This window comes from Dipodomys spectabilis, unplaced genomic scaffold (assembly GCF_019054845.1).
Source record: "Dipodomys spectabilis isolate Male_0828 unplaced genomic scaffold, ASM1905484v1 ptg000087l, whole genome shotgun sequence".
Lineage (NCBI taxonomy): Eukaryota > Metazoa > Chordata > Mammalia > Rodentia > Heteromyidae > Dipodomys > Dipodomys spectabilis.
In genome coordinates this window covers 334,803-619,557 of record NW_024870764.1, presented here as the reverse complement: position 1 = coordinate 619,557, position 284,755 = coordinate 334,803, and the positions used below count along the sequence as shown (strand labels likewise).

At 41.4% G+C, this 284,755-nt stretch overlaps 2 protein-coding genes, 1 long non-coding RNA gene, 1 other non-coding gene and 3 pseudogenes across 5 annotated transcripts; 3 read left to right on the top strand and 4 right to left on the bottom strand.

Annotated features, from left to right (window-relative positions):
• Window positions 1-63,346: 63,346 nt before the first annotated feature.
• Window positions 63,347-75,910, bottom strand: LOC122111712. Its single transcript, XR_006148038.1, has 3 exons — window positions 75,821-75,910; window positions 65,136-65,233; window positions 63,347-63,410 (listed from the first exon to the last, which is right to left on the bottom strand). It is a non-coding gene; the product is annotated as an uncharacterized LOC122111712 (long non-coding RNA).
• A 6,835-nt stretch (window positions 75,911-82,745) lies between these two features.
• On the bottom strand, window positions 82,746-120,534 carry LOC122111732 (annotated as a pseudogene).
• A 9,840-nt stretch (window positions 120,535-130,374) lies between these two features.
• On the top strand, window positions 130,375-237,145 carry Jade3 (jade family PHD finger 3). The gene is made up of 12 exons (XM_042684484.1): window positions 130,375-130,485; window positions 145,522-145,593; window positions 182,788-182,844; window positions 183,575-183,660; window positions 199,906-200,063; window positions 204,577-204,767; window positions 207,987-208,198; window positions 213,316-213,483; window positions 219,864-219,980; window positions 228,609-229,079; window positions 231,711-231,828; window positions 234,185-237,145. Exons 3-12 carry the CDS (start codon window positions 182,799-182,801, stop codon window positions 235,093-235,095), a joined length of 2,478 nt encoding a protein of 825 aa, XP_042540418.1. The 5' UTR covers window positions 130,375-130,485; window positions 145,522-145,593; window positions 182,788-182,798; the 3' UTR covers window positions 235,096-237,145.
• On the top strand, window positions 174,549-174,622 carry Trnaa-ugc. The gene has a single exon. It is a non-coding gene; the product is annotated as a tRNA-Ala (tRNA).
• Window positions 237,146-250,742: 13,597 nt separating the features above from the next.
• On the bottom strand, window positions 250,743-250,837 carry LOC122111760 (annotated as a pseudogene).
• A 5,523-nt stretch (window positions 250,838-256,360) lies between these two features.
• Window positions 256,361-277,929, top strand: Rgn (regucalcin). 2 transcript variants are annotated; one of them, XM_042684458.1, is made up of 7 exons: window positions 256,361-256,640; window positions 258,851-259,028; window positions 264,637-264,819; window positions 269,924-270,139; window positions 272,534-272,665; window positions 274,073-274,227; window positions 277,509-277,929. In XM_042684458.1, exons 2-7 carry the CDS (start codon window positions 258,866-258,868, stop codon window positions 277,557-277,559), a joined length of 900 nt encoding a protein of 299 aa, XP_042540392.1. In that variant the 5' UTR covers window positions 256,361-256,640; window positions 258,851-258,865; the 3' UTR covers window positions 277,560-277,929. The 2 variants fall into 2 exon arrangements, with proteins under 2 accessions (XP_042540392.1, XP_042540391.1); XM_042684457.1 differs by having other exon boundaries at window positions 258,848-259,028.
• A 2,518-nt stretch (window positions 277,930-280,447) lies between these two features.
• LOC122111731 lies at window positions 280,448-280,962 on the bottom strand (annotated as a pseudogene).
• Between the last annotated feature and the right edge of the window lie 3,793 nt (window positions 280,963-284,755).

Sequence of the window (284,755 nt, the reverse complement as noted above, 5' to 3'; positions counted from 1 at the left end):
TAGACTGTCTAGTTGGATTAAAAAGCAAGATCCTTCTATCTGCTGCCTTCAGGAGTCACATCTTGCCCATAAAAAAAAAAACAAAAAACACATTTTCAATGTGAAAGGCTGGAACAAAATCTACCAAGCAAACAGCCCCCATAAACAGGCAGAAGTTGCAATCCTAATATCAGATAAAATAGACTTCAAATTAAAATTAGTGAAAAGAGATAAAGAAGGTCGCTACATACTAATTAAGGGATCTCACCTTCAGGAGGATATTACAATTCTAAATCTCTATTTGCCAAACAATGGAGCACCCAAATTTATCCAAGAAACACTACTTTCCCTCAAATCTCAATAGATCCAAAGACACTAGATAGATCAACTTGGCAAAAACTCAACAGAGAAACCACAGATCTAAACAACTGTATAGATCAACTAGATTTAACAGACATCTACCGAATATTTCACCCAGCAACATCAGAATACATGTTTTTCTCAGCAGCGCATGGAACATTTTCCTAAATAGACCACATTCTAGGCCACAAAGCAAACGTCCAAATTCAGAAACATTGAAGTTACGCCCTGAAAACTCTCAGGCCACAAGGGAATAAAATTAGAACTCAACACCAAAAGCCACCAAAGAAAGTCCTGTAACACATGGAGGCTGAACAACACACTGCTGAATCACAAGTGGGTCATGGAAGAGATTACAAAGGAAATTCAAATGTTCATGATATGCAACTAAAATGAACACACAAATTACCAGCTCCTCTGGGACACAGCAAAAGCAGTACTCAGAGGCAAGTTTATAGATCTGAGTTCCTACATCAACAAATTGGAGAGTTCTGAAACTAAAAATTTAATGAGACATCTGAACCTCCTTGTAAAAGATCAGCAAGCTAAACCCCAATCCAGTAGACGGAAAGAAATAATTAAAATTAAATCAGAATTAAATGAATTAGAATCCAAAAAAAACATAGAAAGACTCAACAAAACAAAGAGTTGGTTCTTCGAAAAAATTAACAACATTGACAGACCCTTAGCAAATCTTATCAGAAAAAGAAGAGAACACACCCAAATAAATAAACTCAGAGATGAGAATGGAAGCATCACCACAGAAACAACCAAGATTCAGAAAATTATAAGGGAATACTTCTCAAAACTTTATGCTAATAAGTTTGAGAACTTGGCAGAAATGGATCTTTTCCTAGAAAATATTGACATACCAAAACTAAACGAAGATGAGTTAAATCATCTTAACAGGCCCATATCAAGCATTGAAATAGAAACAGCAATAAGAGACCTCCCATCTAAGAAAAGCCCAGGACCAGATGGTTTTACAGCAGAATTCTACAAGCCCTTCAAAGCAGAGCTCACACCAATACTCCTCCAACTCTTAAGTGAAACTGAAAGAGAAAGTTCACTACTGAACTCATTCTATGAAGTCATCATAACCCTCATCCCAAAACCAGGTAGGGACTCATCAAAGAAAGAGAACTATAGACCCATTCCTTTGATGAACATTGATGCAAAACTTCTCAACAAAATTTTGGCCAATCGACTTCAACAATTCATCCAAAAAATCATACACTATTATCAAACAGGATTAATTTCAGAGATGCAAAGCTGGTTCAATGTATGCAAATCAATTAATATAATTTATCACATCAACTAGAGCAAGGATAAGAACCACACAATTATCTCAATAGATGCAGAAAAAGTATTTGACAAGATCCAACATCCCTTTATGACGAAGGTTCTAGAAAAATTAGGAATCCATGGAACATCTCTCAATACAATGAAGGCTGTATATGACAAACCTACAGCCAGCAATATACTTAATGGTGAAAAACTAAAGCCATTTCCTCTTAACTCAGGAACAAGACAAGGATGTCCACTCTCTCCACTTCTCTTCAATCTAGTATTAGTATGCCTAGCTACAGCAATAAGACAAGATGCAAACATAATAGGGAATAAATTAGGGAAAGAAGTAAAAACTCTCCCTCTTTGCTGATGACATGATCTTGTATTTAAAGAATCCCACAGACTCCACTCCCAAATTACTCAAGCTGATTCAAAACTTTGGCAAAGTAGCAGGGTATACAATTAACCCTCAAAAATCAATGGCTTTTCTGTATGCCAAGAATGAGAAAAGTGTGACTGAAATCAGGAAAGCAACTCCATCCATAATAGCCCCACAAAAAATAAAATACCTAGGAATTAACCAAAGAAGTGAAGGGCCTCTATGATGAAAACTTTAAAAACCTGAAAAAGGAAATCAAAACAGAACTTAGAAAGTGGCAAAAACTCCCATGCTCCTGGATTGGAAAGATCAACATCATGAAAATGGCAATACTTCCCAAGGCTATCTACAAATTCAATGCGATACCTGTCAATATTCGAACCTCATTCTTCAAGGAAATAGAAGAGGCAATCCAAAAATTCATATGGAACAATAAAATACCCCGAATAGCAAAAACAATCCTCAACAGAAAGAACAGTGCTAGGGGAATATCAATACCAAATTTCAAACACTACTACAAGGCCATAGTAATCAAAACAGCTTGGTACTGGCACAAGAACAGACCTCAGGACCAATGGAATAGACTTGAAAACCCAGAAATGAACCTACAGACTTAAAGTCATCTAATCTTCGATAAGGGAGCTAAAAAATAGAATGGAAGAAAGACAGCCTCTTCAGTAAATGGTGCTGGCAAAATTGGTTAACTACTTGTAGAAAACTAAAGCTAGATCCTTATATATCACCCTGCACCAGAATCAACTCCAAATGGATCAAAGACCTTGAAGTCAAAGCAGACACTCTGAAAACATTACAGGATGGAATAGGAGAAACCCTAGGTCTCCTTGGCACAGGCCCAAATTTTCTTAATAGAGACCCAGAAACACAACAAATCAAAGAAAGGTTGGACAATTGGGATTGCATGAAATTGCAGAGCTTCTGCATGGCAAAGGACATAGCTAGCAAGATCAATAGAAAGCCTGTGGATTGGGAGAAGATCTTCACTAGCCATACAGCAGACAAGGGTCTCATATCTAAAATATACCTGGAACTCAAAAAAATCAAATCCCCCAACAACAAATCTTGAAAGAAATAAATAAGTGCCCAATAAATAAGTGGGCTAAAGACTTAAAGAGAAACTTCTCTGAAGAGGAAAGAAGGATGGCCAATAGACACATGAAGAAATGCTCAACCTCCCTAGCCATAGAAGAAATGCAAATCAAAACAACATTAAGATACCACCTCAACCCAGTTAGAATGGCTATAATCAAGAACTCTAATAACAACAGATGCTGGAGGGGATGTGGACAGAAGGGAACCCTACTGCATTGTTGGTGGGAGTGTAAACTTGTTCAACCACTTTGGAAAGTAGTATGGAGGTTCCTCAAAAGACTCCACATAGAGCTCCCCTATGACCCAGCAATCCCCCTTTTGGGCATTTACCCTAATGTTCACAAACAAGTCCACACTAAAGCTACCAGCACAATTATGTTTATTGCAGCATTATTTACCATAGCTAAGATATGGAACCAACCCAGATGCCCCTCAATAGATGAATGGATCAAGAAAATGTGGTATATATACACAATGGAATTCTATGCCTCCATCAAAAAGAATGACATTGCCCCGTTAGGAAATGGAAAGGCTTGGAAAAAATTATATTAAGTGAAGTAAGCCAGGCCCAAAGAAACAGAGGTCCCATGGTTTCCCTTATTTTCAATAACTAGTATATGTCTGAGTCAAGCATAAAAGGTCAGATAAGTTGATGTTAGGGAAATGAACCCTAAGATATGTATTCAAATGTTTTTATGCGATTGTTTCTAACGCATTTATAAGATTATTTCTTTGTTGCTTTGTATGTCCCTCCCCCACAGTATAACCCCTGCTTTCACTGTATTTGATGTTGGTATAATTTGTGGAGGGGAAGGGAAAAAACAAATTGTTTAAATAAGGATACAGGTAGACCCATTGCAACAATGAGACGTACATGTCCTTATGTCGAAAACGAACTTTACAACTTTGGTGGAGGGGAGGGGAGAGGAGGATTGGGTTGGAGGGCGAGGTGAGGATGGGAAGGGATGGGAAGGGGAAACAAAGGAGGAGGCTACAATGCTTGATAAGAAATGTACTCATTATCTTGCCCATGTAATTGTAACCCCTCTGTACAGTATTTTCACAATAAAAAAATAGAAAACAATATACTATACAAACCATAATGACTAAGAGAAGGAGTGGCTGTGTATCAGACTTTCAAGAGGCCTCTCCCAGTCAACTACCCAAGGATGTGTGATTCCTCCAACAAGAAGTTCTAACAACAGGAATGAAATGTTGTGTATCAGAAGCATGCTAGAAATTCAGGTCCTGAAACATTATTGGGGACTGGTCATGTAGACATCCCTGCCTAGCACTATACAAAATGCCAAATTCCTACTAGGAAAACACAGCATACACATATTGTTTGTACAAATGTCTTAAGCAGGGCTGGGAAGTTGGCTCAGTGGTAGAATGCTTGCCTCGCATGCATGAGGTCCTGGGTTCGATTCCTTGGCACCACATAAGCAGAAAAAAATCCATAAGTGGCACTGTACTTCAAGTGGTAGAGGGCTAGCCTTGAGCTGAAGAGCGGAGGGACAGGGCACAGACCCAGATTTCAGCCCCCATGACCAACAAAAAAAAATCTTAAGCACAGATGAACAATCTTTTAAGGTCTAGTCGGTTTTGATGGGAACATTCTCCACATATAATTTCCACACCCATCCAGAAATTTGTTTCTCTATAAGACATTGCAAAGTAGAGTTATTAGAGATGCTGTGTTAACTCTTTTCTGTACAGCTTGGAAGTCAGCAAGCTTGAGCTTTCCACAGGATAAATCACATTTATGCAAACAAATTCTGTACTGTGAGCCACTCTAACCAGTTCTACAAATGGTGATACTTTCCTAAACTTCAAGTTCTTAAATGTCCACAGATGCTTTGCTGTCTTTCTCTCAATTTTCATAATTTCCCACAGTATTTTGCAACTGTAGAATTATCCTAACACCAATACCAGACAATGACAAAACCATACACTTTTATCTTTCATCAGCTTTCACACAAAATGTGCAAAAGTGATTAGTAGAAAAGAGTCTGTCAAGGTCTACAATTTGAGGAAGACCTCAAGATGGCCCCGAAACAATAGGGAGTTACCCTAACCCTCTCTAATGTAGAGAGAAAGGAGAATCCCAACACACAAAACTCCCAAGAAACTGACAACAAAGAAAATCTGAGCAAGAGAGAACTATAGGAACTGAAGGAGAAAAGAGAGAAACCCTCATAGACTGCATACACAAAGAAGGTAATTCGTGAAGACCACTCCCTCTCCCCTTGTCAGAGCGAGGACTTACACCACCAAGCCGAGAAAGTGGCCTGTGGCTGCTGGGGATTTCATGACCAGCAGTGGACTGCAGAACCCAGACACAGAAAAGGCCTACAGAGCAGGACCTGGACAGCACCATGCTAAGACTCCAGAGATTTCCTGCAGCACCACTGGCCAGCTCACAACCAGACCTAGGATCAGTGAGTACCCCACAAGGGACTTCCCCCACAGGAGACCAACACTGGTGGTGACCCACGAGGCTTGAACTGGACTCCCCACTCCCTTACCCAAGAAGGAACAACACACCTTAATGGGACAAAGAGGACAGATATGTCCTCCTCACCCCACCTACTAACATCCAGTGGGAGGCCATAGGGACCAATACTTGACGAACTAGGACCCAGTCCTGCCCACAGTTTGGGCTGCCAGATGTCGCCTACCCACAACAGAACCTGTCTGCCCAGGGGCAAGAATCAGTCCATCAGCCAGAGGCAGAAGCTGGCAGAGGACTCTCCAGGAGGATCAGTCTAACAGCCTGAGGATGTCCCCTCCCCCCATCAAACCTGCTGCTGAGGGGTGTGGATCAGCCTAGCAGCTGGAGGCCCCCCTTCCCCCAGAACCTGTCCACGGGCCAGACAAACTCAACAACTGAGAGGAGAACCACCCCAGAACAAAGCGAAGACTGCCATCTATTGACCAAAAACTGTCAGAGCTTGCGATTTGACTCTCATACCCCTAAATCCTCATGCAAATAATCACTGAAAAATTATAAGATTCATAAACAAGACAACAAATCATCTCGCCTCTCAGGGAAAAACTCCAGTGAAAGTGAAGAAGAAATGGAAGACAAACTTTATATCCAGGAGTCGATAACAGGAATGGCCCAAGAATTAAAGGTAGCAATGGACCAGCAATTTAAAGAACAAAGAAAAAAATTATCAAAAGAGATGCAGGAACATAAAAAAGAAATGAAGTCAAGAATAGATGCAGTACACACCTCCTTAAAAGATGAAATTAACACTTTGAGAACTGATATAGAAATCATAAATAGTTCAATTTACTCCATGCAAACCACAATGGAATGCATAGTTAACAGAGCGAATGAAATGAAAAATACAATACCAGGTACCAAAGACAAAACGCAGCAATTGGTGAGAAAAGTAACAGATATGGAAGAAAACACTGAAAATATACCAAAGGAAAGTCCAAGAACACACAGACAATGCCAAGAAATTTAACCTTTGTATAACTGGGATCAAGGAAGGTGAGGAATACCAGAATAGTAGGATGCAACACTTATTCAATAAGATTTTCAGTGAAAAGTTCTCCAATCTTAAAATAGAAAATCTCATCTACATATCAGAAGCATATAGAAGACCTAGCAAGGAGGATCCCAGGAGGAACACTTCTAGACACATCATTATAAAAACATTAGAGCAGAGTAACAAAGAGACAATCTTGCATGTAGCAAAATCAAAGGAGGAGCTACACTACAATGGAAAAAATTATCAGAATCACTGAGACCTCTCCACGCAAACTCTGAACACAAGGAGAGCCTGGAAAAGTACTATCCAAACCCTGAGAACCAAAAATTCCAACCAACCCAGACTGGTATATCCAGCGAAGCTAGCATTCACATTCTATGGAAAAACTAAAAATTTTAATAGTAAAGAAAAACTAAATAAATTCATAAGCAATAAGCCAGCACTACAAAAAATAAGAAGAGGGAGATTACAGTCTGATGAAAACAATCAATATCAGGGAACCACATCAGACAGATATCACTAGGAGACTAACTTGGTAAGCAGAGGAGGAAAGGAAAGAAGAAAAACTTAAGAAAGCAAGAAAAGGACAGGAAACACAATGCACCTCTCTATAATAACCATAAATATTATTGGACTCAATTCACCAATCAAGGGAAGAACTGCAGATTGGATCAGAAAATAAGATACATCCATTTGTTGTCTTCAAGAGACCCATCTCACAGCCAAAGATAAAAACAAATTCCAAGTGAAGGGATGGAGGATGATCTTCCATGCAAATACTTCCAGCAAGAAGGCAGGAGTGACCATCCTTATATCTGACAAAATAAACTTTTCATTAAAAGAAATACAACAAAAAGAAAGACAAAACATAATACAGGGAACAATCCAAGAGGAAGATATCATTACCATCCATTTATACTCACAAAACATTGGCGCACCCAAATATGTTAAGCAAATACTCTCAGACTTACAGAAAAAATAGATCCAAATACAATAACACTACAAGACTTTAATACTCCACTCTCACCAAAGGACAGGTCTACAAACCAGAAGATTAGCAAAGAGGCCTCTGAACTAAAGGACACCATATCCCAAACATCTACAGGGTTTTCCACTCAACAACAGCCCTGTACACATTCTTCTCAGCAGATCATGACACTTTCTCTAAAATAGATCCTATCATACTACGTACAAAGAATGTACGCAAATACAAAAGGATCAGTCTAATCCCTTGTGTTCTATCCAACTATAGTGGAATCAAGCTAGTTCTCAATAACAAAGCATACCATAGAAATTACTCAAATACATGGAAATTGAACAGCACACTTCTGAGCAACAGCTGCATCACAAAAGAAATAAAAGAAGAAATTTTAAAGTTCCTACAATTCAATGAAAATGGATACACATCACAAAGAAATCTATGGGACATGGTCAAAGCAGTTCGAGGGGCAAACTGATTGCCCTCAGTGCACACATCAAGAAAATAAAGACAGATCAAGTAAATAATCTCATGATGCAACTAAAATTGCTAGAAAAGTAAGACAAAATTGAACCCAAAGTTACTAGACAGAGCAAGAGAACCAAAATAAGAGCTGAAATGAATGAGATAGATAGAATCTAAGAATATTATAAATAAAATCAATAAAACAAAAAGCTGGCTTTTTGAAAAAAGAATAATAAAATTGATGGACCTCTGGCAAGATTAACTTAAAAAAAAAAGAGAGGAGACCCAAATCAATACAGGGATGTCACAGGAAAAATTACAGCAACCATCCAAGACATCCAAACGATCATAAGGAACTATTTCCAGAATCTATATTACTAAGGAAGGAAAACCTAGCAGATATGGATGAATTTTTAGAGAAATGCAAATTTCCCAAACTGAACCAAGAAGAAATGAATCAATTAAATAAGCCAATAATTTACAATGAGATAGAGGAAGCAATCAGAAATCTTCCAATAAGGAAAAGCCCAAGCCCAAATAGATTCACTACAGAATTCTATAAGACCTTTAAAGAGGAACTAATACTCATAACTCCTCAGGTTCTTCAGTGAAATAGAAGCAGACCAAGAAATCCCAAACTCATACTATGAAGCCAATATCACACTCATCTCTAAACCAGGCAAAGACCCAACCAGAAAAGGGAACTACAGACCAATCTCCTTAGTGAACACAGATGCAAAGTTCCTCAATAAAATTTTAGCCAACAGAATCCAGAAACATAATGAAAAAATGATATATTATGATCAAGTAGGCTTTATTTCAGAGATACAAGACTGCTTTACCATATGTAAATCAATTAATTTAATCCATCATATCAACAGATCCAAGGTCCAGAACCATATGATTATCTCCATTGATGCAAAAAAGGCTTTTGACAAAATACAACACTCACTCATATTAAAAAGCTGTGGAGAAAAATAGGAATAGAAGGAACATTTTTAAACTAATCAACAGCCAATATCATACTAAACAGGGAAAAACTACAAGCAATTTTCCTAAAATCAGGAGCAAAGCAAAGATGCCCACTCTCTCCACTCCTCTTCAATATAGTTCTGGAATACTTAGCCTGAGCAATAAGGCAAGAAAAGGATATTAAAGGGATCCACATAGGGAAGGAAGAGATTCAACTATCTCTATTTGCAGATAACATGATCATAGACTTAAACAACCCCCAAAACTCCACTCCCAAACTCCTAGAACTTATAAGCCACTTTGGCAAATAGCAGGATACAAAATTAACCCACAAAAATCAGTTGCCTTTCTGTACACCAACAATGTACAAGCAAAAAGGGAAATCAGTGAAACAACCCCATTCACAATAAAATATTAGGAATTTACCTAATCAAAGATATAAAGGACAGAAGTGGCTCTGTGGCTTAAGCGGTAAAGCATTCGCCTTAAACTGAAGAGCTGAGGGACAGCGCTCCGGCCCAGAGTTCAAGTCCCACGACTGACAAAAAAAAATGTAAAGGATTTATTTAGTGAAAATTACAAAAATCTAATGAAAGAAATCAAAGAGGATACCAGGAAGTGGAATGGATAGGTAGAATCAATATTGTGGAAATGTCCATACTGCCAAAAATGATATATAAATTCAATGCAATTCCCATCAAAATCCCAATGATGTTCTTTACTGAAATAGAGAAAAAAATCCAAAAATTCATATGGAACAACTAAAGACCTAGAATAGCCAAAGCAATTCTAGGCAAAAGAAACAACGCAGGAGGGATTACAATACCAGATTTCAAGCTCTACTATAGAGCCATAACAACAAACATATCATGGTATTGTTACAAAAATAGACCCAAAGACCAATGGAATAGATTAGAAGATCCAGAAATAACATCACATTCTTATAGTCAGCTGATATTTGACAAAGGAACCAAAGACATACAATGGAAGAAACATAGCATCTTCAACTATTGGTACTGGGAAAACTAGGCAGCTACCTGCAGAAAACTAAAAGTGGACCCTAGCCTGTCACCATGCACTAACATCAACCCAAAAGGGATTAAATATCTCAACATCAAACCTATTACTCTGAAACTAATGCAGGACAGAGTAGGAGAGACACTGGAACTTATTGGTACAGGCAGGAACTTCCTGAACAGAGTCCCAGGGTTACAACAATGGAGAGAGATTCAACAAATGGGACTACCTTAAAATAAAAAGTTTCTTCACAGCTAAAGACATAACTTCCAAGCTCGAAAGATAGCTAACCAAGTGGGAAAAGATATTTACCAGAAATATATTAAAGACTTAATATCCATTTTATACAAGGAACCCAAGAAACTAATCCCTCTCAAATCTAACAAACTAATCATTAAATGGGCCAGGGAGCTAAGCAGAGAATTCTCAGAAAAAGAGATAAAAATGGCAAAGAAACACATTTAGAAATGTTGGTCAACCCTGGCCGTAAAGGAAATGAAAATAAAACAACAATGAGATACCACCTTACCCCAGTCAGAATGGCCCACATCCTAAATTCATCCAACGACAATTGCTGGAGGGGATGTAGAGAAAGAGGAACCTTACTGCACAGCTGTTGGGAATGTACACTAATACAACCATTCTGGAAAGCAGTCTGCAGGTACCTCAGAAAGCTAAATATAGACCTTCCCCATGATCCATCCATACCACTTCTAGGCATCTACCCTGAGCAACAGAAACCAGAATACAAGGACACCTGCACCTCCATGTTCATTGCTGCACTGTTCACAATAGCCAAGATATGGAAACAACCCAAATGCTCCACTACAGATGAATGGATCAAAAATTATGGTAACTCTATATAAAGGAATATTGCACAGCCATTAGAAAGGACAAAATAATGGCATTTGCAGGGAAATGGATGGAACTAAAACAAATCATGTTGAGCAAGGTAAGCCAAGATCAGAGAGACAAACAGCACATGATATACCTGACATACGGGTATTAAACTCTAAATGCAAGGAGATGGGGCAAAGTAAACAAGAATCAAGAAACAAAGGACCTCTTCTTAATTTTGTCATATCATTTCTAGATGACCCCGGGTTCTCTACCTCATATATGGTATATACATGTGCACATCTGGGGGAGGATAGGAGAAGGGCACTGAATCAGAGAGAAATGGGAAACAATACAGCAGAGGGGTCCATCAGCTGCACTGGAAACCGATGAAAGTGAACTAAGCAACTCAAGGGCAGCGATGGGAGGGAGGGAATGAGAGAGAAAGGGAGAACAGCTTACAGTAAGCTGTAAGGAAAGAAATGTATGTATCACCTGATTTTGAAAAAGATAGCTGTACTGTCAAAGCTTGTAGAGACTATAAGCTTTATAGGCCATGGTAATGACAATGCACCTCATGAAGGTTAAAATGTGTTTGTGATTTTAAGTATCACGATCCCACAATACTGTGAATTTTGTGAAACTTATGTAATCACTTAATCTCAAAGAAAAAAATTCAATTTGATGATTTCTAAATGGGTTGTATTGCATCTATACAAAGTTGATTTAAATGCAATGTTTACTCAATGCAATATACCACTGCTTGAAGAAATTACATACATTTTAAACACATTCACATGTGTTTAAAAAAACTCTCACAGTAAACTATGGATTCAGGAATCATTTCTGAAGTTAAGAGACTCTACCAGAAAAGCTAAAAACAGTAACCCCAGTTTTTCTTTATTCATTTGGTGGACAGGTATCTTTCTGGCAATAAATATTCTACACCACACTTCCAAAGTGCATGTAGGTAGGGAGTACACACAGGTACCCAGGTCTACCATCTGTACCTACGGAGGGACACCCAATGACATTTTGGAGATTGCTTGGATTAGAGGCTCTGTCTTTTGCTGCCTGCTGGGTATGAAACTTGCACTCTAAACTTCTGGGGTATATTTGCAGAAGGAAGATCAGGTGGAGCTTTCCCATCTCCCAGGCACCATCTCAGCCCTCCTCTTCTAGCAGCTTCCTGGACTCATCTGATGAAACATTTCAAGATTTCTGCACCAAGAATGGCCAGAGGTGGACTGTACCTGACAGAACATTTTCCTCTTCTGTGCTGACCTGTAGCTGCTTCAAAACTCAAAGGCTCTCTCCTCCCCATCCAATGTGCACAGTGTCTGGCCTTGAGTTTAAGTACCACAGCCAGCACACAAGTATATGTGTGTGCACATACACACACACACACACACACACACACACACACACACACACACACACACACCATTCTTAGAATTATATGTCAGACAATGAAATACTTAGGTGCTGAGGAAAATATACACAGGATGTATATGCTGAAAATTTCAAAGTACTGATTAATTCTAGGAAGGCCTAAATACATGGAATTTGATTGTGTATTGTTTGTTATTTATAAAACCATATAGTAAAGAAATAAATTCTTCCCAAAGTGACCTACATTTGTCATGTAATTCCCCTTCAAAAATTCAAATAAGAATAGGCAGATTAAATTCCTATATGCAGAACTATGAACCTCTACCTCAGGTTCAACTTGATTACAAAAATTAATTCATAGTAAGTAGAAGATTGAAGTAAATTCTATTTTATTATATTACAAAAATACTAACATGAAACTGACTAAAATCTGTTTAACCAGACAGAGGAAAAGAGGGTTAAGACAGAATAATATCAGTGAGATCAAAGGAGGAGATACTTAGAATAGAAACACAAAGGCTCAATTCTTCAGTGCCTCTGATGATATAAAATACTATTTATTGAAATGAACTCTAGGAAATGGAAACAGGAGGTTTGTTCCTTTTCTTTCTATCTTGATTGTTCCTATTTCTTTCTTTGGAGATGAAGGTGGCACAAAAAAGGCAAAGAGAAAAAGGGTAAGCAAATGCTGCAGTGGTACTCACAAAATACTATTTTGATAATGAGCTAGAGAACTTGTGGCAGAGACAGGAGTGGGAAACTGGGAGATAGCAAAGGAAGGTGTGACATTGTACAAATTGAAATGTACTCATTAACTTATGAAATGGTAGCCACTCTCTTCATCACCTTTATAAAAAGAATACACTAATTTTAAAAAGAAGGAATAATACAAGCCAAATGTCCATGGCTCACATCTCTAATCTTTGCTACTCAGAAAGCAGAAATCTCGAAAATCGAGGTTCCAACAAAACTTGGGCAGAAAAAATGCCCCAAAAGTAAGGCTGGAAGTTTTGCTCAAGTGGAAGAGTTCCAGCCAAGTGAAACCGATGCCTACTAACGATACAAAAAAAGGAAAGACAAAGAACTGGAAAGAAAAAATGATATGGAGTTAATTTGATCAAAGTTCATCACAATACATTTATGAATGTAGAAGGCACAATTGTACAATTCATTTATACTATTGAAAATTTTAAAGTAAAAAACTGATTTATTCTATGAGAAGTGTCAATGTGAGTTATAAAAATGTACCTTTAAAACAATAGTTTGTTAACCTACAGTTTATTAAACTGTAAAATTGAACTATTTCTATAGGAAAGCAGTAGAAAAAGACTTTAGCAACTGGGACTATATATACATTTGTTACACAAGTCACCAAAGCAGAGCATAGAAGCACAAAACTTGAACAATTAGGTATCTGAAAAAGGAAAAATTTTTTGTCTAAAAACGTCTGCGATTAATTGAAAGACCCAGCTTCATAATAGAAAATATTTTCACATCTCATAGAGGACATGTAAAGATTCTTAACAACACTGGCCATAAAAAGCCATTTTAACAATATATCACCACAAATCCATCTGAATGGCTATATGGGGAGAATATCAAATTCTGAGAAAGATGTGATGAAACTGAACTCTCATTCATTGCTAGTGTGAATACAAAATGGTACAGATAGTCTGTAAGTGACTAACAATTTTCTTTTCCTTTCAATTCTTCTAATTTTTTCCTTTCTTCCTTAGTTCCTTCTTTCCTGTCTGCCTGCCTTCCTGGTTTCCTTTCTTTCTTTCCTTCTTTCTTTCTTTCTCTCCTTCCTTTCCTTCCTTCTTCTTTCCTTCCTTCTTTCTCTCTTTCTCCCTTCTTCCTTCCCTCCCTTCTTCCCCCCTTCCTTCCCTCTCTCCCTCCCTCTCTCCCTTCTTTCTTTTCTTTCTTTCTTTTTCTTTCTTTCTTTCTTCCTTCCTTTCTGTTCCTTCTTTCCTTCTTTCTTTCTTTCTTTCTTTCCTCCTTTCTTTCTTTCTTTCTTTCTTTCTTTCTTTCTTTCTTTCTTTCTTTCTTTCTCTCTCTCTTTCTCTCTTTCTCTCTCTCTCTCTTTCTTTCTTTCTTGTATGCTGGTCATGGAGCTTGAAATCAGAGCCTGGGCTTTTCTCTGCACTTTGAAACCCAATGCTAGTTCTCTACAACTTGAGCCACAGCTATAAATCCAGATTGAGGTGGTATTAATGATTGGAAACAAAGTCTCAGGAACATTCAAACTGGAATCCTCACAGCTCAGCTTCCAGAACAGCAAGGATTATACAGAGAAGACACTGGGGCCCAGCTTTTTCCTTTTTCTTTCCTTTTATTTTTATTTATTTGTTTGTTTGTTTTTGGTGTAAGTACTGGGGCTTGAAATCAGGGCCTCATGCACTTCCTCAGGTGCCTTTGCTCACAACTTATGTTCTACCACCTGATCCATGCTTCCTATTCCTGGCATGTTCTTTTAGCATTAAAATTTATTTCTCACCCAGATGCCAGTGGCTTCATGCCTATAATCCTACTCAGGAGGCTGAGATCTGAGGATCTCGACTCAAAGTCAGCCCTGGGCAAAAAGTCTCCTTGACACTCTTATCTTGAATAAACTACTCAAAACAGCCAGGAGTGGCTCTGAGGCTCAAGTGGTAGACTGCTAATCTTGAGCACAAAGAAGCTCAGGACAGCACCCAAGCCATGAGTTCAAGCCCCAGAAAAGGCAAAAAAATAGCATATATATATGCTTCTCAAGCAACCAAGAATCACTGAACTTATACTTACCATCTGGCTCATCAATTGCACATCTGGTATTTAGCATGAGGAAGTCGAGTTATGTTAACATAAAACTATGTGTTTTTTCTTATTTATTTTTGAGGGCTGTGGGCTGAGAGCTTCAACTCTGTGTGGGCTTTGTGCTTACACAGGCTTTCCTACAAGTAACCCACAACTCAAGTTCTTTGTGCTGGGACTGTTTTCTTTATCTTCTTCTTGTTGTTATTGTGAGTGGTGGTGGTGGTGGTTGTATTGGTGGTGGTACCACTCCAGGGACTTGATCTCAGGACCTTGACTTGCCCCTGAGCTTTTTGGCTCAATGGTTTTCCTCTACCATTTGAGCCATACTTCCACTTCCAGATTTTAGTGGTTAATTGGAAACATGAGAGCCTCATGGACATGCCTGCCCAGGCTGTCTTCAAACTGTGATCCTCAGAACTCAGTCTCCTGTGTTGTTAGGATTACAAGTATGGGCCACCAGGGACTGGCTTAGCTAGGGATTTTCCTGTCCGGGGTACACTTGTGCTATGATGAGACTATTTTAAGCTGCCCATCATACTTAGAATAACAGGAGTGTACCACCAAGTGGCAGCTCTCAATTGAGTTCTCTAAAACTTTTCTATGCTAGATGGCCTTGAACCATAATTCTCCCCATCTCAGCTTTCCAAGTAGCTAGGATTATACATATAAGCAACTGACATCTTTCTAGAAGTTTTATTTTGCTTGTTTGTATGTGCATGCCTGGGAGTATGTGTGCATGAGCCTCTGTGTGTGTGTGTGTGTGTGTGTGTGTGTGTGTGTGCATGTAGCAACTTAAGTTCTTATTTAGCTTTTTTTGTCAATAGCTGGCACTCTATCACTTGAACCACAACTTTGATCAGATAATTGAAGACATTTTGCCCCAGCAAACTTCCAAGCTCTGTCCTTCATGTCTCAGCCTCTTGAGTAGTTAGAATTACAAGCATGAGCTACCAGTGCTGAGCTCATTTTATTTGTAGTGGATTAAAATGTGAAGCATATTTGAGAATCAGTAGATCATACCTGCAATCCTAACTGCTAAAATCTGAAAATCCCATTTTGAAGCCAACAACCAAGGTAAGTCCATGAGACTCTTATTTCCACCTAGCCAGCAAAACGTCCACAGTGGAGCTGTGGCTAAAGTGGTAGAGGGCTTGCCTGAACAAAATAGTAAAGGGACAGCATCATGCCTCTGGAGCATGTCTAAAATAAAATGGAAACAATCCAATGTGCTTTAATGGGCAAACAATTAAACTGGCACATCCATCCTATAGAATGTCACTTCTCAGTAAAAAGATATGTACGTAAGCACATCTCAAAGAGATGTTATAAAAGAGCATCAAAAAAGTATGGTTCCAATTTTCTAATATTCCCAAATCAGAATATTACAGGGATGGTGAACATTAAGGTTAAGGTTGCCAGGTGACTGTAACTCTAGCTGTGGCAAGAATGATTGTGGTAGAGAATCTACACATGCAGGAAAATTGTATAGAATTATGTATACAGATCAAGATAGGAGTGTATGAATTCTAAATCAGCGCTGTGGGTTGGACTAGTGTTATTCTCTTGCATTTGATATTGTATTTTAAATATATAAGATGTGACACAGGGAAAACTAGGTGAAGACTATGTGCAGCCCGTTTGTGTTACACTTTTTTTTCATTCCCTCTAAAATAAATTCAATATAATAAAGTGAGGTATGTCAAAGTATTACAAATACTTGGAAAATAATATATCATCATATTAAGAAATGGAACTACAACTTTAATGTGGAAAATAGGCAAAATACAAAAAGATCCTAATGTTATCATGAAACTTAATGATACCGAGTATATGTGAGTTCCTCAAAATGGCATAAGCTACACTGACAAATCTGTTTCTCACTGTGTGTCCTTCTGTGTCTCTGTCTTTGTCTTTGTCTCTGTCTCTCTATGTCTGTCTCTTTGTATCTGTCTCTGTCTCTCTCCCTCTCTCTCTTTCTCTCTCACACACACACACACACTCTCTCTCTCTTTCTCTCTCCTAAGCTTTGAACTAGTGGATTTCCAAATGATTCAACCAGTTTCATTTAAAGAATCCAACAAAATCTTTCCTCTATTTTAAATGAACTGATTGAGAGGGAATTTTTTTAATATATATAAGCAGTATCCATCTAACTGCAACACCCGTGTCAGTGATTCACAGGGAGAGAACTGACACACTGACAAGGAAAAGCACTGGCATCCTCAAGCGCTTTGTTTGCAAAAGGACACTTGCGTTGCTTATTGTCCCTTGGCTTTATTATAGGCTCTCCAAGCCTAAAGGACCTCAGTCAGGAGTGCGCTTCGAGTTTATGTACACCCACCAGCCCTTCCCTTCCTTTCAAGTTCGCCAGGAGCAAGTAGACAAGGCTGGGTTTGGACAGCACTGAGGCTGAGGCTTCTCCACCTGTGCCTGGCACCTAGCTGGACTTGCAGCTCCTCGGGAAGCCCGGCCCTGCCCTGCCCTGCCCCATCCCACAGGAGGAGCAAGAGAACACACCTGAAGCACAGAGCCCAGCTGAGACCTGGACCCAGTTGGTGGAGCCTGGAAGTAGGCCCTAGGGCCCCAATTCAATCCTGCAGAAGAGCACAAGGCTGACAGGAGGGCAGGAGGCGAGCAGGTAATGAGCAGACACCTTGTGAGTAGCAGGCAGGCGTGCAGGTGGCCTAGAGATGGCAGGTGTGCTGCTGAGTATGCAGGTGTGCAAACCGCTTGCACACTTGTAGAAAGCAAGCCTGTAATTGGGCATCAAGAGGCAGGAGGGAAGACAGGGATGCAGTCAGTCCAGAAGGAGTGAGCAGGGTCAGTGGTGCAATGTGAGTGTGAGTGTGTATATGATAGAGGGGAGTTTGTTTGTGGTGGAAGTTGTCTGTGTATGAGTGTGTGTGGTATAAGTAAGTTGTGTGTCTGTGATAGAGGGGTATGTGTGTATGGTTGTGTGTGGGAGTGTGCATTTTTGTGTGGCAGAAGGCCTTCTGTGTGTGTGCTTGTGGATTTGTTGTGGACGGGAGTGTGTGTGTATGTGTGATGAAGGGGAGTGTATGCTGGTGTATGGTGGAAGGGAGTTTGTGTATCTGTGTGTTTGTGTGTGTGTGTGTATGTGTGTTTTGGAGGGGAGTGTGTCTGTGTGATGGAGGGGTGTGTGTGTGTGTGGTAAAAGGCAGTGTGAAGGCCAAACAAGGACAGGGAAAAGCCACAGTTTGGGAGGGCACAGGGACCACTACCTTTGCTTTTGCTTGATCCCCTGCTGTTACCTTTGCTGCCGATGCAGGGGCAGCTGCAGCTGCAGCTGCTGCTTCTGCTGCTGCTGCTATTGCCACCACTTCCCAAGTCTTGCTCTTCACTAACAGATCTGCAGGCACGCCGGGCAGGCAATGACACAGGTCAAAAGAAAATGGGAATGGGGGAGGCGGGGTGGGCTAGTGAAGTCCTGGTGGATAGAAGCGTTAAGTAGGGGCGTGGAGGAGTATTAGGGAGTAGGTACAACGAAGGGCAGTGAAGAAAGCGGGCACAGTGTGCAGCGATTATCACTCCCTAGTGGAACAACAGTACAGGTTGCTAGGGACCCCAGGTGGAACTCTGGGGAGCTCAAGATTGGATCTTCCATGGTAGGCATCACAGAGGGTGGGCGTGGCACGGGTTTGGTTGAGGGATCCATCAATGGGCCAAGAAGCTGGGGAACGCTGGCAGACAAATCTGAAAGACACATACCTCCTGTTAACTAGCAAAAAGCTGGAAGTGGAGGTTTGCCTCAGGTGATAGAGTCCCAGCTAAAAGCAAAAATGCCAAGTGACATCACAGATCCTGAGTTCAAACCCCAGTACTAACACAAAAATAGAGAAGCACACTAACTTGCAAAATCAATATAACCCAATGAAATAAAGCTCAATTTGCATTATGAATGGTGAAATCATATTGGCATGGAATCTATAGAAAATCTAGAGATTTTTATTCAAGGACATGCACATATTACATATATCCACATACATAATAATTTCTATGGATAACATGAATCTAAAGAAAAATTTAGAAGAAGGGCTAGAAAGGAAAAATATAGAGGATGAGAAATTCCAAATAATAATGCAATGCATATGGAAATATCATAAAGAATCTTAATGAAAGTTGTCATCACTACTTGGCGGGAATGGGGGCAGCAGAGAAAAACAAATTAATGAATACTACATCCTATAGGCTAAATCAAATAAAGGATGTACTTGAGTTTCATTCCATAATAAGCTTATGATTTTCTTTGGTCCTAGAGACATGGGATTTGGCATACTCAGGTCCCAGAATTTAAATTTTGTTTTGTTTTCTATTTAAAATAAATGCTTGCTTAGAAAAGGACAGAGCATGTGGAGCTGTAGGCAGCTTCTACAACTTCGCAGATATTCAGGTGGAGTGTGAAACAGTGGGGAAAATAATTTGATTTTCAGCTTTTTTCAATTTTTACATTCTGTGTTTAATATAGGCTTTTGTGCACATAGGTTTTGTAATGCTGAAGTTATTAAACAGTTATTTAAAATAATGTTGAATACTGAATCATTGAAAACATATTTCATTTAAATTCAGTAGTTTTAATCAGCTTGAAAGTTACTGAAGTAAGCTTGTAGATTTCTTTTTCTTTATAGGATTCTCTTCTTAGAAAAGCCAGGTAACTGCCACTTCATGATTTTAATCCTAATTAAGAGTTCCTCCCAAGTTTAACAATTTCAACTATTCAGCTTTCCTTGGTGCTCCATGATAGTTGTTTAAGAATACATCTCATTGTTTATTTATCACTTAAATGGACAACTGACTACTTAACATATTAAAATGAAAACCTAGGCACTTTTTCAAGAATACATGATCATTTCTTCTTACTTGCCTTAGTATATGCTTAATAAGATTTTAGGCATGGGCTGGGAAGGTGGCTCAGTGGTAGAGTGCTTGCCTTGCATGCCTGAGGCCCTGGGTTTGATTCCTCAGCACCACATAAGCAAAAAGAAAAAAGCCGGAAGTGGCTCTGTGGCTCCAGTGGTAGAGTGCTAGCCTTGAGCTGAAGAGCTGAGGGACAGCGCCCAGGCCCAGAGTTCAGGCCCCACGACCGGACCCAAAAAAAATAAAATAAAATAAGATTTTAGGCATGGAGTTGACATAACACTTTGTACATCTCATTTTGGGGACCGTAGTAGAGATTCAACTCAGGACCTCATGCTAGCCAGGCATACACTCACTTGAGCCATGCCTCACCACATTTATTGAAATGTTTAGCCAGTTGAAAGCTGGGTGTACTGGTATCCACCTGTCATTCCAGCTACCTTTGAGGCACAGGCAGATGTGCACTTGAGCCCAGAAGTCCATAGCCAGACTAGAAACATAGTAAGACCACATCTCAAAAGAAAGAAGGAAAAAGTAAACACATGGTAAGTAGTTTTGTGAATGTCTCTATAAGGGAAGCTATGTTAAAAACACTTCAGAAGGCTTATTATGGCTATTTCAATAGATTCCACATTATTTAGGTTTGTTTTGGAAGTACTAGAATGTGAACACTGGGACTTGTACTTGTCAGGTTGATGCTGAGGTCACTGCTGAACCAGGCTGCGGCCCTGTGTTCTGCTGGTTATTTGGGGGATATGAGACACTCTTTTTGAGATAGCTGTCATGTACTGCTGGCTGTGCACTTGGGCACAGTGTAACCATGTTACTCTTTTCATCTTTCCTTCACAGCTAGGATAATAGGTGTACATCACTATGTGTGGCACTTCCTTGAAAAGGAAACTTTTCTGCAAACTTTTCCGCCTCAGCTGGCCTGGAATTGTGATCCTCCCATTTACAGCTTCTCATTTGGCTAGGATTAAAAGGTAAGACTCCAGTGCCTGGCATTATATATTTTGTTGTTGTTTTCATTTGGAGAGGTGTGTTTTTTGGTAGGTCATGGGTCTTTAACTGATTGCCTAGGAACTGTCCCTGAGCTTTTTTGGCTAAAAGCTAGAATTATGCAATTTTGAGCAATATCTCCTCTTCTGATATCCTGTTGGTTGATTGGAGATAAGAGTTTCAGGGATTTTCCTGCCCCAGCTGGTTTCTACCAAGATGCTCAGATCTCCTGAGTAGCTAGGATTTCAGATGTGAGCCACCAGTGCCTGACTATTGTTTGCTTAATGCAACCATGTGGCTCTTCTGTACCCTGATAAGGAAAGGTGCATGGAATATGCAAACTTCAGAGCCTACTCACCAACAATTTTTACAAAGGAGTTCATTGTTTGATCACCTTTTTTGCATATCAAGAAAATTAGAGTCAGGAATATATATACTTATATATATTTTTACCTATATGTGTATATATGCCTATATATGTATACCTATAATTATATACTTTTATATATATATACCTATATACACATATATATAGACCTATAATTATATACCTATAATTCTATAGAGGAGATTGAACTGAGGATCATTTCATATACAGGCCAATGATAAAGGTCTCTGAGATTCTTATCTCCAGTTAGCCAGCAAATGGCTGGAAGTGCAGCCATGGCTCATGTGGCAGAGTGCCACCCGGGAAAGCTAAGGGACAGCACCTAGGCCCTCAGTGGAAACCGCAGATGTAGCACAAATCACAAACAAATGCAAAAAGGAAACAGAGTTAGACAAAACCCTGTGACACTAGCTAAGAAATACTGTGAGTAAATTAGTTAAGCATGATGATAAATTTTGTAGGTTATTTTAAAAACCTGATAGGTGGGCACTTGGGTCTCATGGCTGTAATCCTAGCTAGTCAGGAGGCTGTGATTTGATGGCGATCATTCAAAGCCAGCCAGGCAGGAAAACTGATGAGAATCTTATCTCCAATTAATCACCGAAAAGATAATAATAGAGCTGTGGATCATGTAGTAGACAGATAAATTTGAGCAAAGAAAATCAAGGACAGCATCCAGGACCTGAGTTCAAACCTCAGTACTGGCATAAAACTGTGAGAGATCTGAGTTTTATTTGATTCACCATTCATATCAAGTACTAATGAAGAATAATGTTTTGTTTTCTTCAAGAATGTTTCTAAAATTTACATACTGACAGCAATTTCCTGGAATTAGGGGAGAGACTGTTATTTGCTCAAAACTGTCCTTTGTTACCCTGGTGTTGGTAATCCTAGTTACTTCAGAGGCTGAGATATGGGGACTGTGGTTCAAAGCCAGCCTAGGCTTAAAGTCCCTGAGACTGTTATCTCCAATTAACAACATAAAAAGACAGAAGTGGAACTGTGGCTCAAAGTGGTAGAGTGCTAGCCTTGAGTGCAAAAGCTCAGGGACAGCACCTATACCTTGAGTTCAAGACTGACAAAAAATAGTTCATCTGGAAGTAAAGCTGTAGCTCAAGTGGTAGAGCGCTAACCTTGAGCTGAAGAGCTGACGGACATCGCTCAGGCCCAGAGTTCAAGCCAAATGACAGACCAAAAAAAAAAAAAGAGAACCAAGGAAGAATATTATTTGGAAGTGGCGCTGTGGCTCAAGTGGTAAAGAGCTCGCCTTGAGCTGAAGAGTACAAGGACAGCGCCCAAGCCCAGAGTTCAAACCCCATGACCAACAACAACAAAAAAAATAATTCATCTGTGGAACTGCTCCCTGGGCTGTCCACACTCAGTCTGCAGGGGAAACTGTCTAACTTGGGTGTGCTGATTCCAAGTAATCAATTTAGAAGCTGTCACTAGGTTGATTATGTGAGCAGGTACTGGGCATGCCATTCTTAGCCATATGACAGCTAATAGGGAAAACAGCTTTCAGAGACTGGGTTGTTTTTTTTTTAAGGAATTTACACTTCTATTTTGATAGAATAATACTGAAAATGGCCACTTATACAACTTGTATCTGGGATGGTTATTTATCTCCAGACTGTTCCTCTGGCACACAGTTAGGGGGCTCTTTTCCTGCTGCCAACTCAGAGCTTGTGCACATCTAATAGCTTTAGACCTCAAAGGAGGCATCTACAGACCATGCAGGTAGTTCAAAACTCACATGATGCCCTGCCCTTGCAAAATCTTTAGTTACTCAAAGATTCAAAGAGTGAAGCAGAAGCAATCCCTTACACATCTTCCCAATTAGGGTGAGGGACCAATCAAAGGCAAGTAGACAGAGAGACCTGAGTGTGGTTTTCTGAGGAATAGACCTGTGGACCAGTGACAGGACAAAATATTAGGAGGCAATTCCCTCTGCCATAGTGGTGCCAGAAGAGAGCTCTTGTATACTTTGGTCCTATAGTGCCCCCAGCAGGTATCAGGATACACCACAGGTGGAAGCTTAACCCCACCCAGCCTTGCCCTGCCCCTATGGAGTCTTTAGTAGCCCAGATTTTCCCACTGTGTACAAGCAGTGACACTTGGCCCTCACCTTCCCAATTAGGCTAGAGACCATTCAGAGACAGTAGAGCAGAGAGAAATATAGCATTTTATATGGGGGAGGGGGATGGAGGAAACCGTTCCTAAACCAGCCTTGTGCCAATGTTGAGTTGTATTTTGAATAAGGTTTCAGAATTTTCCCTAGATCTAACATACATTGTGTGTGCATGACCTACACTTTTTTCCTTTGCATGAATAAATGAAGAGATATGAGACTTTAATTCAGAAATTACTCAAATTTTACATTGTTTTCTTGCTTTTGCAAGCCATTTGATCATCTGGGCTATGCCTCCAGTTTGATCTTCTACTATTTTTTGGAGGTTGAAGACACATCAACTTTATTCTTGGGCTGTGTCCAAATGATAAATCCCTGACTTAGTTTCCTGAGTAGCTACGCTAATGCAAGTGAACCCTATAAATAGTAGAAACAAAATTCTTACAATACAGGCCCTACTGGCACAATACTGGCACAATACTGAACAATACTGGCACAGTTCCTTGACAGACAAAATAGGACATCAAGTCTTATGGCACCTTTTCTGGATGCAGCCAACAGGGAAGCCTTAGGGGGCTGGACCTTTCCTCTCCCCTTAGCAATCACTTGCTGCAATTGTGTGGGGAATTCTAGTTACACAAACAACCTGGAAAATTATTCCACATAGTGCTTAAAAGACTGCTGTTCTTATTAAGTAATGACTAAAAAAGTTGCCTAACATTTAAAAAAAAAACCTGTTCTTGAATGCTGAGGAAATATAGACTGGAAGCAAATATTTTTTTGGGGTCTTGTCGTGGGGCCTGAACTCTGGGCCTGGGCGCTGTCCCTCAGCTCTTCAGCTCAAGGCTAGTGCTCTACCACTTGAGCCACAGTGCCACTTCCAGCTTTTTCCTTTTGGCTTATGTGGTGCTGGGGAATCGAACCCAGGGCCTCAGGCATGCAAGGCAAGCGCTCTACCACTGAGCCACCTTCCCAGCCCCAAGCCTTATTATTTTTGATGCCAGAAATATCTAAAGCAACCCAAATACTACTTTCAAAACTAACATATCAAATTGATTTTATTAGAATGTAGTTATTGTTTCACAACATTAATGCAAAATGCAAGACTCAGATTGTACATGTATATATTGAAATGAATATATAATATACACATGCACACTTTCATAATATACGTGTGTATATACATGTATATATATGCATATATATGTATATATAGAAACAATTACTGTTTCAGTTTCTGGGCCAATACAGCCTTTGCTTGTAAAAAACAGTGACAATTTCAGGGCACTTATCATTAGCCTCTTTGGCCAGAACCAACCCAGTTTCATGTGAATTTTTCCACTTCATGTAGAACACCATTTCTCCGTTATGTTCTATGACACCAAGTATTCATTCAGGCTCAAGACCTCTAGGACAGCCAATTGGGTTGTCACGAGAATCTCTTTTAATATTTGATGTGCTATCCTCATATTAACTGGAAGATGAACTCACTCCTTGAGAACTTTTTAAATTTTTTATTGAGATTAAGTGATTACATAAACTCACATATTTCACAGTATTGTGGAATAGTGATACTTAGTTAAAGTCACAAATATATTTTAACCTTCACAAGGCAAATTGTCATTATCATGGTCTATAAAGTTTCTGAATTCTATGAGCTTTGGCAATACAGCTATTTCTTCCACATCAGGTGATATGTACATTTCATATATATATATATGTATATATATATGAATACATATACATATATATTGTAAAAAATGTACAGAGGGGTTACAGTTACATGAGTAGGATAATGGGTACATTTCATAGCGAGCATACATATACAATATATGTGGTCAAGAACATGAAGCCATTTAGTAATGATATGACAAAATGAGTGAAAGTCCTTTGTTTTACTAGTACTATTTATTTTGTCACGTCTCCTTGAATTTTGGCTTTAGCATCCCCATATTAGGGAAAACATGTGCTGTTTGTCTCTTTGCTCTTGGCTTACCTTGCTCAAAATGTTTTGCTCTAACTCCATCTATTTCTCTACAAATGCCATTAATTTGTCTTTTCTAATGGCTACATAATATTCCATTGTATATAGGTACCACATTCTTTGGATCCACTCATCTGTAGTGGGACATCTGGGTTGTTTCCATGTCTTGGCTATTGGGAACAGTGCAGCAATGAACATGGAGGTGCACGTGTCCTTGTATCCTGGTTCCTGTTGCTCAGGGTAGATGCCAAGGAGTAGTATGGCTGGGTCATATGGGAGGTCTATATTTAGCTTTCTGAGGTACCTCCAGACTGCTTTCCAAAGTGGTTTTATTACTGTACATTCCCACCAGCAATTCAGTAGGGTTCCTCTTTCTCCACATCCCTTCCAGCAATTGTCGTGGGCTGAATTTAGGATGTGGGCCATTCTGACTGGGGTAAGGTGGTATCTTAGTGTTGTTTTTATTTGCATTTCCTTTACAGCCAGGGATGATGAACATTTCCTCATGTGTTTCTTTGTCATTTTTATCTCTTCTTCTGAGAAGTCTCTCTTTAGCTCCCTTGCCCATGTAATGATTGGTCTGTTAGATTTGGGAGGGGATAGCTTCTTGAGTTCCCTGTATATAATGGGTATTAGGCCATTGTCTGATATATTGCTGGTAAATAATTTTTCCAATTAGTTGGCTGTCTTTCTAGTTTGGTTGCTATTTTTTTAGCTGTGCAGAAACTTTTTATTTTAAGGTAGTCCCATTAATAGAGTCTCTCTCCAATTTATTGTGACAGTAGGACTCTATTCAGGAAGTTCCTGCCTGTGCCGATAAGTTCAAGTGTCTCTCCTACTCTGTCCTGAGTAAAAGGTTTGATGTTAAGGTGTTTAATCCATTTTGAGTTGATGTTAGTGCATGGTGACATGTTAGGGTCCACTTTTTGTTTTCTTCATGTGGCCATCCCATTTTCCCAGCACGAATAGTTGAAGAGGCTATGCTTCTTCCACTGTATGTCTTTGGCTCCTTTGTTAAATATTAACTGACTGTACATATGCAGTTTTATTTCTGGGTCTTCTAATTTGTTCCATTGTTCTTTGGGTCTCTTTTTGTGCCAGTATTAAGCTGTCTTTGCTATTATGGCTCTACAGTAGAGCTTAAAATCCGTATCGTGATCCCTCCCACATTCTTTTTTTTGTATAGAATTGCTTTGGCTATTCTAGGTCTTTTGTTGTTCCTTATGAATTTTTGGACTGTTTTCTCTATTTCAGTAAAGTATGTCATTGGGATTTTAAAGGGAATTGCATTGAATTTATGTATCAATTTTGGCAGTATGGCCATTTTCACTATATTAATTCTGCCTATCCAAGAATATGGGAGGTCTTTCCATTTCCTGGTGTCCTCTATGATTTCTTTTTTTAGGCTTTTATAGTTTTCATGAAATAGATCCTTTACATCTGGTTAAGTTAATTCCTAGATATTTTATTTTTTGAGGTTATTGTGAATGTGGATGTTTCCTTGATTTTCCTTTTTGCTTGTACATTGTTGGTGTACAGAAAGGCAACTGATTTTTGTGGATTAATCTTGAATCCTGCTACTTTGCTGAAGTGGTTTATAAGCTCTAACAGTTTGGAGACGGAGCTTTTGGGATTGGTAAGATAAAATCAAGTCATCTACAAAAAGGGTAGTTTAACTTCTTCCTCCCCTATGTGGATCCATTTAATGTCTTTTTCTTGCAATATTTCTCTGGCTAAGGATTCCAGAACTATATGGGAGAGGAGTGGAGAGAGTGAGCATCCTTGCCTTGTTCCTGTTTTTAGGCGAATCAGTTGTAGTTGTTCCCCATTAGGTATAAAATTGGCTATTGGTCTGTCGTATAAGGCTTTTATTGTTTTAAGAAATGGAAGTGGCACTGTGGCTCAAGCGGTAGAGTCCTTGCCTTGAGCTGAAGAGCACAGGGACAGCGCCCAAGACCAGAGTTCAAGCCCCACGACCAACAAAAAACAAAACAAGAAATGTTCCTTCTATTCCTATTTTTTCCAGAGGTTTTAACATGAATGAGTGTTGTATTTTATCAAAAGGCTTTTCCGTGTCAATGGAGGTTATCATGTGGTTCTTGACCTTGGATCTATTGATGTGATGGATCACATTTATTGATTTACGTATGCTAAACCATCCCTGCATCTCTGGGATGAAGCCTACTTGATCATAATGTATGATTTTTTATGTTTCTGGATTCTGTTGGCTAATTTTTTTTTTTTTTGCCGGTCATGGGGCCTGAACTCTGGACCTGGGCACTGTCCCTAAGCTCTTCAGTTCAAGGCTAGTGCTCAAACACTTGAGCCACAGCGCTTTTTCTGCTTATGCGGTGCTGAAGAATTTAGCCCAGGGCCTCATGCTTGCAAGGCAAGCACTCTACCACTGACCCACCTTCCCAGCCCTGTTGGCTAAAATTTTATTGAGGAGCTTTGCATCTGTGTTCACGAAGATTGGTCTGTAGTTCTCTTTTTTTTGTTGGGTCTTTGCCTGGTTTGGGGTGAGTGTGATATTGGCTTCATAGAATGGGTTTGGGATTTCTCAGTCTGCTTCTTTTTCACTGAAGAACCTGAGAAGTTATGGGTGTTAGTTCCTCTTTAAAGGTCTTATACAATTCCTTAGTGAATCCATCCAGCCCTGGGCTTTTCATTTTGGAAGACTTCTGATTACTTCCTTTACCTCATTGAAAGATATTGGCTTATTTAATTGATATATTTCTTCTTGGTCCAGTTTGGGCAATTTGTATTATTCTAGAAATTCATCCGTTTCTGCTACGTTTCCCTTCCTTAGTGAGTAGAGTCTGGAAATCGTTCTTTATAATTGTTTGGATGTCTTGGATAGTTGTTGTAATTTTTCCTGTGGCATCCCTGATTAGGATCTCCTCTTCTTTTTTCAGTTAATCTTACCAGAGGTCCAGCAATTTTATTTTATTTTTTCAAAAAAAAAACAGCTTTTTATTTTATTAATGTTATTTATATTTTTCTTAGTCTCTACTCATTAATTTCAGCTCTTATTTTGGTTATTTCATTCCATCTAGCAACTTTAAGTTCAAGTTTTTCTTGTTTCTCTAGCAGTTTTGGTTGCATCATGAGATTGGTTGCTTAGGCTGTCTCTGTTTTCTTGATGTGTGCACTGAGAATTTGCTCCTCAGGACTGCTTTTGCCGTATCCCACAGATTTCTTTGTGATGTGTATTCATTTTCATTTAATTGTAGGGATTTTTTAATTTCTTTTTTAATTTCTTCTGTGACCCAGGTGTTGCTCAGAAGTGGTTTTCTTAGCCAGCTGCCAGTGGCTCACACCTCTAATCCTAGCTACTCAGGAGGCTGAGATCTGAGGATCGCGGTTCAAAGCCAGCCAAAGCAGGAAATTCTGTGAGACTCTTATCTCCAATAAACCACTAGAAAACAGGAAGGGGCACTGTGGCTCAAGTGGTAGAGCACTGGCCTTGAGCTGAAGAGTGCAGGGACAGCACCCAAGCCCAGAGTTCAAGCCCTACGACAAAAAGAAGGAGTGATTTTCTTGATGTGTGCACTGAGAGCAATAAATTTGCCCCTCAAGACTGCTTTTGCCATATCCCACAGGTTTTTTTGTTGTGATGTATGGTCATTTTCATTGAATTGTAGGAATTTTTTAATTTCTTCTTTAATTTCTTCTGTGACCCAGGTGCTGTTCAGAAGTGCGCTAATTAATTTTCCTGTGTTTGAGTAGTTTCTACTCTATGCTTTGTTATTGAGAACTAAGTTGATTACACTATGGTCAGATAGAATACAGGGGATTATGTCAAACCTCTTGTTTTTGCTAAAATTCCTTCTATGAACTAAGATATGATCTATTTTGGAAAATGTTCCCTGGGCTGCTGAGAAGAATGTGTATTGGATTGTTGTTGGGTGGAAAACTCGGTATACGTCAGTTACATCTGTTTGAGATATGTCGTCACTTAATTCAGAGACATATGTGCCAATTCTGTGGTTGGTAGACCTATCCTTTGTTGAGAGTGAAGTATTAAATTCTCCTAGTATTATTTTATTTGGATCTATCTCTTCCTGTAAGTCTGAGAGTATTTGCTTAACATAATTGGGTGCACTGATGTTTGGAGAGTATAGATTGACAATGGTGATATCATCTTCTTGGATTGTTCCCTGTATTAATATGTAGTGACCTTCTTTGTATTTTTATAATAATTTTAATGTAAACTTTATTTTATCAGATGTCAGGATGGCAACTCTTGCTTTCTTGCTGGGTGTATTTGCATGGTAGATCTTCCTCCATCCTTTCACTCAGAGTTTGCTTTCATCTTTGGCTGTGAGGTGGGTCTCTTGAAAGAAAATTGATGGATCTTGTTTTCTGATCCATTCTGCAATTCTTTTTCTTTTGATTGGTGAATTGAGTCCATTAATGCTTATGATTATTATAGAGAGGTATCTTGTTCTTCCTGTCATTTTCCTGCTTTCCTAAGTTTTTCTTCTTTCCTTTCCTCCTGTATTAAGTTCATCAACTAGTGATATCTATCTGGTATGAATCCCTGATGTTGATTGTTTTCTTCAGATTGTAATCCCCCTCTTAATATTCTTTGTAATGCTGGCTGTTTATGAATTCATTTTTTCTTTACTATTAAAAATTTTAGTTTCTCCGTTGAATGTGAATGCTAGCTTCGCTGGATATACCAGTCTGGGCTGGAAGTTATTGGTTTTCAGGGCTTGGGTGGCACTTTCCCAGGCTTTCCTTGTATTCAGTGTCTGTGTGGAGGTATCTTAAGTGATTCTAATTTTTTTTCCCATTGTAGTATAGCTCCTTCTTTGCTTTTGCTGTGTGCAAGATTGTTTCTTTATTGCTGAAATCTAGAATTTTTACTATAATGTGCCTTGCAGTGCTGGGTTCTTCCTGGGATCCTGCTTTTAGGTACTCTTTAAGCTTCTGTTATGTAGGTAAAATTTTCTCCTTTAAGACTGGGGAAATTTTCAGTGATGATCTTATTGAATAAGTGTTGCATACCTTTATTCTAGTATTTCTCCTCTTCATCCACCCTAATTATATGAAGGTAAAATTTCTTGGCACCCTCTGCTTGTTCTTGGACTTCCCTTTGGCATATTTTGAGGGTTTTTTTCTATATCTCTAACTTTTTTTCCTGTGACTGAATTTTTCTTCAGTATCAGATATTCTATTTTCCATTTCATTCACTCTATTAGCTGTGGTTTCCATTGTGACTTGCGTGGAGGAAATTAAATTTTGCATGGAGGAAATTGAGCCATTTATGATTTCTAGGTCATTTCTCAGAGTATTAATCTCATCTTTTAGCGAGGTGTGCACCGCAACTATTTTTGAATGTATTTCTTGTTTGAAATCTTGGATCTCTTTTGATAATTTGTTTCTTTGTTCTTTAAATTTCTGATCCATTTCTCACTTGAATTCTTGAGTCATTGCCTCCATCATTTCTTGGATGTAGGTGTTTGTCTTCCATTTCTCCTATGCTTCCACTGGCGATCTTCCCTGGGTGGTTGCTGGCTCTTGGGTCTTGGCCATTGATAAATCTTGTAATTTTTCGCTGTGATTTTCACGTGTAGATTCAGGGATTATCGGAGACCAATTCCAGACTCTGACTACCTTGGTCACTAAGTGGCTGTCTCTGCTTGGTTCTGGGTTGGTTCCTGGATGAATTGATGTAGCTTGCTCTTGGCCCTGGGCTGGTTGAAAGTATTTTACCTGGCATTAGTTCTGTTGGGGGAGGGACCACTTTTCAGCTGCTGGTCTGACCCATGTAGGACTCACTCTTGTTAGATTCTGGTGGGCAGACACACTCTGCCCTCTGCTGGGGTGCACACTCAGATACTTACCAGTAAGGAACAAGCAGTTAAGATAGCTTGGGTTCCTGCCTGGTACACGGGTAGGGCTTCTTCAGCTGCCTGCTGGAGATCTCAGGCAGTTCCCACCTTCAGTCAAGGACCAGCAGCCTAGACTGGTTGTGCTGCCTCCCAGGGACACTCTCATTCAAGCCTGGTGGCCTGTGTGTGCTCACTAGTTGCTGGTGCGCTTCTACAGTTCCCAGCTCCCATAGGAAATGTAGCCCAGGTGGGAGGGGGAGGGGTCCAATTCAAATTCTGGGAGATTACCACCAGTACTTGTTGCCATGGGGGGGGGGAGGTGTCCCCTGTGGGGTACTCACTTATCCTGGAGCTGGTTGGGAGCTGTCCTGCAGCAGATCTCTGTTTTTCTGTGCTGTAGGTTGCTGATTGCCACCTGGTTCCACATTCATTTGTGGTGATGATTGTGGTCTGTGCTGGGTGGTGGTGCAGGCTGGGTCTGTGTTTCACAGTCTCTGCCACTGTTTATGCTGTCGGGGTCAGCGCCGCAGATGTTTTTTGTGCTAGCCTTCTACAGGTCAGACCGATGTGGTTTTGGGATCCCCCACTGCCACCAGCCGGGCTGCTTCTGCAAGACTTGGAGCTTCACCGTCTGGGGCCCTGGCCGCTGGGGGCCGGGCCACTTTACTGGGCCGGTGCAGCACTGCACTGCATCGAGGATTGGGGGAGGAATCTTCATGCAGGTTCTGAGCTCCCAGTCTTCTGTTTGCACTCTCCAGGTCGGTGCCATCTCTTGGGAGTCTTCTGGGAGTCTTGGGACCATTGTGGCTCTGTGGTCCCCGGTGGGCTCTGGGCCAGGCCGCTTGGGCAGCTTGGCACAGAGCCACACTGCCAGCAAGGAGTTGAGGAAGGGTCTTCCCACTTTACAGGCTTTTATGAGTTTTGAAGGTTTTTCTTCCTTTTCTTTTTTCACTTCCTGTATCTCTCTGAGTATTTGCCTTTTTGTTGTTGTTGGTCTCTTAGAGAAACAGAGTGTTGAAACCCGAGCTTTCTATTTGGTTGGAGAGAGCTGTGGTGTTTCCCGTTCCATTGCCATCTTGGCCCCCCTTCCCTCCTTGAGAATCTTTAAAAGCCCTGATTAAGTCAGCACAATCTAACATTTCTTCTGGTTCCCACATATTAACAGCATCTGAATATCCCTTACATTTCAGGAGATATTCTACCTTGCCTGCTACTACACACTGGTCCACTATTTTCTCCACGTCAAATACATCAACTTTTTCACAATTTCCTGTTTCTTCCTTCTTTTTGGCAGTGTCATTTCCTTGGAGGCCATCCATTAATTGCAGAATTGAAGAGTTACCTTATATGCTCCGTGTCATGATCTTGCAGCCACTCTGGCCAGCAAGTCTCAAGCTCCAATCACATACAATGGGGGATATTTATTATTTTTTTATGGTAAGTACTGGGAAAAGAAAAAAACACCAAGCTGAATAAATTGTGAAACTTCCTAAATCACCACGCATACAGTTCTAAAACACATCCATGCCTGTGGCATGCTCCTCAGCTTCAACCTGGCTTCTAGTAATAGACAAATAAAGCACATCAGATAAGCACTGCTGGGCTGTTAAAAGCTAAATTATCATTGGAACCAAAACCACAAAACAGGTCAAGCAAACCCCAAAAATATCCTTAACAAGCCACACCATAAGCAACCTATGTAAAAAAAAAAAATCTTTAAAAAAAACCTCCTTATATCATTTTGAGAGAAATATCTTACCTACAGAGGAACACTGCTTTAAATGCTAACATAGGACATTTCTCTTCTGAATCCTGAAAAGTCTGGAAGGAAATGGTACATTTTCAAATATAAAGTACTGTCAACTCTGAATTCCAGGTTCAGGAAAAATATCCTTCAGGAATTTTAAGAAATAAAGACGTTCTCAGATGACAGAAAATTTTGGAAAGCTTCTCTAAATGCATGAATAATGACTGTCTAAAGGATGATCTCCATACAAAAAGGAAACAATACCAGAAGGAAGTGTGGAACTAAAAAAGAAAATAATGAAATACGTAAATCAGAGTGAATATAATAGACATGCATTTCCTTGTGCAGTTTTAAATCATACTGAATTTTTTTTTTGTTGGTCATGGGGCCTGAAGTCTGGGCCTGAGTGCTGTCCTTCAGCTTTTCAGCTCAAGGCTAGCACTCTACCACTTGAGCCATAGCTCCACTTACAGCTTTTTCTGCTTATGTGGTGCTGAGGAGTTGAACCAAAGGCCTCATGCATGCAAAGCAAGCACTCCACCACTGAGCCACCTTCCCAGCCCCGTATTGAATTTTTGAAGGGAAAATTGTACTACAATCTGATATTGGGTGTTATCTATATAAAAGAAATAGATGGGAAATTTATATTTGGAGATAGTTAGATATAGGGATGAAAGGGTATAATAATTATCTACCAAACACCAATCTCTGAGTTCAAATCTTAGTCCTACAAAAACAAAAAACAATTCCCAAGTAGGAGGGTAAAAGGACATGCAATATGAAAATAACTTCTCAACACTTTGGTAGAAGTCAAAAATAATGACAAGAGTAGCCTAGGAATAATTAGCTACATATATTTTCATACTTATAATGACTATGAACAAAACTATAAAAAGTGTACTCAAAACTCTAAATAAGTCCAAATATTTGAGTACCGCACAAAAAGGCAAAAAAAAAAAGAAAAACAGGAGTGAGAAACAGAGAAACTGACAGAAAACAAAAAGTATAAAATATTAGAATTAATATAATTTTCCCCTCTTTCCATTTCCTTACAAATGGGGCACTGTCATTCTTTCTGATGGAAGTATAGAATTGCATTGTGTATATATACCACACTTTCTTGAGCCCTTGGAGCACTGAGGGACATCTAGGGTGATTCAGTATCTTAGCTATTGTAAACAATACTGCAATGAACATGGTTGTGCTAAGCAAAGTAAGCCAAACCCAAAGAAACATAGGTTGCTTGGTTTCCCTCATTTATAATAATTACAATGTGACTATGAATCTACAAGTAAGCTCAATGGATAGTAAAAGATAAAAAATAACACTTGGACATGATAAATTAAACAGGACTCTAAACATTCACATAGTGAGACCAAAGGAGGTTATTCTTAGGAGAGGATAACAATGGCTCAATAGCTATGCGCATATGATCATATAAAATTATGTTAATTTAAATGAACTCCAAGAAATGGAAACAAAAATGTTTTATTGTACTGTTTGTGATTAATTTTTTCTGTTTTTTCCCCTTTAATCACTGTTGTTCATTTCGGTTCACATTGTCTTTTATGTAAGTTTATCTGATTTGGGGAGGGGATGGAGAAGCACAGAAATGGTGGGACAAATGATGAACTTATACATCTGTGATACTAGACACTATGTTGCAAATGAACTATACAAGTGGGGGAAGGGGTTCAGGAGTACAAATCTGGGAGAAAATGAGGGAGGGATTGACACTGTCCAAACAGTTATATATACATTACCTGACTTAATTTTAACCCCTCTGAACATCACCTTTACAATACAAATTTTAAAAACTAAGCAGAATAAAATAGTATGCTCAAACACAAAAGAAAAAAAATTACTAGACTTTCTATATGCCAGTGCTTCATGCCTCTAACCTTTGCTAATCTGCTGGCTGACATATTGTGGCTCTCAGTTTGAGGTCAGCCCTGGAAGAAGAGTCTTCTAGATTCCAATCTCAAAATAGCTAGTGAAAAATAGGGCAGGTAGAGGGGCTCAAGGGCTAAATAAAGTGCCACCCAAGCAGACATGAAGGTCAGGATTCAAACCCCAGTACTGCCAACAAAAAGCTATACATAAGCCCAATAATTATGCTCAGGTTAAATGGTCAAAATAAATGCATGTAAAGATATTCACAAAGTATTTCTTTTTAAGTCCCCGCAAGACTGATTGTTCATAGAGTCTTTTAAAATAGTAATATATCTTGCCTCCAAGAAACTTGTTTCAGGAATAATAGCACAGTGAGGTAAAGAATTAAAAGAAAGAGAACAATATACTATAAAAACCTGAATTTTCAAAAACGGGAGTAGCTATATATTAATATCAGACTTCCAAGAAGCCTCTCCCCGTCGAGTCACCAAGGATATGTGATTACTCCAGAAAAAAGTTCTACACAAGTGAAATGTTGTCTACCCGAATAACTTGCTAGAAAGTCAACTCCTGAGGCATTATTGGTGACTGGTCATGGGGACATCCCTACCTAGCACTTGAAAAATCATCAGACTCCTACTAAGAAACCACAGCATAGACACACTGCATGTACAATGGCTTGAGCACAGATGAACAATCTGATAAATCCTAATCAGATTTGATGGGAATATTCTTGAAATCGAAGTTCCACATGGATCTAGAGATTTGCTTTCCATGAAGCCTTTCCAAGTCAAGCTGTCAGCCTGCTGAGCTAAATCTTTTCTGTACAGTTTGGAAAACAGGGGACTTTTTTTTTGTTTTGTTTTGTTTTTGGGTCCGGTCGTGGGGCCTGAACTCTGGGCCTGGGCACTGTTCCTCAGCTCTTCAGCTCAAGGCTAGCACTCTACCACTTGAGCCACAGCACCACTTCCAGCTTTTTTCTTTTTTGTTTATGTGGTGCTGAGGAATCGAACCCAGGGCCTCAGGCATGCAAGGCAAGCGCTCTACCACTGAGCCAACTTCCCAGCCCCAACAGGGGACTTCTTATCCTAGGATGAACCACATTTATGCAACTATGCACAGTGAGCCACTCTGACTAGTACTGCAAATGGTGAGACTCTCCTAAAATCAAGTTCCTAAATACCCACAGAGGCTTCACTCTCTTATTCTTAGTTTGCAAAAATTCACAGTTTTTTTTTCCATAGGCATGCCTAATTCTGAATTTTTTTTATTGTGAAAATACCATACAGAAGGGTAACAATTACATGGGCAAGATAATGAATACATTTCTTATCAAGCATTGTTACCTCCTCCTTTGTTTAATTTTTGTTTGTTTTTGTCAGTCGTGGGGCTTGAACTCTGGGCTTGGGCGCTGTCCCTGTGCTCTTCAGCTCAAGGCGAGTGCTCTACCCCTTGAGCCACAGTGCCACTTCAGAGTACATTTCTTATCAAGCATTGTTGCCTCCTCCTTTGTTTCCCCTTCCCATCCCTTTCCATCTCTCCTCCCCCAAAGTTATAAAGTTCGTTTTTTGACATAAAGACTTCTACATCTCATTGTTGCAATGTGCGATTGTTTTTCTTTTTTTTTTTTTTTTGGTCCGGTCGTGGGGCCTGAACTCTGGGCCTGGGCGCTGTCCCTCAGCTCTTCAGCTCAAGGCTAGCACTCTACCACTTGAGCCACAGTGCCACTTCCGGCTTTTTTCTTTTTGCTTATGTGGTGCTGAGGAATCGAACCCAGGGCCGCAGGCATGCAAGGCATGCGCTCTACCACTGAGCCACCTTCCCAGCCCCTGTGTGATTGTTTCTAACATATTTATAGGATGATTTATTTGTTGCTTTGTATGTCCCTCCCCCATGGTATAACCCCTGTTTTCACTGTATTTGATGTTGGTATAATTTGAGGAGGGGAAGGGAAAAAACAAATGAGTACATTTCTTATCAAGCATGTTGCTTCCTCCTTTGTTTCCCTTTCCCATCCCTTCCCATCTTCCCTCCCACCCTTGCTTCCCCCTTCCCTACCCCACCCACCCCCCCACCCCCAACCAAAGTTGTAAAGTTCATTTTTTGACATAACGACTTGTACATCTCATTGTTGCAATGGGTCCACCTGTATCCCTATTTAAACAATAAATAAGTGGGCTAAAGACTTAAAGAGAAACTTCTCTAAAGAGGAAAGAAGGATGTCCAATAGACACATGAAGAAATGCTCAACCTCTCTAGCCATAAAAGAAATGCAAATCTATTGATGTAGCTATATAAAGACCACTTCACAAGGACTGTAGCTGTTTGAATAAATTTCACATTATTTAATTTCATATTGGTGGTACTGGAATATGAACCCTGGGACTCATACTTGCCATGTTGTTCCTCTTTCCACAGAGCCAGACTTCAGCCTTGAGTTCTTTCTGCTGGTTATTTCTGAGACTCTAGTCCCTGTTTCTGAGATGTGTGTCATTTCCTGCCTTGGTGTTTGTTGGACATGATCTACCTTTGTTAGGCTTACCAAAGAAGCTAGGATAACAGATGCACACTGCCATGTGTAGCACTTCCTTGAGAAGAGATCTCGCAAACATTTCAGGAACTTGATCCTTCCAGTTTCACCCCCTAAGTAGCTAGAATTGCAAAGGCGAACCAACAGTGTTGTGCCCAGGTCGCAGGACCCCCACCAAGAAGACCACCAAGAGTCAGACTTTACAGCTGTTTTAAGGTTTTATTTAGACGGGCTGCAACTCAGGCCTTGTCCTACACTCCAACACAGTGGAGCCTAGGAGGAGAGCCTCAAGCGAAAGATTTGCAGGACTTATAAAGGCACACAACCAACTAGGTATTTGGATTAACACCACATGTTGCTCTACTAGACAGAATTTGCTGATCTTAGGTTTAGTTTAAACAAGCAACAAGTGGTCACTGCCTCAAAACTTTAACCCTTCATTCCCCTCCTTGACTTATGGTCCTGAGACACAATCTTGTGGCTCCGGCCCAAAACTAAACTCCAACAGCTCTTGATCTTGAACAGGTATAGTCCCTCTCTGACCTTAGCCATACTATTAAACAACAATATCAATAACAATCAGTCCATTTTTCTTTTCTTGAAGCATATGCGGAGTGGTTGGGTAGGATGCTTGGAGACTTCCCATGTTTCCCCATGGTCGTCCAGGGCAAAGGGGTCAGCTGGTCTGGTGTGGGAGCAGTGGATCCAAGCAGCAATGCCGTCCGCCTTAAGGGCAGTGGGTGTAGCCAGTAGCACCATATAAGGTCCCTTCCACTGTGGTTCCAGAGATCTCAAGTTGTACCTTCGAACAAACACCCAGTCCCCTGGTTTAAACAAATGGGGGGTAGGAATAGAAGAAGAATCATATAATGCTCTAAGCTGGGGCCACATACTCTTATGCACCAGCTGTAAATAGTCAAGCTTACACAGAAATTCAGTATCATCAAAATCAGCAAGCACTTCAGTCTGAAGGCTAGGGATAATGGGTGGAGGGTTTCCATACATTATTTCAAAAGGAGTAAAGCCAAGCTGATAGGGCAAATTTCTTATTCTAAACAGGGCAAAAGGAAGGAGCGATACCCAATCTGTGCCAGTCTCCAAGGCCAATTTAGTTAAGGTCTCTTAGAGTCCTATTTATTCTTTCTACCTGCCCTGAACTCTGGGGTCTATAAGCACAGTGCAATTTCCAACCCATCCCCAGTGCCTCGGCTATTCCCTGACTTACTTTCGAGATGAAAGCTAGTCCATTGTCCGACCCGATGGTGGATGGGAAGCCATACCTGGGTAGGATTTCTTCCAGGATCTTTAGCCACAACGTTCGCGGCCTCCTGCTTTGTTAGGTAGGCTTCAACCCATCCTGAAAAGATGTCTACCAAAACTAGCAAACATTTATATCCAATTTTTCCAGTTTTAATTTCTGTGAAGTCTACTTCCCAATACACACCTGGCTTATCTCCACGGAGGTGAGCTAACCAGTTGATTGGGGGCATTGGTGAGCTGACAGGCTTTACAATTTTTAACAATGTCCTCAATGAGTTGATTTCCTTGCCTAATTTTTACTTCTGAGTGTCAGACAAGTCCTGCATTCTTCGGGTTCTCATGTGAGAGACCCAATGGATTCTCTTAAGAATCCCCTTGCCCAATCTTTGTGGCAAGATAAGTTTCCCCTCACCAGTTTTCCACCAGTCTTTATTTCCTTCTCTGTCTGGGGATTTATAGGCCATGGGAATTTTCTTTATTCATTCCAAGTCTTCTTGGGAGTACTGAGGCTCAGGAGGCAAAGCTTGTGGCCCTAGGTCTACTAGAGTCAGTACTTCCACTCTGGGCTGGAGGGCCACCTCCTTAGCTGCCTGATCGGCCAAGTTATTTCCTTGGTTATTAAATCAGTTCCCTTTTGATGTCCAGGGCAGTGCATAATGGCAATATTTGCTGGTTCCCATAAGGCCTGGATGAGGCTTAAAATTTCTTGTTTGTTTTTAATAGTCTTTCCCTCAGCTGTCAGCATCCCCCTCTCTTGGTAAATGGCTCCATGCACATGCACAGTGGCTGTCCGTGTAAATGTTTAGTCTCTTCCCTTTTCCCATTTGTAGGGCTTTTGTTAGTGTCACTAGTTCTGCTCTTTGTGCAGACATTCCCTGGGGGAGTGCTTCTGCCCACACTAGCTGTGTCCATGGTGATTGCTGCGCCCACGTACCTTTTTCCATCTCGAATGAAACTGCTGCCGTCTGTGAACCAGGAATGCTCGGCATGTTATAGTGGCAAGTCCAACAAGTCTGGCCTCTTTTCCTTGGCCTGGTCTCTCTTTTCATACTCAATTTCACGTTCTCTGTCCTTCCTTTCCTGTCTTTGCTCCTCTGTCTCTCTTATTGTAAACCTTTTCTGCCGTGGCTACTAGATCCCTAATAGACTTTTCACCAAGTCTGTCTAGAGCCTGCAACTTTTGCTTTATGTCTGGTGCAGCCTGATTTATATAGGCAAACATAATCATCTGAACCGACTCCTGGGTCTCAGGATACTGACTAAAAGCTTCCATGAGCCGCTCAAGATATGCTGCTGGACTTCAACTTCCTCCCTGTCTAGCATCATAAACTTGGTCATATTAGTAGGTCAGCGAGCCGCCACCTTGACACCTGCCAACAGAGCCTGGTGGTAGATGAGGAGTCGCTCCCTACCTTCAACTGTATTGTAGTTCCATGTTGGTCGGATCTCAGGAAAATAGGCAGCGATCAGGGCAGGATCCATGATGGGTGCTCCTGTGGGGCCAGGGACATGTTTCCGGGCCGCCTCTCAGATATGGTCTCTTTCTTCGGTGGTAAAAAGGACCTGTAAAAGCTGACTGCAATCATCCCAAGTGGGTTGATGAGTAAAGAGAATAGTTTCAAGCAAACGAATTAAATCCTGGGGTTTCTCAGAAAAGGGGGCATTTTGGGTGCACCAATTGTATAGATTACTGGTAGAAAATGGCCAATATTGGAGTTACTGTTGACCATCCACAGCCACAGGACCTATGGCGCGTAAGGGAAAAACAGCTGCATTAGAAAAGGGGTTGATCCCACGGTGTTGTCGAGTGACTGGCCCCTCGGAAACTTTAAGGGCAGGTGCCGAGAGTTCGGCTGCTGGTTCTATAGCTCCCTCCTCCTCTTGATCATTCTCAGGTTCTGCAAAAGGAACCTGGGAAGGGGAGTATGGGGGAGGAAACATTTCTTCTTTCCAGTTATCTCCCTGAAAAACCGGGGGGTACAATTTCTTTTCCTCTTTCTTAGTTTCTTTTGGTAAGTCTAGGGGGCTAGATGGAGTGTTGCCCATGGTTTCCAGTCCTGTCAGTTGTACAGTCCATAAAAACAATAAACAGTACAAACAAAACACATGCAGGCCTGACAGTAAAAAAAAAAAAAAAAAAAAAAAAAGCTTAAGAAATGGAGATCGCCCAAATTGGTCCGCTGACTCCTGTCACATTGGGGTTCCACACCCACACCCCCAGCAGGAGTGGACCCACAGTGGGCAAGTTGGGCCTCAGTTATGAGGCCCTCTTGGTCAGTTCCAGCCCAACACCTAACCGACCCCCGCCCCACAATTCACACGGCGGGGTTCCAAGGACCCCCCCCCACAAGAGGATCTGGGATATCTCCCAGTTCCTCCAGGGTTGTCGTGCAAGCGCATCCACTTCGACAACCTTTTACACAATACAAATCGGAGCGGCCGTCCTCACAAAGGAAAATGAAAGTAAAACAGACAAATGACAGGACAAGACAAATTACCAAAGACAGCAATGTTTTACCTTTGGAGTCTGAGGTCTCAGGGGTCTTTGGGGGGGGGATCCCGGATGAGCCCCCACTAATATGTTGTTCCCAGGTCGCAGGACTCCCACCAAGAAGACCACCGAGAGTCAGACTTTACAGCTGTTTTAAGGTTTTATTTAGACGGGCTGCAGCTCAGGCCTCGTCCTACACTCTGACATAGCGAAGCCTAGGAGGAGAGCCCCAAGCTAAACATTTGCAGGGCTTATAAAGGCACACAACCAACCAAGTGTTTGGATTACCACCACGTGTTGCTCTGCTAGACAGAATTTGCTGATCTTAGGTTTAGTTTAAACAAGCAACAAGTGGTCACTGCCTCAAAACTTTAACCCTTCAACAGCTCTTGGTATTGTTTATGTTTTAATAAAACTAGATAGCTCTTCTGCTCCCTGGAAAGGAAAGGTACATGCAACACAAAAACTTTGGAAGCCCAGTAACCAACAGTTTTATACAAAATGGTTATTGTTTAATGAGCTTTTGTGGCTATAGAGAAATGAGACTTATGCACCAGTGGTTCATAACTGTAATTCTAGCAACTCAGAAGGCTGATATATGAGGACCATAGTTTGAAGCCAACCCAGGTAGCAAAGTCCAGGGGACTCTTGTCTCCAATTAACCAGCAAAAGTCTGGAAGTTGAGCTGTGGCTCAATGGTACAGTTCCAGCCTTAAGTAAAACAGATAAGGGACAGCACCATGGCCCTGAGTTCAAGCCCCAGACAACACACACACACACACACACACACACACACACTCAAAAACAATAAAGAGGGTTATACAAAACCGTGTGACATTTAGCTAAGAAATACCTAAAGTAAGTGAGTTAACCACGATGATAAGCTACACACAGGCTATTAAACAAAATCTCAATAGATTGGATTTTCAATGATTTGTCACTCATACCACGTACTGTTCAAATACAATAAACTAATTTTGATTACTTCAAAGGATTTTTTTCTCAAATCTACATAATGACTACAACTTGCCAGATAGGGGAAAGAGTGTTACTTATTCAAGACTGTTATTTTTGAACCTATTTCTAGGCTGCCTACACTCAGTCTGCAGGGGAAACTGTTTAACAGGGAATGGGGTGATTCCAAGTAGTCAATTTCAAAAGCGTCCCAAGGTTGATCATGTGAGCAGGTACTGCACATGCTATTCTGACAGCTAAGCCATTCTGATTGCTAATAGGGAAAACAGCTTTCAGAGATGGATTTTTTTGAAAGGAGTCTCCAATTGTATTTTGATGGAGCTAATATTGAAAGAGTCCACTTATAAACTTCTTTCTAGGATGGTTATTAATAATGTATTTTCATGGCTAAGATGTTCTGGAGAGTATTTTAAGCCAACCTGTAACTGTTGCATTGAATTGTGGATTCATGGACAGAAATCATCCTTGGTAAGATTTTACTTTGAGCATCCTCACTGAGCCTGGCCTTGGGCTCACTGTTAGCATTGCACCATTACATTTAGAAAAGCATTCTCTTCTATAAAGTCAATGATTTCATAAGATGTGAATAAACATTGCTGATAGGTTTTGTGTAATTTTGATCATAATGTACCTGCAATCTTTGCAAATAGTGGCCAAGGGGTATTGACTTTTCCCTTAGTTAAGCAAAGTTAAGTATACCTTCCTATTTTTATTATAGTATCAAACATCACTAACCCCAACTAAAATAACCACAGTAATTTCTTGCCAACTAATATAATGTTATGCAAAACTATAAATTGTGTTCTTAACTTTTCCTGTGGTATTTTCACAAAATCTCAAGAATAAAACCCATAATGAAGATGTTGAGTTCACATTGTTCTACTAAATTTAGTATCCATTAATCAAAGCTTAAAATTTGTATTCTTTAGTTAGATTGTCTTTAAAGTTAGTCATTTGGCTTCTAAATATTCGATAGATTTTTTAACTAAGATGCTATGATGATTTTTTCTGTCATTTTAAATGTCAATAGTCAAATCAAAATGTATGATATTTCTGATTAGCTTGTGAGTTCATGAAAAATGATTAACAAGAATACACATTGATTTTATCACGATATACATGTTTAAAATCCTATGGAAGTGATGACATTGTCCAAAAAGACATGCATTCTTTTTTATTATTAATGGTTTTTAATTGTGAAAGTACTGTACAGAGGGGTTACAATTACATGAGCAAGGTAATGAGTACATTTCTTATCAAGCATTGTTGCCTCCTACTTTGTTTCCCCTTACCATCCCTGCCCTCTCATCTCCCCCCCCCACCCAAGAAATGCATTCTTTACTTGACTTATATAACTATAACACCTATGTATGTCACTTTTATAATAACAATAAAAAATATTGTGAAAAGCCCATTGCTGCTGGGCACCTGTGACTCATGCCTGTAATTCTACCTGAGATCTGAGGATCACAGTTCAAAGCCAGGCTAGTCAGGAAAGTTTGTGTGGCACTTATCTCTAATTAACCACCAAAAAATGGAAGTAGAGACTGTGATTCAGTGGTAGAGCACTAGCCTTGAGTGAAAAAATATCTCAGGGACAGTACCCAGGACCCAAATTCAAACCCTAGGGACAGCAAAAAAATTAAAAACCTATTGCTTTCTTTTACATTAATAGGATGACTATTTTTATTAAGCATCCATGTATTATGTGAAGCATCCACATGAAATTTATCTAGTGTTTATAAAATGTAAATTGCAATAAATATTAAAATGAAAATAGCTTAATATTAATTTCTGAACAGCACTTCTATAACATATTAACTTTAATGTGTGCCAAAATTGGACTTTTTTGTACCTGTTCTTGAACTCAGGGCCTATATACTGGTGGTCCCTGAGCTTATTTTGATCAAGGCTAGAGTTCCAAGACTTGAGTCACAGCTCCACTTCCAACTTTTTAAAAGAAGACTGTCTGAAATTTCCTGCCTGGGTTGGCTTAAAATTGTGATCTTCAGATCTCAGCCTCCTGAGTAGGTAGGTTTACAGGCATGAGCCACCCGTGCCTGACAAATATTCCAAACTCAGTGATTTTACCTTGTTTTAATGTTAAAGGCAGAATAAACTGCTCTAATCTATATCTTCTGCTAATGAAAAATGAGTTATTGGTTATGTGACTGTGTGGGTGTGGGTGGGTGAGAGAGAGAGAGGGAAAGAGAAAGATGCTGACAGTCAGAAAGAGTTATTGAAGAGATATAAAAAAGTCAAAACAAACATTTATTTTTGGGCACTGGTGGTTCATAACTATAATCCTAGCTACTCAAGGGGCAGAGATCTGAGGACTGAGATTTGAAGCCACCTAGGAAGAAAAGTCCAAGTGATACTTATCTCCAATAAACCAGCACAGACCTACAAGTGGAGGTGAAAAACAGGTTGTAGGCTGGCAGCCTTGAGCAAAAAAGAATGCCCGGAACTTGGGTTCAAGCCCAGGTAAACACATATGCATGTGCATGTTTTTGAAGGGATATGAGGGAAAAACATATAAGGCTTCGGATGTTGTTCAAGTGGTTGAAAACGTGGCTAACATTCCACATGATTCCCAGTACTGCTTAAAAAAATGCTATTTAAACTTAAGAAACTGCCAATGCAAGGTTTCCTTTGTGTAAAACATTTACACTTTTCTTTAAGGGATGACTTGCTAAGATTAAGCATCTTTCTCATCAGAACTAACTGTGCTGTACATTTAGGATTATACACATGATCCTTATTTTTAACTTAGTATTAAATCTCCCAAATCTATTTCCTCCTCTCCTCACCCAAGTATTCAAAGTACAGGGTTTGTTTTGCAAATGGCATAGATTGTTTTCATTTCTGCTTATAAAGGTTCTATATGTCTGTTAGAAACATTTGGAGCAATAGGAAGAACAGAACTCATGGCATAATAATAAAATGACTTCTTACTGGGTAATTCTTGGTGTCAACAATTTGTTTCTCTCAGAAGAGATTTTTTTAATGACTCTCTAATAGAAAGGGGACATACACACATTAAAGAGTGTTTTTTGCATTTTTGTTTTTTGTGCCAGTCTTGGGGCTTGAACTCAGGGTCTGGGCTCTGTCGACCTTTTTTGCTTAAGACTATTGCTCTACTACTTAAGCCACAGCTCCACTACCGACCTTTTGGTGATTTATTGAAAATAAGAATTTCATGGGCTTTCCTGACTGGACTGGCTTTGAATCAGCCTCAGTTCTTAGCCTCCTGAATACCTAGGATTACAGGTGTGAGCTATCGCCACAAAATTAACACATTCAAGCTTGAGAGGCTCATCCTATACTGTCAGGTCTCCAAGGCCTAGCATCAAGCTTTCTTCAAAATCCATTCTAGAAAATAGTTTATCTTTCCAAAATAGAATACTTTTGAAAAGGCTAAAGTTCATGTGAAGTACAGCAGGCCTGAGGCCTGAAAAGCCCACATTCTAAGTTCAAATCCTCCTCTACTAAGGTGAGAAGAACAATCAGTGCTAGAGAAAGAGGAAAAATGGAAAGAATATGTGTCATGAAATCTGGGTGCTTCTAGGCATGATGACTACAAAGGGAAGGCTGAGCAAGATGGAATTTCCAGACAGAAGATGGAGACAGTCACTTGCCCTTTATTCCTCTGCAAGTTCTGCCTTCCATGACTGTGGTTCAGCCTACTCCTATGGAATCTTCCCTATACAGTTGCATGTTCCCTTTGGGCAAGGAGTTGGGGAGAACAGAAGAACTCCTCAGCTGCTTTTCCCCTAAAGATGAGCATTACTAGTGGCAGTAAATATGTGAAATATGGGATACCCACAATATCTGCACTCTTTGCCACTACTATAGAGGGAGCAAGGTATCAAATATTCTTGGGAGCCTATGTTTCTTTGGGCCTGGCTTACTTCACTTAATATAATTTTTTCCAAGCCTTTCCATTTCCTAACAAATGGGGCAATGTCATTCTTTCTGATGGAGGCATAGAATTCCATTGTGTATATATACCACTTTTTCTTGATCCACCCATCTACTGAGGGAGTATATATCTAAATCAGGAAGTTACAAAGCTTACAGTTGTTGAAGATAAAACCATTGAAGGTGAATGAACAGATCAAAGACGGGTAAAAAGCAACTAAAAAGGTCAGGAGAGTCTTTGTGCCAATTAACCAGAAAGAAGTTGGAAGGGGCTTGTGACTCAATGGGTAGAGAGGCAGCCTTGAGTGAAAAAAGGTAAATGTGAGCTCAAGGCAATGAATATAAGCCCTAGTTCCAGCACACACAATAAGTGAGAGTGGAACAGTAGGCCAACTACAAAAAAGAACAGAGAATAATTGCATATTGGGACTGATTTTGCATAAAGAACCACTGAGAAGATGAATCAGAAACCAATACCTGCACCTACAGGAGGCCATTTGGGGTCAGAAGTGGGAATGACAAAAATGAAAGCTTCCAAACCAACCAGGACAAAAGAAATGAAAATGGAACTATCTTTTATAGAATGTTGGTTTTGAACTGGGTAATTTAAACCTTTTTAAATGCATGGTAACAAAACAGATAAATTAATGAGAAAGCCATCTCAGTGGGTAAGCAAACGAATCACAAAGAAAGTTTTCCAAATTATATTTGGAACCAAATTAAAGAAGAGGATCAGTTTCCTGTCCTCAGGGACAGCTGGCATTATCTGATCTTTGGCTTGATATTTACTGACCCTGAGGCCCAGGGAGGAAGAAGTTTCCTTGCTGACCAAGGGAGCCCAGGGAGAAGTCTATCTCAGTTAAGGGACTGAAGCAGCAGCACATAGCAAGTCATCTGGCCCAACATTCATGGCTGCTAATATGTATTCCTTTCTTTTCTCTCAGGAGAATGCTACTGTGTCCATGACACCTACATGTCAAAAGAGGGCTTCTAAATCTTGTCAAAGTCATTTGGTGTTTTGGATTTGTGTTGTAATCTAGTACCTGGCAGCCGAATTTGAACTCAGGGCCTCACAATTTCTTGGCTTTATCACTCATGACGGGTGCTCTAGCACTGGAGTCACACCCCAGTTCTGCTTTTATTAGGTAAGTGGAGATGGAGATTTCTGCCCCCTGCTGGCTTGAAACTCTATTCTCCTGGTTCAGCCTTGTAAGGAGCTAAGATTACAGATGTGAGCAACTGGTGCCTGATTGATAGGTGGATATTTTTTTTTTCTGTGGCATTTTTCACTGTAAATTACCCATGTTCTTCAAAACACTCTCCCCAACTTGGTTCTTGGTGATATTGAAAGCAGTTACCTACATCTACAAATTTACTAACTACTGCTTCTTCTAGCAGTTTTTACGATACACTCAGCTTTCCTACTTCTTTGAGACTTAGTCTCTTTGTCTAGAGAACCCTCACCTGAGGCCAGAAAATGAGCAACATGCTGGTCATTCTACAATGCAATCCCTGCAGTGTCTTCAATGTGCAAGGCTCTTCCTATCTTCCTGCTCTGCCCTCTTAAAACTGTGTTCTCTTTATGCTGCTAAGGTACCTCTCTGTCCACTACTAATTGTGAAGTGGGCCAACAGCTAAAAGCCTACCATGTGTGTCCAAATTCAACCAGAAAACACTAACTCTCTTAAGACTCCAATATCAGTAGATCTCACATCTTTTTGCCAGGGCTGGTTCATATGGATATCCTCACTAGAGGTGAGCCTCTTTACTAGGCACTGGGAAAATTTGAGGCTGTAATGGAAAAGATAGGAAGAATGGACACCAGGTAAGATACACTCATTAATTCCCATTTAAAGCTTATAGTTTACAGAGGCCCTCAGGCAGTTATCAAACATCAGGTCTTCAGGAGAAAGAGGCCCCACACCACATACATGTGTATATCCTTCTCACTCTATTTGCCCTGCTGATGTCCATTCTATATCAATATTCAATGAGGATCTTTGAACTCTGACTCCATACATCTGCCTATCTCCACAGGACAAAATATGTCCTCTAGTAAAGCACTAAGGAAGAGGAAAATTGATTATGTGTTGCAGTTATAGATATAGTATTCAGGAGTTAGGAGAAGAAAAAAGAAAAACCGTTGAAATCCACTGCTATATGAAAATCTCTCTCACACTAGCTCTCTCTCTCTCTCTCTCTCTCTCTCTCTCTCTCTCTCTCTCTCTCTCGTGCTGTGTGTGAGAGAGAGAGAGAGTGGGGAGGGGAGAGAGAGTTCTGGGACTTGATTGAACTTAGGACCTAGACATTAGCCCTGAACTTTTTGCTCAAGGCTAGTGCTCTACCATATTGAGACATAGTGCCCATTCTGGGCTTTTTGTAGTTGATTAGAGATAAGACTCTCATAGATGTTCCTGCCGAGGGTGGCTTTGAACAGTGATTCTCAGATCCCAGTTTCCTGAATAGGTAGCATTACAGGAGTGAGCTTGCAATGCCTGCCTTGACATTTTCTTTTATAAAACCTTGCCTGAGGTTTGGGGTTAGTGGCATCATTTTATGAATTGAAAAAAAGCCCAGGAAGCCAAGTGCCTGTGCTTCATGGATCTAGCTATTCAGGAGGATGAGGCTGTGATCTGAGAACTGAGACTCAAAGGCAACATGGGAAGGAAGAAAAGTCTATGAGACCTTATTTCCTATTACCTACCAAAAAGCCAGAATGCATGCTGTAGCTGAAAGTGGTAGAAACAAGTCTTGGGCACAGAAATTCAAGGAGAGCACCCAGGCCTACAGTTCAAGTCCCAGGGTCAGCACAAAAACAAAAACAAAAAAGCTGAGGGTTCTGTTGGATCACCCTTGTAATCCCAGCTACTCAAGAGGAAAATCTTGGGAGAATTGAGGTTTGAAGCAAGCCTCGGCAAAAAAGGAATAATAAAACCTTTTATCAGGTCTGCATCTTAATGAAAAAGGTTGTGTATAGTGGTTCTCATCCAAACTACATGACAAGCCATAGATAGGAGGATGGCAATCCAGGCCAGCCCCGGGCAACAATAAGACATCCAATCTGAAAACTAGCTAAAGAGAAATGGTTGAAGCATGGCTTAAGTGGTAAAACTCCTGCTTAGCAAGTGCAAGACCTTAAGTTTCAACCACAAAGCCTCCAAAAATATCAACACACATAATAAGTAGTATAATTTTGAAAGATATGTAGCTTACAAGGAAAACAATAAATTACACAATAAAAGGTCTATGGGTGAAACTAAACCAACTGTTTAAAATTTTGTAAATTTATTTCTAAACATTTGTTTAAAATATTTTGTAAATATTGGAATTATCCCCCACATGTCCAGGATATGCTCTAGAATTAATTAGTGTGTGTGTCTGCGTGTATGTGAATGGGGGGGGGGGAGGGAGGAGTGAGGAGCGAGAGAGGGAGAGGAAAAGGGAAAGGGAAAGAGGGAGGGAGACGGGGGGGGGGGGAGAGAGAGAGAGAGACAGAGACAGAGAAAGAGAGAGAGAGAGAGAGGGAGTGAGGGAGGGAGGGAGGTAGGAGAGAGACCAAGGGCTTAAACTGAGCGCTTAGGCACAGTCACTAAATTTTTCTGCTCAAAGCTAGTGCTCTACCACTTGAACCACAGCTCCACTTTCTGCTACTTGATGGTTAATTGGAGATAAGAGTCTCAAGGAATTTGATGGTCAGAATGGCCTTGAACCTGGATTCTCATATCTTAGCCTCATAGCCTGGATTACAACCATGGGACACTAGTACCTGGTTAAGCCTAGCATTTTTAGTGGCTATTGGAGATGGAGTCTCACAGACTTTTTAGCCCGGGCTGGCTTTGAATCTTAAATCTCCAGATCTCAGCTACTGGAGTCTAGGATTCCTTTTCATTTTATATCCCACACATCTTATACTGGATGCTGAATAGCTTATGATCTCAAACTCAGATAACAAAACAAAACACAATAAAACAAAACAAAACCAAAGAAAACTCTCTTTTGGCCAAAACAAGGAGAAAGTAGGGGGAAATACAACACGCAAAGAAAAAACCTATTGCTTCTTTTCAATGCTTTTTTATTTTCTCAATAATAAGTAAGGAACTCAGAGGGAGCATGCCACGACTAAAGTCAGGTATCTAGTACTATTTGCTATATATTTATGTTTCCCAATTGACTCTCTAATTTTCCCAGGATAACATAGAGATATTGTTTCTATATACAGCTCTGCACTCTGCCATTTTATATTGAAATAAGTCTGAAAAACTAATTATTTTTGCCTGGCCTCAAACCACAGTCCTAAGGATCTTCACCTCTATCCCCTTTGGACTCTGTATTCAGGTGGAAGAACTGTTTTCCACTATTCAGGGACATTATGAAGATTCAGATGAATGTCCCAGTGGCACAAAGCAGCCTAGGATAATATTTTCCTAGAACAATGGCTGCCATCATCAGCCAAGAGCCAAACTGAACCCCAATTACAACATGTATGAGGGGAGGGATATACTACACAATTGCTCCTATCATTAGACAGCACAAGAGGAATCCAGACTGCCTGACCCAAAACCCCACAGTAGAAGCAAGTAGCCACAGATAGCACTTTAAACCTGCTCCCAAAGACACCTCAAAGATACCAGAGGATAGCTCCTACCTGGTTAAGACCTCTAGCGCTCCCAGTGGTGGTCTACAGAAAAGGTATGTAGGGACTCACCACTCCCAATGCAAACCCTATTGCTATGAATAGGAAAAGTTGAGAAGCCTGGATTTGCACATAGACTACCATTCAGAACTCCTTCCCCTCACTCTCCTAATTAAAGTGAGGAATCAAACACAGACTTAAGGACAGGAAAACTGGTGCTTTAGGCTTCGTGCTCATGAGTCCCCACTAAAGCACTGGAATTACACTTCTAATTCTTGTAGGTTGCACTATAGTTTGAATAAGGTCTTGCAGTCTTCGATAGGCAACCTTGGGCTTCCAGTCTAGAGAGGCACATAGCAACACATTGTGTGTGTGTGTGTGTGTGTGTGTGTGTGTGTGTGTCTATCTGTCTGTCTGTCTGTCTGTCTATCTGTGTCTGTGTCTATGCTGGTCATAGGCAGTGGATCCAGGTATTCTCCAACTCTGATTTGTCTGTTTTTCTTTTTGGTGGTTGTTCTACCACTTGGGTCAGGCTTCCAGGGCCACAGCCACTTTTCTGGAGTGGCTGAAGCTGTGCCAACATTTGCCTTGATTAGCCTCAAACATTAACCCACTGCAACTTTGCTAAGATAACAGAAGTGGAGCCCCAGCCTGCAAAGCCTACATCCTCAGAAAAAAAAAACCAGCCAGAAAATTACTGGGAGATTTGACTGAAATAAGTCTCCCACTTTAGGTTAATAATGCTTCCATAATTCTCTGTAGTCTCTGTGCAGAACTTACAGATAGCCCCGCAGGAGGTGTGCAATCAAATGGGAGACCCTAGTAAGATCCATCCCATAACTTCCAAACTAGAGATTCCATTAAGGTTAAAAAGTTCGTCAGATATGGCCCCACTTCTGTCTGGAAGGGACCCTACATCATTATCCTGACGCCCCCCACTGCAGTGAAGGTAAATGGCATCCCTGCATGGCTCCATCATCCTTGTCTGAAGGCTGTGATTCAGGATGGAAGGCAAAAGCCACTTCAGATCTGCTGAACCTCAGACTTCTACCTCTCCCCAATACTTCACCCTTTTCTAAGGCCCCAAAATGCAGCCTAGGCCCCCAAAATCAATGATTCGAAATATATTTTGTCAATATTGGAATCTTTCCCACCCATACCCAGGATATACTCTAGCATTTCTGTCTCTGTGTCCCTGCCTGTATGAGTTTGTGTGTCCTAGAGTTTGAACACAAGGCCTGTGCACTGTTGTTGAAATTTTTCTGTTCAATGCTAGACCCCTACCACATGAATCACAACTCTACTTCCTTCTAATTGTTGGTTAATTGGAAATAAGAGTCTCAAGGCCAGTCTAAGTCACTCGGGTTTAGCCCCAGGGTCCTCACACCTTAGCTTCTTGAGTAATTATGATTAAAGCCATGAGGCACTGGTGCTTTGGTCAGCCTAATTTTTTAGTGGCTATAGGAGATGGAGTAACACAGACTATTCTGTCTCAGCTGTCTTTGAAACTCAATTTTTCAGGTCTAATCCACCTGGGTAGCTAGGACTCCCTTTCAGTTATATCCTGCACAATTTTTTACTGGGAGCTGAACAGCTTGTCATCTGGAAACTCAAATACTACCAGACAACAAAACAAACCACACCAATATAAAACAAAAGAAATTCCCCTGAGAATGTGCAAAGGAATGAGAAAGTATGGAGGAAATTCCAGCAATAGAAAATATTGTTTCTTCTTTTTGATGCCTTTTCATTTGGACAATAAGAAAGGAACTCAGAGGTAGGCACTCTACCACTAAAGTCAGGTATCCAGTTGTTTGTTTCCAATTGACTCTAATTTTCCCAGGTTAGCATATAGATAATGCCTTTATATACAGCTCTATATTGTGCAAGTTAATATTAAGATGTGAAAAACTATTTTCTTTGAGTAGCCTCAAACCACAATCCTAAAGATCTTCACCAGAAGGGTGACTATGATAGCATGGATAAGCCCAACAGGGGAAAAATTACATGCTGAAACCACACAGGCCCTAAGGAAACATAAAGCCATAATGTTACCTGGGAAATATTTGAAAAATATGATGAATGTGTGGGTGCACACCTGTAAATCCTAAAGATAGGAAGGAACAGGACAAAGTATGGAGAGGTCATGGCCCACCTTGGTTGAATAAGAAGAACTTGATTCAAAAAAAGAAACAGAATCTAGACCCTTGGGGTTCATGCCTATAATCCTACCTTCTCAGGAGGCTGAGAACTGAGATTGCCATTCAAATCCAGTCTGGAAAGAAAGGCAGTGAGATCCTTCCCACCAATGAAATGCTCAGACAAACCTAGACTTGAGCAACAGAAAATCAGGAACAGCACACAGGACATGAATTTAAGCCCCAAAAAAGAAATAGAAAATGAGAAAAGAGAATATTTATTTCCATTTCTACAACTTGATTATTCATGTTTTTCTTGATAGGATTCTGTTACTATATTTCCTCTTTGATTATGAGATTTTTATTTCCTGAAAACATTATGTACATATATTACAACATAGATAGTAAGTTATTTTTTAAAACAAACTTTCATCCCATTTGGAGGGTGGCATTGATCTTAATTCAGATGAGGGACCCTGTGACACCAAGATAATGTTTTCCTAATGCACTGTCTGTAATTATCACCCAAGAGCAGCCTGAACCCCAATTATACTATGCATGAGGGTAGGCATATGCTATACAACTTCTCAAGTCATTAGATAGCATGGGAGAAACCCAGACTGCTTGACCCCAGAGACCACAGCAGAACCAGGTAGTCACAGTTAGCACTTTAAAACTGCTCAAAAAGAAACACTTGTAATCCCCCCATACCAACCTGTGGGCATAACCACCAGACCAACTGATGATCAGTTAATCACACCTGGGGGATGGGATGGCAGATGGATAGGAAGCAGTTCGTCCAGCTTCATTGATATCAGAAGAGATTTTTATACCAGGATAAGACTTCTGGCACTCCCAGGGGTGATTTACAGAAAATGGAAGTAAGGACTCATCATTCCCCACACAAACCTTATTCCTCTCCCCAAGGAAGAATTCAGAAGTCAACATTTGTACATTGTGCCATCAGTGACTCCTACCAATCACATTCCCAATTAGATTAATGAGCCAATATAACTAGACACTTAATGCTTTTAGATTGAATTACATTTTGAATAATGTCTCACCATTATTCCTGGAAGCCCTGGGCTTCCAGTCTAGCAAGAGACACAACTTCACATTTTGCAAGTGTGTTTCTGTCTGCGTCTGTGTCTACTGGTCATGGAAAGTGGATCTATTAGCCTAAATAATAGGAACAGTCCATCACTGTCACCAGAAGTACAAATTATCCACAGAGGCCTTCCTGAAACGTAATGGACCCTAACACAACAAAATAAGTAGGGTTAGAGATTTAGAATTTCTCATTTAAGCTCCAGGCAAGAGGAGGATCATATTCTTCTTATCAGGGTACATTCTAGAAATTCTAAAGCAGGCCCAGTAGCATCAGGGGGCATTGGAAATACTTTCCTCCTCCTATAATACTACTCAAGAACAAGGGAGAAAGTTAATTGGATTTGGCAGGAGGTACAGTTATGTTGTTCAACTGATGGCATTAGTGCATACCCAGAAAAGAAACTAAACCACCTGACCCAGGACCATGGAGCAAGAGAAATAACCACAGATACCACTTAACACCCACTCCCAAAGCCAGGATCCAATGTCTCACAGTTGTAATCCTATATACTCAGGAGGCTGTGATATGAGGATTGCAATTCAAATGCAGCCTGGGCAGGAAAAAAAAAAAATCTGCAATAGACTTTTTTCCAATTAACCACCAAAGATCAGAGATGGAGCTGTGGCTCAATGCAGTAGGACACTAGCCTGGAGGAGAAAGCTCAGGAATAATGTCCAGGTGAGAGTGATTTTAAAAAGTAATTAAAAATAAAGTAAAATTTAAAAAACCTTGCTCCCAAAGAGTCACTTGCCATCCTGTTTTCTCTACTTGATGGTGACTTCCAAGAAGCACCTGAGGAACAGACCTGAGGACTGCAAGGCGGCAAACAGCAAGGTGGCATTGTGATCTCTGCCTGTACAGCCAGTGAAGATCTCTGGAATCCTTAGGGACTTTGCGCCCCCAGCCTGCAGTGTCTGTGGATGACGAAGGCAGAGAAACAGCGTCCCCACAATGTTTCTACTCCTCATCCCCCAAACACATCTTCCCTCCTCTCGGGGTGCATTTGCTGAGGTGACCCAGGGTCCCTACGTGGACTATGTTCATCCTTTCCCCTCCACTGCCCAACGGCACCATCCTAGAGAGAGCCGCACCGCAATGGCACCAGGCTGAGGAGCCAGACGTGTTCCCCCTACTGCTGGCATCCGGGATCCCTGACAGGAACGCCTACGGCCTAGCCCCAGCACGAGAAGGGAGTCACCCTCACCACTGTACCCACAAAGAACACTATATCCCAAAGAACCACGTGTCCCCCTCTTCTCTCCCTGCCGGCGTCTTCCAAGAACCCACTGAAGAGCAGACCTCTGCAGCCGCCACGCGGCAAACAGCCAGGCGGCAATTTCCTCAGTGCCCGACTGCCAGTGGACACCACGCTGACGGTTAGACCTCTAGTGCTCTCGCCTGTGCCTGCGCACGATGCTGGCCAGGATCACGACCCCACGCATACACACGCATCATCTTGACCCTAGATGCCTGGATTGACACACACTCCGCCAGCACCAACTCCTGCCACTCACTCTCCCACGCACAATGAGGGACCAATCACAAACAGGAGGAGGCAGAGAAATGAGGGGTTGATATGGGCCTGGGAGATATTCTGATGTATACTCACAACCCAGCAGTACACCAGTGCAGACACACACACACACACACACACACGTCTTTTATGTTTTCTTAGTGTTTCCATAATATCACCAATTACCCCTGTGCTGCCTTCTGCTTCTTTTTGAGGGAGAACCGTGGCATCACGCCAAACCCCTCTGTACGTGCCGCACTAGTCTGGGACTCTGATATAGGGATTCCCTGCCTAGGCTCTGCTTTCTTCCATTTACAGAGAGTTGTTATAACTTAGCCCATGCAACCAGGACACACAAGCACTTTTTCGGGAGGATTAATCCAGACCCTATATTTGTTTAACCTAGCCCCTCCCCCCCCTCCCCCAGCTCTGGATTAGCTAGCATAAAAAGAGTGGCCATCACAGACTCCAAATTCACCACTTTACAACAGAGTCCTTAATAAATTCAATGCCACTGTGGCACTGCAAATTAATTCCATCTAGAGCCTTCTGTCCACGTTTGGTGGCTACAGCTGGGTGGAGGAACTATGTTTTTCCTCTCAGTCTGCAATGTGGAGTGCCTGTGGCAACAAGCCACCTAGGCACATACTTTCCTCTTCCACTAAATAGTCGTGTCACCCAAAGGGGAGTGGAGGACAAGGACAGGTATGTTGCCTAACTGCTGACATCTTTAGATAGCTACAAGACAATGCAGATTTCATAATCTTGGACCACACAACAGAAACCCACAGCCATTGCAGGGACTTGGATCCTCCTCCCAAACATGCACTTGTCTTCCCACTCTTCGCCACCAGGGTGCACCACCAACAGACTCAGGTTTCAAGCTCTGGACCTGGCCTCTCATATGGCTAGGGGGCCAATTCCTTCTCTTCCTTGTTGCTAAGCCTAGAGCTTCTGCGTGGTTATGACCTCTAGCACTCAAAGCAGGCATCTGGAGTTCATGCAGGTGGCAGCTCACATCCCAAACACACATTGCCTCACTGGAGCTACACCACAGTCCTTTATATGTGTAGTTCTATTTTGAATAAGGTCTCAAAATTTTCTCTAGAATAACTTTTCTTCTATTTGGACACAAAGTGTACCCCTGTTACAGACCCTAGGATGCCAGGAGCTGGCAAGGCTCCACAGCCATTGACTCCAATGCTCCAGGCTGCAAGTACTTGCCCTTTTCTGGTATGAAGAAGTGTTCCTTTTAACTTTTGGACCTAGGGGCTTATGTCATTTAACTGAAGGAGGTTGATGGATCAAGATTGATTAAGACAGAATGAGGAAGGATGGTTGGCATCTGCATTTGTTGGCACAGTGGGTCCTAAAACAATATTATGCAAGCATTTCACAAATATAGAAAGTGTATATAGCTAAAGCTTTTGCTGGAATCAGCCATCTCTCTGTCTCCTTCTTCATCCTCTTGCCCCTCGGAGCCCTGCTCATTCTGTGGCTGGACTGCAAGACACCCTCACATTGACCATGTATTTGGGTGTGTGCATCAGTGTTTATGTATTTGTGTGTTATTGGTGATTGTGAGACTTGGATATATGGATTCACACAATTTCATTGTACTTTCTTCTTTGAATGTGTTGATTTCATATGTAAATTATAGTGTTTTTAAAATGTGATTTGAAATAAAGATTAAAATGAAAATGGCTAAATACTAATTTCTAAACAGCATATCTATGAGATAAATTTACTCTAATATGTGGCAAAATTTGACACTTTTTTACACTGAACCTGCAGCTTGAACTCAGTGTCCTGAACTCATTGTCCTTGAGCTACTTTTGCTCAAGGCTAGTGCTTAACCTAGTGAGTCACAGGTCCATTTGCAGATTCGTTGGGGCAGTTTATTGCAAATAAGACTGTCATAGACTTCCTTGTGCAGGCTGGCTTCAAATCACAATCCTGAGATCTCAGGACTCTGAATAACTAGGATTATACCTTTAGCCATAGTGGCTGGGCAAAAGTTCCAAAACTCAGTGATTTGAACTTTTTTCTAATGTTAAAAGCACAATAAATTAGACTACTCTGTGTCTTCTGCTAATGACAAAAGTGCTGTTTGATGGGTGAGTGTGTATGTGTGTGTGTTGGTGGGAGCATATTCTAGAGCATGTGTGATAAAGAGAGAGGTACTGGGGGCTGGGAAGGTGGCTCAGTGGTAGAGCGCTTGCCTTGCATGCATGAGGTCTGGGTTCTATTCCTCAGCATCACATAAGCAGAAAAAGCCAGAAGGGGTGCTTTGGCTCAAGTGGTAGAGCACTCGACTTGAGCTGAAGAGCTGAGAGACAGCGCCCAGGCCCAGAGTTCAGGCCCCACAACCAACCAAAACAAAAGTAAATAGGTACTGAAGAGATGCAAAGCAAGTTTAAAAAATAACATCCATTTCTATGCACTGATGCTTCATAGCTATAATCTAAGCTGTGCAAGAAGCTGATATCTCAAGACTGGAGTTTGAATCCAATCTGGACAGATGAGTCAATGAGATTTTTATGTTCCAATTAACCAGAAAATTGCAAGGGAAGTTGTAGCTTAAGGAATAGAGTGCCATCCTTAAGGAAATCAAAGTTAAGGGACAGTGCCCAGGCCCTGGGTTCAAGCTCCAGTCTACACAAATAAATTTCCTTGGGCACTCTCATGTGTGTCAGAGAATACTCGACTACACACATGTTTTTGAGGAAAACACCATACAATGTATGGTTAATATGTGCTAATAAAAATGTAAAAAACATATTTATAAGATTATTTCTTTGTTGCTTTGTATGTCCCTCCCCCACGGTATAACCCCTGCTTTCACTGTATTTGATGTTGTTATAATTTGTGGAGGGGAAGAAAAAAAACAAATGGTTTAAATGAGGATACAGGTGGACCCATTGCAACAATGAGACGTACAAGTCGTTATGTCGAAAACGAACTTTACAACTTTGGGGGGGGGAGAGGGTTGGGTAGGGGGGTGAGGGGAGGATGGGTTGGGAAGGGGAAACAAAGGAGGAGGCTACAATGCTTGATAAGAAATGTACTCATTATCTTGCCCATGTAATTGTAACCCCTCTGTACAGTATTTTCACAATTAAAAAAAAGAGGAGACAGACAACAAAGCAGCAATGGAAAACCACCTTTGAGAAGTGCTCCTGAGATTCCTACACTGCCCAAGCTCAAGGATTAAAACAACTGTGGCATCTCAATCACTCATTTCTGGGAGGAAGTCAAAGCCAAGAGAGAGAATTGAGTCAGTTTAGCATGATGCTGACATAAAAACAGAAAACGTGCTAAGAGAGACTTTGTAAGTATTCACATTAAAAAAGTCATAAATATGTGAAGCCATGCTTGTTATTTATCTCAACTCATTCCACAATGCATCCACAGAAATTACGGGAGGAAGATGGCAAAGGAGAAGCTAGGGGCTAAACAAGCTCTCACATAGAAACCAGTTTTAGTGTTTCAGTGAAAAGTCCAAGGGCACTGACTGTTGGGAAGTGGGATTTGGGTCCTGAGAGGTGGTTACCTCACTGAGACTGTGCCCCTCCTGTCTGAATCCACTTCTGAAACATCATGAGATGAGAAGCTTGGCTCCACTTCCCACTATCTCAGCCGGGCACAAAAGTCCATAAGCTTCAAATCTCCAAAGAACCAGCAAAAAAAAATCACATGCCACATGCTGCAAACCAGTAAGCTGATCACATGTGAACTGAGACCTCAGAAACACAAAAGAAACCTAGGCAGACAAACCAGGGCCTGGTTGCTGTCCCTTGTCTTGTTCACTCAAGGCTAGCACTCTACCACTGGATCCATAGTTCAATTCTAGTCTGTTTTTCATTAATCAGTGATAATATTCTCATTTAAGCCACCACTCCCAGATCTCGGCCACCTGAGCAAGTAGGATTAAAGCCATGAGCCACTGGTTCCCATTTGTGTGCATTGTTGTTGTTTTTCTGAAGAGAGGCTGTAAGGCACATTCCATGCATAGTGGAACCAGCACTACCAATATCACCTAGAAATTGGTTGGACCCTTGTGTCCCACTCCAGATCTGTTGACTATGCATTTCTTAAAGCATATTCATATAACTCATGAGCACAGTAAAGATTGAGATTTCCATCAACTATTCTTAGTCTCAAAGCTCTAGAATCAGGACTGAGAAATCTTTGTATTCTTGAGATCAGGATCAATAATACATACATATATATATATATATAATAAATATTTTTATTTAATGACTGACAAACCAGTCCCTTATTATATTAAACCAAACATTAATCTCGTATGTAATTCCTCCCATCATGTATTCTCCTTGATTGGATTGGAAATGAAAACACAATGTACTGAATTTTCCCAGAACCCAACTCCTCAAGTGAAAACAAAACATACCTTTCTGTATCCATTTTGGGTGACAAGGTGTTAGTAGATTTCTTGGAATTAACATGTATTTGAGGAACAAATAATCAAAGCTTATTGGAATGCAATAGGGAACACAGTCTTTGTGACCTATATTCTATCCTTCATACTGATTCTAACAGCACTGCAGTAAATGATGTTCTGATTCTTATTTCAGAATTAAAAGTCAACCACAAGATCCATAGTAGGTGTTCAGTGTACTACAAGGTTCTTGTTTCTCCCCTGTAAATTTAGTATTTGTGACCGTTACTTTTCAACTTTTAATAATGCTTATCAAAAAATCTATTGCCAACATTCATTTTAAAATTTAAGTTATTTATTAAAATAAACAAAATGAACTGTACAGTAATTTTACTATATACATACATTATGCACACAATGGCCATTCAGTCTGTTTTTGCTATGTCTCCCTACCCCTATTCAGACAGCCTACATGATCCCTAATAATCTCTGTTGAAGTATTCACTCAAGAGTGGGATGCCCAGAACATGTTATGCTTTCTTTTTTTTTTTTTGGTCCGGTTGTGGGGCTTGAACTCTGGGCCTGGGTGCTGTCCCTCAGCTCTGCAGCTCAAGGCTAGCACTCTACCACTTGAGCCACAGCGCCACTTCCGGCTTTTTTCTTTTTGCTTATGTGGTGCTGAGGAATCGAACCCAGGGCCTCAGGCATGCAAGGCAAGCGCTCTACCACTGAGCCACCTTCCCAGCCCTATGCTTTCTTTAATACCTTTCAATACACACATATAAAATATAAATTCTTGGGCTGGGAAGGTAGCTCAGTGGTAGTTTGCCTTGCATGCATTAGAACCTGGGTTCAATTCCTCAGTACCAAATAAACAGAAAAAGCCCAATTTCCCAAATTTATATAATTAATTTTCAACAGTTTAAACATAAAATCTTTCCCTTGCTTATAGCTGGGACTCCACTATTTGGACCATTCATCCAGCTCAGCTTTCTGATGGTATTTTAGAGATGAAGTCTAGTAAACTTTTCTTCCCAGGCTGACCTGAAAACACAATCTTCCATATCACAGCTTCTCCATAGACAAGAGTTAAAAGCGAGAGCCAATAGCACATATCAACAATATAATAAATTTGAAAATGTGAATATACACTAGCTTTTGAATACAATAACATTGTGAGAAAAGGAACCACACACACATACATACACACAAGCACATAGGTTAAAAAATAATTCAACCTTCAAAGTTTACATTTATCCCCAGGATATGTTATCTGGTGAGTAGTACCATTTTCCCCTGGAATTTTCCCATAGATTACACCTGGAATTCTCAAGGAAAGTGTGCATTCTTCCTAAAGATTCCTCCCCTGTAAAGTACAAGATCCCTTTACACTCTCACACATACTTTGACACTTTTTCAGTCTGATAGATTGCTTTTTGTGACAAATCAGGGAAAGTTGCTACCACAAGCCTTCCCCACATTGCTCACATGTAAAGGGATTTTCTCCAGGATGAATTTTTGGTATCCTCTAACATGGCAGTATTGCCTGAAGGATTTGTAGCAATAAGGGCACTTTTGGGGTTTCTATTCAGTGTGAAGTTTTGTGTGTACAAGAAGACTATATGTTGCTCTATAGGCTTTTTGAACACACCTCAAAGACATTTCTAACATTTATTTTTTTGGTATTTCTTAACATGTGACTAAGTGTTAAAAATGTTTCCACAGTGGCTACCTAAAGTATTTTTTAGTCTTCTATGGCTTATAAATGTTAATGAACAAAACAGTTTTGAACTGCACACAAATTGCAGGGAAGTCTTTTTTCCTCTAGTGTGTATTAGCTTTATCTGGTAAGATTACCATGCTTATAAAAAGCTTTGCCACATTCATTACATTCATATTGTTTTTGTTCAGAATGAATTACTTTTTTCACCTCAGAAACCAGGTATTTCTAAAAGATTTCTTACTCTCATGTCATTTACGAAGTTTTTCCCCTGTATGAATCATTGCATGCCTTTTAAGGTTAGAATTTGTGCTGAAGCATTTTCCACAACTATTACATTTATGTTGTTTGTTACCAGTGTGGACTCTGAGATGCAACTGCAAATCCGTGGGTCACAGAATGTTCTCTCACATTGACTGCATTTAAGTAATTTCTTTCTACTATGGGATTTCTTATGTTCCATTTGTTGTGTGAATGAACTTAAGAGTTTTCCATATTTTTGTTGCTGTTGTTTTCAATGAACCTATAATGTATTATGTGATTTTTTTATTTCTTTTGCATGTTCTTCCTCCATAGTATAACCCCTGTTTGCACTGTTATTTGATTCCAGTGACCTGCATCTTGTATATACATTTTTTTAATTTGGGGAGGGGAAAGGAAATTAAAAAAATGCTGAAACAAGGATACAGGTTGAGCCATTGTAACAATGAGATGTACAAGACACTATATTGAAAATGAACTTTACAACTTTGTGGGGGTGAGGAAGGGTGGAGTTGGGGAGGTGGGGATGGAAGGGATGATAGGGGGGAAAACAAAGGCGGAGGTAACAATGCTCAATAGGAAATGTACTCATTGTCTTGCTCATATGACTGTAACACCTCTGTACAGTATCTTTATAATAAAAAATATATATTGAAAAAAAGAGTTTTCCACAGTCCCTGCATTCATAATATTTTGCTCCTATCTGGTTTCTATCCTGCTCAGCCACAAAAGAGATCATGTGAGAAGGATTTGTATCTCTATCATTCTCTTTGGATCTTTCCTCATTATGAACTCTATTATGTGGCCTACCATGGGAGGACTGCCTCTCCAGCTCAATCTCAGAGTCATGCCATGAATTTGCCCTCCACTGCCAATTTCCCTACTCTGAGCAATGGTAGCTACTGTGTACAGGGGCTTAATCAGTACTGTTACATTCAGGATTGTGTCCATGTGCTAAGTCCTCCTTATTGTTCAGTGTTTCAGGTTTCAAACTATTTTGAGTAAGTTGTGCTTGTTGGGATGTAAAGTGAGTCATCCTACCTGAACATAAGCCTGTCCTGTTGTCCTGTTCTTCCTCACTCTCACTAAAAATGACAGGTTTGCTGAAGTAAAATACTATGTCACACAAGTTCTCAAAGTTCTTCAATATCACATCCCTATACATCTTTTTCTGTTCTGAACTCAATAAAACCCACTCCTCCTTGGTAAAATCTAGGGACACATCCTCAAACCGTATTGAGTTCCATGAGAAAAAGTGTGTGGTTTCTGCCTCTGTGACCATCGCTTGTTGTATATTAACAGGGAGTACAGAAGACAGAGAGAATGCAGTAGGTGTAGGGGTTTCTCCCATTTTTCAGGTCAGAAAGTAAATACACTCACACAGCAGCTAGGACAACTAGGGTACTAATAAGTTTGCTTCAACAGTCCATTCAGACAAAGTCCCAAAGCAGAAAGCCAGAGGTCATCAAAGGCACGGCTCCATTCAGGCTGCTGCTTGTATACGTTCCAGTGTGCTTGCCTTTGGGAAAAAGAAAGAAACTCTCAGAACATATGCAGGTTTATAATGCTGTTAGTGTACTTTTCTGAATCAGTGTAACCCCCAAAATGTGAATAGGTACCTCTCCCCTTAGTTGCAGGAGCAGAAAGCATTTAAGGATATTTGGGTTTACATTTCAAAATACTGTGAAGGGCTGGGAATGTGACTTAGTAGTAGAGTGTTTGCCTAGCATGCATGAAGCCCTGGGTTTGATTCCTCAGTGCCATATAAATAGAAAAAGCCAGCGTTAAGACTCAAGTGGTAGAGCACCAGCCTTGAGCAAAAGAAGCTCAGGCCCTGAGTTTAAACCCAAGGACTTGGCAAAAACTAAAACCAAAACTAAAATAAAAATGCTGTGAAGATCCAGTAGCTATTTCGCTATTTCATGTCAGCATTTCCCCCCCCCCCCCCCCCGTGGGGCTTGAACTCTGGGCTTGGGCGCTGTCCTTGTGCTCTTCAGCTCAAGGCGAGTGCTCTACCACTTGAGCCACAGCACCACTTCCAGTTTTCTAGCGGCTTATTGGAGATAAGAGTCTCATGAACTTTCCTGCCCGGGCTGGCTTTGAACCACGATCCTCAGATCTCAGCCTCCTGAGTAGCTAGGATTACAGGCGTGAGCCACCGGCTCCTGGCTTCATGTCAGCATTTGTGTCATATGTTTTATGTTTGCAATTTCTCAATGAATAATAGGCATGACTACTATGCATGTTGCTATGACTGAAGAATTTAAAGCTTTGACAGGTTATATAAGATGCCTGTGGCCAAACAAATATTAAACATGGAGTCTGGATCCAATGCAAGACAGGGCAGTTTAACTCCAGAACTCCTACCTGCAACTACTCTGCTAAACTTCTCAGCAGAAAAATATTCAAATTCCAACTTGCATCCTGAGTACCTCTACCACTTGAGCCATAGCGCTGGCTTTTTCTATTTATGTGGCACTGAGGAATCAAACCCAGGGCTTCATGCATGCTAGGTAAACACTCTACCACTAAGTCACATTCCCAGCCCTTCACAGTATTTTGAAATGTAAACCCAAATATCCTTAAATGCTTTCTGCTCTTGTAACTAAGGGGGGAGGTACCTATTCACATTTTGGGGGTTACACTGACTCAGAAAAGTGCACTAACCTGCTTGAATAGCCAGTCACCCTCTTAGTGTTTGACATACACTAAGTCATTGAACTTTCATATCTAAAGTGTGAAGATCATACTTTGTGTCCCACCATACCAGTTGGAAGAGGCAGAAACTTAGCTCAAGAACCTCCTTTATTCATGGTCAAATATTTGAGGTGGGACACTGGAGAATCTATTTAGGCATGAAGTCAACAAGACTTAGGATATATTTGACTAGGATCTTGTAGAGCCAGTATGAATCCTTCCCAGACCATCCATTTCCATGAGGCCTCAGGGAGAGACCCTTGATCATTATTAAGTGCTTTGGCCTCAAACTCCACTAGAAACCCATGAGGAATGAGACTGGTGATGGCTAAATCCTATGCTAGAGAAGCCTGAGGCCTTCAAAGCCCACTTTGAATTCTCACTTTGAATCCTCTATGAAGGTGACAAGAACAATGAGTGCTACAGAGAGAAAATAAATGAAAAGCACCACCAAAACCCTGGTGCTTTCATTTCTAAGCATAATGACTACAAATGGAAGGCTGAGCAAGAGGGCATTTCCAGACAGAAGATGGAGTCAGGCACTCACCCTTTATTCTGCTGAAAGTTCAGCCTTCAGTGACTATAGTTCAGCCTGCAGCTGTGGTGTCTTCTCAATCCAGTTAAATGTTCCTGTTAGACAGGGAGCTGGGGAGAAGAGTGGAGAACTCCTCAGCTAAATTTCCCCCAAAGACCAGCATTCTCAGAGCTTAAGTATGTGAAACATCCCAATGTTTTCACTCTTCACCAATAATAGAGAAGTAGCAAGGCATCAAATATTCTTGGAAGCATATATGTCAATCAAATAAGTTACAAAGCTTATAGATGTTGAATTCACTGACTGTGAATGAACAGCTCAAAGATGGCAACTACTGCTCTTTACTAAGCAAGAGGTTCAAAACATACCCCCAAGTCATTCTCTTCATATTGAAGCAAAATGGTGCAATTAGGTTCAAACTCCAAAAGTGAGCATGGAGCCTGTGGGTCACAAAAATAATATTACATAGTAAGGGGGCTAAGATCTGAGGTTGGAAGTATGAAGGCAGCCTGGGGAGCAAAGGCCAGAAGGCTCTTAGGTCTAATCCAACAGAAAGAAGTTGGAAGTAGAGGTGTGGTTCACGGAGTAGAGCGACAGCCTTGACACAAAAAAGCAAGTGTGAGCTCAAGGCTCTGAGTTCAAGGCCCAGATCGAACACACACAAAAATGAGAGTGGAACAGTGTGCCAATGTCACAAACGGTTAGATAATAACAGTATTATGTGATTATGTAAAAAGAACCATGGAGAAAATAAATCAGAAACCAATATGTGTACCTATAGCAAGCAGGCTGGGGTAGATAAGGGAATGCAAAAATGGAACCTTCCAAAAATCTATTGGGAAAAAAGAAAGGGAAATGGAACTTTTTGATTTTAATACCTTCAATACAGTGTTGCTTTATGATCTTCGTAAGTATACTTGTATTTTTAATGAATGCTAACAAAACAAAAATGTATTGGGAAAGCAAAAGAGAAAGGAATCTCAGGAGGGTAGAAAAGAAAAGTCCATGAACAGTTTTCCAAATACTAGTTGAAACTGAATTCAGGAAAAGAAGAGGATCAGTTTCCTCTCCTCAGAGACAGCTGGCATGATTTGAACTTTGGACTGATACCATTGACTGGCCCTGTGCCCCAGGGAGGAAGAAGTTTCCTTGATGACCAAGGGAGTTGAGGAAGTCCACCTTGGTTAAGGGACTGAAGCAACAGCACGTAGCAAGTCAGCTGGCATAACTTTCATGGCTGCTCATGTGCATTCCTCTTACTTTCCCTCTTAGAAGAATGCTATCTGTGCCCATGCCTCCTATATTTTAGATGGGGACTTCTATATCTTGTCAAAATCCTTAGGCCTTTTTTCTGTTTTGTATTCCAAGAAATGGTAGCTGCATTTGAACTCAGGGACTCAAACTTGTTTGGCTTTATCATTCAGGACTGGTGCTCAACCAGTTCAGTCATACCTTCAAGTCCTGCTTTTTGAGGGTTAATTAGAGATGGAGTCTTTCAGACTTTTATGCTCCCTGATAGCATGAAAAGTCTATTCCACTGGTCTCAGCCTCCTGAGTAGCTAGGATTACAGATGTGATCCACTGGCACTTGGTTGATAGATGGGTATTTGTTCCCTGTGGCATTATTCATTGTGAATTATCCCTTTTCTTCAAAACACCCTCCCCAAATTTAACTTGGTTTTGGTGATATTGAAAGCAGCATCCCACCATCTTGGAATTCACTAACTACTAATTCTTCCAACAGATTCGATCATACACTCAGCTTTCCTAAGCCTCTTTCAGGCTTAAACTCTTTGGCTGGCTTCACATTCTCCAGTCCCTGCTTTAATCTATTTCAGTTGCCATCACGGTATAACATCCAAGACTCACTCCTATACTTTTTTGGGGGTCAGTCATGAGGCTCGAATTCAGGGACTGGGCCTGTCCCTGAGCTCTTTTTGCTCAAGGCTAGTGCTCCACCACTTTGAGAGACAGTTCTACTTCTGGTTTTTGAATGATTAATTGGAGATAAGAGTCTCATGCAGACTTTTCAGTCTGGATTGATTTCAAACTGTGATCTTCAGATCTCAACCTCTTGAGTAGCTAGTAGTACAGGTGTGAGACACCAGCACACAGCTCACTATGCTTTTATCTCTATCCTTTTATCCTTCTAAATTTCTTTTTTTGTTTTTTAGTATTTATTCAAAAATTTTATTATTTATTTTTATCTGTAGTTGCATAGGAGTTGCAATTTAACAAAGCAGTTTATAAATCCAGTATTTCTTGATCAATGTCAACCCTTTCAACATTCTCACCCATCCCTCCCCTAACCACCTCTTCCCTCCCTTTACTTAATTTTGGAGGTTATAGATTGGATTCTTCATTTGTATTATCCACCTCTTCTCCTCTTCATTTGTCCACCCTTTTCCCCTTGACCCCACCCTACGTGTTTTGAGTATCCACTTTCTGATTCTTATTGGTACCGAACTTGGACTTTACTTTTCTAAGGACTTACACTATTTGGGTTCCCCCTTACTTCTACTGCATTTCAGTTAATACATTTACAATCACCACATACCACTCAATGTATTTACTTATGAGTTTATAAGCAAAATCTTGCCTCCATATATGAGGGAAACATGGATCCTCTAAATTTCTTTTTTGTGTATGGGTCCTACTGTTTGAATTCATGGCATAGGTGCTGTCCCTGAGCTTTCTGCTCAATGCTAATGTTGCACCAGTTGTTTCATAGTATGATCCTGACACCTGCTGGGTAGCTAGGATTATAAGCCTCAGCTACCAACACCCAGCCTACATGCTAATATTAATTGAACAACAAAGTTTCATACCAAATGTTAACAAGCATTCATTATAATCATTAAGTTAGGAAATCAGTATAATTTGTGTCTGACAAGATTTGCTATTCAGTAAATGACATGTTCACTCATCTAGCACAAGTCCAGACTCAGGACCTCCAGTCAGCTTTAAGAAAGATGGGAAGGGGTAAGGATATTGGAAACATTAAAGAATTTTTCTTTCTTTCTTTCTTTCTTTCTTCCTTTCTATCTTTCTCTTTCTCTCTTTCTTTCTCTCTTTTCTCTCCCCTCCCTCTCCCCCCCCCCCCTTTTATTTTATTCAAGACTACTGGTCTACAACTTCAGCCCTTTCTCCATTTCCATTTCCTGTTGTTTGGTGGTTAAATGGAGAGAAGTGTCTCAGGAACTTTTCTGCCCAGGCTGCCTTTGAAGCACAATACTCGGATTTCAGACTCCTAAATAATTAGTTTACAGATGTTCAGTACCACCCGCTTTGTAAGGGTAGTTAAGTTGTGCTCCCATTTTTTCTTGTTCTCTGACAATGTACCAAGAGAACATCTCAGTGTCTGTACCATCCATCCTCTTGTTTTCACCTCATTCTGCATTTTGGGTCCCATTCATTCTTCTCTGACTATATCAGTTTTCTATCATGCTCTTGAGTTTGGGGGATTTTTTTAGGTCCTTCCTCCTGGGCATCTCCCACTGCATGGGAAAAGAACACCCATGTGCAGAGCATCAATGTTGGGGTCCTTTCCTTATCACTATTCTTGAATTATCTTGTGATACTTTCAGTGTTGGGACTCTTAAAAAACTGAAATGTCTCCCTAACTCCATCATTGGATTTCTGGGTCATCAAGATGTTAAGTCCCTTCATTTTGAGGAAAGGAGAATCTTTTTCTTGGAGACCAAAAATGTGAAACATTCTGTATGCTGGTGGCTCACTCCTAAAATTGTAGCTACTCAGGAGCCTGAGATCTTAGAATTTAAGTTCCAACTCAACCCAGGCTGGAAAGTCAACGAGCCTCAGAAATGGCCACATAACAACCAAATGTCAGAAGTGGAGTTGTGGCTAAAGAGGCAGAGTACTAGCCTGAGGAAAAAAAGATGGTGTTGCGACTCTTAATTCAATTCCCAGGATTGGCAAACAGAAACAAATTGAAACATGGAATTGGAATCTGGGGTATAACTCAGTGGGAGAGTATAAGCATATCATTTGGGATACTCTGGCTTCAACCTAACAAAGAGAGAGAGTGGTGGGGGAGAGGGAGGGGAGATGAGAAGAAGAGGCAGAGGAGCAGGAAAGGAAGGTAGAGGGAGGAGCAAAATGAAGACAGGAGAAAGAAGAAGACAGAAGATGGCAGGAGAGGAAGGAAGAGAAAATAAGAAATATAAAAAGGGATGAGGAAGAAGGAGAAGAAGAAGAGGAGAATGGAGAAGATGGAGAAGGAAGGTATAAAGTACAAAAACAGGGTGGAGTTGAAAAGGAAGGGAAGGAACAAGCCTGGTTGAATAGCAAGTACTAGCCTTGTATTTTCTCAAGAGGGCATATCACACACTGACTACCACAGTTATTTAGTTGTTTAAAGACTACAAACTTCTTGTTCAGCCATTTGGCCTCCTGACTGCTGGAGGGGATGTAATCCATGAAATCTGGTGGATGTTTCTTTTCCTTTCCATGTCTGGGATCCCTTTCCATGTCCCTGCCCGAAGTTTCAAATTCTGCCCATCCTCCAGAACTAGTCAGGGCAGAGGTACAAACACCAAGGGTGGATCTGTGAAGCATCACACTTGAGTTTGACTGACCTCTGCTACAATTCCACCAGCATCCCATGTCTACTTGCCTTATCTTCTCTAAAGTCATTGAGAAAAGTCTGTGAAATATAGCAAAAGCTACTAGGCTCCATGTTAGCTCTCCTCTAATTCTGAGGGCTTTTTTTGTTTTATTGTTGTATTGTGTGTGTGTGTGTGTGTGTGTGTGTGTATGTATGCTCGTGCGCATACACGCATGTATATGTGTTTGCATGGTCCAACATCAGGGTTTGGACTCAGAACCTGTTGTGCTCACTTGACTTTCTTTTTTTTGTCAGTCATGGGGCTTGAACTCTGGACTTGGACACTCCCTCAGCTCTTCAGCTCAAGGTGAGCACTCTACCACTTGAGCCACAGCACCACTTCCGGTTTTCTAGTGGTTTACTGGAGATAGGAGTCTCATGGACTTTCCTGCCTAGGCTGGCTTTTAACCGTGATCCTCAGATCTCAGCTTCCTGAGTAGCTAGAATTATAGGCGTGAGCCACCGGCACCCAGCTTCACTTGACTTTCTTGTTCAGCTAGAGCTCTACCACTTTAGCCACACATTTAGCCTCATCTTTTGCTTGTTAATGAGAGGTAGAATCTAGCAGAGTTTTTCATGTGGTTACCTTCACACCATAATCTTCCAAATCTCACTGAGTAAGTGGGATGACAGGGGTAAGCCATCACAATTTGCCTCAAAATTTGATTTCCATGTCATACTTTTCCAAAAGGGCATAAACTTTCTGTTGACATACAATAAGACTTCTCTACCCACCTCCTCTTGGCTTCAGGCAACAAAATACTGCCTGAGGCAAACTGGTTGGAAGGGATTCCAGTACCCTAGAACACTGAATGCTGAGTTTGAGGTGAACACTGAAGAAGGGTGGTAGAAGGGAGAAGATGACAGTCAGCTGATGCCAGAAAATGAACAACATACTGATCTTCAATGCAATCTATGCAGTGTCTTCAAACTGTAAGTCTCCTTCTATCTTCCTGCTCTACCCTCTTAAACATGTGTTTTCTTCTTGCTGCTAAGATAGCTTTCTGCCCACTACTAATTGTGAAGCAGGTGAACAACCAAATGCCTGCTAGGGCTTCTCAATTTCAATCATAAAACAGTAATTCTGTTAGAAGCCAAAATCAAGAGATTCTCAGAGCTTATTTGCCAGAGCTGGGTCAAATGGATATCCTTGCTTCAAATGAGGGTAGAAAGTGAGCCTCTTTACCAGGCACACTGACATTTTGAGGCTGTAACGGAAAGGAAAGGAAGAGTAGCTATCAGGTAAACAACTCCATTACTTCCCACATAAAGCATATAATCTTTTAAGTTTATAAAGCATCTTACACAGGATTCAAACACCAGGGCTTCAGGCTAGAAAGTGCCCCCCCCCCAAAAATAGACAGACAGAGATAGATAGATAGATAGATAGATAGATAGATAGATAGATAGATAGATAGATAGATAGATATGGAAGCTATTTGCTTCTTATTCAATTTTCCATCCTAATATTCCTCAAGGTCAACATTTAATGAGGATCTTTGGTCAAAGACTCTATACATCTTCCTATCTCCATGGGACAAAGTAGGTCCTCTAGCATTAAGGAATGGAAAGATTCTTTATGGCCTGCAGTAGTAGATATAGTCATCCTGAGTGAGGAGAAGAAAGAATAAAACACATGGGTTAAATCTCTTGCTACCTGAAAAACGTACGTGTGTGTGTGTGTGTGTGTGTGTGTGTGTGTGTGTTTGCATGCATGCCAGGCATACTGGTCCTGGGGCTTAACTGAAATCAGAACCTGGACACTGTGACTGAGCATATGTGCTCAAAGCTAGTGGTCTACAACATTGATCTACAGTGATATTTGTGGGCTCAGGTAGTTAATTAGAAATAAAGATGAGTCTCATGGACTTTGCTTCCCAGGGCAACTTTGAATAGCCATTCTCAGATCTCAGTCTCCTGAGTAGCAATGATGATAGGCTTGAGTCACTGATGACTACCTTGAAAATATTTTTTTCTAAAACCTTTGTGAGGTTTGAAGTTAGGGATATTACTTTGTCTATTGAAAAACATCTGGAGGAAGCCAAGTGCCTGTGCCTCATACATATAAACTTAGCCACTCAGGAGGCTGAGATGTTATTATCTCTGTTCAAATGCAGCCTGGGCAGGTAAGACTGTGAGACTCTTATCTCCACTTAACTACAAAAAATGGAAACAGGGCTAGGAATGTGGCTTAGTGGTAGAGTGCTTGCCTGACATGCATGAAGCCCTGTATTCGAATCCTTAGTACCATATAAACAGAAAAAGCCAGGAGTAGCACTGTGGTTCAAGTGGTAGAGCACTTGCCTTGAGCACAGAGAGGCTCAAGGACAGTGCCCAGGCTCTGAGTTCAAACTTCCGCCAAAAAAAAAAAAATGGAAACAGAGCTGTGGCTCCAAGTGGTAGAGCACTAGCCTAGAGTACAAAATTCAAGCACAACAGCAAGGCATTGGGTTTAAAAACCAGGGCTGGCACAAAAACAAAACCAAAAAAGATCTGTGTTGGCTCAGGCTTGTAATCCTCACTAGCCAGGAGGCAAACCTTGGAAGAATTGAAGTTTGAAGACAGCAGAGACAAAAAAGAAAATAAAACAACTATCAAGACTGCATCTTAAGGACAAAGGTTGGGTGTAGAAGTACTCATCCCATCTATATGACAGGTCATACATAGATGGATGACAATCTAGGCCACCCCTGAGGACATGGTTGAGGGTTGAGGACATGGGTTATGTAGTAAAACCCAAATGTCACCTAAAATAGCAACATAATGATGAATGTAACTGTGAACGTTATGTGGCTTGTAATTTTTCCAGCAATTATATACACCTAAGAATAAATTACATACATCTAAGAGTCCACAAGAAAAATATTAAAAACCAACTGTTGGGCTGGGAAGGTAGCTCAGTGGTAGAGTGCTTGCCTTGCATGCCTGAGGCCCTGGGTTCGATTCCTCAGCACCACATAAGCAAAAAGAAAAAAGCCGGAGGTGGCGCTGTGGCTCAAGTGGTAGAGCGCTAGCCTTGAGCTGAAGAGCTGAGGGAGAGCGCCCAGGCCCAGAGTTCAGGCCCCACGACCGGACCAAAAAAAAAATTATAAATACTTTTTTAAACATTGGAATCTTCCCCACCCAAGATATGATCTAACATTATTATCTGTGTACGCATATGTGTGTTTGTGTGTGTGTGAATTCTAAAGCTTAAGTCAGAGCCTCAGTGCCGTTGCTGAGCTTTTCTTCTCAACATTAGGGCTCTAGCACATGAATCAGAACTCTACATCCTTCTAATTGTTGGGTAATTAGAAAAAAGTCTCAAGGACATTCAAGGCCACTCTGGCTTTGAACCAGATCCTCAGATCTCAGCTTCTTGAGTTACTAGTAATAAAGCTATGCAACACTGGTACCTGGGTCAGCCTTCCCTTTGTAATGGCTTTGGAAGAAGGAATCTCACAGATTTTTCTGCCTGGGCTGTCTTTGACCCTCAATTCTTCAGGTCTAATCCACCTAGATAGCTAAGATTCTTTTTTATTTTATAGTCTGCACATCTTATACTGGGAGCAGAAGTGCTTATATTCTTGAAAATCAAATAGTACCAGAAAACAGAACAAAACACAACACAACACAACAAAACACCATCCCCCACACAAACCCTATTCCTCTCACCTTAGGAAGAATTCAGAAGTCCACATTTGCACACTGTGTGCCATGGGTGATTCCTTCCTCTCACCTTCCTAATTAGAGTGAGAAACCACACAAAGACAGAAGGACAGGAACACTGGTGCATTAGGGTTTATACTAAGGAGCTAGCACTGAAGCAATAGAAATGCATATTCCTAATCCTTTTAGGTTGCATTACACTTTGAATAAGGTCTCACAATTTTCCCTAGGCAGCCTTGGGCTTATAGTCCAATGAGAGTTAGAACAGCACATTGTGCGTGTGTATCTGTCTGTGTCTGTGTCTCTGCTGGTCCTGAGTAGTGGATTCAGGTATTCTCCCACTCTCACTTGTTTTTCTTCCTCTTGGTGTGTTTGTTCAATCACTTGGGCCAGGCTTCCATGCTATAGCCACTTTTCTCGAGAGGATAAGGCCACGCCATTGCCTCAAACAAACATCAATCCATGGCAACTTTGCTCCCCAAATAGCTAGGATAAGGTGAGTGGGTGACCACATCTACTAAAAATACCATTTGAACACCAGAGGCCCTACTAAAACATGACACTCTGTCACTACATATTCAATAATGACTAGGCACTTCAGTTTTCTTTAAATAGTGCCACCAGACCTCCACAAGCTAGAATCTTCAGTCTTGTTTTAGAGGCTGAAGCATAGTAGAAGAACTGCTTTCCTCATCTCAGAGTTCACTATCTGAAATTTGGTAACAAATAAGACAAAATTAAAAACATCCAGTAGCACCAACAGATGTGGGGCCATACTTTTCTCCTGCTCTGCCTGGAAGCCTCATGCATTAGCAACCTGAAGCCCCAACTGCACCAGCCTGAAGCAGGAGATGTATTTTGCATACTGTCAACATCAGTCAAAACCCAGAAAAGAAAACTGTTCCTCTAAACCAAGGACACCACAGCAGACCAAGGAAGCCACAGTTAGCACTTTCAACCTGTTCTCCAACTTCCACTTATCAGTCCCTTTGTTGCCTGGTGGCACCATCAAGAAACCAACCTGAGAATTGGACACTAGACCCTGCCAAGCTTCAGACATCTAGGCAGCAATTTCATCCACTTCATTACTTCCATTGTTGATCTCCTGAATGGTTAGGGCTTCTAGCTCCCCCAGAAGGCATCAGGAGACAATGCATGAGGAGGCTCACCACCAAAACCCCTAAAATCACCTTCCCTACCCTCACTTGCCACACATCTTGCTGACACTGCATAGGATTTAGAAGTCTGCACTTTTACACAGTTTGCCAGCAATAACTCATGACCCTCCTCCTACCAAGTAGAATGCTGGACCACAAAACAGAACAAGATGAAATGGATTTTGGTTTTGTTTATTGTTTGTTATGAACAAAGGTGGAATTCGGATTTCTCATTTGATAGCACTAAACAAGTAGAGCATTTATGGTTTGGGTAGCATTTCACTAAGTTCTCACGCTTATTTCTCAGCAACACTGGACTTCTATTCTAGGAAGAGGACAATCGGCACACCAGACTACAATGGCTATGTACTGGTCCTAGGATGTTGATTGAGGGATTCATCTGCTCTCGTCTGGCTTTCTTTTCTTTTAGGGGGACAGGGGATAGGGAGGAGTTCATTCTATCAGATGTGCCCTGATGCCAAAACCACAACCAATGTTTGTTTTTTTGTTTATTTTAGCTTAAGACATGGTAAATGTTCCATGTTCTGGCCTCAATGACCCACCAAAAACCACTTTTCATTTGTATTAGCTAAAATAATAAGATCAGGCCACTAAAGCTGCCACAAACATCATTTTAACACCATAGGCCCTGTTTCAACATAATGCCACCCCGGCGCCACAAAATACTCAAGGATAGAAACTTTTGCTTTCTTCTTGAATCTACAGGCAGGTGGGGAATCGTGTTCCCCTTTTCTCAGGGTACATTACGCTGAAATTCAGGAGAGGCACAGTAGCACCAACAGACCTGGCAAATACTTTCCTCCTCCTATGACTCCAACTAAGAGGGTACAGAAATGCCAATTAGACCAGGCAGGAATTACAGTCACTCTGCTCAACTGTTGCCATTAGTGGATACCCAATGAATAATCTAAATTACCTGACCCAGGATCATGGAGCAGAAGAAATAACCACAGTCAGCCCTTAGAACCTGCTCTAAAAGCCAGGCACAGGTGGTTCAACTGTAATCCTAGCTATTCTGGAGGCTGAAATCTGAGAATTGCAATTTGAAGGCAGCCTGGGAAGAAAAAAATCAGTGAGACTCTTTCTTGTCGCCAATTAACCACCAGAAAACTCAGAGTGGAACTGTGGCTCAAAGTGGTAGAGCTTTAGCTTTGAGGCTAAAAGCTCAGGGACAATGCCCTGAGTTCAATACCTAGACAAATAACTTGCTCCCAAAAAGTCACTTGTCCTCTCATATCACCTACCTGACAGCAACATCAAAGGATGATCTGAGGACCAGACCTGTGGATGCAGCAGAGCAGCAAACAGCCAGGTGGCAATGTGGTCCACATCAGTACTGCCAAAGATGATCTCGGAAATCCTTAGGGCCTTTGCACTCCCAGCCAGCAATGTCTGTGGATAATGAAAGGGGAGAATCAGTATCCACCCAATGTCTCTACTCCCCATCCCCGACCCCACGCATCTTCCCTCCTCTCGGGGTGCATTCGCTGAGGTGGCCCATGGTCCCCATGTGGCCTAGGTTCATCCTTTCCTTTCCACTGCCATCTAAGAGAGAGCCGCACCCCAATGGCACCAGCCTGAGGAGCCAGACATATTCTCTCCTACTGTTGGCATCTGAGGATCCCCTGACAGAAACCCCAACAGCCTACCCTGCAGCACAAGAAGGGAGTCACCCTCACCACTGTACCCCGCTCCCAAAGAACCACGTGTCCCCCCTCTTCTCTCCCTGCTGACGTCTACAAAGGACCCACTGAAGAGCAGACCTCTGCAGCCGCCACGCGGCAAACAGCCAGGCGGCAATTTCCTCAGCGCCGGGACTGCCAGTGGACACCACGCCAACCATTAGGATCTCTAGTACCCCCGCTGTCACCTGCATACCATGCCAGCCAGGCTCATGACCCCAGGCACACATGCATCATCGTGACCCTGTGTATGATCTAGATGCCTAGATTGAAGCATACTACCCCAGGACCAACTCCTGCCACTCACTCTACCACGCACAGTGAGGGACCAATCACAGACAGGAGGAAGCAGAGAAATGAGGGGTTGATATGGGGCTGGGAGTTATTCAGGTGTGTACTCACAACCCAGCAGTGCACCAGTGGATACACACCATCAATCCTTTTATGTTTCCTAAAGATATCCATAATGTCTCACAATTACCCCCTGTGCCTCTTTCTGCTTCTCTTTAAGCTAGGTCTGCACCTAAATGCTAAGGCATTCTGTGTGTGTGTTGCACTTGTCTGGTGTCTCCGACGCAGGGATTTGCCGCCTCAGCTTTGGTGTGTTCCTATTAGAGGCAGTTGTTGTCACTTGGCCAACACAACCAGTACACACAAAACCACTGTTTTTGTATAGACTGAGTCCTGACCATATGTTTGCCTGGTTTGCCCCAAACATACCTATTCTATGGCAAAAACTGTTGGCAATACAGTCACCTAAAATACCACCACAATAACACTGTGTCACCACAAATTAGTTCTGGCTAGAGCCTTCTATTCCCATTTGGTGGCTGCAGTCTGGCAGAGGAACTACATTCTTACTATCAGGTTGCATTAGCTAAACAGGGAGGCCCCGTGGCATCAAGCAGTCTTGACTCATATTTTCCTCCCTAACTGGTGGCATTATCTCAAGGCAAGTGGGAACCCCAAATGCACCAGGTAGAAGGTGGAGAGGTATTTTTCACAGCAGCTGTCATCCTGAGATAACCAGAGAAGAATCAAGATTGCCTAAGCCTGCCACTGCAGAAGCCAGTAACCACAGTTGGAACTTGCATTCTACTCCCAAACATGCACTGGTCTTCCCCTTCCTCTCCACCTGGTGGCACCACAAACAGACCCAGGATTGAATCTCTGGATCCTGCCACTGGCATACAGCTAGGAGGTTATTTCCTGCTGCCAACTCAAAACTTGTTAGCAGCTATGACCTCTAGTGTCCAAAGTAGGCATCTGCAGACCATGTAAGTGGCAGTTCAAACCAATCACGATTGCCCTGCCCTATTTTTAGATGCCATAAGATTCAAGTAGTCTACCAGCAGCAATCCCTGCCCCTCATTTTCCCAATTAGGGTGAGGGGCCAGTCAGAGAGAGGAAGACAGAATTAACTGTGGTTTTCTCTTTGGAGGGGTCAGAGATTTATTTAATCTCGTAAAACAACCCTGCATCCACAGCCCAGTCATTTGCATTGAATTTTTAATGAGGTCTCACAATTTTCCCTAGACCATCTGGAGCTTCCATCCTAGCAAGAGGAACACCACCAGACTCAGATGCTTGGTGTGTCTGGGCTCGTTCCAGGACTTGGATTCAGGGATTCGCCCACTCTAGCTTAGATTTCTTGGTTTTCGGGTCATTCTATCCCTTGAGCCATGCCATCAGCACTCATAGCCAATTGTGGGGAGAGACTGAGGCCATGAAAATTTTCACCTGGACACAGGTAAAAGCAAGATTCACCCACATTGGCCTTTGCTCCAAAATTACCTAGGATACCAGGATTGGGCGCCAAAGCTATCAGAAATACCATGTGAACAACATAGCCCCTACTGAATCAAAATGCCACCTGATCACCACATAGGAAGCACTAGAGATTTTGCCTGCCTTTTGGTGTATTTATCCTGGTGCAGGAACCATGCTCCTCTCTGGCGCATTAGCTGAGATCAAGTGGCACCTGCTGGCCTGGGAAATACTTTCCTCCTCAACTAGCTGGCTTCCACATTGAGGAATTAGATGGAACCCTAATTGCACAAGGCATGTGAGACAGGGTTATTCTGATCAACTACCAGCATCATCAGTGGACAGCTACTGAGAAGCCCAGATAGCCTGACCTCAGAAACTCACAGCAGAAGCAGGTGGCTACAGCTGGCACTTTAAACCTGCTCCAAACAACAACTGTCATCCCACTCATCTCTACCTTGTGCCTCATCATGAAAAACCTAAGGAGCAGACTTGTGGGCCATGTGTTGGGACAAAAACTAAGAAGCAATATCCTCTGCCTTAGTAGGGCCAGAAGAGAGCTTCTGTATGTTTTGGACCTATATTACCCCTAGCAGGCATCAGCACTCAATGCAGGTGAAATCTCACACCTTCACTCCACCTTGCCCTGCCCCTATGGAGTCTTTAGTAGCCTGGATTTTCTTTTTTAATTTTTTTTGGGGGTCCGGTCGTGGGGCCTGAACTCAGGGTCTGGGTACTGTCCCTCAGCTCTTCAGCTCAAGGCTAGCACTCTACCACTTGAGCCACAGCGCCACTTCCGGCTTTTTTCTTTTTTCTTATGTGGTGCTGAGGAATCGAACCCAGGGCCTCAAGCATGCAAGGCAAGCACTCTACCACTGAGCCACCTTCCCAGCCCCAGTAGCCTGGATTTTCAAGCAGTTTACAAGCGGTGACACTTGGGCCTACATTCCCAATTAGTTTAGGGACAATTCAGTGACAACAGAGCAGAGAGAAAAACAGTATTTTATAGAGGAGGGGAAAGGAAATTGTTCTGTTTGAATTCCTAAGTCAGCATTGTGCTACTGGAGCTACAGCGCTGTTCATTATAGGTTGAGTTATGTTTTGAATAAAATCTCAGAATTTTCCCTGGATCAATCTGTGCTTCCAATCAGGCACAGTGTAAACCACCACTCTAACATACATTGTGTTTGTGTGTATCTATCCCTGTGTCTGTGTCTGTTTGTCTGTGCATTTGTGGGTGTGGAGATTAAGAGACTTTGATTCAGGGATTCCTGCAATTTTACATTCCTTTCTTGCTTTTGGGGGCTAATTGATCATTTAGTCCATGCCTCCAGTTTGCATTTTTTATTGAGATTAAGGACAAGTCAACTCTCTTCTTGGCTGTGTTCAAATGATGAATCTATGATTTTTTTCTCATTAGCTAAGCTAATGAGAGTGAACCCCATATCTATCAGAAACCATATTCTTACAACACAGGCCCTATTGATGAATACTGGCACCATGTCTTTACAGACTATATAAGGCATCAAGGTCTTAGAGCACCCACCTTTTCTGGCTGCGGCCAGCAGGGAAGCCTTGACGGAGGCCTTGCCTACCCCCTTAGAAATCACTAACTGCAATTGAGGAGGAGTGTTCCAGTTACACAAAGCAACATGGAAATTAATTCCCTTCTCCACTGGTGGCGTCATTCAAGAGTGAGGCTGAACCAGAGTACAGAGGTATTCTCTACCAACTACTCTCATCAATGCATGCCTAGAGAGGAACACAGCCTACCTCGTCCCCCACATCCCATTCCACAGCAGAGTCACATAGGCAGATTTAGCAATTTAACCTGCTCCCAAACAAGTACTTTTCATCTCCCAATCCCTGGAGAAATTTTCACCTGCCCAAACAAGGACAAGACTTCTGAATCTGAACCTGATGCCATCAGCTAGGAGTCAATTTCCTCTGCCAGTGGTACCAGCACAAATTCATGCATGATTAGGACCTCCATCGAATGCAGATGATGCAGATGGGTGTCATGCCTTGGCCCTTATCATCTTGCACATGAAGAGTGCTTAGGAGCCCAGACTATGACAGAATCTGCCAGCATTAACTCATGACCCTCAGGCTCCCAATTAGAGTGAGGGACCAAACATAGGCTGGTGGGCAAAGGGAAATCAGAGGGTCTGTTTTTGTTGGGGGGGGAGAGAGGAGAATTAGCAGGTAGATCTACTGTAAATTGAACTCATATGCCAGTGAAGTACTAGTGGAGTCATATCCCCTTGCTCTCTGGTTTATTTATACTTTCAATAAAGGTTCCCAATATTCCCAAAAGACAGCCTTATGCTTCTCATGGAGCAAGAATTAAAGAACCACACTGAGTATCTGAGTGTGCATGCATGCTTGCTTGCTTGCGTGTGTGTGTGTGTGTGTGTGTGTGTGTGATAGTGAGCTTGGGTGGGTAATGAGACGTCGATTCAGATATTTCTTCACACTCTTGTCTTTCTTGCTTTCAGGGGGTTTTCCATCACTTTCATCATGCCACCAATGTGAACAGGTGCTGTTTCCTTGTTAAGACTGTGGGCATGAAAACTAAGACTGTGGGCTAGTCTCAAAACTAGATCCACCCACACACTCGTTTGTTCCTCCATTAGCTAGCAGAACAGGAATGGGCTACCACAGCCATTAGAAACGCCATTTTAACCACACAAGCCCTAGTGCCACCTGGGTCACCACAGACTACAGACTTTGTCTTTTGGGGGCAGAAAAAAGGTGACCTTGCTCCTCCCATCAGGGAGCAGTCACCTTGCTTCATTTGGGAGGTCCAGGTTCACTGAGCAGCCTGGGGCCATATTTTACTCTTCCTTTGTCTGGCATCATCAACCAAGAGCAGGCTAGCGCTTCAGTCCCACCAGACACAATAGGAAGGTGTCTTCTGCCCAAGTGCTGACATCAGTCCCAGGCCTCTGATCACATGGCTTTTACCAGAGCAGCAACAGATAGACAGCATTTGTACTTGAAACTTTCTACCAATCAGTACACACACATAGGCCTAGTTAGCAATTTGCATCCCCATTTACTGCTTCTACCTTCACCATACCAAGGAAGGATCAAATCCCACACCTGAGTCTCCAGGCACACAGCTAAGAGGCAAGTTCCTCCTCCACAACGTTGTTAGCAATTCCCTCTTGGGTAAGGAGATTCTTTGTGCTCTTGCACAAGAGAATCCTATAAGGGATGCACACAGACCAAACATTCCCTATGCCTGTCACTGTTACCATGCCAGGACAAACCAGTACTTCCATACAGTCTACCAGGAGCTATTTGTGTCCCCTCATCTTTCCAAGCAGAGTGAAAGAATGGTATCAGAGTAGAATATGGGGAAAGGTATCTTTAATTATTATTCTGTGAGTGCCAGTCTTGGGACTTGTTATAAAGGCCTCCACACTGTCCCAAAGCTCTTCTGAACAAGGTAGATCTCTACCAATTCAGCCACAGCTATACTTCTTGCTCCATTTTTGAGTAGTTAATTGGAGATAAGTGTCTGAGGGATTTCCTAATTCAATCCTCCAATCTCAGCTTCCTGAGTAGCTAGGATGACAGGCATGAGCCAACACGACTGACTCACTAATTTTTGAAAGGAATAAAAACTCTTTATTCACCACTCATCACCATAATTTAAAATTAAGCAAACAATATATAGTGAGATAGCATTCTGATTAGTCAATTTTCTGGCTTTTGTGGAACTGGTAAACCAATACTGAGAAACATTCAGCCAACATATAAGAAATGAAGGGGTCATAAAAAGTATGCAAGACAATGAGTATAAAATTTTATTCACTATTTAGGACAGCAGGCCCATATAGTTAAAAATCTCTTAAGAAGCTGATTCTTTTTCCAGGGGCTGTCTTAGGTACCCTAAAATTCATGCTCTTTCAGTGTACATATTCCAGTATTCTGTTAAATAATGGCTCACTACAGAAACTTTTCAAAGTCTACTTTGTTTTGCTTAGCCAATTAAAGGAAATCAAGATTTGTCTTAATTTGTTTTTCTGGGTGGTGAAGTTATTGGTAGTAAAATACATTCCTTTCAAAAAAATGTGCTAACAACCTATTGCATTTACATTTCTATGGCAGAGGCAGGAGAACATAAAGTTGAGGCCACTCTGATACCTGGCAAGATCAAGCAGAATGAACTGCCCAGTGAACCAGTCTCAAAAAAAGAAAGAAAAAACAAAAAAAAAACAAAAACCAGGAGCCAAGGATATAACTGAGTGATAAATCATTTGCCTAAAATAGGGTGTTGTGTTCAGTACCTCCAAAACAAAATCTCAAAAGAATTGCAAACATGTTTTATGTATATACAGATACAACTAAACAAAAAACAATTGGGATGGTTTTTCAACACAGCAGTTAAAGACAGTTGTTCTAATTAAGTAATGACTAAAAAACATGACTAACATTTAAAATACCTGTTCTTAAATGTTGAGTAAATATAGCTTGGAAGCAAATACTCTTTCCTGATAGAGGACGCAACTACAGAAAGCCTTTACTGTATTGTATGCAAAAAATATCTCCAGAGCACACAAATACTATTTTCAAAATCAACATATGAAATTTATTTCATTAGAATGTAGTTATTGTTTCATAACAAGTAATGTAAAACACAAGACTCAGATTATATATACACATATTTTGATGAATGTACACATAAATGAATGAAAAAAATTAATGCATTTCATCTTCTAGGCCAATACAGGTTCTGTTCATAAAACACAGTTACCACTTGAGGGCCTTTAACATTAGCCTCTTTTGCTGGCACCAACTCAGATTTTGTCTAAATTTTTCCACATCATGAGGAACATCAATCCTCCACTACTTTTTGTGGCACTAATTATTCGTTCAGGCTCAAGACCCCTAGCAAAACTGCTTGGGTTGTTACCAGCATCTCTTTTATTCTCTATTGACCTATCATCAGATTCACTGTCAGATAAACCAGCTTTTTGAGAACTTAGAAAAGCCTCAATTAACTATGGACAATTTAAATGTTCATCCAGTACCCAGGTATTATCAGCATTTGAATATCCCTTCCATTTCAGGAGATATTCTACCTGGCCAGCTAAAACACATCGGTCCACTATTTTCTCCACTTCAAATTCTTCAAGCTCTGCTTCTTCAAAGTCTTCAGAATTTCCATTCTGTTTCTTTCTTCTCTTTGGTAGTGTAGTTTCCTTGGAGGCCATCTTTTAATTGCCATCTTTTAATTGAGGAGCTACTATTAACCATCTAAAATGCTTCAGGTCCGTGATTTTGTAGCCACTCTGGCCAGCGAGCCTCAAGTTCCAGTCACCTCCAAGGGGATATTAATTTTTTATGATAAGTACTTGGAAAAGAAAAATACGCCAATCCAAATCAATTTGTGAAATGTCCTAAAGCACCATGCCTGGAGATCTAAAAATCTGTTCATCCCTGTGACATGTTCCTCAGCAACAACCTGGCTTCTAGTAATAGACAAACAAAGCAAACCAGATAAGCATGGCCAGGGTGTTAAAAGCTAAATTGTTGGGCTGGGAAAGTGGATCAGTTAAAAACTGTCAACTCTGAATTCCAGGTTCAGGAAAACTATTCTTCAGGAATTGTTGGGAAATAAAGACATTCTCAGATGATAGAAAATTTGAAAAGTGTCACTAGCAGATGTATCAATAATGAATGTCTAAAAGAAATTCTCCATACAAAAAGGAAACAATACCAGAAAGTGGCAGGAAACTTTAGAAATAAAACCAAGAAAATCAGGGTATAAAAATCAGGATGAGTGTGCTGGGAAGGTGGCTCAGTGGTAGAGCGCTTGCCTTGCACGCATGAGGCCCTGGGTTCGATTCCTCAGCACCACATAAGCAAAAAGTAAAAAGCCGGAAGTGGCACTGTGGCTCAAGTGGTAGAGCGCTAGCCTTGAGCTGAAGAGCTGAGGGCCAGCGCCCAGGCCCAGAGTTCAGGCCCCACTACCGGACCCCCCCCAAAAAAAAAACAACAAAAAATCAGGATGAGTATTATAGACACACCTAAACTTGTGCTATTTTCAATTCTGTTGAACTGTTGAAGGAAAAGTTGTTAATACCTCTGATATTGGGTTCCCCCTATATAAAAGAAATAGTTAAGAAATTTATATTCTAAGAGCTGGACATGTGGATGAAAAGGTAGAAAAACTGTGGGCAGGGCAGGAGGGAAAAACTGGGAGAAAGCAAAAGAAGGAGTAACACTGTCAAAAAAGAAATGTACTCATTGCTTGACTTATGAAACGATAACCACCTTATACATCACCTTTATAGTAACAATAAACAATAATTTAAAGAAGAAAGAAAAATGTAAACCAGGTGTTCATGGTTCACACCTATAATCTTTACTGCTCAGGATGCAGAAATCTGGAAAATCAAGGCTCCAACAAAGCCTAAGCAGAAAAGTCTACTATGCTCCATCTCAAAAAACAAAATGCCCCAAAAAGCAAGGCTGGAAATTTTGATCAAGGGGCAGAGTTCTAGCCTAGAGAATTTGATACCCTTAACGCCATACCCATACTACCAAAAACATAAGTAAACAAAACAAAATATTAAGAATAATATGTAGTTAATTTGATCAACATAAATCTACTACATACATGAATGTAGAAGGCACAATTGTACAATTCACTTATATTAATATAATTTCCAAAAGTAAAAAACATTTATTTTATTATAAAAACCAAAATGAGTTATAAAACTATAAATTAAAACACAATAAGCTAGAAAACTGCAGTATTTCCATAAGAAAGCAGTTGAAAAAGTCTTCAGCACCTAGTACTAAGTGTAGTTTTTTTAGTAACTCACCAAAACACAACATATAAACACTAAACTTGAACAGTGAGGTATCTGCAAAATGAAAACTTTTGTTCTGAAAAGTCTCTGGTTAAGTAAATAGATACACCAGCTACAGAATAAGAAAATATTTTCACATCTCAAAGAGGAATTGGAAAGACATTTAACATGAAGAAAAAGCCATTTTAATAAGGTATCACCACACATCTATCAGAATGACTATATGGACAGAATATCAAACACGGAGAAACATGTGATAAAGCTGATCTCTCAGTCATTGCTAGTGGGAATACAGAAGGAAACCGTCTGAAAAAGTTTGTCAGTTTCTTTTCTTTTTCTTTCTTTCTAGTTTTTTGTTTGTTTGGTTTGGGATTTTGGTGCTAGTCCCAGAGCTTGAACTCCAAGCCTGGCCTCTCCCTGAGCTTTTCTGCCCAAAGCTAGTACTCTACCACTTGAGCCATAGCTCCATTTCTAGATTTTTAGAGGTAATTGGAAACAAGAGGGTCACAACTGGGGTCCTCAGATCTCAGTCTCCTATGTATTTAGGATTATAGGTATTAGCCACTGTCGCGTGTCTTTACTAATTCTTTTGTTTTCTTTTTGTTTTGTTGTTTTTTCTTAAGAGTCTTAATTCCTGTCCAGGGGTGCGCTTGTGTTGTGCTGTGCCTATTTTAGCTCCCCTTCACATTTAAGATAACAGGAATTGGCCACCAGGTGGCAGCTCTCAGTTCAGTTCTCAAAAACTTCTACACTGACTGGCCTTGAAACATAATTTTCCTCATCTCAGCTTTCCAGGTAGCTAGGATTATACATGTGAGCCACTGGCATCTAGCTTGAAGTTTTATTTTGGGCACACATGTGTGTGTGTGTGTGTGTGTGTGTGTGTGTGTGTGTGTGTGTGTGCGTGCATAACCTTAAGCACTCACTCAGCTCATTTGTTAATGGAACCACATGTCTAGTCTTTTTTTTGGCAGTTAATTGGATATGGGATTCTTGCAGAGTTTTCTGCCCCAGCTATCTTCCAATCTCCATCCTCCATGTCTCAGCTTCCTGAGTAGTTAAGATTACAGTCATGAATTACCAGTGCCTAGCTCATTTTGTTTGCAGTAGATTAAAATAAGAAACATATTTGAGAATCAGTGGCTCACACGTACAATCCTAGCTAGCTACACAGGAGGTCAAAATCTGAGACTCCTAGTCTGAAACCAGCTAGGAAGGAATGTCCATGAGACTCTTATTTCCAACTAACTAGCAAAAAGCCAGAAGTGGAACTGTGGCTCAAGTGGTAGAGCACTTGCCTGAACAAAACAGTAAAGGGACAGTGAGTGTCCTGCTTCTGAGTTCAAGCTCCAGTATTAGCAAAAAAGGAAAAGAAAAGGAAAGAAAGAAGGAAGGAAGGAAGGAAGGAAGGAAGGAAGGAAGGAAGGAAGGAAGGAAGGAAGGAAGGAAGGAAGGAAGGAAGGAAGGAAGGAAGGAGGGAGGGAGGGAGGGAGGGAAGGGAGCAGGGAGGGAGGAAAGGGGGAGGGAGGGAGAGAAGGGGAGGGAGGGAGGGAGGGAAGGAGGGGGGAGGGAGAGAGGGAGGGAAGGAGGGAGGGAGAGAGGGAAGGAAGGAGGGAGGGAGAGAAGGAAGGAAAGGAAAGGAAGAAACAAATTCTATGGAAACAATGCAAATATGATTTAATGGGCAAAGAGTTAAACTGGCACATCCATACTATAGAATGTCATCTAGCAGTAAAAAGGTATGAACTGCTGTACTTGGGAAATTTTCAAAGAAGTGATGCTCAATGAATAAAAAGATATACAATTCAAATATGATTCCAGTTCTCTAATATTCCCAAATGAGAACATTACAGAGATGAAGAACATGTTATGGTTGCCAGGTGACTGTAACTCTAACTATGGCAAGAACGATTGTGGCAGAGAATCTACACAAGCAGGAAAAGTGCACAGAGCTACATACACAGATCAAGAATGAATTCTAAGTGCTTTAGATTGTACCAATGCCACTCTTGGATTTGATATTGTGTTCTAACTATATAAGATATACCATTTGGGGAAAACTAGGTGAAATCTATGTGGTACATCTCTGTAATAAACATTTCTTACAACTTCCTCCTAAATAAATGTAATATAATTAAGTGAGGTAAGTTTAACATGCTAACATACTTTAGAATGCACATGTCAGAGTATTATGAAATAGAACTATTATATTTAACACAAAAAATAGGTAAAAGACTATGAGCATATATTAATGTTTATTGTGGAATTGTTAATGGAATTGAGTATATGTGAGTTCATGCTAATTCCATAAGCTACATTTACAAACCTCTCTCTTCCCTTCTCTATCTCCTCCCTTTTCTCCTCCTCTCTCTCCCTCCCTTCCCCTAACTCTCTCTGTCTGTCTCTCTGTGTGTCTCAGTCTGTCTCTTTCTCTCTCTGTGTCTCTGTCTCTGTCTCTCTGTCTCTCTCTGTCTGTCTGTCTTTCTCTGACTCTCTCTCTCTCTCTCTTTCTCCCCTCCCCCTCTTTCCTCCCTGCTCCACGGGATTGAATTAAAGGTTTTCCAAGTGATTCACTAGTTTCACTTAGATGATCCAACCTAATCTCTCCTCTTTTAATCAACTGATTAGAAGTTTGTTTTTTAATGTCAACAACATACCCACACAGCAAATCTGCATCAGTGACTCACTAGGAGAGAACTGACACACTGACATGGAAAAGCACTGGCATCCTCAAAGCACTTTGCTTGCAAAGGGACACTTGGGTTTGAGAATTGTCCCTTGGCTTTATTATAGGCTCCCCAAGCCTAACAGAACTCAGTCAGGAGTGCGCTTGGAGTTTATGTACACCCACCAGCCCTTTCTCTACCTTTAGAGTTCGTCGGGAGCAAGGGGAGCAAGGCTGGATTTCCACAACGAGGCGTCTCCACCTCCCAGTGTTCTGCGCCCACAAGAGGGGCTTCCCAGCTACTTGGGGAAGCGGCCCATCCCCGCCCTGCAAGAGGAACAAGAGAACCCACCTGAAGCAGAGTGGGCAGCTGCCAGGGGGGCAAAGTGGGCGAAGCCTGCAAGCTAAGACCCTAGGGACCCAATTCAACTCCCTTAATAAGAACTGTAAGCCTGCAGTGATGATGGCGGGTGGCAGACAGCGTGCAGACAACTTGTGAGCAGCAAGCAGGCATATAGGTGGCTTACAGGTAGTAGGGGTGCAGAGGCCAGTAGGTAGGTGTGTAAACAGTGTGCACATGGTGAACAAACCTGCGAACGGCGGGAGGGTGGCAGTGGTGCAAGAAGACAGGTAGCAGTGAGCAGGGTCAGAAGAGAGTGGTGTGAATGTGGTATGTGTGGGGTGGAGGCAAATGTGAATGTGTGTTTTGTGGAGGGAGTCTATGTGTATTGGTGAGTGTGGTGAGGGGATCGTGTGTATGTGAGTGTGTGTGTGTGCATGCGCGCACGAGAGAGAGAGAGAGAAAGAAAGAAAGAGGGAGAGAGAGAGAGAAAGAAAGAAAGAGAAAGAGAGAGGTGGAAGTGAGAGTGGAGGCAAAGAAGAGGGAAGAGGTGGAGCTTGGGAACCCACAGGGACCAGTGCTACCTTCCTCTTTGTTTGAGTCCCTGCTGTTGCTGTTGCTGCTGCCTCTACCACCTTTCAAATCCTGCCCTCCACTGACAGGTCCACAGGAACACTAGACAAGTGATGACACAGGTCAAGAGAGGAAGGGAATGTGTGTGTGTGTGTGTGTGAGAGAGAGAGAGAGAGAAAGAGAGAGAGAGAGAGAGAGAGAGAGAGAGAGAGAGAGAGAATGTTCCAGTGGCGTCCAGGTGGATCTAAGCAGTAGGTAGAAGCATGGGTGAATATTAGGGGCAGGAGAAAGGAGGGACGTAAAGAAAGCAGGCAGCGTGGGGATCGGTTATTACTCCCAAGTGGACTTGCAATGCAGGTTGCTGGGGTCTCTTGTGGAACTCCAAGAGGCACTAAGATTCATTCTGCCCAGGTAGGCATCACAGAGGGTGGGCGTGGCATGGGTGTGGTTGGAGATCAATCAATCAATGGGACAGGAAACCTAAGGACTGCTGGCAGACAAATCTGAAAGACACTTATCTTCTGATAAAGACAGCAAAAAGCTAGAAGTGGAGGTGTGGCTCTAGTGGCAAAGCCCCAGACTTCAGTAAAAAAGAGCCAAGCCTATGTGGCTTACTTGGCACAGGCCTGAGTTCAAACCCCAATACTGGTACAAAATAAAGAAAACCATTACCTTAAAAATTAATATACCTTAATTTAAAAGAAATCTCAGTTTGCACTATAAATGGTGAAATCATATTGGCATGGATTCCATAGAAAATCTAGAGATTCATATTCAAGGGCGTGTGCACATGTTACATGTATCCACATACATAATAATATCTATGGATAAACAAGATGAATCTAAGGGGCAACTGAGAAGAAGGGAATGGGGGAAAGGAAAAAGACAGGATGATTCTGAATAATATTGCAAATAGAAACAGCATAAAGTATCTAAGTGAAAGTTGTCATTACTAGATGGAGGAGGGCAGATAAAAATAAATTAATAATATATACTACAGACTAAACAGTATAAATGATGTATTTGAATTTTGTTTCATGATAAGTTTGTGATTTTCTTGGGTCCTAGACACATGTTTTTTGGCATTTTCAAGTTACAGAATTTAATCTTTGTTTTAAAATAAACGCTTGAATAGAAAAAGACACAGCATGTGAACCTGTAGGAAGCTTCTATAGTTCACAGATATTCAAATGCAGTGTGAAGAAGTAGGACCAAGGACTTGCTATTCAGCTGTTTCTGACTTTTGTATGCTGAGTTTGATGCTAGGCTTTTGTGCAATGGCTTTTTTATGAATGCCAGTTATTAAATGGTATTTAAAATAACTTGTTGAATATTGAATCATTGAAAAAACATACTTCACTTACATTCAGTACTTATAATCAACTTTAAAGCTATTAATTCTCTACCAATAAGCTTGTGTTTTTCTTGCTCTTCATAGGATACTCTTCTTAGAAAAGCCAAGTGACTGCCACTTCATGATTTTAATCCTAATTAAATGTTGTTTCAAATCTAACAATTTCAACTATTCAGCTTTCCTCAGTTCTCCAGGCTAATTGTTTAAGAATGCATCTCATTGCTTATTTACTACTTATATGAATAACTAACTACTTAATGAATTAGAAAGAAAACTTAAGGAATTTTTCTCAAGAATACACAATCATTGCTTCCTACTTGTCTTACTAAATGACTAATGAGATTTTTAGATATGGAGTTGACATAACATTTTGTAAATCTAAGTTGGGAGGGCTGTACTGGGATTTCAGCTCTGGACCTCATGCATGCCAGGCAGACATTCTATCATTTGAGCCATACTTCACCCCATTATTGAATTTTGTAGGCAGTTGAAATCTGAGTGTAGCCATATCCACCTATCATTCCAGCTACTTGTGAGGCAAAGGCAGGTGGACACTTGAGCCCACAAGCCCATGGCCAGCCTGGACAACATAGAAAGAACACATCTCAAAAGAAAGAAGAAAGAAAGAAACGTTTAATAAGGAGTTTTACAAATACCTCTATTGATGTAGCTATAGAAAGACCACATCAGACGGTGCATGGGTTATTTGGGTTTGTTTTGGTTGGTACTGGAATTTGAACACTGGGACTTGTACTTGCCAGGTTGATGCTCTCTCTGCTGAGCCAGGCTGCAGCCCTGTGTTCTGCTGGTTATTTTGAGGATATGAGACACTTTTCTTGAGACAACTATTATATCCTGCTGGGTGTGTGCTTGGGCATGATGTACCCACGCTAGTCTTCCCATCTTCCCAACATAGCTAGGATAACAGGTGTATAACAGGATATACATATATCTATAATATATATAATATATATATTATATTGTATATACATTATATATATAATTTTATATAATTATATATATATTATATATATAATAGGATAACAGTGCTCCACCATGTGGAGCACTTCCTTGAGAAGGGCTCTTGAACACTTTTCTGCTTCAGCTGGTCTGGAACTGGGATTCTCCCATTTTCAGCTGCTCAAATAGCTAGGATTACAAAGGTGAGCCCCAGCACCTGTGTTGGGTAGATTTTTGTTGTTGATGATGATATTTCTCTTAATGCATCCTCAGGGCACTTGTGTTTCCTGATAAGGAAAGGTTCATGGAACACACAAACTTCATAGCCCACTAATCAACAATTTTTACTAAGGTGATTATTGTTTGACCACCTTTTGTGGATATCAAGAAAATTAAAGCCAAGTACCAGTGGCTCATAACTATACTCCTAGGTACAGAGGAAGCTGTGAACTGAAGATCAGTTCAAATATAGGCCAGGTGCAAAACACTCTAAGACTCTTATCTCCAATTAGCCAACAATAGGTTGAAAGTAGAGCTGTGGGTCAAGTGGTAGAGTGCCATCCTTAAGAGAAAAAGCTAAGGGATAGCACCCTGGCCCTGAGTTTAAGTGCCAGACACAGGGCAAAACAAAAAGAAAAAAAATGGGCAACAGAGAGTTAGTTAAAACCTTGTGATGTGCTGGGAAGGTGGCTCAGTGGTAGAGCGCTTGCTTTGCATGCAATGAGGCCTTGGGTTCGATTCCTCAGCACCACATAAGCAAAAACAAAAACAATAAAACCTTGTGATATTTAGCTAAGACATAGCTAAAGTAAGCTTAAGCATAATAAACTTTGTAGGTTACTTTTTAAAACCTGATAGTTGGGCACTGGGGCCTCATAGCTGTAATGCTATCTACTCAGGAGGTGGAGATATGAGGATCATCATTCAAAGCCAGACAGGAAAGACCATGAGACTCATGAGCAACAAATGAGCAAAAAAGCTGAAAGATCGCACCCAGGACCTGATTTCAAGCCTTACTACTGGCATTTTTTAAAGTACAAATCATGATTGATCTGATTTTCATTAGATTTATCATTCATATCAAGTACTACTCAAGTATAATATTCTCATTTCTTCCAAGAATTTTTCTGAAATCTACATAAAATTTGCCAGAGTCAGGGGAGAGAGTGCTACGTGCTCAAAGATGTCTACTCTTGGAGCTTCTCCCTGGGCTGTCTACACTCAGTCTGCAGGGAAACTAAGTGGGGTGTGCTGACCCCAAGTAATCAATATATAAGGTGTCACTAGATTGATCATATGAGCATGCCATTCCTAGCCATATGGCAGCTAATATGGAAAACAGTTTGTAGAAACTGAGTTTTTACAAGAATTTACACTTCTGTTTTGACAGAATACTGGAACTGGCCACTTGTAAAACTTCTATTTAGGATGGGTATTTGACATGTATGCATGTATTTTCATGGTTAAATTGTTCCAGGGTTGTTTCAAAGTGAACCTGTAACTGTTATGTTGAATTGTGGATTCATGTACAGAAATCATCCTTTGTAAGACTTTTGACTTTGAGCAGCTTCACTTAGGCTAGATTTGGGCTCACTGCTACCATTGCACTATTACTTTTAGAAAAGCATTCTATTCTATAAACAATATGGTTTCATAAGGTGCAAATAAACATTGCTGACAGGTTTTGTGTAAATTTGATCATAATGTACCCACAATCTTTGCAAATAGTGGCCAGAGGATACTGACTTTTCTCTTACTTAAGCAAAGTTAAGCATATGCCTTCCTGTCTTGATTATATTATTGAACACCACTAATCCCAGCTAAAATGAAACAATAATTTTGTTTAATAAACTAAAATACAGTGTTATATAAAGGTATGAACTGAGTTCTTTTCTATGGTATTTTAGCAAAAATGCAGGAATAGGACCCATAAGGGAAATACTGGATTCCAATTTGTCCACAGAATTAATATCTGTTAACCAAAACCTAAAATTTTGTATGCTAGTAAATTGAACTAAACCCAAGTGTGACTTATCTTTAAAGTTACTCAATTAACTTCTAAATGTTCAATGGATTTTTTAAACTAAGTCATGCAATTATGGTTGTCTCTGTCATTTTAAAGTATCAATAGTCAAAATCAGAATATATGATATTTCTGAATATATTTTGAATTCATGAAAATAAGCAATGAATACTTAAGGATTTTATGAAAATACACATGCTCAAAATCCTACTACATTTTTTTGCAATAATAGGATTGCTATTTGGATTGTGCACCAGTGTGTTTATGTGTAGTTTTCATATGCAAATTATATAGGGTTTATAAATTTGTAATGAATGTTAAAATGAAAATGTCTTAGTATTAATTTTTGAACAACACATCTGTAAGATACATTTACTCTAATATAGGCCAAAATTTGACTATTTTCTTTGTGCTAGTCCTGGAACTTGAACTCAGGGCCCAGACGCATAGCTTTTTTAAAAAAATACTTTGTGCTAGTGCTAGAGCTTGAACTCAGAGCATAGACGTTGTCCTGAGCTGCTTTTGCTCAAGGCTATCACTCTGCCAAGTGAGCCACCACTCCACTTTCAGATTTTTTTTGGGGGGGGGGAGGTTGTTTATTGAAGAAAAGAGTGTCATAGATTTTCCTGCTCAGGCTGGCTTCAAATTGAGATCATAGTCTCCTAAGAAGCTAGATTATAGGTGTTAGCCAGCAATGCCTATCCAATATTCCAGAGGTCAATTATCTGATCTTTTTTTAATGTTAAAGCAGAATGAAATAGTCTAGTCCATATCTTCTGCTCATGAGAGAGAGACAGTATTGATAGATACAACGTAAGTTTAAAAATAACAAATAATATTCTCTCTGCTCTTTTCTAGCTCTTTCTCAGCTCTTTCCATCTCTTCTCTTTCCCAGCTCCCATCTCTTTTCTAGCTCTCTCTCTGCTCTTTTCCAGCTCTTTTCTAGCTCTTTCTTCTCTCTTTCCCAGGCCTTTCCCAGCCACGTGGAGTGCTAACCTTGCCTGGTCCCAGCAGGTCTACTGAATAAACCTACTCCTTACCTGAAAAAAAAATCACAAATAATATCTATTTCCAGGCACTGATGACTCATACCTAACATCATAGCTGTTCAGGAGCCTGAGGTCTGAGGACTAAGGTTTTAAACCAGCCAGGGCAGAAAAAAACCATGAGATTCTTATCGTCAATTAATCAACACAAAGCCTCAAATGGAGCTGTACCTCAAGTAGGAGAGTGTCAGCCTTAAGAAGAAAAAAACGTAAGGGGAAGTTTCCAAGCCCTGAGTTCAAGCTCCAGTCCACACACATACACAGATACACATGCACATTCATGCTCCTGAGCACAAGCATGTACTCACATCTTCTTTTTTAAATCTCATACCCTCTAAAGTTAATATGTGCTAATAAAAATGTGTCAGAAAAGCCTTTTTGTGCTTGGTATGGGGCTGTTTTGGTTAAGAACTTACTGAACACTCCACATGCTTTCCAATACTGCTAAACAAAAACATAATTTGATCTAAGAGATTCCAATAGGAGTTTCCATTGCCTAAGAGAGACACATTTCTCTTTGAAGGAATACTGCTTAGATTAGGCATCTTTCTCACCCATATTTAAAACAAGAACTGTGATTGTTGTATATTCAGGATTATACACATGGCCCTTATTTTTAAGTTATTATCAAAATTCCCAGCATTTGTTTCTAATTTCTCCCTCTCCTAGTCCATAAAGCAGAAGTATTGAAAGTACAGAAGACTTTGTTTTGTAAATAACATGGATTGTTTTTATATCTGCTTATAAAGGTTCTGCATGGACATTAAGAGCATTTAAAGTATTGGGAAGAACTATAATAAAAATTACTTCCTATTGGATAATTCTTCTATTGGATAAATCTACAACTTGTTTTCCTCAGAAGGGATATGTTTAATGAGTTTGAAAGGTTTGATTCTGGAGCCTCTTAAACTTTAATGTGTTAGCCAGGCACTGGTGACTCCCACCTCCAAGTGCTAGCTGACTCAGAAAGCTGAGTTCTGAGGATTGCAGTTCAAAGCCAGACTAGGCAGTCTATAATATAAAGAATAGAGGACATATGTAATACATGTACACATTTAGGGGTGTTTTATGGTTTTGTTTGCTTTGTGTCAGTCCTTGGGCTTGAACTCAGGTCCTGGACTCTATCCCAGAGCATTTTTTTCTCAAGGCAAGTGCTCTACTCCTTGAGCTACAGCTCCATTCTGGCCTTTTGGTGTTTCATTGGAGATAAGAGTCTCACAGACTTTCCTGCCTAGACTGGCTTCAAACTGCAATCCTCAGAACTCAGCTTCCTGAGTAGCTAGGACTTGGAGGTGGGAGTCACCAGTGCCTGGCTAACACATTAAAGTTTAAGAGGCTCATCTTACACTATTAGGTCTCCAAGCTCCAGAATCAAACCTTTCAAACTCATTCTAGAAAACAGTTTTTTATTCAATATAGAACAATAAAAAGCTAAAACTTATGTGAAGGAGAACATTGTGCTGTAGTTTGGATCTGGGATGGTCTGCAAAGTTCCATGTGTTGAAAGCATGGTCACCACACTGTAGACTGTTGGGAAGTGTAGAAACATTTAGGAGCTGGGCCTTGTGAGGAGGTTAGCTCATTGGGAGTGTACCCCTCCTGTCTTAATCCATTTCTGAGCCACCGTGAGGTGAGAAGCTTGGCTCCACTTCACTCTGCCTCAGCCCATAAAGAAAAGTCCATGACATTCAAATCTCCAACTAACCAAAAATCTCACACCACAAGCCACAAGGCAGTGGGCTGATCAATTGTGGACTAAGTCCTCACAAACAGTGGAACAAAAGAAACCTTTCCTCCAAAAGTTTAGCTAGGCAGCTAAACCCAGGGCCTGGTTGCTGTCCCTTGGCTGGTTTGCTCAAGGCTAGCACCCTACCACTTGAGCCACAGCTCTTCTTGCCTTTTGCTACTTAATCAGTGATAAGTTTCTTATGGACTTTCCTGCCCAGGCTGGCTTAAAACCATCATCCTCAGATCTCAGCCTCCTAAGTAGCTAGGATTGCAGGCAGAAACCACTGGCTCTCATTTCTGTGCACTGATTTTTTCTGAGCAGAGGATGGAAGGCCCATTCCCTGCACAGTGGGACCAGCACCATCAGCATCACCTAGAAAATGGTTGGACCCTTGTTCCCCACTCCAGAACTGTTGACTACACATTCAGTAAAACATATTCATACAATTCATGGGGCCTGAACTCTGGGCTTAGGCAGTGTCCCTGAGTTTTTCAGCTCAAGGCTAGTGTTCTACCACTTGAGCCACAGTGCTACTTCCGGTGGCTTCTGCTTATATGGTGCTGAGGTATTGAACCCAGGGCCTCATGCACGGTAAGCACTCTACCACTTGGCCACCTTCCCAGCCCCAATTCATGTATATATTAAAAGAGAGAGAATTCCACCTTCTATTATTAGTCTCCAAGCTCTAGAATCAAGTTTCAGAAATCCTTATATTCCTGAGGAGATCAGAAACCAGTAATATCTATATTGAATTTTTCTATTGAATGATTAACATTCCAGTCCCTTGTTATACTAAATCAGACTTTAATCTCTTGTGTACATCCTTCATTCCAGTATTGTCTTGACTGGTTTTGGAATTTAAAAAACTAATACCCAAATACGAAGATCCTTTTTGTTTTCTATTAAAATAGCTACTTGTGAGTAAGGTTCCTGGGAAAGTTAGGGACATCCAAGGTAGTCAATGGAATTAAGTATGAGCCCAGAACTCTTTTCTGACTTAAATTCTCATCTGATGTGTTTTCATATCCAAGATTGTTTTTATTCACCCTAGAATCACAATGTATCACGCAAAGAATTGTTCATGGGAGGACAAAGGTAAAATAAAAAGCAATTGGCTTCCTGGCACCAGTAGCTCATGTCTTTAATCCTTCTCAGGAGGCTGAGACATGAGGATCGTGGTTCAAATTCAGCCCCAGCAGGAAAGTCCGTGAGACTCTTATATCCAATAAACCACCAGAAAACCAGAAGCGGTGCTGTAGCTCAAGTGGTAGAGCTCTAGCCTTGAAGTGAAGACCTGAGGGACAGTACGCAGGCCGAGTTCAAGCCCCACGACCTAAATTAAATAAACAAACAAAAAAAATAAAGCAGTTGGCTGCTTCCTTTGAGCTTGTAGGGCCAAACAATGTGAGCCATTTGATTCCCGCAGCCCATTAATACCATCCCATATGTACCACCCTCTTTTTACATATGCCCACTTCAAAATTAGGCATCACTAATAAATTGTGCAAAATTGGCCAGAATCATGTACATTACAGCTTCAAGGAAACTTTGGGTAGTGCTTTTGTGGGGAGGAGGGACATATTCTTTTTTTTAATTTATTTTTATTGTGAAAATACTGTACAGAGGAGTTACAATTACATGGGCAAGATAATGAGTTCATTTCCTATCAAGCATTGTAGCCTCCTCCTTTGTTTCCCCTTCCCATCCCTTCCCATCTTCCCCCCACCCCCCTACCCATGAGGGACATATTCTTGAAGTAATGTCTTTTCTCTTTCCAGGAAAGATACATCTAAAATTTGAAAGTAAAATCATAAATTCAGCCTTTTATTTATGTTTTATTTTCTCAGATATGTTGGTATGTCTTCTGGTTGGCAGTAATGTGGTTTTAATTACCCTATGCTTCTAGGCAGGCACTCTACTGCAGAACTATCCCTCCGACACTCTCATGTCCTAGTTCTCTTTCAGATCAGGTCCCTGAAGCACAATGGATTTTAGGCTGTCGGATGAAATCTCACAGACTTTTCCTGGTGGGCTTATCCATAACTGCCATCTTCTTAATCTCAGCTGCCCATCTACAATAGGATGATGGATACACTATTGTACCAAGCTACATGTTACAAGGAGTTATGTACTCTTTTGGAGTGTATACTGGTCTTGAGCCATGATTCTTCCATTCTCAGCCTCTCAAGTAGCTGTGTGAACCACCAGCACCCAACTAGATTGAAGTATTTAGATAAGAATTATTTATTTCTATCCTAGAAAGTCATTCTTGGCATTTAGTCAGTAGCAGAACAGAATTCTGGTGGCATATGACCACTCCCTTTCCCATTACAATTTTAAAGGTAAAAGAAACAGAAGAATAGAAAAGCATGTGTAGACAGGTGATTGTGGCTCACATCTGTAACCCTATCTACTTGGGAGGCTGAGATCTGAGTATCACAATTCAAAGCCATCCTAGACAAGAAAATCTATGAGACTCTTATCTCCAATTAACCACCAGAAAACTAGAAGTGGTGCTGTGGCTCTAAGTGGTACAACTCAAGCCTTGAGCAAATAGAGCTCACAGACAATGCCCAGGCCCTTGAGTTCAAGCCCCACAAATGATGGAAGGGAGGAAGGAAGGAAGGAAGGAAGGAGGGAGGGAGGGAGGGAGGGAAGGAAGGAAGGAAGGAAGGAAAGAAGGAAAGAAGGAAAGAAGGAAAGAAGGAAGGGAAAGGAAAAAGAAAGAGAGAAAGAAAGAAAGAAAGAGAGGGAGGAGGGAGGGAGGGAGGGGGAAAGAAAGAAAGGGAGGAAGGGAGGGAGGGAGGGAGGGAGGAAGGAAGGAAGGAAGGAAGGAAGGAAGGGAGGGAGGGAGGGGGGGAGGGAGGGAGGGAGGGAGGGAGGGAGGGAAGAAAAAAGGGAGGGAGGGAGGAAGGAAGGGAGGGAGGGAGGAAGAAGGAAAGAGAAAGAAAGAAAGAAAGAAAGAAAGAAAGAAAGAAAGAAAGAAAGAAAGAAAGAAAGAAAGAAAGAAAGAAAGAAAGAAAGAAAGAAGAGGGCTGGGAAGGTGGCTCAGTGGTAGAGCACTTGCCTTACATGCATGAGGCCCTGGGTTCGATTCCTCAGCACCACATAAGCAAAAAGAAAAAAGCAGGAGGTGTCACTGTGGCTCAAGCAGTAGAGCTCTAGCCTTGAGGTGAAAAGCTGAGGGACAGTGCCCAGGCCCAGAGTTCAGGCCCCACGACCAGACCCGAAAGAAATGAAAGAAAGAAAGAGAGAAAGAAAGAAAGAGAGAGAGAGAGAAAGAAAGAAAGAAAGAAAGAGGGGGGAGGGAGGGAGGGAGGGAAGAGAGGAGAGGGAGGGAGGGAAGGGAGGAAGGGAGGAAGGGAGGAAAAAAGAAGGAAAGAAAGAGGAGGGAGGGAAGGAAGGAAGGAAGGAAGGAAGGAAGGAAGGAAGGAAGGAAGGAAGGAAGGAAGGAAGGAAGGAAGGAAGGAAGGAAAGAAGGAAGGAAAGAAGGAAGGAAAGAAGGAAAAGAAAACCATGTGTATAAATGAACTTAGATTTGCAGGCTCAGATGTTTCTGAATTGGGCCAAGGATCAAGTCTGTCAGAGCCCTAAAGGGAGTCTCTCTGCATAAGCTTGACTATCTCTCTGGAACATCTGGAGGCTGTTTACAGAATCTGGTCTTTTCATCTTGCCCCAAACAAAGACCAGGTAGCTGCTATCGACCACCTTTTCACATTGTCCTAAGCAAACATCCTGCAGCTGCTACGGCCAATGAAAAAGCTTCTTTATTCTAAGCATATAAATACCCCTGTGTGAAAAATAAAAATTGGCAGCTTGATCAGAATCCTTGTCTTGCTGTCATTCTTTGTGTCTCTTGTCCCTTCATTCCTTCTCCCTTAGGTTCATTGCCCTTGTTGAAGTCCTGCAGGTCGGGACAAAGTCTTCGAATAAAATCAAAACAATGCTAAGCTTTATGTGTTTTGGATGAAGATGCATTAGTAAATTACTTAAAATTAACATATATGTGTGGGACAAATAAAGCTTATAGGAATGCTGTCGATAGGGCAGTATTTGAGGCCTATATGGTGTCCTTCATACTAAATGTGACATCACTATGGTAAGTGCTGTTCTGATTGTTTTTTATTAGCATCAAATATAAGGAAAAAATGCCAACCACAAGACATATAGCAGGTGTTCAGAATGATATAAAGCGCTCCTTGTCCTTGGTACAATTTGTGTCTATGAGTGTAAGGATGTGTGCATGAACTCAGAATCTGAGCACTCTCATTGAGCTTTTCTGCTTAAGACTAGTACTCTACCATTTGAGCCACAGCTCCACTTGTGGCATTTTTGTGGCTAATTGGAGATAAGAGTCTCATGGATGTGCTTGCTCAGACTGGCTTTGAACAGAGATCTTCAGATCTCAGCACCTGAATAGTTAGGAGTAGAGGCATCAGCCACCAGCACCTGGAATAGGAGTGTAATTTTTAAATTGTAACAATACTGAACACAAGCTCTATTCTCAACATATGTTTTAAAATTTAAGTCATTTCTTATAATGAATGCAAAATTAACTGTACAGGAATTTCACTACATACATATTTCATGCCCCGATTACATCTATCCATCCTCCTTTTGCAGTGACCTTCCTACCCCTTTCCAGCCACACTACATGTACCCTAGTAATCTCTCTTCAAATATATACTCAGAACTGGCTGTGAGTGGCATGGCCTGTAATCCTAGCTGAGAATCGCAGTTAAAATCCAGGCTGGGCAAGAAAGTCTGTGAGACTCTTATCTCCAATTAACCACCAAAAGGAAGTAGCAATGTGGCTCACAGTGGAAGAGCACTAACCTTAAGTGTAAAGAGATCAGGGACAGTCCCCAGACCCCTTGTCTAGCCCCATGACTGACAAAATAAAAAACAGAAACAAAAACAATACACATACACACACACAAACACACTCAGGATTGGGTTGGCTAGAATATAATACACATTTATGTTAAAGACTTAACCAATATCTAAATATATAATGCTATATCTATCCAATTTACCAAACTTACATAATTTTTTTCCACTTTAGATTTAAAATTCCACCCTGCCTCTTGGCTGGTGCTCCATCATTTGAGTCATGCATACAACTTGACTTTTTGATGGTTACTTTTTGATGGAGTCTAGTGAATTTTTTTGGCCAGATTGGAATCAAATCACAATCCTTCAGATCTTAGCCTCCTCTGTAGCTAGAATTACAGGGTAGGGCCAACAGCATCCCTCAACTATATAACAAATTTTATTTTTTGAGGGTGGGGGGTGGGGTCCGGTCATGAGGCCTGAACTCTGGGCCTGGGCGCTGGCCCTCAGCTCTTCAGCTCAAGGCTAGCGCTCTACCACTTGAGCCACAGCGCCACTTCCGGCTTTTTTCTTTTTGCTTATGTGGTGCTGAGGAATTGAACCCAGGGCCTCATGCATGCAAGGCAAGCGCTCTACCACTGAGCCACCTTCCCAGCCCTCTACAACAAATTTTAAAAAACCAGACTCATGCACAGGAGTTGTTGACTGCAATAACTTTGAAACAAAACACACACACACACACACACACACATACACACACACACACACACACACACACACACACACAAAACGAACACCAGCACACATATTCAAAAATACGTTCAAAGCTTTCATTTATTCCTAGGATATGTTCTCTGGTTAGCAGTACCACCTTCCGCAGAAACTGTTCCCACAGATTACACTGTGAATTCTCAAGGAAAGTGTGATTATTACTAAAAGTTTTATTTCCCTGTGAGCTACAAGATCCCTGAACAGTCTCACGCATACTTTTACACTTTTTCATTCTGATGGATTGTTTTCTGTGACAACCCTTGCTCACAGGCTTTCTTCCAGGATGAATTTTTAAGTGTCCTCTAAGACGGCAGTGTTCTCTGAAGGATTTCTAATAGCAATGGCTGTAAGAAATCACTTATGTAGGGCTGGGAAGGTAGCTCAGTGGTAGAGTACTTGCCTTGCATTCATGAGGCCCTGGGTTCGATTCCTCAGCACCACATAAGCAAAAAGAAAAAAAGCCGTAAGTGGCTTTGTGGCTCAAGTGGTAGAGTGCTAGCCTTGAGCTGAAGAGCTGAGGGACAGCACCCAGGCCCAGAGTTCAGGCCCCACGACCGGACCCAAAAAAACAAAAAGAAATCACTTATGTAGTCTCTATCCAGTGTGAAGTTTTGTGTGCATAAGAAGACAGTTCTTTGCTCTGTAGGATTTCCCACAATGATCACACTTCAAAGGTGCTTCTCCCCTTGTGAATTATCAGGTGAGTCTCAGAATTTGACAGGCTGCTGATATCGTTTCCACATTGGCTATATAAAGTAGTTTCTCTTTCTCCTCTGTCTTTTCTTATGTTTGTTCAGATACTCAACAGTTTTGAAAAGTTTAGCACACACATTGCAGGAATGCATTTTTCTCCAGTATCTGTTAGCTTATGGCTGGTGAAATGAACATGCCTATGAAAAGCTTTCTCACAGTGAAAACAGGGTAGTTATACCATGGGGGAAGAACATACAAAAGAAACAAAAGAATCACATGTGCATAGTAAGTACATTAAAAACACTAGCAAGAAAGAAAAAAACACTTGTGTCCCTTTCTTGGGGTACATTTTGTTTAACATTTCCTCATGTGTTCATATGTCCATAGCCTTTGACCTTCTCTGCTTGTGCTAGACATGTACTAGTCATTGCAAACAATGTAAACTATGGGACCTATGTTTCTTTGGGCCTGGATTACTTCACTTAATATAATTTTTCCAAGTCTTTCCATTTCCTTACAAATGAGGCAATGTCATTCTTTCTGATGGAGGCATAGAATTCCATTTTATATATGCAATTTTCTTGATCCATTCATCTACTGAGGAACATTGGGGTTGGTTCCATCATTACATTCATTTTGTTTTGTTTGAATAAATTACTTTGTGTTGTTTCACAACACAGCTATCTCTAAAGGTTTTCCTATACCCAGGGCATTCATAAGACCTCTCCCCTGTATGAATCCTTATTTAACAGCTTGAGTTGAAATATTTTCCGTAATTATTACATTTTTGTCGTTTTTCCTTCCTGTAGACGCTTATATGCAACTGGAAAGGTGAATGAGAAAGGAATGATGTCTTGCACTAATTCCACTCTAGTATGAGATTTCTTATGTTCCCTAATTTGTCTGAAAGAACTTAATAGTTTCCCACAGTCCCTGTTTTCATAATATCTTGCTCCTATCTCATTTCTATTCTGCTCAGCTACAAAAGAGCTTATGTCAGAGGGATTTGTATGTCCATCATTCTCTTTGGATCTTTCCTCATCATGAAATATATTATGGGCCTACCATGGGAAGGCTTTCCAGGATCAACCTCAGAGTCATCCCTTGAATGGCTTTGCCCTCCACTACCAATTTGCCTACTGTAAACAATGGTAGCATCTGTGGACAGGGCTTCACCAATAGTGCTACATTCCGGAGGATTGTGTCCCTGTGTTGACTCGTCCTTTGGTTCAGTGTTTCTGGTTGCAAACTATTTCAAGTATGTTATAATAGTTGGGATGTAAATTGAGTCAACCTACCTGAACAGAAACCTGTAGGAATTTCTCTGTCCATTTTGTCCTGTTCTTCACTCTGGGTAAGCAGGATGGGTTGGCTGAAATAAAATACTACACCATACAAGTTTTCAGAGCTCATCAACATCACATCCCTATGCATATTTGTCTGTTCTGAGCTTAATAAAACCCACTCATCCATGGTAAAATCTAGGGCCATATGGTGAAAAGGTGAAAAGGTATTGAGTTGTATGAGCTCAAGTGCATGGTTTCTCCCGTTGTGACCTAATGAATATAAACAGGGGGTTCAGAAGACAGAAAAAAATGCAGTGGATGGAGGGGTGTCTGCCATTTTCTTATTTATTTTTTAATTTTTATTTTTTTGTGAAAATACTGTACAGAGGGGTTACAATTACATGGGCAAGATAATGAGTACATTTCTTATCAAGCATTGTAGCCTCCTCCTTTGTTTCCCCTTCCCATCCTCCCCTACTCCCCAGCCCAATCCTCCCCGCTACCCCCCCTGCACCAAAGTTATAAAATTCATTTTTCGACATAATGACTTGTACATCTCATTGTTGCAATGGGGCTACCTGTATCCCTATTTAAACAATTTGTTTTTCCCCTTCCCCTCCACAAATTATACCGACATCAAATACAGTGAAAGCAGGGGTTATACCGTGGGGGAGGGACATACAAAGCAACAAAGAAATAATCTTATAAATGTGTTAGAAACAATTGCATGAAAGAAAAAAAAACATTTGAATACACATCTTAGGGTTCATTTCCCTACCATCACCTTATCTGACCTTTTCTGCTTGACTCAGACATATACTAGGTATTGCAAATAAGGTTTCCCATGGGACCTGTGTTTCTTTGGGTCTGGCTTACTTCACTTAACATAATTTTTTCCAAGCCTTTCCATTTCCTAACAAATGGGGCAATGTCATTCTTTCTATGGAGGCATAGAATTCCATTGTATATATATATACTACATTTTCTTGATCCATTCATCTACTGAGGGGCATCTGGGTTAGTTCCATATCTTAGCTATAGTAAATAGTGCTGCAATAAACATAGTCGTGCTGGTAGTTTTAGTGTGGTCTTGTTTGTAAACCTTTGGGTAAATGCCCAAAAGTGGGAATGCTGGGTCATAGGGGAGCTCTATGTGGAGTCTTTTGAGGAACCTCCATACTACTTTCCAAAGTGGTTGAACAAGTTTACACTCCACCAACAATGAGAAAGTACACTCACACGGCAGCTAGGACACTGATAGTATTTGTTTCAATGGTCCATTCATATAAGGTCCCAAATGCAGAAAGCTAGAGGTCATCAAGGGCAAGGCTCAGCTCAGGCTGATGCTTGTATACTCTCCAGTGTACTCTCCTTTGGGAAAAAGAAAGAGGCTCTCAGCACATGTGCAGATGTATAATGCTGTGAGTGTGCAACCCTTGCAGATAGGAGCTGCAAGAGAGAAAGAGTTTAAGGATATTTTGGTTTAGGTTTTAAAATGTTGTTAAGCTTGCCAGGTGCCGATGGCTCACACCTATAACCCTAGCTACTCAGGAGGCTGAGATCTGAGGATCGTGATTCAAAGCCAGCCTGGACACCAAAGGCAGAGAGACTCTTATCTCCAATAAACCACTCAGAAAACCGGAAATGGCACTGTGGCTCAAGTGGTAGTGTGCTTGCCTTGAGCTGAAGAGCTGAAGGACAGCACCCAGGCCGAGTTCAAGCCCTAAAACTGACCAAAAAAAAACATTGTTAAGCTATAGTAGCTACATACATGTCAGCCTCCGCGTTAAGCATCGTATGTCTATAATCTCTGACAAGGTAAAAAAGATAATACTCTCCTTGTTATTATGATTGAAGAAATTGAAGATTTGACATTTTCGGTAAGATACATGTGGTCAAAAAGATGTTAAGCAGAGAGTCTGGATCCAATGCCAGAGAGGGGAGTTTAACTCCAAAACTCCCACCTGCAATTACTCTGCTATACTTCTTAGCAGTAACAATAGTCAAATCCCAGCTGTGCGCTAAGCACCTGCTGGTATTCTAGCAGGGACTCTCTTAGTGTTTTACATATACTGTCACTCATCTTCATATCAAAAGTGTAAAGGCCATAGTGCCTGTCCCACTATACCAGCTGAAGAGGCAGAAACTTAGGAACATCCTTTGGAACTGCAAATCAAAATGACTCTGAGATTTCATTTCACTCCAGTTAGATTGGTCATCATCATGAATTTGAACAACAAATGTTGACAGGAATGTAGGAGGAATGTAAACTGTCACAATGTTGGCAGGAATGCAAACTGGTACAAACACCCCGTATAACAGTCTGGAGGTTCCTCAAAAAACTCAACATAGACCTTCTGTATGACTCAATCACACCACTCCTAGGCATCTACCCAGAACATCACGAGCCAGGATACTATAGAGACACTTGCACATCAATGTTCATTGCTGCATCATTCACAATAGCCAGGTTATAAAAACAGCCCAGATGCCCTACAATAGATGAGTGGATCCGAAAAATGTGGTACCTATACATAATGGAATTCTAAATAGCCATTAGAAAAGATAATATTATGCCATTTGCAGGGAAATGGATGGACCAGGAACAAATCATGTTAAGTGATATAAACCAACATCAGAGACACACACGATGCATGTTTTCTCTCATACGTGGAAACTAGATCCTAACTGTATTGGGACATATTAACTTAAACAGGATTCAAGGCACTTTACAACTTTGGTGCTGGGGGAGGGGGGGCCGGGGAGGATTGGGTGGGGGGGGCGGGGGGAGGATGGGAAGGGATGGGAAGGGGAAACAAAGGAGGAGGCTACAATGCTTGATAAGAAATGTATTCATTATCTTGCCCATGTAATTGTAACCCCTCTGTACAGTATTTTCACAATATGAATAAATAAATAAATAAATAAATACAGGACTCAAGGCATTCACATACAGGGAAATCAAAGGAGAATATCAAAATGAACTCCAAGACATGGAAACAAGAGTTTTTCTTCGTTGCTGTTTTGTTTTCTTTTCTTTTTGTATTGTTTGTTCATTTACCTGTCTTTAGGAGAGTAAAAGGGCAAAAAATGGCAGGACAAAGGGTGAACAAATGCAGCAGTGGTACTCCCTACACACTATGTTGAATATGAACTAAACAAATTGTGGGTGGTGATAGGAAGGAAAAACTGGAAGAAAGTGAGGGAAAGCGCAACATTGTCCAAGAAGAAATGTACTCATTACCTGACATATGTAACTGTAACCCATCTGTATATCCCCTTTATAATAACAATAAAAATGTTGATAGAAAAGAACCTCTCTGTTCAGGGCCTCATTTTTGAGGCATGGCATTGGGGAATCTGTTGAAGGATAAAATCAACATGACTTAGGATATGTTTGACTACGATATTGTAGAACCAGTATGAAGCCTGTCCAAATCATCCATTTCCATGAAGCCTCAGGGAGAGACCCTTAGTCATTATCTAGAGCTTTGGCCTCAAACTCTAGTAGACACCCATGGGGAGTAAGGCTGGTGATGGCAATCTCCTATGCTGGAGAAGCCTGAAGCCTGCAAAGCCCACATTCTAAGTGTGAATCTATTCTATGAAGATGGCAAGAACAATGAGTGGTAAAGAAAGAGAAAAAATGAAAAGAATGCTTATCCTGAAGCCTGAGTGCTTCTGCTTCTAGGCATAATGACTACAAAGGGAAGGTTGAGCAAGAAGACATTTCCAGAAGGAAGATGGAGACAGACATTCACCCTCTATTCTTCTGAAATTTATACCTTCCTTGACTGTGGTTCAGCCTGCTGTGGAAGAAATCTTCCCAATCAAAGTTGAATATTCCCTTTGGACAAGAAGCAGGGGAGAAGCAAAAACAAAACTCCTTGGATATATTAACCCCCAAAGATCAGCAGTAGCAGACATTGTAAGTTTCTGAGATATTTGGTTCTCCAATGTCTACACTCTTCACTACCACTACAGAGGGACCAAGGTCTCAAATACTCTTGGGAGTATAATCTAAATCAGGAAGTTACAAAGCTTACAATGTTGAATATAAAAAGCATTGAAGGTGAAAAAACATATCAAAGATGGGAACAATACTACTAAAATAAGCATAAGGTTCAAAATAAGACATCCAAATCTATCTTGGTATACTGAAGAGAAATGTTGTTGTTAGGTTACAACTCCAAGAGAGAGCCATGAGCCTATGCGTCATACCAAAATCCTAGCTAATATGGAGGCTGAGATCTGAGGACAGAAGATGGAAAGCCACCTAAGCAGCAAATGCCCAGAGACACTTATCTCCAATTAACCAGAAAGTAGTTGGAAGTGAAGGTGTGTTTCAAGGGGTAAGGTGGCAGCCTTGAGTTAAACAGCTAAGTATGAGCTTGAGGTCCTGAGTTCCAACACCAGTAGCAGTGTGCTACATGCATGTGTGCGCTTGCATGTGGGTACGCACTCACACAAACACACACATACACACACACACACAAACATATACACATGAGAGTAGAACAGTGTTCTAACTGCGGAAAGGGATAGAAAACAATTTTATGTGCAATTAATTTTGTTCTGCAGCAATACAAAAGAGAAAGTTGCAGTGTCTCTCTTTTTCACAGCCTCATCATGAATTTGGTAACCCATTCATCCTTCTCTGACTCTACAAGTCACTTATCAGTCCTGAGTTGAGGATGTTTCTATTTGCTTCCACCTGGGCATCTCCCTTTGCATGGTAAAGAGTACCCACACACAGAGCATAAACTTTTGGTAGTTAATTAAAGAGTGTCATAGACTTTCCTGGCCAGGGTGGCTTTGAACAGCAATCCTCAGATCTCAGTTTCGTGAGTAGCCAGGATTATATCTGTAGGCCACAGACACACCTGGCTTAAATTTTTTTTTTTTTTGGGGGTCCGGTCGTGGGGCCTGAACTCTGGGCCTGGGCGCTGGCCCCCAGCTCTTCAGCTCAAGGCTAGCGCTCTACCACTTGAGCCACAGTGCCACTTCCAGCTTTTTCCTTTTTGCTTATGTAGTGCTGAGGAATCGAACCCAGGGCCTCATGCGTGCAAGGCAAGCACTCTACCACTGAGCCACCTTCCCAGCCCCTGGCTTAAATTTTTTTAACAGAACCTTCCCTGAGGTTTAGGGTTAGGGGCATAGCTACTCAGAAGGCTGCTATCTGGAGACTGAAGCTCAAAGTCAGCCCCAGCAGCAAAGTCTGAGACTCTTATCTCCAGTTAACTACCAAAATGTCAGACATATGCTGTGGCTCTAAGTGGCAGAGCACTATCTTGAGAACAATAGCTCAGAGGTAGCGCCTGGGCCCCAGGTAGTTCTAGCCCCAGAGCTGGCACAAAAACAAAAACAAAAAAAAGCTGGGGTGGTGTTAGCTCACCCTTGTAATGTCAGCTATAAAAGAGGCAAACTTGGGAGAATTAAAGTTCACAACTAGCCTTGGCAAAAAAGAAAATACAGTTGTAAAGACTTCATCTTAATGAAAAATGCTGGGTGAAGGGAACACATCCTAGTTGGCAAGGCCAGACCTGCACAAAAACCAAGAGATCCAGTCTGAAAATTAACTAAAGAGAAAGGGCTGAGGGGCATGGATAAATGGCAAAACACCAGGCTAGCAAGTGAAAGGCCTTAAGTGTAAACCCAATGCCAATACAAATATCAACATAAATAATGAGTAGTATAATTATGAAAGATATGTGGCTTGAAAGTTCTCCAGCAGTTAGGGGAAAAAAGAATAAATTACACACTTCAAAAGGTCCATTGGAAAAAAATCCAAATGAACCATTTAAAAGAATAAAATGCTTTTTATAAATATTGCCATTTCCCTTTCAAGAATGCCCACAATATGCTCTAGCATTTGTATGGGGATCGGTCCCAGTCCTATGGCTTGAACTTAGGGCCTGGACACTGTTGCTGAACTTTTCTACTCAAAGCTAGTGCTCTACCACATGAACCACAGCTCCACTCCCTCCTACTTGGTGGTTAATTGGAGATAATAATTTTGAGGACTTTCTGGCCAGGCTAGCTTTGAACTGAGATCTTCAGATCTCAGCCTACTGAGTAGCTAGGATTACAGCCATGAGCCACCAGTCCCTGTCTAAGCCTAGCTTTGTTTTTTAAAGCCTAGCTTTTTTACTGGCTATTAGAGATGGAGTCTCACAGATTTTTTTTTTGATTGGTCGTGGGGCTTGAACTCTGGCCTTGGGCGATATCCCTGAGCTCTTTAGCTCAAGGCGAGTGCTCTACCACTTGAGCCACATTGCCACTTCCGGTTTTCTAGTGGTTTATTGGAGATCAGAGTCTCACAGACTTTCCTGCCCCAGCTGGCTTTGAACCATGATCCTCAGATCTCAGCCTCCTGAGTAGCTAGGATTACAAGCGTGAGCCACTGGCACCTGGCTTCACAGGTTTTTATATCTGGATGGCTTTGAACTTCAACTCTCCCATTCCCAGCCACAGGAGTAGCTACGATTACATTATATCCCACACATCTTACACTGGATACTGAAGAGCTTGTAATCTCAAGTAACACCAGACAACAAAACAAATAAAAGAAAAGAAAACAAATCCAAAGAAAACTCTCTTGATTATGGCCAAAGGAATAAGCAAGTAGGGAAAAAAATAGGCAGAGAAAGAAATTCCTGTTTCTTCTTCTTGATGCCTTTACATTTTGTCCATAACTAGAAAGGAACTCAGAGGTAAGCATTCTTACCACTAAAGTCAGGTTTCTAGTACTATTTGGTCTACTTTTGTTTCCAATTGACTGGTTAATTTTCCCCAAGTTAGCTTAGATATGCTGACTATATACGTAACTCTACATTGTGCGCCTCTTTTGAGATAAGATCTAAAAAACGATGGGCTGGGAAGGTGGCTCAGTGGTAGAGCGCTTGCCTTGCATGCATGAGGCCCTCCATTCGAATCCCTAGCATGACATAAGCAAAAAGAAAAAAAGCCGGAAGTGGTGCTGTGGCTCAAGTGGTAGAGCGCTAGCCTTGAGCTGAAGAGCTGAGGGACAGCACCCAGGCCCAGAGTTCAGGCCCCATGACCGGACCCAAAAAAAAAAAAATCTAAAAAACGAATTGCTTTGGGTAGCCCCAATCTACAGTCCTCAGTATCTTTACCTCAAGAGTAGTTATGATAACAGAGTAAGCAAACAAGAAAAAAGAAGGCTAAAACCATAGAGGCCCTAAGGAAGCATAAATCTATATCACCACAGACTAAGTATGGTATAGAAACTTCCATCCCATTTGGAAGCTGTGTCCAGGTAGAAGAATTGTGCTCCCTTTTTCAGGGGGCATTAATCTTAATTCAGATGAGAGTACCAGTGGCACCAAGCAGCCTGGGATAATATTTTCCTAATGCAATGGCTGCAATTATCATCCAAGAGCCAGCCTGAACCCCAATTATACCATATATGGAGGGTATACATTAGACATCTGCCCAAATCATTAGATGGTGGAGGAAGAACCCAGGCTGCTTGACTCTAGAACCCACAGCAGAAGCAGGTAGCCCGAGTTAGCACTTTAAACCTACTCCCAAAGATGCACTTGTCATTCCTTCACATACCAACATGTGGGCATCACCACCACAGAAACTGATAATCAGACTTCCACTCTCAGGGGTGGCAGCAGCAAAGCAAACGGAGGCAATTCCCTCAGCCTCTATGGTTGCAGAAGGTAGCTCCTACCTGGACCTCTAGCAGTCCCAGTGGTGGGACTACAGAAAATGCAGGCAGGTTAGGAGAGAAACACAAAGGTCTGATGCTTAGATACATGTAATCATACAAAATAGCATATATCAAAATGAACAAAGAGGGAGGTTTTTTTTCCTTCATTTATGTTTTTGGTTTCTTTTTGTCTTATTTTGTCCATTTATCTGTCTTTGCAAGGTTAAGAGGAGCATAGAAATGAAGGGACAAAGGGTGAACAAATGTAGCAGCGGTACTCACCAGACACTATTGTGAAAATGAGCAACACAACTGGGGATGGGAGGGAAAAACAGAGTGAGAGAAGGAGCGAGATTGTCCAAAAAGAAATGTACCCTTGGCTAGATACAGGTGGCTCACATCTGTAATCCTAGTGTCTCAGAGGCTGAGATCTGAAGATTGTGGTTCAAAGCCAACCTGGGCAGGAAAGTCTATGAGACTCTTATCTCCAACCACCAGAAAACTGGAAGTGATACTGTGGCTCAAAGTGGTAGAGCAGAAAATCTCAGGGACAGAGCCCAGGCCCTGAATTTAAGCCCCACAGCAGAAAAAGGAGAAGAGAAGAGAGGAGAGGAGAGGGGAGGGGAGGGGAGGGGAGGGGAGCTTTTATCTGACTTATTTAACTATAATTCCTCTGTATATCATCTTTGAAATAACGATAATAGAATGCATGCAAGGACTCACCATCCCCAAAACTAATCCTATTTCCTTCCCCCAGGAAGAATTCAGAAGCCTGGATTTGCACACTGCGTGCCATCAGCAATTCCTGCCTCTCTCCCTCCCAATTAGAGTGAGGAACCAAACACAGAAGGATAGGAAATCTGGTGCTTTAGGGTTTGTACTCATGAGCCAATACTGAAGCACTGTATCTACATTCCTAATCCTTTTAGGTTGCATTGCCCTTTGAATAAGGTCCCACCATTTTCCCTGAGCAGCCTTGGGCTTTTAGTCTAGCAAGAGGCACAACAGCACATTGTGCATGTGTGTCTGTCTGTGTCTGTGTCTCTGCTAGTCGTGGGTAGTGGATCTAGCGATTCTCCCACTCCCACTTATCTTTCTTCCTTTTGATGGTTGTTCTATCACTTGGGCTAGGCCTGCAGGGCCACAGCCACTTTTCTGGAGAAGATCAAGCTGTGCCTCTGCCTGGACTGGCCTTAAACAAGTATCAACCCACAGCAACTTTGGTCCTCAAATAGCTAGAATAACACAAGTGGGTCACTATAGACACAGAAACAGAATTTGTACAACAGAGGCCTTACTGTACCATAATTCTACCCTGTTTCTACCCACTCAATAGGAACTTCAGCTTTCTTTAAATAATGCCACTGGGACACCACAGTCCAGGAAAGACTAGAATCTTCAGTCCTCTTTTGGAGGCTGAAGCCTAGTGGAGGAACTTCGTTCCCAGTCTCAGAGTTCATTAGCTGACATTCAGTAAAATTAAGGATGATGATGATGATGATGATGATGATGATGATGATGATGATGATGATGATAAAGATCCAATGGCACCAGGAGACCTGAGGCCATACTTTTCCCCTCCTTTGCCTGGCAGTACCACCCATGAACAAGCTGGAGCCCCAACGGCACCAATATGAAAGGGGAGATGAATTCTGCCCAAATGCTGACATCAGTGGAAACTCGGGAAGAAATACTCTTGCCCTGACCCCAGGACCTCACAGCAGGCTAAGGAAGCTGAAGTTCGCATTTTAAACCTGTTCTCCAAGAAGTACTTGCATATCCCTCTTCTCTGCATAGTAGCATCATCAACAAACCAACCTGAGGATCAAAGCATTAAACCTTGCCATGCTGGAAACAGGTGGGCAATTTTATCTGGCCATACTGTCAGTGGAGAAGAACTCGTGGATGGTTAGGACCTCTATTGCTACCAGCAAGCATCAAGAGACAATTCAGGAGACTCATCACCATCACTAACCCCCTCCCCCACCACACACCTTCTTAGAACACTGCAGAGGATTTAGAATTCTGCACTTTCACACAGTTTGCCAGCAACATCTGGTGCCTCTCTCCTTACCAATTAGAATGACATCACACAACAGAACAGGGAGGAATGAGGGTTTTTTTTAAATTTAGTTTAGTTTAGTTTTTTAATAGGGGAAGGGGTGTTTTAGGGTTTGACATAAGCTAGAAATATACCAGTGGAGCTTCATCCCCAGGCCTTTATGGTTTCAGTAGAATTTGAACAAGGTCTCACATTTTTCCCTAGGCCACTGTGAGCTTCCAATCTAGGGAGAAGAGAATCACCACAACAGGCCATGTTGGGTATGTGCTGGTCCTGGTCATGGATTCAGGGATTCATTGGCTCTCACATAGTTTTCTAGGGGTTTCTTTTGGGGGGGGGTGCAGAGTGCATTCTATTATTTAGTCCATGCTGCAAGTACCATGGCTAGTTTTTCTTTTGAAAACTGAAGCTGTACTAAATTTTGCATAGCTTGGCCTCAAATTAAGATCCACCCACAAACACCTTTGCTCCCCAATTACCTCTGATAACTGGAATGGGCCACTGTACCCACCAGAGGCATCATTTTAACACCACAGGCCCTGCTGAAACATAATGCCATCAGAGAACCACACAATAAATATGGATAGAGATTCTAGATCTCTTCTTGACACTGCAGGCAGCAGGAGGATCATGTTCCCACTCTCAGAGGATATTAGCTGAAATTTAGAGGGGAAGACCAGTAGCACTACATGTCTGAGGACATATTTTCTTCCTTCTATGACACAAACAAGATTGAGGAGGACTGCCAACTGGACCAGGCAGAAAGTAGAAGTACTCTGCCAACTGCAGGCATTAGTGGATACCCAAAGAAGACACAGATTACCTGACCCTGGATGACACAACAGAATTAACCACAGTTAGCACTTAAAACCTGTTCCCAAACATGCACATGTCGTCTTGTCTTCTCTATTTGATGATGACTTCAAAGGACCATCTGACAACCAGACTCAGCAAGGTGACAAATTGCCAGGCAACAATGTGGTCCAAACCAGTACTGCCAGGGGAGATCTTGGGAGCCCTTATGGCCTTTGCACCCCTAGCTGACAGAATCTGTGGATGACTAAGGTGGAGAATCAGCATCCACACAATGTCTCTACTTTTCTCCATACACATACACACCTTCCCTCCTCTTGGGGTGCATTTGCTGCGGTGGCCCAGGATCCCCATGCAGCCTAGGGACATCCTTTCCTACTAAACTGCCTATATCAAATACTAGGATGCAACCTCCTCTGTACTAATCATGTCAGAAGAGAGATACTGCATGTTTGGTACCTATAGCACCTCTAGCGGGTATTCACAAGTGATACAGACAAACACACCTCCTGGCCCCTAGTCCTGCCCCTATGGGGTATTTAGTAGCCTGGCTTTTGCATAACTGAGAAGCATGGTCACTTGTCCCTCACCCTCCCAATTAGATTAGGGACCAGTCACAGATAGAAGAAAGGGGAGAAATAAAGGTGTTTTTTTGTTTTTTATTTTTTTTTAATGCAGGTGGGGTGGGAAGATTCACATTTAGACTCCTAAGCCCGCATTGTACCACTGGAGCTACACCCCTGTCCTTTTTTAAAGGTTTAGTTACATTTTTTTAATAAGTTCTCAGAATTTTCCCTGAACCCTTTTCTCCATTTAAGCACAATATGCATCACCATACTGACGTCCTTTGTGTGCGTCTGTGCGTCTGTGTGTGTGTGTGTGTGTGTGTGTGTGTGTGTGTGTGTGTGTGTGTGTGTGTGTGTGTTGTGATGAGACTTGGATTTAGGGATTTATACAGTGTTGCTTCATTTTCTTGTTTTGGGGGTCTGATCTATCACTTGGGGCATGCCTCCAACCAATCTGATGTAGCTTTTTTTGTTGAGATTGAATCCATGCCAACAGTTTTGCTGTTCAACTGAAGAATCCCATATTTTGTTCTCTGAATAACTAGGATAACAAGACTGAGCCACCATACCTAGAAGAAGGCATATTTTGACAGCATTGGCCCTCAGAACAATAATGCCACCATATCATCACAGACAAAATGGGGTCTCTAGACTTGGGGCACTTTGTTTGGCTGCAGCCATTGAAGGAACGATGGAAGGGAACTTCACCTCTCCCCTTAGCAATTAGGAGCTGCAATTGCGTGGGGAATCTCAGTGACATAAAGCAGCCTAGGGAAGTATTTTCCTCAGGTGGCATCATCCAAAAGGGAGGCTAAACCACAGTACAGAGGTGTACTCTACCAACTACTCTCATCAATGCATACCCTGAGACCATCACAGCCTGCCTTACTCCCACCCTACTCCACAGCAGAATCACATAGACAGATTTAGCACCTGAAACCTGCTCCCAAACAAGTACTTGTCATCTCCCAGATCCCTTATAATGTACCTGACAATCACCAGACCTAATAAGGATCAGACTTCTGAACTCTGACCAAGCCTATTAGCTAGAAATCAATTTTCTCTGCCACAGAAGTGCCAGCAGAAACTCATGGGCAGTTAGGCCCACCATCTCATGCAGATGATACAGGTGGGTGTCATGCTCCTGTCCATATTGCCCTGCACGTGAAGAGTGCTTAGAAACCAAGACATAGACACAGTGTGCCTGCATTATCTCATGCCCCTAGGCTTCCAGTTATAGTGAGATACCAATCACAGATTGGATGGCAAAGAGAAATCAGTGTCTTCTGGGGAGTGGCAAGATGATATATTGTAGGTTGTACTCATAAGCTGGACTCATTCTATTGGAGGTATACTCTAAGTCCCTTTTCATTTAGTTGTATTTTTAACACATTCTCCCAAATTTCCTTAGGCAACTTTTAGTCGATTGAGAGGTACACCACGCTTGATGCTGAGAGTGTGCATGTGTGTGCATGTGTTGGTCACAGGACTTACACTGAAGCATTCTCCTATTCTTCAGCTTTTTTGCTTTCAGGAGGCATTCAATCACTTGAGCCATACTTCTTCTCTGAACAGGTGCTTTATATTGTTGAGATTATGAATGCCAAATATTCTTGCCTGGGCCAAACTCATTCCACAATCCACCCTCACCCACTTTTGCTGTACAAGTAGCAAGGACATCAAGAATGAGCCAGGGGAAATACTATTTTAACAGCACAGGCTTTACTGAAACATAATTCCAACCTGTCCCTCACACTAGAGGGACTAGAGACTTCAGTCCTCTTTGGAAGCTGCAGCCAAGGAGAGGAACTGCATTCCCACTCTCAGAACATATAAGCTCAGATTCAGTGGGGAAGTCCAGTAGCACTGAGTAGCCTGCATATATACTATCCTCCTCTCCACTGCCCAGGGGCTTAGTCCAAGAACATGCCAGGAACCCAACTGTACTAGGCTGTAGGGCAAGAGATATTCTAACCAATTGCTGGCATTAGTGGATACCAGAGAAGAACCCAGAAGACTGGATGCTGGACCCCACAGCAAAAGAAAGTAACCACAACACTTTAAATTTGATTACCAAGAAACACGTGCCATCCCATTTTTCATACCTGAGGGTGTCTTCAAAGGATCAACTTAAGACCAGATCTCTGGACCTGGCCATTCACCAAACAGCTAGGTAGCAATTTGTTCAACCCCAGTACTGCCAGTAGAGATCTCATGGGCCTTAAGGACTTTAGAGCTCCCAACCAGCTTCTGAAGATGATGCAGATGGAAGATCAGTGCCAAATATTGTCCTGAAGCTGCAGAGGATTTAGAAGTCCAGATTTTTACAAAGTTGGCCAGCAACAACTCCTCTCCTACCCCCACATTAGAGTGAGGGACAAATCACAGACAAAAGGACGGGAAGAAATGATTTGTTTTTTTTCTGTGGTAGAAGGGTTTAATCAAACCGAAGGAAGTATATAAATGTATCTATAACCTCAGTCCTTTTAAGTTTCCTTTTAGTCTAAATAAAATCACAATTTTCACTAGGTTGCCTTCTGCTTCCAAGTCAGCCAGAGGTAAGCTACCAGGACATGCTGCTCTGTGTGTGCAGGTTGGGGGACCTGGATTCAGTGATTTGCCTCTCTCATAGGTTTCTTGATTTGGGTGGGGGATGAAACATCACTTGTGCCATGCCACCAGTACACACATCTACTATTTCCTCTGCCCCCGTGGTGCACAAGAGAACTCCTGCATAAGTAGTACCCATCACAACCCCAGCTGAAATCTGCAGATGATGCAGGCAAAGGCTGATCCTCTACCTCTCTCTATTGCCCTGTCTCTATAGAGTCTTCAGTAACTTGGATTTTCACAGTATAAGTAGCAACTCATGTCCCTCACCCATCCAATTAAAGTGAGGGGCTAATCACAGACAGAATGAGGGAAAATGGACTTTCGTGAGGAGGTGGAGTCTTAAGATTTGGGGTACCATTTCTGCCTGTAGCCAGTGAGGGAATGGTGGAGGGGAACCTTGCCTCTCCCTTAGGAATCACTAGCTGGGATTGAGTAAGGAATCCCAGTGACATAGGAAATATTTTCCTCCACTGGTTGGTAGCATCATCCAGAGGGAGGCTGAACTGGAGTACAGAGGTGTAGTCTACCAACTACTATCATCAATGCATACCCAGAGAGAAACACAGCCTGTTGTTGAGACTTTGGGGCAGGAAATATTTTTTTGCCTGGGCTAGCCTCAAGCCTAGACCCACCCAAACCTACCCACACCCACCCTTGCTCCCCCATTTTCTAGAATAAGAATGGGCTATCACAGCCATTAGAAACACCATTTTAACCACACAGATTCTCTCTAGTGCCACCTGGATCACCATAGACTAACTACAGACTTTGTCATTTTAATACAGAGCCAGCTAAGGGGACCTTGTTCCTCCCCTCAGGGAGCAGTCACCATACTTCATTTGGCAAATCAGTAGCAGCACCAAGCAGCCTGGGGCCATACATTCCTATTCTATTTTCTGGCATCCTCAACCAAGAAGAGGCTGGAGCCTCACTTGCACCAGGCACAAAGGGAAGGTGTCTTCTGCCAAGTGCTGGCATTAGTGCATTCCTGAAGTGACCCCAGGCCTGCTGATCACATGACTTCACAGTAACAGCAACAGGTAGCCAGAGTTTGTATTTTAACCCTTCTCCCAACCAGTGCACAACACTAATTAGCAATTTTCATCCCTCTTTGCTGCTAGTACCTTCATCATGTAGTGTAAGCATCAGACTCCATACCTGAGTTTCCAGGCAAAGAGCTAAAAGGCAACTTCCTCCTCCACAGTGTTATCAGCATTTAGCTGGTTGGTGGAGAGATTGCACAAAAGAATCCTGTAGAGGGTACATGCAGGTCTTCTTCCTCCTGTCATTGGTACCATGCCAGGAGACACAATAAAAACCAGGACTTTCACACAGTCTGCCAATGGCTACTTGTGCCTCTCATTCTTCCAAGCAGAGGGAAAGAATGGTCACAAAGAACAAAGCATAGAGAAAGATATTCTTTTTTCCTTGGTGCCAGACTTGGGGCTTGAACTCGGAATGAACCCTGTCCCTGAGCTTTTCTACTCAAAGTTAGCACTCTATCATTTGAGCCACAGCTCCACTTCCTGCTTTTTCTGTGAATGTGGGGGGAGGGTAATTGGAGATAAGAGTCTCAGGGACTTCCCTCCCCAGGCTGGCTTTGAATGGCAATCCTCACATCTTAGCTTTCTGAGTAACTAGAATGGCAGGCATGAGCCATGGTGCCTGGTTCTTGAAATTTCTGTAAAGGAATCAATATAAAACTATGTACATAGTGGGAGGGGCGGGGGAAGGATGGGAAGGGATGGGAAGGGGAAACAAAGGAGGAGGCTACAATGCTTGATAAGAAATGTACTCATTATCTTGCCCATGTAATTGTAACCCCTCTGTACAGTATTTTCACAATTAAAAAAAAAAACTATGTATAGACCACTGTTTAGCATTCTTTACAATAAAGTAATACAGAGGTAACATTCTGAGTACTAAAAAGTTCTTTTTCTGGCTTTTGTGGAACCAGTAACTTAGTATTTAAAAGATTGAGTATACTGGTAAGGAATAGATTGGGGTTTAAGAAAAAAAAGCATCCAGGCAAGGAATGTGGCTTAGTGGTAGAGTGCTTACCTGCTCTGGGTTTGATTCCTTGATACCACATAAACACAAAAAAATAATTTTAAAAGCATCCAAATCAATAATTATTTGATTTTGTCCACTCATTTAGGCCAACAGGTCTTAAATTTTCAAAGTCTCTAACTGCCTGATTACATTTCCACACATCGAATCTTATATATCCCAGGATTCATGAGCTTTCAGTACACAGATTCCAATATTCTGTACATGATTGGCTCACTACAGAAACTTTTCAATATATACCGAGTTTTGCATAGCTAATTAAATGATTTATGTTTGTCTTAATTTTCCCATCTGGGTTGGAGGAAGTTTTTGGTAATGGTAAATATTTTTCATTCAGGACACTTTGCATACAACCTATTGCATTTAGATATCTATGGCAGAGGCAGGAGAATCTAAAGTTTGATGCCAGCTTGTGTAGCTAGCAAGTTTAATTCCAGCAAGGGCTGCCTAATAAACCAGTCTCAGAAAAGCCCCCAAAACAAAAACAAAACAAGAACATACCTCCCCCAAAAGGGCCAAGGATGTCACTGAGTGATACATCATTTGCCTAGCATTTGCACGGATGGGGTTTGGTGCCTATCACCTCTAAAAATCAAAATATCAAAAACAAGAAAACTACCACTGTAATTTTACACACACACACACACACACACACACACACACACACACACAAATAAAAGAAATTTAGAATGGTCCTGTAGTTAAAGACGTGTTCTGATTAAGTAATAACAAAAAAACTTGCCTAAAATTTAAGGAAACTTGTTATCAAAAGAAGAAGAAATATACCATGGAAGCAAATATTCTTTTCTGATAGAGGAAGCAACTACAAAAAAAGCCTTTATTATATTTGTTCAAAGTATCCAGTGGTATTGATGCAAAACCAGTATCTCAACAATATGTTCAATACTACTTTCAAAACCAATATATCAAAAATTAAAAACTAAACATATAAAACTTGAAGTTATTGTTTCATACCATTAGTTCAAAAAGCAAGGCTCAGAAAGATCTATCTATATAGTATGTATATACATAGGTATATAAACAATTCAAACAATTACTAAGCTTCATCTTCTGAATCCCAAAGGATTCTCTTTTCATAAAAAGCAATTACAATCTGAGGACATTTCACATTTACCTCTTTTCCTGGCACCAACTCAGCTTCCTCTAATCTTTCCACTTCATGAGGAACATCAGTCCCCTACTACTTTCTGTAACAGCAATTATTCATTCAGGCTCAAGACCTCTAGCAAAGCCCCTTGGGTTGTCACCAGCATCTCTTTTATTCTCTGATGTGCTATCATCAGATTCATTGTCAGATAAAGCAGCTTTTTGAGGATTTAGAAAATGCTCAACTAACTCTGGACAATTTAAATGTTCTTCCTGTTGCCAGGTATTATCAGCATCTGAATATCCCTTCCATTTCAGGAGATATTCTACCTGGCTGCCTACTACATGTTGGCCCACTAATTTCTCTACTTCAAATTCTTCAAGTTTTTCAGATTTTCTGTTGTTTCCCTCTTCTTTTGGGTATTGTAGTTTCTTTGGAGGCCATTTTTTTTATTGCAGATATGAAGAGCTATTATAAACACCTCAGATGCTCCTAGTTGCAATCCTGCGACTCTTATCTCCAATTAACCACTAAAAAGCTGTAAGTAGAGCTGTGGCTCACATGGTAGAGTGCTAGTGTTGAGCAAAAGAAGCTCAGGTACCGCACCCTGAAGCAGACAGAAAACATAAAAATAATAAAACATTAGACTATGCCAGATGCCAGTGGATCACCCCTATAATCTTAGCTTCTCAGGAGGCTGAGATCTGGTGACTCTCATCACACTCTAAGTCCATAAAATAAAGTCTTGAAAAATTGTTCTAGGCTAGTCAAGTGCTGGTGGCTTATGCCTACAATTCTAGCTACTCAGGAGGCCCAGATCTAAGGATTGAGGTTTAAAGCTATCTGGAGTAAGAAAATCTATGAGAGTCTTAACTACAGTTAACCACCAGAAAATTGGAAGTGGTGTGGCTCAAAGCGGTAGAGCACTAGCCTTGAGCAGAAAAGCTCAGTGACAGTGCCCAAATGGAGTTCAAGTCCCACAATCGAGAAAAATACAAAGAAATAGAATATGCTGTCTCCAAGAAAATCTGTTCAAGTATAGTAACACTAAAAAGTAAAGAATAAAAAGGTAAAAAAAATTGCACTATACAAACTTTAATTTTTCAAAAGCAAGAGTGATTCTATATTAATATCAGATTGACAAGAGGACTCACCCAGTAGAGGCATACCTAGGATGTGCTATTCTTCCAACCAACCAATCCTAACAACATTAGTGAAATGTTGTCTATCAGAGAAGCTTGTTAGAAATTCAGGCACTGGTGGCTCACATCTGTAATCCCAACTACCTAGAAGGCTAAGATCTGAGGATCATGGATCCAAGCTGGGGCAAGAAAGTCCAAAATAACATCAACAACATCTTTCAGGAAACTATGAGTAAGAGGTCTTCTTTCTCAAGTTAAGAGACTGTAAGAAAAGCTATAGTTAGAGTGGAGAACTTGGGTTAGAGAATAAGCAGAGGGTGCCCATGTTGTTGTTTTTTTAAGTAGCTGAAGAGCCATCTTCCCAATAATAAATACTATACACTCACCTCCCAGGGTGCATGGAGGGAGGGGGTCCACATAGGCACCAAGGTCTGACTGACACCCAATTACATTTGGGCAGGGGGGCTAGCTAGTGATTGCTTGGATTCGTAGCCCTGTCCTTTGATGCCTGTTGAGCTTGAACCTTGAAGTCCAAACTTGTTGAGTATATAGGCAGAAGGAAGATCAGATGTGTCTTCAGTCTTTCCCCCTGGGCCATGTCAGGCCTCTTGATGCCAGCTTTCCAGACTTTTTTGAACCAATAATTCCTTCTTCCTCCATGAGGAATAGCTAGTAATGGACAGTGCCTGCCAGGCAGGAGACTCTGTCAATCTGGGTAAGCTGCAGCTGTTTCCAAACTCAAAGCCCCTCTCCAGCCCTCCACAGTTGCTACTGACTCATATATCTTGAACACCTCTGGGTTTTTCTTTTGTTGACCATTGTGGGGCTTGAACTCAGGGCCTGGATGCTGTCCCTCAGCTTTCTCTCTCAATGATAACATTCCACCACTTGAGCTACAGAGTAATTTCCAGTTTTCTGGTTTTTAAGTGGAGATAAGAGTCTCATGGCTTTTCCTGCCTGGGCTGGCTTTGAACTGTGATCCTTGGATCACAGCCTCCTGAGTAGCTAGGATTATAGGCATGAGCCACCAGTGCCCAACACCTCTGGGTTTTTTTCATTTGGCGCTATAAAGCTGGGGTGGAGCAAAAATTTGGAAATAAATTGCTTCCTTGGCACTAATAATATGTGTTAGCTCTAAGTGTTTGCTATATATACACACCTTTAAGGAATTTATATACAGTGAGTTTTCCCAGAGAAAGTATTTGGCTAAACATCAAGTTTACATCTGGCTAAATCCTGAGGACATTATGAATTTTCTGATGTTTATCCAACTCAACTAAGTGATTTTAAGATTTTCCTTTTTTTCCTGCTGGTACTGGGGCTTGAACTCAGAGCCTCAGACTCTCCCTTGGCATTTTTGCTTAAAAGGAAAAATCTACCACTTGAGCAACACTTCCTGTTCCAAGTTTAACAAATCTTGTATGGCATACACAAATTATCTAAATATATGGATATATATACACATGTACAAATAGATATTTATATACATATGTTTATATAGATTATTTATAATCTATGGGAATATATCTATGGGAATATATAATCTATGGGAATATATAAACATGTATCCCGTATGTGAGATATTATCTATAATATGTATATAAAACTGAATTTCACCCAGTCTTATTACTAAGACCAGCTTATCCAGTGAATTCATGTTTGATGTTCTTCCTTATCAAATTTAAAATTGGCAAAGATTGCTGGTCCATTCCAGAAAGCTTTTGTTTCCTAGTTTTTCCCTGTCAGATTAACATCACATTAACATTTATCCAATGGTAGTGCCACATAATTAACAGTGTACAAAAGCAAGAGCAGCTAAGTTGTCCTAGGTAGACAAAATCCAGTTCACCTTCTATTTAAAAAATACTGTGTTTAAAGCCAGTTGCTGATGTCTCACGCTTGTAATCCAAGCTACTCAGGAGGCTGAGAACTGAAGATCTCAGTTTGAAGCCAACCAGGGAAGAAAATTCTATGAGACTCATATCTCCAATTAACTTCCAAAAAAAGCTGGAAGTGAATTGTGGCTAAAGTGATAGAGCACAAGCTTTGAGCAAAAAAGCTGTTGGACAATGTCTAGGGCCGGAGTTCAAGCCCTAGAACCACAACAAAAAAAAGAATACTGTTTAAAAATGGGAATGGAATGACCATATTATATTTTGGTTTGCTTCTTACAGTGTGAGGTTTGCTGTGACTGTGGTAGAAATGTACTAATTTAAGTGCAGTTACTTTGCATTTGATTTCTAAGTTGAAATATTGACAGATAATTTTTTTAAATAATACTTAAGTATCTTCCCCTCTTACAAAAAAACTGCAGCTAACATCATACTAGTGAAAAATGAAATGTTTTGCCCTATTATTAGGACAAAGGAAGGATGCTTACTCTTACCATTCTTGCTCAACAGAGTCCAATGCTTTAGCCAACACAATAAGGCAAGAAAAAATTAAAATTAAATAAAAGTCATAGGATTTGAAATGAGAAAATAAAACTATCCTTATTCACAAAAAACTTGATTTTCTATGTAGAAAATTCCAGAGTCTATCAAAATAAACCTATAACTAATTGAATTCTACAGACCACAGGCACCACCTGCAGTGCCCAGACCCTGAGTTCAAGTTTCAGTAGTGGTGCGTGCATACACACACACACACACACACACACACACACACACACACACACACACACACACACGGGCAGAGCACACACACATTCACCCCGATACTGAGAATTACTCTGCACAAAATGAGATATTTCGGTGCTAAACAAAATCTACACAGAATGTCTATGCTGAAATTTCCAAAGTGCTAATGAAGAAGACTAGGAAAGCCTAAATAAACAGAATTTGGACATACTATGTTTGTGATTAGAAAACCATATAGTAAAGATAGAAATTCTTCCCAAATTGATCTATATGTTTGATGAAATTTCCCCTCAGAATTCAAATAAGATTTAACAGATCAAATACCTACAAGCAAAAATATGGACCTCTATTTTAGGTTGGAGTTTATTAGAAAAAAATAATTAAAAATAAGTCATGGATTGAAGTAGATTTAATACCTTATAAAAACAGTATAATGAAGAAAGAATGACATTGCCCTATTTGTTAGGAAATAGACTTGGAAAAAATTATATTAAGTGAAGTAAGCCAGGCCCAAAGAAACATAGGTCCCATGGTTTCCCTTTTTTGCAATAACTAGTATATGTCTGAGACAAGCAGAAATGGTCAGATAAGTTGATGTTAAGGGAAATGAACCCCAAGATAAGGACTCAAATGTTTTTTCTTTCTTGCTATTGTTTCTAGCATATTTATATTTCTTTGTTGCTTTGTATGTCCCTCCCCCATGGTATAACTCCTGTTTTCACTATATTTGATGTTGGAATAAGTTGTGGAGGGGAAGGGAAATAAAAAATTGTTTAAATAGGGATACAGGTGGACTCATTGCAACAATGAGATGTACAAGATGTTATGACGAAAATGAAGTTTACAACTTTGGTGCGGGGAGGGGGGGAGGCGGGGGGGGGGGGGGAGGAGGAGAAGGGGGAGCCGGGTGGCGAAGGCGGGGAGATGGGAAGGGATGGTAAGGAGAAACAAAGGAGGAGGCAACAATGCTTGATAAGAAATGCACTCATTACCTTGCCCATGTAATTGTAACCCCTCAGTACGATATTTTCACAATAAAAAATAAATAAAAAATAAAAATTGCATAATGAAACTTAACTAAAAACTGTTTCAAAAGGGAGAAGAAAAGAGGGTTAAGAAAAGAATAATATTAGTCAGGCATCCATGACTCACACCTATAATCTTAGCTATTCAGGAAGCTGAAATCTGGAGAACTAAAGAAAGCCTGAACAGAAAAGTCTACTAGACTCCATCTCTTTAAAAAAAATCAGTGGCAGGCACTAGTGGTTCATGCCTGCAATACTAGCTACTCAGGAGGCTAAGATCTGAGGAATGTGGTTTGAGGCTAGCTCAGTCAGGAAAATCAGTGAGATTCTTTTCTTCAATTAATCACCAAAAAAGTACAAAGTGGAGCTGTGGCTCAAGTGGTAGAGTGCTAACTTTGAGCAAAAAAAGCTCAAGGACAGCACCCAGACCCTTAGTTTAGGCCCTAGATATGGTACAAAAAATTCAAATAAAATAAAATCAGTAAAAATGCAGGACTGGAAGTGTAGTTTAAGTGGTGGAGTACCAGTCAAGTGTGTGAGTCTCTCAAGGCCAAATCCTCATATCACCAAAAAAAAGAGAAAGGAAAGAATAATATAGACTTAATTTGATCCAATTATATCACTTAACATGCATGATTATAAAAAGCACAATGAAACCCATTGTACAATTAATGTTAATAAAAATTTAATAAATTAAAACCAGATTTAACCATTCTATCTTATAAAATGCAGTGAATTATAAAATTATACATTAAACTATAATTTAAACTATAATTTATTAGCCTATAAAACTGTAATATTTCTAGATGAAAGCATAAGAAAATGTCTTCAGCACCTAAATTTCTTACACAAGTCACTAAAACACAACATATAAACACAAGGTTGAAAAACTGAGTATCTTCAAAATTAAAAATTTTGTTCTGAAAAACATGTCTTATTAAGCAAATGGAAAGACCAGCTGCAGAATAAGAAAATACTTTCATATCTGACATAAGACTTGCAAAGATGTGTAGCCTGACTGGCCAGTAGGGGAAAGCAATTTTTAACAAGTTATTACCAAATCTATCAGCATGGCTATATTAGTGAAAATAACAAACATTGAGAAAGATGTGATAAAACTGACCTCCTAGCCAGCCACCATGCCAGTGGTTCAGCCTGTAATCCTAGCTACTCAGGAGACTGAGATCTGAGGATCACAGTTCAAAGCCAGGTGAGGCAGGAAAGTCCATGAGACTCCTACCTCCAATTAACCACCAGAAAACCAGAAGTGGCACTGTGGGTCAAGAAGTAGAGCACTAGCCATGAACTGAAGAACTGGGGGATAGTGCCCAGGCCCAGAATTCAAGCCCCACAAACAACAACAACAACAAAAAACCTGACCTATTTATTGCTGGTGGGAAGACAAAATGGTACAGTCTGGAAAAGTTTGACAGTTTCATTTATTTTATTTTGTGATGATCTGGAATCATGAACTCTGAGCTGTTTTTGCTCAAGGCTAGTGCCCCACCACTTAACCCACAGCTCCATTTTTGGCTTTTTGGTGGTTAACTGGAAACAAGAGTGTTTCATGGACTTTCCTGCCTGGACTGGCTTAAAACCAGGATCATCTGATCGCAGCCTCCTGAGTAAAAAGGATTGCAGGAGTGAGCCTCAAGTGCCTAGCTCTGTGTGTGTGTGTGTGTGTGTGTGTGTGTGTGTGTGTGTCTGTGTGTGTGTGTCTGTCTGTGTGTGTGTGTGTTGATATTGGGAGGCTGATATCAGGGTCTAATGTTCTTCCTCATTTTTTCTTTCACAACTTAAGTTCTACCACCAGCAGCCATTCCATCAGTTCCTACTAGTTTCTTTTCTTTTCCTTTCCTTTTTTTTTTTTTTTTTTTTTTTGGTAGTGGGGCTTGAACTCTGGGATTGGGCACTGTCCCTCAGCTCTTCAGCTCAAGGCCATCACTCTACCACTTGAACCACAGCACCCCTTCTGGTTTTCTGGTGGTTTATTGGAGATAAGAGTTTCAAGGCCTTTCCTGCCCAGGCTAGCTTTGAAACGTGATCCTCACATCTCAGCTTGCTGAGTAGCTAGGATTACAGGCTTGAGCCACCAGCACCTGGCTTCCTTTCTTTTTTTTAAAAAAAATTAATTTTAATGATTATTTTTTTCCTTTTTTATTGAGCTTATTTTTTAAGTTGTGCTGAGGAACTGAACCTAGAGCTTCAAGCATACTAGGCAAGCCCTCTCCCACTAGGCCACATTCACTTCCCCTTTGTTGTTGTTGATCGTGGATCTTGAACACATGGCCTGGGTGCTGTCTCTGAGCTTTTTGGCTCAAGTCTAGTGCTCTACCACTTTGAGTCACAGTGCTACTTCCCCTGGCAGTTTCTTTTAACACTAAAAATACATTTATCTTCCAACCAAGACAACACAACATACACTTAACATCTGGCTCAGCAACTGCAATTCTGGGTATTTAGCACAAGGAAATGAATGTATGTTAGCACAGAAAACTCTATGCAATATTCATAGTCCTTCTTAAATTTATTTTTGCAGTACTTGGGCTTGAACTCAAAATGCCTCAGGCTTGTTATATAGACTCTTCTACAACAAAACCAGAACTTCTGCTCTTTTTTGTGCTTTTTTTATGCCAGTCCTGGGTCTTGAACTCAAGGTGTGGGCACTGTCCTTGAGCTGTTTTGCTCAGGGCTAGGAGGCATTCTACCACTTATGCCACAGCTCTGGCTTTTTGGTAGTTAATTAGAGATAAGAGTCTCATAGACTTTACTACCCAGCCTGGTTTCTTGCTTCCAACCACAATCCTCAGATCTCAGCCTCCTGAGTAGTTAGGATTACAGGCATTTGTCACCAGAGCCTAGCTGTACAATGCCTGTCCAGGGGTGCAAGTACACTTACACTGTGATGGGTGATTTTAGGCTTCCCATCATAATTATAATAATAGAAGTGCGCCACCGAGTGGCAGCTCTCAATTGAGGCCTCTAAAACTTTACTACACTGGCTGGCCTTGAACCACAATTCCCATCTTTGTATTCCAACCGGCTAGGATTATACATGTGAGCCAGTGGCACCCGGCTATCAGTTTTATCTAGTTTGTGTGTATGTGTGTGTGTGTGTATGCACCGGTGTATATGTGCACACACACATACACATGCGTGCGCGCGCGCGCGCACACACACACACACACACACACACACACAAACACAGGACTTTGCGCTGTCACTTGGCTGTTTTGCTTAAGGCTGGTGATCTATTCCTTGAACCACACTTCTAGTCTGGCTTTTTTGGCACTTAGTTGGAAATAGGAGTCTTGTAGTCTTTTTTGTCCTTGCTGGCTTTGAGTTTCTCTCCTCCTGAGTAGTTAGGATTACAGGCATGAGCCCCTAGCACCTAGCTCATTTTTATTTTTAAGAGATTAGAATGGGAAACATATCAGAGACCTAGTGGCTCAGGCCTATAATCCTAACCACATAGGAGGCAAGGACCTGGGGATCCCTGTTCAAAGCCAGCCTGGAAGGCAAGTCCATGAGACTCTTACTTCTATCAACCAGAAGTGGAGCTGTGGCTCAAGCAGTAGAGCACTAGCCTTGAGCAAAATGCTTTGGGACAGCGAAAAGCCTCCAAGTTTATACTCTAGTACCGACACAAAAAAACAAATTCAAAGCAAGCCGAATGTGGGAAAACAGTTTAACTGGTACATCTATACTACAGAATGTTACTCAGAAGTAAAAAGGTATGAACTATTAAGCTTCGGTGAATCTCTACAAAATGATGCTCAGTTAAATAAAAATCCTCAAAAAAGTATGATTCCATTTCTATAATATTCCCCAAAAGAGAAATTACAGAGGTGGTAAACATGTTAGGGATTCCCAGGGACTGGAAAAGGATGTGCCTATGACTCTAAAGTTTAGCAAGAATGAATGTGATAGGGAATCTACACAGTGATAAAATTGCATTGAACTATACACACAGATCCAAAAAGGAATGCATGTAAAATTACCGAAATCTCACCGGGTGCCGGTAGCTCATACCTGTAATCCTAACTACTCAGGAGACTGAAATCTGACAATCCTGTTTTAAGCCACTCCAGGCAGAAAAATCGCGGTGAGACTCTTACCTCCAGTAAATTACTCAAAAAAGCTGGAAGAGGTGCTGTGGCTCAAGTGATAGAGTGCTAGCCATGAGCACAAAGAGGCTGAGGAGGGTCTGCACCTAGGCCCTGAGTTCAAAGTCCAGGACCGGAAAAATAATTTAAAAAATTAAACATAAAAAATTCTGAAATGTAAATAAGCTCTGTGGATAGTACTATTGTCAGTGTTTTGGTTTTGATATTTTATTCTAATTATATAAGATATGACTATTGGGAAAAACTAGGTGATGGCTATATAAGACCTCTCAGTAATACTTTTTTTTTTACAACTCCCTTCAAAAGAAATTATGTATGAAGTACTACAAATATTTTGGAATTTACACATTTGCATATTATGAGAGGGAAATACATCTTTAACATGGAATAGTCAAATACAAAAGAGCCTAAATTACCGTTTATCCTGAAATACTTAATGAAAATAAGTATATGTAAACTCTTCATAATTGCATAAAATACATTTACAAACCTAGAGAAGTCAAAAAAGTTTTCTGTGAAACATCTGTATCACTCAGAATTCATCTAAAGGGTCAGAACTAGAAATATATAACTAAATATAATATCTATAGATATTTCCCACTCATTAACTATTGTCTTAACGAATTTTGGTGCTAACTAAGCAAGTACCCAACCTACAGAGCAGTTAGGGAGGCTGGAAGCAGTGGGCCCAGACTAAGCACTCACCACAGGGAATCTCTACAGCCATTACTGTCCTGATCTCTGTAACAAACAGGATGGAGATTCATTCTGTCTCCCAGTTTCTTCCTGTCTCCCCTTTCCTCTCTCTGTCTCTCGGTGTCTGTCAGCTTCCTTCCCCCTCCCCTTTTCACCTCAGCCCCAAATTAAAGATGGTTTTTCAAGTGATTCGGCCAGTTTCACTAGATGATTTGAGACAATCTCAGGAGTTGTTCTTTTTTAATGTCACCAACACATCTCTACAGCAACACGTGGTTGACATCAGTGACTCACAGGGAGAGAACTGACACACTGACACGGAAAGCACTGGTATCCTCAAGCACTTTGCTTGCAAAGGGACACTTGGGTTGCGAATTGTCCCTTGGCTTTATTATAGGCTCCCCAAGCCTAACGGACCTCCGTCAGGAGTGCGCTTCGAGTTTATGTTCACCCACAAGCCCTTCCCTACCTTTGGAGTTCGCCGGGAGCAAGCGGAGCGAGGCTGGGTTTCCACAAAGGGAAAGCTTCTCCACTTCCCAGTGTTCTGGGCCCGCAAGCGGAGCTCTCAGCTCCTCAGGGAAGAGCGCCTTCCCGCCCAGCAGGAGGAGCGGTAGAACCCACCTGAAGCACAGCACGCGGCTGTGGGCGGGGAGAAGTGGGCGGAGCCTGGAAGCGGGAGGCGCTCGCAACCAGCTCAGCCCGCCAGAAGAGCGCGCGGCGGGCAGGCGTGCAGTCGGCCAGCAGACGTGCAGGCGGCGGCGGGCCAGCTAGCCGAATAAGAGTGAACGCGTCCGGCGAGACGGGAAGCTGTTAGTGTGAGTGTGCGAGTGTGCGTGTGTGTGAGGGAGAGAGAAAGAAAGAGTGTGTCTGTGCTGTACGGTGGGGGGGGGGGGGGGGAGTGCAGCGTGGGGGGGGGGAAGGAAGGAAAGGGAAGAGGCGGAGCGTGGGAGCGCACAGTGTCAGGATACAATAGTGCTCGGCGCCGCCTAAGCCTGAGCCGCTGCTGTTGCTGCGGCCGCTGGCTAAAGCCTCCTCGGAACTGAGAGGCCTGATGGGCTGGCAGGGCGAAGGTGGGCGCCCGGCGGGAGCGGAGGCGGGTGTGCGAGGTGCGGGGGCGGCCGCGTGGATCTCAGCGGGAGTCGAGAAGGAGGGGCTGAGGGGACTACTAGGGGGCAGGTGCGAGAAAGGGAAGTGAAGAAAGCGGGCGGCGTGGGGGGCGGTTACCACGCCCACCCCTCAACCCGTGATTGGCCTTGCCCTGCAGCGTTGCGGGGGGCCCTAGTTTGGGACGCGGCGTGAGGAGCCACGAGCTCTTTGCGCCAAGGTAGGCGGATCCTGCGCGAGCGTGGTTGGGGGCGTCGGGGCGAGTAAGCTTGTGGAGTGGCGGCCTCTCCGAGGAGGCGCGGGTGGGCGCGGAGCAGAGTCCGGGTTCAGCCTCGCCGCGGCCGCGGAGCGCTCCGGCTCCCCGTAGCGGTCGCCTTGGGTGTCCCCAGAGCCGGTGAGTCAGGAGCTTCTGCAAACCCAGGTCAAGTGCTTGGTGGCTCTTCTACTGACTTGTGTGACCCATCGGAGCGGGTGGCTGGGAGTGCGGCGCGGGGGCGGGGTGCGGTGCGGGGACGGGGAGTCGGGGCGAGAGCAGGAGCTGGGCTGCAGCTACTGGTTATCCTGTGAGGAATGGAACCCCGTAACTGGTAACAGCGGTTCGGTCGGGTGTCATTTTCTCGGCGCCCCCTTCTCTTGCAGTCCTGTGCATAGTAGGGGGCTCGGGGCTCTAGCGGGAGGGTGTCCTCTATGGGCCCCAGGAGGCTTTCTGGTCTGGGGAGGAGTGAGGGTGCACCGTGGCTGTTACGGAGTTGGTGGGCGGGAAGAAGCTTGTGTAGGGCGAAAGGAGTATTGGGCATTACTGGAGAGCAAGGAGGCACCCCCTCGGAGCAGAAGCGCAGGTCCCCTGCTGACTGGCACACTTTTCTCTTTACATTGTTGCTAGCTGCAAAGTTTGCAGGCACCTGGAGCGCTCCTGGCGATGGGAAAACCGTGCAGGCTTTGCAAGTTGCAGAGAAATTTTCCCGCAGCCCCCTCCCTGCCCCCCACCGCTGTCGACTTCGGAGAAGAGAACTTTTTGGCGGCTCCCAAGTTTGTTTTAATTTTTCGCGCTCTGCGGAGGTGGGAAAGCAGAAATAGATACATATTTGAAACTTGTAAATCTTTTTTATTCCCTCCCATTTTTCAGAGCATAGCCAACAACAGCTTCTGTGACGTTTGCACCTGAAAACCTGTGGGCTCTCCAGTGAGTGATCATGTTTATCTGTGGAGGCATGTTTAAATTTATGTGGTTTATGTAGTTTTGCTATGCACACTTATAGCTTATAGAGGTTTGGCAAAAAAATATAAGGTCACTCTTTTGCTTTCTAAGTTGAAGGAAATCGATGGCCTTAGATGTGCACTGGGATTTTTTTTCCCCTCTTATCCAGTGAGATGCTTTTATCTGTGAAGCTGAGGATGGGATTCCCGCCCATATTCCTCCACAGTCTGGTTGTATAAGAAATCAAAACCATGTTAATGGTGATTCCAATGGTCTGGAGTGAATGGCCATCATATTCTCTTTATTCAGTATAATAAAGTTAACTAACTCTAAACTCAGAAAGTAATGGAAAAACATTTCGGTAGAAACTGGTTGCACAACCTCATTGCTGACAAACCAGAATCCACTTTCCCAGAGTAGTTCTCTTAAATACCTACCCTGTAGCCACTTGTCAGCCAGAGGTGGGGGGGGGGCGGGGAAGAGTGAGAATGAGAGCAAATCTACTCAGGAGGTTGAGATCTGAGGATCACAGTTGGAAACTAGCCCTGGTAGGATACTCCCTGAGATTCTTATCTCCAGTTAATCACCATAAAGCTGGTACTGGAGCTGTGGCTCAAGTAGTGGAGTAGGACCCTTAAGCAAAAAAGCTAAGTGACTGTTCAGGTTGTGCATTCAAGCCCCAGTACCAGTACACACACACAGATGAGGTCTAGGTGTAAGTACTTGATTTATGAAAGGATAGTACCATCTCTTCAAGGATTACCTAAGATCTCTAAAACCTGCTACTCAGTGCCCAGTATGTATTAAATTATCAATAAATGTTCTTATTATTGCCACCTTTTTGTCAATTGGCAATGTTGTTACCTACAGAAAAGCTCTTAGCCCATTATTGATGTCTTTAAACAGTTTCTGAAATTTTCTGGTCTGCTCCAGTGTAATCACAGTTATGCTATTCTGACTCTAGAATCCACACATTGTCTCCCCACTCTTCTGAGTCATGTTGCTAGGCCTTGGAAGTGTGGTATGAGTATTGGTCACAGGTAGGGTTGAGTAAAGAAAGACTTTCTACTCTCCTTAAAGTGCTTGTGATCAGCTAGGAGCTAAGAGTGAGTGACTTGGAAAGTAGCCTTTGGGCTACTGAGTCACCTTCAGGCTTGCAGAGGAGGTTTCCAGGGCCAAGTCAGGTGATAGTTTCTGACATTCATCAAAACTGGTATGAATTGGTAATATTAAAGAACAAGAATGTGGAAGATATGTGTTTATTATGACCTTCTTTAGTAATGTTTGTCTTTTCCCTCTCTTGTATTCCAGTAACCATAATTCCCATTCCACCTACCCAGGATACAAGAAGCTATATCTGTCTTTTCCTTAAAGAACTGGTGAGAGCAGTATAGGAGGCATCATGTATTTGTGAAGATGTAACATAATACAGGGCTCCTACAAACTAATCAGAGATACAGAGAACAAGATTGAAAAGATTAAACATTATCATGGAACATAATGAACCTACCTCCTCATGGAGTTTACAAAAAGTAAAGGAGCTCAGGAATATTTAAATTGTATGCTGGCTTCCATTAAGAAAATCTCTCATGAAGTAATTTACTATGACCTTTACTAGCCCACTTTATAAACATGAGGTTAGTATTGGCACTGTTCTAGGATTTTTCCCCTTTTTTTGGCGGGTCCTAGGTACTGTCCCTGAGGTTTTGCTCAAGGCTAGCACTCTACCACTTGCCACAACTCCAAGAATATCACATATTCTAGGTGGGGCTGGCTTTGAACTACGATCCTCAGATCTCAGCCGCCTGAATAGGTAGAATTTCAGGAATGAGACACTGGTTAATACAATTTTTTTTTGTATGCTGCTAAGCATCAAACCTAGGGCCTTAGACTGAACTGTCGGCTGTGACATCTACCTAAAATGGAGACACTTTAATAGCTTCAAAAGTTTGGTGTTCTAAGAATAGTGGATAGGAAAGCTGGAACATCATCTGCAAGGTGTGGAAGGAATGAGGATGAATGGTTGGAAATGATGAATGAATATTACAGCTATCAAGTGGTCATTGCAGACTACTGTCTTGAGTTTTTTGGGATCTTTGTGAACCCCCCCCCCCATGTTATTGCCTCCTTTCTATAAGTCTATCCATAAACAGTAGTGGCAAAACACCACCAGAACTCTCTTTGTGCGGGGTACTAGGGAAAACTTGCCTAATCCCTTAGTTCAGTTTGGGAAAAGGAAAACTAGAATTTAGAGCACTACCCCTCTGAGCATGAAATCAGGACCCTGAAGGTTATGGTTTGTCCTGAAGTGGGGATATTGTTCTGGGGCTTTGGCCAATAGGAGACCCCTATAAGTTCATGAAAACTTCTTAACAAGTAATTTCATTTCTACTCTGACCCAGAAGCCATGCCTATGCCCTGCTACCCAAGAAGCTTTTTCCTTTGATATTGGCTTATAGACAAGAAAACCTGAGCCTGGAATGTATTTTAGAAACAGCTAACAATGAATACGGTACCAGCATGGTTAGTACACTAGACCTTATTGTTCAGATCTTCTGGGAAGCTTTCTAATAGTCTTCTTTTCAAAAATTTAGTTTTGATAAAATATTGTAAGCTCAAAAATGTTGCAAGATTGGTACAAAAAGCTCACTGTATTCCCCTTACCCGAGGTCATCAATTATCAGTAGTTTGTTTTCATTTATTGTATCATTTGTTCATTGTTTCTTTTTCCAAATCGTTTCAGCATAATTAATGAGAAATTGGTACTTGTCAAGGCCATCCTATCTTTAAGTGTCTCAAGTGTAGCCACTAGTGTAGCAGAACTTTGATGGTGGGGCCTGACCCATAGATAAAAGTCTTCAGTATATCTATGAAGCACACATTTATAAATCATGTGGAGTCTCTGGTGCTAGGTAAAGAACTCATCCATTGTAAATGTATTTAAGGTAAACCTCCTTTTTTCTCACCATTCTTGTTAACTTTGTTCCTAACTATGTCAGACTTTATTGTTAGGAACAAAAATTTACTCCCCAACTCAGTGACCATAATAATATTCTTTAACATTTTTAATTATTCCAGCAAATGTGTGTTACTTCTGTTTACTGAAAGAAAGAATTGAAAGATGGTTATACCCTTAAAAAAAGCTCCATTTTCAGTGAAAAGAGAGTAAGGAATATTATCACAATTAGGGGGAAGAGCGTTCTGCTGAAGGGACTATCTTGGGAGCAAGGGATGGGGATACAGGCTTGGGTAAGGATGTGAAGAATAGATGTCTGTGAGTTATTTATATGAATCTCCATCTTTTCTGAAGCTTGATGCACTTAGATGATGAAGTTCATGATGTAGGGCATTTGGTATCATACGTACCACAGGGATAGTACCAGACCAACTTGAATTTGAATTCTGGCTCTTTCCCCTTGATCTAACCAGTTACTAAACTTTGTGCTTCAGTTTCTTCATCTATAGACCACATGTCTGGATGGAATTGAAAATGTAATTGAGATAAGAATTGCTCTGTGAATGCTCACTTCATCTTCTACAGAAATGGAATATGCAGGGAATAGCATGAAAAATATAGGTTAAAGTGGGACCCAATTGGGCTTATTTTTGTTTTTTTTCAGCAATAACTGATTAATAGTTAAGAAACATGATAGAGGGCTGGGAAGGTGGCTCAGTGGTAGAGCACTTGCCTTGCATGCATGAGGCCCTGGGTTCAATTCCTCAGCACCTAAGCAAAAAGAAAAAAGCTGGAAGTGGCACTGTGGCTCAAGTGGTAGAGCGCTAGCCTTGATCTGAAGAGCTGAGGGACAGCGCCCAGGCCCAGAGTTCAGGCCCCACGACCAGACCCCCCCCCCCCCCCAAAAAAAGAAAAGAAACATTATAGAGGGCTGGGAATGTGGCTTAGTGGTAGAGTGCTTGAATAACTAGCGTGCATGGAGCCCTGGGTTTGATTCCTTAGTACCATGTAAACAGAAAAGTCTGGAAGTGGTTCTGAGGCTCAAGTGGTAGAGTGCTAGCCTCTAGCAAAAGAAGCTCAATACAATACCTAGACCTTGATTTCAAGACCCTGGGCTGGCAAAGAAAAGAAACATGATAGAAATTACCATATGGAATAATAAAAAGCAGCAATGATTTGTTAACCACTTTTTCTTTACAAGGCACTGGATATTTCTCTTAGTTGAGGATCTCTCTCCTGAGGTATATGGTTTAGAATGGTAAAACAGCTAACTTGCTCAAGGTCTTACAGCAAAGAAGAGGTAGAATTTCTTTGTGTGGGAGAAGAAGGGGGTACCATTGGAGTACCCTTGGAGCCTCAAGAATGAGTAGTAATAAACAAGGTAAAAAGTAGAGAGAAGGGATTGCCAGGAAAAGGCAACAGCAGGTGTTGTGAGGGCACAAAGGTGGTAGAGAGATTTGGAAAGAATCCACAGAGGTGTAGCTAGGTGAGGTAGGCAGGAAAGGATTGACAGGGCCTTAAGGGATCTCATTAAGGATCTTGTGTTTTATTCCTAGGACAATGGGAAGCTGTTAGAAGGTGTTTTCACCCTTTCCTTAAACCACGTGTGTATAAAATCCAGAAATGTATGTAGTGTAATCTAAATAAAAATGGTTTAAGAAGTCCTCAGTGTCACACTTTGTGATGTAATAGAGGCAGTGTGTCTGTTCCAGATGTGTAGATCTTAGCAGTTTTTACTGTGTACCACGAACTTTTTTCTTTTCTTTTTTTTTTGTCGTTCGTGGGACCTGAACTCTGGGCCTGGGTGCTGTCCCTCAGCTCTTCAGCTCAAGGCTTAGCAATCTACCACTTGAGCCACAGCACCACTTTCAACTTTTTTGGCTTATGTGGTGCTGAGGAATCAAACCCAGGGCCTCATGCATGCGAGGCAAGCACTCTACCACTGAGCCACCTTCCCAGCCCCTCACGAACATTTCTTAAAGAATTGCTATGATGCTGTAAGAAGCTGGATTTGGAATGCTTCTAAAAGAAAGATTCAATCAGACTTACATATCTGATAAATCTTTCAATTTTTACCCAATCTTGACAAATGGATTAAAAAATTGGAATTTTATGGAGACAAAAATCCAGATGTCCACCAACCCTGGAAACATGGGTTGATGTTCAATGTTAGAACTGAAGCTGTCAGAGCTAGGAGCGGGTGACTCATGCCTGTAATACTAGCTAATCAGGAGGCTGAGATCTGAAGATCCAGTTCAAAGCCAGTCCTGACTGGAAGTGTGAGACTCTTATCTCTTTTTTGCCAGTCCTGTGGCTTGAACTCAGGGCCTGGACACTGTCCCTGAGCTTCTAGAAGCTCAAGGCTAGCACTCTACCACTTGAGCCACAGCAGCACTTCCAGCTTTTTTTCCTGTTTATGTGGTACTAAGGAATCAAACCCAGGGCTTCATTCATGCTAGACAAGAGCTCTACCACTAAGCCATATTCCCAGCTCAGAGCCTCTTAATCTCTTAATCACAAAAAAACAAAAATGGAAAAACGGAAGTGAAGCTGTGGCTTACATGGTAGAGTACTAGCCTTGAGCAAAAAAAAAAAAAATCTCAAGGACAGCAGTAAGCCCGGATTTCAAGCCCTAGGACTAGCACCCCCCCCCCCCAAAAAAAAAAAGATATGAAACTTTCTAGTGTAGGACTGATTGAAGCATAGCATGATAAATGTACTTCAGTGACTAACTGGAAAGTTGTTAGGCTTTTTTAGTTTTGTATGTGTATGTTATCAGTGATGGCAGACAGTACATACATGAGGATATGGGAAGGCTTACACATTTTTTTCAATGCTTACGTATTTTTCATTCAGGTATTGGGGGTTTTATGTTTTGAACTCTTCCTTGTGTGCGCATAATCAATTTTATGGGAGGAAAACCAGTGTTCTTATTCACTGGCCATATTTACTAGGCCACTAATGTATTTACTTTTAAGTAGTAGCTGATACAAGCTTTTGCAAGAGAGGAGAGTGGTTAGTTGGTGATTGAATCATATAGTTTAGGTTTGCTCAGACATTTAGTGATTGCAGGCTGGCCAGCCTAGGTAGGAAGACCTAAACTAAGATGGATCAGTTCCTCTCCATTTGTTCTTTCCTGTAGCTAGCAGGTCTGGACTTGTTAGTATGGTGGTCTCAAAGAGCATGCCATAAGCACTTTTCAAATGTCTGTTTTTATCACACCTGCTATTGTTCCATCAGCTAAATCACACGCATGCTTCTATGGCCAACCCAGAGAAATTGTGGGAGGGGACCATTGAAGGGGATGACTACAAAGAAATGAAAAAGTGAAGGTCTTTACTATAATGATTAATAATAATTAGTAACGAACATTTTCACTCATATTGGGGACATAGCACAGTGGTAACGTCCTAGCTAGCTTGTGCGAGGCCATGGGTCATATCTTCAGCAATTTTTTAAAATGCTTTATAATTCCCAAATTTCTGGAAATTTAAGGATTGCTTCCTTATAGTTAGTACTCAAAGACATATTACCATAATTTTATTGTATTAAGTATTCTCTTTTCTTTTTTTCTTTTTTTGCTGGTTCTGGGGTTTGAACTCTGGGCTTAGGCACTGTCCCTGGATTCCTTTAGCTCAAGGCTAGCACTCTACCACTTGAGCCACAGCACCACTTCTAGCCTTTTCTGTTTATGTGGTACTGAGGAATTGAACCCAGGGCTTCATGCAAGTTCAGCAAGCACTTTACCACTAAGCCCTAGGCCCAGCCTGTGCAATTCTTTTTAGTGTAAAAAATGTACTTCTTGCATTCTTTTCATTTGCATATGTTTAATATTTGTTCTTTGTCTCTTAAAAAAACAACTCTGTTAATACTTTTGGCAAATATTGTTAAAACCCACTTTTAATAATAGTATATTCTAGAGACCAACTAATATGAATAAACTGTTAGGATCACCTCTTCTGCCATGTGTGAAATAGAGTGATGGTTTCTCTAAGAGGAAGCCAAAGAGACAGGGTTTGCATTTTAAGTATTCTTGTAAATGGCTTATCTACTCGTTGATCTTGAGTAACTATTATTTAAAGGAAGCCCTGGGTTTCCTCAACATCTGTTCAAGCTTTAATCACAAAAAAATTTAGTGTACCAGATTGTATACTAAGTTTTATAATTAAACAGAAAGATGTACTTGAGAATCTACCACCACCTGAGAAATGAGAAAAACATTTGGAACCTCTACTTGGAACCTTTAAATATTTCATAATTTGTACATAAGAGAACAAATTCTAATTCGGGCTTTGTAATAAGGACAAAAGAGTCTCTGTAGGTATGTTTTATTAGATGAAAACCTTCCTGTGGTTTCAGTGGAGAATTCAGCATAGCACGGTGAAGTATTTAGTGGCCAGGAACAAGCAATTTGAGACATTGGCTTTTGATCTTTGGCCTGGAAGATGTCAGATAACATTCTTCACATAACTTACATAGGCTTTACAGCAGCTTAAGGACTGAAATTATTACATAAAAATGCAACTAGAAATGGGAAACTGTGTACAAGGGTCATTTTGGGCATCTCAAAGGTGTATATGTAATGATAGAATCTTATCTTCTCTTAACTCCAAGGATAAGAAATTAAAAATCCCTAACATTTTAAAAGTCAGTGCCTTGAAAAGAGCCATCAAAATGTATTTTGTCAAGCACTGGTGACTCATACCTGTACTCCCAGCTGCTTAGGAGGCAGAGATTAGGAGGATCATAGGTCAAGGCCAGTTGGGCAAAAAGGTAACAGAGGCCTCATCACAACCAATAATTGGGCATGGTGGTGCACTTGTTATCCTATAGTTGTGTTGGAAGTGTAAGTAGGAGGATCAGGTTCCAGGCTGGCCTGGGCATAAAAGAACCCTAGCCAGATTCCAGTGACTCTGCCTGTTATCCTAGCTATTCAGGAGGCTGAAGTCTGAAGATCCTAGTTTGAAGCCAGCCTGGACCCAAAAGTCAATGAGACTCATCAGGTAACCAGCAAAAAAGCTAGAAGTGAAGCTGTGGCTCAAGTGGTAGAGTGATCTACTTCTGGCCTTTTCTGGTAGTTGATGGTAGCATTTCTGCCCTAGCTAGTTTCAAACTGTGACCCTCAGCTCTCAGCCTTCCGAGTAGCTAGGATTACAGTAGCTAAGATTACCAGCACCCAGCAATATATACATTTTTGCTAACAAAATTTCTGGAAGGCTGTTCAAGACACTGATAGACTTGTGCATGCATGGACAAGAGATAGTGAATAGGAAGATATTTCATTGCATAAACATGTGTATCTTTTATATTTTAAGCTATACAAATTTCCCTGTCTCAAAAATGAAATATGTATTTAAAAAAAACATGGTATAAGATAATGATGGTGGAAATCTTCATGAACTCCTTTCCAAATTGACCTGGTCAGATCTATTCTGGTTCAAAAAAATACTTCCAGTAAGATTTTGCCCTAGGAATGCCTTCATAGCAGTGTACTTTTGATTTTTATGGTACTGGTCATTGGGATCAGGGCTTTGTGTATGCTATATACACACACAAATCTTTTAACTATGGGGCTGGGAAGGTGGCTCAGTGGTAGAGTGCTCGCCTTGCACACCTGAGGCCCTCAGCACCACATAAGCAGAAAAAGCTGGAAGGGGTGCTATGGCTCAAATGGTAGAGTGCTGGCCTTGAGCTGAAGAGCTGAGGGATGCACTCAGGCCCAGAGTTCAGGCCCCATGACTGACAAAAAAAAAGAAAATCATTTAACTATATTCCTACTTTTTCCACAGTGCCATATGAGTGGAATCCTACCAAATAAAGCCTTTTTGGTCTGAATTGTTTTACTTAGTACATCCATATTATGTGAGTTAAGAGCTTTTTTAATTTCCTTTTTAGTGACTGGCTAATGCTCTATTCCATGTACTGCTTTGTTCATTCTCCTTTTTGAAGACATTTAGGATATTCATTTTTTTGATGATTATGACTGAAACTGTGGTAAATATTAGCATATAAATTCTTTGGTTGGCCATGTCAGTTTGAGAACTGTTTTCTTTTCTCAATTATTCTGCCTCATTCGGTGATTTTCTCCTGGGTTCCAATGGTAAATTTATTATACTTTTACCTCATAGTTCTTGAATACTATCTATTTTTCTCTACTCTTTTTTGTCCTTTTGTTTTAATTTGTATTTACCTGATCAGTAAACATGATCTTCAAGCTCACTGATTCTTTTTTGCCATTATCAGCTTTATTGTTGAACTTACTGTTAGTTTGAGGTTTATATACTGGTAGGGTGTGTTTTTGTTTGTTTTGAAGGGTTTGTGTGAGTAGTACTGATAAGGGAGATTGAACTGGGCCTTGGCATTTATCATTTGAGAACACCCTAGTACTTTTTTTAACATTTTTATTTCTAGTATTCCCTTTTTACTCCAACCTTCATTTTTTTCTTTGGTGGTACTGGGGTTTGAATCCAAGGCTTTGTTTTTGCTAGGCAGGTCCTCTACCACTTGAACCATCTCTTCGTTCCTTTTTACTTTAGTTTATTTTTTCAGATAAAGTCTCTATTTTTTCTTTTGCCAAGAACCATTCCTGACCTGTGATTCTCCTGTACCTATTGCCTCCCATGTAGCTAGGATTACAGGAGTATATTACTATGTCTGGCTTGCTGATTGAGATGGAGATATTCAGACTACTTACCTGGGCTGGTCTCAAACAGTGATCCTCCCAAATCTCCACCTCCAAGTAGCTAGGATTACAAGCATGAGCCTCTATCTCTACCCAGCCAGAATTTTCTTATTTTTCTGTAGTACTAGGATTTGACTTCAAGGATATTTGCTTGCTAGTCAAGAGTGTTACCCCTTGAGCCATGCTTCCAACCCTAGATTCTTTCTTACAGCTTCCATTCCTTTGCTGAAATTATGTCTGGTCTTGCATATTAAGTGGTTTTTCCATTCATTCATCTCACTTGCCTTTTTCCTCTCAAGGCTGGCACTCTACTACTTAAGTCACATACTACCTCCAGCTTTTGCTGGTTAATTGGAGATAAGAGACTCAAAGATTTTTCCACCTGAGCTGGCTTCAAGCTGTGATCTTCAGATCTTATCCTCCTAAGTAACTAGCATTATTAGGTATGAACCATAAGTGCCTGACTTAATTATAATTCTATTAATTTTTCTTTATGGCAGTACTGGGGTTTTGAATCTGATGGTTGCTAGGCAGGCACTCTGCTGCTTCAGCTACACTTTTCAGGGTTTTTTTCCTTTAATTATTTTGAAGAGAGAATTTCATGGTTTTGCCCAGGACCAGCCTCTCAACAAGCCTTCAGTATTCCTGCTTATACACTCCAGGATTAACAGGCATAACCACTGTGCCCAGCCCTAATTTTTTTTTCTAAATTTCTTTTTTTCTTTTTTACTGGTCCTGGATCTTTAACTCTGGCCCTGGATGCTGTCTGTCCTTGAGTTTTTGTGCTCAAGGCTGGCACTCTGCCACTTAAGGCAAGCTCCACTTATGGCTCTGGGGGTGGGGGGGGGGGGGAGTTAGTTGGAGATTAGTCTCATGGACTTTTCTGCCGAAGCTGTGCTGAAGCTGACTCTGAGCCAAGATTCTCAGATCTCAGCCTCTTGAGTAGCTAAGATTCCAGGCATGAGCCACCAGTACCTGCCTTAAATTTCATTTTGATAGTCTCCAAACTCATGTTATACTGAAGTTTTATATGATCACTTTGTAACTTAAAATATTTTCTTGCCTTTTGTTATACCCCATAAAATGGTGAAAGCTAAACAGAAGATGCTAAGGCAAATATTTTATATATTTGGAGAAAAACATTGGCTCATTCTGCTAGATGTTTAGTGTGGGAGATTTGTGTTAATCTAGTTAGGAGTTGGCCTGTTTTCACTATAGACACCAAAGATTTCCAATTCCTCTAGTCAATTTGACTGTTTTGGTTGGCTTTGAGTTTTTACCTTGTGATACTTCCAAAGACCTATGTTTTTGTTTTGTTTTGGTTTGGTTTTTTGTATTCCACAGTTACTAAACAGTTAGTTGGTTTGCCAGGTAGTTGTGGGTGGTTAGTGGAGTTCAGGGTAGGAGTTCTTATAGTCTTCATTAAGCATGAGATTTCAGCAGGTACTAGAACCTGAGTATTAAGTTTGTCACTGACAAAAAATTTCTGTTCTGGCCTGGGAAGGTGGCTCAGTGGTAGAGTGCTTGCTTTGCATGCATGAGGCCCTGGGTTCGATTCCTCAGCAACACATAAGCAGAAAAAAAAGCCAGAAGTGGCGTTGTGGCTCAAGTGGTAGAGCGCTAGCCTTGAGGTGAAGAGCTGAGGCACAGTGCCCAGGCCCAGAGTTCAGGCACCACCACCGGATCCAAAAAAAAATTTTCTGTTCTTCCTTCAAGGCTGGAGCTTCTTTTTTTTCACATGGTTCACTGTCCCCAGCTGTGTTGGATATCTGTCAGTGTTCTGAAGCTGTGGCTCTTAAGTCCTTCCTCCCTGAGGAAAGCCTTTTGTTCTGTACCAGACATAAAGGAAAGGAGTCTAGGCAAGTTTCACAGTGGGTGCTTCTTTGCTGAGCCAGCCAGCACTACTCTGAGAGCCATCTCTGAAGTGTTCCTTGGTCTTCACTGGAAGAGCCTTTCTGTAGGAAAATCTTTTAAGAGTGTGGAAACTTACATGTCAAAACCCTGACCTTCATATTCTGGCTTCCAGAAATTTGTTATAATTTCTAGTTTAATCTTCCTATTAGTGTATATGCTCACAGACCTGTATAATTGTGCAAGCCCCTGTCTCTCCATATAGCAGAGTATTGGTTTGTTGTGCAACCTCAGTTATCTCACAGGTCCAATAAAAGTAGTTACCTTTAAGTATACCTAGCTTCTTTCTTTGTTATAAAGGTAGAAATTATGGCTTTGTATGTCCAAGATGAAACTTGAATCCTAAAGTAATGTACAAGACATTATGTTGAAAAACGAACTTCACAACTTTGGCGGGGGGGGGGGGGGGGGGGGGGCGCAGATTGGATGAGGAAACAAAGGAGGAGGCAACAATGCTTCTTAAGAAATGTACTCATTACCTTGCCCATGTAATTGTAACCCCTCTGTACTGTATTTTCACAATAAAAAAAACTTAAATAAAATAAAAGATAAAAATAATTTTAAGATTAAGTGATTACATAAATTTCACAGTATTGTAGGATACTGATACTTCAAATTATAAACACTATTTTGGTCTATAAAGTTTGTGAATTCTATAAGTCTTTTTTTTTCTCGGTTGTGGGGCCTGAACTCTGGGCATGGGCACTGTCCCTCAGCTCTTCAGCTCAAGGCTAGCACTCTACTACTTAAGCCACAGTGCCACTTCCAGCTTTTTCTGCTTATGTGGTGCTAAAGAATGGAACCCAGGGTCTCATGCATGCAGGCAAGCACTCTACCATTGAGCCACCTTCCCAGTCCAAATTCTGTAAGTTTTGACAATACAAGTATTTCTTCCAGGTTGGGTGATATGTACAGTTCTTTCCTTTTGCTTAATGTTAACTGTTCCCTCATTCCCTCTCATTCCCTTGTTCCCATTGCTGCCCTTGAGTTGCTTAGTTCATTTTCATCAATATCCAGTGCAGCTGATGGGCCCTTCTTTTGTATATTTTCCCCTGTTTCCCTCTGACTCTGTGTCCTAATAACTTCCCTCAGATGTGCATATACATATACATATATATATATGCACCATATATGAAGTCAAGAACATGGAATCATTTAGAAATTATATGACATATTAAGTAGATGTCCTCTGTTTCTTAAGTCTTGTTTACTTTGTCATATCTCCTTGCATTTTTGGATTTAACATTTGCATAATGGGGAGACCATGTGCCATTTGTCTCTGCTCTTGGCTTGCCTCGCGTAAAATGATTTGCTCTATTTCCATCCATTTCCCTGTGAATGCCGTTATTTTGTTCTTTCTAGTGGCTACATAATATTCCATTGCATATAGGTAACACAATTTTTTGATCCATTCATCTGTAGTGGGACATCTGGGTTGTATCCATATCTTGGCTATTGTGAACAGTGCTGCAATGAACATGGAGGAAGTGCATGTGTCCTTATATTGTGGTTCCTGTTGTTCAGGGTAGATGCCTAGAAGTGGTATGGCTGGGTCATAGGGGAGGTCTATATTTAGCTTTCTGAGGTACCTCCAAACTGCTTTCCAAAGTGGTTGTATTAGTGTACATTCCTACCAGTAATGCAGTAGCGTTCATCTTTCTCCGCATTCCCACCAGCACTTGTTGCTGGCTGAATTTAGGATATGGGCCATTCTGACTGGGATAAGGTGGTATCTAAACTAAGTTTTAATCTATATAAATTGTTAAAACAATGTATGACATATAGAAACTTGGTACAGATTCATTTTTTCTTTACTTGTCCCTTGCCTCTTTGGATGTTAATAGCGAAGCAGAAACAATCAATTACGTATGCTTTGTAATTATTGAGCATGTTTTTAGCACTTGTGAATTGCCTGATTAAAAATTAAATCATGAGTCTGTTTGGATTGTTTTGTAGTACTTATAACAGCTGTCGTTTTTTTTTTCCCTTTACATTACTAGGTACAATTGAGTTGAATATCCCCTGTATTATGAACAAGACACTACATTCTGAATAGAATACAAGCCTATCTGGTAAGTAGAATAGCAAAGGGTTCCTCAAGGGCGATGAAATTCCTGTTGAGGAAAGGATGTTGTAACTTGAAAAATATTAGAATCATGTAATAAATATTTGTCTTTAAACCAAGGAAATCAACTTACAAATGTATCTATGATGTGTGTATGTATGTGCATGTGTAAAATGTTTAGTCTTCAAAGCATGTAGGGAAGGGCAATGGACTAATGTACAAGAATCCTGTATAACATCCAAAAGTTGGTCCAAATATCCATTTTTGATGGTTTTTAACTTGCCCTCCCAACATTGAAGACTCATGTTAAAAAATTTGTGAATATTACCATATTTCATACAAGAGGCTGCAAAAAGTAGAATAGAATCAATCAGGCATATTGAGTGCTTTGCTGTCTAAATATCAAGCTTCAGGTGCTATAATCCTCAAATCCTCAAATATATTTCCCACAAAATAGATAATTTGTAAATCACTAAGCTATATTTTATACTTTTTATATTTTGGTGATGGGGATTGAACCTAAGATCTTGGACATGCTAAGCATGCAACTGTACATACACTTTTTTACCTTTTATTATCATATATTTATTATACAGTGGGGTTTCATTATGGTTTCTAGGGTGATATTGGGGCATGAACTCCATGCCTTGCAATCACATTGGGCTTTTTTACTCAATCCTTGTATTCTACCACTCGAACCACATTTCCAATTCTGGATTTTGCTTGCTAATTGGAGATGAGTCTCATGGACTTTTCTGTTGGAGCTGTCCTCAAACCAAGCTCTTTTGAGCTCAGGCTCCAGGGTGGCTAGAATTACAGGTGTGAGCCACCAGCACCTAGCTTATTTTTAGTTTTTTGATGAACCTCCACAATGATTTCCATAGTGTTGCACTAGTTTATATTCCAACCAACAATATTTAAGGAATTCCCTACATCCTTGCCAGTGTTTGTGGTTTGGAAAGCATTTTGACTATAATGAGATAGACTCTTAGTGTAGTTTTTCATTTCCTCAGTAATATGCATCACACTCCAGTGCCAACTCAGCTTCCTTCCAGACTATCATAGTTACACATTCTAAAGGTCTCTTCTTTACACAATGATCATTACCTTGCTCTTAAGCTACCACTGACCTCTGGCTGTCCATTGTACTTTAGTATCCTTACTCTTGAGAGTCTGATAGTCATGTCATAGTCATGTCACACCCATTCATTATGTTTCTCACCATATTCACCTATTCTCAAGTCTTTTCTACCCACTCCATGTTTTCATTCACATCTATAAATATACCATGCCACTAGTTTTCCTATTCCTCATTTTTTACTGCCTTTGCTTAGGTGGGTCTCCCCATGCCTTCAGGTATTTTCCATCCTAGATATTTCTTTCTTTTTTTGTTTGTCATGGGGCTTGAACTATTATGACTTGATTAAATATGCTTAGTGTATACTATACAAATGAAATCATGTGATAGAGTACTTAATGGCCACAATGTCATTTCATCTTTCTAGCCCACCCCTTTACAATGTGACTTTACAGCTCCTCCGATCGAGAGCTGGAATCTTTATTCCTTGAATGTGGAATATCCTTCTGACTTGCTTTGGCCAATAAAATGCACATTTTATTATTACTTATTTTAATATTGTTCTAAAATACAATATTTTGTCACCCCAAATTTCTCTGAGTGACAAATAGCCTAGGTCTCAAGGAGTGGTATCTTTTCTCTTGCTCCCTGAGGCATGTGAATGTGTGTGAAGAGTCCCCAGCTAGCCTGCTGGAAGAAGAGAGTTGAGGTGGGGAGAGAACCCCAGTCAACATTCAGACATCTAATATATGAATGAGGCCATCTTGGCTTTTCAGTCCCTGTCATACTACAAGATGACTGTCACTGCATGAAGAGCCCTAGGAAAGATAAGACTGCCCACTCACTCAATTTTGCAATCTAAATTTCTAACCCATAGAAGTGTGCAAATGAAATGGCATTTACTTGGCCACTAAAATTTAGTAAGATTTATACAACAGTGAATGAAAAGGCATGGTTTGGCCACTGTCCAGGACCTTGTAGGCATGTCTATGGTAGTTTTCTCAGTAAGATTGTGGGTCACTGTCATTGTAGTGTCACTGTAGTGTCATTCCTGTCTTTGCTTAATAGACAAACCACAGTTCTTAGTCCTCATTTCTCTTCCTGGCACTCAGGACAACATTCTTCCAGAACAGTTCGGTTCATCACTCCAGTGGACCAGCATTTATCCATTTATTCCATCACAGCTCTTCTATTATGACTGTTCTCTCCATAACTCCTTGTTGCATCCTTCCTACTTACCCTGGTTCACTCTAGAGAAACCACCCACTTATCACCTCAGTGCTAGAAAGCTGTTCTTTGAATTCTCAGCCTTCATTCATCACTCTGAGCTCTTTTACTAACTGAACCTGTTCTTATAATTTTGATGGACCTTAGAAATGGGAACAAATCCTGTCCAGTTATAAAGACAAAAACAAGGTTGATAGCAGTGTCTAAACTAAAACCATCTTATATAGATTATTACCTAGTTGTTTATCTTGTGTTCTTCCATTACCTGTTTAGTTTAGATGTATTTTTAAAAAACTGCATTGATAATTACAATATGGAAATTCTTTTTAGGAGGATATACCTTTTACTTTTTTTACTCTTCCCCTGTTTATTCCCATTCAGTGACTACCAGTGACTACTAGATGCATCAATAGTAGTAAATAATTGTTGATTAATTGATATTTAAAAGCAATTATGCTTAGTACTGTTCTATATCTTGTTTATAGTATAATTACAACTTCATTTGCAAACTTGAGCTATGTTGGAAAGAGAAAATTATACTGTATATAATTTTTTAAATTAAGCTATAATTAACAGCAATTATGCTGAAGAAATCTATTTTATATATGTAGCTAAGTGTATGTTACTTGTGAAATGAAATTTGGCCCTTTGAAAATAAACTTGCACGTAATAGGCACTCAGTAAGTTAAGTTTCTTCCTTCCTTGCACAAAAATGCTTTATGATCATCTTTCAAAGCAACTATTGAAAGCTGCCTTGTAGGAGACAGCTGAATCTCTAAGACCCTTTGATTGGTTTAGAAGGTAAGTAAATGTTTTAGAATGCTTATGGAAAGTAAAAACTGAAAATAGAACCACACTGTTTAGAAGGTGGTGATACCCTAGGGCTGCAATTTTAATTTCAGAGACTTAAATTCAGGTATAAAATGAACTATTAGCCCCTTACTAACAGAAATGATTTAAAAATTAAAAATAAGTTATGCCAGGCAATGATGACCTATAATCCTGCCTGCTCAGAAGAATGAAATCAGAGAATAGAGGTTCAGAGCTAGCCTGGGTAGACAAAACTAAGAGATTTTTTTAAATCTAGTTAATTAAGAAAACAAAGTATACCAGCTGTGAATGAAATAGCTGAGTGAGATCACAAAGCCTTGAGTTCAAGTGCAAATAAAGTCAAAAGGATGATGGAACCTGGGTGCTAGTGGCTCATGCCTGTAATCCTAGCTATTCGGGAGGCTGAGATCTGAGGATCGCAGTTCAAAGCCAGCCCGGGCAGGAAAGTCCATGAGACTCTTACCTCCAATAAACCACTTAGAAAACCGGAAGTGGTGCTGTGGCTCAAGTGGTAGAGCTCTAGCCTTGAGCTGAAGAGCTGAGGGATAGTGCCCAGGCCCAGAGTTCAAGCCCCACAACCGGCCCCCCCCCCCCAAAAAAAAGGATGATGGAGTGTCCTTAAAGTCATCTGGAGGTATTCAACAGCACTGGCTGAAAGGCCCAGTCAGGAATTATTAGTACTCAAGGATATTGCATCTTTGTTTGGATCATTGCTTACTAATTATTGGGTCTAGACTCTGAAAATCACTTGTTAGCTTATGGATTTTTGTCTAGCAGAGATGCAAAAATTTGTTTGGGCCGTGTATCGGTGGCTCACACCTGTAATCCTAGCTACTCAGGAGGCTGAGATCTGAGTATCTCAGTTCAAAGCCAGCCTGGGCTGGAAAGTCCATGATAGACTCTTATCTCCAGTAAGCCACCAGAAAACCAGAAGGGGCGCTGTGGCTCAAGTGGTAGAGCACTAGCCTTGAGCTGAAGAGCTGAGGGACAGTGCCCAGGCCCAGATTTCAAGTACCACGACCGACAAAGAAAAAAACATTCTTTTGGTAGAAGAAATGATCCCAAAGACTTTGTATTAACTCTCCTATAGGGCATAACCACTTTTCGATATAATTTAGCAATCTATTCTTGTATTTTTACTTTATCTTTTTTTATATGCTTTTTTATTGTGAAAATACTGTACAGAGGGGTTACAATTACATGGGCAAGATAATGAGTACATTTATCAAGCATTGTAGCCTCCTCCTTTGTTTCCCCTTCCCATCCCATCCTCCCCCCATCCCCCGCATTTTTACTTTTAATGCCTGTATATACTAAGTCTGTCAAGTATGCGTTAAGCTAGCTTTACAGACCGTCAATGTTCTTTCGATCTTTGAGATGTTTTTATTCTGTATTTTTTGTGCATCCATCACATTTTTTTATTTAAAAGTCATATATATGTACGTTTATATATAAATGTATATATATACATGTATGTGTGTGTATATATATGTGGGTGTGTGTATGTATGTAATGGTGCCATATTGGGCCTCAACTCAGGGCCTGGATACTGTCTCTGAGCTTTTTAAAAAATTTTTAAAATTTTTTTTTGGGGGGGTTGGTTTTGTGGCCTGAACTCTGGGCCTCAGCACTGTCCCTCAGCTTTTCAGCTCAAGGCTAGCGCTCTACCACCTGAGCCACAGAGTCACTTCCAGCTTTTTTCTGCTTATGTGGTACTAAGGAATCAAACCCAGGGCCTCATGCATGCAAGGCAAGCACTCTACCACTGAGCCACCTTCCCAGCCCTGTCCCTGAGCTTTTTTGCTCAAAGCTAGCACTTGAACCATAGCTTTACTTCTAGCTTTTTACATAGTTTAATGGCAATAATAGTCTCACAGACTTTCCTGCCTGTGCTGGCTTTGAACCACAATCCTTAGATCTTTTGAGTAGCTAGGATTAAAGGTGAGCCACTCATGGCCCAGATGAAAATTGTATTTTGCTATCCATACAGCCTACAACACTGCCTATAAGTCATTCCTCAGCCTACACCAAAATCCCTGAAATCCACCACTAGGTTTCTGGGGCCTCAACTCTTGTTCCTCTTTCTTCTGCCTCCTGGGATTATAGGCATCAGCTGGATCCACACCCAACTGGATACTGGTTTTGACTTGGTGTCAGGTCCTTCAAATGCCTTGATGATTATGATAGTAATTGAAGAGGTCTTCACAAGGAAAAAGACTAGATACTTCTGTTAAGTACTCAAGAACAGGGCAGAAAGACTTTCTGAAACTACTCTCATGAAAAGGAATACTAACGCTAGGCACCGGTGGCTCACACCTATAAACCTAGCTACTCAGGAGGCTGAGATCTGAGGATCACTGTTCAAAGCCAGCCCGGGCAGGAAAGTATGTGACACTCTTATCTCCAATTAACCATCAGAAAACTGGAAGTGGCACTGTGGCTCAAATGGTAGAGCATTTGCTTTGAGCTGAAGAGCTCAGGTACAGTGCCCAGGCAATCCTCATGACCGACCAAAAAAAGGAGGAGGGATATTCATATTCCTATTGGTTTTAATATATTATCTAAGTTGGGAAGATGACATTAAGGATTCTTTGTTTTAGAAGTTCCAGAGCAGACATCCAGTACCCATGACAGACTACTAACACCTTAAAAATATTAATAGCCTTGGCAACTACAACTTGTAATTTGGCCTCAGGTTTATTTTAACCCTTTGTTTTCACACTGCTGAACAGCATAATCAAATCAGCAGGTTCATCAAGTGCCCAGTGTTTTGTGGGCACTGTGTACCACTCTTTCCAATCCTATGCAGGCTCTACTAGTACTCAATCACTGATCTGCAATTGTCAGGATGACTGAAGAACAGACAGAGCCTGAATGGAGAGTTGCAGCCTGCCCTGTCAGCTTCCAAAGGACTCAAAATAGATTTAAGCAAAACAGTGGATCTTTTTTCATATTAATCAAAAGCTTCGTTGTCTACAAGACCATTGAATATTAAACACAAAAATTTGAAAATTCTTAGAAACAAGAGCAAGTTGAAACATAGTTGGCTAGATTTGGTATTTATAAATAATGAGTCAGCTTAAAACTTTATTGAAAGAAGCATAAAACAAATATCTCATTTTTGCTCAAGGCTAGTACTCTACCACTTAAGCTACAATTCTACTTCCAGGTTTTTTTGGTGTTTCATTGGAAACAAAAGAATTAGGGGCTTTCCTGCCCAGATTGATTTCAAACCACGATCCCTAGGATTGTGGGTGTGAGCCATTGGGACCTAGCTAAAACAAATATCTTAAATAAAAATTCAAACACAGATAATCCGGTGTGGGCTCATTCATACAAAAGACCAAAGTACCAACTCTTCATGTAGTATGGACAGTCCTTTGAAGAAACAGTCTGAACCAGAGTTCTAAAATATCAGGCAGGAGGAAGACATGGACTGAACAGAGTAGAAAAATTTCAGCCTACCTTTTACCCTGGTGATTATTTTAAACAAAACAAAACGTTAAAGCCTTTCTTTAATGTTCTACAATAAGGTATTTAAAAATGTTATCACTGGGCTGGGAAGGTGGCTCAGTGGTAGAGTACTTGCCTTGCATGCATGAGGCCCTGGGTTCGATTCCTCAGCACCACATAAGCAGAGAAAGCCAGAAATGGCACTGTGACTCAAGAGGTAGAGGTCTCGCCTTGAGCTGAAGAGCCTAGGGACAGCGCCTAGGCCCAGGATTCAGGCCTCACAACCAACCAAAAAAATGTTGTCGCTTAGACCAACTTCTGCTCTGGGATACAGATAACTGAAAGAGTAAATATTTTTTTGGTGTTTGTCCTCAGGCTTGAATTTGGGGCCTGGACACTATCCCTACTGGAGGCTAGCACTCTATCACTTGAGCCACAGCTCCACTTCTGGCTTTTTGGAGGTTAATCTGAGATAAGAGTCTGGTGGACTTTGCTGCCTGGGCTGGCTTCAAATTGTGATCCTCAGATCTCAACCTCCTTAGTAGCTATGATTATAGACATTAGCTATAGGCACCCAGCTGGAGAGTTCCCTTTTATCTTTTTTTTTCTGATGTCTGTTTTATTTCCTTTCTGGTTAAGGTATACGTTGTTTATGGTTTCAGTTCTTATCTTTGCTCTTGTTAGAAGAGCACATATATTCTCTTTTGGAGTGGAATTTTCCATACATGTCAGCTTAGTTACCCTTGCTTCAAATAGTGTTCACACCAGCTCATTTTGTTGTTGTTATTTGGTGTTACTGGGGATGGAACTCAGGACCTTGCTAACTGGCATTTGATCTATATCCACTAGTTGTATACTTGTTCTTTATATTAAGAAGGATTATTGAAATCACCAAGTATATTTGAATTTTTTTCTCTCTCACTTTAGGTCTGAGAGTTTTTGTTTCAGTCCTATAGTACTATTTCATGTATTTTATACAATTTTTTTTTTCACTCCTGGTCTTCCTCATGTTAGGCAAGTACTCTACCACTGAGCTGAACTCCCAGCCCTATCTATACTTTTAAAATTAGCCCTTCAGGAGAAATTAATTGGAGGAAAAGTATGAGCTTGTTTCTGCCTAGTTATTTGAAAAAGTCTGAGAGATTTAGGAAGGCCTTTCTTGTATGGAGGAATAAAGGCTTTTATTTAAAATTCTGTTTTTATAATTATGAGTTGGGATTTTTAAAGGTCTGATTACCAAGTTTTCTTTCTCTTGCCTTCTTTTTTTTATTCGTACCAATTTTAGGTTTGAACTCAGGGCCTGGATACTGTCCCTGAGCTCTTTTTTGCTCAAGGTTAGTGCTTTACCATATGGGCCACAGCTCTATTTCTGGCTTTCTTAAGTGGTTAATTGGAGATAAGAGTCTCAGTGATCTTCCTGCCCAGACTGGCTTTGAACCATAGTCCTCAGATATCATCTTCATAAGTAGCTAAGATTTTGTGAGCCACTGGTGCCTGGCTTTCTTACCTTTTGTGAGACTTTTCTTTGTGGCTAGTGAGAGGCAATGGCTAGTCACTTTTTAGTGAATAGGAAAGCCTAACTGATCTGGCTCCCAGCTTGAAACTGTTCTTCAGCCTGTAGCATATCTTTCTTCTAGGCCTGCTGCTGGCACCATTAAGATGTCTATAAACAGTTTCTCCAAACCTCCTTCCCTTTTCTGTCCTCCAGCTCAGGGGCCAAATAAACTATTTCTGTATTATGGATGTGTTTAGGTACAGGTTACTTTCTATTACCTATTGAAATTTAAGCTTTTCAAGTGGATCACCTAAGAAACAATCTAGAAGAAAACAATCTTAAATACACATCAGTTTTTAGAGCTAAAAATGTTCTCTTGGTTTGAAAACTTACTTTTTAGGTAAGAGGAAAACAACTGAATGTATGTGTATATAAGTATACATATGTACATGCATGTATATTCCTGCATACATATACTTATCTGTTTGTGCATCTAAAAATACCTATATATATTTATATACAGCATTCTTTTCAGTGGAACTGGGGTTTAAACTCCTGTCCTTGTGCTTGCTATGCAGTTATCAATACTGAGCCATGCCTCCAGCCTTATTTTTTGGTAATTTTTGAAACAGGTCTCACTTCCTTCCTCAGTCAGTGCCTGAGTGCTAGTCACATGTTAGGCTGTAGCTAGGATAACAGGCTCAGTCCACTGTGTTCGGTGCTTCATTGAGAAGGTATCTTAAGAACTTTTCTGCCTCGGCTGGCCTGAAATTATGATCTCAATAATCTCAGCCTCCCATGTAGTTTTTTTTTTTATTGTGAAAATACTGTACAGAGGGGTTACAATTACATGGGCAAGATAGTGAGTACATTTCTTATCAAGCATTGTAGCCTCCTCCTTTGTTTACCCTTCCCATCCCTTCCCCTCTTCCCTCCCCCCCCCCCACCCAATCCTTTATATCCTTTTATAAGCTTACACATTTCATTTATCTTGGGTAAATTCCTAAGAGTACAATTGCTGTACAATATAGTAAAGTTATGTTTTACCTTTTTGCTTGTTATATTATTTGTTAGCATACATTGGTCATACAAGGGGGGGTCCATTATGATACTTCCCCACATGTGTACAGTACACCTAAATCAAATTCACCTCCTCTACCACTCTTTCTTCCCTTCCCTCTCTTAGAACAATTTCAACAGTGTTCATCATTCTGTTTTTATGTATGCATATAAATATACCAATCATACTCACCCACCCTTTTCCATCCTGCTGGCACCTAGTAGCCTCAACAGATCTTGTTTTAGTTTTTGTCCATTTTTAGTGTATATTAATGGTACCAAGGGGTTATATCTTGGTATTTCACATGTGTATAAACTATGTTTTAAATAATCCCATGTATTAGTCTCTTTCCCCAGCCTCTCTCCCTATTCATTAGCTTTCAGTATGCTTCCCCATGCCATTTTCATACATAGACATGATGGATTTTAAACTATTTGCCCTCCATCATTCCGTTTTCCTCTCCTCCATCCTCTTATAATTTCAAACAGCTCCATAGTTGTTGAGCAACTTTGTGATTCCACAGTTTGCCTGTTATAAACAGAACTGCAATAAATATGAGTATGCAGGCAACTTCATTGTATAGTAGCTTAAACTTCTTCAGATATATTCCAGAGTTGCATGGTAGTGTCATAAGGGAGGTCTATTTTTAGATTTATTTCTGGGGGGTAGAGGGCTTACATACTGCTTTTCATAGTTGTATTAGTTTGCATTCCTACCAACTGTATTTAGGGTCTCTCTCCCTCTCCTTCCCTCCTCTCTACTATCTCCCCCCAAGTCCTGGAGCCCCCCCCCCCCAGTCCTGGAGCTTGAACTCAGGTCCTAAACACTGTCCCTGAGCTTCTTTTACTCAAGGCTAGTGCTCTACCACTTGAGCCACAGCTCAGCTTCCAGCTTTTGGTAGTTTAGTAGAGATAAGAGTCTCACAGACTTTCCTGCTGGAGCTGGTTTCAGACTGTGACCCTCAGCGTCTGTGTAGCTAGGATTCCAGATATGAACCACTAGCATCTGGCTTATTGAGGATTTCTTTTACCTCACATCCTTGACAACAAACAAAACAGTTCTTTTGTTTAACTTTTAAAAGAAACTATCAAACTTTTTACCTAATAAATGGAATCCTTTTATTGTCCCACCAGCAATTTCTAGTGCTTGTAGCTTGTATACTAGATAGTCACATAAAGTGAGACTAAAAGAGAATAGTCAGGAGAGAATCACAAAGGTGCAATACCCAAGTACCTCTTCATATGTATATGAAATAATATAATACTGAAATGAACTCCAAAGAAAAGGAAACAAAGGATTTCTTTCTTAATTTTTTTTCTTTTTCTAATGACTCTGTATTCTTTACCTTTTATACTGTATATTCATGTACACATCTCTGGGAAGGTGGGGGAAGGACACAGAATCAGAGGAAAAAGGGTGAAAAAGTGCAGCAGTGGAGCATTCTGACTGCACAGGACATTGATGAAGGTAAATTATGCAACTCATGGGTGGAGATGGGAGGGATAGAATAGGAGAGAATGAAGGAACAGATGACACTATGCAAAAGGCAATGGACAGCTGGGTGCTGGTGGCTCATGCCTGTAATCCTAGCTACTCAGGAGGCTGAGATCTGAGGATCTGGGTTTGAAGCCAGCCAGGGCAGGAAAGTCTGTGAGACTCTTATCTCCAATATAGCACTAGAAAACCGGAAATGGTGCTGTGGCTCAAGTGGGAGAGTGCTCGCCTTGAGCTAAAGAGCGCAGACAGCGCCCAAGCCCAAAGTTCAAGCCCCATGACTGACAAAAAAAAGGCAATGGACTTATTACCTGTAATGGTAACTGTGCTGTATGGCACCTCTAAATAAAAAAGGAAAAACATTTTGCTTGTCCTGGAAGGAGTATTTTCTAGATGTCAGTTAAGTGGATTCTTTGCTTTCACAGTATTTTTTTACAATGGTGCCTAAGTTTCCTATATACTTAACAATTTTCTTTCTAATCCTATTATCAGGAATGGAATATTAACTAAGACTATTGTGATTATTTCCACAGTTCTCTGTATTTACTTTTTAGCAATTTGATTAGGAAGTATCTGGGTACTGGTTTCTTTGTATTTATTTCATTTGTCTTTGTTTAGTCTGTTTGTCAGCTTGGCAGATTTCAACTATTTTTGTCTTGTAAAGATTTTTTCAGTATAACACTCATTTTTCTCATTTGCTTTTATTCCATTTATATAAATGTTAGATCCTTTATTGTTATCTTGTGTATTCCTAGAGTTTTGTTCTTTTATCCAGTCTTCCTTTCTGTCATTTAGAATTGACTGGTTTTGTTTTGTCTTGTTTTCTGTGTGGGTACTAGGGCTTGGACTCAGGGCCTACGCACTGTCCATGAGTTTCTTTTGCTCAAGGCCAAGCACTCTTACCACTTGAGCCACAGCTCTACTTGTAACTTTTTGTAGTTTATTGAGATAAGAATCTCAAAGGGCTGGGAGTGTGGCTTAGTGGTAGAGTGCTTGCCTAGCATACATGAAGCCCTGGGTTCGATTCTTCAATACCACGTATACAGAAAAAGCCAGAAATGACACTGTGACTAAAGTGGTAGAGGACCAGCCTTGAGCAAAAAGAAGCTCAGGGATAGTGCCCAGGCTCTGAGTTCAAGCCCCAGGACTGTCAAAAAAAAGAATCTCACAGTCTTTCCTGCCTGGGCTGGCTTCTATGATCCTCAAATCTCAACCTCCTGAGTAGCTACATTATAGGCATGAGCCACTGACATCTGGCCTGACTGGTTGTTTTATCCATTTTCAAATTCACTTTCTCTTTCATTCTGCTATTGTGCTCTCACAGTTAATTTTTATATTAGTTATTTTATTTTCCATTTCTGAAGTTTCCATTTGGTTATTATTTACATCTTTTTACTGATAACTTTCTACATTTTTTTTTGCTGATAACTTTCTATTTTAACTTTACAGTGAGTGTTGATTTTAGCATTTTTGTAATAGCTTCTTTAAGGTGTTGTTGTTGTTGTTGTTGTTTTAGATAATTTGAACATTTGGGAAGCCTGAATTTCTGGTAGTTAGTGATGGCCTCTTTTCTTTGGCTCCTTTTTCCTTCCAATTAAAACTTTCACCTGAGGTAAACGAATAATAATTTCAGCATTTGTGTCACCTCTGTTAGTATCTGTTGTTTTTTCCCCATGTAAATTAGCTTGAAATTAGCTTGGTTGTGGAGCTTGAACTCTGGGCCTGGGCACTGTCCCTGAGCTCTTCTGAGCCATACCACCACTTCCAGTTTTCTGGTGGTTAATTGGAGATAAGAGTGTCACAGGGCTGGGAAGGTGGCTCAGTGGTAGAGCGCTTGCCTTGCATGCCTGAGGCCCTGGGTTCGATTCCTCAGCACCACATAAACAAAAAGAAAAAAGCCGGAAGTGACACTGTGGCTCAAGTGGTAGAGCGCTAGCCTTGAGCTGAAGAGCTGAGGGACAGCGCCCAGGCCCAGAGTTCAGGCCCCATGACTGGACCCAAAAAAAAAAAATTCACAAACTTTCCTTCCTCATCTGGCTTTGAATCGCAATCCTCAGATTTCAGCCTCCTGAGTAGCTAGGATTATAGACATGAGCCCCCCAGCACCTGGCTTAAATTAGCATTTTGTGGTTCTTGGTATACCAAATTATTTCCGATTTTTCCCTGTCATTTTAAGTATTATAAGACTGTGGATTTTGTCTCAATGGAATAGATGGTGTTGATATATTTATTAGCAGCAATCGACCTGGTTTTATTTGGACTCTGACTTCCAACTTACTTGCTTTCAGTTCCACTGTCAGTTCAGTATTGTCAGTGCTACGTAGATCTATTCTGTGTGTGTCACGTACTGCTCAGTCAGAGTCTTGGGTGGTTAACTCATTTATCCAAGTCTTTGATACATTAATGAAGATCAGTTTACCTATAACATGTAGAGATGATTTCAGGAGTGTTCAGAAACATCTTTATGGGTTTGCCTTTCGAGTTCTTCCCTCTTTGTTATTTCCCTGGTATTTCTGGTTTCCTAGGACTTTCCTTTTATTTCCTTCACTAAGAAATGGCCCATTTTTACACTGTACCACCTATGGGCCACCAAAGACAAGTAGACAATGAGAAATTTTTGTAAGAAGAAAGGGAGGAAAAATGGAGATTATTGGCTTTGCTATAGCTATTAATAGTACCACCAAATGAAATGGAAGGTTCCTCTCCCTGAGAGGAACTGTAGTTCCTACAGTTTCCCTATGTGAATTACTATCATTGTTGCCTCCTTCAATAGGATTTTCTAGGCATGAAATAGAGGAGACAAAAGAGAGGAAAAGTCAGAATTTCTCTCTACTTTTCCAAAAGAATTTACACACTAGTATTCCTTTTAAAAAGAAAGGAAAAAAAAACACTTTTAAACCAGGTGTCAGAGGCTCATACCTGTAATCCTTGCTACTCCAGAGACTGAAATCTGAGGATCATGGTTAGAAGCAGTCTGGTCAGGAAAGTCTGTGAGACTCTTCCATCTCCAACTAATCACCACAAAGCTAGAAGTGGAGCTGCATCTCAAGTGGTAGAGCATTAGACTTGAGCACAAAAGCTCAGGGACATCACCCAGGCTCTTGAGTTCAAACCCCAGGATAGACACCAACCATATGGCTCTAAGCACTTGCCTTCAGATTTTGTTCTGTTGAGTTCAGGCCAGGGAATATTGGAGGAAATAAAGGTGGTAAAAATTATTGCATATTTTCTTACTTTTGTATTCTTTGTTGATCCTCTATTGTTACATACTTTGAAGAGTTCTGTAGTAGCCATTTGTGCATTCTCTGTGTTTATAAGTATACATGTATACATATGTGCATACATGCATGCATGTTGTGGATTGAACCCAGGGCCTTGAACATGCTAGGCAGGCACCCTATCACTGAGGTATATTCACAGCATAGCCATACATTTTCACAGATTTTATAGTGGTGTTTAGTGGATAGAAGATAGACATGCTTATTCCACCTTACCTGGAACCAATATCTTAACTGATTTTTTTTTGCTAGTCCTCAGGCTTGAACTCAGGGCCTGGGTACTCTCCCTGAGCTTCTTTTGCTCAAGGCTAGCAGTCTACCACTTGAGCCACAGCACTACTTCTGGCTTTTTCTGTTTATGTGGTTCTGAGGAATCGAACCCAGGGCTTCATGAATGCTAAGCAAGCACTCTACCACAAAACCACATTCACTGATATTTTAATGAATGTTTTGTGTTTATTCTCACCACTAGAGTATTTAATCTGAAATGCTAGTTTCAGAAATGTATTGTTTATGTACATGTTTATGAACATGTTAAAACCCCTCATACAACTATTTGAAGATAATTTTTTAATTAAAAAAATTTTTTGTGGGCTGGGAAGATGGCTCAGTGGTAGAGCACTTGCCTTGCATGCCTGAGGCCCTTGGTTCAATTCCTCAGCATCACATAAGCAAAACGAAAAAAGCCGGAAGTGGCGCTGTGGCTCAAGTGGTAGAGTGCTAGCCTTGAGCTGAAGAGCTGAGGGACAGCGCCTAGGCCCAGAGATCAGACCCCACAACCGGACCCAAAAAAAAAAATTTTTTTTTGTCGGTCATGAGGCCTGAACTCTGGGCCTGAGCACTGTCCCTCAGCTCTTCAGCTCAAGGCTAACACTCTACCACTTGAGCCACAGCACCACTTCCAGCTTTTTCTGCTTATGTGGTGCTGAGCAATATAACCCAGGGCCTCATGCATGCAAGGCAAGCACTCTATCACTGAGCCACTTTCCCAGCCCTGAAGATAATTTTTAAAAGGAAAATGTAGTAAGACAAAAGTTGCTAAGGTAAGCAGAAGAATTGTACTCCCTAAACAACAAGGCCACGCTGGCTGCTGGTGGCTCATGCCTGTAATCCTAGCTAATCTGGAGGCTGAGATCTGAGGATTGTAGTTCAAAGCCAGCCCACGCAGTAAAGTCCATGACACTTTTATCTCCAATTAATCACCAGAAAACCAGAAGTGGCACTGTGGCTTAAGTGGTAGAGCAATCACTTTGAACTGAAGAGCTCAGAGACTGGGCCCAGGCCAAAGTTAATGCCCCACAAGCAACAAACAAACAAAAAACAAGGCCACTTTTCTGAAAACATATACAGGGTAATCCCATCCTCATTTGGAAGTACAGGTTCTTTGTCCTAATCCAGTATTATTGACTTGATCATTTTCCTTGGCTTAACTCTCTGTCACACTCTTCCTTCTATTCTGCTGTTTTCCAGTAACCTTTGTCCTCCAGGACTTTATTCTTTTCTTCCTTCCCTCCCCATCTCTGGTTTTTCTACAACTTTCTTTTTCCTAACTTTACAGTTTTGCATTTTATCACCAAACTCTTCTGAAGATAAATTAACTGCTCTCTAACATTTTAGGATTTTAGTGCCTCAGTGTGAAGAATGAAGAAATAGGCTGGGAGGGTTAGGTAGGAATGAGTATTCAGTTTTTGATCATAGGTTAGGGCCAGATCTGTGTTTGCTGCAAGGCATTGTAATCTGGCCAACTGTTTACCTACTATATTAGGACTTTGCCTCTCAAGAGTATTTCTGGTGACTAGTGGGATCCAGGACACATGAAGCTCCAATATAGCCAAGAAGGTGGGTCTAGAAAGAAAGTAATATTCAAACTCCTTTAACCTCATTAACTTGAGAATATGAGAACCTTGTGGGCTGGCTTTTGATTTTTGTCTTTAGTCTTGAATTTTAATAGAATTTAATAGAACAAACTACTAAATAACAATTACATTGTGTAACTATTACCTTTGGGGGAAAATCCATAGATAGAGCTGGCTTGGCATCAGTGTCTCATGTCTGTAATCCTTACTACTCAGGAGGCTGAGATCTGAAGATTGCAGTTCAAAGTCAACTCAGGCAGGAAGGTCCATTAGCCTCTTATCTCCAATTAACTACCAAAAATGCCGGAAGTGGAGCTGTGGCTCAATTGGAAGAGTGTTAGCTCAGGGACAGAGCCTAGGCCCTGAGTTCAAGCCTCTTAAAATACTTTAAAAATAACGAAAACTGAAAAGGGCTAGAGACATGATTCAAGTGGTAGAACACCTTCACTACCTTTAATAAGGCCCTAAGTTCAAAAACAATCTCTAGTTCTTTCAACAACTGTGTGTGTGCGTGTGTGTATGTGCGTGCACACACACGCACACACACACACACACACAAATACTGCTGGGCCAAGGCGATGTCTCAGATTTTTGCTGATTAATTGGGGTTAAGTGTCTCAGATACTCCTACCCAGGCTGGCTTCAAACCATGATTCTCAGATCTCAGCCTCCTGAATAACTAGAATTATGTGTGAGCCACCAGCACCCAGCTCAACAACCTTTTATTTCACTATGATGAGCACTTATACTCAGTAGTAAACATAGTTATCAATAAGATTTTCTCTTTTTTTTTTTTTTTTTCAGATCCTGGGGCTTGAACTCAGGGCCTGGGTTGGTACTCTGCCAATTAAGCCAAAACACCACTTCCGGCTTTTTCTGAGTATTTTATTAGAGATAAGAGTCCTACAGACTTTCCTGCCTGGGCTGGCTTTACACCATGATCCTCAGATCTTAGCCTCCTGAGAAGCTAGAACCACTGGTGCCTGGCTTTTATTTTTCTGTTTTCCCACATATTTTATTAGCATCAATTACTTATACAAGGAGGTTTTACTTTGACATGTCCATATATGCATACAGTGTACCTTGACTAGACTGACCCTTCCTGTCATTTTATTTTTCTTAAATAAGGAAATGAAAACAGAAATGTTTAGTCACTTCTTTTAGTGTTCTACTTTCTCCTCAGTTTAATACATATATAGATACATAGATTTGGGCTGGGAAGGTGGCTCAGTGGTAGAGTGATTGCCTTGCATGCATGAGGCCCTGGGTTCGATTCCTCAGCACTACATAAGCAGAAAAAAAAGCCGGAAGTGGTGCTGTGGCTCAAGTGGTAGAGCGCTAGCCTTGAGCTGAAGAGCTTAGGGACAGCGCCCAGGCCCAGAGTTCAGGCACCATGACTGGCAGAAAAAAAATAAAATAAAAATAAATAAATAAATACATAGATTTGAGCCAATCCCAGCTCAGATAGAACAATGGCATATGTTTTATCTCATGCGGAAGCTAGATCTAAAATACACCATAGCATGATAAATTATACAGGACTCTAGGCATTCACACACAGTGAGACCACAGGAGGATATTCTTAGGGGAGGAACACAAAGTGCCTATGTGCCTCTGATCATATAAGATAATATTTGCTGAAATGGAAAAAGTACATAGATTTATTTTTATCTGTTTAAATTTAAATAAATGGTGTTATTATAAATGTCTATATTTTTTCCATGCTCTAAAACATCCTGGATCTTTCATTTTCCCATTACATTTCTATACTATACATTGTATTGATCATAATATTCATGCTATCTGCCATTTTAGCTTATGGTAGGAGTGAATTCCTGTCCTTTTTTGGGGGGGGAGGGGGAGAATCGGTCCTGGGGTCTGAACTCTGGGCCTGGGCACTCTTCCTCAGCTCTTCAGCTCAAGGCTAGTGCTCTACCACTTGAGCCACAGGGCACTTCCGGTTTTTTCTGCTTATGTGGTGCTGAAAAATTGAACCCAGGGCCTCATGCATGTGCTCTACCACTGAGAGCTACCTTCCCAGCCCCAGTTCCTGTCCTTTTTTTAAGTTAGGTGTTGCCACGTGACTTGTTTTGGTCAATGAAATGTCAGTAAAAGTAGTAGGCTTTCCTCCAAATGTAAGTTTTAACAGCTAATATAATATTTACCACCTCCTATTTATTCCCTGGCAGATAGAGGTGGAGCCTCTGACTGCTTGAGTTAAGAAAAAGTGCAATAATCTCATTCCAACTCACTTTAAGCATATAGCATAAATCTTTGGTTGTGTTAAGACGCTCGGATTATGGGCTTCTGTTAAACCATTCTCCTATTGATTGAAATACTTAATTTTTGTTTTATAAGTAATTCTGTGTTTATCATTTTGCAAATTTGGACATGGTTTCCAGGATGTGTATGTTAAATAGGATTGCTGGCTGATTTTCAGTTTTTGTCATTGCTTTACAAGTTGTCCTTTTTGCCTTGCCTTTTCCTTTTCCCTTCCCTTCCCTTTTTCTGGTGCCAACAGTGGGGCTTAAACTCAATGCCTCCAGTTTTGGCTTTCTTTTGGCCAGTCCTGGGGCTTGAACTCGGGGCCTGCTCACTCTCCTTGAGTTTCTTTTGTTCAAGGCTAGCACTCTTATCACTTGAGCCACAACACCACTTCCAGCTTTTTCTGTTTATGTGGTACTGAGGAATCGAGCCCAGGGCTTCATGCATGCTAGGCAAGCACTCTACCACTAAACTACCTTCTCAGCCCCACTTCTGGCTTTTTGCTGGTTGAGATAAGAGTCTCATGTACTTTTCTGCCCAGGCTGTCTTGGAAACAAAATCGTCAGGTCTCAGCCTCCTGAGTATCTAGAATTACAGACATGAGCAAATAGCACTGGATAGTTACTGCTCTTTCAACTGTTATTTGTGTGATATTGATCTTTAAACCTTTTTCTAGTCTTAGTTGCTCTCTGGATATACTGTGTGCGTGTGTGCATGTGTATGCATGCGCACACGTACCCACCGTCCTGGGGCTTGAACACAGGGCCTTGGTGCTGCCCCTGAGCTTATTTTGTTCAATGCTTAGTGCTGTACCACTTGGGCCACAGCTCTACTTCTAATTTTTGCTGGTTAATTGGCAATAAGAATCTCAGGTACTTTCCTACCCAGACTGGCTTTGAACCATAATCCTCAGATCTCAGCCTCCTAGGATTACAAGCATGAGCCACTGGCACCCAGCTCTGGATACACTTTTTTGGGTCGTTTCCCTGTAATAGAGTGGAGTATGGTTGTTTAGTTGTTGTCCAACTGTGGTAGGCATTTTATTTTATTTCTGAATTTGACTTAAGTTTAGTAGTTGTATTACGCTGTGGTATTTGCTGGTATCAAAAACTTCTGAACTGTTACTATATTTAGAAAATAAGCATTTTGCAATGACTTTACACATTCTAGATAAATTCTACCTTGTTTTTGCTTATAGTTCTAGCTTTTAAATTTCCCTTTTTCCTCTTACTAAGTCTCTCTCCTAGGGATAATAATCGTAGGTTAATTTATGTTACTGACTAAAGTTTTGCTCCAGACAGTGCTAAAAATATAACTGTGCTCTACCACATGACACATTACTTCCAGTTTACCTGTCTACAGATTAAAATTTTCATCCTCTCAACAGGAAAACCCTGATGATCTTTGTCAGCCACCTCCATGCACATATAATCTGTAAATGGTTTCTTTAAATGATTTGATTGGAACAAAAAAGTGTCTGGAGTAAATTGGAAATGTCATTTTCAGAAGTTTTATGCTGGTTACTAATAACTGCTTTTTCAAGTGCATATCCAACAAATGCTTGATTAATCTGGTCTAGAATTTACTTTGGAGAGTCCAGCTTTTTACCTATAGGTTTACCTATGATTTATATGTTCCATTGAAAATAGAAAATTTTGCCTCTTTCCAGCCAATTGAGAGGTATAGTGTCTGAATTCCATGACTAATGTAGTTTTTAGGATAACAGGTAGGATGCCTATGCTCACATATCCCCTTAGTCTGGCCTTGATCTCTGGATCCTCCTGTGTCAGTCTCCCAAGAGCTGGGATTACAGGTGTGTACCACGAGGTCCAGCTCATCATCATCACCATCATGTTCTTCTCCTCTCCTCCTCCTCCTTTTTCTCCTCCTCTTTGTCAGGACTAGGGTTTGAACTCAGGGCCTTGTGCTTGCTAAGCAAGAGCTCTACCACTTAAGCCCTCATCTTTTCTTCCTATACCAGAACCTAACCTAATATATCAGGAATTGTTAGGGATTCTCTAGACCAATAGTTTGAATCATCATACAAGGTAGGCTTGCTTATGGACTTTATCTTGTCCTTTGTTACCAACCATATATCTTGTTCAATTTTTTTTGTCAGTACATGGGTTTGAACTCAGAGACCTTGTACTTGCTCAGTTTATTTAATCCTGGCTGGCTCTCTACCACTTCCACTTGAACCATGTCTCTAGCTCCATTTTTTTTCTGGTTAATTGGAAGTAGAATGTTGAACTTTTCTTCCCTGGCTAGCTTCAAGCCATGATCCTCCAGGTCTTAGTCATCTAAATATCTAGGCCAGCTCCAATTTCTATTTTTGTATAATGACTCTTAGATACGCATATCAGAATCCTAACTTAAATTAGCTTAAGGAACAAAATGAAAGTATACTAGCAAGTGAATAGACCATGGCCTTCTGCCTTTTAGAAGGTTTACATTCATTCATTCATTTCATCCCTAAATTTTCTACTCTTGCTTTTTATTCTGATTCAGTTACTCCTCCAGCCAGAATATCTGCAGCAGATGCAATGCCTCTTTCCCAATAGTTACATAAAAATCCTCAGATGACTTGTTGATCTTGCCAGGGCAGTACATATGCCTTAGACCCAGAAGGTATGTATGTTTTGGGGTAGGGAAGATTACTCTCACTCAAATCACATGCCCTGTGAGTAAACCCTCATTCATTTTTCATTCATATTTGTGCTGAGTACTGATTATGTGCTAATTACTATATTACTCTGGAATTCATGAACAACACGAAACATGATCTCTACTTTCTTTAAGTGTAGATACATTAAAAAATAAATTTTAATCTGCTCCCAGTGATCAATGAGAAGGTACTAGTGTCATAAAGTAAATGATCAGGGTTTTAACCTATTATGGAGTGAGAGAAGGCTTCTCTAATGAAGTGTTTGGATTGCAGTCTGACAGGAGTAGAAGTGAGCTATGTGAAACAGGGCCGAGTAATGAACAGTCCAGAGTGGGAGGATGGTACAGTATATGCAGAAAGAGCCACAGAATATAGGAGTATACATCAGACACTGAAAATAGGCCAAGGTGGTTGCATCACAGAGACTGAAAGGTGGGACTGGAGAAGGTTGGCACCACCTCTTACAAAGCTACCTAGTGTGCAAGAAGCTAAGGATTCCTAGTGATTAATAGCTCCAGTTCATGTAGGTAGCTCCCTATGTGAGATACAGCTTCATCTAATTAATTAGCCAAGTGTACCCACTTGATTAGGATTTAAATCTAAGCATACCACAGTATCTTGTCTTGTGTCCAAACCTGGCTCAGGCATTTCCTCTCCTAAGAAGCACTCACTACTCCTCATTGCTCCTACCTTCTGTCCTCCATTCCTGTTTCCTTAGCTCCTTAACCTATTCAAGTCTAGGAAAGATATCTGGATGCCTAACCAAGGTAGTGGTTGTCATCTAAACAAAAAAATGTGTTATCATAGCAGGCTTCACTTTACTTGTTTTATTATTGTTGTTGTTGTTGGTGGTGGTGGTGGTGTGTGTATTTGTGTGTTTGCCAGTATGGGGTCAGGGCCTTGAACTTTCTCTTGGCTTTTTCCCTCAAGGCTGATTCTACCTCTTGAGCTATGCCTCCACTTCCAGATTTTTGCTGGTTAATTAGAAATAAGAGTCTCAGGGCTGGCAAGGTAGCTTAGTGGTAGAGTACTTGCCTAGCACGCATAAAGCCCTGGGTTCGATTCCTCCATACTACATAAACACAAAAAACCAGAAGTGGCGCTGTGACTCTGGTGGTAGAATGCTAGCACTAGCCTTAAGCAAAAGAAGCTCAGGGACAGCGCCTAGGCCTCAAGTCCCAGGACTGGCAAAAAAAAAAAAAAAAGAGTCTCCCAAATTTATCTGCTTGGACTGACTTCAAGCTGGAATCCTCAGCTCTCAGCCTCCTGAGTAGTTAGGGTTACAGATGTGAGCCATGCATGCTTGACTTTGAAAGGCCTATTTATCTTTTTGGCCCTAGACTAGCATCTAGGGACTTGGTTTTCATGAGGGCCCTGTCATTCTCAAATTTGATAAGGATAGCTTATTTTACCTTAACTGTTTATATGCAATGTGGTTTATATTGAATGCCTGCTTTCTTTCTTGAGTCTGGAATTTTAATATGTGCCACACAGAAAAGACGTCTATGCGACCATTGCCAGTAAGTCTTGGTGACAGAGTCTCTCTAATGAGTATCCTACTAGGTGATATTTCACGTGTTGTCACACTTGTTACTAGACAAATTGTGCTTTGTGTATATACACTGTAAGAGGCCTTTTGGAAGCTTGTGCCTTGTCTCCACTAGACTTCAGTCCATGAATCTTTTATTTTACTAATGCTTGTGTCCTTTTGCTATACAAGTCATATCCATGAGTGATTATATGCTGAACCCTGTGAATCTTCTCAGTAAATTACAGAATCTGAGGGTGGTCTGAAGACCTTTACACAGCACCCTTACAAAACCATTGTTAAATATTTACTGGATGCATTTTTTTAGACCGAGTCCTGCAATATATATAAAACACAGGCTTTTCTGGAACTTGCTATGTAGCCCAAGCTGGCATCAAAACCACAGTCCTCCTGCTTTTGTTTTTCAAGTGCTAGGATTATAGGCTGATGCTTCCATGACCAGTTTGTTGAACACTTAAATTTGTTTGTTTGGTGGTACTGGGGTTTAAACCAAGACCTCATGCTTGCCAGACTGGCACTTTAGGAAATGAGCTGTACCTCCAACTCTGTTTTGAACTGGTTATTTTTAAGACAGTCTCACCTGGCCAAGTACCTGAACTGCAGTCCGACTTTAAGCTTTGGATAGTAGCTAGGATCACAAACATACATCTAGATTCCCTTCCCTGGAGATGAAATCTCATGGACATTTCTGCTCAGGCTGGCCTATTCTCAGTCTCCTATCGCTTGAGATGACAGGTGTGCACCACTTTGCCCCACTATGGGTTAAAAGGGGTTCTTGTGAACTTTTCTTTCTGGCCTCCAGTCATGATCCTCTTGATCTCAACCTCCTACGTAGCCAGTGTCACAAGCATGGGCCACCAGCAGCCAGCTGTTGTATGCTTTTTTTTTTTTTTTTAAGGAGAAAATGTGCCTGGCAAGGAACCAGGGCAGCTGGTGATGGGACTGACTCACCCTCTGAGCAGTTAGCTTTGGCTCTAAATATGCACTCTCCACTCTATAAGCTACTCCTGGAAAGGAGTCTGTGAGCCCTGAATAGCATTAGAATGGTTTACACTGAATGTCATGATCAGATTTTTGAAAAGACTAATACTCAAGAATCAGAAAATTTGTAAGGGAAGTTTATTTTGTCAGATTAAAACTTAGAGCTACAATTAAAAATAGTTTGTAATAAACAAGAAATTTGGTCTAACATCTAAGCTTTCCAAATTCCAGCCCAAGTTCCTTCATCAAATCTTTATAGAGTTCTTCTTTGTGCTCAGTGAGAGGGAATTTGTGAGATCTAGTTCCTCTTTGGCTTTACTTCTAAGCTAGGTCCTCCAAAAAAACAAGCATCATTTATACTGTCTACAACAGAGTGCTCTAAATTTGTTTTTAGGTGATTGTGATTCTGAAAGCTATCAAATTAGGAATGTGGAGTTCAGAATTTAGAACTTAGGAAAACAGTAAGTGAACAGGAACATTTAATCACTTTCCTATGAATAGTGATATTTTACATCACTGCATATTACTATCTATGAGATAGTTTTCACATGTTTAATTTTACAGTCTTTCAGTTGGTAAAAATTAAATTGTTCTGTTTCCATAATTTGCTATCATTGTTTTGTCTTTCTTAGCGAGTCAGGGGTGGCATTTCCTAAGGGAAAATTTAAACTGTGCAATAATCTTGGAAGTAGCAAAAGCTGGTTATGTGCAATAAAGTAGATTTTAAATCTTAATTTAAAAATCTTTGCATGAGTAAAACATTCTGTACTGAGGGAACAGAAGTAGAATGATAGCATTTTACTGTCCCTGGTTTGCATTTCTAACAGTAAGCCAGAAAGCACAGGATCTTCTGACCAGTGAAGCTGAAATTCTATATGCAGTGTTTTTCATGAAATACGCTTACCATGAAAGGTTACACCTATATTTGTCTTGGGTATTCCAAAATTTTCTATGCAGAAAATTCTAAAAATAATGGTGCAGAAAATTCAACAGTTTAAGATCTACAAGAACATGCAAAAGCATTACATTGACTTTATGTCTGTGTATTGAGTGATCTCTTAAATGGTGTCTCAGAAGGATTAAAATGAGCCTCTGTTCTGAGCATGTGGTGTTGACTGTGGCCTGGGAGTGTGCCAGTTAGCCAGTGCACCTGTGCCTTCTCACAGGGTTTTGTTGTGGCTACCCTGGAAGCTGGCAAGGCATTGCCTCACTATTCTAGTCACACATGCAGGGCTAGGAAAGCTGCCTATGAGGTTTCTCCTGCTCTGACAAGAGACCCAGAGATGACAGTCTAGCCATCTGGTTGTAACTCTAAAAGCAAGGAAAACAGAAGAAACTAGAATAAGAATCAAGCACATACACACATATACTCCAACTGCCACTAAGCCTACACTGATCAGAATACTTGTCAACCATCTCTTTTTGCATTAAACAACACTCTGAAATCTGGTTATAATGGCTTATTTGCAGTGTGCAAATAGAACATGGAAACATGGTGCTCAGATCTGAGCAAGAAATTTGAGACATAGGTAGAGAGACCTAATACCACACTGGGGACTCACAGGCCAATTACTTTGGGTCTGATAAGTGGAATACAACTCCTAAAGGAAGCTAGGTGTTATGAAGCAGAGAAAAATGTATTTATGAAAGCCTTCATACATTTCTTTGTTTATTGTAACTCCTCCAAAGTTCATATGAATTAAAGTTCTCTAAGGTATTCGAAGGCTTTGGAGGAAAAGAAGCTTGTCTTTGCTTATTTTTGAGCAAATATCCTAAAATATCAGATTAAATCATATGAAATTGCTGATACCCAAAAATTTTGACCCATGATAATGATTTCATATAGGTGAACCTAATATGAGCTCATTTCATCACACAATTTTTTTTCTTGCTGGTCTTGGAGTTTGAACTCACAGCCTGGTGTTTCCACTTGACTTTTTGCACTCAGGGATTGGACCCACTGTACCACTTGAGCCATATCTCTACTTTTACTGGTTAATTGGATATAAAGAATTTCGCAAATTATCAGCCTGGGCTAGCTTTGAAACTCTATAGAGCTCAGCTTCCTGAGTAGCTAGGATTATAGACATGAGTACTTAGCTCATGATATTCTGCTACACAAATGTTTTGAAAATATTGTCAGCTTATTACATTGGACTTAGCTTCATCAGAAGTGGGAAGCGCTCATAAATACTTAAGTGCTCATAAATTCTTAGAGTTTTTTTTAAGCTCAAGTCTTAAGTAGCCCAAGCTGTCCTGGAACCAACTGCCAAGTGTTGGGATTACAAGTATATACTCTAAAATTTTTATTCCTTACAATAACATGTGACATATTTTCCTGTTATCAAAATAATGTTTGTTTTTAATGTAGATATTCTTGGGAGAATAATTCCAAAGAAATCCAGAACCCCAAGGCCTTCTCTCAAAGGTACAATGGCACTGTAATCCATAGTCTAGGTAGAATGGAATAGCTGAGAATTGTTAGTTAATATCTAGGTTGGTACCTATGTCCTTTGTAGGCAATCATTAGGCACAACTGTAAAACAATTTCTTTTTTTTTGGAGGGGGGGGTCCGGTCGTGGGGCCTGAACTCTGGGCCTGGGCACTGTCCCTCAGCTCTTCAGCTCAAGGCAAGCTCTCTACCACTGAGCCACCTTCCCACCCAGCCCCTGTAAAACAATTTCTTAACCTTATCTTTTAACATCCTTATTGGAAGCTTGCTATTATTCTCTTACTTAAAGTACATGTAGAATTCCTTGGAGAATTCTTCAAACTTACTTTATTATAAGCCATCAGTTTTGAAACCTTCAAACACACAGAAGAGTAGAGAGAATAATTTTTAAATAACTTCAAAGTTTAATAAGATTTTTCAAGAAGATAAGGAACATCCAGCACAAAAAATTGAAAATCTAGCCCATACCTGATCAAAACTCATATTCTGGTTGGAGATTTATGATACTTATTTGTGGTTAAAAAGTTTGAATTGGGCCATGTGCCAGTGGCTCACACCTGTAATCCTTGCTTCTCAGGAGGCTGAGATCTGAGGGTTGCGGTTTCCAACAAAACACTCAGAAAAACTGGAAGTGGCGCTGTGGCTCAAGTGGTAGAGCACTAGCCTTGAGCTGAAGAGCACAGGGACAGTGCCCAAGACCAGAGTTCAAGCCCCATGACTGACAAAAAAAATGGAACCTAACAATGTCACACTGGAGCACACGGGACTCTAGACTCTCATACAGTGAGACTAATGGAAAATATTCTTAGGAGATGAAAGCAAAGTGCAATACTTATATGCATCTGATCATATAAAAATATTGAAATGAACTCCAGGAAACAGAAACAAGAGGGCTTTTTTTCTTTGTTGATGTTTTTGTTTTCTTTTTTTGCTTTGTTTATCTTTGGAAGGGTTAAGAAGAGAGCACAGAAATTGAGTGAACAAAAGGTGAACAAATGTGCACTAGACGCTATGTTGAAAATGAGCTATAGAACTTGTATGTAGTAGTGGGAGGATAAATCTGGGAGACAGTGAGGGAAGGGGTGATATTATCCAAAAAGAAATGTACTCATCACCTGTCTTATAATAACAATTTTAAAAATAAATAAGGAGCATTTCAGAGTCACATAGTAAAATAGGGGTAAAATATTGTCATATTAGTTATTTACTTTAAAATAGTTTATTAGAAGCTGAAAGCAGGTATAGAAAAACTGACAGTTCAATATCTGATAGGTGTGTATGGGTGGCAATTATACCATCTTCTCTGTTTCTTGTATTTGAAGATTTCAAAACTTTTTATGTAAGGAAGTTAGAAGTAGGGATTGTATGCACATATAAAGTGGATCTATAGAGGTTCATCATTGAGCATAAAACTGGGTGGAGAGTAGTTTTGGATAAAGAAGAAGTAGATGGACCTTGATTGTGGATGGCTTTGTTGGCCTTGATGGGACATTAATAAAAACATTCCAGGAGCTCAGGGCAGCCATTAAAATCTCAATATGAAAGGAAGTATCCAATTTGTCTTTGAGGATGAGTCTCTAGCATTTGGCTGGGGGGTAAATTTGAAGGCAACAAGATCAGAGTCCTAAAACTAGTTAAGAAGCTGCTGTTGCATTCTAGGTTTGAGACTTTATACTAAACTTAAGAAAGTGTTGCCTGAGATAGAAAAGTAATGTTGATTTAGATTACTTAAGCAGTTAACTCAGATGATTGGTTGATTCTCTGTGGTGAGGTAATTAATAGAGTCAAGGTACTTGTCTAGATTTTGTGACTAATACAGGGAGGTGCCAAACTGAGACCACTAAAAGGGAAGAAGAGCCAGAGGAGAAAAGATCATTGCCTCGGTGTTGCTCATCTTTCATGTTATGTTATATCCAGTTGGCAAGACTTCTTTCTTTTCTTCTTCCTTTAGGGTACTCTTTCTTCCTTTTCAGTTTTCCCCTTCCTTCTTTTCTATTCTTTTCTTTGTTCTTCCTTGTTTACTTTTTTCCCTCTCAAATCTCATATTCTACAAAAAAATTCTAGACTGGGGTTGGGGGGTAGGGGGTTGGCCTTGTTCTGGGAGCCATGAGCACAAAGTAGGGCAATTCAAGGAAATTCTTTGATGGTTACAAGAAGAAAAGTTGGCTAGAAAGTAACATAGGAAACCCGAATAAAAGCTTTTGGAAGGTAAGGAAGTTGTTTCAAGAGTGACAGTGATGAACATGTCAAAACAGCACACGGGTACTTATGGATGAGGACTAGGAAAAAAGCATAGCCTGGTTTTCAAGAATTCAAATGTGTGATGTAAGCCAGTTAAGGAGAGACAGACTAAAGAAGGAGAAACAGACTGGATGACTTTTAGGAGTTTTCAAGTGAGGAAGTTGTACACTTGCTGGTGAAAAATGTACTTGAGTCAAGAAGTAATTTGAGGATACAGATGGAGATTTGAACTTAAAAATACAAACTATAAAGGCAGAATTCTGAAATGAAAAGGGAAATTTTTTTATTTGAAGCTGTTAAGACATTGGTACGACTTGCTTTGTCATACAGTGAGCTCCCTGTCAGTGGAGTAGTCAAGTGAAAACTAAATGTCTTCTGGGAAGTTTTAGCTCATGTTCAGTTCCCAGTGGTTTTTCCCAAAGTTGCTTTAAGCATTACAAACTAATGAGCTATTCAGTAGACCTTCTTTTTCTGGCAGATCTCCAGAGATTTTATTGAATCACTGAGCCAAATTGTTTGCCTTTGATCTTGAGGGATGGAATTACGCTTTAGATTCTTGGGTAAGAAAATATTGAGGGCTGGGAAGGTGGCTCAGTGGTAGAGAAGCTTGCCTTGCATGCCTGAGGCCCTGGGTTCGATTCCTCAGCACCACATAAACAAAAAGAAAAAAGCCGGAAGTGGCGCTGTGGCTCAAGTGGTAGAGCACTAGCCTTGAGCTGAAGAGTTGAGGGACAGTGCCCAGGCCCAGAGTTCAGGCCCCACGACCGGACCCCCCGCCAAAAGAAGAAAGAAAATATTAAGACTTATGGGCAAGGTGGCTCACACCTGTAATCCTAGCTACTCAGGAGGCTGAAAACAGAGGATCACAGTTCAAAGCCAGCCCAGGCAGGAAAGTTTGTGAGATTTATCTGCAATAAACTACCAGAAAACTGGAAGTGGAGCTATAGCTCAAGTGGTGGAGTGCTAGCCTTGAGCTGAAGAGCTGAGGAATAGTTCAAGTCCTACGAGTGATTTAAAAAAAAAAAGAAAAGAGGGGCTGGGGTGGTGGCTCAGTGGTAGAGTGCTTGCCTTGCATGCATGAGGCCCTGGGTTCGATTCCCCAGCACCACATAAGCAAAAAGAAAAAAGCCAGAAGTGACGCTGTGGCTCAAGTGGTAGAGCGCTAGCCTTGAGCTGAAGAGCTGAGGGACAGTGCCCAGGCCCAGAGTTCAGGCCCCACGACCGGACCCAAAAAAAAATAAAAAAGAAAGAAAATATTGAGACTCAGGGTCTAGAAAATCTTCATCATGATCAGTGGTCAGAGTATTCTGAGCTTACCAGGTGCTTTGGTCAAGGTAGTCGCTTTCTACACCCAAATGTCTTTTGTTTCAAATTTTTGAGTTTTATGTCTGTCCATATTTTTGTAAAACAGTTACTTGAAATAGGCTAAATTACACTGAAAGGGCAGGAGAACTGCACAGAAAGGCAACAGTTGCTTTCTTTTTCCTGTGTTGCATATTTCTACTTGAATTTTTTTTTAGTTTACATAGAATTTTGTTTTTTTTTCTAGAGTCAAGAGAAAGTAATTAGGTTCCATCGAAGTTCTCTAGTTTTCATATTAGATCCTGCTTTGGGTAGCATGTAAAACCATTCAAGGGTAACTTTTGCTGTTTTGTCTCAAATGCCTTAGGTACTTATCTGTTTTCAAATCTGGCTTCTAGGATTACTGGAGCGTGAACAGCATAAATGACTGAACTCAACTAATTCTCAGAAAGCTACATATTACTCAGTACTTTCCAACTTTCTCATTCATCACTTGTTTTACAGAATCAGTGATGATTAAAGTAATATTCCTTGCAAAAGTATCTTGAATTCTGTTAGAAGTAAAATGACTGAATCCAGTCATGGAAACTAGAAAATGCATGTACTGGAAAACCAATTTCCTATTTCTGAAGAAAAACTCAGACCGTTAGATGTGATAAATATGTGATAAGTAAATATTTTTTTGAGAAAAATAGCTACAATATCAATTCATTTGCCTTTTTTTGCTGGTCCTGGAGCTTCAACTCAAGACCTGGGCTCTGTCTCTGAGCCTCTCTGCTCAAGGCTAGCACTCTACCACTTAAGCCAGGATGCCACTTCTGGCTTTTTCTGAGTAGTTTATTGGAGATAAGAGTCTCACACATGATCCTAAGATCTCAGCCTCCTAAGTAGCTAGGATTTCAGGCATGAGCCAACACCACCTAGCTCATTTTCTTTATTAAGAACCCATAGATAGGGAGTCGACCTCCCAACTGATTCTAAGCCTGCAGGTTTGTTTCCTTGCTCTAAGAGTATAGAGTTAAGTATAGAAGTTGAGTCATTGCCTTTTTCAGATTAATAGTTTTCAAATGTGTTAGGAACCTAACTTAACTGTCCTTTTGTCATATGCTTTTTTTTTTTTTTTTTTTTTGGTCAGTCGTGGGTGTTGAACTCTGGGCTTGGGCGCTGTCCCTGCTTGTAACTATCTATTTGAGACAATTTTTTTAATTCTAATATGAGATTTTGAGATAGTAAATTTAGACAGGAGTTGGAAATACAGTGTAAGAAGCAAACTTCCTGTTCCAGAGGATGCAGTCAACATATCTTAGTCTATTGTGATTAAATGTAATGATATAAGGGTTTTAAAGAGTGAGGCCTGATGCCAGAGGCTCAAGCCTATAATCCTAGTACTCCAGGGGCTGATATCTGAAGATCACAGTTTGAGGACAGACAAGTCAGGAAGTTCATGAGACTCATATCTTCAAGTAATCTGTAGCTGTAGTGGTAGTTTCCTAGCCTTGAGCAAAAAAGATCAGGGACTTTGCCATATGCCTGAGTTCAAGACCAGCTTTCAAAAAAAAAGTCAGCAAAACCTACTTGTTTCTAGTAGCTTACACCTGTATATAATCCGGGCTACTCAGAAGACAGCGATCTTGGGATCAAGAGGTTCAAAGCCAGCCCAGGAAGGAAAATCCTTGACATTCCTATCTCCAATTAACCACCAAAAAGCCAGATGTAGAGCTGTAGCTCTAGTGGTACAGTTCTAGCCTTGAACAAAAATGCCCACAGCCCTGATGCCCCGAGTTAAAGGCCAGGACCAGCACAAAAGGTTCTTTTTTAAAAATCTGGATGCTGAGCATGGTAATATATGTCTGTAATCACTACACTTAGGAGACAAAGACAGGAAGAATGCAAGATGAGGCCAACATGGGGTACACAACAAGATGGCATTTCAAAAATAATTAATCATTAATTAATCATTAAAAAGCCAGAAATGAAAGTGTGATTTAAATGTTAGAGCACTGAACAGAAAAAGCCAAGCAAGGCCTGCGTTCAAACCCCAGTACTAGAACAAAAAAAGTTTTGAGTATCTTGAGAAAGAATTATATGTTTAATAATAAAAGTGATTCCTAACATGCCAAACCTACATCAATGTGGTGGATTGAAACTCCTTTAAAGATAATTTTTTTAGTAAAAAAAGATGCCAAGGCTGGGAATATGGCTTAGTGGTAGAGTGCTTGTCTACCATACAAGAAGTCCAGGATTCAATTCCTCAGTACCACATGAACAGAAAAAGCCAGAAGTAGTTCTGGGGCTCAAGTGGTAGAGTACTAGCCTTGAGCAAAAGAAATTCTGGGACAGACCCTGAGCTCAAGCCCCAGAACTGACAAAAAATAAAAAGATGCCAAGCCTGTATACCTAGGAACTTAAATTTTGTATGTATATACTTATGCAAAAAACAGAATATAGGGCTGGGAAGGTGGCTCAGTGGAGTGCTTGCCTTCCATGCATGAGGTCCTGGATTTGATTCCTCAGCACCACATAAGCAGAAAAAGTGGAAGTGGTGCTGTGGTTCAAGTGGTAGAGTGCTAGCCTTGAGCTGAAGAGCTGAGGGACAGTGCCCAGGCCCAGAGTTCAAGCTCCATGACTGACAAAAAAAAATACAAAACAGAATATAATACAGATTTTTCAAAAGCTACCAGAAACTGGAGCTTTGTCTTTCAGATTTTAAATTAGCTCATGTTAGAACCGTTAAAATAACATTACAAAATAGGCCACCCAGGCTAAAAACTTTCCAATGAGGGGGTCTGTATTAGCCAAATAGTGGGCCAAGAGATTAGAGGTAGAAATGAGATTGGAAGGGTATTAGGAGAGTGGTTGGTAATTATTGTTGTTCCAATTTTCAGTACACTTTCACTAACAGAAATATTTCTTGTAGTGTAGAACCAAGTTTGACAAACTGGTTTTGTGAATCAAATCTAATTTGTCACTTGTTTTGGTATGTTCTATGAACCATGAGGAATGGTTCTTATATTTTTAATGGTTGAAAAAGAAGGAAAGAGTATTTCATGACACATGGAAATTATATAAAGCTTAAATACTATAATAAGGAAATTTGAGGGGGGGGGTCCAGTTGTGGGACCTGAATTCTGGGCCTGGGCACTCTCCCTCAGTTCTTCAGCTCAAGGCTAGCACTCTACCACTTGAGCCACGGTGCCACTTCCGGCTTTTTTCTTTTTGCTTATGTGGTGCTGAGGAATCGAACCCAGGGCCTCATGCATGCAAGGCAAGCACTCTACCACTGAGCCACCTTCCCAATCCCTAATAAGGAAATTTTATTGGAACACTTCTTTATATACTGTCTATGGCTGCTTTCATGCTGTAATGGCAGATTTGATTAGTTTCGACAGAGACCAAATGGTCCACAAATCCAAAAATCTTCCCCTGGTCCTTTACAAAAAATGTTTACTGACCTCTGCGTTATCTGGCCTTTTAAAAATCTTTTTCTTCTCCTTTTTTCTGTTATTTGGGTTTGAACTAAGGGCTTCAAACTTAGTCAGCATACCTCCTTGGTTGAGACTATCTTCAGCCAATCCTCCACTTGTTAATTAAAGACTTATTGGTTAATTGAAGTCTTTTGGACTTTCCTGCTCCTACTGTCTTCGAATCCTGATCCAGTTTTCTGAGTAGCTAGGATTACAAGCATGAGTCGCTAATACCCAGCATGAATTTGGCCTTCTAACAAACATCTTTCTGCTCAGGGGTTGAAATTTCGAAGTATATATATTAAAAAGGGTAAAATGGGGCGCCCGTAACTCAAACCTGTAATCCTAGTACTCTGAGATCTGAGGATTGCAGTTTGAAGCCAGCCCAGGCAGGAAAGTCCATGAGACTCCTCTCTAATTAACTACCAGAAAACCAGAAGTGGCCCTGTGGCTCAAAGTGGTAGAGCATGAGCCTTGACCACAAAAGCTAAGAGATAGCACCCAGGCAGGCCCTGAGTTCAAGCCCCAGGAGAAAAAAAAACCCACATAGATAAAAGATAAGCCTGCTTCATAGTAGTGGCAGTAATATTTGTTGGTTGATATAAAAAAATACTTCTCTCAGTGGCAGAATTCAAATTCACTCTAGGTAAATTTATGTTTTCTTTCCTTATTTTTTCCTTTTCCTGGTCCTAGGGTTTGAACTCAGGGCCTGGTCATGGTCCCTGAACTTTTTTCCCAAGACTAGCAGTCTACCAATTGAGCCACAGCTCCACTTAATGGCTTTTTTGTGGTTAATTGGAAATTAGTCTCAAAGACTTTCTTGCCTGAGCCGGCTTCAAACTTCATCCTCAGATTTCAGCCTCCTGAATAGCTAGGATTACAGGCATAAGGCATAAACCTCTGGGGCCCATCCTTTTCATTCTTTTTGAGGACTTTCATTCTTTTTGAGTTGACCTCCAGGCTTAAGTGGTAGAGGGCCTCCCTAAAAAGGAAGAAACTCTTGGGGTACTGGTGGCTCATGCCTGTAATCCTAGCTACTCAAGAGACTGAGCTCTGAGGATTGAGGTTCAAAGCCAGCCAGGAAAGTGTGAGACTCTTATCCCAGAAGTGGAGCTATGGCTCAAAGGGGTAGACTACTAGCCTTGAGCTGGAGCTCAGGGATAGCACCCATACCCACAGTTCAAGCCCCATGACCTGGAGCAAAAAGAGCAGGGGACTTGAGTTCAAATCCTAGTACTGTCCAATAAAGAAAAAAGTAATTGACATCCAGACCCCTAATGTGAGCAGAGGAGACTCATGAGTCACATAATATATATTTATTTTTTTTAAACTTTAAAATGATGAGACAAAGATGACTTTCATTTAGAAAGTACCAAGAAATTAGTTTTTTATAAATACAAAAATTTGTTGGCATATGGAAAAGCAATAAAATACATAGAATGTGTTCTTTTCCTGATTTTTTTGTTGTATTTCTGGATAGATATTTATGACCTTAATCTCTAGACTACCAAAGTGAATACGAAAGGTAAACAGATTTGAAGAAAGGTTTTTTCCTATGACAGTGAAGCAATGATAGGTTGACTTGTTTTATATAGAGAGATAAATTTGGAATTAAAACACAGGAATGGCACTCTAACAGTGTGACATTAGTATTACCCTCAAACCAGAGGCAGTCCGTTCAAAGGACACATAGCACTTAGGATATTAGTTAAAGTAGTAGTTTAAAAGGCTCTTTGTTCACATTGGCAGGAGTTGACCCGCAAGGATATAAGAAATGTGCTAATCTCGTTTGACCATTGGCCTAACTGTAATGTCTGTATCTCATAATTAATAAAAAGGATATTTTCCTGAGAGCTTAAGGATTGAGACCTTTAGATGCTTCTTTACTTAAGGGTTTCTTCTAAATATCAGATTTGTCCTACCTGATTTGGAGTTAGACCTTCTTGAATTTGTTTACATTTTCATTCTGTTCCACTTCTTGAGCTGATAGTTTGCTAAGTTCCATAAGCCTTATTGAAGTTCCTGTTTTCCTTTTGATAGAATTGTCTTTAGGTTTCCCACAGTGCCCCCTTTGTATCTTAATTCTGTGACTAAGGTGCAAGTCAATTTCTACACTCTTGTTGATGCTTATTAATTTGTTTCATTCCTTTAGAACAAGATTTTTCTATTTCCACACTTGACATTTTGGTCCAGATAAGTCTGTGCATTGTAAGGTACTGTCTTGTGCCTTTTAGGATAATTTAGCAGTAATCCCACTGGCCTCTTCACCTAGATGCTGGCAACCACAATTACAAAATGCCAGCCAAATATTCCCAAATGTACCCTGAGGTTGGGACTCAAAATTGCCTTCAGTTGAGAACTATTGCTTAGATCGTTGGGTTTTCCACACTGCGAAGTTTATACTTATTGGACTATCTTCATGATACAGAGACTTCACTATCCAAATGATTGCATTATTCTTTTCAAGTTCTGGTTAGTGTCTAACTTGAATGACAGTGACATATATATATATATATATATATATATATATATATATTTTTTTTTTTTTTTTTTTAAGGTATTACATGCTTATTGTGCTTGCTTGCTCAGCTGGTGCTCTACCAGTTGGTATGTCTCTTTTTCTTTTTTTTTTTCTTTTATGGGTCCAGTCGTGGGGCCTGAACTCTGGGCCTGGGTGCTGTCCCTCAGCTCTTCAGCTCAAGGCTAGTGCTCTACCAATTGAGCCAACGTGCCACTTCCGGCTTTTTTCTTTTTGCTTATGTGGTGCTGAGGAATCGAACCCAGGGCCTCAGGCATGCAAGGCAAGCGCTCTACCACTGAGCCACCTTCCCAGCCCCCAGTGACATATATTTTTATAGGTTCAATATTTCAGGTCATTACTGAGGGATATGGAGTATTTTAAGCCAGACTGAGCTACAAAACAAGACCCTGTAGCAAGAAAAAAAACTTGTAATCCAAAACACTCATGTTTCATAATATAAGGACTGTTTCTGTGCCAGTATTGGGGTTTGAACTCAGGGCTTAGTTGCTGTCCCTTAGCTTTTCACTCAAGGCTAGTGCTCTTACTATGTGAGTCACAGCTCCAGACTTTCCTGCCCAGGCTGGCTTTGAACTGCATTGCTCAGATCTCAGCATCCTGATTTGCTAAGATTACGGGGATGAGTCATAGGTGCCTGGCTTAAATTAATACAAGGACTTTTTAAAACATCTTTGTAGCTTATATAGAATTGTAATTTCAGATTAGACTTCTTGTTTTGAAGATGAGAACAAGGAAAGAGAAAGTGAGAAAAAAGATTCAGAAAAGCAATGTGGGCGTGATCTTTGTGTGTGTTCCTGTGTGTACGTGTGCACATGCATGCACAAACGCATGCGCAAATCCTAGGACTTAACTTTTCAGACTCAAGAGCCTAGGCTCTGTCCCTGGGCTTTTTTGCTCAAAGCTCATGCTCTGTCATTTGAGCAACACCTCTACTTCTGGATTTTTTGGTTGTTGATTGGAGATAAAAGAGTCTTGGGCTGGGAGTGGCTCAGTGGTAGAGCGTTTGCCTTGCGTGCCTGAGGCCCTGGGTTCAATTCCTCAGCACCACATAAACAAAAAGAAAAGAGCCGGAAGTGGCACTGTGGCTCAAGTGGTAGAGCGCTAGTCTTGAGCTGAAGAGCTAAGGGAGGGGACAGCACCCAGGCCCAGAGTTCAGGCCCCACGACTGGACCCAAAAAAAAAAAAAAAGTCTCATAGACTTTCCTGCCCTGGCTGGCTTCAAACCATGATCCTCAGATCTCAGCCTCCTGAGTAGCTAGAATTGCAGGCTTAATCCACTGGCACCTTGCTTGCCTCCATGCTCTTAAAGATGAGATGTGCTTCACTTATTCTTTCTTCAACCAGCCATTTTCTGTTGGTCATGGGGCTTGAACACAGGGCTGAGACCTGTCCTTGAGCCTCTAGTGCTCAAGGCTAGCACTCTACCACTTGAGCCACAATGCCACTTCTGGTTTTTTCTGAGTAATTTCTTGTTGAAAGTCTCACAGACTTTCCTGTCCTTGGCTGGCTTTGAACTGCAGTCCTCAGATCTCAACCTCCTAAGTCACTAGGATTACAGGGGTGAGCCACCAGCACAGCTCAGCATAGGCTTTTGACAACCCTGCCTTCGTGACTACTTTCTCCTTTGTTGCTCCTCCGTTACTGGGTTCTCTGGCTACAGACCACCCCAGTGTCACCATTTTGTTTTGGTGAAGAGTAGACATATCTGAGGCTCAAGTCACAGTAAACCACTCATCCTTTATTGCTTCAGTTCTGTGTGCCTTCACCTAATCTTTGGCACACTTGGTAGTATAGGATTTGTTAGTATTTTTTCCCATTATTCTAGGTCATTTGGGAATGTACTTATTAACAGAAATCATTCCTTTGTATAATTTTCTGGCTGCTATTTATGGGGGTCTCTGGAACAGTGTCAGCTGCCCTCTGGGACAAGTGTGTATTGATTATTTAATTCAGTTTTGTTCTCTTTCCTAGGATGCTCCAAGATGAAGCGCAGTAAGCCTTCTAGCAGCAGTGAGAGTTCAGATGATTGTGAGTAGAACTGGCTGACAGCTGGGAACCTCTGCCCCTTAAGAATCTTGTCTTTTCCTTGAAGATAATCTATTTCATACTTCCTTCAACAGTTAAAAATGTTTCTGGGAAGAAATTGTCAGGGCCCTTTTTTTAAACTATAATTAGTAATAAATAGGTAAATTAGGTATAAGAATTGCTTTAGTATAACATGTAACAACCTGGTTTTTACTCTATTAGCTCAAACAATAAAAGCCAAATCTAGTAATGCTATGATAGAGCCTTTCTGGTAAGGAATACAAAATTGAGAACATAAACTGATTGTATCTAAGGTACTAGTAGTAATGTTTGATTAGTTAGTAATGTTTGATTATGGGTCAATTATTTGTAAAATGTCTTAATACAAGCCTTCAAGGAAGTACTTAAGTTACACAGATAACTTGCTCCAGATTTTTAGTTTATCTAGTTGTTTCTGCAGATACTTCTTTCAAGATAGAATATGAATTGTGTTATTTCAAAGTATTGTGAGGTGCTATTATGACAAATGGTTCTTTTCAGGTTTGGCACTGTTTGAATCTTTTGTATTCTGGGAGATGACTTAAAAATACCATTAGACTGCATATGAAACTGTCTTTTAATTTCTTTAGTAGAATAAGATCATGGTCTTATTTCTTCATAATTTTCTTAGGTGGCATTTAGTTGCATTAGTAGGTATTACGTCTTGGCATTTTTTTCTAATTGTCTTTTGCAGGTCCTTCTACTTCATTTTTTCCTGGCAAACTATATAAAAGCAAAATCAAGTCAAAAACTGAAAAAGAACAAAAGAAACCTGCTGAGGTGAGATCAGTTATCTATTTTCAGACTAAAAAACATAGTAAGATATGTCCTGCCTACATAATTATAATACCCATAATCTGAAAATGTGCAAAGTAACATATATACCAATGGATTTGCCTTACATATTTTGAATCTGATTTTAGATGCATACACATTTAGAATTACTTTGTCTACTTGGCAAATTGAACCTTTTCATCATAATGTGATGCTTTTTTTATCTTTGGTAATTTCATTTGCTCTGAAGACTTGGGTCTTTTTTTTAATTCACTGTATCAATCTCTTTTTTTTGCCAATCCTGGGGCTTGAATTCAGGGAGGACCTGGGAGCTTTCCCTGAGCTTCTTTGTGCTCAAGGCCATAGTGTCACATCCAGCTTTTTCTGAGTAGTCTATTGGAGATAAGAGTCTCAGAGAATTTTTCTGCCTGGGCTGACTTCAACTGTGATCCTGGGGGCTGGGAAGGTGGCTCAGTGGTAGAGTGCTTGCCTTGCATACATGAGGCCCTGGGTTCGATTCCTCAGCACCACATAAGCAAAAAGAAAAGAGCCGAAAGTGGTTCTGTGGCTCAAGTGGTAGAGTGCTAGCCTTGAGCTGAAGAACTAAGGGACAGTGCCCAGGCCCAGAGTTCAAGCCCCAAGACCGTACCCCCTCCTCCCCCCCAAAAAACTGTGATCCTTAGGTCTCAGCCTCATGAGTATCTAAGATAACAAGACTGAGCCACCAGCACCCAGCTCAGTTTCCCACCCCTCCCCTTTTTTTGTTCATTTCCTTTCTATTTGAAGAACTTCATTTAGTCAATCTTTAGGGTAAGACTGCTGGTGATAAATCCTCTTAGTTTTCCTACATTTGAGAATGTTTTCATTTTACCTTGTTTCCTAAAGGACATTTTTGTTTGATATAAAATGCTGCTTTGACAGTACTTTTCTTTCAGCTTTTGAAAAACAATGCTTTTTCCTTCTAATTTATTCTAGTGAGAAATCTGATACCATTCAAATAGTTGTTCCACTATAGGTAACTAATCACTTATTTTTTAATTATTTCCCAGAATTTTTCTTTTATTTTGAGAAGTTAGCTTATGTCCCTAGGCATGGATTTCTTTTGATTTACTTTATTTGGAGTTGAGGAAGCTTCCTAACTGTCAAGTTTTTAGCCATTCAATATTCTTTTCACCTCTACCTTAAAGATAAATTCTCTGAATGTTAGATACTCTTTATTTTCCTACAGGTCCTTTTGCCTCTTTGATTTTCACTATGTTCTTTTCAGATTGAGTGATTTCTGTTGTTTGCTGGTTCTTTCTTTTATTTTTCTTTATAGTTCCTATTTCTTTGCTGAGACTTTTTTTTATTTCCAATTGTTTCCAGTTTCTTTTTTGCTGAGATAAATTAATTGCACAAAGGGATTTCACTGTGATATTTCCATATATTTATATAATGTACTTTGATTAAATTCACCTCTTTATTATACTTTCTTAACCCCCGCCCCCCCACTCTTTTCAAAAAGTGTGCTAGTCCTAAGGCTGAACTCAAGGACTGGGCATTGTTGCTGAGCTTTTCTGCTCAAGGCTAGTGCTCTACCACTCAAGTCATAGCTCCACTTCTGGCTTTTTGGGTGGCTAATTGGAGATAAGAGCCCTCATGGACTTTCCTGCTGAGATTAGCTTTGAAATGTGATTCTCCTATCTCAGACTAGGATTACAGGCATGAACCCCTGGCATCCAGTTACAAACGATATTTGTATTGAAGCATTTTTACCTTGGATGCTTTCAAATACTTGTCAGGTTATTGTGACATATGTGCTGTCTTGGTACCTATGGTTGTTGACAGTCTTTTCTCATTTCTAGCTACTTTGATGAATGATTTTTCCATTGTACCCTGAACCTTTTTTGGTGTTATATGACAAGATATTGAGCCTCACCTAAATCTTCTCTTTTATCAATACTCTGAAGTAATCAGACCAGTGGGAATACCGGTGTTGACTCTTTACCAGTTAAAGAATACCTAAGCCCCCTGTCTTTGCTCTTGTTATCTCTCTAGGAAACAAATTACTACTTGGTGGTATGGGAAATTCTTACTTTGTTGATTCTACTAATAATGGAGAAATGTTTTAAACCTCTTTCTGCAACAAATTTTCATAGTAAATTACTGGTTTTAAGTGTCCAGTTTGTGAGTTTTAGTTTATTCACAGTCGTGTAGCCATCACCACAATCTAAATTTAGAATGTATTTATTACTCTAGATAGAAATTTCATAATTCCATTTTCCTAAATCCAATCCTAGTAACCTCTTATCTATTTTCCATCTCTATGAATTTTCCTATTCTGGATATCTTCAGTAAATGGAGTCATACACTATGTGTCTATCTTCTTGGATTTAGTGTGGTATTTCAAGGCTTATCCACATATTTTATTTATTTTTTTTGGGGGGGGAGGTCCAGTCGTGGGGCCTGAACTCTGGGCCTGGGTGCTGTCCCTCAGCTCTTCAGCTCAAAGCTAGCGCTCTACCACTTGAGCCACAGCGCCACTTCCGGCTTTTTTCTTTTTGCTTATGTGGTCCTGAGGAATCGAACCCAGGGCCTCAGGCATGCAAGGCAAGCACTCTACCACTGAGCCACCTTCCCAGCCCAAATCCACATATTTTAGTATATATTAGTGCCTCGCTTTTGTGACCAAGTGATATTACATTGTATATGTATGCTGTGTTTTTTTGTTGATGATGATGTGTTTTGTTAATTGTGGGGCTTGAACTCAGGGCCTGGGTGCTATCCATGAGATCTTTTTGCTTAAGGCTAGCACTCTAGCACTTGAAGCCACAGCACCACTTCCGTTTTTCTGGTGGTTAACTGAAGATAAAGTTTCCATGATCCTCAAATCTCAGCCTCCTGACTAGCTAGGATTACAAGCATGAGCCACTGCCACCCAATTTATACTAAGTTTTGTTCATCAGTTGATGAACATATGGGCTCTTTCCACTTGTTAACTTCTTTGAATAGTTCTGCTGTGGACATTCATATCCAGTTTTTTGTATGAACATAGTTTTTCATTTGTCTTGGACATATATCAGTGAATGGAATTATTTGATCATACAGTTAATTCTTTTTAACATTTGAGGAACTGCCAGATTATTTTCTAATGTAATTTTGTCATTTGGGGAGGGGATCGGGTCGTGGGGCCTGAACTCTGGGCCTGGGCGCCGTCCCTCAGCTCTTCAGCTCAGAGCTAGCGCTCTACCACTTGAGCCACAGTGCTACTTCCGGCTTTTTTCTTTTTGCTTATGTGGTGTTGAGGAATCGAACCCAGGGCCTCAGGCATGCAAGGCAAGCGCTCTACCACTGAGCCGCCTTCCCAGCCCCTATTTTGTCATTTTTTCAGTCCTACTAGCAATGGGTATTTGAAATTTCTTATTACTATGGGCACTAGACTTTAGACTCATGTTTGTCTTCTCTCTTAGCTTTAGAGACTTTTGTGTTTGTCTTCAAGAGACACTATCCCTGACAGCACCCTAGCTATTAGTCTCTGTTATTATCACTGGAGACTTTCACTTGGTAATAAGGTCTGGAGGAGGAGACATTTTTTAGTCTTCTGAGTAACTCTTCATTTTTGGAGTGCATACTGTCCCTGGGTGAAAGGTACGAGGAAATGGCTTTCACTGGTTGAGCTTTTTTGCCTCTTCCCCTAGTCTCTAATCTGCCTTCAGCAAGGATCCTATAATGTTCTCAAGTCTTTGTTCTGAGCTTCTTACAGAGAAGTCTTTCCCCTGCAGATGAAGCGTTTTGTTCAGTAAAGTAGCAAGGGATTTGCAGATGAAGTGTTTTATTCAGTAAAGTAGCAAGGGATTTAAGTATCAGACGCCCAGCCAGCACCATTCAAGAGCTTTCCTCAGGTCCCTCCACCCATCTTCCCTTTTTGAGTTCCTGGAAAAAGTTTAGAAGAGGGTGCAAACCCCTTATGACTACAGCCCTCAAGAATTTCATTGTTGGGCTGGGAAGGTGGCTCAGTGGTAGAGAGTTTGCCTTGCATGCATGAGGCCCTGGGTTCGATTCCTCAGCACCACATAAGCAGAAAAAGCCGGAAGTGGGACTGAGGCTCAAGTGGTAGAGCGGACCCCCCCCAAAAAAAATTCCCTGTTACTTAGTAAAGTCATGTCATCCTATATTGTAAATTACCCAAAAAAAAAATTGGGGGGGGGGGCAGTTTCTGGTGTTGGGGCCTGAACTCTGGGCCTAGGCGCTGTCCCTCAGCTCTTCAGCTCAAGGGCAGTGATCTACCACTTTAGCCACAATACCACTTCCTCATTATTATTTTGTAATCCCCACTTGGCCTCCAACAATTCATCAAAATTTCTAGTTGAATGTTCCTACAGTGTCTTCTGCCTGACGTAAGCAAATATTCTGTCCTGTGTCTGCCTGTAGATGCCTGTCTCTGAGTTGGGAGTTCGTCCTGTGGCTTATTTCTCTGACAAGTTTGTGAGCATTTTCTACTTTGCTTTCCTGTGTTGCTTTTATTGTCTTACAGAGATGGGAGTTTATTTTTTTCTGACTCTACATAGTCTGAGATGACCGTGGAAGTCTCAAATCTCAAGGTTTTTACTAGGACTTAGTCATTGCAATACAACATGAATTACTCTTTTTGTTAGGAGTTAATTGCCTACATAATTTTTTTGATATTTAGTACATTAGTGCAATTTTTTTTTGGGGGGGGTGGGGTCTGTTGTGGGGCTTGAACGTGCTTGGGCGCTGACCCTGCGCTCTTCAGCTAAAGGCGAGCGCTCTACCACTTGAGCCACAGGGCCACTTCCAGTTTTCTAGTGGTTTATTGGAGATAAGAGTCTCACAGATTTTCCTGCCCGGGCTGGCTTTGAACTGCAATCCTCAGATCTCAGCCTCCTGAATAGCTAGGATTACAGGCATGAGCCACCGGCACCCGGCTCATCAGTGCAATTCTTATACCATGTTTCCCCTCTAATTTATCCCCTAAAGAAGAGTTTCATGTTGCTCTATGAATACCAAGTATGGTTTAAGGCATTTGTGTAAGTTCCGAAAACTACATACAAAATTTTAAGGGTATGTTCTTTTCTTTTGCCAGTCCTGGGGCTTGAACTCTGGGCCTGGTCACTGTCACTGAGCTCTTTTGGTCAAGACTAGCATAGCACTCTACCATTTGAGACACGGTACTACTCTCAGCTTTTTCTATGATTAGTTGGAGATAAAGGTTCTCACAGACATTCCTACTCAGGCTGGCTTTGAACCATAATCCTCAGATCTCAGCCTCCTGACTAGCTAGGGATTATAGGTGTGAGCCACCAGCACCTAGCAGGTATGTTCTTTTTTTTTTTTTTTTTGTCGGTCGTGGGGCTTTAACTCTGGGCCTGGGCGTTGTCCCTCAGCTCTTCAACTCAAGGCGAGCGCTCTACCACTTGAGCTACAGCGCCACTTCCATAGCAGGTATGTTCTTATTTGAACATTTTTTCCCTGAAATAATTATCTGACTCTCTAGAAGACCCATATTCTTTTTTCTTCTTTTTTTTCTTTTTGGGTCCGGTCATGGGGCCTGAACTCTGGGCCTGGGCGCTGTCCCTCAGCTCTTCAGCTCAAGGCTAGCGCTCTACCACTTGAGCCACAGCACCACTTCCGGCTTTTTTCTCTTTGCTTATGTGCTGCTGAGGAATCGAACCCAGGGCCTCATGCTTGCAAGGTGAGCGCTCTACCACTGAGCCACCTTCTCAGCCCAAGACACATATTCTTAAAGATATTTTTTATTTATTTATTATTATTCTTGTTGTTGTTGGTCCTGGGGCCTGGGCACTGTCCCTCAGCTCTTCAGCTCAAGGCTAACACTCTACCACTTGATCCACAGCACCACTTTTTCTGCTTATATGGTGATGAGGAATCAAACCCAGGGCCGGCCTCATGCATACAAGAAATGTACTCTACCACTGAGCCACCTTCCCAGCCCCATTAAAGATATTTTTTTCATTGCTAGAAAATGCTCATAGTACTAAATAACCAATTTGAATGTATTAAGAAATCTTCCATTCTTCCCAAAATAACCCTGCATATAATCTGGACCTAGAGTCTCATTTATTTATCTAAGACTGTCATAGCAACAAAGTAAAAACTCCTATTTTTAATTTTAGTAATATTCTTATTAGCCATTAGATATTAAGCATGTGAACATCTAATGATGTGGTATTTTCATGCATGACATGTACCTCATCAACCTCACACCCTTTCTTTTTTTTGAGGGGGGGGTCTGGTCGTGGGGCCTGAACTCTGGGCCTGGGTGCTGTCCCTCAGCTCTTCAGCTCAAGGCTAGTGCTCTACCACTTGAGCCACAGAGCTACTTCCGGCTTTTTTTTACTTTTTGCTTATGTGGTGCTGAGGAATTGAACCCAGGGCCTCATGCATGCAAGGCAAGCGCTCTACCACTGAGCACCTTCCCAGCCCACCTCACACCCTTTCTAGCACTCTCCCTTATCCCTACTCCTTGCCTTCTTGAATAATTTCAACAGGTTTCTATATGCATTTTCACATATACATATAAAGTGCTTCAACTATATTCACCCTTTTTTGTCACACTGATACCCACTACCAACAGAAAGTTCTCATATTTTAATGCAGTAGAGAGTACTACATACATTCAGGTAGAGGTTATTTACATCACTTTGCCTGTATTTCTAACAAGGCTAATTCTTTTGCTTTTTGCTCTATTACCAATTAAAAAATTAAGCCATCTTTTATACAAAAGGGTCACTGAATGACATGCAATATAAACCCCAAATACCATCTCTTACATTCATTTTGATTAGGTCCCCAAGTCCGACTTGACTGTTCCTCTCCCCCCTTTTATTTTTGGTCGGTCATGGGCCTTAACTCTGGGCCTGGGCCCTGTTCCTAAGCTCTTCAGCTCAAAGTAAGTGCTCTACCACTTGAGCCACAGTGCCACTTCTGGCTTTTTCTGCTTATGTAAGTGCTGAGGAATCGAACCCAGGGCCTCATGCATGCAAGGCAAGCACTCTACCACTGAGCCACCTTCCCTGTCCTGTTCCCCCTTCTTGATTACAAGAATCTATATTGTATTCTTATTGTTCGGTTTGAAGTAAAAGGAATAATACAACTTAATCTAAGAAATCTAAATATATGGTATTTTATGGTCATTAATGTTCCCATTGTTGTTGCCCAGGCCTATCAAAATGTTCCATTTATTTCTTTTTATGGTGCCAAGGATTATACTCAGGGCCTTGGCATGCTGGGCAAGTACTCTACTACTAAACTACATTGAGTTTCAGGCACAGAGCCAGATGTGACGGCTCACACTTATACTCCCACCACTCAGGAGGCTGAGGCAGGAGGATCATAAATTCAAGGCCAGGCTGAGCTATAATAGCAAGACCTCTGTCTTGATAAGTTTCCTTTACTTTAAATAATTGGTCCATATAGATAGCCTGAAAATATTTTTCTGCCTTAAGATTGTATAATTGAGGTCAGTGCCCTTTGATTAAACATAATAGCCATGTTTGCAGCTGTTTTTTGTGTTTGGAGTGACGCACTGAGTGATCAGTTATGTATGGTTTTAGATTTAGGTGAATATGAATTGACACTGATCTACCTTTCTGCTTCATTGATACAGGCCAGACGACAGTCTCCTTTGTGTCACACAGGAAGTAAATGTGTTTTAACTTTTCTTCTGAAAAATGTCACACAAATAAATGTTCAAAGTAACTGTGCTTTTAAAAACTGCGCACTGAGAGATGTTAATGAGAGCAATAAAAGCCAAAGTTGTCCATGAGGGCATTTTCATTTTGTGGCTCTGGCAGTTTAAGCATTGATTTTTTAAATTGAATTCACAGTGAGACCTCCTTTGTTTCTGAAAGCATCTAAGAGGCCAGATGCACATGCAGTGTTGGATTTGGCATAGCTTCTAGACTGTATGTTAGCCTGTGAATCCCCCCTTTGACCATAAATGAGTAGCTATCTACTAAGTACAAAGCCTTTTTGTTTCAGGAATTTTGGGGGAAACCACCAGTGCATGTAAAACAGGCACATGATTAAAAACTTGTAAAACTTCTCAAGATTATTACCTAGAACGATCACTGTGATATGCATCATTTGTGATCTTTTTAAGTGTAGCAGCAATTGCCCATGTTTTATTTTGTGAAGTTTCTTCTTCCTGATAGGACACTTTCTTGGGAATCCTACAAGTTTTTACAGATAAATTAGGAGCACTTTAGTTGAATTGTGAACTCATTTCTCCTACTCTACCAACAATTATTTTATGGATTAAATAGAGCTCAACTATATGCTTTTTTGTGATTTTAGAAGGCAGTCTGAGGCATGATTATAATAAAATTACTTCATCTAGTATTTTAGCAGTTACAATTCTCCCAATATCATGCTATATATGCATCATTGCCTGTTTAATCCTTACAACAACCACTATGAAATATGCATTATTACTGTCTTCATTTTACAGATAAGTAAACTGAGATTGAAATTTTTGATAATTTGCTAAAAGCTACCAAGTAATGAAACCATTAGACTAACCCAGGTAGCCTATCCCAGAACCTATATTCTTTTCTTTAAAAAAAAAGTTAACTATATCAAATACAATCCTGGTTCAAACATCAAAATATAAAAATACATTCAGATCTATGTGTGTGTGTGTGTGTGTGTGTGTGTGTGTGTGTGTGCTGGTACTAAGGCTTAAACTCAGAGCCTGGATGCTGTTGTCCCTTAGCATTTCACTCAAGGCCAGTGCTCTATGACAAGAGCCACAGCTCCACTTCAGGATTTTTGTTTGTTTTTGTTGGTCCTGGGGCTTTAACTCTGAGCCTGGTCGCTGTCCCTCAGCTCTTCTGCTCAAGGCAAGCTCTCTACCACTTGAGCCACATCACATCTGGTTTTTGAGTGATTTACTGGAGATAAGAGTCTCATGGGCCTTCATGCCCAGGCTGGCTTTGAACCTCAATCCTCAAATCAGCCTCCTGAGTGGCTAGGATTACATGCATGATCCACCAGTGCCCAGCTTACTTCAGGCTTTTTTGCTGGTTAACTGGAGATAAGTCTCACTAACTTTTCTGCCTAGGCTAACTTTGAACTGTGATTCTCAGGTCTTAACCTCCTGAGTAGATAAAATTATAGGTATAAACCACCAGTACACAGCCAGATCTAGCTTTTTATCTTTGTCTCTGCTGTCTTTGTCTTTTCTCCTTCTCCCTCTCTATATCTCTCTTACTCTCTATTTCCTTCTCTCCTCTTCCCTTCCCTCCTTTTATGGTTTGAATGTGTCTCTCAGAATTCATGTCTTGGAAACCTAATCCCCAATTCAGCAGTGGAATTCAATAAATGATTAGGTTATGAGGACTTTGCCCTAATTAATGAAGCATCAGTTAATCTCATCACCAAAGGAGTGAGTTGCCATGAGAGTGGACTTGTTATAAAATCTTGCTTTTAAGCCAAGTGCCTGTGGCTCACGCCTGTAATCCTAGCTACTCAGGAGGCTGAGATCTGAGGATCACAGTTCAAAGCCAGCCCAGGCAGGAAAGTCCATGAGACTCTTATCTCCAATAAATCACTAGAAAAACAGAACTGATACTGTGGCTCAAGCAGTAGAGCACTCACCTTGAGCTGAAGAACTGAGGGATAGCGCCCAAGCCCCAGAGTTCAAACCACAAGACCAACCAAAAAAAAAAATCTTGCTTTTGCTGTCATCCTGCTTGCTCTTTTACCATACGGGATGATACAGTACCACAACTCACCATGATGAATAAACAGAAAAATCACTAGAGATTCCAGATTTTAGATCCATGAGCCAAATAAATATGATCTTTTTTTTTTTTTTTTGTCGGTTGTGGGGCTTGAACTCTGGGCCTGGGCGCTGTCCCTCAGCTCTTCAGCTCAAGGCGAGCACTCTGCCACTTGAGCTACAGCGCCACTTCCAGTTTTCTGGTGGTTTATTGGAGATAGGAGTCTCACGGTCTCTCCTGCCGGGCTGGCTTTGAACCGCGATCCTCAGATCTCAGCCTCCTGAGTAGCTAGGATTACAGGCGTGAGCCACCAGCGCCCGGCTAAATATGATCTTTATCAATCACTTCATCTTAAGTATTGTTATGTAAAAAATAAAATGGAATAAAATATTCCTCTCCCTGTTTTCCTTTCTTCTGCAGGTTTTTTTTTTGGGGGGGGGGTCCGGTTGTGGGGCCTGAACTCTGGGCCTGGGCGCTGTCTCTCAGCCCTTCAGCTCAAGGCTAGTGCTCTACCACTTGAGCCACAGTGCTACTTCCGCCTTTTTTCTTTTTGCTTATGTGGTGCTGAGGAATCGAACCCAGGGCCTCAGGCATGCAAGGCAAGCACTCTACCACTGAGCCACCTTCCCAGCCCTCTTCTGCAGATTTTTAAATTTCATCTTTTTTCAATTTTCTTTATGAAAATATATGTAAGTATATGTATATGTATTAAACCCATCACCAGCCAAGACATGTTGGGGGCAAGGTGGTTATATACATTGGGTTTTTTTTTTGGTTGGTTGGTTTTTGTTGTTTTTGTTGCCAATATTGAGGCTTGAACTTGGGACCTGGAAACTATCTCTGAGCTTTATTTTTAGCGTAAGGGCTGTGCTCGACCACTTGAGCCACAGCTCCACTTCCAGCTTTTTGATGGTTAGTTGGCGATAAAGAGTCCTATAGTGTTTCCTACTTGGGCTGGCTTTGGACCACAATCCTCAGATCTCAGCCTCCTGAGTAATTAGGATTACAAGCATAAGCCATCATTGGCTGGCTATATTCTTTTTTTTTTTTTTAACTTTACCATTAGCTACATTTTATTTGCAGCCATTGTAATGAATTGTATTTAATGTGGTCATTCCTAAAAGCAGTTGGATAATTTAGATTTGTGACAGATTTTTTTTAATTTTTATTTTGCTGTATTCATTTTTAAAGCCTTTAAAATACCTTTTCTTACCAGAAACTGGATCATTAGATAAATCTGCCTCAGTGCTAAACTTACATTCTCATTCCCTCTTCATCATCTTACATCCTGTCTCATGTTTGAGATGTTTGACTTACACAGCAATATAAGACATATTCTTATTCTCTGCCTAAGGGAAAATGCTTTTCTAGAAAACTTAGATCTGAAACTGTTTAATTTAGATAGCTACAAAATTAAAACTAGGCTTTATCGCATAAGTCTGCTATTTTTCTCTAATGGGGAAGGAAAATTATAATAATCATTGGATTTAGCTTTGAGTTCACTTAAGAAAAACACATATGTGTGTGGTGAATCAGACCTGTAATCCTAGCAACTCAGGAGGCTGAGATCTGAGGATCGCAGTTTGAAGCCAGCCTGGATAGGATATTACAGGAGACTCATCTCTAATTAACTACCAAAAAGCCAAAACATGGGGTTCTGGTTCAATTGGTAGCATGCCAGCCTTGAGCACAAAAGCTCGGGGACCACACCCAGGCCCTGAGTTGAAGCCTCAGGACTGGGACAAAAAAAAAAAGAACAACAGGTATGAGATGGTTGGTATTGTATAGTTTGAGGTTTCCCAGACTTCACAGAGTACATATACCTTGGAGATTTTGGTATTTCTAAGCAGTGAACAAGGGCTAGATGTCATTGACCTCTATATCTGTTTGTGTTCAGTCTTGAAGTTACTCTTCTGTTTTGTAAGTATATTAGCTTCCTAGGATTGTTGTAACAAATTATCTCAAAGGAAGTTCTTAAAATAACAAGAATTTAAAAACAACAACAACAAGAATTTGCCAGGCACCTGTGGCTCAAGCCAATAGTCTTAGCTATTCAGGAAGCTGAAATCTGAGGATGATGATTCAAAGTCAGCCCCAGCAGGAAAGTTTGTGAGACTCATATCCAGTTAACTACCAAAAAAGTCAGAAATAGAGCTGCAGCTCAAATGGTATAGCACTAGCCTTGATCAAAAAAGTGTTGGGACAGTGCCCATTCCCTAAATTCAAGCCTCAGTACTGGCATAAAGAATTTGTTCTCTTAAAATTCTAGAGGTCAGAAATCCAAAATGAGCCAGTCTTGGCTCTGCAAAGGCAGAGGCTTTATGGAGATTGTAATCTCTGAATTGGAAAGCTCTGGGGCCATCAACATTGATTAATTTTTTTAGATGAATGTATCATTTAGTCACTGATTCTTCTTCTTAAATCTCCCTCTAGCTTTGGCTTATAAGGCGATTTTTTGCTTTTAGCCCCCATCAACTTAGTCCAGAATGAGTTCTTCATCAAGATATTTAACTTAGCATCAATAATCTTTTCTTTTGTCAGTCATGGTGCTTGAACTCAGGGCCTGGGCTCTGTCCACTCATTTCTTCAGCTCAAGACAAGCGCTCTACCAATTGAGCCACAGCACCACTTTTGGTTTTTCTGGTGGTTTATTTGAGATAAGAGTCTTATGGACTTTCCTGCCCCGGCTGGCTTTGAACCACAATCCTCAGATCTCAACCTCCTGAGTAGCTAGGATTACAGGCGTGAGCCACCGGAGCCCAACAGCATCAATTATCTTTCTCCCAAAAGGGCAGCACCCACAGGTCCTCGGAATTAAATATAAAAGTATCTTAGGAGGGGCTGGGAAGGTGGCTCAGAGGTAGAGTGCTTGCCTTGCATGCCTGAGGTCCTGGGTTCGATTCCTCAGCACCACATAAACAAAAAGAAAAAAGCTGGAAGTGGTGCTGTGACTCAAGTGATAGAGCGCTAGCCTTGAGCTGAAGAGCTGAGGGACAGCGCCCAGGCCCAGAGTTCAGGCCCCACAACTGGACCCCCAAAAAAAGTATCTTAGGAGTGGAGGGAGCTCCATTCAACTCACTGTAACATATTCTCAAGATACTTAGGAAACTATATAGAATAGACTTCATAAGCAGATATGTCATATATAAAAGCATTACTTGTATGCCATGTGTTTTGTGTGTCACTTGGAAAAGTAAATATTTAGGGATGTTGAAAAATATATGGAAAGTGGAGCTGTGACTCGAAGTGGTAGAGCGCTAGCCTTGAACAAAAAAGCTCAAGGACAGTGCCCAGACCCTGAGTTTAAGAAACACCACAACTGACAAAAAATAGTAAGGAGCTGGGAAAGTGGCTTAGTGGTAGAGTGCTTGCCTAGCATGCATGAAGCCCTGGGTTCAATTCCTCAGTACACATGAACATAAAGGGCTGGTGGTAGTATGCTATGTGGTTCAAGTGGTAGAGCTAGCCTTGAGCAAAAGAAGCTCAGGGACCAGAGTTCAAGCCCTGGGCCTGGAAAAAAAGAAAAATACATGGCTCTAATAGTTTTTCCAGATTTACAGTGGTATTGACCACAACACTGCCTTGTCCCAAAGACATTATTAGCGTAGTACAATTGTAAATTGCCACCACTGCTTAACCAATACCTTGTTAAGGCACTCTAGTAATTTATAGAAATCAGTTGAAGTATTCAGCAAAATGAGTCATTGTCTCTTGCTAGTCACTCCAAACAGTGAACTCTGTTCTAAACATATTAAATGATCCCCTCTTACCCACACATGCAAAGTATTATGTAGTAAATCCCAGGTTTTTTGGTTTTCTATTAGCTTTCTCCCTGTGCAGCACCAATTAACTTTAATTGGTCAAGATACTTAATAGGGAGGCTGGGAAGGTGGCTCAGTGGTAGAGTGTTTGCCTCACATGATGAGGCCCTGGGTTCGATTCCTCAGCACCACATAAACAGAAAAAGCCGGAAATGGCGCTGTGGCTTGAGTGGTAGAGTGCTAGCCTTGAGCTGAAGAAACGAGGGGCAGAGTTCAGGCCCCACGACCAACCAAATAAAAAAGAAAGTAGGAAGGCCATTTTGTCCCCACCTGACCACCTGCATGTATAAGATACAGATATACACAAATATAAATATATGTATACTTATCTAATTGGTTCTGGTCATATTATTAATACTAAATCTTCCCTAAGTGAAACCAACAAGCATTTTTCAAGTTGTCCATGAAAAGGAATGAATAGAATAGCTCTTATTCATTTAAATGTCATCATTCAATTATATGACTATTCAGTCCTATGCGCTGTGAAATGTCAGTTTAAACAGATCTGTACCTCCTGAGAATTAGTTGCTTTATGAGATCATGTTCTATGCCTTTGCTTTCATTTAACAAAGAACTTGGACAGTTTTTCTCCTTAGAAAATTGTAATCAGCATTAAATATTTTCTTGATAGCATCTCTTTCTTTGTTCTTACAAAAATATAGGCAAACATATTTATCTTTAGCCTGAAAATACTATTTTTTTCATACTAGAGTTAATGAAGCATAGACAAATGTATGTATGCTTTTATGTGACAGTCTATTGTTTAGATGTTACCTAGACTTTTGTTACTAAACTCATTTCTGAGTTAGCTTAAGAACATATACTTAAGGGCACAAATTTCTGTTGCTAAAGAAGACAGAATTGCCAAGCTAAGGCCACCATTACTATTTTTGTCATGCATGTTTGCAAGCTAATGCACAACTTTCTTTGCCCTTAAGTTACTCACAGACCTGTTGAATCAGATGATCACAAAAGTCTGAATTATAGTTTTACGAATTTATCATCATCCCCTAAATCTCGTATTTAAAGTTTCCACATACTTAGGGATCCCTTTTAGGGATGGGATTTGAAAGCCCCTTAACTGCCACAGTACCCTTATCATTCCTGTCCTCCTCACCTTTGAGGAATTCACTAATAGTAAAATAAAATTCTTTTGATAAACCAGATAGGTAAAAGGCTAAAGACAATGAGACTAAGGATATTATTTAAGTTCTAAGTATAAAGATAACTATGTGTGTGATGTGTGTGTTGGACAGATGCAAGGTGCAAGGGGAAGGAGAAAACACATCTGGTGAGAAAGAAGCACCGTAAATATAGCATAATATATATAATTACAAAATATGACAGGGGCTGGGAAGATGGCTCAGTGGTAGAGCACTTGCCTTGCATGCTCGAGGCCCTGGGTTCGATTCCTCAGCACCACATAAGCAAAAAGAAAAAAGCCGGAAGTAGCGCTGTGGCTCCAGTGGTAGAGCACTAGCCTTGAGCTGAAGAGCTGAGGGACAGTGCCCAGGCCCAGAGTTCAGGCCCCACGACCGGACCCAAAAAAAAAAAAAAACACAAAATATGACAGAGTTGAGATCAACATGAGTCATACCAATAAATGTGTATGTCTTAATACCTATTAAAGAAAAGTATATTGGCTACCAGTGGTTCATGCCTGTAATCTTAGCTACTCAAGAGTCTGAGATCCATGGATCTAGATTTGAAGCCAGTCCAGGCAGGAAAGTCAGTGAAATTCTTATCTCCAACTAAGAATTATTTCTAAGTAATTTTAAAGAAGTGATGGGAATTGAAACTGATAGATTATAAATGGATATTTGTTGCTTATTTTAGGAATTTAAGGGTTATTTAAGGGTAATTTTGTTTTAAGGCCCCAAGTTCTGAGTGCTCTATCTTGTCATTTGAGTCATGAGCTCCCAAACCCTCCTCAGCTCTCCCAGAATTGTGAGTAAAATATTTCAACCCATGGCTGTGGACAATGAGAGGGGCTTTTGGCCCTGCTAGGATTCACACAGGAGCTGCTAGGGACAGGTAGATGCTGTCTATTTCTCTTTGGAGTCTTGTCTCCCATCCCCCTTTACAATAGTTTAAAAAAAGTTTAAATAATTTTTTTTAATAAAAAATAAAAGGGCTGGGAAGGTGGCTTTGTGGTAGAGTGTTTGCCTTGCATGCATGAGGCCCTGGGTTCTATTCCTCGGCACCACATAAGCAGAAAAAGCCAGAAGTGGCACTGTGGCTCAAGTGGTAGAGCCCTAGCCTTGAGCTGAAGAGCTGAGGGACAGTGTCCAGGCCAGAGTTCAGGCCCCATGGTCAACCAAAAAAATTTTTCAATTAAAAAAATAAAAATTATTATAAAGGTGATATTAAGAGGAGTTACAATTACATAAGTCAGATAAAGCGTACATTTCTTTTTGGACAATGTCACCCCTTCCCTTACTCTGTCCCAAGTTTATACAAAATGTTTTAAAGTGACCTATATTGTTTAAATTCAAGGAGCCCAAGAATAATTCAAAAGAGGTTTCTTTTATCGAGAATAATCTGGCTTTTCTTGTCAGTGTGTTGGAGATACTTATCTTTTTTGAAAATAGACAGTGGTAGAGAATGGTCTTTTCAAAAGGAGAACATTATAATAGTGTTAACTCATACGGATGGTCTTCTAAGGTATGTGCAATGTATCTTCCCAGGTATTCCGGAAGGACCTCATCAGCGCTATGAAAATTCCAGATACTCACCACATTAATCCTGATAGCTATTACCTCTTTACTGACACATGGAAAGAAGAATGGGAAAAGGGAGTCCAGGTCCCAGCCAATCTGGACACTCTGCCAGAGCCTAGTGTCAGGTATTTACATACTTGCATCATTGACTAAGGGTATGAATATTCTCATAGCTGTGTATGCTTTGGTCAGAGAGGGAGGAAGAAACTTACCTTGTTCTCATATCATGTTTACCAATTCACTGAAACCAGTGACACATTGTATCAAATCATGATAGATCAGTAAAGTCAAGATCATTTCTTTCTAAATGTATTATGAGCCTATTTATAACATGAAACTGAAGTCCAATCTGAATTCATGATAGGGTTTTGGGAACCAAGATTTCCAAATCTGTCTCAATAATCAATATCATTTATTAAGCCTTGAAGAAAAAGATCATTAATTAAACCTTCCTCCTAGAAAATTACCTGAATATAATAGAAGCCTCTGGTGATGATGTAAATATAAGGTCAAAGCATACAATTTATAAATTTCAAACCTAAATAAGGGGATAGTAGAATAATTGGGTTAACTATAAGTACATATCTTTTATTTGTGAGAAGTTGAGAAGGTAGTTAAGTAGAAGTGGACTTTGGTTTTGTAGGAAGGAGAGGATTTTTCTTCAAGAGTAAGTAATGATTTCAATTCAAGAGTAATGGCTGTAGTTTTCCTTCATATGTAGAAGCTAGAATTAGTTTATAAATACATAAGAAAATATGTTTAGTGGTGTACAAGTATATTCCAATGTATTAACCAATATGGAAGATTCAAGGGAGAACTCAAATAATGTAATTTCTTAGAAAGGCAAAGTCAAATTTCAACAAAATAAACACCAGGATTGGGTTCTTGAAATGGATAAGGGAGGATCATGGCAAGAGGAGTAGACAAATAGAAGGAGAGGAGAATACAGTCAAGAATTTAATGTATATCCTAAAAAAAAAACTAAGAAAAGTGAGGAAAAGAGTAGGTTGGGAAGGATGGTTGATGATGTTGAAAGGGATGACATTGATCAAATGCATTGTATTCATAAACTGCTTTGATAAATGACAATTTATTTGTACAAGTACTTAAAGATAATTTTTTTTTAAAGAGTAGTGGCTAGTTTTGGAAAACATTTTCTTTTACTGGTCTTTGTGTTCTCAATGTTTTACACAAAAATGTTCAGTATAAGCTTGAGTGAAAGAAGGAATGAATAGAACATAGCGCTCCTGGTCAGAGGGTCAGAGGGTAGTGGGACCTGCTGGTTGCTATGAGAAATTGTAGATCTCATTGTACATCTGTTTCTGTCCCATATTAGGCTTCTTTTTTGAGACTATGCAGACCAGGCTGACTCCAAAACTTGTAATCATATCTCAGCTTCCCCAAATGCAAGGATTATAGGCATGTACCATCAAAGCTGGCATATATTAGTTTGTTGTTTTTTTTTTCTGTCGGTCGTGGGGCTTGAACTCTGGGCCTGGGCACTGTCCCTGCACTCTTCATCTCAAGGCTAGCACTCTGCCACTTGAGCCACAGCACCACTTCTGGTTTTCTAGTACTTTATTTATTTATTTCTAGTAGTCTTCTGGACTTTCCTACCCGAGCTGGCTTTGAACCCTGATCCTCAGATCTCAACCTCCTGAGCAGCTAGGATTACAGGCGTGAGCCACCAGTGTCTGGCTTGTATTTGGTTCTTAAAGGGCAGAGATAAGCTTCTTTGGATTCTGTGTTCCTAGTACCTAATTCTAAGTCTTAGCCATGTTCCAGACATGCTTGTCAAATCACTTTTTAGCAACCCAGTCTGTCCCAACTCACAAAGAGGTTGTGCACACTGAAGGAAAGTTCCACTGACTTGTTCAACACATGTTCCTATCTTCACTCATTCATCATTTACACCATCTTCTACCTCCTAAATGTCAGAATAACTCGAATGAAAACAAGATTGGGCACTTTCATGTCCTTGTTGTCAGCATTTTTATATAAACATGGCAACCTTGCTTGTCTTCCATTCCATTGGACTGGAAAGCTGCAGGATTATTCCAATCCAAGCATTATTGAAACATCTCAGTCTTGGTTTTGATTCAAAATCAGTATCATTTGTTACTAAATGGAGGCAATATTATTCTTGCAGGTTAAATGGAAAATGTTACATGTACCATTTAAAAAATGATAAGTAAGGAAACAAAAATAGAATAGCAATTTTAAATTTAAAGGCTTTAGAGTTGGTGGCACATACTCCCTAATTTATGTAAGGTTTCAGAGCTCTATTTGTTCTGAGCATCTATAATAGTTACCATTAGTACTGTGAATTTTCTGAAAATCCCTTATTTCTCAGAGTTCTTTGCCTATCACAGAAAATATTTCACTTTAATTAAACAAAACAGACTATTAAATTATTAATCATTAAATTTTTAACTGGTTGCTCTTGATAGTTAGAATATATTGTTCTGTATTTCTTAGAAGGCATCAATAAGGATCTTTCTGTAGTATACAACCTTCATTCTCAAGTTTTAGGGTACATCAGAATCTCCTGGAAGACTTTTTAACTTCACCCCAGGCTTTTGGAGTCAAAAAAGCACACAAACGGGGCTGGGGAGGTGGCTCAGTGGTAGAGTGCTTGCCTTGCATACATGAGGCCCTGGGTTCGATTCCCCAGCACCACATAAGCAAAAAGAAAAAAAAAAAGCACACAAACCTACTTGAAAAATAAACTAAAGCAAAACAGGATGGGGCATGGCTCAAGTTGTAGTCTTGCCCTGCCAACTACAAAGCCTTGATTTCAAACCCTAAAACCATCAAAAGAAAAATAGTCCAACAGTGACTATTTTAAGAGCTAAGAAATAGAATCTGGGGCTGGGAAGGTGGCTCAGAGGTAGAGTGCTTGCCTTGCATGCATGAGGCCCTGGGTTCAATTCCTCCGCACCAAAAAGGAAAAAGCTGGGAGTGGCACTGTGGCTCAAGTGGTAGAGCGCTAGCCTTGAGCTGAAGAGCTGAGGGACAGCACCCAGGCCCAGAGTTCAGGCCCTACAACTGGACCCAAAAAAAAAATAGAAGCTTATCTGAGGATGTGGCTTGCCCTAGCACTTCGCTACTGTTCATAAGCAGTAATTTCCATCCCAATACCATAAGAAATATTTGAAGTCCTATGCTCAGAAACTGACACAGTATTATTTCCACCATTTTTGGTGTTGTTGGTCATAGGCCTTAAACTCTTGGCTGCAGCACTGTCTCCAAGCCCTTTTTGCTCCCAGCTAGTGCTCTACTACTTTGAGCCAGTTCTGGTGATTAATCGGAGATAAGAATCTCATAAACGGACTTTATTTTCCAAGTTGACTTTGACCATGATCCTCAGATCTCAGCCTCCTGAGTAACTACATTTCCAGGTGTGAGCAACCAGCATCCAGCTATTACCACTATATTTTATTAATGCTATTTGAGAAGGCTTCCGGATTAAAGGTGGATCCCATATTTGTACAAAATGAGTTCAAAAGATTTGATACTATCTTCAGTTTACCCCACTACTATTACTCTCTTTTTTTTGTTCTTTTTTTTTTTTTTTTTTGGTAAAACCTTGAACCCAAGGTCTTGCATTTGTTAGGCAAGCACTGTAATTTGAGTCACACCTCCAGCCCACCTTTGTTTTTGACTTAAGGTTTTGCACTGTTGCCTAGGCTGGTCTTGAACTCCTGGGCTCAAGTGACTTTTAAAAGAGATTGCTATCACTTGATAAATGCTTTGAGTTTGCAGAACTCTTAAGTGTTTTCAACTCATTTGCATAGTGAAAATAATACATTTAACACTCAGGCTACTGACACCAGCCATTTTTTTACAATATATTAAGCCAAACACATTATTTCATATAATAGTCATGCAATTTGATAGTAATCGTAATTTATCATTATCCCTACTTTTTTCACTAAATAAAAATCCTGAACCTTAAATCACTTCCCAGAATCATCATACCAAGTAAGTGACAGAAAACAAGAGGCTTGTGTGAATCGAAAGCCTGTGCTTTGTACCAACATCCAGTATTGTCTCCATGACAGAAAACTGAATTTGGCTCAAATACATCTTTGATGTGCAATCTGGCCATACCTTTGTGCAGATAACACCCTTTCTCATCTTTCCCTTTCTAAATATACTACATGACCCTTACTTATGTCAAGAACAAAATTATATACAGTGGCATTATAGTAGAGTCTTAGACTCAATGAAGGTGAATAAAGCATAGCAGTGAATTCACAGCAAAACACAATACAATTTGCAGAACCACTTGTTTTCTAGAAAGAGATTTACCATACTTTCCAGAGGGCAATGCAAGTCATATAGAGTGCCCCAGCTCCACTCAATAGACTTAATACTGTGGGGGGTGGAGGATTGGGGGGGGACAGGGGGAAGCTGGGAAGGGATGGGAAGGGGAAATAAAGGAGGAGGCTACAATGCTTGATAAGAAATGTACTCATTATTTTGCCCATATAATTGTAACCCCTCTGTACAGTATTTTCACAATAAAAAATAAATTTAAAAAAAAATAGCCTTAATACTGTTGGGCCCATTCAGTCTGTGCCTGGGACCTGTCAATTGTTAAATCTTACCTGTACCATTCTCTTGCTTTTGTAGGATTATATCTGAGAAGGTAAATAGTGTTCCCTTTGTCCTACCTCGGAAATATATTCGTTGCTCCAGCCCAGACCCTGAAGAGCCTGGCTTTGTCAACATCATGGAGTTGTCAGCAGCTACATGTCGTTATGATCTGGATGACATGGATATCATTTGGCTTCAAGAACTCAATCATGACCTTACAGAAATGGGTAAGTTGTCTTCTTATAAGTAGTGAGTTGACTCAAACCCATGATTTTTTTTCTCAAAGTTCTTAGGATCTTTTAAATTTGGAATAAACACTGTACTTCTTTACTCATGATTTTTCTTGACTGGAAAAGCAAAGCAGAAGGCCCGAGTAATTTCTTTTGGTTCATAATAATATATATGTGTGTATCTTTTATATATATATATGTATATATATATAAAATTTCACTGTAATATTTAACAGGAGTTTCTTAAGACATTTTACATTGTAGATAAAGTGAGAATACTTAGGTAAATGATTATTTTGCCATTATGAAGGTTAAACTTGATGCTTGTGCATGCTAGGTAGATGTTCTGCCACTTGAGCCACACACCAAGCCTATCTTAGATCTTTTTGAGAATTTTCCTTAAGCCTTTTTTTTTGTCAGTCATGGGGCCTGAACTGTGGGCCAGGGTGCTGTCCCTCAGTTCTTCAGCTCAAGGCTAGCGCTCTACCACTTGAGCCACAGCACCACTTCAGGCTTTTTCTGCTTAGGTGGTGCTGAAGAATCGATCCCAGGGCCTCATGATTGCAAGGCAAGCACTCTACCACGAAGCCACCTTCCTAGCCCTCCTTAAGTCTTATAAGCCATAAGAATAAATATGTATTCTTACAAAATTGCTAGTCATAAGAAGAAAACTCTTTTGTTGTTATGTACATCTGACATTTGCGTATTTTAGTTGGGCTGAGTGTAAAAGACTAAGAAGAAAGAAAAGTATTGAAGGAAAAAGTAGTCAAAGCAAAAGAAAACCAGAATTACAATTAGACCTTTCTGAGTTTGTATTGTACTTTGTGATTGAAAGTACTATTGGCCTTTGCCAAGCTCCATCTAAAAAGAAGGCTAAAGACAGCCCCAAATGGTAAATATAGGCTATACTGCCTTTTCCCTATAGTATGTATATACAATGTGCTTTTCTTTGTTCTCTCTCCTTCTCTCTCCCCCCCTCTCCCCCTCTCTCCCTCTCCAACTCCTCCTTCTCCCTCTCCCTCTCCCTCTCCCTCTCTCCTCTCCCTCTTTATTCTCTCTCCTCAATCTCTCCTCTTTCCCCTCTGTCCCCTACCTCCTCTCTCTCATTGCAGGGTTTGCACTCAGGGCCTAGGCACTGTCCCTGAGCTCTTTGCCAACAAGTGCTCTAACACTTTGAGCCACAGCTCCACTTCCAGATTTTGAGAGGTTAATTGGAGATAAAAGATTCATGGGGGGCCGGGCGCTGGTGGCTCACGCCTGTAATCCTAGCTACTCAGGAGGCTGAGATCTGAGGATCGCGGTTCAAAGCCAGCCCGGGCAGGAGAGACCGTGAGACTCCTATCTCCAATAAACCACCAGAAAACCGGAAGTGGCGTTGTAGCTCAAGTGGTAGAGCGCTCTCCTTGAGCTGAAGAGCTGAGGGACAGCGCCCAGGCCCAGAGTTCAAGCCCCATGACCGACCAAAAAAAAAAAAAAAAGATTCATGGGGGGTGGGGCTGGGAAGGTGGCCTAGTGGTAGAGTGCTTGCCTTGCATGCATGAAGCCCTGGGTTCAATTCCTCTGCACCACATAAGCAGAAAAAGCCAGAAGTGATGCTATGGCTCAAGTGGTAGAACACTAGCCTTGAGCTGAAGAGCTGAGGGACAGCGCCCAGACCCACGACCAACCAAAAAAAAAAATATTCATGGGGACTTTTCTGCCCAGGCTGGCTTTGACCTGTGATCCTCAGATCTTAACCTCCTGAATAGTTAGGATTATAGGCGTGATCCACCAGTGCCTGGTGTCAAACCTGGCTTTTAAAATGCCAATGAGCAGTTTAGTTCAATGGTAGAGTGCTTGCCTTGCATACATGAGTCCCTGGGTTCAATTCCTCAGCACCACATAAGCAGAAAAAGCTGGAACTGTCACTGTGGCTCAAGTGGTAGAGCACTAGCCTTGAGCTGAAGAGCTGAGGGACAGTGACCAGGCCCAGAGTTCAGGCCCCACGACCGACAAAAAAAATTGCCAATGCTATTCAATTTTATAAAGTAAAGATAACATAAAAGTTTATTAGAAGAGCCGGGCACTGGTGGCTCACGCCTGTAATCCTAGCTACTCAGGAGGCTGAGATCTGAGGATCGCGGTTCAAAGCCAGCCCGGGCAGGAGAGACCGTGAGACTCCTATCTCCAATAAACCACCAGAAAATCGGAAGTGGTGCTGTAGCTCAAGTGGTAGAGCCCTCGCCTTGACCTGAAGAGCTGAGGGACAGCGCCCAGGCCCAGAGTTCAAGCCCCACGACCGACAAAAAAAAAAAAAAGCTTATTAGAAGAGAAATACAACAACTAAGTGTTGTAATCCTAGCTACTCAGGAGGCTGAGATCTGAGATCACAGTTCAAAGCCAGCCCGGGCAGGAAAGTCCATGAAACTCTTATCTCCAATTAACCACTAGAAAACCCGAAGTAGAGCTGTGGCTCAACAGCAATCAGGCTCTGAGTTCAAGCCCCACAACCAACAAAGAAAAAAAAAGTCAGGTTTGAAAAGTATTTCATATATATAATTATGTACACATTAGTACCTAAATACTGCTTTTTTTTTTTTTTTTTTTTTTTGGGTCCGGTCCTGGGGCCTGAACTCTGGGCCTGGGCGCTGTCCCTCAGCTCTTCAGCTCAAGGCTAGCGCTCTACCACTTGAGCCACAGCGCCACTTCCGGCTTTTTTCTTATGTGGTGCTGAGGAATCGAACCCAGGCCTCAGGCATGCAAGGCACGCGCTCTACCACTGAGCCATCTTCCCAGCCCTAAATATTACTTTTTTGCCTTAATACATTATGTATGAATATTTCCTTGTATAGCCGTTAGATGTGTTTATTGAAGCCAATTAACTAAGAGAATCATTTGTATCCAAATAAGTATATAATGTATTTTATGCCACAAACTAATATTCAAAATTACAAAGCATGACATTTCCTTCATCGGTTGAGATTCAAAGCCAGCCCAAGCAGGAACATTTGTGAGACTCTTATCTCTAGTTAACCAGCAAAAAGCCAGAAGTGTAGCTGTAGCTGAAATAAAACTTGCCTTGAGCAAAAAAGCTCAGGAACAGTGCCCTGAGTTCAAGCCCCAGGACTGGCACAAAAATGCTTTAAATAAATGAATCCAACCCTTTCCTGCTGTTTGCACATAGTAGATGACTTGGGAATAACAGTTGATTGATGGGTTGTTTGTATTTCTGTACAGGTCAAGAGTCAGTTAACGAGACACTTATGGAAAAGGTCATAGAAGCCCTGGAACATCTTTGCCATGAACGCATGAGCCATGCTATTAAGACAGTGGAAGGATTAGGCATAGAGTATGATGAAGATGTGATCTGTGATGTGTGCCGCTCTCCAGACAGTGAAGAAGGGAATGATATGGTATTCTGTGATAAGTGTAACATCTGTGTGCATCAGGTTAGTACGATTGGAGATCACCACCTCCGCATGGCCAGCCTTTCTGAAGCTCAGTGATGATATCTATCACCCGTATCAGGATAGCAATGTATATTTAAGGGTAAAGGTAAAACTTTGGGTTGTTGTTCTTCAGTATTTCCTCTGGAAACAATACTTTAAATCTCTGAGATATCTTAGTTACTAACTTTCTAATTTGGCTAAACCCAAATCTTTAGTTTGTTACTTCATATCCACACCATTGGAATTACCTTGTTGATTTTTCCAAGGAGTCCCATGCTTCCTGCCTGGGAGTCTCTGCTCTACCTTAAAATCACTGATATTATTGGTTTATACTTATAGTTAGTAACCTTGATTTGTTTATACTTCATGCCACATTGGAAAGCCACATTCCTTATCTGGTACCTAAAGCTCTTCCTATGCACTACTGTCAGGCAACTAGCCTCAACCTGTGATTTAAATCTAATTGACTGCTTTTGTTTTTGTTTTTTGGTCTGGGGCTTGAACTCGGACCAGGGTTCTGTCTCTGAGCTCTTTTGCTCAAGATAGCTCTTACACTTTCAGCCACAATGCCACTTAGGTTTTTTTTCCCTGATAGTTAATTGGAATGAGTCCCAAGGACTTTCCTATCCAAGCTGGCTTTGAACCACCATCTTCAGTTCTCAGCCACATGAGTAGTTGGAACTACAGGCATGAATCCCACACCTGACTTAAAATACTATCTTAACCCCTTAATTTTGCAAAAATACAAGAATAGGTTATATTAATTTACTTACATTATCTTTCTTTCTATCACACTGCCTAATAATAACAAGGTTAATGTTGCAAGACTCATTTCAGCTTTCTTTCCCCACAAGTGTATTGATGAATATCGCTGGCACTGTATTGTCTCCTAATTCCAGCTGTCAAAAATCTACATATCTTCCAAGATCAAGTTCAAATCTTTTCTTAAGTGAATCTATTGTGTTCATATTACTACTTTATCTAGCAAGCACTGTAGGTATTCACCATTCATGAACCTGGACTATACTACATGCTGAAGACAATCAGTGATGAAGAGGCAGACATGCTTTCTACCCCCCCAGGAAGATCATAGTCTGGTACAAGGACTACAAGGAATTGCCAATTTAGCATAGTACTTCAAGGGGTCGTTTTAGATATAAATTGATGCTACTATAGAAAAGGGATAAAGGTTAAGGAAAATTCCCAGGAAGTGGCAGCCCTAACAAATCTTAATGACCAAAAGGAGAGGTCAGGTGAACCAGCAAAATTTGTTCAGGCAGATAGGAGAACACACTGATAGCAAGTAGTAAGAGTGGGATAATCATGTCAAAGACACTTCTGTTTACTTCATAATGGAAAGGTGGAACAGGGAAGGCCTGAAGACTGAGGACAGAGAAAGGCAAAGGGAAAACATGTGAAGGATCTTCTAACAAACTACTGAATATCTTTCTTTTCCTGTCAGTGCTAAAAGATATAATTTGTAATTTAGAAAAATAATTATTTTACAAAACTAAAATGACTAGATAACATAGGAGAGAAAGAAGTCAATCAGTAGTTGACACTTTAACTCCTCCAGGGCTACCTAACTTAATCCTTTGTGTGTCAAAAGTATTCAGAATTTTCTGTGACCAATTTCTTCATTTACCTGTGTTCTTTAAAAGTGTGAATTTTGAAAGTTTATGAGTTCCATCAGTTATTGGCACTTAAGACACACGTTCAGTGAGAGCAGAAATTCTTTACCATTTAACTACAAACTTAAGTATTCAATACATTTCATAGTCCCTTCCCTGCAATTCTAAAATTAAAAAGTGCTTAATGACTACACTTTTGCCTGAAGTTCTGTACCACAACTAGTTTGTGAATATCAGAACTAAACCAATGTGAGGCCATTTATATTCTTTACCCATTTTGTGGAAATACTATTTTTTAGAGAAATATTAATGTATTTGATTATGTCATGCTGCCCTTTATCTCATTAGTAGTTAGATAGTTAAGTTGTATACCATATTACTATTGTAGGTTGTAAAATGTGACCAATTCTGAACTTTCCAATGTTTCTCTTCAAAGGGGTTTCAGATAAATGATTGTAGATCTGTAGTCGGCTTGAGGGGAGTAGGGCAAAGATTGTTTACATATTCTTTAGTTCCCTATTACATCTGGGACAATGTAATAAAGAATTATTTTCAGATTCTTTGGTTAAAAAATTAAATGTAGCATAATTCTCCTTGAGAGTATGCTTGTTTTTAAAGCATTCAGTAATGACTATAGAAACAGCTTCAGATATTCCCTTGTACATTCATTTGGATTCTAAAGAGCTATGTAGGTTAGAGCTCCCTCTGTTGACTGAAAAGTGACAAAACAATTTGGTAAAAGGCAAAAGATCTATCCCATCTGAAGAGAACCAGAGTATCTTGAAACAATTTGGAAGATCTCGTTTACTCCCTAATAGAAAAGGGGCATATTGCTATCTGAAATTATTGAACGAATTTTTCTTCCTTACCATCTCTTGTGCAGTGCTTGTTCCTCAGTGACAAAGATACACTCACAGTCAGTACTTTAGAAGTATACCAGTATTATAGATTTTAATATTCCACTAAAATTTTTTTCTTTAAAAAAATGTGAGGGCTGGGAATGTGGCTTAGTGGTAAAATGCTTGCCTAGCATGTATGAAGACCTGGGTTTGATTCCTCAGTACCACATAAATAGAAAAAGCCAGAAGTGGCACTGTGGCTCAAGTGGTGGAGCTAAAGAAGCTCAGGGACAGTGCTTAGGCCCTGAGTTCAAGCCCCAGACTGGCAAAAAAAAAAACTTTGAAAGTTAAGACTATTCCAAGTCTCTTTCATATCCATTTTCTACTTAGCCAAAATATTGAACACTTAGATTAAAAATGGAGTTATATTTGCCTGAAAGTATGTGCTCATCGTTTTTACATCATGAATATAACACTTGACAGAGTTTATTAACATCCTGAAATTACATGTAAAATATATGCCTTGCAGTTTTCTTGAGTTTAAGCTAGCTGAGGAAGGATGAGAAAGATCTGACTACACAGAGTTGACCATGTAGCACAGGGAAACTACCTAGATGTACACATAGAAGTGAGAATTTGAATGGCTAATTACAGAGGAAGAGGCCTAGTTTTCCAAGTTTGGGTGTCCTGGGGAATGGGAACAAATAGCACAGTGTTAGGACCTGTGGGTTTTAGGTTAGAAGTGAGCAAACTTTAAAGGGCCAGAAATATTTTAGGTGTTGCCAGTCACATACAGTCTCTGTTAGATAAACTTTTTTTCTTCATGCCACTCTTTAAAAATATAAAAACTAATCTTAGTGTTCACCTTACAAAATAGGTCAAGAGCGGTAGCCAGTACTACTATTGATGGGGGAAGAGGTAGATAAGGGCAGAAGAAATCCCTGAAGGATTTTGATGCTGTGCAAGGATATGAAATCTTAGCCGGGTGCTGGTGGCTCACGCCCATAATCCTAGCTACTCTGGAGGCTGAGATCTGAGGATCGAATTTCAAAGCCAGCCCAGGCAGGAAAGTCCGTGAGTCTCTTATCTCCAATAAACCACTCAAACCGGAAGTGGCGCTGTGGCTCAAGTGGTAGAACGCTCGCCTTGAGCTGAAGAGTGCAGGGACAGCACCCAGGCCAAGAGTTCAAGCCCCACGACCGACCAAAAAAAAAGAATATGAAATCTTGCATTTTAGATAGAAGGTGTGAAAGTGGAGGAATATAATTTAGAAATAACCCAAGCATGGTGTTGATGAGAACTTAGGTGAAACAGTAGTGGTAAGGGTGGGGATAGATAGTAGATAGTAAGGTCAGAATCTCTGGACCACTCTAGAGGGAAGAATAGCAAATGCCCAGGCCACTGGATGAAGGTAAGTGGTGTTCTAATCCAAAAGTTTCATCTGGATGGTCGGGTGCCTATGGCTCGCACCTGTAATCCTAGCTACTCAGGAGGCTGATATCTGAAGATCGAGGTTCAGAGCCAGCCTGGGCAGGAAAGTCTGTGAGACTCTTATCTCCATTTAAACGACTAGAAAACCAAAGTGGCGCTGTGGCTCACGCGGTAGAGCGCTCGCCTTGAGCTGAAGAGCTGAGGTGCAGCGCCCAAAGTTTCATCTGCATGATCTGAAGGAAACCTGGCTAGATATGGAAAGGAGTTTGGAAGCAGTAGGTTGCAGGAGGTGGATGGATATGATGGTAATTGTTCTAACTTGTATCTGATGGGAGGGTGAACCAGAAGTTTTGAAGCTTCCATGTTGAATCAATTGGTGATGGAAGGTTTGTTAGACCACAGAGAGAGCCACCTGTCTTTTAGGTTTTGTCCCAAATATAGTAGAACATTAAGGAAGGAAAGATGGTAAAATGGGATGTAAAAAAAAAAATAGAAGTCAAAAGGACTAGTTGATGGGAATAATTTAAGTGGTAGAGCATTTTCCTAACAAGAAATACCTCTGGCACATTTTCTGAACTCTAATCTTCCATATCATTCATTATTTTTTTATTTCTCCAGTTTGATTCCATAAAGAAATTTGAGGAGCTTCCAGAATTCATGAATTATTGTAATTAATATAGTATTCTATTCAAGATTAAATCCAATTCCCCTTTTCTTCAACCCAAGTAAAAACTACAATTTACTGATTTTTATGCAAGAGGCACTATTAAGCCCTTTAAGACATTAGCTTATTTGCTTCTCAGAAGTTTATTTCTTAATTTATTTTCTTGATCACAACTGTGCAAGACATGTAGAAGTTGCTTAATAAGTGTTTAACTTACTAATTATAATGTGTAAACATTGTAGAAAGTTTAGAGAACAAGCCAAATAAAAGATCTGTAGGTCTGTATCTCAGATGACAGTTGAGCTAGCTGCTGAGAGTATCCCTTCCTAATCTTGCTCTGTTGTCCTTAAAGTCAGTTCTTAGGAACATATGTTCTAATATTCTTTCAGATACTGCAAATTGGGTTTTTTGACAGCTTTTAAATGAATCCTGGAAAGAAGCTTTTTGGGCTTAATGTGCTTCTCTCACAAAAGCAAAGGGTGCTCTGTTTTCTGTATCAGAGCAGATGTATGTGTAGATGTCGACTCTTCTCTCTCCTACTTACATCTCCAGGCCTGCTATGGTATCCTCAAGATCCCACCTGGCAACTGGCTGTGTCGTTCCTGTGTTCTGGGTATTCGTCCAAAGTGTCTATTGTGTCCAAAGAAAGGTGGAGCCTTGAAATCTACCAGGAGTGGGAGTAAATGGGCTCATGTCAGTTGTGCTCTATGGATTCCAGAGGTAAGAAAACATCCCAGCCTAAGGCCATTTGCTTCAAGATCTCCCTCCACCCTTCATTCCCAATTAAGACTTAGCATGGAGATGCTTCCTGTTCACTCATGTTTGTAAATGTATGTTTGTATATTCTTCCACTTAAACTAAATCAGATGTTTCATGGATACCAGTGTGTGTATGTGTGTGTTTACATACATGCTGATTGCTGTAGCTGGTACTCCCTGTGGTGTGAGGTTATTTGAGAGAAGAGATAGAAAAGAGCAGGATACCACACTGTTTTTGTTCCTATGGCTCTCTAGTTTGAAGTCTGGTATTGTGATACCACCCACATTACTTTTTTTTGCCTAGAATTACTTTTGCTGTTCTAGGTCTTTTGTGGTTCATGTGAGGTTTTGGATTGTTCTCTCAAAATCCCAACATCATGGCTGGGAATATGGCTTAGTGATAGTGTTTGCATGCATGCATGAAGCCCTGGGTTCAGTTCCTCAGTACCACATAACAAAAAAAATAAAAAAAGTGGTGCTATGGCTCAAGTGGTAGAGTGCTAGCCTTGACCAAAAGAAGCACAGGCACAGTGCCCAGGCCCTGAGTTTAAGCCCCAGGAGTGGCAAAAAGAAACCACAACATCATTTGGATTTTGATGGATGTTGCATTCAATTTGTATATGTTTTTTGGTGGTATGGCCATTTTTCACAATATTGGTTCTATCTATCAATGAACATGGAAGGTCTTTCCATTTTCTAGTGACCTTTGATTTCTTCAGCTGTTTATAGTTTTCACAATAAAGATCTTTTACATCTTTGGTTAGGTTTATTCCTAAGTATTTTATTTATTTATTTGAGGCTATTGCAAATGGAGTTATTTTCATGATTTCCCTGTTTGTACATTGTTGGCATACAGAAATGTTACTGACTTTTGAAGATTAATTTGGTATCCTACTACTTTGCCAAAATTGTTATTCAGTTCTAGGAGCTTGGGAATGAAGTCTTTTGGGTTCTGCAGGTATAAGATCATGACATCTGCAAATAGGAATAGTTTGATTTTTTTTCTTTCCCTATGTGAATCTCCTTTGTCTTTTCTTGCCTTGTTGCTCTGACTAGGAATTCCAGAAATATGTTGAAGAGGAATGTAGAGAATGGACATCCTTTCCTTGTTCCTGATTTTAGGGGAAATGATTATAGTTTTTCACTTTTCTGTGAGATGTTGGCTGCTGGTCTGTCATAGATGGCCTTTGTTGTTTTAAGGAATGTTCCTTCTATTTCTACCCTCTCAAAAGCTTTTTACATAAATGAATGTTGTATTCTGTCAAAGACTTTTTCTTTATCTTTTGAGGTAGATGACATGTACTTCTAGTTTCTGTCTCCGTTGATATAGTGAATTACATTTATTGATTTGCGTGTGTTAAACTAGCCTTGCATCTGTGGGATGAAGACTACTTGGACATAATGTATGATTTTTTTATTTGTTTCTGGATTCTGTTGGCTAGTATTTATTGAAGAGTTGTGCCATCTGTGTTAATCAAAGAAATTGGTCTGTAGTTCTCTTTCTTTTATTGGATCCTTACGAAGTTTTGAGTCTGAAATTGCTCCTTCTGTTTCCTTCGTGGAAAAGCTTGAGGAATACTGGTATTAGTTCACCTTTAAAAGTCTTACTAGAACTTACCAGTGAATCCATCTGGGCCTGGGCTTGTCCTTTTTGGAAGACTTCTGATTACCTCCTCAATCTTGTGTGTTATTGGCTTGTTTAGCTGGTTTATATCTTCTTGGTTCAGCTTAGGCTGTTTGTGTGTCTCTAGAAATTTGTCTGTTTCTGCTAAGTTTTCCTTCTTTTTTGAGAATAGGTTTTGAAAGTTCTTCCTAATCATTTGGATTTCTTGGATGTTTGCTGTAATGTTTCCTGTGGCATCTCTGATTTTATTGATTAGAATTTCATCTCTTTTTTTCATTAGTCTTGCTAGTGCTCTATCAATTTTATTATTTTTTCAAAAAAACAGCTTTTTGTTTCTTTGATTTTATGTGTAGTTTTTTTAGTCTCCATTTCATTGATTTCTGCCCTAATCTTTGCTATCTCTCACCATCTAGTAGTTTGGGATTTGGTTTGTTCTTTTTCTAGCAGTTTTTGTTGCCTTATGAGGTTATTTACTTGAGTTGTTTCTGTTTTCTTTCTTTTTTTCCAAATTTTTTTTGTGATTAGTGTGTTTCTGTTTTATGTGTGGGCTTAGAGCTATGAACTCTCGGCACTGCTTTTACTGTATCCCAGAAGTTCCATTGTGAGGGGCTGGGAATGTGGCTTAGTTGTATAGTGCTTGCCTAGCATCCATGAAGCCCTTGATTCGATTCCTCAGTACCACATAAACAGAAAAAGCAGGAAGTGGCACTGTGGCTCAAATGGTAGAGTGCTGGCCTTGAGCAAGAAAAGCTCAGGGGCAGTGCCCAGACCCTGAGTTCAAGCCCCAGGACTGGCAATAAAAGAAAAATAGACCCAAAGATCAATGGAATAGATTAGAAGGCCCAGAAATAAAGCCATGCCCTTACAGTTACTTGATATTTGATAAGGGAACCATATTTGGTGTTGGGGAAACTGGGCATCCTTAGGCCGAGAAATAAAAGTCCATCCCTGTTTATCACCATGCAATAATATCAGTTCAGAGTGATCAAAGACCTCCACATCAGACATGAAAATTTTTAACTGCTACAAGAGAGAGTAGGACAAACATTAGAACTTACAGAGATAGGTAGAAACTTCTTGAAAAGAGTCCTAGGGGTTGGGCTGAGAAGGTGGCTCAGTGGTAGAGTGCTTGCCTTGCATGCCTGACGCCCTGGGTTCGATTCCTCAGCACCTCATAAACAGATAGGGCTGGAAGTGGCACTGTGGCTCCAGTGGTAGAGCTCTAGCCTTGAGCTGAAGAGCTGAGGGGCAGTGCCCAGGCTCATAGTTCAGGCAGGCACCCCTACCAACACCCAAAAAAAAGAGTCCTAGGGGCACAACAGATGGGAGAGAGATTTGACAAGGTGTACTCCCATCAAAATAAAAAGTTTCTACACAGCCAAGGATATAGTTAGCAAACTATAAAGACAGCCAACAGATTGGGAAAATATATTTACCAGCAATACATCAGTCAAAGACCTTATATCCAATATATACAAGGAGTTCAAGAAACTAACCCCTCACAAACCTAATAAACCAAACACATTTAAATGGGTAAGGTAGCTAAGGGGAGATTTCTCAGAAGAAGAAGTAAGAATGGCAAAGAAACACATGAGGAAATGCCCATCATCTGGTCATAAAGGAAATGCAAATCAAAACAACTCTGAGATTCTATCTCACCCCAGTTAGATTGGCCAACATTGTGAATTTGAACAACAAATGTGGGTGGGGATGTGGGAACAAAGGAACCCGATAGCACTGTAGGTGGGAACATAAACTAGTACAACCACTCTGGACAGCAGTCTGGAGGTCCCCCAAAAGTCTGTTTGTAAACATAGACCTTCCTTACAGCCCAGCCATACCACTGTTGAGTATCTACCCTGAACATCATGAACCAGGATATACTAAGGACGCCTGTACATCCACATTCATTGACACACTATTAACAATAGCTAAGATATACAAACAGCCCATACGCCCCACAATAGATGTGTTTATCCAAAAAATGAGGTACCTGTACACAATGGAATTTTACACAGCCATTTGAAAGAATAAAATGTCATCTGCATGGAAATGGTTGGAACTAGATCAAATAATTTTGTTAGGTAAGCCTAGCTCAGAGACAAAAAACCATGCATGTTCTTTCTGATATGTGGGAAATAAATCTAGAAGACACTGGGATATGCTGTTATACAGGATTGTAGATACTTCCACACAAACTAAAAGAGCATATTCTGAGGAGAGAAAAAGGCAAGATGTCTACATGTCTCTTTATATTTATAAAATTAGAGAGGGGCTGGGAAGGTGGCTCAGTGGTAGAGCGCTTGCCTTGCATGCATGAGGCCCTAGGTTCAATTCCTCAGCAAAAAGAAAAAAGCTGGAAGTGGTGCTGTGGCTCAAGTGGTAGAGTGCTAGCCTTGAGCTGAAGAGCTGAGGGACAGTGCCCAGGCCCAGAGTTCAGGCCCCACGACTGGACCCCAAAAATAAATAAATAAAATAAAATTAGAGAATAAGAAACTCCAAGATACAGAAACAAGAGATCTCTCTTTTTTTATTTTAATTTTTGATGGTTCCATCTTCTTTATGTATGGTATAATCAAGTGTTTATCTTCAGGGGGGTGAGAGGGAGAACTCGAGGGGAAAAGGGTGAAAAAAAATGCATCAGTGGAGCTCAGTGGACATGGAAGAAAGTGAATTACACAACTGGTGGGTAGAGACAGGAAAGAGGGACTGGGAGATAATGAGGGCTCATAAGACACTATAAGAAAAGAAATGTACTCATGTAATTGTAATCCCTCTGTGTATTGCCTTTATAATAACAATAAAATAAATTAATTATTTTTTAAAACTTAAATACAAACCGGGCACCAGTGGCTCATGCCTATAATCTTAGCTACTTAGGAGGCTGAGATCTGAGGATAGCAGTTCAAAGCCAGCCCAGGCAGGAAAGTCCATGAGACTTGATTTCCAATTAACGCCTGAAAACCAAACACCTTGAGCAAGAAAGCTCAGAGAGTAGAGCGCTCACCTTGAGCTGAAAGCACAAGGACAGTGCCCAAGCCCAGAGTTCAAGCCCCACAACCGACAAAAAAAAAAAGAAAGAAAGCTCAGAGACAGTGCTCAGGCCCTAAATTCAATTCAAGCCCTGTGACCTACAAAAAATTTTAATACAGCAAATTTTCTCAAATAGAAGCATTTTCTTATGTTTCCTAGTTCCTACTTTCCAGTACCTTTTGGACTATTCTAGGTTAGAACTTGTGCTAGTTTGGCCATCTTTGACAGTTATTCACTTTTTTAACTTGTTTCTCTCTTAGTCATACCTATATTTGTAAAATTATATGAACTCTATTTTTCATACAGAAAAGAGTTTGTCCAGGGCTGGGAAGGTGGCTCACTGGTAGAGCACTTGCCTTGCATGCCTGAGGCCCTGGGTTCGATTCCTCAACACCATATAAGCAGCAAAAAAAAAAAGCCAGAAGTGGCACTGTGGTTCAAGTGGTACAGCACTAGCCTTGAGCTGAAGAGCTGAGAAACAGCGCCCAGGCCCAGAGTTCAGGTCCCATGACCAGACCCAAAAAAAAAAGTTTGTCCATCTCTTTCTTTTAAGTATCCCTTGCTTTTTATCACTATCCTAAAAACCAATTTCACTTTGAAGCTACTTTGGCTGAGGTGTAGAGTCAACCAATAGTAGTTAGTGGATTGAAAGATTTGGCTTTGATATGTTGTCTTTATTTCTACTTACATCTTATAAATTCTTCCTTACATAAAATTTCTGCTGTTTCTGGGCGCTGGTGGCTTACACCTGTAAATCCTAGCTACTCAGGAGGCTGAGATCTGAGAATCGGTTTAAAGCAAGCCTGGGTAGGAAAGTCCAAGAGACTCTTCTCTCCAATAAACCACTCAGAAAACTGGAAGTGGTGTTGTGGCTCAATTGGTAGAGTGCTAGCCTTGAGCTAAAGAGCTGAGGGACAGCACCTAGGCCCAGATTTCAAGCCTCACGACCAACAAAAAAAAATCTGCTGCTTTCCAGTAATATTGGGTTTTATAAATCAAATATAAAGACATATCCCTGCCAGTTTTTATCCTTTGCTATTAAATGAATCAGCAAGAAATGTGGCATCATCTCTAACACATGACAGATGTTATAGGATTTGTGAATTTGAATTCTTTTCCTTAGCCTTCTCTGGTTCCTAAGTAAACATGAATGTTTTTGATTCATTGATAACATTGCTCAGTCTACATTTTTACCCTTTCATCCAAAATGTGAGTCATTTGCATTTGTGGACATGATTGAAAGGCTGAGAAGTAGTTAGAGATAATGTTTTATTTATTCTTGGTTCCATACTAACCTTGCAAAATGGGACTTAGCTCACTCACTGTTGCGATGTTCTGAGCTTCTTATACATCATTTCTGGCTTATGAAAGGTACTTCTGCGATGCCTTAGTTCTTTTTGTTTTTTGTTAGTTTGTTTTTTGCGGGTCCTGGGGCTTGAACTCAGGGCCTAGGCGCTGTCCCTGAGCTTCTGCTCAAGGCTAGCTCTATCACTTGAGCCATAGCACCACTTCTGGGCCTTTCTGATTAGTTTCTTAGAGATGAGTGAGTTTCATGGACTTTCCTGCCCAGGCTGGCTTCAAACAACAGTCCTCAGCTCTCATTCTCTTTAATAGCTGGGATTACAGGAGTGAGCCACTGATATCAGGCTTAATTCTTTTGTCTTATGGTGGTATTTTATTTGTAGGTCAGCATTGCTTGTCCTGAAAGGATGGAACCAATCATAAAGATATCCCACATACCACCTAGCCGATGGGCCTTAGTTTGCACCCTGTGCAAGTTGAAGACAGGAGCTTGTATTCAGGTAAGTCTCCATGAAAAGTGGTAGGGTGAACAAAAACCAGATTGGCCCTACTTACTCTCCCAGTACAAGTGTTTCATGAACCAAGAAATTACTCAGGAGGTTTCCCACTCACACCTACAGTGCTAATGTTATGCTAACTACTTTTGGAAATCACTTTTTTAATGTTGCCTCTAGACCCATTCTGGTTACTCTTTCTATTCGTAGTGTTTGCTAGGCACAGTAGTGTACTCCTGTAGCCGACTACCTGAAGGCCCAGCTATTCAAGCAGTTGAGATGGGAAGATCACTTTAGTCTAGGAATTTGAAGCCAGACTGTCTTCAAGAAGTATTTGTAGTCTTAGTTAATCTTTGTCTTTTACTGATGAGTTACCAGAAATCTTGACACCAGGCTATGATAGTATTTGGGATTGAAATAAGCTAGATAGAACTCTAAAATACGCAGTCTATGATACTGTGTTACTTACCTATTAACTGTAAATGCACTTGAGATCCAAGATGACTTGGATGATTTTATAGATGGTTCTGTTATTGGGCTGAGTAACCATTTTTGTTAGGGAAAAAAGATGCACTTGAATGGATAAAATCTGGTGGTTACTTTTGCAAGTCATTATCATAAGCACATTTGTTACATATGGTAATGTAAGTAAAGCTTTCTGGGACATCTGAGGTATAGAAATTCAAATGAAGGAGAAACAGTGGTTGTGGTGGCACCTAGAAGCAGCAGTTTGAAGGTAACAAGAATAAGATGGAAAGCCAGGCCACAATGACTCACACCTATAATCCTAACTACTCAGGAGGCTGACATCAGAGGATCACAGTTCAAAACCAGGCCCAGGAAGGAAAGTCCATGACACTTATCTCCAATAAACTTCAAAAAAGCTGTAGTGCTATGGCTCAAGTGGTAGAGCACTAGTTTTGAACAAAAAGCAGCTTAGAGCCAGACGCCGGTGGCTCACGCCTGTAATCCTAGCTACAAGAATAAGATGGAAAGGGTAGTTGCCTCCAGAAAAGACACAAAAATTGACTTTGTACTTTTGTTTTTCATAATGTCATTTTAGTTTCTAGTCCAAATGTAATTTTAGTGACTCTGCTAGCAAGAGGGAAGGAAAAACTAAGCTTCTACTCCTTAGGACTCCTGTATGTGAGCTACAGGTGGTTGGAGTTAGATTTGCCTTCTAACTTTCTTTATAGAAAAGGGGCTATAAAATGGCAAAGTTTAGGACAGTCTTTCTAGGTGTTTTGTGTGAGCTTCCTTACTGTCATGTCATGTTCTAGACTCATCTGACAAAACTGAATGCTTCCTTTGTTCTTTAGAAACTTTTATTTGGCTAACTTTGTTTAATTATAGTACTGTAATATATAAGGGAAGCTGTTTCTCTACACTCTACAATGACACATTTCCTGTTTCTGTGTACATTCTCTCCTTATTGGACCCTGTATGTGATCCCCGTGAAAGCCAGGAGTCTGTGACTTTGTCCTGGCATGAAATAGAGTAACTGCCCCATATATGTGTTCAAATAGTGTTGAGTACATACATGTTCATTTTATTGCACTGTAGATTAGTTTGTGATGTGCATTTCCCCCTCTAAAAAGTAAAATATTTTCCACATTTCCATAATCATTATTAATCATTTTATTTCAGACATTGTATTATTGTCCTTACTGTGGTATCTGTGTTTCCCATTATTTTTGCTGTTTTAAAACATGATTTCCTGGGCTGGCTTTAAACTGCAATCCTCAGATCTCAGCCTCCTGGCTCCATGACATCTCCCATTAACCAGTAAAAAGCCAAAAGTAGAGCTGTAGATCAACTACAAAAGGCTAGCCTTGAGCACAAAAGCTTAGGAACAGCACTCAGGCCCTGAGTTCAAGCCCCAGGACTAGCACACAAAAAAACACATTTCTATACCAGTTACTAATTAGTAACCTAACTGTAGTAAGAAAACGTAGGTATTTTTTAGCAGTACTAAGATTGAACTCCAGCACTTAAGCTTCCAGCTCTTTTTGCTTTAGGTTATTTTTCAGATAGGGTCTCACTGGCCTGGAGCCAGTCTCAGCCAGTGATCTTTCTCCCTATGCTTCCCAGGTAGCTGGCTTGCTTATCGTCTCACTGACTTTTACCTAGACTGACCTTGAACTATAGTCCTCCTGATCACTGTCTCATGAGTAGATAGGATTGCAAGTATGAGTCAGTCACCACGACGGGCTTTATTTTTCTTTTTTCCTTTTTTTCTTTGCAATGCCAGTAGGTAAAACCCAGGACTTCATACCTGCTAGACAAGTACCCTACCACTGACCTATCTTCCCAGTCCAAACTTCTGAGTATGTGGAATTTCATTTATCCAAGATAATAGGTTACAAGCAATAAACATTAAAAAGCACATTACAAGATGGCTATATGCCATGAAAAATAAAAATGTGGAGCTCAGTTATAAGTTTAAGTCAAGGTGGTAAGGGTAGAGTATCTTGAGGTAGGTGGCATTTGAGCAAAGATTGGAAAGCAAGAGGAAAAGCAGTACAAATGATCCAGACAGTAGAAGTGTTCCAGACAGATGGAGGAATGGTCATTTAAAAGACTATGAGATATGAGTGCCAGCAAAATCAGGTTGTAATATGTGGAAAGAGAGAGTCAAAGATATTACATGGAGAGTGGCTTATTGGTTAAGGAAAGGGACTTAGCAGACTTATATGTGACCACATAGCAAATATGTTAGGCTTTATGAGTTGTATAGTCTCTGTCACAACTACTTGGCACTACATTTTCAGTACAAAGGCAGCCACATATGATACTTAAAACACAGGAGCATTACTATATTCTGACTGGCTCTATTTCAACAAAACTTGTTACAAAATAGTCTTTTGATTTTTTTTCTCCACTATTTAAAAATGTTAAAAAAAAATGTTTAGAATTTTTTTCTTTTCCTTTTTTTTTGTTGTGAGACCAGGACTCAAACTCAGTACCTCATGCTTTACTGGTGCTCTACCAACTGAACCACGTCTTCAACTTTTGGGAAATTTTTAAATTGTTTTGTTGTTATTATAAAGGTAATGTACAGAGGGTTTTCACTTACATAAGTCAATCAATGAGTACTTTTCTTTTTTTACAGTGTCACCGCTTCCCTCACTCTGAGTTTTTCCCTCTCATCCCTACCTACAATTTATATAGTTCATTTTCAACACAGTGTCTAGTGAGTACCACTGTTGCATTTGTTCGCCCTTTGTCCCTCCATTTCTGTGTGGAATTTTTTTATGTAAAAACTTAACTGCAGATATAGCTTATTAGTAGTAGAGTGTTTGCCTAGCATGCACAAGGACCCAGTTTCAATCACAGCACCATAAAAAATGTAAAAACTTCTTAGCTCATAGACAACATAAAAGTGGGTGACTAGCTGGGTGCTGGTGGCTCACGCCTATAATCCTAACTGCTCAGGAGGCTGAGATCTGAGAATCATGGTTCAAAGCCAGCCTGGGCAAAAAAGTCTGTCAGACTCTTAGCTCCAATAAAAGCACCAGAAAACTGCAAGTGGCACTGTGGCTCAAGTGCTACAGTGCTAGCCTTGAGCTGAAGAGCTCAGGGACAGCACCCAGACCCAGAGTTCAAGCCCCACAACAGACAAAAAAAAAAAAAAAAAAAACTGGGTGACCAGCTTCATTTGCTTTTTGAATCTCCGGATAAGATCTTTCAGTACCCTTATAAGATCTTTGGGGTTTTTTAAAGAGCTTAAGAAGGAGCCCTTTGGGCTCGGAAGGTGGCTCAGTGGTAGAGTGCTTGCCTTGCATGCATGAGGCCCTGGGTTCAATTTGTCAGTACCACATAAGCAAAAAAAGCCAGAAGTGGCACTGTGGCTTAAGTGGTAGAGTGCTAGCCTTGAGTTGAAGAACTGAGGGACAGCGCCTAAGACCAGAGTTCAGTCCCCCCCCCCCCCTGAAAAAAAAGAAGGAGCCCTTGGCAAGTTTTGTACAGATGGATGAAATGATTATGTTTCGGAAACAATTAGGAGGAGTAAATATAAAACAAGATCAGCCATGTACCAATAATCATTGAAACTGGATGATATTATATAGGATTATCACTGTACTCTATTACATAAGTTTTAAAAATTGCATATTTTGGCTGGGAAGGTGGCTCAGTGGTAGAGCACCTGCCTTGCATGCTCGAGGCCCTGGGTTCGATTCCTCAGCACCACATAAGAAAAAAGCCGGAAGTGGCGCTGTGGCTCAAGTGGTAGAGCGCTAGCCTTGAGTTGAAGAGCTGAGGGACAGCGCCCAGGCCCAGAGTTCAAGCCCCACGACCGGACCCAAAAAATAAATAAATAAAATAAAAATTGCATATTTTAACAGGTTAAAAACAAATCTGAACGCAGATATTGTAGTGCATATCTGTAGTCCTAGCACTCAGGCTATATCAGAAGGATAGAGACTCTGAGTTCAGCCTAGCCTACCTAGTGAGTGACAATCTGAGATATAGGTAAGTGAGAATTTGTCTTAAAAACAAAGCCAGTGTTTATGTCTATAATCCAAGTTACTGAGGATTGACGTTCAAAGCTAGAGCAGATAGGAAAGACTGTGAGACTTTCATCTCCAGTTAACCACAAAAGGCTGGAAGTAGAACTGTGGGTCAAATGGTAAAGCAGTAGTCTTAAACAAAATAGCTCAGGGACAGTGCCCAGGCCCAGAGTTCAAGCCCCATCACTCACACACACATAGAGAGAAAAAACCACTTTGACTGTTGACTCAAAATAAACTATGAAGACAGAAGTTTTGAAACCAGAAAAGCAATTAGGAGCCTCTTATATATAGCAATGCATGAGAAAATGGTTGCTTATCCCTCAATAGTAGGGTTGGAATGGTAAGAACTGGCTGGAATCTGCATGAATGACAAAGGTGGATTGAACAAGAGCTATTGTGAATCAGATAAGTGTAAAAGAAAATAGGTGTTCGGATAACATCAGAATATTGGCAAGCAGAAAAATTCACTAAGCTTTAGTGTCAAGATGATATTGAGGGCTGGCCACATAGAAACAGCTAGCCATCATTGTGGCTGACCTTTGTCTCAGGTCCCTCCAGAGGCCAGGCTTATACTGCAAGGCCCAATGGCTGCAGCATAAATTCCATTGCTAACATAGGCCATCTGATTTGGCCCAAGGCCTCTAGTAAACTTGGGCTGAGAGGTTACCTCCCAGGATAAATGAAAACGTCCATACAAAATTTCTGAACAAGTTTTCATAGCAATATTTCTTTTTTGTTTGTTTGGTTTTGGGGGGTTTATGGTCGGTCGTAGGGCCTGAACTCTGGGCCTGGGCACTGTCCCTCAGCTCTTCAGCTCAAGGTTAGTGCTCTACCACTTGAGCCACAGTGCCACTTCTGGCTTTTTCTGCTTATGTGGTGCTGAGGAATTGAACCCAGGGCCTCATGCATGTGAGGCAAGCACTCTACCACTGAGCAGCCTTCTCAGCCCAACAGCATTATTTCATAAAAGCTCTAAAAGTGAAAAATATCCTGGTACACATCAATTAATGAATATATAAATACAGTGGAATAGGTGTTTTTGGCCATAAACAGCATTGAATTTCTAATACACGCTACAACAAGGATAAACCATAAAAATGTTATATGCAACAGGTCACACACATATTTTATATGACTTCACATATATGAAATGTTCAATAATTGCTACTATGTAAAGAAAGAAAAAGTTGATTAGCAGCTTGAAGAAGAAAAAAAGAATGACTGCAAATGAACGTGTGGAATGATGAAAATGTTCTGGAATTAGGTAGTAATGATGGCTACACAACTGTAAGTATGCTCAAAATCACCACTAAAATACATAATGAGGTGCATTTTGAGCTTTTGTCTTAGCATGATTGAGACCCTGGGTTCAGTAGCCAGTGTCTGAATGAATGAGAGAATATTAATATATCAAAATGTCCACAACCATACTTTGTGTTAATTTAATCATAAAAATACAAATCATATAAACACAAATTCAGTAAGGAAATCCTTCTCATCTTCATCTTTTCCTAGGCACTGTGAGGACCACCAGACACCTAGTCTAGGTAGAAGGGGAAGCCAGAGCTCCCACATTCATCCACTGAGGCCACCACAATCAGCAAGGCTTGGGGGAGGACAGCTCATACTTCTGCGCCCTGGAAACCCTTCTATCCTCTCTTCTCAGGACTCTTGGAGGTTTTTACCCTCATGCCCACCTTCCGCTCTGGTCACCCTTGGGCTACCAGTTTGAGGTTATCTCTAGGCTACAAGTGCTAGTAATGGGCTTAGAGTTACAGCCAGTCCTTACTATAGGCAGAGAAGGCTATTCTAGAAAAATGCCCCAAACTCATCCCCATGGCAAAAGAAAAAGGAATGTATACATGCATACACAACCAAACAAACACACATGCAGACATACACACACCCCTCATTTTATGCACATAGACAGGTCTTCCCAAAATTATGGTCTTCCTCAACTGGGCTGAAGCCCAAATCATTTAGATCACCTAAGGCTGATTGCTGGCCTCACCTTTAGGGTGTTAGATACTGGTGGTCCTGAACTCTAGGCAGTTCTAAGAAGCCACACCAATTCAGGGAGGGAGAATGAGTGGCACTAATAGATTCCTGGGGCCCTGGTGAAGCCATGGACCAGACTTGTACTTGCTTTGGCCTTCTGCAAGAAGCTTACCTCTCTTTAAGGATATACACAGAAAGGAAAGGCAACCAAAGTGCCTGATACTTTTAGCCCACAAACAGGATGACTGACAGGACTGGGACTGATAGTGGTTGATGAAGCTTCTGCTAAATCAAGGCAGAAAACCTGTGTTGGGAAACAGGAAGGGCACCTGGGATGTATGGGCAGCAGTTGGGGATGCCAGGACAGCTGAAGATGAGCTGATTTGAGGCCATAAACAGGAAGAATAGCTGGGTACATGTGTACTCCAGAGTGGCAGTGTCCTAGGAAACTGGCACCTAAAGCAGCAATCTGGGTTCACAAGGGCCCTCAGACAAAAGCTGTCCTATGCCCTGTATGATGGGCCCCCAGCACGGACTTCCCTCAGCTCTGCTAGGGAATGGGAACTCACATGTGCATTGGAAATGTGTGTGCTCCAGAGAAGCCCCAGGCTAACCCAGCTGCGCTGCTCTTCTAAACAGGCAGTGTCTCCTGTGAACACAAAGCTTTGTGCTTGGGAGAAAAGGAAAGGGGGGGGGGATTTCATACAAGATTTTCTCCCACAGAAAACCGGAAGTGGCGCTGTGGCTCAAGTGGTAGAGCGCTTGCCTTGAGCTGAGGAGCTGAGGTACAGCGCCCAGGCCCAGAGTTCAAGCCCCACGACCGACAAAAAAAAAAAAAAGATTTTCTCCCATAGTCAAGTGTTTAAAAACAGTCTTAGAAGAGGATGAGGAGGAACAAATTCCACACTTTCTTTGGAACTCATACACAGAGACAAACAGGCAGGCAAACCATCGCCTACACCCAGCCTACAGGACCCCTTGCAGCCACTCTTCTCTTGGTCTCCCTGCTTTCCTCACACCTCCAGGGAAACATGGGCATATATCACCATACTTTCAGATGGAAGTGTTTTATATCTGTGCTGTTCAAAATGGTTGAAATGCTGATACTAGAATTTGAAATCCAGCCTTTGCTCTTGCAAGGCACTCTATTGCTAAGCCATGTCTCCAGCCCTACATGAGCAATTTCAAGCCAGGCACAGTGGTTTACACCTGTAATCTAGCTACTTAGGAGGCAGAGGTTAGGAAGATCCCAGTTCAAACTTAGTCTGGGCAAAAAAAAGTCAAGACCCTGTCTCAACATGTCCTATAATTTCAGATGCATATGGGCATAGATCACAGTCTCAGGCTAAACAGGCAATAAGTACAAGAACAAAAGTTAGGTTACTTAGTTATTGCAGTCGATGCAACCATTGTAGAACCATGGTTGTCCTGGAAATAATACTGATTTTGTTTTTCATTTTTGAAGCATTTTCTGAGCTACTGTTTATTCCATAGTTGATAGCAATGCCAAAATGAATGGCACCACTTCTGTCTTTAAGACCTATGGCCAAGGACTTGACAGTTACATTATAAGTACAATGCAAAAAGTAGCAATATAAGATCATATGCAGGGTAGAATGCTTGCCTCACATGCATGAGGGCCTGGGTTAGATTCCTCAGTGTCACATAAACAGAAAAAGCCGGATATGGCACTGTGGCTCAAGTGGTAGAGCGCTAGCCTTGAGCTGAAGAGCTGAGGGACAGTGCCCAGGCCCAAATTTCCAGACCCAAGACTGACCAAAAGGAAAAATAAAAGATCATATGCAAAGTGATGTGAGAGGCCCAGAAAAGAAATCATGTAACCTTATTAGGAATTAAGGAAGGCTTCCCAGCAAACCTCAAAATTCAAGGTTTAAATGCTTGAGCTGAAACCTTAAAATGGGAATTGAATACATTTTTTGCCTCTGTATTTTGTTGCTTTCTGTAAGAATAGGTTTCCTACGTTACTGGTAAATCATTTTCATAGTCATACCTTGTCCTTGTTTTTCCTTGGCTTCATACAAGTTCAGTATATGCTTGACATAGGGCTCTCCCTGCCCCCCCCCGCCAAGTCTGTTGCCTTTAACCATCCTTTCTTCTGCAGTGCTCTGTAAGAAGCTGCACCACAGCTTTTCATGTCACCTGTGCCTTTGAGCACAACCTAGAGATGAAGACCGTCCTAGATGATAGCGACGAAGTAAAGTTCAAGTCATTCTGTCTCAAGCACAGCCAAAACAGGCAGTCACTTGGGGAGGTTGAGCCCCACAACCACAGAGCTGCCGAACCAAGCCAGACCAAGAATGAGAAAAATAACGTGAGGGCACAGAAGCTTCGTGAACTAGAAGAAGAGTTCTATTCCTTCGTGAAAGCAGAAGACGTGGCTGCAGAACTAGAGCTACCCATGGAAACTGTGGACTTTATCTATAACTACTGGAAACTCAAACGCAAAAGCAACTTCAACAAACCATTATTTCCTCCCAAGTTGGAAGAAGAAAACATCCTGGTACAGCCAAAAGAAGAAAATATTCACACTCGCATGAGAATGTTTATGCACCTGCGGCAGGACTTGGAGAGGGTAAGGAGACTGGTGCTGACTAGTGTGTAGATCATAGTCTGCATAAAAATAAAAGGTCCTACTTCCAGTTTAAAAAGGACCTCCTAGGTTTTGCCTATCTTCTGATTTTACTATAGTCTGGAGACATTGGGGCTCCTTTGAAATTTTGATTAGCACATTCAGGGATTGGCAAGGCCTCATGTATATGATTTTTGTTGTTTTCTATTTTCCTATCTTTTTTTTCTGGTCCTGAGGCTTAAACACGGTCTGGGTGCTGTCCTTGAGCTTCTTTTGCTCAAGTCTATTGCTCTACCACTTGAGGCACAGTGCTACTTCCAGCTTTTTCTGTGATTAATTAGAGATAAGAGTATCACTAAGATATGAGCCACCCACACCCAGCTTTAGTTTTTTGTTCACTTTTGTCAGTCGTAGGGCTTGAACTCTAGGCCTGGGTGCTGTCCCTGAGCTCTTAAGCTCAAGGCCAGCGCTCTACCACTTGGGCTTTTTCTGTTTATGTGGTGCTGAGGAATCAAACCCAGGGCCTCATGCATGCAAGGCAAGCACTCTACCACTGAACCACCTTCCCAGCACCTTGTTTGCTATTTTGAGCCTAAATTGGCTTGACTGTATTTACTTACCCAATTTAGAGAATGAAGGCTGAGGAAAGAGTGAACTTTAGGTTCAGGAAAGTGCTAGCTGCACTCTGTGTATTTTAGACTGCATAGTACAGATTTTATGCCTTCATTTATAGGAAGTAGCATAAGATACTTGGCAGCATTGCTGGCCTCCTCCATTCCACACAGAGTTGTATGACCCACAGCTAATGACAAGTCCAGAGTTCTGCAAGCCCTGGCAGTCAAAAGCACATCAGGTTGACAACCACACCACCAGATAATTTAACTCAGGATATATTCTTCAAGTATCCACTAAGTTAGGTGCTATAGGAGTTCAAAGGTAAACTAGTTGCTATTTTTTATTCTGGAGAATATTTATGTTGATTATGCAGTTATAGAAATGGCTTGGTGGTGGGGGATTTCCCTTCTGCTACCAAAACTCCAAAAACTATGATTTTTTTTTTTTTTTTTGTCGGTCGTGGGGCTTGAACTCTGGGCTTGAGCACTGTCCCTGTGCTCTGCAGCTCAAGGTGAGTGCTCTACCACTTGAGCCACAGCGACACTTCCTGTTTTCTAGTGGTTTATTGGAGATAGGAGTCTCATGGACTTTCTTGCCTGGGCTGGCTTTGAACCATTATCCTCAGATCTCAGCCTCCTGAGTAGTTAGGATTATAGGCGTGAGCCATCAGCGCCCGGCTAAACTATGAGATCTTAAAAAGATATTTTTTGCCTGTCCTGTGGCTTGAACTCAGAGCCTGGGCACTGACCCTGAGCTTTTTTTTTTCCCTCAAGGATAGCACTCTGCCACTTGAGCCAGCACTGTTTCTGGCCTTTTGTGTTTATGTGGTACTGAGGAATCCAACCCAGGGCTTCATGCATACTAGGCAGGCACTCCCAACCCAAGTACATTTATATTTGAACAGTGTCACCCTTTCCCTCATTTTATCCCAGTGAGATATGAAAAATTTTAAGATACACATAGAGTTGCTGTTGTTAACTGCTGTTGTTACCAACACTCTTCTAAACATTTTATAAATACTCTTTTAATCCTAACTTACTTAAGGAAAGAAACACTTAACCACCCCCATTTACAGAAGCATAAACTAGATCACAGAACAGGTGAGGGGTGTGAGAGAAGAAGTTTTGCCCCTGGTGACTGTGGAAACTTGATTAAGCTGAAGATATGAGCAAAAAAGCCACTTTCTACTGAGGAGGCTGAGATCTGAGAATCGCAGTTCAGAGCCAGCCTTAGCAGGAAAGTCCATGAGACTCTTAACTCCAATTTTCCACTAAAACCGAAGTGGAGCCAAAAAAAGAAACTACTTTGAATCTTAGAAGCAGACTTTTCTCTTTTACTTCCATCATTTGTACTCGGGACTGAAAGGGAAGGTTAAATCAATAGACATTCTTCCCATTCTGATTGTGCATGTAATTATTAAGCTCATAACACCACAAAAAGAATAGATTTTTAAAGTTGGGCACAGTGGCTTACACCTATACTACCAGCTACTCAGGAAGCCCCAGAGATTGAGAGGGCTAGTCTGGGGGAAAAAAACTGAGACCCCATTTCAACACACTAGTAATGATGGTACATGTCTGAAATCCCAGCTACACAGGAGGCATAGATAGTTAGGATCATGGTCCAAGTCTAGCCCCAGGCAAAAAGCATGAAAACCCTATCTGAAAATAGCTTAGAATAAAAATGACCAGAGGGAGTGGCTCAAGTAGTAGAATGCTTGTCTAGTAAGTATATGGCCCTGAGTTCAAACCTCAAAGTTGCTGGGGTGGGGGGAAAAACAGACTGCGGAAGGCAGCATTGGAGCATTTTGCTTTTGCTACTGATTAATATGGAATTAATGACCCATAATGGCTACAAAAATTCCTGTGGAATTCTCTCACTGTATGGCTCTTGAATCCAGTCATCATTCTTACCCATCCTCTACTTCAACCTTAGTCATCTTCATTTTAGATAAACAATTTTAACTGTCAAATTTTGTTACCATGACAAACATCTATTTTCTGGGGATTGGGCTTTTAGGTCCGAAATCTGTGCTACATGATAAGCAGAAGAGAGAAGCTGAAACTCTCTCAGAACAAGTTACAGGAGCAGATCTTCAACTTGCAAGCCCAGATTATGCACGACGAAATTGCTACAGGTAACCTGTGTGTTATAATTGTCCTAGCAAATATATAGACTCTGGTTTCATGCTTTTTAACAATTTAATTATGTCAAATGTTCCACAAAGTATTTTAAAGTTCTTGTCAGATATTTCATTTGCTTCAGTCCAGTCCTGATATGAACATGGCTCATGTTATCTCATGAGGCCAGAAATCTCAGGATAGGCTTGAAAATTGCAAGTGTCTAAACCCCAAACATATGTTTGAGGCCTTTAATTGGAGCCATGAAATTATTCTGTAATGATCTAATTCATTAAGATAATCTCAATATGGGCTGGGAATGTATATTAGTGGTAGAGTGCTTGCCTAGCATGCATGAAGCCCTGGTTTCTATTCCAGAAAAGGCCAGAAGTGGCACTGTGGCTCCAGTGGTAGAGTGCTGGCCTTGAGCACAAGAAACTCAAGGACAGAGCCCAGGCCCTGAGTTCAAGCTCCAAGACTGGCAAAAAAAAAATCTCTATAGATTAGAAGATCCCATCTGTAATCCTAGCTACTCAGATGGCTGAGGTCTTGAGGATAGTGGTTCAAAGCCAGCCCAGGCAGGAAAGTTTATGACATCTCCAGTTAACCATAAAAAATCCAGAAATAGGGATGCGGTTCTAATAATAATATGATAAGATTGAATCTCAGTTCCCATAAAGCATTTAATTCCAGGGTTATTCACCAGTAGTCTATAAAATCTTGGCCAGAAGTTAAGAGAAATGTGCCTTATTTTTTCATTTATTCATTAACATTTGTTGAGCACCTACTAGGGACTAAGATCTAAACTATGCAAGCCTAGCTGGAATAATGACAGTCATATTCAGTAATACCTGTAGCCTCCCTGCTTCTTATTTAACACAGATAGGTAACAACCTGGGCCACTAGGGGTCACTGAGATAGGTATTCAGAATCAGCTCTTGTCAGGGGCCAGCCAAATGAGGTTGTGGGATATTTGTATGTGGTAACAGGTGGAAGCAAAGTGGTATAGCAGGAGACAGTGATAGCATTACAGGACAATGTGACTAGCAAAGCAAGAAGAACCAAAGAACAGCAAGGAAAAGCCCCTGTGTGCTGAAGAGATTGATTCTAGCCCTTTGTTTTGTAATTGTAGAAGTCATAGCCTCCGAATGGCTGGCAACATCAAGAGGTGGCAGAAATGGGGGCTGTGGGTCTCACACACTGCCCATGGGGTACCTTTTTAATTTGGAAGTGTTCAACATAATAAAGACTTATGATCATGTGGAGACATAGCCAGGGAACTGGCCAAAGGTGGGAATATTGTCATTCTTTTCTGATTCTTACATTAGAACCTCCCTGTAACCACTATCATGGCAACTTGTAGTCAGGATATTGTTACAGGTTAAGAGCCTAAACTTCTTAGGAACCACCCACTTTTTTTGTCATTGGGCTTGAGTGCTGTCCCTCAGTCTTCAACTGAAGGCAAGTGTTCTACCACTTGAGCCACAGTGTCACTTCTGGCTTTTTCTGCTTATGTAAGTACTGAGGAATCGAACCCAGGGCCTCATGCATGCAAGGCAAGCACTCTACCACTGAGCTACCTTCCCAGCCCATCTACCACCCACTTCTAATGACAGGTTACAACATAAATGTACTCTTCCTGACCAAAACCTTTGCTGCATTTATGAGGAAGGCCAGGAGAGAAGGGAGGGATATGATCTGAGATGTCCATGTTCAAGGCATGTCTTTAGCAGTGCCATGGATTACCGATGCTTGCACAAACCAAGACACACAAGTAGACAGTGTCAATTTCAATCTGCTGCTAGTAGCCGAGCGCTGGTGGCTCATGCCTGTAATCCTAGCTACTCAGGAGGCTGAGATCTGAGGATCGCGGTTCAAAGCCAGCCCGGGCAGGAGAGACCGTGAGACTCCTATCTCCAATAAACCACCAGAAAACCGGAAGTGGCGCTGTAGCTCAAGTGGTAGAGCGCTCGCCTTGAGCTAAAGAGCTGAGGGACAGCGCTCAGGCCCAGAGTTCAAGCCCCACGACCGACAAAAAAAAAAAAGTCACATCAATCTGCTGCTAGTGACCTTGTGTCTGTAGGGGAAGGAGGCAGACTAGGGGTACAAGGAGTAGCATACTAGTCTTTGTAATCCTTTTACAGACAGGGAAAAGAGAGGTTAGGAAGTTGGGAGCCATGGAACAGAGTGGCACTACTAAGATTATCACCCTTAGCCCCATCCTCTAGTGCTGCTCTCACCACTTACACCATGATGTACTTACATATCAATGATAGGTCTTTGGTAAGCACTAGTAAGAGTGGATCCATCAGCTCCCTCTGCCACAAGCACATAAACTATTATCAGTTGATAAATCATTCTTTTCCATCTCAGGATCTCCTTTGACAAATGCACTGGAGAACGCACTATTTTCCTCACCATCAAAAGTTGCCTTAAAGTCGGGGGCCAGACCAATACCAGAAGATTGCAGAAATGGCACCATAGAGACTGATCATCGACCCTGCTCCCCTAGCAGTGGCTTGCTTACTCTCAGTAAAAGAAGCCTACAGGTGCCTGAAGTGCCACTGGACCTGCAAGTGAAATCATATTCAATGCCTCCACTAGAAAGCAAGAAAAACTGTTTGCTCGACAGCCTCAACCACTCTCAGAATGAAGCCAACAGTCCCAGTCCTACTCAGAAATCTCCATCTTCTGAGTTTTCTCATGGGCCATCAGTGGAAATGGAGAAGTCTCCAGTCTTTGAGGCTGTCCTCTATGGACAGTCTCGTGCCAACAGTGGAAATAGTGAGCCTAGCCCCAAGTCTGCCAAGTCAAATGGCCTTGAGGACAATCTGCCTTTGAATGTCATCCAGGAAGCTAGTGCTAGTGAGATACTCGGTAACCAGGAGCCCATGGTAGGCTCCCACTTAGCTGGTCAGAGTAGCTTTAGAAAATCAACTTTGGAAAAGTTCAGATCCTTTAAAGAAACAACCAAAAAATGGAGAAGGAGCACTGAGGGCCCCCAATGCTATGTGAAACCAACTAAGAGTATAAATCCTAAAGATCAGTTCCGGGGTAGGCAGCTTCTCAGGCGATCCTCTGAGAAAGCTGCATATCCAGAGACCGATGGTTATTGCCCAGATTTGGAACTGAGTGATTCTGAGAGCGAAAGTGATGGAAGTAAGGAAAAAGACCTTGTAAACAAAGATAGCTCAGACAAGGAAAGCCCTCCTCAGGATTCTGAACAGGATTTCCATAGGGAAAGCGAGGTACATCCTCTTCCCCATGGTTCAATGCAGAGATGATTAGAAACTGCCAGTGGTCCAATATTTGCCCCAGTTACTGGGACAAATCCAAACACCAAAGGATTCTGGCATATATTAGGAGGAAATACAGTAAAAGGGAATTTTTTCCACAGTAAATTGAATTGCAGTATTTGAAAAGGTTTCAAGTCTTAATTTTTACAAGTATATAGTAAGAATTACAGATTATGTCTGGAAGTTGGTTTGTCAGGGGTTGTTTGGAAACAGCTAGGTCCAGAGTTACTTGTTCAGTGAATGCTCAGGGACTGCTTTCCAGTTACATTAACATACTGCTAAGTATGTATTAAGGGTCCTTACATTGCTAATGGTCTCTGTTTATGTATTAAGGGTCCTTACATTGCTAATGGTTTACAAGAGACCATGATTATCAGACACTAAATCTACTTACTATTTGAAACTACAATATAATTCCCAGAGCTCCAGTCTCTGGAAAGTTTCTAATACTGGTGTCTCAAGGGAGAGACTGGGAGAGATTATCTGTCAGATACTGTCAAGCTCACTACCCTCTTCCTTTGCTTCTGGCTAGGTGGAGTTTCTTTGACAGAATCATAACTTACCAGTCAGTTCTCCTAATGCTTGAAGTGTCCAGTGCCTGTTCTTAGACCTGCTTGTTGGGGACATACTCATAATTCTTTTACCCAGCTAACAAGCATAAAAGGCTAACTTGTAATAGTGTTTACAAAAGTACACATGTACTACTTCCAAGGAAAATGCTCTGGTTCTCTGTTTAGGGATTTTCGAAGAATCCCAGAGTCTTTCCCAAAGTGAGATCATTTCTGGGATATTTGTACCAGATCAGGGTTTTCATGTTGTTTTCAAATGAGTTTGGCTGACAGTTTTTGTATTCCTGCTTTAATGTTTATAAGAAATTTTATTGAGGTATAAGGAAAATATAATGAAGCGCACAGAGGTTAAGTATTCTTATTTGCTTTAATTTTGAAACAGATTTTTATTTTCAAACAGAATTTAAGTCATGTGTTTATCACATGCATATAATTTAGCTTTGTGTCCATTTTGAATCCAAGGCAATTTTCCAAACAAAAAGGCTAGAGCCATTTTTCACAGGTTGTTTGTATACCCTCCTCCAAAACTCTCAGCCTTGGTTCCTTCTTTCTAGAGGAAGAGAATAATTACACTTCAGGGGAAGGGGTGAAACACGTTTGCTTCCATTTTGAAAAGAAGGCAAAATACCAGTTTTAAAATGTGAAGCAAACTGGGATGCTCAGCTCTCTTGTTGTTAGCCTTAAATCAATATTCTCTTTTTTCTAGCTTGGAAAAATGTAGTAACAATTTTCAAACAGAAGAGGCCATTTTCAATTTCTAAAGTTTTGTACTGGTGAAATAGCCCGGCTCTGATAAGGTGCCAGTGAGTGAAGCCTACGCTGGTTTGGTGGCTACAGAAAACTCAATGCACTTTGCTTCACCCCACTTTTGTTCTGACTTTGTCAAGAAAAGTTTCTTGTGCTTTTCTCCCTTTCTGGAAACTTCTGTATTTTACATGTTGCTTGGCTGTCTTCAGAATGTTTCTTCTGTGCCTATGTACAAGTGTGAATATGCCATGACGTGTGATGTAGAGCGTTTGAATGGAAAAATGGAGAGAACTTGCCCTTACACCTGATGAAGCTTCTGTGCATAAAAATTTGACACTTTCATGGTAACAAAATTATAAGAGAATTATAAGAGAATTGAAAAGGCCTCTTGGTGTTAGAGGCCAATACAGGATTTTATATTCATCCTGTCATGCCTTTCCATTTTCTGTGCATGGAAGAGAAAGCAAATGGGAACAATATACTTCAGCCACTTTCCATATGCAATGCCATGGGAAACTATCATTTCAATCAGGGAAATATAGTAATAATATTTTTGCAGCATTTTTCTAAATAAATGAAGGAGCCTTCCATTGTATACATTTCAACTGCCCCAGATTGCATTTGCTACATTTTGTTTGAAGTATTACCTCTTGCCTCTATTAATTTTTTATCTTAGAAAGTCTGGTTTTTCAAGATAAATACAATCTGTTTTCAAAGTCACCTTTTTACCAATACTTTTTCATTAAATTATGAAAATAACTACTGTCTGCATGGCATTTTTTTATTTTAGCATACTTGTTTTAAGAAAATCTTAATGTGTTCCTTGTATACTTACAATTATATTCACTAAGCAAAACGAATTAATGATGGGGAGAGAAATGAAGAGGAGGGATTGAGTGTTTAGAAACAACGGAATTGAATGTTGAAAAGCCCATACTGATTATAGTGGCACACACCTGTAATCCCAACACTCAGAAGGCTGACATAGGAGGATTGTTAGTTAAAGGCTAGCTGAGCTATATACCTAGACCCTATCTCTAACAAGCAAAAAAAAAAAAAGATTCATGATTCGTGTCAATACAGGGGGCCAAGGAACATTCTAGGTACTTATTTGGACTTTACCCAGAAACTATTATTTCATCAGGCTGAGAAGATAAAGACCTTAGAGTCGTCAAAAAGAATCACCAGAGAGATGTGTCCTAGCTAAAGTGACAAGGCTCAGAAAGTTCAGTAAATTGAGGATCATGTAAGTAAGTATTCTTTACAGTGTTTGTTCCATTTGGAGTTCTATACATATAATAAAATTAGGGTTATGTGATATGGGAGATACTCAGAGGGTAACATAAACATTTTCATCATGTTAGCAGAATGAACTTGTGAAAGTCATTGGTTAAATCAATACTGATGAAAGCTTTCTCCCCTTTTTCTTCTCTTCCCTACAGGTGAATATTATCTGGTTCTAGTAGCTTATTCTGAAGAAGTAAAACTACAGGTTGTTGGGTATAACTAGCCAACAAAAACTGCTGGGATGGGCTTGGAAGGTAGCTCAGTGGTAGAGTGCTTGCCTTGCATGCATGAGGCCCTGGGTTCGATTCCTCAGCACTACATAAGCAGAAAAAGCCAGAAATGGTGCTGTGGCTCAAGTGATAGAGCAGGAAAAAAAAAACTAATCATAACCAATTTAATTAATTACCTTTTCATCAGCCTTAATATGACTATTAGCTATTTTGTCCCTAACTGACTATTTGCAGGTTTTGTGAAAAGTGTCATGGGGGCTGGGAAGATGGCTCAGTGGTAGAGCGCTTGCCTTGCATGCCTGAGGCCCTGGGTTCGATTCCTCAGCACCACATAAGCAAAAAGAAAAAAGCCAGAAGTGGCGTTGTGGCTCAAGTGGTAGAGCGCTAGCCTTGAGCTGAAGAGCTGAGGGACAGCGCCCAGGCCCAGAGTTCAGGCCCCACGACCGGACCCAAAAAAAAAAAAGAAAAGTGTCATATATGTATATATATTTGTGAAACATGGTGCTTGAACTTGAGGCCTGGGAGCTGTCCCTGAGCTCTTTTTGTGCAAGGCTAGCACTCTACCACTTTGAGCCACCAATTTCTAGTTTGCTGGTGGTTAATTGGTCCTCAGATATCAGCCTCCTAATTAGCTAGTATTACAGGCATGAGCCACCAGCACTTGGTGTATATTAGTTTTTTTGTTGGTCGTGGGCCTTGAACTTGGCCTGGGCACTGCCCCTCAGCAATTCAGATCAAGGCTAACACTCTACCACTTGAGACATAGTGTCACTAACAGTTTTTTGAGTGATTCATGGAAGATCAAAGTCTCACAGACTTTCCTGCCCAGGCTGGCTTTGAACCATGATCCTCAGATCTCAGCCTTTTGAGTAGCTAGGATTACAGGTGTGAGCCACCAGCACCCAGCTGTTAACATTTTTTCCAGTCCTGGTGCTTGAACTCAGGGCCTGGGCACTGTCCCTGAGGCTCTTTTGCTCAAGGCTAGCACTCTACCATTTCGGCCACAGTATCACTTCTGGCTGTTTCTGTGTATTTGGTACTGAGGAATTGAACCCAGGGCTTCATGCATGCTAGGCAAGCACTCTACCACTCAGTCGCCTTCCTAGCCGATACATATTAATATTCTTTTTTTTTCATTTGTGCTGATGAGATTGTCATATATCTTTTTTAAATAAGTTTTTACAGAGGGGTTACAGTTACATGAGCAAGGTAATGAGTACATTTCTTATCAAGCATTGTTGCCTCCTCTGTTTTTCCCCTACCATCCCTTCCCTCCCACCTCCTCAACTAAACTCCCTCATCCTCCCACCCCCACCTAAATTGTAAAGTTCATTTTTCAATATAGGATCTTGTACATCCCATTGTTGTAATGGGTCATTCTTAAAGTAACTTTTAGTTTGTGATAAAATAAAGACCTACCTCTTGGGGTTGTAAGTCCTATGCAGAGCTTTGAGGCTTCTAGAGTACCATCGATTTTTTTCCTCATAGATTGGAACAGATTGTATTGCCAAAAGATGTGAGGATCATTGTCCTTAAAAAATGAGTCGAGTTAGCTGGGCACCAGTGGCTCACACCTGTAATTATAGCTACTGTTCGTGACTCTAGTAAACCACCAGAAAACAGAAGTGGCGCTGTGGCTCAAGTGGTAGAGTGCTTGTCTTGAGCTGAAGAGCTGAGGAACAGTACCCAGTCCCAGAGTTCCAAGCCCCACTACCAACAAAATAAAAGTGGAGTTAAGGAAGCTCACAAATCCAAAACCCTATCTTTTGCTTTTTCATTGTTGCTAAATTCTTAGACTTCATGCTTCCTAAATACATTAATCATCTTGATAAATTCCAGCCTTCTCATCTTGTTTAGGTGGATTGAGCTGTGAACATTTCTCAGGGCCTGACCATCCCAAACTTTGAGGGTCCTTCCCTCCCCCACACTACTCCTTTCATCCTTTTTCCATTTCATATATGATCAATGATTAGTCCTTAAAACAAGCTAGTGAAGCCAGGCTCACGCCTGTAATCCTAACACTCAGAAGGCTGAGATCTGAGGACTGTGCTTCAAAGCCAGCTTGGACAGTAAAGTCTGTGAGACTCTAGTCTCCAATAAACCACCAGAAAACCAGAAGTGGTGCTGTGGCTTAAGTGGTAGTGCTTGCTAGCCTTGAGCTGAAGAGCTCAGGGACAGAGCCCAGGTCCAGCCCCACAACCAACAAACGAAAAGCTAGTGCTAAATACTGGTGGCTTATACCTGTAATCCTAGCTGCTCAGAAGGCTGAGATCTTAGGATCATGGTACAAAGCCAGCCAGGGCAGGAAACTCAGTGAAACTTATCTCCAGTTAACCACCAGGAAACTGAAAGTGGAGCTGGGGCTCGAAATGGTAGAGTGCTACCCTTGAGCAAAAATGCTCAGGAACAACACCAGGCCCTGTGTTCAAGCCCCATGAACAACCAACAACAACAAAAAAAGAAACGGAGTTGGGAATGTGGCTTGGTGGTAGGGTGCTTGCCTAAGCACAGGGTTTGATTCCTCCTTACCACATAAACAGAAAAAGCCAGAAGTGGCGCTGATGCTCAAGTGGTAGAACAGAAGCAGCTCAGGGACAGTGCCCAGGCCCTGAAAGTGGCTCATGCCTAACTGTACTCATAGCTACTCAGGAGGCTGAGATCTGAGGATCACAGTTCAAAGCCAGCCTGAGCAGGAATGTCCATGAGATTCTATCACCAAAAAACTATTAAAGGGGGAATAAAGCCAGAAATTGAACTGTGGCTTAAGCGGTCTGCACTAGCCTTGAGTAAGAGCTTTCAGTGGCATGCCAGATACCAGTGGCTCATGTCTGTGATCTTAAGAGGCTGAGATCTGGATCGCATTTCAAAGCCAGCCCAGGCAGAAAAGCCCGCCAGAAAACCAGAAGTGGCTCTTTGACTTAGTAGAACACTAGCCTTGAGCTGAAGAGCTCAGAGACAGTGCCCAGGCCCAGAGTTCAAGCCCCAGGACCCTCACCAAAAGAAAAAAAAATTATGGAAAGATGGGATGGCTAGAGTGAGAGCATTTGCAAAATGACCTACTCAGCACATGTACAAATCATGCATCTCATTTTAGTCATTTCCCACATAATTGAAAAGAAAACTCCACTCTAAATTGTTGAAATTTGGAGAAACACAAATTGCATTGAGTTAATCACTTCACCCTCAAAAAACCTCCAGTTGGACAGTTAACTATTTTAGATCTTTCAACTACTTAATGGGAGAAAAATTACTATTCCTGGTTTGGATAAGCCTGTCATAGGCCAGACACCCATGGCTCATGCCTATAATCCTACTTACTCAGGAGGCTGAGACCTGAGGATATTAGTTGGAAGCCAGTCCAGTCCAGGCAGGAAAGAGCTTGAGATTCTTACCTGTAACTAACTACCAAAAAGCAGGAAGTGGTGCTATGGCTAAAAGTGGTAGATGCTAACCTTGAGCAAAAGAGCTCAGAGACAGCACCCAGGCCCCAAGTTCAAGTCCCATGACAGTTAAAAAAAAGAGCCTACCATAGACACCAGGGTACTACTAACATTTTCTTTTGTCACCCTAAACTCACGTCTACTCTGCAAACTAGGATTTCTGGTTAAGTTCTTGTCCCTCCCAGTTCTGCAGGAGTAGCTGGAAGGGTAACCCCAATGGTGGTATACACAAAGCTGCTGTTGGTTGTCATATTTGCTGACTGCATAGCCATGGGTAGGCATGAGGAAAGTCGAACACGGCTGTCTGCAGTCTCTGGGCCAGAATTTGTGCAGTTGTCTTGTCCTCCAGTTCTCAAAGATGGACTGTAACACATAGGCAAAGACCAGACTAAAGGTCACTTTCAAGACAGCTACTTAGGCTGAGATCAGTGGTTCACACTTGCAATCCTATCTACTCAGCAGGCTGAGATCTTAGAATCAAAGTTCCAAGCCAGTTGTGGCAAGCACAAAAAAAAAAAAAAAGCCAGAAGTGAAACTGTGGCTCACATGGAGCAGTAGCCTCAAGCAAGAAAGCTCAAGGACAGCCCTCTTAAGAACACAACCAAGATCAAAATACTTGGTAGGACAAGCTTGGTAGGACTGCTTGGAAGCAGTCAAGCCTTCAAGAAATTTAAAACCAGGAAGTGGAGTTGTGGCTCAAGAAGTAGAGTGCCAAAGTTGAACAAAAAAGATAAGCAAGATCCAGGCACTGGTAGCTCACGCCTGTAATCCTGGCTACACAGGAGGTTGAGATCTGAGGATCAAGGTTCTAAGCCAGCCAGGGCAGGAAAGTCCATGTGACTCTTATCTCCAATAAACACTAGAAAACTGGAAGTGGTGCTATAGCTCAAGCGGTAGAGCGCTCGCCTTGAGCTGAAGAGTGCAGAGACAGCGCCTGAGCCCAAATTTCAAGCCCCACGACCAAAAAAAAAAAAAAAAAAAGGTAAGCAAGAGCACAAGGCCCTGAGTTCAAGCCTCAGTAATAGTGCGTACATTCGTGCACATGCACACATGTGAGCCCAGGCATACACACACACACACACACACATACGAACTCTGATATTCATGGAGCCCTTATTCTGTGCCAGGCCCTTAACTATTCCCAATTTCTCATGATAACCCTGTGGAGATGACATTGTTAACTCCATTTGTCATGTGACAACCGAAGCCAAATATTTAAGAGACTCAGTGCCCTACACTTAGTATACAGCAGTCAGGATTAGAATCTGTCACCTATACAACTCATACTGTTGTTCACTTTGCTGACTCTGTGTGCATAGCTCCCTCTCTCAGCAATCTTTCTCAGGTTCTCTCCAAAGAAATCATGGATTTGGTACAACTTAATCCCTACCATTAAGCCAAATTTAGTTGCATAAAGGCCAACTGCTGAGAGGCTCACATCTAAAGAACAGTATAAGCGGGGCTGGGAAGGTGGCTCAGTGGTAGAGCACTTGCCTTGCATGCCTGAGGCCCTGGGTTTGATTCCTCAGCACCACATAAGCAAAAAGAAAAAAGCCGGAAGTGGCGCTGTGGCTCAAGTGGTAGAGCGCTAGCCTTGAGCTGAAGAGCTGAGGGACAGCGCCCAGACCCAGAGTTCAGGCCCCACGACCGGACCCAAAAAAAAAAAACAGTATGAGCTATACAAATGTAGGCAATCTAAACTAACATATTCCATAGATCTAAGTCCTAGTGGACTTGCCTTCTCCATAGCTTGTCCAACCTGTAAACTGGCTATTGAAATCTAAGCCATGGTTCCCCAAAGACATCCACATCTGTGGGGCTAGGAAGTTGGCTCAGTGGTAGAGAGAGCGCTTACCTTGCATGCCTGAGGCCCTGGGTTCGATTCCTCAGCACCACATAAGCAAAAAGAAAAAAGCCGGAAGTGCTATCCTTAAGCTGAAGAGCTGAGAGCTGAGGGACAACGCCCAGGCCCAGAGTTCAGGCCCCACTTATAATAGATAAAAGAAATAAAAAATAAAAATAATAAATAAAATGTAAAATAAAAATAAAAAAAGAAATAAAAAAGACATCCACATCTGTGAAGTTTATTTACCTTGCAGAGTTAAAGGAACTTTGCAAACAAAATTAAAGTCAATAGCTGTGAGTCCAAAGGTTATCTTGTATAATTAGGCCCAGCCAATGTAATAACCAGGGTACTTAGAAGGAGTCAGAAAGATGCAAGTCACTGAGATAAGACTATAGAAGCAAGAGATTGGAGCAGTGTGAAGAACCTAGAGCCAATAGCCACCAAAAACTAAAAAAACAAACACATCCTACCAAGATGTTTCCAGAAAGAACTCAACAATGCCCATACTGTGATTTTAGACTTCTGACCTCCCAAACTATAAGAGAATAGATTTGTATGGGTTTGTTTTTTTGTTTTTTGTTTTTTTTGTCTGTCGTGGGGCTTGAACTCTGGGCCTGGGCGCTGTCCCTCAGCTCTTCAGCTCAAGGCGAGCACTCTACCACTTGAGCTACAGCGCCACTTCCGGTTTTCTGGTGGTTTATTGGAGATAAGAGTCTCACGGTCTCTCCTGCCCGGGCTGGCTTTGAACCGCGATCCTCAGATCTCAGCCTCCTGAGTAGCTAGGATTACAGGTGTGAGCCACCAGCGCCCGGCTTTGTATGGGTTTTTTATGCCATTACTGAGGCTTGAACTCAGGACCTGGTCACTGTCTCTGAGTGTTTGCTTAGGGCTAGTGCTCTACCACTTGAGACACACTTCCAGCTTTTTTGGTGGTTAATTGGAGATCAGAGTCTCATAGAATCTGCTGCCAAGGTTATCTTTGAACCATGGCAGATCTCTGTCTCCTGAGTAACCTCCTGTGAGCTACCTGTAATCCAGGCCAGATTTGTATTGTTTTAAACCAATTAAATTGGTAGTAATCTGTCAAAGGAGTAAAAGAAAATGTATACACTGGACACAAAACCAAGTGCTGCTTACTCTTTCAAGAACATTTCCTTATTCCTGAAGGCCCATCTGGGCTATAATAAGCTGGTTTTGTACCTTCACCCTTTGTGTGTGTGTGTGCACTAGTACTGAGGCTAGGGCCTTGGCACTGGTCCTCAGCTTTTTTCATTCAAGGATGGTGTCCTACCAATTGAGCCACAACTACATTTCCAACTTTTTGGTGATTAATTGGAGATAAAAGTCTCATGGTCTTTCCTGCCAGGCTGGCTTCAAACTGTGATCTTTGGATCTCAGCTCACGGAGTAGCTTTCAGGTGCAAGCCACTAGCTTCCAGGCTACTGTTTATTTCTGAGAAAGGGTCTTAAGTACGTTTCCATATTGGGCTGAAACTCACTACATAATACAAGTTGACCTCAAGTTCAAGATCCTTTCCATTCTGGAATTGCAGGTATATGCCACCATCCCCAGCTTCTAATAACATAGTTGTTTTTGTTTTGTTTTTCAGTCATGGGGCTTGAACTCTGGGCCTGAATGCTGTTCCTCAGCTCTTCAGCTCAAGCCTAGCACTCTACCACTTGAGCCACAACGTCACTTCCAGTTTTCTGAGTAGTTTATTGGAGATAGGAGTCTCATGGACTTTCCTGCCTCCTGAGTAGCTAGGATTACAGGCATGAGACACCAGCACCCGACTAATAACATAGTTTTGTTTAGGCAATTCTGGGGTCTTAACTCAGAGCCTCACATTTGAGAAGTTATCGTTCTACCATTTGAGCCACACAACAGCCCTATCTCCTTTTATTTTTCTTTATTTTGTGACTAGCTGTCATGTTTCTCCCCAGCCAGCCTGGATCATATCAGCACAAATAAATAAATAAAAATAATACCAAAGTTGGGAATGTGGCTTAGTGGTAGAGTGCTTGCCTAGCATGTATGAAGCCCTGAGTTCAATTCCTCAGTACCACCTAAGCAGAGAAAACGCCAGAAATGGCGCTGTGGCTCAAGTGGTAGAGCATTAGCCTTGAGCACAAAATCACAGGAACAGCGCCCAGGCCTGGAATTCAAGCCCTAGGACTAGGAAAAAAACTACAACAACAAAAACCATAATGATTATACATGATTCATACATAATGACAGTAACAATGTCCAGATGTCCTTTCAAAGGGCTTAATTTAATAAAATTCTTATCTTTCGTGTTGTCTAAGACTGAAATTTTCAGATCCTAACTAACTTTATAAACTTAGATGAGGCTTGGAAATGTGGCTTAATGGCAGAGTGCTTTCCTAGCATGCATGAAGCCTTGAGTTCTATACCTCACTACCACATAAACAGAAAAAGCTAGTGTGACTCAAGTGGTAGAATGCTAGCCTTGAACAAAAGAAGCTCAGGGATAGTGCCCAGGCCCTGAGTTAAAGCCCCAGGACTGGCAAAAAAAAAAAAAGAACTTAGATGAAAAGATTAAGTTAATAAATTAATAATATGCTTTAGAAACTTACAGCTTCAAAGTAAGAAAGATGCAAAACACTCATCACTAAATATAATTTTTTATTTTCTATTACAGAAAGTACAAAGAACTATAGTGGAATTTTTTTTTTTTTGGTCCATCATTGGGCTTGAACTCTGGGCCTGGGGGCTGTGATCGTTTGGGTAAATGTTGAGCAACTTTTTATACCAGTACTGAGCCTTGAACTGAGGGCCTCAAGCTCTCTTAGTTTTATCCCACTCATGGGTGATACTTTACCACTTGAGCCATGCTTCTAGCCCAGATTTTTGTTTTATATTATTTTTTTTGGTCATGGGCCTGAACTCGGCCTGGGCACTATCCTCAGCTCTTCAGCTAAAGGCTAGCACTCTACCACTTGAGCCATAGCACCATTCGGCTGTTTCTGCTTATGTGGTGCTGAGGAATCGAACCCAGGGCCTCATGCATGCAAGGCAAGCACTCTACCAATGAGCCACCTTCCCAGGCCATCTAGCCCAGCTTTTTATGATAAATTGGAGATAGAGTCTCATGAACTTTTCTGCCCAGGCTTCCAATTATGAACCTTCAGGTTTCAGCCTTTTGTGTAGCTAGGATTACAGAAATGAGCAACTGGTGCCCAGCAGATTTGTTTTGATATTTTACCTGGGACCAGCCTTAGACTGCTATCCTCCACCAATGCCTTCTATACAACTGAGACACTGACCCACACCATTATGCCCAGTTTACTGGTTGAAATCAGGTTGTACTAACTTTTTGCCTGGGCTAGCCTCAAACCATGATCCTCCTTTTCCTCCTGAGTAACTGAGATTATCTGTGTCAACCTGTAACTTGTGGCACCTAGCCTCACAATTTACTCCTAAATTAACAATGGGTTTGCCCCTGTTTTTGGAAAGTATTTTAAAATTCTAGCCCCAGCCAGGTGCTGGTAGCTCACACCTGTAATCCTAGCTACTCAAAACACTGAGATCTGAGGATCCCAGTTCGGACCTAACCTGGTCAGGAAATCCATGAGACTCTTACCTCCAATTAAGCACCAAAAAGTTAGAAATGGAAGTGTGGCTCAAGTTGTAGAGTGCTAGCCTTGAGCATAAAAGCTCAGAAACAGCACTCAGGCCCTGAACTACAGCACTCAGGCCCTGAGTTCAAGCCCCAAGATGAATACACGCCCCCCAAAATATCATAGGCTCAACTCTATTAGAAGCTGAAATAAATAATTATTGCAGGGTACTCAGATACTATCTCCAACTCTGTCCCCAGCATATACAAGTTGCATTTTCAAATACCCCTCACTATGTAAGGAGCCTAAAAATAGAGAACTTGCCTAGCTTGAGCCAAGAACTATGTTTGATCTCCCGTATCACATACATACACTCACACACACACACATACATACCCATGTGCACACACATGCACACACATATGCATGCACACACACAGAAAACCCACCTCCCTAAGCAGCCTATGCACCATTTTATTTTTTTTTATTTTTTGAGGGGGGGATCCGGTCATGGGGCCTGAACTCTGGGCCTGGGCACTGTCCCCTCAGCTCTTCAGCTCAAGGCTAGCGCTCTACCACTTGAGCCATAGTGCCACTTCCGGCTTTTTTCTTTTTTGCTTATGTGGTGCTGAGGAATCGAACCCAGGGCCTCATGCATGTAAGGCAAACGCTCTACCACTGAGCCACTTTCCCAGCCCCCTATGCACCATTTTAAACCTGAAGTTTGGGGATTCTAAAAAGACACTAGAAGGTAAATCAGGATGAATAGGGTTATTGTAGTTGATTTGCATATATGAAAATAGAACAATAAAACATACTGCAATTTTGTAAGAAGGGGATGGGCCCAGCACTGAATTCAAGCTGCAGGACCAGCAAAAATAAAAATAAAGGTTGGGAATGTGGCTTAGTGTTAGAGTGCATTTCTATCATGCATGAAGCCCTGGGTTCGATTCCTCAGTACCACATAAACACAAAAGAACAGAAGTGGTGTTGGCTCAAGCGATAGAGTGCTAGTCTTGAGAGAAAAGAAACTCAGGGTCAGTGCCCAGACCCTGAATTCAAGACACAGTACTGGCCAAAAAAATAAAAATAAATGGCTCTAAGCCAGGTGCTAGTGGCTCATGCCTGTAATCCTAGCTACTCAGGAGGCGAGATCTGAGAATCGAGGTTCAAAGCAAGCCCGGACAGGAAAGTCCATGAAACTCTTATCTCCAATAAACCACCAGAAAACCAGAAGTGGCACTGTGGCTCAAATGGTAGAGCACTAGCCTTCAGCTGAAGAGTTGAGGGACAGTGCCCAGGCCTAGAGTTCAAGCACCACGACCGCCAAAAATAAGAAGAAGAAGAAGAAGAAGTGGCTCACACCTGTAACACTAGCTACTCAGAAGGATAAGATCTGAGGACCAAAGTTTGCAACTACCCCAAGCAAACAGACATGTAAGACTTTTATCTCAAATAAACAAGACAAAGTCCAAAAGTGGATGTGTATCTCAAGTGGTAGAGCACCAGCCTTCAGCAAAAAAAAGACTAAGGGACAATACCCAGACCCTTGAGTTTAAACCCCAGCAACAGAACAGCACACACACAGACGCATGTGCGCGCGCGCGCGCGCGCGCGCACACACACACACACACACACACACACACACACACAGTGGCTTTTGCATCAAATCCTTGCTACTTAAGATTTGGAGATGGAGAACACCAGGGTTCAAGGACAGTCCATGCAAAAAGTTAGCAAGATCTCATCTCAGTAAACTGGCTGTAGTGGCAGGCATCCCACTACACTGGGAAGTATAAGTAGGTTTACCTATAAGACCCTCCCCAGGTAAAACCACAAGACCCTATCTGAAAAATAAAACAACAAAGGTGAAGCCTTGAGTTCAAACTCCAGTACCACAAAAAAGAGTAAAAGCTAGTCAAGTATGGTGATGTGCACCTATATTCCCAGCACATGGGAGACTGAGGCAGAAGGACACTTGAACCCAGGAGCTTGACTGTTTTGACACAGTCAGATCCAATTTCAAAGATACTTGAACAACATATTTTTTTTTCAGGAGAAACATAAGGTTTATTCGAGGGGCCATATCTCCCCAGGAGAGGGAGCACATGGCATCTGCCCCCATCCAAGTCACCTGTCCGTCTCAGGGGAAGTAAGGGCAAAAGTGCGTGCATGGGTGGGTCTGGGTGAAAAGAGAGAGGGGCCAGCTGTAGGGATGGTACTCCAGGGCAGGGAGGAGCTCAGATCTGGGTGGAGCTGAGGACCAAAGGTGGGATAATACTAACATTCCCCACTTCGTTGTTTAATAAAAAAAAAAGGGGGGGGGGGTACCAGGCCCGGGGGTAAGGGTGGAGGTTGTTTCTTCTGAAGCTACTTCCTGCTGTAAAGGGGTGAAGCATTCAGAGGTCTCTGATTTGTTGTTCAGCTGGGTACCATCCTTGACTATGCTTGATGGTTGGTAAAGGTCCTCATCTTTTCCATGACAATAGTTATCATAGCTCACAGGTGTCATGGGCTCTTTTGGCTACTTCCTGCTGGCCTGGGGACGTTGAGGAGTCCCTGGAGCTGGGGTTTTTAGGGTCCAGGTCTGCGCAGGGTAGTGTAAGTGAGGTCTCCAGTTGCCTATAGTAACAAGATGGCCTTGACTTATTCCCAGGTGATGTCCTGGTTGGGGGGCTAGTATCCTGTTAAAAGAAACTTGGAAAGGTCAGGCAAAAAGCTGACAAGGTGACAAGGTCAGTTAACAAGAATCACATAGAACACACATTGGCCTAGGGCCAGAAAAGCTCCATTTGGAGCATAAGTCCAGTTGTGGCCCTTTACAGGGAAGGAGGAATCATTGTACTGGGGTCAGGAAGGGAGTGTCTAGGGATTTTTGGCAACTGGGTAGGGGATAGCATACTGGACTGGTTGGGAGTGACCAGTCAGAGGCTACTATAAATAGCATATACAGGGGATTTAAACTCCCTGCATTTTACAACCTTACCTTTTTACTATCCACTATCACAGAAATAAAATCACATTTTGGTCTGACTTGTGGGGATTAACATTACTGACAGGTGGAAAGGAACACAAACAAATCAGGACGATGTAAAGGTGTGAGCTTCAGTGGATCTGAAGTGGCTATGCTTTTCACCCCAAATCAGCAGGCTATGGTCATATGTGATAGAGCAAGGCCAGGGTCTGGGCTAGGCTGTGGCATCTCCCAGCATTGTCACACTTCCTGCTGTATACCTGCAAAATCTCTACACATACTGGTTAAAGACCTTTTAGCAAGCAGAACAGTAACTTAGCTAAAGTTCCTCTTTTTTCGTATACTTTTTTTTTGATCGGTCATGGGCTTGAACTCTGGGCCTGGGCGCTGTCCTTCAGCTCTTCAGCTTAAGGCTAGTGCTCTACCACTTGAGTCACAGCACCACTTCCTAAAGTTCCTCTTTAAAACAATGCAATAATCTTGGGAGTTTTTTAACCATTTACATAGACATAACATTCTTTTTTTGTGGTTAATATTGTTTATTTATTTTTTATTGTGAAAATACTATACAGAGGGTTACAATTACATGGGCAAGATAGTGAGTACATTTCTTATCAAGCATTGTAGCCTCCTCCTTTGTTTACACTTCCCATCCCTTCCCAGCCTCCCCCCACCCCCCCACCCAATCCTCCCCCCCCCACCAAAGTTATAAAGTTCGTTTTCGACATGACAACTTGTACTTCTCATTGTTGCAACAGGTCCACCTGTATCCTTATTTAAACGACTTGTTTTTCCCCTTCCCCTCCACAAATTATACCGACATCAAATACAGTGAAAGCAGGGGTAGACATAACTTTCTTGTACACAAAGATCTTAAAGTGTGCAAAATGAATACCCGCCTACATTTTCCTGAATTTTTAGTGGCAAGAGATATTTTTGCCAATCTAAGACAAACTTTTAAACAAATTTGCTTAGCTGGGCTTGTTTGTCATCCTTGCACAGAGGCCATGCTAATATTCTCTGTATCAAAAATCAGGAATGCTTCATGAATAACATTTTTCCAGGGCTTGCTTGCTAGTAGGTATATTTGCCTTTTGTTGAAGAATGTGGGAGTAAAATTTATCCCACCCAGTACCTTTAGTTGGAAGAAGAGAGAGGTTACCTGAAGCTATGCTCAACTGTTTCCTGACAGGCAGGCAGTTTAGGGAGACCAAGAGAGAGCAAGAGAGGGAGGGAGGGAGAATGAGGAAGAGAGCAATCTATAGAGGGAGGGAGGGGGCAGAGAGAAGAGGAAGAGAGAAAGTTTTACTTGCCTGAGTACTCGCAGAAGTGGAGTTATAAATTTGGGGCCAAATCTGACTGTAAAGAAATTTAGTTGTGTCCTTCCCATAGTAGGTGACCACTGGAACCAGAACTTGCTGCCAAGCATCTTCTGATAGGGGCTCAGTAGCCCACTAAGGCCCAGAAGGCTTTAATACGGGGCCTCAGCAGCCTACCAAAGCCCATGTGGTCTTACTATGGGGGCTCAGCAGCCTACCAAGGCCCACGAGGCCTTAACATGGTGGAGGACCAGATCTCCAGTCTTCTGGTCACTTACTCTGGAGCAGGAAGGAATTAGCTGGTGTTGGATGGGCAGGAGGTAGAGTGCTCAGGCAGGAGAAAGTTACCTTGGTGGTCCCTGGGCAACAGTATTGTAAGATTGTAGGCTAGGTCCCAGGGCACCTGGTCAGACCCCCATCCGAAGTGGAGGGGAGAGCAAATCCACCGGGGAACATATCCGGGTCACAGCACCATATGAAAGGATCCTTTAGGACCCTCCCAGAGGACCACACGGAGGCAGGCAGCACAGGAGAAACATAAGGTTTATTAGAGGGCCATTATCTCCCCAGGAGAGGGAGCACATGGCATCTGCCCCCATCCAAGTCGCAGGTTGGTCTCGGGGACATATATATATTAATGCAACTCTGAAGTTGAAGGTGAGCCAGACATACCTTGGGCTGGGCACTGATGGCTCACATCTATACTCCTAGCTACTCAGGAGGCTGAGATCTGAGGATCATATTTCAAAGCCAGCCCAGGCAGAAAAGTTATTGAGACTCCTATCTCCAATTAACCACCAGTTGTGGTGCTGTGGCTCAAAGTGGTAAAGCACTGGCCTTCAGTAAAAGAGCAAAAGAGCCCCACAACTGAAAGAAAAAAGAAAGGATTTAGCATGGGCCTCAAGGACTCTCAGTTTAGCAAGCCATTTTGTCAGCAGCTCCAAAAGGGTAATATTGGATTTCTAGAACGATGACAGCAATGTAGAAGAAAGATGAAGATAGAGGCCTGAATGAATTAAGATAAATGCCAACAGCCGGGCACCAGTGGCTCACACTTGTAATCCTAACTACTTAGGCTGCTGAGATCTGAGGATCACGGTTCAAAGCCAGCCCAGGCAGGAAAATCTGAGAAACTCTTATCTCCAATAAACCACCAGAAAACCGGAAGTGGTGCTATAGCTCAAGTGGTAGAGCACTAGCCTTGAGCTGAAAAGCTGAGGGACAGTGCTCAGGCCCAGAGTTCAAGCCCCATGACCAGAAAAAAAAAAAAGATAAATGCCAACAGTCAGATGAACATTAAAGAGACACTTATATGTATGTGTGCTGGTACTGGGGCTTGAACTCAGGGCCTGGGTGCTGTCCCTTTGCTTTTGTCACTCAAGGCTAGCACTCTAGCACTTGAAGCATATCTCTGCTTCCAAATTTTAATTAATTGGAGATAAGTATCTCACACTTTCCTGCCCAGACTGGCTTCAAATCCTGATTCGCAGATGTCAGCCTCCTGTGTGGCTAGGATTACAGGTATGAGCCAAAGCCACCCAAAACCAAGAGACACTTATATGGGCTAATGACTAAATGGAGTTGAATTAGGGAACAAGAAAAGTAAGCTGAGATGTTCTGTTTTTGATTGGTCCATTAGTTGTACCATGGCCCTATTCACCAACATAGGACAGGAAATTCATAAAAAATATGATTTGTTTGGTATAGTCCTATGAGACTACTGAGAGAATGAGGCTTTAAGAGAAAGCTAGTGAGTCCTTAGCATTGAAGAGGTATAGGAAAGCATGGAACAGGCAGATACTTCTTAAGAAGCATAGCGGAATCGCCAACATATGGGTATTGCAATCCCACCTTTTGCCCCACCCAAGAAAGTACCTTATGTTTCCTTTTTTTTTTTTTTTGGTCAGTCATGGGGATTGAACTCTGTGGCCTGGGCGCTGTCCCTGAGCTTCTTCACTCAAGGCTAGCAATCTACCACTTTGAGCCACAGCACCACTTCCAGTTTTCTGGTGGTTAATTGGACATAAGAGTCTTACGGACTTTCCTGCCTGGACTTGCTTTGAACTGAAATCCTCAGAAAAACCACAACAAAAACTTTGAACTGGGCTGGGAATATGGCTTAGTTGTAGAGTGCTTGACTAACATGCCTGGGTTCAGTTCCTCAGTACCACATAAACAAAAAAGGCCAGAAATGGTGCTGTGGCGCACATGGTAGAGTGCTAGTCATGAGCAAAAGCAGCTCAAGGAGAGTGCCCAGGCCCTGAGTTCAAGCCCCAGGACTGGAAAAAAAAAAAAACCCGGCACCAGTGGCTCATACCTGTAATCCTAGCTACTCAGGAGGCTGAGCTCTGAGGATGGCCGTTCAAAGCCAGCCCAGGCAGGAAAGTCCATGAGACTCTTATCTCCAGTTAACCACCAGAAAATCGAAAGTGGCGCTGTGGCTCAAATGGTAGAGTGCTAGCCTTGAGCTGAAGAGCTGAGGGACAGCGCCCAGCACAGAGTTCAAAGCCCATGACCAATTTTAAAAAAAAAGATAGTAAAGACTTTGAATTCAATATGGTAGGATAAAGTGCACAAATCTTAACTGTAACACTGGATTTTTTTTGTCCTATCCCAGCCTCCCTGAGTAGCTGGCATTACAGGCATGAGCCACCACATCCAGTTCATTAGATGATTTGTGTCTGTGTCTGTGTGTGAGGGAGCGGGGTGGGGGGGGGGGGTGGGGGGAGATGTACTGGGATGTAAAGTCAAGGTCTCCCAAGATTACTTGGCTTTTTCCACTCAAAGCTGGTTCTCTACTACTTGAGCCACAGCTCCATTTCTGGCTTTTTCTTGGTTAACTGAAAGATGACAGTCTCCAGGATTTTTCTGCCCAGGATGACTTTGAGATCCTCAGATCTCAGCCTTCTGAGTAGCTAATACTAAAGGCATGAGCCACCAGTGGCCAACTCAGTTGTTGATTTTTTTGTTTTGTTTTGCCATTCCTGGAGTTTGAACTCAGGGCCTGGGCACTGTCCCTGAGCTTCTTGCTCTTGAGCTTCTTTTGCTCTTTTTTTTTTTGTCAGTTGTGGGGTTTGAACTCTGGGCCTGAACCTTGTCCCTCAGTTCTAAAGCTTAAGGCTAGTGCTCTACCACTTGAGCTACAACACCACTACCGGTTTTCTGGTGGTTTATTGGAGATAAGATTTTCACAGACTTTCCTGCCCCAGCTGGCTTTGAACCATGATCCTCAGATCTCAGCTTCCTGAGTAGCTAGGATTACAGGCATGAGCCACCGGCGCCTAGCCCTTCTTTTGCTCTTGAGCCATAGCACCACTTCTGCCTTTTTATGTTTATGAGGCCCTGAAAAATCGAACCCAGGGCTTCATGCATGCCAGGCAAGCACTCTACCACTAAGCCACATTCCCAGCCCCTCAGTTGTTGATTTTTGATAGTATATATACCTGTGCAAATAAAGACTCTAACTGAAACAGAATAATATTCTTTTTTTTGTTTTTTTATTTTTGGGGTTTTTTTGGGTCGTGGGACCTAAACTCTGGGCCTGGGCACTGCCCCTCAGCTCTTCAGCTCAAAGCTAGTGCTCTACCACTTGAGCCACAGGGCCACTTCTGGCTTTTTCTGCTTATGTGGTGCTGAGGAATCAAACCCAAGGCCTCATGCATGCAAGGCAAGCACTCTACCACTGAGCCATCTTCCCAGTCCCCAGAATAATATTCTTATTGCCCCAGAAAGCTTCCCTTACTCTATAGTTAATCCCTACCTTTCCCTCTGTTTACCCTTACTATTTTTTTGGGAGGTCCAGTTGTGGGGCCTGAACTCTATGCCTGGGCGCTGCCTCTCAGCTCTTCAGCTCAAGGCTAGCACTCTACCACTTGAGCCACAGCGCCACTTCTGGCTTTTTTTCTTTTTGCTTATGTGGTGCTGGGGAATCAAACCCAGGGCCTCAGGCATGCAAGGCAAGTGCTCTACCACTGAGCCACCTTCCCAGCCTCCCTTACTATATTTTTTGTCAGTTGTAGGATTTGAACTTAGGGCCTGGGCATTGTTCCTCGGCTTTCTTTTGTTCAGTGTTAGTGCTCTACCACTTTGAGCCACAGCGCCACTTCCAATTTTCTGGTAGTTAGTTGGAGATAAGTATCTCATGGACTTTCCTGCCCGGGGTAGCTTTGAACTGCAATCCTCAGATCTCAGCCCCTGTGTAGGTAGGATTACAAGCATGAGCCACCAGAACCCAGCTACTCTTACCATTTTTTAAGCCTATTATTCATGAGGTCCTGTGTTGAATATTCAGGAGATCAAGAAAAAAATATAAATTGATCAATCAAATTAAACAATCTTTTAATCTTATGGGTTACTGAGATAAAATGCCCTACCAAGGATACGATGTATTTACACTCTCAATGGGGACTGTGAAAGTGAATGCTGCTTCCAATCAATTATTCCAAGAGATTTTTAAATCAAATAAAATATAATGTTCAAAAAATTAAAAAAGAAAGAAGGAAGGAAGGAAGGAAGAGAAGGAAGGAAGGAAGGAAGGAAGGAAGGGAAACATTTTGTGTTGAGGATCATACCTCAGCACATAATCCTAGGAGGCTGAGATCTAAGGATCCAGGTTCAGAGCAAGCCTGGACAGAAAGCCCTGTGAGAGTCTTATCTCCAATAAACTACAAAAATCTGTTAGTGAGCCTGTAACTCAAATGGTTGAACACAAAAGCTCAAGGACAGTGCTCAGGACCTGAGTTCAAGCCCCAGGACCAGCACAAAGAAAAAAAGCAAGCATTGGCACCAGGCACCAGGGTCTTGGAGACTAGGGACAGGGAGGATTTTATTTAACTGCTTTGTTCTTTCCGTTTTAACCAGTTTGTGTTTAACCAGAACCCAGTTCCAATCAGTTAGGCATTTTAACAACGATGTGTTTGTTTACATAAGAGATAAACTTTAGATATGTGTCCAAACTCCAAAGCTGAGGCCCACAAACCTTTTGCACCCCCCCTAACACCCCCCTCTCCCTCTGGTCGCCTCTCTTCCCTTTCCCACAATGGCTCTTGCAAGATTCTTCCAAGCTGTGGGAGACCAGAGGTACAGTGTTGGCTGCAGGAGGGGGGAAGGGCAAGCAAGTGGGATTACCCATCCCCACAATTCCCAGGCCTGTGGTCATCAGGGCCCCAGCCGCTGTGTCCCAGGAGGGGTTTCCCCTCCCCAGGAGCTGACCTTCGAGCTGCCTGAGAAGTCACCAGCCAAGGGAGAGTCACGGCCAAACCGGCCTCCCCGGCCCCTCCCCCTCCGTGGAAAGCAAAGGCCCTGGCAACAGCTGACACCCGATCTGCCCAGTCTCCCAACCGGGGGCAGCCAGAAGGAAATCCACTGCCCTGTGGCTACCGGGACAACAAGGCCTGCAGCAGCCCGGCCCTGCATCAGGAACAAGGAGGGCTCAGCCTGTAACTTCAAGTGAGAAGCCATCGCCATCTTTGTAGCAGTAACCTGAAGCTGCAGTAGTGCTTCCAGATTGTGCGAAGACACACACCCCCACACGGCCACAGGTACCCCTGGTGTAACATGGGCTCCTAATTTCCGTCCTCAAGGTGCCGGTCCCCCTCCCAATTAGTGCTGGGTCAGAAATGGGACATTTGGAGGCCCCAGGTTTGCGACAGAGCCAGACTGGGGGGTTAAAAGTCCTTTGTTGCAAAAGCCGCCTGTCTGATCTTGCATCTTATCTAAGATTGATAGCTTGAAGGCCTTTGGAGTCTGAGCCAATTTTTAACAACCAATGATATTCCAGATGCCACATTCCACATTCTGTGGTGATAATCAGTGTAGGAGACATGTTTGCCCAATATGTGTGTGTGTTTTTTCTTAAGTAGTTTATAGGGGGGGAAACCACAGCTTATTTTCTCCCCACTTTACCCCACCCCTTCTAGTCATTGGCCCACCTGTGTGTGAGACTATCCAGTGGAAGAAGCACCAGGCCTGCCTTTCCCACAGGGAAGTCTTATCTGATCTTATGTTTTGCTGTCTCTCTTTTCAAATTGTTTTTCTTTTTCCAATTCACTAATCACAGTCTATGGCCTAAAGTCCCAGCATAGAATATTCCTTGCTTGTAGAGTTGAAGACTCCTTGCCAATCTGGCCAGGTGTCCTTCTAGAAGTTAGACTTAAGCTAAGGGTCCATCAACTACCCCCACTGATAGGCTGGGGGGTGGAGCTTAGTGAAGGGCTTTCTAGGCCCTGGATTCCATTCTCCAGCACCAGAAGAAAAAGATAACAAGGAAAGTGTCCATTTCTCTACCCCTTTCATCTTCGTAGTTTGAAAATGGATTTGGGAGCTGGTGGATCAGGCCTGTAATCCTAGCTACTCAGGCAGCTAAGATCTGAGGATCATGTTTGAAGCCAGCCAAGTCAAGAAAATGCTTAAGACTAATCTCCAATTAACCATCAAAAAGCTAGAATGGGAGCTGTGGCTCAAGTGGTAGATAGCTAGTCTTGAGCAAAAAATACATACATACATACATATACACACACACACACACAAATATTGGTTGTTTGGGGGCTGTTACTAAGGATGGAATCTAGGGCCTACTACACAGCTAGCTAAGTGTTCTACCAGTGAGGTACACTCCCAGCCCTGGTGTATTTTCATTGATGAACATATTTCTTTCTTTTCTTTTCTTTTTTTGGTCAGTCATGGGGCTTGAACTCTGTACTTGGGCACTGTGCCTGAGCTTTTAAGTGCTCAAGGCTAGCACTCTATCACTTTGAGCCACAGTGCCCCTTCCAGTTTTCTGGTGCTTTGTTGTAGATCTTAAGAGTCTCACTGAGTTTGCTGCGTGGACTGGCTTCAAACCATGATCCTCATATCTCAGACTCCTCACTAGCTAGGATTATAGGCATGAGCCACCTATGCCTGACTAGTAAACATACTTCTAAAAACTCAGGTCAGCAAAGCCCCACCCAGGCCTCCAAGGAGGATCAATAGATGAGGGAGGGGGACAGAAAGAGAAGGTGACCTGCAGACACCCAGAGGGGCCACCAATAAGGGAGCTGCCCGCCTCCCTGCCCCGCCTTGGGGCCAAGGTGCTGGCATAAAGGGCAGCCTTGCACCATCTGAACATTTTGTTCTCTGAAGGCCACTAACACCAAGGTGTGGACGTCACAGTGACCCTTACTTTCAGAAGATAGCTTAGAAAACCTCACTGGTAAGATGACTGAAGATGGGGTTTGTTATCTCCAATCAGCCCTTCCTTCCTCCTACATGTCTTCTGTCACGTACATCTTGCTTTGGCTTTGGAAAGCTGACTGGTCTTTCCAGTTCTGATTGCAGTCAGACCTCAGAGAAACCATGGGTTTGGTTGTAAACTGCCTCGAGAAAGCAAACTTTGCACACACAAAAAGAGAAAAGAAAAAGGCATTATTGTTTTTGCTTTCCAATGCATGTATAACTTAATTTATATTCTACAGTAATCTATTAACTGTGCAATAGGGTTAGGTCCTCAAAAACATATACACAGATTAATTTGAAAAAAAAAACACTTTATTGCTTAAAAAATGCTAAGGATTGTCTGAGTTGTTGGGAAAAAATGGTGTAGATTGGCATGACACAGGGTTGCCATAAACCTTCAATATGTACAAACTACCCATGCCATTAAACAAAAGATTCTGTATCTGTTAGAATTTTTAGCAGAGTCTTAAGCCACTAGTCTACTGAATTTGTTCTATGCCATTACATTTAATTTGATTTCTGCTACCTTCAGTAGGTCTCTCCTGTGACAATGTCTTCCATTAAGATCGAGTGTGTTTTGCGAGAGAATTGTCGTTGCGGAGAGTCACCAGTATGGGATGAAGCATCCAACTCTCTGCTTTTTGTGGACATCCCTGCAAGAAAGGTTTGCCGGTGGGATTCACTTACCAAGCAAGTGCAGCAAATGAGCGTGGGTAAGGATAAAGGCAGAGTCACATTTATTTTTTGTGTGTGCCCATCCTGGGGCTTGAATTCTGAGCTTGGGCACTGTCCCTGAGCTTTTGCGCTCAAGGCTAGCCCTCTCTCACTTGAGCCACAGCTCCACTTCTAGCTTTTTTGGGTGCTTAACTGGAGATAAGAGCCTCATGGACTTTCTTGTCCAGATTGATTTTGAACCATGATTTTCAGATCTTAGCTTCTTGAGTAGTTGAATCACATGTGTGAGCCACCAGCTCCACCAGAGCTCATATCTTTGTTATCAGCCATCTTTTTCCACCACATTGGTCCTCCCCCTGGGACCCTCTTGTTAAAGCACATTAAAAATGCTGTGAACTTTTTTGTTGTTGGTGGTGGTGGTGGTGGTCATGGGGGTTGAACTCTGGGCTTAAGCACTGTCGCTGTGCTCTTCAGCTCAAGATGAGCTCTCTATCACTTGAGCCACAGCGCCACTTCCAGTTTTCTAGTGGTTTATCGGAGATAAGAGTTTCACGGACTTTCCTGCCCAGACTGGCTTTGAACCATGATCCTCAGATCCCAGCCTCCTGAGTAGCTAGGATTACACGCGTGAGCCACTGGCACCCTGCTTGCTGTGACCCTTTTATACTCATATGCTCCCTGTGTCCTTCATCCATGCTCCCCCACCCTTACTATAATCCAGGAGAACATGATGGATTGTCTATACTTTGTTCATTGTCTTCCTAGTTTTGTTTGTTTTGCTTATCTTATTTTTGTGGTGCTGAAGATTGAGCCCCAGGCCCTTGGTCCCCATTTTTGTTTTGATACTGAAGCATTATTGTTTTTGGTTTTTTCCAGTCCTGGGGCTTGAACTCAGGGCCTGGGAGCTGTCCCTGAGCTTCTCTTGCTGCCACTTGAACCACAGCACCACTTCTGGGTTTTTCTGTTTATGTGGTACTGAAGTATCGAACCCAGGGCTTCATGCATGCTAGGCAAGCACTCTTCTACTAAGCCACATTCCCAGCCCTGAAACATTATTGTTTCTACCTTTCCTAAACACACTCAGATTACAGCTTTGAGAGCTGAAGACCTGACTGGTGGCACAGGAAAGGCAAATTACCTTTGAGTTATGTCCAGATATTCATTAAAAAAAAGAAAAGTAGCCAGATGCCAATGGCTCACATCTATAATCCTAGCTACTCAGGAGGCTGAGATCTGAGGATCTCAGTTCAAAGCCATCCTGGGCAAGAAAAGTTTATGAGACTTTTACCTCTTATTAACCACCAAAAGAATCAGAAGTTGGGGCTGGGAAGGTGGCTCAGTGGTAGAGCACTTGCCTCACATGCATGAGGCCCTGGGTTTGATGCCTCAGCACCACATAACCACAAAAAAAGCAGGAAGTGGCACTGTGGCTCAAGTGGTAGAGTGCTAGCCTTGAGCTGAAGAACTGAGGGACAGCACCCAGTCCCTGAGTTCAGGCTCCACGACCGGACCCCTCCCCGCTAAAAAAAAGGAATCAGAAGTGAAGGTATGGCTCAAGTATTACAGCTCCAGCCTTGAGCAAAAAAAAAAAAAAAAAAAAAGTAAATGAGAGTATGAGGCACTGAGTTTAAGCCTCAGTACTGGCACCCACACCCCCACACACGCATGCACGCACACACACAGGGGCAAGAACTTTTACATTTCAAAAGTTTCAACCAGGCCTATATTTGTTGAAAATACACATGAAAGATTCCTGACATTATGTGCACATTTCCATACCATTCCAATTCCAGTTAGGTGTGTGTGTGTGTGTGTGTGTGTGTGTGTGTGTGTGTGTGTGTGTGTGTGTGTGTGTGTGTGTGTGTGTGTGTGTGTGTGTGTGTGTGTGTGTGTGTGTGTGTGACCAGGGCTGAGGCTTGAACTCAAGGCTTTACACTGTGACTTGTCTTTTCTGCTTAAGGCTAGAATCTGCCATTTGAACCATGTCTCTACTTTGTTTGCTAGTTAATCGGAGATAAAAGTTTTGAGGATTTGTGTGCCAAAGCTAGCTTTGAACCTCAATCCTCAGATCTTAGTCTCCTGAGTCACTAGGATTACAGACGTCAGCCACTAGCACCCAGCAAAGAGTTTATGACTTTCTGTAGCCCAAAGCAATGGTCTGATGTGATTATCAATAGACCAGAAAGTTTCCTGTGTTTAGGGGAAGAAATACTGGGAATTCCTGAAGTCTTGGGAATCATGAGAAGGAACACAAGGTTGCAGCAATTCCTGGTATCTCATCTCATGAACTCATTTGGGAAACTCGAACCTGTTTAGCATTGTCTTAAACCCAGTGCAGGAGCAGTTTCTTGTTGTTGTTGTTGTTTTATAGTACTAGAGTTTGAACTCAAGACCTGCTTTCTCTGCTGGCATTATATCCTTTGACCCATACCTCCTGCCCCTGAGAACAGCTTTTCTTGGTGCTGGTCCTGGGGCTTGAACTTAGAACTTGGTGCTGTCTCTGAGCTCTTTTGCTTAGACCAAGCATTCTACCACTTCAGCTACACCTCCACTTCTGGCATTAAAAAAAATTATTTTATAGTTACTATTAATGCCTTGTACAGAGGGGCTACCTTTTCATAAGTCAGGTAGGTAATAAGTACATTTACTTTTTTAGAAAATGTCATCCCTTTCCCCAGGTAATGAGTACATTTCTTTTTTGGCAAATGTCACCCCATACCTCAGTTTCCCCCTCCCAACCCAGCCCACAAGTTACGTAAGTCATTTTCCACATAACGTATACTGAATATCATGGTTGCATTTATTTTGTGTTTAAACATAAAATTCTCATGCATTTTTCTCCTACCCAAGATGGCTTTGAATGACAATCCTCAGATCTCAGCCTCCAAGGCAGCTATTATTAGAGGCATGAGCCACTGATTCCCAGATGGGAGCAACTTTTACTTTTTTTGTCATTTATGGGGCTTGAACTCAGGGCCTGGCCACTGTCCCTGAGCCTCTTTGTGCTCAAGTCTAGTGCTCTATTACTTGAGCCACAGTGCCACTTCTAGCTTTGTCTGAGTAGTTTATTGGAGATAAGAGTCTCATGGACTTTCCTGCCCAGACTGGCTTCAAACTGTGATCCCCATGTCTTAGTTTCCTCAGGAGCTGGGATTACAGGTGTGATCCACCAGTGCCTAGCCTGAAGAAATTCTAATATATATTTCCTATGATGCTCACCACATAATCAGTCTTTCCATTTTAAGAAAAAGGTTTTCTTGAGCCCTGTGCTTGTGACTCATACCTGTTATCTTAGTTACTCAGGAGGCTGAGATCTGATTATCTGAAGCCAGTCCAGGCAGAAAAGTCATTGAGACTCCATTTCCAAATAAGCAACAAAAATCAGTGATGGAGGTATGGCTCAAATGGTAGAGCACCAGTGGAGCAAGCCTGTCTGGAGGGCAAGCCCTAAACTAGCAAAAAAAAATTCTTGAAATAGAGGCATGGCTAGCAAGTACAAAGCCCTTTGTTCTAACTCCAGTACTGCCAAAATATAATATTAAATGCAGAAAATCTAAACTTTGGGGGAGTCCAAATAGTATTATTTTTTTTAACTCAAGACCTCTCTCTTGTTTTGTTTTTTGTTTTTTTTTTTTTTTCGGTCCGGTTGTGGGGCCTGAACTCTGGGCCTGGGCACTGTCCCTCAGCTCTTCAGCTCAAGGCTAGTGCTCTACCACTTGAGCCACAGGACCACTTCTGGCTTTTTTCTTTTTGCTTATGTGGTACTGAGGAATCGAACCCAGGGCCTCAGGCATACAAGGCAAGCACTCTACCACTGAGCCACCTTCCCAGCCCAAGGCCTCTCTCTTGCTAGTCAGTCACACTGGTGCTTGAGCCACACTCCCAGTCCTTTTATTCTGTAGTTATTTTTATGGATAAGGTCTCATACTTTTGCCCTGAGCCTGTCTTGAACCACAGTCTTCCTACTTCCCACCTGAGATTATAGATATGAAACACCATGCCTGACTTATTCATTGAGATATTTAGTCTTGCTAACTTTTTGCCTGAGCTGTTCTAATACCGTATTCTTCCTGTTCTCTGCCTCTCACAAAAGCTGGGATTACAGGCAGGTATGAGTCACTGCAACTGGCCCCAGAAAGTCTCAACTTTAAAAATACAAAATACATTAATATGATGAACAGATGATTATATTTCATCTGCATTTCTATTTATTATCTTTTACCATACATATTTCCAAAAAAGATTAGAGAAACATTTTAAATTAAATACATTAAAAATAAGGCCCCAATCTAGGTGCTTGGTGGCTCATGCCTATAATCCTAGCTACTTAGGAAGCTAAGATCTGAGGATTACAGGTCAAATCCAGCCCAAGCAGAAAAGTCCGTGAGGTTGTTATCTCAATTAACCAGCACAAACCCAGAAGTGGAGCAGTGGCTCAAGTGATTTGAGTGCTAGTTTTGAGCACAAAAAACTCAGGGACAGAGCCTAGGCTGAATTCGATCCCCAGGACCGGCACACACACAAAAAAGATGGAAGGCTGGGTGCTGGTGGCTCATGCCTATAATCCAAGCTATTCAAGAGGCTGAGATCTGACAATTGTGGTTCAAAGCTAGCCTGGGAAAGAAAGTCTGTAAGACTCCTACTCCAATTAACCTCCAGAAAACTGGAAGTGGCACTGTGGCTCAAAGTGATAGAGTGCTAACCTTGAGAAAAAGAAGCTCAGAGACAGTGCCCAGGCCCTGAGTTCAAGCTCCAGTGCTAGCAAAAAAAATTACAAGTATTAGGACTGAGGGTGTGGCTCACTGGTAGAGCATTTGCTTAACTTGTAGAAGGTCCTATGTTCCAGTCTAGCAGCACAAAACTAGGACAAGTATTGGAAGGTGAGAACAGTGTTCCAAAGCCTCATTTCTGCAAGTAACCAGTCTGAATGTTGGAATATCCTAGAGGTGAGGTGAATTAAATATTTCTTGCTCTATTGTGACCATCCAGGTGTCCCTAGATTAGGAGCCCCTCTTCTGAACTTTGTGTGATGTGCCCTGGTCTACTGTCTGCTGAAGGGTGTTTTTGCCAGGCTGAGGATCAAACCCAGGGTCCTGTAGAGGACCACTAAGCTACACCCTACATACTAAGCTACATCCTACATACTAAGCTACTATAGTCTGGCTCCTTTGTTTGTCGCAGTAGCATGAGAATTTTCCAGAAGAACAGAGTCATATTTGTCTTCCCAGCTTTGCTGTCTAGAACAGGATACAGAGTTCTCAAGCAGCAAACACCTGTAGCCTTTGTTATTCAGCATGAGACAGCTCACTGCTATTATCAAAACTGTTAAGAGCTGTGTGCTGATGGCTCATGCCTGTAATCCTAGCTAAGCAGGAGGCTGAGATCTGAGGATCTCAGTTCAAAGCCAACCCAGGCAGTAATGTCCATGAGACTCTTATATCCAATAAACCACCAGAAAACCAAAGTGGTGCGGTGAGTCAAATGGTAGAGCTCTCACCTTGAGCTGAAGAGCTCAGGGACTGCACCCAGTCCCAGACTTCAAGCCCCACAGTCACAAAAAAAAAAAAAACTGTTAAGAGATGCCAAGTGATATGATGGCCACTGGACTGTTTGTGTGCCTTCTAATGATTGCTTTTGTTTCTACAGATGCCCCAGTCAGCTCCGTGGCCCTTCGCCAATCAGGAGGCTATGTTGCCACCATTGGAACAAAGTTCTGTGCTTTGAACTGGAAAGATCAATCAGTAGTTGTCCTGGCCACTGTGGACAAAGACAAGAAAAACAATCGATTCAATGATGGAAAGGTTGATCCTGCTGGGAGATACTTTGCAGGTGTGTGTGTGTGTGTGTGTGTGTGTGTGTGTGTGTGTGTGTGTGTGTGTGTGTGTGTGTGTGTGTGTGTGTGTGTATTCATGCATGCTTGCCAGTACCAGGGCTTGATCTCAAGGCCTCACACTTTTTGCTCAGTTATTTTGCTCACAGCTGATGCTCTATCAATTGAGCCTTGCCTTTAGTCCATCATTTTCCTGGCTAATTGAAGATTTTCAAAGACTTTTCTGCCCAAACTGCCTCAGTCATGATTCTCAGATCTCAGCTCCCTAAGTAGCTAGGGTTACATGCATGAGACACCAGTTCCTGGTTTTTTCTTGTTTTGTCAGTTGTGGGGCCTGGGCACAATCCCTGAGCTTTTTTCGCTGAAGTCTGCAGTGCCCGGTTCGTATGATTCTTCCTTAGCTCCTACATGTGGAATTTTAGAGCAAACATTATAACTTCAGCTGTTCTCCTGCATGTAGTAGTCAAAGTGTTATTCAAATGAGTCTGAGTGTGTGTCTGTGTGTCTGTGTGTATGTGTGCATGTGTGCATGTGTATATGTGTGTGGGTGGTACTGGTGATGGAACCCAGGGCCTTGTGTATGCTAGACAAGTGCTCTACCACTGAGCTACACTCCCAACCCCACAAACTGGAAATCACTTGAGATTCACAGATGAAAATATGCAAGAATAGTGTCAGGCACCAGTGGCTCACCCTTGTAATCGTATCCAACTCGGGAGGCTGAGATCTGAGGATCACAGTTTAAAGCCAGCCAGGGCAGGAAAATCCATGAAATTAACCACCAAAAAGCCAGAAGCGGAGTTGTAGCTCAAATGAGTGGTAAAGTGCTAGCCTCGAGCACAAATGCTCAGTTCAAGTCCCAAGATTGGCACACACATAGACACACACACACACACAACAACAACAACAACTTCAGTATGAATTTGAAAATGATATATTCTTCTTTTTTTTTTTTTTTTGGTATGTCATGGGGCTTGAACTCTGGACCTGGGTGCTGTCCCTCAGCTCTTCAGCTCAAGGCGAGCACTCTGCCATTTGAGCTACAGTGCCACTTCCCATTTTCTGGTGGTTAATTGGAGATAAGAGTCTCAAGGACTTTCCTGCAAGGGCTGGATTTGAACTGTGATCCTCAGATCTCAGCCTCCTTAGTAGCTAGGATTACAGGTGTGAGCCACCAGTGCCTGGCTTAATATTCTTATGTGACCACTGTGCTGTTATCAAATAGAAGTCGTTTAACATTGATTCAGTAATTTCATTTGATATATTTTCTATATTTCACTTATGTTCATTGACCAAACTAATGTTGTTCATGGCACTGCTGTCCAGCACAGGCTCCTATCTAGGATCACGTGGTATACAATCTTGCCTTTTCATCCTCTTACTCTGGAATACTTCCATGGCCTTCTGTCTTTGTTTTTATGACATTTCCATTTTTAGAAGAGACAGTCCCACCCAGAAGTCCCTCCACCTTTCATAACAGGACATTCTTCATTTTGCACTGCTCTGATGTCTCCAAGTGATTAGCTGGCTGTTGTACATTCTTGGCTCAGTTACTATGCTGGTGACGTTTTGAGCTCTCTGGCATAGTCCATCTGGAGGCATACAGCGTCCACCTGCCTCTTGTTGCTGGTGTTAATTGCTATCACCTGGCTACAGTCCTGTCAAACTTCTCTACTGCATAGTAATGGGGTTCAAGGAGGAAGTAGAGGAATGCTTCTTTTCTGTTTGAGACAGGGCCTCACTATATAACCTACGTTGGCCTTCAATTTGTAATTTCCTTACCTTTCCCTTTTGGATGATGGGATTATAGTCATGCATCACCAAGTTTGTCTTATTTATACTACTTTAAAAGAATTTGAACTAGCTTGGTGCCTGAGATTTATGCTTGTAACCCTAATTACTCAGGAAGCTGAGATCTGAGGATTACAGTTCAAAGCCAGCCTGGGCAGGAAAGTATGTCAGACTTCTTATCTCCAAGCCAGAGTGGAGCTGTGGATAAAGCAGTAGAATGCTAGCCTTGAGCAAAAAAGCTCAGGAACAGTGCCCAGGCCCTGAGTTCAAGCCCCAAGACCAGCATTTAAAAAAAAAAAGAATTTGGCCAGGTGCTGGTGTCTCACACCTGTAATCCTAGTAATCCTAGCTACTCAGGAAACTGAAATCTGAGGATCAAGGTTTAAAGCCAGTCCAGGCAGAAAAGTCCATGAGACTCTTTTGTTTTGTTTTGATTTTGTTGGTCCTGGGCCTAAACTCTGGACCTGGGCACTGTCCCTCAGCTCTTCAGCTCAAGGCTAATGCTCTACCACTTGAGCTACAGCACCACTTCTGGCTTTTTCTGCTTATGTGTTGCTGAGGAATTGAACCCAGGACCTCATGCATGCAAGGCAAGCACTCTATCACTGAGCCCCTCCATGAGACACCAGTTAAACACCAGAAAATAGGAAGTGAATCTGTGGCTCAAAGTGGTAAACCGCTATCCTTCAGCAAAAATGCTCTTGAATAGTGTCCAGGCTTTTTGTTCAAGCCCCAGGACTGAACAGACTTAGAACTGTATTAGTGCATCACACATGTATTTTTCATTTATCTGGCATGATCCCAGTCTTATATGTTGTAAGCATGTAAGACAGCATATAAGGCAGGTAAAATTGACCCTTTGCTGTAGATTGCTCCCCATCTTCCTGGACTTGCCCCAACCACAATTATCATCCAAGACACCTTGACAGATTAAAGATGAAAGTCCAGGGGCTGGGAAGGTGGCTCAGTGGTAGAGCGCTTGCCTTGCATGCATGAGGCCTTGGGTTCGATTCCTCAGCACCACATAAGCAAAAAGAAAAAAGCCGGAAGTGGCACTGTGGCTCAAGTGGTAGAGCGCTAGCCTTGAGATGAAGAGCTGAGGGACAGCGCCCAGACCCAGAGTTCAGGCCCCACGACCGGACCCCCCCCCCCCAAAAAAGATGAAAGTCCACTAAAAGTCTTTCTGTCAGTAATTTCTACAAGGTAGAAAATTGTGAAGCCAGGTGCAGTGGGACACACGTAATCTCACACGAGGAATGCTGAGGTAGGAGAATCTCTTGTGTAAGGCCAGCTTAAGCAACATAGCCAGTTCCAGACCAACCTGGGCTGCCCAGCAAAACTCTCTTTAACAACAACAAAAATAGGTGCTGGTGGTAGGCCTTTCATGCTTGTAATCCTAGCTCCTCAATGGTCAGTGTGGTGCAGATGGAGTTCTAGCCATTAATTCCATTCCCCAAATCTTGGGGAGCTGATTACAATGTTGACCCACGCAACATTGTGGATAAGCCTGGGAATGAACAGGGTGAAGGAACTCCATTTCTGAGCACTGCCTCTTCATTCTTTCTCTATGGTTTACAGTTTCCTGGAGCCCTCCTTTCTATCTCTGTAGCCAGAAACTCTTCCTCTTCCCACCCCTTGCCATTTCTTTTCTTTTCTTTTTGGGTCCAGTCGTGGGGCCTGAACTCTGGGCCTGGGCTCTGTCCCTCAGCTCTTCAGCTCAAGGCTAGCGCTCTACCACTGGAGCCACTTCCAGCTTTTTTCTTTTTGCTTATGTGGTGCTGAGGAATCGAACCCAGGGCCTCAGGCATGCAAGGCAAGCGCTCTACCACTGAGCCAACTTCCCAGCCCCACCCCTCACCATTTCTTTGATTGTGCTGCCTTTAGGACCAAGCAACAGGAGACAGGGGGAAAAGAACTAAATCCAGCAACATTTCACTGCACTGTTTCAGAGCTTCAGCAGCTCCAAAAGAAGAGTTTCCCCTTCCCTTTGATTTCTGGTTCCTCCAGTTGCCTGTTGCAGGCTACTCTGTGTTATTGACTCCCTCCTGCAGAGTTGTCTAGAGACCAGTGAGAGATGAAGAGTGAGAAAAACTCACTCTCTCTGAAATTCAAGAATTTCCTTTCTCCTTCTTGAGCCACTTCTGGAGGATTTCCCCTGAATTTCTGTGTTTACATACCACAGTAGCCACTTTCAGACTTCAGGCTATATTGAGTTCAGGCTGGGAAATATTGTAGAAGAAAATGAAAAAGTCACCACAATTTACTGTTTTTTTAACTCTGAGACTGGGACTTGAACTCTATACCAACTGAGCCACACCTCCAACCCCTTACTGCGGTTTTTTTGTCAGTTGTGGGGCTTGAACTCAGGGCCTCGTCACTTTCCCTGAGCTTTTTTGTACAAGCCTAGTGCTCTACTATTTTGAGCCACAGTGCAACTTCTGGTTTTCTAGTGGTTAACTGGAGATATAAGTCTCACAAACCTTCTTGCTCAGGCTGGGTTTGAACTATGATCCTTAGATTTCAGCCTCCTGAGTAGCTAGGATTACAAGCATGAGCCACAAAAGCCCAGCTCTTACTGGTTCTTTTCATTCTTCTATTCATCTTTGAACTGCCTGCTGATTAAATAGTTGTCATTTTTTAAGTAGAAGACCTAAGCTGGGCATGGTAGATCATTCCTTTAATACTAGCTACTTGGAGGGATCATGGTTGGAAGCCAGCCCAGGCCAAAATAGTACATGAGATCCCATCCCAATCAATAAAAAGCTGGGCATGGCAGCTCTCATCCTAGCTATATAGGAAGTGTAAATAGGAGGATCAAAATCCAGGTTGGCCTGAGCAAAAGTGAAACCCTACTAGAAAACCAAAGATAGCAAAAATGGATGAAGTGGTTGAGTGCCTGCCTATACATTTAAGCCCCAATATCACCAAAAGAACAAAATAGTTGACCCAGATTGAGATTATACAATAATTCCTTTTATTTAAATGCCACCAAAAAAAATCTAGTTAGAAAGGACAGTGTTCTACTAGGCTCTGGTGTCTCAAGCCCATAATCCTAGCTACTCAGGAGGATGATATCTGAAGATCCTGGTTCAAAGCCAGCCCAAGCAGAAAAGTCCATGAAACTGTAGCTGTAGTTCAAGTGATAGAGTGCTAGCCTTGAGCAAAAAAAGTTCAAGCATAGTGCCCAGGACTTGAGTTCAAGTCCCAGGACCTGCACCAAAAAAAAGAGAAAAAGAAAAAAATTAGAAAGGACAAGGTTTCATATGGGGTGAGATGCCCAAAGGCTGAGTGAGTGCTCTTTGGATTTTGTAGGCACCATGGCTGAGGAAACAGCCCCAGCAGTTCTTGAGCGACACCAAGGATCCCTGTACTCCCTCTTTCCTGACCACCAAGTGAAGAAGTACTTTGACCAGGTGGACATCTCCAATGGCTTGGATTGGTCCTTAGACCACAAAATCTTTTATTACATCGACAGTCTGTCCTACTCGGTGGATGCCTTCGACTACAACCTGCAGACAGGAGAGATCTGTATGTTCTTTCTCATCATTTTTCTCAATAAGGCTGGTTTCATTCTCAGATGATCGGGGCTAGGAAGTTACCTCTCTTTCAACCCATGTGGCTCTCAACCCTTACTTGCCAACACCGAGATTTCCATGTTATTCCAATATAATGATAATTATGCAGACTTGACTAAGCTATCAGTCAAACTATGGCCCTCAGCACAATGTAAATACAATCATTAGAGCTAGGGGTGTTGCTTAGTCATAGAGTGCTTGCTTGGCATGTGTGAAGTCCCTAGTTCCATCCCTGAGGCCCTGAGTTCCATCCCTGAGGCCCAGAGTTCCATTCCCAGCATCTGCAAACATATGCACATGCACATTCATATGCGTGCACACACATATAACATGCACGCACATACACACACATGCATGTGCAGCCATAGTTGGCCTAGTATGGGTAGACTCTCAATATTTTCTTTCAAGAGGCCCCTGGAAAATTGATCTTGTTCTACCAGAACCTACCTTTTTTTTTTTTTGTCAGTCATGGGGCTTGAACTCTGGGCTTGGGCGCTGTCCTTGCACTCTTCAGCTCAAGGCAAGTGCTCTACCGCTTGAGCCAAAGCGCCACTTCCGGTTTTCTGGTGATTTATTGGAGATAAGAGTCTCACGGAATTTCCTGCCCAGGCTGGCTTTGAACCGTGATTCTCAGATCTCAGCTTCCTGAGTAGCTAGGATTACAGGCATGAGCCACCAGCACCCAGCTAGAACCTGCCTTTAAAAGTATGGGTAGACCCTCAATATTCTTTCTTTCAAGGCCCCCCTGGAAAATTGATCTTGTTCCACCAGAACCTGCCTAAAGGCAAATACTATACAACCAAATGTGATAAATAGCAGATAAATTGAGTTTGGGGTTGCTGTTTCTTATTTGTTCTTTATTAACCATAAGCAAGTACTCAGAGACCAATGAACAACCTTTGAAAATAGAAAAGCAAAAAAAAAAAAAGTACTTGGAAGTTGGTTTAATTCCATCAATGTGCTGTAAAAGAGCCATAATTGGAAATTGGAAGGAAAAGAATTATTTAAAAGTATTTAGAAGAGAGTCCTTGAAACTGTTTGATGAAAGGTAACAGACCAAAGAGCAAAACCAATCATAAAAATGACTTGAAAAGAAATCACAAGACTCTTCATGTAGATTTAATCAGGGGCAAAATATTCCGGTACAGATGTTTTGCTTTGAAATATGTAGTGCTCTTTTTTATAGCTTCTCTAACTGATTTTCCCTTGCACATGGTTTTAACATATTCCATTATACCTCAATCTGATTACTGTAGTGGCCTGGATTTTGCAGCAAGCTGTTCCTCTGGCTTGGTGTTTTGTTTTGCTTTGCAGTGCTGGGGATCGAACCCAGGACAGCACACATGCTAAGCATGCCCTTTACCACTGGGCTATATCCCCAGCTTTTCTCTGGCTTTTGATATTTGCTTTAAGATTTCTGTAATTCTCTTTAACCACCTGGTGGATTTTAGAATGGTCCTTCTTTCAAAAGCAAGCTCTTCCAATATTTAGTCTTTATGTTACAGAATTTAGTCAGGCAGAAAAAACCCATATGTCCCAGATTTTGTTCATGTGGCACCATTAAGTTGCATTATAGACCTTGGGTCTAATCAAAGTGGGCATTTTTGTAACCAAGAAGCAAACGTCTAACAACAGACTGAAGAATATTCTGATATAGGCCTGCAGGGCCTCAGGTCAAGTCACCCTCAAAAAGCTATCTATTGGTACTTTATTAACAATTCTGGCCAAGTATAGTAGTTCATTTGTAATTCTAGCTACTCAAGGGGCAGAAATCAGAAGGATTACAATTTGAAGCCAGTTTGAACAAAAGTTAGCAAGAACCCATCTCAATAACAACAAAAAAGCTAGGTATAGTGTTCTGTGCCTGTTATCCCAGGTTATATAGGAGAATTGTGGTCCAGGCCATCCTAGGCAAAAACACAAGACCCTATGGGAAAAATAACTGCAGTAAAAAGGAGGTGTGGCTTAAGTGGTATAACAATTCCAAGGATGTAATTTCAAATCCCTGTACCACTGTCCGCCCCCAAACCCACAATTCTACTTTCTCAGTCATGAAGCATTTGCTAGCATGCCCAAGGCCCTGAGTTCCACTTCTAGCACCACAAGACAAAAGAAAAAAAAACCTTTTTCTACTCCTCTGCAAGCTTCAACAGATATGTCTGTACCAAAACAAAAGGAAGAAAATCCAGCCCAAACCATGTGGTCAAAATCCTTTGTTCATATTCCAGACACTGAGTAAGCAGAAGTGATCAGGCTTGATCATAGGCTTGATAGCTCACTGTGTGATTCTCAGTATTGAGTGGCCCTGTTGTTTTGCTGGGTTTGGGGTTTTGTTTTTTAACCACAGCTAACCGCAGAAGTGTTTACAAGCTGGAGAAAGATGAACATATCCCAGATGGAATGTGTATGGATACTGAGGGGAAACTTTGGGTGGCCTGTTACAATGGAGGAAGAGTGATTCGTCTAGATCCAGCTACAGGTATGCCCACAGCAAAACAAAAATCTTTACCAGCCAGACGTTAGTGGCTCATGTCTGTAATCCTAGCTATTCAGCAGGCTGAGGTCTGAGGATTGCTGTTCAAAGCCAACCCCAGGCAGGAAAGTCCACAGGAAACATTTCTAATTAACCACCAAAAAGCTGGAAGTGGAGCTGTGGTTCAAATGGTGGGTTATTTGCCTTGAGCAAGAAAAGCTCAGGGACAGTACTCAGGCCCTGATTTCAAGCCCCAGGAATGGCATTTTAAAAATTCCCACCAGGTGCCCATGGCTCACATCTGTACTCATAGCTGCTCAGAAAGCTTGCCTAGCAGCGTGAAGTGCTGGGCTTGATTCCTCAGTACTACATAAACAGAAAAAGCAGGAAGTGGCACTATGGCTCAAGTGGTAGAGCACTAGCCTTGAGCAAAAAGAAGCCCAAGGACAGTGTCCAGGTCCTGAGTTCAAGCCCACAACTGGCAAAAAAAAAAAAACAGCCCAGGCAGACAAACCCAAAATCTCCAATTGACCTGAAGCCCTGCAGGCCTATATCTGTTTCCAAAAAATCTGGAAGTGGAGAAATAGCAAAGTTACAGAATGCTAACTTTGAGCATAAAAGCTCAGGGACAGCACCTAGGCCCTGGGTTCAAGTCCCAGGAATGGCACACAAACAAAAATTCCCTACTGGGCTGGGAAGATGGCTCAGTGTAGAGTACTTGCTTTGCATGCATGAGGCCCTGGGTTTGATTCCTTAGCACTACATAAGCAGAAAAAGGTGGAAGTGGCACTGTGGCTTCAGTGGTAGAGTGCTAGCCTTGAGCTGAAGAGTTCAGGGACAGCACCCAGGCCCAGAGTTCAGGCCTCACAACTGACAAAAAAATAAAAAAATAAGGGCTGGGAAGGTGACTCAGTGGTAGAGTGCTTTGCCTTGAATGCATGAGGCCCTGGGTTTGATTCCTTAGCACCACATAAGCGGAAAAGGCCGTAAGTAGTGCTGTGGCTCAAGTGCTAGAGCACTAGCCTTGAACTGAAGAGCTGAGGGACAGCACCTAGGCCCAGAGTTCAGGCCCCACGACTGACCAAAAAAAAAAAATAATCCCTACCAATCCAGAAAAACCCAGGGGCTAGAGACCAAGGATACCAACTTCCTAATTAATTTAAAAATATATTCAATAATGTCAATGGGATCATTTTGAAATGAAGACCAAAGATACATTCCGAACTGATAGTCTGAGCTTATTCCTCTGGAAGTCTCTGCGCAAAATAAACTATCCAGGAAGACAGGTTAAATCCATAGATGAATTCTGACCTCCATGGTTTCCTTAGGACTGATCTGTTATTCCACAAAGGAGTCAGAAACATTACATGGTTGAGACATTGCTAGAACTGAACTTTCACTTTGGTACTCTAGGAAAAAGGATACAAACTGTGAAGTTGCCTGTTGAGAAGACAACTTCATGCTGTTTTGGAGGAAAGGACTACTCGGAAATGTATGTGACCAGTGCCCGGGATGGTCTGGATGCTGAGGGGCTTCTGAAGCAGCCGGAAGCTGGTGGAATTTTCAAGGTGATGTGTCTTTCTCTTTTATTTGGAGATGAGTTGGAAGATCTTCTGTTAGGTAACTGCGAAAGATGGGTGGTATTGTATCCTTTCCAAACCTAGTTCGCTATAGCATATTAAGTTCATTATACTGGTCGTACTTATTTAAGTTATCTAGACTGTAGGCTCTGTGAAATCCCAGATCTAGCTTACTTTGTAACAGGATGTGTGTGTGTGTGTGTGTGTGTGTGTGTGTGTGTGTGTGTGTGTGTGTGTGTGTGTGTGTGTGTGTGTGTGTGTGTGTGTGTGTTGGTCCTAGGGCTTGAACTCAGGGCCTGGGCATTATCCTTGTGTTCTTTTGCTCAAGGCTGGTGCTTTTCCACTTGAGCCACAGCTCTACTTCTAGCTTTTTTGGTAACTGATTAGAAATAAGAGTCTCTCATGGATTTTCTTGTCCAGGCTGGCTTTGAACCATGATTCTCCTATCTCAGCCCCCTAAATATATAGGATTAAAGGCGTGTGAGCCACCAGCATCTGGCTTGTAACAGGATTTTAAAACATTTTTGTGCATTAGGAGTATTTATTGAGGGCTGGGAAGGTGGCTCAGTGGTAGAGTGCTTGCCTTGCATGCATGAGGCCCTGGGTTCAATTCCTCAGCACCAGATAAGCAGAAAAAACTGGAAGTGGCGCTGTGGCTCAAGTGGTAGAGCACTAGCCTTGAGCTGAAGAGCTGAGGGGCAATACCCAGGCCAAAAGTTTAGGACCCACGACTGACAAAAAAGAAAAGAAAAGAAAAGGAGTTTTCTATTGAAATCCTTCAACTTAGTATAATTTTATATGATCATTTGATTGTTTTTGAGTATTTTCAGATTTTTAACAATTTTTTGCAGTAGATCATTAATAAAAATCATAAACTGGACTGGGAAGGTGGCTCAGTGGTAGAGTGCTTGCCTTGCATGCATGATGCCCTGGGTTTGATTCTTCAGCATCACATAAGTAGAGAAAGCCGGAAGTGGTGCTGTGGCTCAAGTGGTAGAGCGCTAGCCTTGAGTTGAAGAACTGAGGGACAGTGCCCAGGCTCAGAGTTCAGGCCCCACGACCGTCTAAAAAACAAGCAACAACAACAACAAAATCATAAACTTTTGAGGATGGCAGTACTGGGGATTGAACTCAGGATTTTGTGCTTGCTAGATGGGCATCAAACCACTTGAACAATCCCTCCAGCCCCTTGTTGTGTTGACTATTTTCAGGATAGAGTCTTGCTTTATGCCTGGGCCAGCCTGGACTGCTATCCACCTATTTGGACTTCCCCATATCATTGTAATGACAGACATGCACCAATGACAGACATGCACCACTTCACCCAGCCATGAGTTGAGATGGAATCTCACAAACTGTTTTTCTCAACCAGGATGGTCTTTAACCCAGTTCCCCCAGGCTCCACCTCTCAAGTGGCTTTTGCCTCTGTACTCAGTTCAAGATCACAAACCTTTAGAGTCAAAAAGAAATGACCATGTGGAAGTGGTGCTGTATCTCAAAGTGATAGAGTGAAAGAGCTCAACAACAGCAACCAGGCCCCAAGTTTAAGCCCACGGCCAACAAAAAAAGAAAAGAAATGACTATGTGTGGTGACATAAGCCCATAGCCTCAGCACTCAGAAGGCATGAAGATTACGAATTCAATGACAGCATAGGCTTCATAGGAAGTTTAAGGGCAGCCTGAATTTACTCCTCCCCCTTCTCTTTCTTTGTCTATTTCTTTCTTTTTGGTCAGTTGAGGGGCTTGAACTCTGGGCCTGGGCACTGTCCCTGCTCAAGGCGAGCACCCTATCACTTGAGCCCTGCACCACTTCCAGTTTTCTGGTGGTTAATTGGAGATGAGAGTGTCATGGATTCTCCCACCCAGCTGTCTTTGAACCATGATTCTCAGATCTCAGCCTCCTGAGTAGCTAGGATTACAGGCCTGAGCCACTGGCACCTGGCTCTATTTCTTTTTTTTTCTTTTTTGTCAGTTGTGGGCCTGAACTCTGGGCCTGGGCACTGCCCCTCAGCTCTTCAGCTCAAGGCTAGTGCTTTACCACTTGAGCCACAGCTCCACTTCTGGCTTTTTCTGCTTATGCAGTGCTGAGGAATCGAACTCAGGGCCTCATGCATACAAGGCAAGCAACTCTACTACTGAGCCACCTTCCTAGACCCTCTATTTCTTTATTATTTCATTAGTCATGGGATTTGAGTTCAGGGCCTAGGCGCTGCCCCTGAGCTGTTTCACTCAAAGCTAATTCTCTACCACTTTGAACCACAGCTCCACTTCTGGCTTTTTGTTGGTTAATTGGAGATAGGAGCTCAGACTTTCCTGCCCTGGCTGGTTTCAAACTGCAGTCCTCAGATCTTAGCCTCCTGAGTAGTTAGAATTATAGGCATGAGCCACTAGCACCCAGCCAGCTTGAACTTTCTATCAAAATGAAAGGGGGGAAGGGTTGGAGTGCTAACCAATGAGCAAAAGTGTCAGGTAAAATGTTCAAGACTAGAAAAGGAAAGGGGAAAGGGAAAAGAAAGGAAAGGAAAGGAATATAAAAACAATGCTTTTTAGTTGTATTTTTAAAACGTTTCCACATTTTTATTAGCACATAGTAATTATACAATGTGACAGGTTGATTTTGATATTTCCATATATGTATATAATATATAGTTTGATTATATTAACCCCCTCTATTGCTTTCTTATCCTCCTCTGCTCTTCCTTTCTCCCTTATAATAATACTTTTGCCAGATGCTAGTAGCTCATACTTGTAAATCCTAGGTTACTCAGAAGTCTGAGATCTAAGGAATTTGGTTCAAAGCCAGCCCTGGAAGAAAAGTCTTCAGTACAGTTTGTGTGTGTGTGCTGGTCCTAGGGCTTGAACTCAGAACTAGGTGCTTTAGTGCTCAAGGCTAGTACTCTAACACTTAGAACCATAGCTCCATTTCTGGCTTTTTGAGATGAAGAGTCTCATGACTTTTCCTGCCCAGGCTGGCTTGGAACCCCAGTCCTCAGATCTGAGCTTCCTGAGGAGCTAGGATTACAGGCATTGGTCACCAGCACCCAGCTCTCATCAGGACTTTTATCTCAGATTAACCAGCAAAAAGCTGGAAAGTGGAGCTGTGGCTCAGGTAGTAGAGAACCAGCCTTGAGCAAAAAAAGCTAAGGGACAGCACTCAGGCCCTGAGTTCAAGCCCCAGTACTAAAAATAAGCAAACAAACAAAAACTTTTAAAGAGTTCTTATAAGTGATTTCTTAACAGAGGTTTTCTTTTTTGCATTTTTTCAACAGGTAACTGGCCTTGGGGTTAAAGGAATTGCTCCCTGTCCGTATTCAGGGTGAGCAATATTGAAGACCACCGGAAAATTCAGGAAATAAATTCGTGGAAATTTAGTCTAGTTTTTAAATGAAACAATCACATTATTAACAGTGCTAAGTTTTCATTTACAATGGGAGGAAAGGTGAGGGCTTTGTGTATTCTACGCCCATGTTCTAGCAATCAGCTGCATCCCCAGCCCATTACTAAAAGGTTTCTGATAGGTTGAGCATTTTGAACAGGGTCTGGCAAATGATTTTGATTTCAAACTCAAAGGCCTTCCTGAAAATCACCATAGAAATGCAGCAGCATTCCACTCTCAACCAACTTGTTGATAGTTTGCAAATTGCTCAAGGACTACATCTGTTCTTTTTTTTTTTTTTTTTGCTAGCCCTGGGGCTTGAACTCTGGGTGCTGCATTCTGCCCCTGTGCTCCTTTCACTCAAGGCTAGCATTCTACCACTTGAGCCACAGGCCACATCTGGATTTTCCTGTGCTTAATTGGAGATAAGAGTTTCACAGACTTTCCTGCCCAGGCTGGTTTCAAACCGTGACCCTCAAATCTCAGCCTCCTGAGTAGCTAGGATTATAGACATGAGCCAACTGCGCCTGGCTACATCTGTTCCTTTCTTCTGCATTCCATAACTACCTAGAGCTTCAGAGATGAATGAAGAGAAAGTTGCTAATGATTCTGAATTATGTTCCTTTTTGTTTTTATTATAATCATATAAAATATACCATGATACTAACCTGCCTTATTATTCTCTTTGTTTTATTGTTGGTTTTACTTGTTATTAACTTTATTCTGTTTTACAAACTGAAAGGACTGCCAGAGGTCTCAAATTCACTGGCAAAATATATGGTTCCCACTGCCACCTACTGGACATAATGTAAACAACACTTTGGAAATATTTATTTTGTCCCTTTGCTTTCCCTCAGTTTTCCCCTCCCATCCCTGTCCAAAAGTTGCATAGTTCATTTCCCACATAGTATATACTGCATACCATAATTGCATTTGTTCACCCTTCCTTCCTTTTATTCTCCAGGTTGTTCATTTATTTATTTATTTATAATTGTTGATGTACAGAGGGATTACAGGTCCATAAGTCAGATAAAGAGTATATTTCTTTTTTTTTGTCAGTTGTGGGGCTTGAACTCTGGGTCTGGGTGCTGTCCCTCAGCTCTTCAGCTCAAGACGAGCGCTCTACCACTTGAGCCACAGCATCACTTTTGGTTTTCTGGCGATTTGTTGGAGATAAACATCTTATGGATTTTCCTGTCAGGGCTGGCTTTGAACCAAGATAATCAGATCTCAGCCTCTTGAGTAGCTAGGATTAAAGGTGTGAGCCGATGCAGCCTGTAATACATTTCCTTTTGAACAGTGTGACTCCTTATCTCGATCTTTCCCAGTTTTTCTCTCCCATCCCCACCAACAAGTTGTATAGTTCATTTTCCTTTTTTTTTTTTTTTGTCAGTCACAGAGCTTGAACTCTGTAACTCTGTGCCTGGGAACTGTCCCTGAGCTCTTCAGCTAAAGGCTAGCACTATACAACTTGAGCCACAGCACCACTTCTGGTTTTTGGGTGGTTAATTGGAGATTAGAGTCTCCTGGACTTTCTTGCCCAGGCTGGCTTTGAAACGCAATCTTCAGATCTCAACCTCCTAAGTAGCTAGAATTATGGGTGTGAGCCACCAGTGCCCAACTTTATTGTTTATTTTCAGCATAGTGTCTAGTGAGTATCACTGCTACATTTTTCCACCCATGTCTGTGCCCCCTTTTACCTAAAGACAGATAAATGAACAAAAAGAAAACAAAAACAACAAAGAAAAAAACCTCTTGTTTCTGTTTTTTGGAGTTCATTTCGATAAATATTATTTTTTCTTTTGTCAGTTGTGGGGCTTGTATTCAGAGCCTTGGAGCTATCCATGAGCTCTTTTGTTCAAAACTAGCACTCTACCACTTTGAACCACAGTGCCACTTCCAGTTTTCTGGTGGTTAATTGGAGATAAGAGTCTCACAGTCCTTCCTGCCTGGGCTGGCTTCAAACCAAGATATTTAGATTTTAGCCTTCTGAGTAGTTACAAGATTACAGGTATGAACAACCAGTACCTGGCTTGGAATTGTTTTAATTTGAGTATTGGCATCATGATCATAGAAACATGGCACCTCTTTCCAATTATTTAGGTCTTACTCCATTATTTTTATTAATATTTTGTATGTTTGAGCACATAGATCTTGGGGGGGGGGTGTCAGTCATGGGACTTTAACTTGGGATCTGGGCACTGTCCCTAGCTCTTTAGCTCAAGGCTAACATTCTGCCACTTGGAGCCACAGTGCCACTTCTAGTTTTCTAGTTAACTACAGATAAGAGTCTCACAGAGACCTTCCTGCCCACGCTTGAACTGCAATCCTCAGATCTCAGCCTCCTGAGTAGCTAGGATTACAGGCATGAGCTACCAGTTCCCAGCTGGATCTTGTTGTGTTAAATTTTATAAAATTTTATATGCAAATATTTCATTCAGCACTATTGTTAAGTTGTATTTTTTAGAAAAAAATCATGGCATTTTTAATTAATTAATTTTGAATACCAGTACTGAGCACTGACCCTTAGCTCAAGGCAAGCCTTCTACCACTTGAGCCACACTACTACCAGCTGTTTGGAGGTTAATTGGAAATAAGAGTCTCACAGATTTTCCTGCCCAGGCTGGCTTTGAACTGCAATCCTCAGTTCTCAGCCTCCTGAGTAGCTAAAATTTACAGGTGTGAGCCTGCAGGGCCAGGTTCCTCTCTCTGTTTTCAGAACAGAACTCCAAATAAAGGTATATATACCATCATAGAGCCATTCAACAGTTTCTGTTCATAGTAGAGCAACCAGTCCAACATGAAAGACTATTCCTGTGAAACTGCTTCGTTTTTCACATCTAAAAAATGGTCCAAGTTAGCTTTAGCTGCCCCCTAAATGAAGTCACAGAACAGCAGGAGACATCCCTTTGGCAAAAAAGGACACGTTCGTCTCCTGTATCTTATACTGATAAACAAGGCTCCAATCCCACTGGCCTGTGTGCTTCCTCCAAAGGGTCTTCAGCTGCCCATGCACATCCTTTCAGAAGCCAGTGGCCAGGCCTTCAGCCTGCAGGATCAGGTGGCTTCGAAAACTTAGGCCATTCAGCAGGAGGTTATTCTCCTCATCCTCATCATCTACACTGTCGTGCAAAAGGGCCACCATGTTTCCCTGTAAACTCTCTGCAGTAGTGGACAAAGTCCAGCACAGCCACCACTCCCAAACCCAAGCTCAGCAGCACACTGAGGTCATCTACCAGCAGCACCAGGAACCTCCATGTAGCGTCCTCGCTGTCCATGGGTTTCAGGGCCTCCTGTACAAACTCATATAATGGTTGCAGGCTCCCAGCACTGGCTTTCCTTCTCATGAGACTGAGATCTAAGGATTGTGGTTCAAAGCAAGCCTAGGCAGGAAAGTCCACGAGACTCTCCAATTAACTGCCAAAAAAAAAAAAAATATTGTATTTTTAAAGTTTTTTTTTCCAACTGATTATTCCTTGTTTGTAAAAGCATGATTAATAAGCCAGGTGCCAGTGATTCATACCTATAATTCTTACCTGGTCAAAAGGCTGAGATATGAATAGAGATTTGAGGTCAACCTAGTGAAAAAAAATCCAGGATGGGAGTGGGAATGTGGCTTTAGTGGCAGAGTGCTTGCCTAGCATGCATGAGGTCCTGGGTTCGATTCCTCAGTACCACATAAACAGAAAAACTAGAAATGGCATTGTGGCTCAAGTGGTGGAGTGCTAGCCTTGAGCAAAAGAAGCTCAGGGACAGTACTCAGGCCATGAGTTCAAGCCCCAGGACTGGCAAGAAAAAAATCCATGAGACTCTAGCTCTGGTTATTTGTTTTTGTTTTGTTTTGTTTTGTTTTGGTTGGTTGTGGGGCCTGAACTCCGGGCCTGGGTGCTGTCTCTCAGCTCTTCAGCTCAAGGCTAGCTCTCTACACTTGAGCCACAGTGCCACTTACAGCTTTTTCTGCTTATGTGGTGCTGAGGAATCGAACCCAGGGCCTCGTGCATGCAAGGCAAGCACTCTACCACTGAGCCATCTTCCCAGCCCAAGACTCTTATCTTGGGCATATTGGAGGCATGGCTCAAATGGTAGAACACTTCCAATTGAGCAATCTGAGCAAGATTGAAGCCCTGAGTTCAAACCCCAATTCCTTTTTTAAAAACCTGTTTAGTATTTGTATCTAGTAACTTTGGTAAACTGACTTAGTCTTAATGGTATTTCTGTAACTTAAGATTTTTGAATATATACTAATGTCTTCTATGAACAGAGACAATTGTATTTCTTCCTTTCTAAATGGTATGACTTTACTTCTTCTTATCTTATTGTAATGGCTAATACTTCTAGTAGTTAACTGAATGCCAAAAGTGTAAAAGTGAGTGTCCTTAACTAAGAAGAAGAAGAAAGAAAATCTTAAGAGAACAGCATATAGCTGATCACTAATGGCTCAGACCTATAATCCTAGATATTCAGGAGGCTGAGATCTAAGGATTATGGTTCAAAGCCAGCCCAGTAGAAAAGTCTGTGAGACTATTTTTTTGGGGGGGAGCAGTTGTGGGGTCTGAACTCTGGGCCTGGGTGCTGTCCCTCAGCTCTTCAGCTCAAGGCTAGAGCTCTACCACTTGAGCACAGCGCCACTTCTGGCTTTTTTCTTTTTGCTTATGTGGTGCTGAGGAATCGAACCCAGGGCTTCAGGCATGCAAGGCAAGCGCTCTACCACTGAGCCACCTTCCCAGCCCCTGGACTCTTTTTTTTAAGGCAGGTACTTTACCACTTGAGTCACACCCCAGTCTTTATTGAATTTTGGTGTGTTTTACCTATCCCCACAGGAAACATGACTACTATTATTTGTTTGGGTAGTATTGAGAAGGAAATAAAGGTAGGGTAGATATAATAATGAAGCTGGGGGGAGGGAGCAAGCCACTGAATAGAGCAAAGGAGAAATGCCTCCCTTTTACCCATTCACAGGCATTCAACATTCTCTCCTGCTGAAGGAGGAGCCATGGGTTCCTCTATCCCATGGCAGTCCTGATCTTGTTTGTGTCCCAGAGTCTTTGAAATCTGACCACACTTTTACAAATGGGTTTTGAGTGGAATATGGAAATACTTAGCCTCAACTTTGGGAGAGTGACAGTGATGTCTATAGTCTGTAGTCTCAGTTCAAAGGGCAGATTCCTTTCCTGGAAGAAGTTTTCTGTTTTTCCCATTTTCTGTATTAATTTGGCATTTCAGTAGCGAATCACTGTTTATATCCCAGAGTGTACAATAAGATCACAATCTGGAAAGAATGTTTCTGTCCATCAAGACTAGTAATCAGCTACAAAGAAGATGAGCAATAGGGCTGGTGAGTAGGTATGAGGGATGGATGACACCAGCCATGGACATCACCTCCTCTACTGATCCCAGTTTTATCCCAAATAGAGAACAACTGCCAGGATGTGTTGCTGATCTCTGTGGCTGAGCCTCACATTAGTCTTTACTTGTAATCAAAGGTACTTGCAGTTTGGTGGCAGGAACATCAAGAGTTACTGGCTAGCCTGGGTAAAGTGGAGACCCCCACCCCCTAGTGAGACTCTTATCTCCAATAAACTAACCCTGATAAAGCCAGAAATGGAGGTGTGGCTCCATTAGTAGAGTGCTAGAGCACTAGCCTTGAGCAAAAGAAGGTCAAGGACAGCACCCAGGCCCTAAGTTCAAGTCCCAGGACCAGGAGAGAGAGGGGGGAAAGGGAGGGAGGGAGGGAGAAAAAGAGGAAAGGAAGGAGAGGAGGGAGGGAGAGAAGGCAAGCAGCAGCATGGAAAAGCATGTATCCTTCATAATTATTCCAATGGTAGCTTTGTGTTGGGGGATGCTCTTTCTCAGTTTAAGGAAATCCTTTTAGTCTAATGTGAGATTTGCTTTAAAAAATCATTGATATATTTTGTCAAATACATTTTTTTTACATTTGTGTGATCCTGGGATTTTTCTGTCCTCAAACTGCTATAATAGACTCTTGAACTCCTAATATTAAACTACCTTTGGCCATGACTTACTTTTTATGTCTGTGTGAGTGAATGAATGTGTGTGTGTGTGTGTGTGTGTGTGTGTGTGTGTGTCTGTTATCTGTCTGTCTGTCTGTGTCTGTGTCTGTCTGTGTATGCTGGTCCTTGGGCTTGAACATGGCTTTTGTACTCAAGGCTAGTGCTCTACCAGTTCATTTCTGGTCTTTTTGGTGGTTAATTAGAGAAAAGAATCCCATAGACTTTCCTGCCTGGGCTGGCTTTGAACTTCTTCTGGAGTAGCTAGGATTACTGACATGAGACACCAGTGCCTGGTGATGATATGCTTTTATGTGTTGCTGAATTCAGCCTTCTGACCTTTTGTTCAGGATTTATTTTCTCTATGTTCATAAGAGATGTTGCTCTTTAATTTTCTTTATTTCTACCGCTTTGTCTGATATTGCAGTCAGAGTGCTGTTAGCCTTATGAAATGAGTTGGGAAGTGTTAGCTCTTTTTTTCTCTGCAAAAGGAAGTGTGAAATTATTGTTTCTTCTTTAAATAGTGGAGTAATTTGGACCCAAGCGCTGGGATGGCAAGTGTGCGCCACCACACCCACCTAATTTTTTTTTTTTTTTGCTTTTACCTGCAGAGCACTTTTTGTGTGTGCTGGTCCTGGGGTTTGAAATCAGGGTCTGGGCATTGTCCTTGAGCCACCAGAGCATTTTTTAAAGAACTCAAAAGGAGTGTAGTCTGTTCTGCTTACTACTCAGATTATTACTCCTTCAGTGTTCGTGTTCCAACTGGCTTTCTTGTATCCTTTTTTTTTTGGGGGGGGGGCCGGTCGTGGGGCCTGAACTCTGGGCCTGGGTGCTGTCCCTCAGCTTTTCAGCTCAAGGCTAGTGCTCGGCCACTTGAGCCACAGCGCCACTTCCGGCTTTTTTCATTTTTGCTTATGTGGTGTTGAGGAATCGAACCCAGGGCCTCAGGCATGCAAGGCAAGCGCTCTACCACTGAGCCACCTTCCCAGCCCCTTGTATCCTTTTTTTATTGCATCAAAAACTTAAGGAAAGCCAGGGGCCAGTGGCTCACACTTATAATCCTAACTACTCAGGGGGCTGAGATCTGAGGATTGCGGTTCAAAGCCACCCTGGGCAGGAAAGCCCATGAGAA

Bases quoted from the DNA above. Each gene is read 5' to 3' on its own strand.
- Rgn (XM_042684458.1), top strand. From the start codon at position 258,866: ATGTCTTCCATTAAGATCGAGTGTGTTTTGCGAGAGAATTGTCGTTGC. The intron at 270,140-272,533 runs GTATGTTCTTTC...TTTTAACCACAG, and splicing joins CCTGCAGACAGGAGAGATCT to CTAACCGCAGAAGTGTTTAC. The intron at 274,228-277,508 runs GTGATGTGTCTT...TTTTTTCAACAG, and splicing joins AAGCTGGTGGAATTTTCAAG to GTAACTGGCCTTGGGGTTAA.
- Jade3 (XM_042684484.1), top strand. From the start codon at position 182,799: ATGAAGCGCAGTAAGCCTTCTAGCAGCAGTGAGAGTTCAGATGATT. The intron at 182,845-183,574 runs GTGAGTAGAACT...TGTCTTTTGCAG, and splicing joins CAGTGAGAGTTCAGATGATT to GTCCTTCTACTTCATTTTTT. The intron at 213,484-219,863 runs GTAAGAAAACAT...TTTTATTTGTAG, and splicing joins GTGCTCTATGGATTCCAGAG to GTCAGCATTGCTTGTCCTGA.